General features: G+C 42.0%; 1 protein-coding gene across 5 annotated transcripts; it reads right to left on the bottom strand.

Moving 5' to 3' along the window:
- Positions 1 to 62488: 62488 nt before the first annotated feature.
- On the bottom strand, positions 62489 to 231654 carry LOC134051962 (sodium channel protein type 5 subunit alpha-like). 5 transcript variants are annotated; one of them, XM_062506103.1, is made up of 29 exons: positions 230936 to 231654; positions 229154 to 229272; positions 223792 to 223881; positions 220156 to 220284; positions 215202 to 215293; positions 206917 to 207147; positions 193263 to 193326; positions 180112 to 180253; positions 178268 to 178465; positions 174266 to 174439; positions 171379 to 171780; positions 171162 to 171169; positions 163367 to 163466; positions 162848 to 162980; positions 159022 to 159260; positions 154032 to 154205; positions 152253 to 152609; positions 131517 to 131984; positions 116897 to 117055; positions 109935 to 110055; positions 100625 to 100779; positions 96577 to 96750; positions 81309 to 81431; positions 74646 to 74927; positions 68413 to 68466; positions 66694 to 66835; positions 66144 to 66244; positions 65380 to 65650; positions 62489 to 63723 (listed from the first exon to the last, which is right to left on the bottom strand). In XM_062506103.1, the coding sequence occupies exons 1-29, from the start codon at positions 231200 to 231202 to the stop codon at positions 62489 to 62491; spliced, it is 6204 nt and encodes a 2067-aa protein (XP_062362087.1). In that variant the 5' UTR covers positions 231203 to 231654. The 5 variants fall into 5 exon arrangements, with proteins under 5 accessions (XP_062362087.1, XP_062362113.1, XP_062362095.1 ...); XM_062506129.1 differs by lacking the exons at positions 116897 to 117055; positions 163367 to 163466; positions 171162 to 171169 and adding an exon at positions 125363 to 125371; XM_062506111.1 differs by lacking the exons at positions 163367 to 163466; positions 171162 to 171169 and having other exon boundaries at positions 116897 to 117043.
- Positions 231655 to 288358: the final 56704 nt, after the last annotated feature.

The following is a 288358-nucleotide window of genomic DNA, read 5'->3' as shown; positions in this document are numbered from 1 at the left end:
CTGAAAAACTGTCACAAATTCCCATGGAGCCCTTTGAGACTGATGGTCACAGCTCCTCCTGTGAGACTCCTGCATCAGGGAGCCCCAGTGGGTTTTTTACCCCAGCTGGGGGAATTGCCCTGCACTGAGCAGTCAGAAGCCAAGTCACAAATGTTGCAGGCTTGGCAGGAGGCAGCTGCTCACAGGTTCAGCTCTTTGAGGCACTCCTGGATCTGGAGGGGGAGAAGAGCCCGCTGTGTTTTCCCTCTGGTTTGCATTTCGTAAGGCTCTCAAGGTTAGCTGTGTATGGGCAGCTGATGCTGGAGAGGCAGGAGGGGGGCAATGTGCCCGTGTCCATGCCTAGGAGGCTAATTCGATCTCCTCCCTGCCTCCCCCTGCCCGCCACCTCAAAACAAACCTACAGCGTGGCAATGTGCCTCACGGATTAGCAAGGGGAGCCCACGGCACGGGCCGGCTTCTGGGAAATGACACGGGCTAATGGCATGGCAGGGCACTCACAGCCTCGGAGCCTCCTTTGGCAGGAGTCTGCAAGTCTGAAATCAATACCCCCTGTGCTTCCTGTGCCCCCTGCTCCTGCTCATCCCCTCCAGAGCCGAGCTGTCCTGGGGTCACCGCTCAGATCCGCCTCATCCGGATGCTCCCTGCCACAAAACACTCTAAGGCTAAAGCTATTGGCAAATGGAAGGAAAACTTTTCCTAAGCTAAGACTCAGTTTGCGTTTACAAACAGGAAACCAATAAACTTCACACTTTCTTGCTGGTAGCCTCAGGAGAAAAATAACCCAGCTCTGAAGTGTTGTTCCTACAAAAGGAGTTTGTGTGTACCTGTAGAGACCACTGCAGTTTGTATCCATTTCAACGGGGAGTACAGAAATCTTTCCCAGGCATCTCTTTGGTATTACCCGCAAGAAGCAGCTTCCCCTTTCCAGCACCAGCTGCATTTCACATTATGGCAAAGGCAGCAAAGGGAAACTCTTCTGCCACTCAATACCAACCATCCTGTGATTAAATCCATCCTTGCTTTAGCTTCATTGTGCCACTGGAGCTGAGCCGAGGTTTAATTTATCCCACATAGTTTACGAGGTCCTCACGAGCTTTCAGCGGAGGAGAAATGCACTCCCTGCCGATGGTGTACTCAAACAGCTGGTTGAACATCCCAGCTCTGAGCTGAGCAGGATCTGGGAGGAGAACACTGCAGCAGGTGGTGTGTAAAGGGATGTGTGACACAGCCACAGGCCTGGGAAATGCAGAATTATCTCTGAGACAGCCTTTCCTACCCATCAGAGCCACGGCACTGCTCTCATTGAAGGGTGGGAGTTACTGCTCCCCTGAATACTGAGGGGTCCACAGGCTGCTTCCCAGAGGGATGGAAACTGTCTGTAATCTTGCACATATTTGGTGCCTCAGTGCTTCAGAACCAAATAAGATCACATGTCTCCTCTTCGAGGTTCTCTCCTCCAGTCAGTGCCTCAACCTTTCTCTATGATTTTTCTTATTTTTTTTCTAAATATTTATAATAAATAAATACATACATATAATTACATATGTTATACAAATATATGAGTATAATATAGAATATAAATATTATATATTACAATTATTATTAATTATACATAATATACAATAAATAAAATAATAATCCCCCCCATTTTTCCTAAAACAGCACTCTTCCAGCACCAGCACCTGTGCCCAGGTTTCTGCTCTGGATCCAGTCGTAAAGCCAGGCTTGCATGGAATAATTCTGATCAGTCTCACATGTTCCTTTTATCAGTCTTGCGACTCAGCTATTTTCATTGTAAAAAGCTTATTTACCACCTCCACCTCTCCTGAATAAGGAATTGCCATCTCACCTTCATGGAACACAGCTGGGACCAGGTCCCAAACCTCTTAAACACCCAGGTGTCTCCACCATGCACTCTTGGGTTCACCCCACATGGGATAAGTTTTGTTAAAGATTCAAAGAGTTATAGGAAAGCAATTATTTTTATAGAGTATATCTCTTGGGATATTTTGCAGCACAGGCTGATTTTGGTCCTGTCCAAAGCTCACCAGCCACTCCATGTCCCTGTGTAAGTCCACTGCTGCCCTGGTGCTGGCGATGGTTTCCTGGAGCTCCAGCCTTCTTCTTCTTCAAGAGGAATCTTGCCCTTGCATGGAAAATCCCACTATGGAAAGTCCTTATTCACAAAGGAGACAGAAGAGTTCTGCTACTTTATTCGAATAAAGGGACACATTTTCTACTGGGGCACATCCCGGAGGGGTTTTCTGTCTCGGGTTTTGGAGGGTGCAGCCTCCTTTTATCCTAAACTCCTGGCCACACGTTGCCCTCTTCCTTTCCCCATTGCTGAGGTACCGTGAAGGTACAGCCTGCCACATATTCCCCCCTTTAAACATCCCCTTTTCCCCCAAAGTTCAGAAACTCAGGCTTGTACAGACCCTTTGTGTGTTTCAGGAGTCAAACTCTCTGGGCTCTGTAACAAACCTGAGGCTTGAAGTCGGTAGAGACATTAAGACCCATTCCAAAGGGTTAACACCCATCCCCTCACCCAGGAAAATGTTTGCAAAGACATCAGCACACATCTTGCCCATCACCCTCACACCCACCCCAGCCCTTGTTATTCTAATTATCTCCCTAGTTTTGGAGGTTTCCACTGTGAAATCCTGTCCAAAACCTTGCCCCCTTCATACCTCATTCCCTCTTTGTAGGGAAAACTTCAAAGGCACATGTGAGCTCAGTGGCCTCCTGTACAGAAATTAACTTTTTCAGTGAATCCATCTCAGGATTTCTAGTTTGCCTTCCTTCAGTGGAAGCAAAAGCAGTCTCGGGTTTTAAGCATTTCACAATTGAAACTCATTCCCTCTAGAAAATGAACTAAGCTCTTTTTCCTATAGAATTATTTTAGAAAAACTTCTATCTTTCAAAATCCCTGGTGTACTCAGCATGATTTCAGAGAGTGATGATGGTTGGGAGAGACTTGTGGGGCTTGACTGCAGTGTGGGAAGGGGCTCAGTGGTACTTTCATGGGCCAAATTGTTTTCCCTTCCATGGGGAAAACACTGGGGCAGTGAGAGTATGGAGGCCAGCGGGAAGTGAGGATAGTAAATGACTGTACAGGCAGGACCCAAACAAAGAACAAGTCCCAGACTCCTCTGACAAGCCCAGGGACAAGCCCACTTCCTAGTGAAATGCATACTTTAATTAATTGGGTCAACATTTGTCAAGCTTCCACTTCAGGTGTTCTTCAAAAATTCAGCAAAGCTTCAGACAGGATAATTCTGACATTTGTAGCACAACCTCTGTGGTGCTGGGGCTGCCGTGATTACTTACAGCAGCTCACACTGTTGGACACTGCTGGTCACACCTGTTGGGAGGGCTCCAGGAGTGCTCAAATCACCTCAGAAAAGCACTTCGAAAAACACAGCATTTTTGAGGGTAAGATGTTACTTGCTTCTATGTGTTGCTGAAAAAAAAAAAAAAAAAAAAGGAAAATATCACCACTGGAGTGATTTCACCCAATCTGATATTCAGAGCTGGAAATAAGCCCAGGGGAGTGATGGGCCCCATGGCTGAGGATGTGTGGGAGCTCATAAGAGCTGCCTGCCCAGCAATGCCTCAGCAGCACTTTGGGCACCAGCCTGGCAGGAGAGATGCTTTACCAATGCGTGGGTTTCAGAAAGGCTGGATCGCCTTTAGTTCAAGGAGGAGAATGTCCTCAGAGTTCCCAAACCCACTTTTTAAAATTTATTTTTATTTTTCTTCTCCCCCCAAGAGAGGCTCCTGCTCGGCTGTCAGTGCTCCAGCCTAGCTTGGCGTGGCTCTCCTTCATGGGACGCTGGGCAGGGAGGGCTTTGCAGCGCTGGGATGTGACAGCACTGGGATGTGGCAGCTGCAGCAGCCTGGTGGCAGAACCTTGGGGCAGGACCAGGCTAAACTTCCTACGTGGCAGGAGACACCTCTGCCTACGTGCTCTGGGACTCCAGGCAACGTGCTGCCCTCGGGCACCGAGCAGCAGGAGCAGCAAGTGTGGTTATGGCATGTTGCTGCTGTAGAGATTGAAGTTTTACTCTGCATTTCATCTTCTCACTGCAGAAGCCTCTTTTAATGCACATTCAGCTTGTATACAAAGGTTTGCTTCTCGGGGAAAAAAAAAAAAAAAAGAAAGACAAAAAAAGCCGGTAAGAATCTGTATATTTCCAAAAGTCTCAAAGGGGAATTCTTGTTTGTTTAGGAGGTGTCCTGCTGTCCAAGAACTAGCAGGAGTGCTGCACGAGTTATCACAAAAAAGCTTTGTGGGAAGTCAGATCTGGAAAGAACACAATCCCCTATTTATTTTTGCCCAAGTTTTCAACATCTGGCTCAGTGCTCAAACCAGGCCACATCCTCTTTGAACCACTCTGTCTCCAAAGATGGTTTTGGAGGACCCTGGCATGCCTGATCCCTGCTCCTCCAGGGATGCTCCAAGCCAACACATGCATCGCATTGATTGGGGTATTCTCAGCCAAGACAATAGATTTAATCTTTGGTGACAGTGTGTAAATAAAGCAGTTTTTAACATCTGGTCTTCTTTTTTAAAAACACAATGGCACTTCTTAAATAATGCAACATTGTAACTCCCAGAAGGCTCTAACAAGTACTTTATTAGGTGTCAAGTTAGTGCCCCTTTTTTTGCAGCAACTGCCCAGAACTAGATGTGCTATAATTCAGTTACACTGTAAGTAGCTACTAATGAGGCACATTATTATAAAGAGCCAATGCCATGCAGCTAGACTGCAGTAAATCTGGAGTAATTCCAGTGAAATCAGTGCTAAAGCATGGATATGCCCTTATGAGATGAAAAACAAAGGCTTGCTCAAAAAAAAAAAAAATAAAAAAGAAAAGAAAATCGAGGAAAGTTCTGAAGAACTGTGACATTTTGAGGATGGGTTTGTGGAAGGCTCCTAATTCTTATTTTTTTGCCCTTCCCTCTTTTTTTTTCCCAGTCCGTTCTCATCTGTCACTCATGTATTGAGTATCCTGACAAGTCTGTCTGATGATTAATGCTCCTGTTTTGTGGGTTTGCATAGTGCCTCCTGAGTACTTAGCAGGTCTTAGAGAGTTCAGTTCACTAAGCTCTCAGCTTGTCTGGCAGTCCCAAATGGCTTAATAATGCAAAATCATAAAACAGACTGCAACTGATTCCACTTTTCCTGTCTATTCTTTTATCAGGAGCTGCTGTGTGGGATCTGGAAGACAGTAGCATAATTAGATGTGTGCTGCCTGGGATTTCCCTCCAGCAAGCACAATCCTGACCTCTAGCTCCACATATAAGCAGGGATTTTGGGGAGATGGATTTTCTGGGGATAATAATACTTTCTTCGCTGTAGGATGGAGAAGTTCATAAAGCAGCTTTCTGGGCATAGAAAGATTTCTATCCTCTTTCCTGAGATTGCTCACTCAAATATGGTGTTAGAGCACAGCTGAAATTGCTATATGCTCTCAAAGTATATCAAATGGGATGCAATATTGATGTAAAAATTACCTCACCCTCCTTAAAACCAGTCTTATTCATCCAGTTTCCAGCTGATCGTTTTAGTTTTAGCCCTGAATGGCATTACCTCCTGTGGTAGACTAAGAGGCTCGTTTCTCATCTCTGTCTAATTAATAGGGAGTATGTTTGCAGAGGCCAGCCCTGGTGTGTGTGTGAGGACAGGTCACTCCATAGCAATGAGCGTGGGTCCGTGTGCGTGTGCTGGCTGACAGCACACCCATCACACCCATCCTGCCAGCGGGTCACAATCCAATTTGCTGCTTCCTTTCGATCCCAACAACGTCATTACCTCCTGCTAATGTGGTTAGGAAGGAGCAGGAGATGCTCTGGGATGCTGGCTGGTGGTGGTGAAGCAGCACCAGAGCACGTGTGCAAGCCCTGGGTATGGGAGCAGTTGCAGCTTGCAGGGCACAGGGATGCTCTGTCCTGGCCGTAAAATTGGAATATGCTCGAGCTGGAAGGCTGAAGCATGTCCTGTGCTGAGACTGCTCTGAGCAGTGCTCAGCAACAGCATGACACCTGCGTAAAATTATTTTCTGTTGTGATTTCTGCAGTTTAAGACAAATCAACTCTGATACAGCAAAAAATAAACCTATGTGAAACTTGAGCTGGGCTTCCCTAGGGCTGTCCATGAGCTCCCAGTGGGCAGATGTTCCCATGGACCCTCCAGAGACAGGAGTGGTAGGTATCCATTTGGTCTTGCAATGCTTCTGCTTTCCCATGCTGGGACACTAAACTCACAGCAAAGCTGGACTAAACCAAGAGTTTTTATTTATTAAGCAGTAAGATGTTATGTGGACTTGAAGTCAGCTACCCTTCCTCCTAAGGGAGCACCCTGATTGTTAAGCTATAGAATCACACTTCTCCCTTCCTCCCAGCCCAGCCCAGTTATAATTTAATTATTTCAAAGACCAACATTGCATCAAAATCAGGGAATGAAGCACACAACACCCCTTCAGCATCCCCTATGATTCCATGGCCACGGAGCCCAGGAAATTGGCTCTTATATAATGATTTAGGTTAGAAGGCACCCTAAAGATCATTTAGTTCTGACGCCTTTCATCATGGGAGGTTCTGCTCCTATTGTTGGAGGCAGAACAGTGATTTAGTCTTCCAAAAAAAATCAGCTTCCGCAGTTGTGGGCCTTTAGCAGGAGCATGGGGAAACTGTTGAATTTTAGAGAGGGCAAAGTGCAATCTTGCAAACATCTTCGAAGCACATCTACAGCCCAAACTGCACCTGGCAGCTCCTAATTTTGCCGTATGATCAGCCTGAGGAATGAGCAAGGTGCTGGGATATTTGGTTCTCCCAAGATGGGTGCATTGGGAAGTGTTATTGTCAGACTCTGAAGTACCTGGAAATGCTAATTTAAAAAGATATTAGCAGCTCTGAGCCTGAGAGCCTCCCCAGCCCTGCCTCTGCAGAACAAGGGAAGTTTTCACCTTGCAGCCCCAAGAAGCTGTTGAGGCCATTGGGACTCCAGTGCAGAGGAAGGGATGTGTACTCTCTTCTGCAAAAGAGGTGTGATGAGGTGAAAAATGCTACCACTGTGAAGTGCTTGGATCTTTGGCCAGTAGGAGCAATCAAATAATGCAGACGAACAGAATTACAAAAAATGTTTGCACTGTGCTCCAGCCGAAGGGAAAGAATAAGAAATCAGATATCTGCTGCCCCATTCCCTGAGTCTGGGTATAAAATCAGACTCCTTTGGTGCAAAGGTGGAGTCAATTTCCTCTTGTTCTGTATAAGAGTTTGCTACACTTGTGTTTTAAAATCCCCACCATGTTTTCTCATGTATCTTTGTTACATTTTTATTCTTTGAAGAAAACAGCTGTTTTTCCCCTCTTTTTCTTTTTTTTCTTTTTTTCTCAGCTACCTCACACAAGGTCTATTTTTAACCCGTTTCCTCTGTCTTGGCACAGTGAATCACTGTTCACACAATGCTGAATGAAGCCACTAATTAAATATGTGGTTTTTATTAGGCTGTAGACAGGCTATACTTACAAGACAGTGTTGTAAATGACTTGTTTGTACTACTCTTTAACATATCTCCTGCCCCTACCCAACTGCTTTGAGTGCAAACATGTCTACACTCACAAGGTATGATGGCAAATTCTCTCTGGATTCATGTTTTTGTACACAGACCCACATTCTTAAGTAAGGAAGCCTGGAAAAGTAATTAAATGGCTGCTTGTGACTCATTTGGTTACCCTGAAGTAGCTCTGAGGCTTGAAAGGGCTCTCCACGCTCATGCTGAGCTGTTTGCTGACTCTGCAAGGTGTTCATTGAAGTGAATGGTGGATACCTGCTCTGATACTCACATGGGCCAGGCAGAAAAAAATTTAGGGGGGAAACATGCCCAGGGGCACAGTCTTATGCAGGTCTGAATACCAGAACCCCAGAACCCCAGGATCCCAGGATCCCAGAATGGTTTGGGTTGGAAGGGACTGTAAAGATCATCTCATTCCAACCCCCCTGCCATGGGCAGGGACACCTTCCACTATCCCAGGTTGCTCCAAGCCCCATCCAACCTGGCATTTGACACTTCCAGGGATGGGGCAGCCACGGCTTCTCTGGAAAACTTGTTTCAGTGCCTCAGCACCCTCACTGTAAAGAATTTCTTCCTAATAGCTCTTCTAAACGCTCCCTCTTTCAGTTTGAACACATTCCTGTCACTCCCTGCTGTTGTCCCAAGTTCCTCTCCAGCTCTCTTGGAGCCCCTATAGGCACTGGAAGGGGGTCTAAGGTCTCCCCAGAGCCTTCTCTTCTCCAGGATGAACAACTCCAGCTCTCTGAAGCCTTTTCTGATAGGAGAGTTTTCCAGTCCTCTGACCACCTTCACGTCCCTCCTCTGGACCCCACACAGATGAGGTTCTCAGCATCCCTTCTTTCCCTTAAGCAGGAGCAAGTTGGCAGATTTCTGGCAAAGCTCTGGTTAATAATAGATCACACTCCTCTGCTGGCCCTGCTCACATCTGTGAAACAGCCCAGCCACCTCTCCTTTGGGCTCTGCACTGCCAATGTCCCACTTCATACATGGAGCTGAGCAGTAGCTCGGGGCACCCAGTGTTTTATCTACTTTAGTAAAAATTCATTTATCGTGACACCTCAAGGGGTCTGTGCAGCCGGTGAAAAATGGGTGGAAATATACAAGGAAATACATCACTTTGCAGTCAATCTCTCTGTGATGGAAAAGATTAAAAGCAACTATGCAAGAAAATAGCATCCCAAATCCCAGCAAAAAATGAAAAAATAGAGCCATACAAAGATAAGAAATATGATGTTGGGGGAGAAAAAGAAGCTTCCCTTCTGTTTCTCAGACAAACAGTCTTTTGTAGTGAGGATATGTGCTATTTTCTTATGGCTTTTAAATTGGTTTCTTGATTTGTTTCTTTATCTGCTCCCCGAGACTTTCCTGATTAGTTGAGATTTCTGCACTCACCAGTTGATTAAATAATGAATACATTTGTTTGATTTGCAGTTGCTTACTTAATTAAAATTTCTTTTCAGTGCCCCAATTTCCATTATGATTTCAATTTTGCATTTAATCACTCTGTTGTTCTTTGCTGCCACCTCTCTTAATAGAGGTCTACTCTCCTGTCAGCCTTATTGCAAAGGCTGGCTCAGCTACTCATGGGCAGAGAAAACTCCATTTTTGCAGTTGATTTAGACAAGAACTTGAAGCCTGGAGGGAGAGGGGGGAGGTTGAATTTGCAGGAATATCTAAAGGGTATAGATGTAGTTTAATCTAGGAAATTAAAGAAAACTATTTCTATCATTGTCTGGTCAAGGAGCATCACATTTGCCTGTGGAAAAAGATCAGATTTTATAATTAACATCCTGTAGGCCAAGGCTAAAGGAAAGTTTCTTCATCTCTAATGCAGACAGAGTGATCACCACTGATGGCCGGTGGTTTGTAGCAATGGGAGAATATGTCCCTTACCAGAAAAGAAATGTGAAGAGGCATGAGCTCAATGTTTTAGTGTCGATCCATTTTCTTCCCTTTTTTATTCACCTTTCTCTTTATTCTCACTTTTCCCCTCAACTGGATCTGCTCTTTCTTCTGTATTTGCTTTCTTGCAGCAGACACAAAATTTATGTCCTGAACTCTCTTTTCAGTCTGAACCTTTTTCTATTCACTGTTGGGATCACACATGAAATGGTTAATGCTGTGCCAAGTTTAATGCCAACATCACAATCTGATTATTAAGAGAGTGAGGGGAATCCCACTTTTGATGGTAGTGGGAGCTGCAGACATGGGCACATTCCTCTGCATCTGTTCACAGTCAAAGGGGACCCTGAGTCAGGAATGTAATTTTGGTATTTTGGAAGAAAAGGCATCTGTCATCTCATGCACAGCAGGATCAGCATTTTTTTTTAACAGGCAGGCAAGGCAGAAACACTGCATGACAAACCCCTCCCCAGGTACATCATAACGCTCTTATGGTGGGGTTTTTGGAGAATATAATATTTATTCTATATTTTGCCATCTGCACAAGTATTGCAGTAAGAGTCATCAAAATGTGTAGCTGGAAAAACTGATCAGAGGTGAAGAGGGTGCAACACAGAGGGGTTCAAGGGGACGGGCACTGAGGACAACTGATACTTTGGGAAGCTGGGAGGAGGGAATGACCAGGGTTAATGGCTTAAATCCCTATCTACCCAGGAAATCCCTTTAACTCCACTGAAGTGAATATATGTCAGCTTAGAAATCACAAGAACATCTGGTTTATGTATTTGCAGAAGTAGGATTGGTTAAGGACTCAAATTTTTGGGTGCTTCCACATCTGCAGCTATTAATTCAGCAAGAAATACAAACATATCCTTTAAAGCTGCCCACAAATAACTGACTCTTCTGGAGTTAGGAATTATTTTTGCTAGCACCAAAAGAAGTAGGAACAGATCTTGTAATCTTGACAACTGTGCATGATAAGTCTATGACAAATGTGCCTTTTCATAGAAAGTAGAAGTCAGCTATTCATAAAAAATAAACAAAAAAACAAAGCTGAAAGAAACCTTGAACATTTATCCTTCCCAAGCATTGGACTTCTGGGAGCCAGAATCAGACCAAAAGCCCTCCTTCCCCTAAAAACTGTCTTGTATTTAGAGTAACAGACACAGAATAAATGAGTGAAAGAAAGTAACTCATCCCCCACCTGTCTGATGAGGGACTAAAGTGGTCTGAGGGAAGCAACCTCATGAAGATGTTTTCAAAAGAAATGCAGTAGACCTTAAAAATAAATACTTGACATCAAGAGCCTTAATCTAATTCAAACACTTATCCTGGATATTTCAGTAGCTCTCTTGCTCAAGGAGCAGCCACCCAAACATTTCCTGCTCTGGTCTATTTGGATCCATCCTGGTAACCAGTAGTAATGACTATGAAAGTGGGTCGCATGTGATTAAATATCTTACACTGCTGAAAGCACCCATTTATGAGTTATTTATTCTAAATAATGGAGTTGGGAATTAGAAGTGTGCGTGGGTTTGGAAACACAGTCCACCTTGTCCTTTAAAGCTGGTCAGGTGAATCATGTCCACAAAGTGAATGTTTCTCTGCACGGACTGCAGCAAGAGCTAAGCCTGATGACATGCAGGACCCTGGATGGCAAATGGCTGAAGTTGAAGGGAATTAATCTTGCATCTCATGTGCCTCTGTAGTTTTTCTGTTCTCTGCATTGATGGACCAGACAATATACACCCAGGTCTTATCACTGGGAGGAAGATAGCAGGGAAAACAGGAGCAAAGGTTGGTCACACAAACTGAGCAAGAGGTTATCTCCTGTCTCAGATGGCCATTCCAAGCACTTCCTTTAATGTAATTTCTCACAAGGTTAGGTGCAAAAAGGTCCAGTTGAAGTCTCTGAAGATACATGGGTGCCTCACAAAGGATAAATCATCCCCTCTTAAATTAGATATCTTGTTTAAGTGGGATGAATCAGACTCCGGAAGAATTTATCCCTCTCCACCAACTCTTTATTAGGTTCGATTAATAATGTAGAGTTTAGTGTTCTCAGAGCAGCAGCAATAGCACCAAATTTGCTCTTGGCATTTAAATCTTCAAGTTAAGTTGCATGTAGGCACCTGGTTAAAACTGCCTCCATAAATTTGAGAGCTAAAATATGGAGAAAGAAAATCAGTCTGATGTGGGATTTTATTGTTTTTCTTGATTCTCTCAAAATTCAGCAACTTTCCCATTGTAACCTTCCGCAGCTCATACTGGGTTAACTTGTGGATTAATCATCTCTGAAAAGTTAAATCCCATTTTGCCAATGAAATACTTGTCCTACTATAAAATCTTGTGTGTGGATCTGTTGAACATCTCTTGATGCCAACATCCCTGGGGAAGGCTTTTGACTTGGTATTAATCACAGTCTGAAGTACCATCAGCCTTAACATTTCAAATTGAATTAGCTCTTCCTCACACAGTTCATAATTCAGATGGTTTTGTTGCAAATCAACCACAACATAATAACCCGAGTTACTTTTAAGCACTCAGTGGACAAGTGTGTGCTCAGTTCTTCAATAAGCATTGAAAGCAGGTTCAAGTCACAGAACAAAGATTCAATTATACCCAGAACTAGCAACGTCTCGAGTATTTGTGATCAAGGAATTTATTACAGAGCGAGCACTCGAGAAGTTTGTAATTGAATCATTTAAATGAAAAGGGAATGCTGGCATCCTCTAGGCTGATGAGTGAAAAAAAAAAATAAAATGGGGATTTTGGCATGGCAGCACCCCTGTATCATATGGAAGGACAATAGTCCAAACCTCACTGAAGGCACAACCCATTCACACAACTGTTACCACCTGGAATTAGGGGGAAGCCTGGGGAATGTGGAGATGTTTAACAAATGCCTGACTGATGTAATTTGGACTCTTGGTTGTACAGACTGCCTTGAAGCAGTCTTGGCAATGCCTGGCCTGTCCCATGCACTTCTCCACGATGGAGAGCAGCCCCATGAGGAAGCTGATGGCTTCTGGTGGTATTTTGTGAGGGGGAGGACTGAAAAAATGAAATATTTTCATAGAGAGGCTATTATGGAGAGCCAGTAGCTGAGATGTGGAGAAATATGGAGGGAAAGTACAAATGCTGTGAAGAAGAGAAAAAACAGCAGACATCTAGGAAGTGCTTGAAAATTACGTGTGACTGAGCATTAAAATCCTTTAAATGAACATTTGGGCTTGTGTTTACCCACAAAGGTTAACAATAAAGGAAAGAGAGACAAGCACTCTAATGAGCTCTCATTCCCTGAGGCATGTGTTGCCTTTTATTCAGGTAACAGCACCTTTTCCAGAGCTAATGATTTTCTTCGGTCTCACAAGGCAGATTTTCTTTTGCCATTTGCCCTCCACCTATTCACAACAGATGGTGCAATGTGCAGTTTTGGGAGCTAGTCTAGGGTGCATGAACTGATATGCATTAAGCTCACAAATTCACTTGTGTCTTACCTGTCTGACCGAGGAATCCATCTGCTAGAATAAGTAAAGAGACAGAGAAAGGCAGCAACTTATGTTTGTTTATTGTGTTTTTCTTGGGAAAAAAAAAAGAAAAAAAAAGTAGTTTTGCCTTTCTGCCAGAACTTTAAATCACATTTCAACAGAATATGTCAGGGGCTTAAGGTCATCCTCTTATGAAAGCACAGGCAGAGAATCTGGGAAGTTTCAAGCTGAAATAAAGGTTTCTGGTCTAGATAAATTCAAGGCATGTGGTAAGATGCTTTGCTTTCATGGATTTAGGCCCAAAGCCTGCAAACTCTGAAGTACTTAACTCACACGAGTAGATCAGTTGAAGCCTTTGTACCTATTTCCGGGAGACAGGATAATCATGTGCATAAATAGCAATAAATCAGGTAAAAATCAATGTTTTCCACCCTCTGAATGAGGGCTGTGCCTCCTCATTCAGCCATGGTAATGATAATTCTAGTTGGTGCTCATCCTCCCCAGTTTTACCACTGTTGTAGGAGGCATGGCTGAGGCTCAGGACAATTTGTGTTGACCCACACATGACCCACAACTGACCTAGAGACTGATTAGAGCAGCATTGTGGGGCTCAGTGTAATGTGATCATTAAAAGGTGCAAATATGATAAAATAAGGGTATTAATCACCAGAAGAGGAGTTGCCATGTGCAAAAGTGTTTTTGTTTTTTTGTTTTCCTCCAGATCATACAGGGCTGCATTGACAAGAAGTTCACACTGTTTATGCCCTGGACAGACCTGTGCTCCTGGGGAATTATTCCTTTCCTCTTGCTGGACTAGAAGAATGTGTAGGAACAGTGTTGAGATGAGATGGGTCCCTAAAGAGCAGACTGGAACAACTGGAGCCATCACCCATGTTTGGCACAGGGCTAAGCCAGACCATTTGTCAAAGCAGGGAGCCAGGTGAGGACAGTCTGACCTCTTAGGCCAGCAAAATATTGCATAATTATTTGCACTGGGTTAAGAGAAATTGCACTATTGCTGTTTATACGTACAATAATACTGCCACCAATTTATGGGGGGTTCAGACTTAGAGCATCTGTTGACCAGCTCACAAATTCCCTTTTAGGATAAATTTTGCCTGTAAGCAAAAGTTTTAAAAACGTCTCTGGCACAGCATCCTGGGTGTAGGAAGGCTCATAAATTGATGTACATATTGTAAATACTTAACATTAGTAACTGTTCTCAATGAGAAATTACATCTGGCAAGGAAAACCAGGTCAGCAATGTTATATTTATTTGTCCATTTAAGATATAGCTCTCACTATTTTTTGACTCCATTCATCTCTTCCTAACTGTCTAAATCTGTGGTCTGTGTTAAGACTTAAGCTCTAACTCAGATAGTCACATGTTCCCTCCTTCCTTCTCTGTTCACAGAATATGTTGAGTTGGAAGGGATCCATCATCATCTTGGACTCCAACTCCTGGCCCTGCACACAACACCCAAAATCCCCCCATGTCCCTGAAAGCATTGTCCAAATGCTTCTTGAACTCTGTCAGGCTTGGTGCTGTGACCACTGCTCTGGGTTCCAATTCCCACTCACCTTCTGAGTGAAAATAATTTTCTTGATATTTAGCATAAACCTCCCCAACCCTGCTTTGTGTCATTTCCTCTAGTACTGTCACTGGTCACAAGACTGAAGAATTCAGCTGGATCTTTGCAGTGTGTCACCTACACCAGCTTTGGCAGATCTTGTTTTGTAGGTGTTTGACATCAGCAAATACTAGTCCCAAGTGTGCATGGGAGATATGGAAAATTCACCTGCAGAAGGAAGAGTGTTGAGTGGAAATGCAATGGGAACATGAAAGGTAAAAAGCCCTGAACTGAGCCCTTGCAATCTCAAGCTGCACTATTTTTAAGGTCTCCTTTTCACTTTGAACCAGTGTGGAGGTTGTGATTAAAGTCTGGGATGTTCTTTCCTGCAGCATAAAATACAGAGCCAAAAAAAAAAAAGTCACCTTGTTCCTCCTGCTACCTCTCTCTTATACCTTGCAACAAGTTTCTCAACATGTTCTACCCACAGATTCCTTAGATTCTGTCCTCTATGGAATTAGTGATAGGACAATGAAGGAAAAAAAAATCAAATTAACATTTTCTTAAGGAAAAAATAGCAAAAGTTGTTAAAATAGCATTGTTTTACATGGAATTTTCAAATTAAGCTGTATGGTTCATTTTCTTTGACAGTGAAACAAGAATGATTTCTCTTTCTCCTAATCTCCCCCAGCTCAGGGAAGCATAGGCACCATTCCAAAGGCACCACTTTTTCCTAGTTTTCAAAATCATGTTGCCAGCACAAGAAAAGAAAAGAAAAGAAAAGAAAAGAAAAGAAAAGAAAAGAAAAGAAAAGAAAAGAAAAGAAAAGAAAAGAAAAGAAAAGAAAAGAAAAGAAAAGAAAAGAAAAGAAAAGAAAAGAAAAGAAAAGAAAAGAAAAGAAAAGAAAAGAAAAGAAAAGAAAAGAAAAGAAATGTCAGCTGAATAAAAATTTCTTTTGGAGAGTTTTGGCCAAAAGCCAGAGGGGAATTACCAGTTATCCATTCAAATGGTTCTGTGCCAGACCAATCAGCATAAGGGTTGTGGACCAAGCCCTGGCTTTTGAGGACATTAAACAATCTGAAGATATTGAAGTGTGACTTTATTTAAAGCTTTCTGCTGGGACTTCATTTTCCCTGGTGATTAATAGTGTTCCTGTGACTCAAACCCATGGTGATGTCAAGGTCCACCCCAGGCACCAGAAATGCAATGCAAAAGGAGATCAAAGCCCAGAATTTCATGGAGAAGGACTGAGTACGAGGTTTAATGTATGTATCACAACAGTGTAAAAGATTGAGATTGTGTGGAACAGAAATTTGTTATAAGAGAGGGACACCACTGTGATGTCCAGATGATTTTTCTCTCCTTGACCTTTTGAGGGAGCCTCATGCCAGACCAGACCACTCTCATTAATACTTTCCTGATCAACACTTGCATTGGGGTCATTCTGCAACACAGCATTTCTCCAATTTCCTTCTCAAATCCGTGTTAAAATGAGTGGAAAACTTTGGTATACCTTGAAGGTGTCCCTTTGAACATGACTGAGCTTGCACTTGGACCATGCCTTCCTTAGGGGTAGCACAGGATGCAGCATTCCCCCAAATATCTATCCTTTTATCACAGTGAAGAAAGTGGCACTAACAAGAGCCTACCATAGGAAATGTATTACTGAAATAATAAATATTCTGACCTTTTCTACCTTTCCTGATCTGATGTGACAGCAGAGGTCTAAGAGGGACAACCTTCTTAATGTTCCCTCATTTTTTAGTATTTTGATATTCTTACTCTCTTTTCTTGGGGAAAATGAAGCTCTTAACTTTCTTTCACCTATAGAAAAAACACATTGGAATTAGGTGCTGGAATTTGGGCTGGGGAGGTAAAACTTGGCCTTTTAGCAGGCATGGCTCCAGGCTGCAGGATTATGGAGACCTGGCACTGAATGGAGGTGCAGCCCTTTTCATCCATACTGCATGGAGTGGTGCTGGAGAGACCCTGGCTCACAGGGACAGGAGTGAGCACAAGAAAGTCAGGGCCAATTCCAGTTCTGAGAAAGTGGCCTCTCTACAGCATTTACTTTTCCTTGTTGCACATCTTATCCCGTTTACTTATCACATGGTCTTGTGGGATCAAGCCTGTAATTCAAGCCATATTTGTTTTAATTGCCTTTGGCTTTCCTTGCCACTTGGCACATGTACAAAATGAGGAAAGCAAAGCTTTTATGGGAATAAAATTCTATAAAGGATCACTCATATACAAAACAGACCACATACTCATGGGAGGGATGCAAAAGTTGCTTTGACCATGAGTTGGTTTGTGCCATTAACTTTTTATTATGCATCCCAGGAATGAGTGGAAAACCTTTTTGTTTCTCAAAGTCTCTCCTTTGCTTGTGCTACATCAATCTTACCTACAGCTACTGCATTTTAGTACTAATAAAGGAGATTAGACAGTGCATTTGCCACAGATAAAATGAATTGTAGCAGTTCCATGACAAACTGGTCACACTTTCCTGGGTGCTGGCACAAGGTTTGGGCATTGACTTCTCCTAGGGATGACGTCTTCCAGAGCTAATTTCATACTTTGCATCAGCATTTGGGCATCACCTACCCAGCACTAAAGACCATTATCTAACCAAACTACCCAATTTCTGAAGAACTTCCACGGGGAAGGTGTGGAGGGTGGCAAATCACAGGGAGAACAAGCTCCCATGCCAACTGCTCCATCCCTGTCATCATGGGGGGGTTTGGGGTTGGAGCCAAGTCCTCGCAGGCACACAGTCCTTTCGCCACTCCAAGGCTCAAGCAGATGGAGGAGCACAGCCCTTTCCCAGCCCCTTATATGGAGCAGATTTCAGTAGAGGAGATAATCCAGCCCGAGGGGGTTATACAGATAATACCCAACAGGCATGATGGAGACACGCTCTGTGAAATCCCTTATATGGCAGAGCTGGATGGGCTCAGATCTCCCAAATATCTGATGCATAAGGCAGCTCTGTGAGGGGTCAGACAGCAGGCAGAGAGCCCCAGTGCAGTGACAGAGCTCATCGTCCAACCACTCCCTCTAAAAGCTGATCCCAGAGCAGTGCAGCCTCTCTGCCTCCTGTAACCACCTTTGGGAGGGGATTATCCTCATTTCAGTTAAGGTGTCTACCATGCAGGCACCTGCAGAAATGCTGCAAACTCCCACTGACGTCACTCTGGAGACTGGGGCACTTCTGGCACTGCTTTTCTGCCCTGGTTGGAGCCAGACCATGGAGACCATAAAGTGTTTTTCTCCTCCCTGGTTCTACCAGTTGGTGTCCCCCACCAGACCCAGACATTCTCACTTAGACAAACAAACCCATCAGTTGCATGTGAAACCTGGCACATCTTTACATACTTTTTTCCCACCCCCCACTTCAAAAATAATTACTCGACCTTTTTTGTTTGTTTGTTTTAATAAATGAGTTCTTTCATCTTCAAACAGATGAAAAGCACTTCATGCAGGTACTCCAGAACAAAATGACATGTTGTTAAGGCAGTTCATGAATGTTGTTTATATCCAGAAAACTAAGCTTGAAATATTTTAAAATAAATATGAACTATTCTTTCCAAGTCAAGAACTTGTAAATTTGTGACAAAATTCCAGCCTTGTCAGACTCAGCTCAAAACAGCTATTTTGCATTTGAAAGAAAGAAAAAATATGAAGTGACTGGTTGCTACATTTCCTGACATACATCTCTTTTTGAACTTTATTATAGCCACTGTGCTGCTGAGAAACAGCTCTAGATATATCCAGCTTCATAAAGCCCAGGGCGCTGCACCAAAGGATGTTGTTCATAAGCCAGACTCAGAGGGCCCAGTGCCAATTTTCCAGTGGGGAAATTCTCCTCTTCCCAGGAGAAGAATGCACCTTTCTCCATGATCCCTGTTCCTTCATGACTGTAACCTCTACCTTGTTGATCATGCATCAACATGAAATGTGTCAGAGGGTGCTGTGGATGGATATCTTAGCAACTGGTAATTTTTGGAGTTGGATCAGGATTTTTATGGTCAGTTTTGAAAAAAAATAGGTGTGAGAATATCAGGCTGGGATATTGATAAATTAGTTTCTTCTGACAGTGGAGGCAGTCTCCTCTTGAGCCTCTGGAAAGCTTATGACAGTGTGAAATATTTTGAACTTTTTACCCATTTAATTGATAATTACAAGTATAGTGCCCTTTGTAAAATGAAAACCCTTAACTTCTCTGAAGTTTCTGAAATCCACAGGCTGAATTTTTCTTCTGTAGAGTGTCCTATAATAGAAAAGGAGCCAATTCCTTCCATCCCTGTTCCATAAGGAAGAGTAGCACAGAACCTGGGTACCGACTTGTTCGTGTCTGAAATTTATGAAAGGGGAAAAAATGCTGGAAAGTTTCAGAACATCTTCATAAGCAGTTTGCCTTATTCTCCTCCTAATTGCATAATTTTCTGCTCACAAAATGTCGGGTTTGCACACGCTTGTAGGAGTAGGGTCTACCCTGCTGCAGCTCATATTCCTTGAGCTGTTTATTTGTCCTTGCTCACTGCTCTGCCATGGCTGCCTAGCAACTCCGTGGGATGAACAAGCTCCATTTCATTTAGGTGTTAAATAATCTGAAGTGCAGTGATTTTTTCCCTTGCATGAACATCAGAGGACTTAATAACAACTGCAACCAAACACGGCAGCGGCGTAATGGTGATGGTGTCCTAATATAATGGAACAAATTGATACCTGGTATTTTTGAAACTCTGGATTCAGAGGTGTCTTAAAAAGCATGTATCTACAAAAATGGACCTTGCTTTGGTAAATGTGGATGGGTAAAGTAGTGATCCATTCACTGCATGCATTCCAGGTGTTCTCATCTAGGGTTTTCTGAACTACCCAAATAAATGTAAATGTTTGAGTTTGGCAGATCTGAAGTTTCCCCTTACTGTTGTGTCCCATTCCTGTGCAGAGGGAAGACCCAAGAATGGTAGATGTTTGTGGTCAAAAAAGAGTGGCAAAAGCCAAAATGGTCCCAAAACAAAGCTGACAGAGTTTTATTAGCAAGCTACACACTCAGTGTGGATCTTGGTAAGTTTTGCCCCTACTCTCTAGCAATAAGAGGAGTAAAAGCATAAAAGAAAAGAGGGAAGAAAGAGACAGTGAAAGGGAGATCAGACAGGAGAGGAAAGGAGATCACAAGTCCTGGTTCCAGCACCGATATCCAGCCAACAGCGTGTCCGGGATCCTGCGAGCACTGCCCAGGTTTTGTGAGGGCACCTTTTCACAGCTAAGGTTTCCCTGCTCTGGGATTAAGTTTCTCATTTCTCATGCAAATGCAAGTGCAGTCAGCTCCCCTGGATCCTTCTGGAAATGGGTCAGAGGCCTTTGAGGGCCTTTGATTACCTTAATGCCCCTCTACTTTTCTTTCCATTCGTCCATTCCATTCCTGTGCTCCTGTGGTTCTGTGCTGTGTGGTCTCCGTGGACCAGCAAATGGAAGTTGATCCCAAGGGAAATGCTGTCCTATCTCCTCACAGCCCCCTTCTCCATCTCTCAGAGTTTGAGATGTGGCAGTGCATTCGCTCCTTGTTCCCCAGGTTTCTACACTTAAACCAACAATTCTACTGCAAAATATTTGGCTTTGATTTGTTAAAATTTTGAGATTTTAAGTTTTAGTTTGCGATCAGAATAAAAATAGACTTTGGGGGAAGCAAAAAATAAGGAAAATATCAAACATTGTTCCTGCACAGGAGATGTTTGTGCTGCAGAGTCCTGCCTGGGATGAACAGAATCTGTGAGGCAGGGATGAGGGACAGGTATGAACGAAAATGGCATAGAAAGACCAAATCCAGTATGGATACACAAGCATTTCATGCTCCTGAATAGTGCAGTAATGCTGAGGGTTCAGAAGGTGCAGGGAAGGAGTCAGGCTGTAATATATTGTGATAAAGATAGGAAACTCTCATCTTGTGAGGCTCGTGGGTGGCTGCTTCTTCTCCCACTGAGAAGAGCAACAATTTGATTAAAGGTCAGTGGGAATGCAGGCTAAGGTGGGTGCTATCCTGGGACATAATCAGCTCAATTCAGCTTGAAATTAATGAAGTTGCTACAGCAACCTGAGACAGTGACTGCATTCAGGTGGATTGTAATGGGCAAGTTATTTCAGAGGTGTGGAGAACCAGGAGTGCTGTGGGAGAAATGACAATTCCCACAGTCATGGTTTAACCCCAGTGGGCAGCTCAGACCCACACAATTCATCTTTCCACTCTTTGGATACAGATGTAGTGCACCCAAGTAACTCCCCATCAATAAATGCACAATTATTAACAGACCTGTTCACTTTTCTTATGAATTTGAAGTGGACTAACACTGATGAGACAACAAAACTAAACAAAGCACCGTATGGCTTTGATTAGAAGAAACATGAAAAATAGTTTTTATTTAATACTCTGCTTCCCCCTCTAAGTTTTCTCCTTTGGCAATACAGAACAAAAACAATTATTCACACAGACCTGTTGGAAATCAACAAAGCCAAGCACATCTGTATCATTTCATAATAAGGCATTTAAACAGTCCTTCCAGAGGCAGAATCCACCTCAGTGCAGTGGTGCAGATATCAGGCTCTGCTCATCATGGAAAGCGAAAAACCAAACATTTTACAAGTCAACATCTGTTTGAGAGATGGATTTTCCACAGTAGTGTTTTTAGACTGCCCACATAAAGGTTTTTCTCAAAGAACAGGTCCTCCTGAAAAACAGCTCTGTAGATGGAGGTCTTTGTGCCAAACTCCTTGTTAATCCTTTTTCCTTGTAAATATGTTGGCAGAGAATGCAATTCCATTAAGACTCAATGTAATATTTACAAATCCCTATTTGTCTGTAAATGCCCTTCCATCTCTTTATCCATTGTTCTGTCATTGCCTGGTTTTCTGCTCCTTGCATAACACATAGTGGTGGAATATGGTTTGGTTTGGGAGAACCTGCTGCTCTGGCTGTTTGCAGAACCTCTACAACAGTTTTTATTACTTTAAAAGCATGTTAAAACAGTGTGTTGCCTCTGTTAAGCTTCTGCTTTTCCAAAAGAAATCCATTTAGCTTTAACATATTTCCTGCCAAATGGAAACCCGAGTTGTGTAGCCTGAGTGGGCCACCTCTGGGGATAGTCCTTGCCTTTCTTTTCCACTTGCTACTGAAAGGACAGCAAAAATCTGCTGGCCAGCCCTACCCCCTCTCTCCGTTTTATCACAGGCAAAATTAACTTGTCCCTCATGTGTTTTGGATTCCAGTCTAAATCTGGACACCGGGAGTTTTGTAGCTGATGCTGACCTTGGAATAGGACATGTGGGTGTCTCTGAGCACACCTGGCTGCAGGGTACAAGCAGCTGAAAGCCTCCAGGAGCAGAAGTACTATCTGCAGCCATCCCCAGCCTATTTTACTTCCATATGTCTCACCCAGCATGTCCCGGTCTCTTTTGTCTAAGAGATCTTTCTGTCCTGGTTTGCACACTAATGAAATCCAAATTTGAAACTGGGCTGTTTTGGGGGGAATTCGGTAATTCGGTTTAAGGTGACTTTACGTTGACTTCACCCCTGCCTTGGGCTCCTGTTGCAAGTGCAGATACCCCACTGAACATTTTGCAGGCTGTATTTAGATGGCCTGTTACAAGGGCACCTTGCTGTTGGGTAGGCAGGGGAGTGGTTGCCACTCAGGTGATGGGGTTTTTTAACAATATTTCTCAGAAGTGGTGAGATAGGCAGCAAAATCCATACAGGCAGCAGGGGAGAGGTGGGGACCACGTCTGTGTGTAGCCATGAGTTCTGGTTGGCAATGTCTGTCCTGCATGGCTCCAACCAGAATCTCCTTTTCCCTACATTTTACCTCTTTTTCTGTCCTCTCTAACAGCCTGTAAATTATCTGTTAAAAAAACCCAAAACGAATCAAAGATGCTTTTCTTTTTCCTGCAGAGCTTTGTCTCCTCCTCAAATTCCTGCCACATGTTGGGACTCTTACCCTTTCTGCAGTGAGAGCTGGTGATATTGGAGCCAGAGGATTGTGACCTTTAAGTGTGAAAAAGTCAGAGGAGGAGATAAGTTATAAGAAGGTTCCTGCATGAAATAATTCAGTGACAAGGTGTTTTGAGGGACAAAATAACTACTAATGTACAGGCTGTAATTTCACAGCTGAGGGGAAACCCTATGTGATCTCCAAATAAAATGATAAACTAAAAAAATGGCTTCAAGACTCAAAGATTTATTTTGCTATCTGAGCCCTGTGCTCTCCGAGTGTACACAGGGACATAGGGGCCTGAAACAATCCTGAATTAGAAGCAATGATGGCAGTGCAATGTTTGAAAGGCCCATTCTATGGAAAAGTGAAAATACAGCCAGTGAAGGAGGGAGGATGGATGGTATACGGCAATAATCTATTGTAAATGAGACTGAAATAATTTGTTTATCTGTTGTATTTTGCCTATGCTAAAAGCAGTGCATTACATCTCTCCAAATTTCACTAACACTGAAGAAACACGTGGACCTGCACATGATCAGGTCTCTAGCGAGCCAGAAGACTAAGACAGTCCTGTGGATAACTTTGGATTTGGAATTCTATCAGCTCTTTTGGCTACATCCTCTGTCCAGACTTCAGAGCCAGATTCTTCACGCTGGCAACCTGGATCAAAGGCAGAGGGAATGTTTCAAATTTACATGGGCTTAGGTGGGAGGAAGATCAGAGCAGACTCGTGACAATGGCCAGTGATAGGACACGAGGAAATGGAATGAAGCTGTGCCAGGCTAAATTCAGTTTGGACATCAGGAGAAGGTTCCTCACTGAGACGATGGTCAGCCACCAGAATGGCTCCTCAGGGAAATGGTGACAGCACCAAATCTGCCAGAATTCACGAAATGGTGCTCTTAGTCATGAGGTCAATTTTAGGTGGTCCTGCGAGGAGCAAGGTGATGGAATTAGTGATCCTTATGGGTCCCTTCCAACTTGAGGTATTTCACAATTCCACATTTTAGAAGTCCATCAAAATGGAACTGTAGCTGAACAAAGAGAGAAGATGGTGCTGTCTGATCACCTCGAAGGGGAATGGAGTCCCCAGGTTTTGGGAGTTATTTTAGGAGGTGTAGAGTCAGGAAGCACATCAGTAAGGATTTTGTAATGCCCTCATAACAATGATGAAGAATGAGCTTCGATTTAATCACAAAATCAAAATGAGGAAGAGGCTTTTGTGTTCAGGGGATGAAATAGGAAGGATAAAATCAGTGTTGAGCTCCTCAACAGGTTTTGTGGCTAAACTTCTTTTCAGAAACCTTGAGGAGAAAATATGGAAATTACATTGCCTGGTCATGTGCTGGAGGCCCCTTACATGTCTGGGTGAGAACCATCACACAGAAGGTTTTCCAGAGCAGGAAGGCTTCACTCTGAATGCTGCGTCTTGGGCTCAGTCCTGCTGTGTTAGAGCAGAGCTGTTGCTTGCAGATGCTAACAGGAATTAATGTCTCATAAGAAACGCAAAAATATCTGTGCTGTGCCAAGCCAGAGCTCAATCCTGCCCAGTGTCCCACTGTCACCTTGAGCAAGGGCAGGGTGGGCAGACAGGATGCCCTGTGACATCCCAGCAAACTCTCTGTGCTTGGCAGTCCCTGGAGGATCTTTCATTCATTGCTTTGCACTGTCACATTTTGAAACCACAATAAACCCCAGAACATATAGAGCATCCCCTAGTGCAAGCTCCAAAGCTGCAGTGCACAGACAGTGCAGAATATCTCATTTTATTTCTATCCCACATGCCATTTGCTGGTTTATTTTACACCTCTCTAGTCCTTGGATCAGAGGAGCCAGAGACTCCTTCTCTGTTCATATTTTTCCAGGCCAGTCGTGATTTTATATCCTTCTATCACATCCTTCTTCACTTTATCTGCCCTGCAGGCAGAAGAGTTGCCTCTATTAAATCCATCCTCACACAAGAGCTGTTCCATACCTTTGATCCTGACTGTCACCCTTCTCTACACCAGCTCAGCAGCATCTTTTGGGCAAGGGGGAGATGGGAACCTGGTGAGGACTCACCCCACATTTATGGAGCAGTATGTTGGTATCTCTCCCAGCAATGCCTAAAAGTTTTTTTTTTGCTGCTCAAGACCAGCCATTCAGCCGACAGTTTCTTAGAATACCTGCTTCATCTCCTGGATTTCTTTCCTATATTGCAGCAATTTCTCCAAAATAGAGGGGGGGTTTCCCACCTCTGTCTGGAATTGGCTGTGTGGTGGTGGCACAAGGCAAATTCCTAGCTCAGCTGGGAAGAGAACTAGAGATTTTAAAACTTCAAGTCACACGAACAAAGTGGTACACGTCGGGGGAAATCAATGTCTCTGGTTTTGTTCTGGATACAAAAAAGCACATAAATCACTGACTGAAACCACTGCTGCTAACAGACATCAGGGGTGGATGAGAAGAAAGCAAATAACTTTTAAAATAAACCTTTACTCCAGAGCTGTGTAGGTGGGAACAAGTCATCATGGGCCCTGGTTGCTGCCCCCCTGCTGAAATCTTGGGGCATTTACTGTTATTTTTAGCTTGTTTGATGAGGAGGACTTCCAGAAATAGTGCCTAACTCCAGAGTCTTCACTGGTTTTCTCTAGTGCAACTACTGCCCGGAATTCAACTGTAGGGGAAAGCCCTGGTGCCAAACATGTTTCACCACCTGGCAGACTGTGCAGGATTGAAAAAAACACCAACTTCTTAGAGAAAATGTTTCCCTTCCCACAGGACACAGGTTACCAGAAACCTCCAGGACTGTCAGCAGTTGGTATCTGGAGCAGCTGAAGCCTTCTCTGAGGTTTTTGCAAGCTCTGTAAGAATTATAAAATTCTTAAGTTATGTAAATAAATCTCTTCCCTATATGTTGCTTGACACTTAATTGGGTGATGAAAATATTGTAAGTTTGTGCTTCTACAGCATCTTTTGTGCAAAGATAACATAAGTGCTTCATAAACATTCACTAATTAAGCCACTAAACCATACAACACCCCACTGAGTCTGGAAGGATTTGTAGGATGTGTACTGGAAGAAGATTAAGTTTTACTCCTAGTAGTTTGGGGTGGGGGGGTTGGCTGGAAAATGGAAAAATAAATCCAGAAATTACTTTTTCTATAGAAGTGACTTAAACATCCAATATATTGGGATAATGTCAGCAAATCAGAGACAGGCAGGTTGTGGGTGGGTAGTCTTGGGACCACATCAGTGAGCACCACACTGGGATGTTTCTCCACATTTCCTTATCCTGTACTTTGAAGGAAAGTAGGCACAACTCAGTGTCAATCCCCTCAACTTTAAAACAACCCCTACCCACTGGCACTGCAAAGTTCCTATGCTTTGGAAAGTACAGGTGCCCACACAGAAGGCCTCTGGCACCTTTCCATCACATTAAACACACCTGTGCTGGAGAAATCTATATATATATTTATATGTACTCATAAGCTGATAATGCATGTATTCACCCCTAACTTGGCTCTGACAGCCTGGATGAGAGGAGAAGGGAGGATGGGGCTGTCACTCCTGACTTCCAACTCCAGGAGGATGAGGAGGGTCTGGGGAGGGGACAGATCCCACCCTTTCCCACAGGATGCCACAAGAGCAGCAGTGCTGGGTATCACCAGCCACCACCGTGTCAGCAGACCCCACTCAACAGCTCAGGTTGAGCTTTTGGGTTCTCGGCTACTTTGGTATCACCCCATGGCACGAAAGCTGTTGGGTATCACCTCTGCCTGTCATCTGCTCTGAGCCAGGGTGTCGGGGCTGATGGCCGGGGGACTTTGGAAAGTTTTTCAGCTCGCAGATAAACAGCAGCAAATGTTCTCAGGACAACACATTCTGGAGCCCCAATCTTATCAGGGCACTTAGGACGCAGCCTGTATACACATTTCAGGCCAGACAGAGCACACCAACAACCATGAAGAGGTTTTTCTTGCTGCAGGTTTTTCTTGCTGCTTCTTTCTTTGTTTTGCCATCCTGCTCTAACAGGGAGTGCTCTGCAGGGCTGTCAGAAGAGTGCTGAATAAAGCCAGCTTTGCAGAGATTGATGCCAAACCTTGTATCGCTGAGTGCTTTTACAGCACCAAGGCTCACCCGACTGTCTCAAGGGGATGGTGGTAGACAAAGAGACTCAGGTCATCCACTCAAAGTGTCAGGGGGAAATGTCAGGCAGTTTTGAGTCCTGTGCTCCCTGCACACAGCTTAAAGGGTGCACTGCATGGCATTTGGGGAAGGGGTTTGTATCACTGCTGGTGTGCAGCCCCCATTCACTTTGCATTGCCCCGACGAGGGTAAACCAGGCTGGAAGTGCAAGTGTGGCCATGGGGCTTCTATGGTTTGACCCTGTTTTATCAAAACAAGCTCAAACCTGCCTGCACTGCATGTTATAAACTTAGCTTCAGTCTTTGCTGTACATTCATGAGTGCTTGTGTAGTTTGTAAAAAACATCCCACTGCTGTGACTCGGAGAGCTCAAAAACACTAGAGACAGAAAAAAGCTCTGATTAAAAAAAGAAATATTTCAACAAGTCTCTTCTCATGCCTCTTGTTTGAATACAGTCAGGGAGTTAAAACTGAAATACAGGCTTTGCAATTTGGGGTTGGGAGAATCAATGCGTTTCACACCTACGTGTATGGTGTTACCTAAAACTCCTCCTCCTCCTTCCTGTCTCTGCCTGGAGTCTTTGCTGCTGCTCAGTTCCTGCTGGCAGATCCCTGTGATCTTCCTCCACCAAAACAAGCTCCCCCGCTGAATTCCTTACAGCCAAGGGATGTGATGGATGTGAGCCCACGCATCAGCTCCAACTTCACGTTAAAGTCAGATGTGAACTCCAGGTGAACTCCCACATACGGTGAGAGAGATGCTGCCTGATGTCACACTCCCGTTTTCTACACTCTCTTTTGCAGTTTGGACACTACAGATCTCTTTAATTATATCCCCAGCTCCTCTGCTGGTTCAAGACCAGCTGTGGTCAAGAGCTGTGGTCAAGATCAGACTGAGCAAGGAACATTATTGGCCTTTGACAGTAACCAACCTTAGACACTAAAAGGGGAAAAAATAGACACTAAGGCTGCTTGTTTGCAAGCAGAAAGGACAAGACCATGAGGGGTAAAGGGTTCTTCTTCCCATTGTTTCTCAAACCTTTTTCCCAGCATTGTTTCCCCTAAAGGCAGATCTAATTTTTTTGTGCATATTTGTAGCTTTTTTGCTGCAAAAACTTTCTCTGAGCCTGCTTTGCTGCTGCTTGCAATCAGTGTTTGCCAAGCTCTTCTTGGGGCATCTGTGTGATATGGTAAAGGAACCAGTGGCTAAATGAAAGCTGAAAAATGAGCTGTCTGAAGAGCCATCAGAGCTAAAATACTGCACTTTGGGCTGATTTTTGTGTTATTCTGCTTGATTTGGAGTTGGTCATAATGGCACAGTTCCTCAAGCAGTGCTGTGCTGTTTCTGGGTATCAAAGGTGTTGCTGAGGGTGTGTCTCTGTAACCAGAAAACCAAGCATAAAACACAATTAATTTTGTTATCAGACTTTAGTTTAGCTATGATTTTCTCTTTTCTTTCTTTTATCACTTATATTATGGTGTTTTAAAGTGTCCAGGTCCTTTTATGGACTGAAGCAATCTCCATTCCTACGAGCCACTACTATAAGCTAAGAATCAGATTCTGCTGATACCTGTTCCTCAGTAGCTAACATGAGGTTAGATATGGGTAGAAAAGAACATAACATAACTCACTTTTCCTAACACTTGCCTAGTCTTTTCACAACACACCTGTATAAACCTATATTTTCATCGTACATAAATCAGTTCAATCCTGCTGTATTTTTAGCCCTTCTGTCTCATTTTTTCATACTTCCCTGTCCATAATCAACCCTCTCTGCTGCCTATTGAATGTTTGCAGAAATCCAAACATGCCAGGAAATCTCCAAAGTCACAAGGGCTCCCTTTTGCCATAGCTAAGGACTCTTCTGGGGCTCTCGTGGGTCACAGTCTCCTCTGACTGGGCGTGGAAGGGCTATGGGATGTGGTTGAGGGAGATGGGTTACTTGGCCTGGAGAAAAGGAAGCTCAGGGGTGACCTAATCATGCCCTACAACTCCCTGAAAGGACTTATAGTGAGATGGTTGTGTGTCTCTTCCCTCACCCAGTTAGCAAGTGACAGGATGAGAGGAAACAGGCTCAAGTTGCATCAGGGGAGGTTTAGATTAGGCATTAGGAAACGTTTTTTTTTTTTTTTCAAAGAATTGCAAAGCATTGGTACAGAATCCCCAGGGGACTGCTGGAGTCGCCATCCCTGGAAGTGTTCAAAGATGTGTAGATAGAGCACTTGAGGACATGGTTTAATGGTGCACTTGGTGGTTGGACTTGATGGTCTCAAAGGTCATTTCCTACATTAACAATTCTAATATTCAAGAGCTCACAGTTTCCTTTCATCACCAGGGAGATGGATATGCTCTTGCAGTGGGTTTTTCACATAATTTTGTATTGCTTATTTTTGGGTTTTATCTTACCAAGGATCTTGCACCAGGATCAGAGAGCTGAACACCCACACTGAGGCTTTTTTTGTAAGGTCACTTATCTTCATTCCAAGCCCCTGGTATTATCTTGTATGAGAATGCACTTAAGATAAACATCTGTCTGGGGCTTATCTGGGCTCAGATTATGTTCACAGACAGCAAAAGAAGAATACAGGGATTTAAAACTTTTCCATCTGTTAAAAATTTGTTTAAACTTTACATAATCTGAAAAAGCAGAATGACAAACTTAATTCAACATCCAACGAAGTTGTTTAAAACATTTCTTCCTAGGGTATGAGCCGACCTTTTCCCAAATAGCAGAATGCCAGTGGCTTCTGTCACAGGCCCTCTTGAAAATGCCAGTTAAGTGTTTTTCTGCCATCTCTCTCCACAACTCCTATAGGAGCTGCTTTTCTCAAGGCCTGACTGTATATTTGTCCTTGCAGAAACCCTGAGGGGAGCAGAGATTAAATCATTCCTACTTTACCTGTTGGGGGCTGAGACCTGGATGAATAAATCTGGAATTTTGAAGCCCCAATGGAGCAAAATTTAGCTGGGCAGATAACAAATTCTGGGCATGAAATACACAGGTGTAGACCCTCCTGTTTTTGGACATGAACACATTGGCAGGCTGTCCTTGTAGAGACTGTGGTGAATTGTCACTTCAAGGACAAGGAACAGACAGTGAGTCTGTGACTGTGGCTTCTCTAAGAGGGTGGACAGAGCCGGGGTGAGACTCTTCTGCCAAGGGACCTCATCTGAACTGTTGCTCCAGGCTGTCTTTAAGTTAATGGAGAGAAATAGGTGTCTCAGGAGAGTGATCCATCTTCTCCTGATATGGCTGTCCATGGGGAACTGCTTCTGAAATTGGTTCTGCTCACTTCCAGTGGAACTGAGAGATTCTGTCTCTGAGTGAAACATCATTTTAGGCGAGAAAGTCAGAGAGAGGAGATGACCTGGATTCTGCCAGTGACAACCAGCCCCTGGAGCAACCTTTACCATGGCTTTGCAGTACCCAGGGCACATCACCCCACAGCTCAAAGCAGCTGGTAAAAATTGCGTATTCTAGAAAGCAACTCTATGGCTAAACCAAATTGAATTCCACAGGAGAGACCCTGAGCAGATCTACAAAAGGTTTACCTGCCTTCCAGAGGGTTTCCTCTTACCATTATACCTTGCTACCAAGCAAACTGGCAGAGTTAGAGGGAAAACTATCCCACGTCAAATATTCTGGGTTTACATTTACATGGATCTCTATCACAAATAAACCACCACAGAAGAGCCTACTTTGCAGTGACATAACCCATGGGCCATGAGCATCTCTGAAGGTAAGCACTCAGCTATTCAGCCTTAAAAAGAGCAGTAAAGAGAAACAAGATCCATGTGCAAATTCTCCAATTCCCTTAAGTTAAGATTTTCCACAACTTAATTTCATGAAGGCAGTTAAGGGCTTTCCAGCAGGATTTGTAACAAGAGGGTAAAAACTTAGAGTTTATAAATACTGACACAAAGTTTTATAGAAGGATTAAAAAAAAATGTCCATACTCCATGAGCACAGTTGCACTCCCTATTCTGCATCCAGGAACGAGCATTTCATTGGCAAAAATTATTTCACCCTGTTCCTGTTCAGTAGTCCTGTGTATCACAAACGCAATCAAAGCAAAAGGTGGCCTCACTCAGTGTAGCTGTACTTGCAGACTTGATCCTTCCCTCAGGAAATCCCAGCTGGACAATGCACAGCTGTGTGCAGCTGCTGCACAGAGCACCAGCTCTTGTCTGGCTGCATCTTCAAGAGGGATGTCACAGGGGCACCTGCAGATGAGCTGCTGGGTCAGCCTGTGCCCAGAGCAGGTTGCCCAGGCACCAAGAGCATCTCTATGTTGGAAAGGCTCGTTCCCCCTGACTCAGGGGTGAGAGCTGGGAGCTGTGGGCACATCCCTGAGGCTGGAGAAGGGAGGATGGGAAGAGCTGTCAACCCATGCAGGAATGAAGCCTTCCTTGGCAGCTGTCATCTAGCCAGGCTCTCCAGACCAAATGGCACTGAGAGATACCATGCCCCCATCTCCTCAGCAGCCAGTGGGTGTTTGTAATACTTGCTCATGCTAATTAAGATCTATATCACTGTTCCCATAATTGTGGATTTTGCAAGAGGCAATTCTCATGTCTTGTGAGGTGGCCCAAATTTCAGACACCTTATTTTATCCACAAACATTTAAATGATGTTCTGAAGACGGGATATGGAAAGGCACCCAAAAGGTTTTTGCCTGTGTTTACTTTTTTATTACCAGCATGGAAAAGATTGTTATAATAGTCCCAAATAACAGCTCTTTTGAGTACACATAACTGACCAAGTAGTATTACTCTGTAGTACCTTTTTCTTGTGCTATTACCTTGGTTCTCTTAATTATTCTTAGCTGAAAAATAGACATGCATTTGAAATGAGCCAGCCAGGACACCCTGTGTGATGTGACAGTCCAAATACTAGAATAAGCAGCCAGTGGTTGTGAGAGGGATGACATGAATGGGATGGAGAATCCTTCACATTTTTTGACTGGAGTACAAGGAATGTTTCTAGATGGAGAAAGCCTGCCTTGCACCTTGCAGGCATGCAGTGAGATTTCTCCCACTGAGTGCCTAACAGCTTCCTCATGTCTGCTGGGCAGGATGTCTCCCCTAACCCTGCGCCCCTTCATTCTGCCAAACACAACAAATATGGGTCAATGGCTTTTGGAGAGGGAAAAACTCCAGAGCAATCCTCTACTGACGCTGAAATAATTCCAGCGCATGAAAAGCGAGAGCAGCTGTGGCTGCTTCCATATCCACAAGCAATGCAGCTTTCTCATTGCCAGCAATCCTTAATCCTCTTTGAACTCCTGACTTTACATACCGGATGGTTGCTCCATGGAGTAATATCTGTGTATTACTGCCCATTCACTGTAAGTATTTTACAAGGCGATACAGAGAGGAGAAATGTATTCTCAGGAGGCTCAGGCACAAAGGTTACTGGATGCAAATAATATTTGCGTCGGCACTGGCACATGTTTGCAAAACCAGGAGCAGGGTATCGAGTGATGAAATGGGAAAAACTCCCTCTGCATCCTGTGAAAATGCTGGCAGCCCAAGGGCAGAGAGTGCCTGTGGGTGTGGTAATGCTGTACTAGCACTGCTTGCTAAACAAAGTAATCCTTTCAGACACCAAATAAAGGGATAAAACTATTTCAGTGAGCAAAAAGAGGTGTCTCCTAACCTGGGGAGAGGTGGTAAAAACCTTTAGGTCTGTGAGAGCCACGGATGAAGGAGCACATGCTGTTAGTGCTTACTCTTAAATGTACTTATTTTGCTGTAACCTGTGTTCTCCTTAAAGTCCTGGCTTTGGGAATGTAGTGGTGAGATGTTTAAAACAATTTCTTTTGGAAGGATTTTTAAAAAGCAAGTGTTTTGTCTTACAGGGCATGGAAGTTCATGCCATTCATCTTGCGGCCTGAAAATGTGACCTGCAGATGCTGAAATGTCAGAAACAAAAGGAAAAAAAATAAAAAAACAGAGAATTTTTTTTTTTCTTTTCTTTTAATACTGTTTCCTTCTCCCACCCTGCTTTTGGGGGCAGGAAGGGAGATAAAAGGGGAAGCCAGTCATTATTTAGGAGCATTTGTATTTGATTTGTATTTGTAATTCCAGCAGCCAAGGGGAACATGACCTCTTGGAGATGGATGCTCCCCCGGAGTAGAGTCACTCAAGGCTGGGCAGAAGGGTATTCCTAAATATATGGATTACACAGAAGTTAAGAATAATTTTGGTTTTCCTTAAAAGGATATTTAGTGGTTTGTCTATTTTTCCTTTTCAAAAAGTCGGTTTGATTTGGTTTGGTTTTTGGTGTTTGGTTAGTTTTATTCTGCTTTGTTTTAATAAAATGATTTGGTTTCCTTATAAAACTGAAACTTGTTAATCACAAGCAAACAGTTCTCAGAACAGATGGCTTCACTGCAGAGTCAATTTCTCAGTGAAAGGGGATTTTGCTGGACAGACAGTGCTCAGCTTTCCTTTTCCCTAAGCTCTCCTTTTTGTGCACTGGCATGAGGGTTACTTGGTCAGAAATGTTTCAGCTGTGTGAGCTGAATCCAAACACAACTTGGAGTGCCTTGGAGTGGACACTAGGCTTGGGTGCACGCTGATTTTAGTCCATTGAATATATCTATACCAAAATTAATGCTCATGCTTTAGGCTGCCAGTGCTTTCTGGGCTGCTGAGCTGTAGGGCCTCCAGCAGGATCCATAACCAGTCCTTGCCAGAGATGTCTCTCTGCCTTCTTTCACACCTGCCTGCAGTGGGCTGCAGCTTTGACTGCAGAAGGAAAGTCATTGATCCACAGCTTTCCTGTGGAAAGATATTTGCCCAGTATTTTTGTATTTCATAGACTCATCACAGATTCATGGAATGGTTTTGGTTCGGAAGGGACCTTAAAAATCATCTATTTCCAACCTCCACCTTCCACTAGACCAGGTTGCTCCAAACCACATCCAAATTATCCTTGAACACTTCCAGGGATGGGGAATCCACAGCTTCCTTCTCTGTGTTTGGGTCAGCTTGAAGAGCATTATCAAGGTTAAGCCTTCCAGCCCTATCCTGTCAAGCCCGTCCTAGGGAAAAGACTGGAAAGGAAGAAGAAAGTCTATTGATGTCAAAATCTGCTGCAGAAAGTAAAACCTGGATCCAGTGTGAAGAGGGGTTTGGAGATCTGAGAACCTGTCCTGTCAGTTGAACAATTTATCACTGCCAAAATCTCCACAGCCCTGCTGCTAATGGCTCTTGAATCAGGTGCATGCACCATTAGCATCCAAAAAGTTTTCTCTGGGCTGAGCCCATACTTGGGAGGTCTGGCCATAGACCACAGCAGGGAGCAGCTCCACATCCCCAACTCACAGAGGCATTTGCTTTAACAAGCCTAGTGGGGCATGTGGGGACAGGACTGTGTCCTGCAGCCTTCTCACTGCAGCTGGATTTTGGCTGGAACAGAGATGACGCCAGGAGCAAGAGGCAGAGCAAGCTTTGCCCTCAGCTGCATGTGTAGAAATCCAAATGTAGAATATTTTCCTCAGCTTATGCCCATAAATCGGAGCCCTTTACATAAAATACTGGCAGAGCTTTGAAAGAAGCAACCTGAAGGACTTGGATTTTGCTGATGGATGACAAATGACAGGGATTTCACTAGCTAGGTACCAAGAATGTACCAGAAGAACACAATCCTTGTACTGCAACACAGATTTAGAAATACTGTTTTGCTCTGAACTTCACTCTCTCACATTTACTCTGAAGAATATAAAAATATAAGGTTTACAAAGGAAAAAGGCAGTTTTCCAAGATACATCATCTCCTGTCCTCATTTTCTATACAGCCATGGTGTCATTGAACATAATCTGAAGGCAGGTGTGATCACAACAGCAAGAAAAAATATGATTTCTTTTTTCTCAAAGTCCACTTCTACAGCTTACAGTCCATGCAGAGGCAAGAGGCAAATTAAAATGTGAATTTACTATTCAGATCCAAGGATATTCCTTCAGCTCAACACCAGTTAAATACCAAGGGGGTGCAATAAAGGGATCCAAAGCCAGAAGCAGTGAAATTGTAACTCATTAACATCATTATTCACTAACAGCTTATCTGATGTCCTTGCAGAGTGGGTCACAGACACAGTAGAAGGATTTCTTTGATTAATGAAACATGTTAAAAAGTGAAAAGATGCTGGAACTGCCAGGGCAAAGGTAACTTGAGGCTGCCTCATGCTGTGATACATCCCAGGGATACTCATGGTTGTGAAACAAGGATTTCCTTTCTGTGCTTGTAAGAGCTTGTGTGTCTTAACACAGGACAGGGGCAGGGAAAAGCATTAATAATGACATATGTGGAAAATGGACTCACTTGGAAGACACAGAAACACAGAATCATCAAATGGTTTGGGTTGGAAGGGACTTTAAAGACCATCTCATTCCAACCCCTCTTCCATGGGCTGGACACTTTTTCCTAGGTCAGGCTGCTCAAGACCCCATCCAGCCTGGCCTTGGACTCTTCCAGGAATGGAGCAGCCACAGCTTCTCTGGGTAACCTGTTCCAATGTCTCACTTCCCTCAAAGCTAAAAATATAAAATAAAATATTCTTCCTCATAGCTAACCTAAACCATAGGCTTCAGGCTAAAGGATAAATAAATAATGGGTTTGGGCCTCTCCTTTTCTATGGGCTGTGTGACAGGGCTAATAATTAATTATGGCCTGTGCTGTGTGGTAGTTCTTCCCAGTTATTGTTAATGTCCTGGGCTGGAAGGGACAGGCTGTCAGTGGTGGTGTGCAGCAGCATAACCCAGCTCTCTGGCTGCCAGACTGCATGGATAATAGACATTTACTCAGGGTAAACTCATTTACTCCTCTGACAGACACCACAGAACCTTCCCAGAGCATTTGTGGCCCTGGAGTTTGCACCACCTCCACTGTACACAGATGCTGCCAACCTCTCTTGCTACCCCTGCTGCCACCTCACTCTGGAGGCCAAAATTCCAGGTGTCTCACAGTGGGCAGTGAAGTTCTCCTCTCCTCCAGTGTCCTCTCATGTGACCCATGTTTGAAGATGTGGACTCCAGCCAGAGCACGGATGAGTTTCCTTAGAACTGTGGATTCACAGCTTGAACTCTATGTAAACCAGCCCCTGCTCCTGCAGCAGTTCAGAGACATTGTGCAAAAGGGCTCTTTATCTCTTTGGTGAATTCCATCTGGAAAATTCAGTGGGCAGTGGGTTATAGCACATCTTGTCTGCAGGGATTGCTCCCGCACAGGGGAATATCCCTCCTGCACAGCATCCCTAGGGAGCACCAGGTCACACCAAGCTCTCAGTGCTTATCTCCGAGACACCAGCAGGTCCCTCCTCCCCTCAGGATTCCAAGGGTTGGATGTTGACAGCTGTGCTCTGGAGGCATTGCAGAGCTGTCTGGGATAAGGGTGATGCTCACAAGAGCACGAAGACAAACTGCAGCAGCAGCCATGCCCAAGTTCAGCAGGGATATAAGCCAGGAGTTGATGGCCTCCTCAAATCTCAATGCCTTGTGTTTGGAGCAGGGCATGCTTCCTTGTCCCGGGCATGCTTCCTTCTCCTTGCTTATGCACAGCAGCAGGTGCCCAAACCTACATTTGGTGTCCTTGAAACACAGCTGAGGAAAACCAGTGCTGGAATTGTCATGCTGCTGCTGTGCTGAGTCTGCAGAGTACCCTCAGCATGACAGCAGCACGTGCAGCCCACCCCAGAGACATTCCCCAGCCACCCAGAGAGCTGGCAGAATTGTTAATCCTGAAGCACGAGTGATCTGAGAAGGAAACTGGAGGTGACACAGGTTGCAACTTGGACAGAATTGCGGGGGGTGTATCCCATCCCCACCCTCAACAAAAATACTCAAAGACAGGAGCCATGAAGGCTCTGCATGCAGCAAACTTGAGTGGAGTGACTACAAACACTGTACTTGCTGCTCAGACAGATTCAAGAGAAGGCTTCTGGAAGCAAAGGACTGCTCCAGGGAGATGGGACATCCAGGGAATGTCCAGACATGCCCAGACCCAGAGGTCAGGGAAGGTGGATTTGGATGTTGGTCATGGTTGGCATCTTGACCCCAGGTCTTGATACCTTCTGCTGCTCCCAGACTCTGCCTGCAGTTCTAAAAGCAGCTAAAATGCCATCACCAAAATGCCCAACCTCTCCTCCAACACCCACAGCTCTGTTTCTACATCAGTGATTGCCCTAGACATCACCAACAGGTTTTGAATTCTTCAACACTTTCCTTTCAGGGAGCAGACGTGTGGAGATGTCAGATGTCTGTTCCCCCAGGTCATTCTGCTCAAGTAGTATCATGTTCCAGAGCTGAGGCAGATGAGGGCCAGGCCAGCACATAAAATTCTAGTTAAAGGATTTGATCTTCAAGACACCCCTAACAGCCCAATGTGCAAAGTTCTGTGATGCTGTAGCCTTTGCTGAAATCCAAAATATTCCCAGGTCTTAGGAAAAACCTAAGACTTTAGGGGATGCTTGCATGGTGTGGCTCTACCAAAACTTTCACTTTTCCCAGGTGTGACATCTATTTGACAATTTATTTTCTGAAAAGCCTCAATCATTTCAAAATAACTAGGCTTTTTTATTTTTTTAAATTTCTTTTCTATGGATAATTAATCTTTGCTCTATTCAAAGGCTTTCAAAGAACAGCTGGCAGAAAATAAACCCTCAAACTCCAAGAAAAGAAGGAAGGGTTGCTTTTACAGAGTAATCTAAATTACCCACACTTCAAAAGCAGAGCACAAAGGAGGCATTTAAATAAGGGTCCTTTGTGCTGTAGTTGCTGTTGCTGGACAGTGCTGCAAAGCCCCTTTTTCAGCTCAATATAAACAGCCTTTTAAAATCCAAAGAAGTCTTTAAAAGGCCATCAGATTAGGGTTTGAGAAAAATTGTTGTCAGATTACACTGAAAGTTACTCTAGAAGCCAGGGGGAATGTTTCATGGATTTGAGCCTGTTTGCTTTTATGACCCTCACTCTTCATTTCTGGCTTGCAGTCATGGGGGGTTTGCTGCTCCTTCCAGGCTTCTTCTGCAAAGAAACAAATGGGAAGGGCTTTCTCTCCAGCACAGTGCCTTGGGGATCCCTTGCCATCCTGCTATGTAAGAGGCAGCATCACCATTTTCAGCCAGTTCCTACATTTCATAAAACCCTGATTGTGTTCACATCAAGCTGGAGGAGTAGGAGGAGGTTTATACACAGGCTTTTTTTTTTTTTTTTTGTAGAAAGGATCCTCCAGCCTTGTGAGCCTCTGACCCTTTCAATAGTTGTGTCCCCCACATGACTCATTACTGCAGGTAAGGAGCATGGAATACATGTACAGTCACACAGCCCAGCTTGATTTAATTAGAGATGCTTTTAATTAAATTTTATCATCAAAGCTGTAGCAGGAGCATGCTTAGATAAAAATATAATGAAGATTTCCTTGGCACCAAAGAAGAAAGGTGTGACCTCATTTTAATTGCTTAGACCAGTGGAGGTAGAACTGGGTTGTATCAGAGAATTGGCACCAAATTAAGACTGTAAACAAAAGCATTTGCTGCACACCCTGTGGCTGTCCTGCAGCCTTTACTGCCATGGTGCCTGTGCAGTTTCATGACAGCTGAGATACAGCCCTTGTTTAGGTGAAACAATTGATTAGACCTACAATTACATTGTGATAATTGCTGAGAAGGGAGGCCTCTGCTGTAGGCAGGCAGGTAAAAAATAAGATGTGCTTTAGGTTCCATTGAAATTCTCAGACAAGAGGCATGTTTAGGAGATACCCAAATCTTGCACAAATGGAGCTGGGAGCTTTGAATCTTATGGATCCTGGATGGCCAAAGTCCTTTACCTCTGTTGGGCACTGTTGCAGGGAAGGAGGCGTTGACGAATTTCCCCCTTTCCTGGTTTTCCTTCCAGAAAGGCGACGCTTCTCTGATGAGTGAGTCATTGAATGCTTGGAAGAAATGTGTAAGTGGCCTCCTCGTTGCCAGACACACCCCAAGCTCATCATTTTCTACCAGGAGGGAGAGAGAATGGCCATTAAACCCATCAGTGAAAGAAGAAAATCACATGCACAATTTGCTGCCTGGGCCTCTCCCCTGGGACTCCAGGGTTTTAATGCAATTTGGTGTATCCCAGCCAGTGGTGCTTGGCTGCTTTTAATTAAAAAAAAATTAAAGGATTTATGTTGGGATTAAATGGGATAATTATTGATTGATCTCTGCCTTCTAAATTGAAAAGCATTTGGATTAATCAGCTTTTAAATAGGAAATCACTCAGTTCTGGACAGGAAGCCAACCTCAGGCCCCGCACTCTAGCAGGGCTTTATTTTGCCCTCTTCCTTCAAACCTGCTGGGAAAAATTTTCCTTTCTTTTCTTCTTGTTTCATACCCAGAAGAAAACAGTTTCATTGAGACAGGCTCTGGGTCACAAGTGTTGAGATCACCCTGCCTTGCACTACCTGCAGAGAACACCTGCCAGGCTCTGCAGCATCCTGATGGAGCTGACCAGGAGTTGTGACACCTTCTAAGAGCCCTGTGCTGGGAACTGGGCCAGCCACCTTCCCGACAGGTCCAGTCAGCACTGAGATATTTATTCCATGATGGAAGGAGCAGCTTTGTACCAGCAGTGGTGTGGGTAGTTCTGTCTTGCAGGCCAAGCCCAGCAGATACCCAAATAGCCAGCTCAGCAGTCAGGAGAGGCTGCTAAATAAAGCAGTATAAAGTTTGCTCTTGCTAGGTCCTGGGACTGTGTGCATCACCCCATCTGTAAAAGCAGTTGGAAATCAGGTTAAGCAGGTGAGGAAGGTGGTAAGGCCATGTGAACTAAAAATAATAATGGCACACTCAAAGTAATAATATCCTCCATCCCCAGCTGCAGAAGTAGGCTGCTGACCTAAGCACTGTGAGTTCAGGTTTCTACATTTATTCTGGGGCAGAAATTGTGTAGCTCTGTGACTCTCATCTATACTTGGAGAATTCCACCTGCATGAAAACAAACGTCTTGTTAACTCGCAGGAAGCCCCAAATGGAGAATTTGGAAGAGAAGATTTGCTGTTTTAGGGACTTCCAACAGGATTTTTCAGCCTCTCAATTAAAGGGTCAAGGTTAAAATTATATAAAATTTACAGTTACAATTAGTCATATCTCCAATGTTAGAACATAAAGCAGGTTTTAACTTTACCCTTTGTGAAGTAGAACAATGTGAGAGCAATGTCCACACCACAATCTTTGTCTTCTAATTTACCTAGTCTGGGAAATTTTCCCATTTTGTTTTTACTATTTCTCCCTTCAAAACACCTTTTTAAAGATTCCCCATGTGGAAAGAGCAGCATACCCATCCAGAGAACCTACATTTTCTTAGGAAGATTTTCTGTTGAAGTACTTCCATCAGTGGGATGCTGGTCCAGCAGTGATTCATGCAGACCTCCCACACAGTTCACCCACCAGAGCCAGGTGACCTGGCAGCAGATTATACCCCTCTGCAGACTGAAGGAAATTCACATTTAAAATAAGATTTGAGTTTCTCACACAGTCGTCAGCTTCGTAATAATTGGAACAAAAGACTTTTCTTGGGCTGAGTGAAAGCCTTTCCTCCACAGACAACCAAACTTGGAGAGCTAAGCACCCACATTCAGTGCCACTCTCCCTGAAATTCTCACCACCCTGGCCGCAGCCCCTGAATGATCCCTCCTGCACATCTTCCTCAGAGCTCAGCCTCTCTCACAAAAAAAGAGTGTCAAAAAGGTCTGATGTGATTATGGGAGACCTTCTTACTCCCTACAACTACCTGAAAGGAGGCTGTAGCAGGTGGGGGTTGGTCTCTTTTTCCAGGTAAAAAGGGATAGGGCAAGAAGAAAAAGCATCATGTTCCAAGGGAGGTTTAGATTGGATACTAGGGAAAAATGTCTTCATTGAAAAGGTTGTCAAGCACTGGAACAGGGTTCCCAGTGGAGGGGTGCAGCCACTTTCTCAAAAATTCCTCCGCATCTCTGGAGGAATTTCTAAGCTCTGTAGATGTGGTACTTAGGGGTATGAATCAGTGATGGACTTGGTAGTGTTGGGTTAATGATTGGAGTTGGTGTTCTTAGAGATCCAACATAAATGATTCTGTGGTTAGGTAATGTTGATATAAGTATGGATGAAGCGTTATTTGAACTGAAAAGTCACTTATCTCAGTCAGGGTGACCAGCTGGTGCTTTTTCTAGAGTAGTCTGGTTCTCAGACTGACTTCACATATCTTGGGTAGAGGGCTCCCACAGGAGGCCTTCTGATGGATATTAGGAAAAAAATGAGCTTCACCATTTGTTGGCCAACCCAGTGGGGCCATTCAAGCTTTCCTGCATCACACTCTGGGTCTGCTTTGGAGATGAGCACAAAGAAAAGCAGTATTTTTCCCTACCTGTGTATGCAGACATACATGTACCATCTATTTCCAGTATTTTCTGCTTTCCCCAGGCCTACAAGATGGTGGAAAACAAATGGAGCTTTGTCATCCTTGTAAGAAGAGACTAAGCAAAAAAACCTGAGGCATAGTAAAATGAATCAATTAGAGAAGATAACAGATAGTGCTTTTATGACTAAGGTTCATTACATTAAAAATATGTAAGAGACAATGATATAAAAACCTGAAGGGTAGACATCCTATTTTGAACACAGGCAGGGAAGAGTAAAATTGTAAAATTCACTCCTGTTTTCTCCCTTTTCCAAAGTAAACAAGATAAGCAAGGCTAAAGAAAGGGAATTTTTGAGAGTACAGAACCAGCATCACCATCTTAATCTTGCTAAGATCTTTTCAACAAACTACACTGTGGCATTGCCCATGGTGACAGCTAAACCCACCCTGGGATCTGGCAGTCAAAACTAACAGTCCTGACTGAGGATCTGATGTTTACACCAACCTGATGTGGGATTAATGAGAATACAGACCCATATCTTTTCCCAAGGATCACAGAAAAACATTAAAAGGCAATGGCACAGTTTGTGGCAAAATTACATATAAAAGAAGAAAAAATGCCCAGAAGAGTGAGGTAGCCTGGAATAGTGTTCCGGGGAGCCTGTGCCATCCCTGTCCTTGCTGAAATTTGAAACTGATTAGATGTGCTCTGAGCCACCTGATTCAATATCAAATACTTGATGTGAACCCTGCTTGAGCAGGGCATTGGACCTCGAAGGTCCTGAATAGTTTTATGATTTCATAGCACATTACTGACTTACCCAGCTGCAATCTAAGTTATAAACCATGAATTTTACTTTTGCCACAGGCATTTTTTCAGATACTTTGGCATACTTGACATGCTTTGTAAGGTAGGGACTAAGGACTGTGAATTTGATCTGGTAGTCCCTGGGCAGCATAAGAAGAACAGGAGTTCTAATGTGAGTGCAGAGCTGATATCACCAGGGAGGGAAAAGGAGAGGGAGAGGGAGAGGGAGAGGGAGAGGGAGAGGGAGAGGGAGAGGGAGAGGGAGAGGGAGAGGGAGAGGGAGAGGGAGAGGGAGAGGGAGCTGAGGGAGACCCTCAGCTCGCTGCTGCCTGGGTTCCCCATGTCAGGCATTTTGCACTGTGCTACCTGAAAGGAAACATTAACAAACATCTTCTCTGGTCAGTAGAAAAGGATGTTCGGGCAGGAGAGAATAGAAAGACTAAATTTCTGGGTGATGCTCATGCATTTAGCAGGTGTTGCTCATGGTAGGACACTGCATCATGCCTGAGAAATCTCTAAGGCACCAAGAAAATTGTCCCTCCAAGAGTCTGTAGCATTGATAACCTCTTACCAGCTTTTTGCAGGCAGAAACTGGGGCAGGCAGCAGCTACTAACAGCTCTCCTGCCCACATCACTGTGACCTGCTTAAGCAAGTGCCTCTGCATTCTAGGGCAGCCCTGGTACAGAATGACTACACAAAGGTAACCTTCATCCATCTCCTGCAAGCCTCAGCAGGCAGTTCTTTCTTCTCCTGCCCTATCACTTTTCCATGACCTCAAATTCCCCCAGCAGACTGTCAGAGTTTTGAATGCTTTATTCCAGTAATGGTAAAAGTCCTGCAGAGTCCAACCTCTTCTCTTCAGTAGCTGCTGCTGTCTGGGACAGCTCAGGTCACCAGAGGGTGCTGCTGGTGCCCTCCAAGAACCAACGTGGCATTTGGAAACCAAAGGTGCTCTTGACTCCCAGCTCCTTCTTCCTGGGCAGTGACCCTCATGTTTTCAGGCAGACTGGCCTTTCCTCCTGTGGACTCCCCCTTCCTGTGATGGTTGTCTGTGTTAAACCACCTATCTTTGCAGTCTCAGGCTTGAAGTATCCTGGAGGGAGACGGTGTGGGAAATCCTGAGGTTTTGCTCATGCTCCTTCACAAAGCCACCTGACAGCCCTGAGAGCAGGAGCAGGAGGGTCAGTAAGGCTGAGTGATTGACCATGGCTACACATTGAGAGGGTCTTCCAGTACCCCACAGAAGAAAGGAGGGATTGTGTGCATATCTGTGCATGTGTGCTGTGTATAAGCACACAGAGAACCACTCAAACCCAGTGTATCAGCTCCATAGGACATCAGAAAAGTCCATCTGGAAAGTCCTTTTGGCTTCTCATGCCTAAAGCTGTTGTTGTGATGGATTATCCCCACAGTTTCTGAGGCATCCTTGAATTTATTCTTACATGTTTCTACGCTATGTTTGCTTTCAGCCAAGTTAATCTTGGCTGTCATTTGAGTACAGTTAATGATGTTCTACTCAGAGATTTGCAGTTGGGCATAATGGGGCTGGAGTCCCTCCCTGGGCTCTCCACACTGCTTTCAGAGACCTTCTGTCGGGTGCACAGGAGTCACTGAGCATTTTGCAAAGGAGCGCCTGAAAATGAATGTTACAGTCCTAAATGAGTTGCTGTATAATCCCCCTATCTGCCTCAGACTGTCTCAGATTAATTCTATTTGCCAGACACTTTGTCCTTTCTCTAAAAAAGGGACATATTTGTAGCCTCTCAAAAAATCTGACACAGTGGAGTTTCCCTTGTGTGTATTCTCACTAAGTGTTTTTTTAAAAAACTCTTCTTAATTTCTTGTAGCCCAGAACTGGAAATTTAAGATTTATAATATTTGCAAGAGACACAGCCCCCAAATTCAACCAAGATAATAAACCACCAATGCAAGTTTGTAGACTCACAGAAAGGCTCTTACTAAAGACAAGCTCTGTGGTGGAGCCAGTGGCTCTCTCTGCTGCCCATGGCTTTAACATGCCCTGGACAGGCCAATTGTGGTTATATAATACTGGCTCTGGAGCAGATGCTGCTGTGCTTGGGTTGGGAGATTATAGCTGGCATGCACGAGTAATGGCAGCTTTCTGACAAATGCAGCCACCTCCGTGGAGCAGGGGATTGAGTGAAGCTCCGGGTGACTCTTCCCTGCAGTCCTGCACAGCTGGGATGGAGACAGGAGGCTGCAGTGGGAGCAGCAGCAAAAACAACAACAAAACACCCTGGAAAATTCAGCAAATCCTGCACATCCGGGCGTGGCCAGAGGCACATGGTAGGCTGTGACCCAGGGTTGTAGCAGCTGCCAGACGTGGGTGTGTCAGACAGGGGTGTGCAAGACAGGGGTGTGTAAGACAGGTGTGTGTCAGACATGGGTGTGTCAGACAGGGGTTTGTCAGACAGGTGTGTGTCAGACAGGGGTGTGTAAGACACGGCTGTGTCAGATAGGGGTGTGTCAGACAGGGTGTGTCAGATAGGGGTGTGTAAGACAGGGGTGTGTAAGACACGGCTGTGTCAGACAGGGTGTGTCAGACAGGGGTGTGTCAGACAGGTGTGTGTAAGACAGGGGTGTGTAAGACACGGCTGTGTCAGATAGGGGTGTGTCAGATAGGGGTGTGTCAGACAGGTGTGTGTCAGGGGTGTGCCAGACAGGGTGTGTCAAACGGGTGTGCCAGACAGGGTGTGTCAGACAGGGGTGTGTAAGACATGGGTGTGTAAGACACGGCTGTGTCAGATAGGGGTGTGTCAAACAGGGGTGTGTAAGACAGGGGTGTGTAAGACAGGGGTGTGTAAGACAGGGGTGTGTAAGACACGGCTGTGTCAGACAGGGGTGTGTCAGGGGTGTGTCAGACACGGGTGTGTAAGACAGGGGTGTGTCAGACAGGGTGTGTCAGACACGGGTGTGTCAGACAGGTGTGTGTTAGGGGTGTGTCAGACAGGGGTGTGCCAGACAGGGTGTGTCAAACAGGGGTGTGTCAGACAGGGTGTGTCAGATAGGGGTGTGTAAGACAGGGGTGTGTAAGACACGGCTGTGTCAGACAGGGGTGTGTCAGACAGGTGTGTGTTAGGGGTGTGTCAAACAGGTGTGTGTCAGACAGGAGTGTGTCAGACAGGAGTGTGTCAGACAGGAGTGCGTCAGACAGGTGTATGCAAGACAGGGGTGTGTCAGACAGGTGTGTGTTAGGGGTGTGTCAGACAGGTGTGTGTCAGACAGGAGTGTGTCAGACAGGAGTGGGTCAGACATGGGTGTGTCAGACAGGGGTTTGTCAGACAGGTGTGTGTCAGACAGGGGTGTGTAAGACACGGCTGTGTCAGATAGGGGTGTGTCAGACAGGGTGTGTCAGATAGGGGTGTGTAAGACAGGGGTGTGTAAGACACGGCTGTGTCAGACAGGGTGTGTCAGACAGGGGTGTGTCAGACAGGTGTGTGTAAGACAGGGGTGTGTAAGACACGGCTGTGTCAGATAGGGGTGTGTCAGATAGGGGTGTGTCAGACAGGTGTGTGTCAGGGGTGTGCCAGACAGGGTGTGTCAAACGGGTGTGCCAGACAGGGTGTGTCAGACAGGGGTGTGTAAGACATGGGTGTGTAAGACACGGCTGTGTCAGATAGGGGTGTGTCAAACAGGGGTGTGTAAGACAGGGGTGTGTAAGACAGGGGTGTGTAAGACAGGGGTGTGTAAGACACGGCTGTGTCAGACAGGGGTGTGTCAGGGGTGTGTCAGACACGGGTGTGTAAGACAGGGGTGTGTCAGACAGGGTGTGTCAGACACGGGTGTGTCAGACAGGTGTGTGTTAGGGGTGTGTCAGACAGGGGTGTGCCAGACAGGGTGTGTCAAACAGGGGTGTGTCAGACAGGGTGTGTCAGATAGGGGTGTGTAAGACAGGGGTGTGTAAGACACGGCTGTGTCAGACAGGGGTGTGTCAGACAGGTGTGTGTTAGGGGTGTGTCAAACAGGTGTGTGTCAGACAGGAGTGTGTCAGACAGGAGTGTGTCAGACAGGAGTGTGTCAGACAGGTGTATGTAAGACAGGGGTGTGTCAGACAGGTGTGTGTTAGGGGTGTGTCAGACAGGGGTGTGTCAGACAGGAGTGTGTCAGACAGGAGTGGGTCAGACAGGAGTGTGTCAGACAGGAGTGCGTCAGACAGGTGTATGTAAGACAGGGGTGTGTAAGACACGGCTGTGTCAGACAGGGGTGTGTCAGACAGGTGTGTGTTAGGGGTGTGTCAGACAGGGGTGTGTCAGACAGGGTGTGTCAGATAGGGGTGTGTCAAACAGGTGTGTGTCAGACAGGAGTGTGTCAGACAGGAGTGTGTCAGACAGGAGTGCGTCAGACAGGTGTATGTAAGACAGGGGTGTGTCAGACACGGGTGTGTAAGACAGGGGTGTGTCAGGGTGTGTCAGACAGGAGTGTGTCAGACAGGGTGTCTCTTTCGGGGGAGATGATGTAGTGATCCCAGGATGTCTGAGGTTTACCGGTGGCTGAGTGCCTGACTGCACATTTCTTCATGCTCCTTTGTGGTTCACCACGTTTGGCCTATCGAGTCTATAAGGTCTACATGACCTATCAGGTCACTTTTTCCAGAGCTGTGACTTGGCACTGTGTCATGTGCAGCAGGATGTCATCATGGGGATGGGACAGCGCCTGGAGAAGCTTTCAGTATCAAAATGCTACCTTACCAACCCCAATCTGCTCTCTCATCCAGGAAATCTCACGAGCCATCTGTTGCTGAGTTTTTTCCAGGTAGGTAGATGGGAGGGAAGCAGAAGGAGAATCTCCAGCTGCTGCTCACAGCAGCGCTGCTCCCTGTCTCCACCCTTGAGAAACTTTCTGTGTCTGACTGATCAATGCAGTCCTCACCCTCCCCAGGGGCTGCAAACAGCCTCCCAAGTGTCCTGCAGTTTGACAGACACAGTCACTGCTGCCTGATGACTCCCAGCACATCCCTCCAAAATCCTGGGCTGCTACATCACATTAGAGTGATAGATGAGGAAGAGCTGCACCCAGCAGATTCAGACCTCTCCTTGTTAGTCCTTAAAGGTTGTTTCACATCTGGATCCCATTAAAATACCTATTGAGTCTGGTTACTAAATAAAGCTCATCCAGATGTAAGACTAAATGAACAAACATTTCTAGTAACACTGGTGGTGTCTGGTTTGAGATATGTGCCTGCACTTCATGCTACCTTTACAGAAAAGGGTAAGCCATACTAGGGATAGGATCCAACTGGATCCCTTTCCTCATTAAGTAAAAAAATCATCAGGCCACCTCCTACTCATCCCCATTTGGCCATTTCCAGTTTCTTTTTTTTTTTTTTTTGTTTGTTTGTTTGGTTTTTTTTTGTTTCTGGTATCTGGCAAAACTAGCCTTTTGTTATTTCTGCGCTTGGGACAGGCAGGGAGATAAGAAGGAGTGCTACATTGTCATGGCTTACGCACCATGGGATATCCCATCTCTCCACAGGGAGCTCTAGGAAAATTCCCAATTTACTTCATTTGTTTTCTAAATCCCCACTGAGAAGGGGCATTTCTGAGAAAGGAGCTAAAAGGAGATCTGAAAGCTGTCCAAGTGCCTTAGATTTCATACATAGATAAATAGAGCCATTCAGATTGGAAAGGACCTTAAAGATAATATTGTTCCTACTCCCCTGCCATGGGTAGGAAAGTATCCACTTTACCAGGCTGACCAAAGCCCCACCTAACCCAGTTTGGACACTTCAAGGGGTAGGGTATCCACCACTTCTTTGGGAAAAATTTGCCTCATAATGTGCCTTGGGAAGGCCTACCCAGGAGATTCATCCTACTTCCCAGTCTCATCTGAGTAACAATATCTTCACTCACAGTCCTGAACAGTGACAGGTCAGATGGAGCCTTAACCTAAGGAGGATTGGACTTTGCTGGGCTGCAGACATGTGTTACTTTCTAATTAACACTGTAATTATTCCATTTTTTGCCCTTCCACCTCATCTGCGTACACACACTCCCGTATCACAATGGGCAGAGGTTACTGAAAGATTCTTCAAGGGTCTATTCTGCATTGTAACCGTGTGTTTGCATTTCAGGACCTTTCGGGGCTGGGAACCAGCAATACCTGAGTTCATTTTAAGCCTGTTGACTTCCAGGTTAGAACAGCATGTGGGTTAGCATGGGTCGAAACATGTCCCCAAGCCAGCAGAAGAATCAGAGCACAGAGGGCTCTGCCTCATGTCTGTGTTCACACTGCCATCAGTACCTGAGCTGTGTAATATCCATTTCCCAAAGGCATGTCTACACAATGCTGCAGCTCCTAGCAGGGGTGTCACCAGAATAAAATCTTGGGCTCCAGCCACTGTCCAAACCACAAATCCTCCCTTCTCCTGGTAAACAGCAGCTGCTTTGCTTCCCAGAAGTGACCACATTTCAGCAATGGCTGTCGCAATGTGAATATTTACTAACCCACAAGAAACATGTGTGCAGGCTGTCCTTAGGGGTTTGTGTCCTTAAAGTGAGAGACACAAGCGTGGAGCTACATGGTTACAGGGGGTTTGTTCCTTCACATTGAATGCAAGAGCAGGTGATCATCTATTTGCTGTTTAAGAGCAGCTGTCAGCTGAATCCCACCACAAATGGTTCAGTAGTTACCTAATCGAGGATATTAGAGGTGCTGAACCACAGGAGGAAGAGCAGTGACCTTTTAATGAAGCTGATTGTGGTAGAAGAGTGGCAGGTCCAGGGTGCCATGGCATTTCTGGCACTGGGCAGTACAAGCCATGTATCTTCAACCCAGCTTCTCTGCTTCTGTGGGAAAGCAACAAGAGATGGGATTGCAACTTATCATGACCCCACAGGCTGAGTCCCACATACCCAGCAATACCCAGAGAAGTATTTATCACACGTTGCACTGTGTGTCTGGAAGGATGATTATTGTGATTATAGTGATTATTGACATCACCATTGCCACCTAAATCCTCTAGGACAGTGGTCATTCTTTTAGGCTGTTCCAGGGAAAACTAACATGGCAGAGGAGCCATAAAATGTTACAGCAGATCAAGCAGGCTTCAGGTAACAGCTTTTAGTTGCTGATGCACAGCAGGATACTTCTCAACTCCCTTTTCAAATATGCATGAGGTTGGGTATAATTCAATTGTCAGTAGAATATTAAGAATATATGCATTGAAGAGATATTCGTTGACCTTGGTTCTTTACAGCATCAGCCACCTGGGACAAAGGCTAGTTTTGCTCAAGGCCAGGAATGGGCTTGACATGGATTTTTAGGGGAGCAGGCTGGATCTGGGCAGATCTGGGGCATCTTTCCTCCCTCTGTAATCACAGTGCTCCCAGCTGTGCTCACTGCCTCACAATAGAGAGGCACTTCCAGGTGCTACAAAAACTCCAGTGAGAAACAGAGACTCCCACATCCAGGTCATGGTAGAGCTTTAGAGTGCTACTGGAGAGGAATTAAATTTTGCCTGTATTGCCAGAGACATCTGGTGTGAGCTGGATGCCCAAGCTTGACCAAAGATTGAAATTGTAGCCTGAATCTTAATGCAACAAAAGGCAGATAAAGGAACAGCATATTCAGAGAGAAAACTGAGGAGTACAAATGCTTGAGCACAACATTTCAATATGGTGTCTTCAGCCAAGGCTGCCCTTAATAAATATAAACATAGTTTTGGTTCAGTCAAAATGTTTAACATAAAGTTGCCCAAACAATCTGAATTTGGGACTTTGTTCAACTATTGAAAGTAAACCATCTGTTGGCTGCACTACTCTCACTGAAAGTTAGGGAAAATCCTGGCCAAGAATTAACCAGTGATGAGCTGCAGATCTCCATGCCTGGGGGAGGGAAAGGGGTGAGGAGCTCTGGTGTTTCTTGAGAGTACCTTGGCATGGCCGATACTCTCGGAGTGCCATGTGGCCTCCCATGAAGGATCCCATGAGTTCCAAACATCAGCCATGGGCAGCAGGACACACTGAGCCTGCCCCAGGGCTGGAGGACATCCACTGCCACTGCTCTTCAGAAAGCATTTTGAGAGGAAAAGGGGAATCCTTGGCTTGTTTTCCTCTCTGAGATTGCAAGTGTCAGCAGAAAGCTCACTCCTGGAACTTGCCCACTGCTTCTCGTGCTGGTCTGCAGCAGAAATTACATTTGCTCTACATGAAAGCCTTTGCTCCCTCACAGCTGAGTGATCACTGGCTTTTAATGTGCTATGACAAGGACGACTGGGTGTTGAACCTCCTGGCCCTGCTGCTAGATCACTTTTAGCCTGCAGTGCAGCTTGAGCCTTCCTGCTGAGTGTGGCAGGAGACACACCAAGATTTCTTAGACGCCTCTTTGCTGGGCACACAGAGACAGCTGCTGTAGGGAGAGCTGCCCACAGCACCCTTTGTGGCTCAGCAGCACATGGGGAGAGAAGGAAAGTGGATTTACTGCTGAGTCAGATGCATTTGTCCCCTTGTGACCTTGGGTCCTGGGATGATGTTGCTGTCACACAGCGAAGTGAGCTGTCCTAGCACAAGGAATATCGCTGATGAACATAAAGAGATTTAACAAGCAGGAATCAACAACACCACCACCAAACTGTACTCACATCTTGGGTCATTGCTTGGAATGGCATTTTGGCCCAGCAGGTTTGCTGCCCAGGAGTGGTGACAGCAGTAGCCAGCTCGTGCTTTGCATTCTCTGTGGTCATCATCTTGCAAGCCAGCAGACATTTGAACCCCACCACCACTAGATTTTGTGGTTACTTTGTAATACAAGTGTAATTGAGCCCTTCTGTGGCTTTGGTTTCACTGACATTGCACTCATTTTTAGAGTATGAAATAGCCTACCTTTTCCATCCTCAGAAAATGAAGAACATGTTTTGGCTCAGAGAAATGTCCTCAAAAGCCCAGGATGGAGATGAGGAGTCCTCTCCAGGTGAATTGCTTTCAGAAATTCCTTCTGAAACCACCTATTTCCATGTATACTCACACATGAATGCAGAGCTCTGCTTTTCTGGTTTTTTTTCCTTAAATATTATTTTAATAAATATAACATTTTAAATATTATAAATATATTACAATATTATATTTTAAAAATATTGTATTTAAAATATTATATTAATGTTATAATTGAAATTATAATTAATTAAATCTTAAACTTAATTATCTTAAATATTATAATTTAAAAAATATTATTTAAAATATATTTTAAAATATTGTTTAGACTTAGAGGGGAAACAAATCAGCAGGCCTCCCGTCCCCAGATTCCCCAGTTTCTGGGAGCTTACCAAGGAGAGCTCTGAAACCACCATCTATCACCTTTTTTGGTAGCTTGACAAACCAGCCAGGTTTCTCACTGAGACTGAACAGATGGAGAAACAGCCTGTCCTAGGGAACTTCCCAGGCTTCTCCCCGGCTGGAAGAGCCCCTTGTCAGAGTGATTATTCCTATGCCACTGAACAAGACACAACCAGACACAGACTTCAGTGCTGCCACACCATCATCCAGACTACAAAGTTGCTCTGAGTGTTGCAGCACTTCCTCTCTGTGTGCTTCCTGCTTGGTGCTGTCCCCAGGTCATCCCATGCCACCCATATTTCATCCCTCTGCACCCTCATACCTTTCCCAATTTCTGATTGTCTCCCATCTCCAGCTGCCTGTTCTACTAACATTTATTTTTCCAGCAGCCATTTCCCATCCAGGAAGGTTTGGAGGTTTTGGGAGGCACAGGTCTAGCAGCATGCCCTGATAGGTGAGCAGGGAAGGATCCTTGGGACAGCTCTGATTTAGGTCAGTCTCCCAGACATGATTTTGAGGGTCCAGACTAAGAACTTCTTCAGCTAAGCAGGCTGGAAGGTGAGACCCCACTCAGAAGAACCAGAGTTTAGTCCTGCTGTCCTATTAAGCCTCTGGCAAGAAAAGCAGCCTGTGTCTGACTTTGGTACCAAGGAGGAATGTAACATATGAGCTGCAAACACAGCCCGAGATGTGGTCCATGCAGATTAACAAACCAGACTGTCTCACTGCCCCAAAACTACTGATGACTGATTTAACAGAGGGCATGCTTTTATTTGGCTCACTTAAAAGCTAAAGACAGAGTAAAAAAAAACCCAAACCCAATGGTTGGAAGTTAATGTATATCCTTACAAAGAGGAAAATTAACAGAAAACTAGTGTTTGGAACCAGTGCAGGGCATCTCAAGCATTTTGGAGGAGAGAGGGAGTGCAGCATGTCTCGTGCTGGATGCGAGGTACTGCCTTGTGCCCAGGTTTGCAGACAGAGCTGTAAACCAGGGAATACTTTATTCACATTGAAGCAACCAGCTTCTCATTGCTTTTGTCAGTGACATGATGCCCTTAAGGAAATCTGAGCCTTGCAGACAGACCTGTCTGACCCCATTAGCTTGGGAGGGAGATGAGTGTTTGGAATGGAAACTCTCATCCTGGCTCTTTCATAGACCAGTAAGACAGAGCACCAAGGTGCAAACACTGGAGTGACTCACAGCAAGCTGAGATGAAATAGAGATGATATCGAAGCATTAATAGCAGCATCTTCACAGAGTTAGGAAAACCAGCTTTGGTGATGGCAAGGAAGAGGAGAAAACAGACTGACAGGGTAAAGAAGCTGATTGTGGGCCTGATGGAGAGCAAGAATTCTCCCTCCTTCAATAAAGGGATTTATCTGCTGAGTAGGTGATAACATCAAACTGACACCCCTGGAGGGAGAGCATCCCAATTTAGGATAGCATCACGAGTATGTTTTGCCAGTCACTATGAAGGTATTTACATGCATTTAATCCACACAGTCAGCTGGTGTGAGAGTCAAAGCTCTCAAATTAGAGCTGGGTAAGGACCTTAAGCTTCAGGCTTCAGGGATTTGGACACAGCTCTGAGACCAGAACTGTGATACTTGCAAGCATCAACTGCCTACACCAAGAATGGAGAGGATTAAAAAAGCTCAGATTCATAATTTCAAACATCATCAGATAAAAGGATTGCTACCAGATCATGTTTCATCTCCTTCTTTACTCTGGGAAGTTTCTTTTAACTTCTTTTGGTGTTTACTTCAGGATAGAATGCTGAGGAAGACATGTCCTGCTTGCCTACATGGAGGTGACAATATAGTTTTACTGAAAATCCCCCCCACCAGTTCTAAACACTTAAATTCCTTTCAGAGGAAACTAAGGAGGGGAGTCCAGTGTGAGCACAAAGGAGTGTGCTTTGTCCACCCTTCTCAATACAAGTTACAACACTGAATGGACTTGAGAGGGGTAAAGCAGCAAGTCATCCCTCCCTGTGTCTCTGCAACCTTATAAAGCAACATCCTTACCAGCCCTGTTAGACTTGGACCAGGGCCACATTTACCACCTTTTAGGGCCTGGGTAGCTCTCTACCTTCCCCCTGTCAGTGTCCAGGAGTGTTTCTATGCCAAACACTCCAAGAATGTGAAGGCTGACTAATCTTCAGGCTGATGTTCCCATCCTTCCCAGAGAGGCTGAGGTGAGAGGGGATCACAGCTGCTGGGTAGCAGGCTCACACTCTTGCTCCTGAAGCTGTTAAGTCCTCAAGACCCTACCCAAAAGTGAGCTTTGCAGCCTTTGTGGGTTTAAGTCTCCTGTCATATGCATCCCAGATGTGAAAGGCAAGATTTTCTTACGGTGCAGTAGGATAGGACAGCAGTGGAGTGAAAAACTGGGGCTTTGTCCTTGGTGGTCACACCTGACTTGTGGACCCCTGAGCAGGCACTCCTGTTTTGAAGGGGGACAATGTATCTTTGGCTGCACTGAGGCAGTCCAATGTCAGGCTCAGAATAGGGTCAGAAACACGATTTCAGCTGAGTGTTTCCCATTCTCGTACAACTGTGCAGCAAGAGAAAGATGTCCTCCCTGAAGCCTAGAAAGCCTCTGTGAGTGAGAAGTTAGGCATTTTCTGGCCTCTGTTGTCTTCTCAGTGGACAGTGGGATAATTCACTCAGTCCAGCTCTCCTGGCATTGCAAGGAGCTGCTTTATTCCCAGGCAGCCACTCCTGGCAAAATAAATTTCACCATGGCTTGAATGGCAAAAAATTTTGGCCTTAAAACAGGGCTTTTTTTTTTTTTTTTTTTTTGTATCCTATACTAACATCCATCTCTGCAGTGTGCCCTCCTGTAAGGAAAGGAGAGAAACAGCTTGGCTTATAATTGCTCAAAAGAGTAACATCACTGGGGATAAATACTACAGAATTTCAGAGGGGCCTTCCTCTGACAGTGGGGAGAAGAAGGACTTGAGTCCAAGTTCCCCAACACAGCCACGAGTTTTAAAAACCAAATAACTTAAGAGGATCTTATTTCCAGTGGACATATTTTTTAGCTCACCACATCTTCTCTTTTGACTTAGTGTACCACGGTGCTTTGTGATGAACTCTGGGAGGTGAATCCAACTGCTGGAGCCCCACTGACAGGAACACATGGAGATTGCTGCCCTCTGCACCTTCTCACTGCCTGGAGAGGACAGTGCAGTGAAATCCCGGGGCTGGAGAGCTTGCCCAGCTCAACCCTGCAGCATTTCTGTGGAGAGAAATGATTCCTGGAGCAGCAGGCACGCAGACAAGCAGTTACCTGTGCTGTGCACACGCAGAGGTGTCTGTGGTGGCACTGCACGCAGCCCTGAGCTGCTCACAAGCTGCATCACTGCTGATGCTACCCAGGTGACTGTCACCTCCTGTGAGAGATTTAGGACAGTGCCATCACTACTGAGATTACCCCCTTCACCTGCCCACCACACTATTCAGTAACTGCTCCTACAGAAGCAAATCAAGGTACTTGAAAACTTCTAAGACCCACCTAGCTTCTCCCACTATTTTCTCAACCCCTTCAACTTTTTTCTGAGAAGCACTTTGCAGCTGTACAGCTGTGGAAAGAGGCACAGGGAGGATCTTACCTCTAAGACGCATAGCTATCACCCCAGCTCCTCCTGGAAAACAAAAAATAAAATACATTCCATCTCAAGTACCTTCCCACTGGATAATGAAGTCAATCCAAACAAAGCTCAGGGCACCAGAACTAAAAACATATTTTTTTTCGGTTTTGTGTCATGGAATTGGTAGTCCTTGGGGGCAAAGCAAATGCAAATTAATTGTTCCTCCTACAGTATGAGGCATTTATATTTCCTGCCTGTGTGAGGTGTTTATATGACCTACCTGTGCCTCTGTGTGGAAATGTTTTATCTTTCCTTAAGACCTGGCCTCTTTTTACAACCTTTCCTGCTTTCCAGATTTTCACATCTTCCTCAGTTGATTATTTTTGCAAAACTCATAGGAATTCATTTATCTCTGAGTCATCCATCCCTCAATCAAACTGGACTGAAACAGGCCAAGGGAGAAAGAGTCAAAGGTGTACGGACCCTGTGACGTATTATTATAGTAGCAGCCAGGTGGGTCCTGAGAGGTACCTGCCCTCCTTTGAAGGCTGACATCTTCCCTGTCTGGGTAAGAAGCTCCCTTCTCCTACTGCACAGAAGAAACAGCTATCTTTACCCCATTTCAACTATCTTTATCCCATTTCAATTATCTTTACCCCATTTCAACCAGAGGCTTTAGAGAAGACCCTGCTCATGTGCAGCACAGAGCTGCTGAATCACTTGGCACAGCTACAAACCTCCTCGTGCAACATCCAGAGCAACTCACCCTCAAACCACAGCATCCCACTTCCTCACAAGAAGGACCTACTTCTCTTCTGCCTCCCTCAAAGAATTTCCAGAAAACTTGCCAGCAAATTCAGACTCCAACAAACTCAGCCAAGCCCCAGAGCATCCCTTCAGTCCCCACTCAAGTAATAGGAAAAAGGAATTTGATCTAAGCTCCCACTGGCTCTTTGTCTGCCTTGTCTGGCCTGTGGGGTAAGGCAAGGACAGGTGGAGGTGATGTCCTCTCCTATTTAAAGTTTAGCATGGCTGTGCCTGCAACTCATGGCTTTTTTATGACTTAAAGGGGACCTGTAAGGAAGATAAATGTTTTAGGGGAGTTCTGTTGTGATAGGAAAAGACGTAATGGTTCTAAACTAAAAGATAGGAGATTCAGACTAGTATAGGGAATAAATTTTTTATGATGAGGCTGGTGAGGCACTAGAACAAGTCACCCAGAGGAGCTGTGGCTGCCCCATCCTTGGAAGTGTTCAAGGCCAGATTGAAAGGGGGTCTGAGCAGCCTGGTCTGGTGGAAGGTGTCCCTGCTCACTGCAGGACAGTTGGATTGGATGACTTTTAAAGGTCCTTTCAAACCGAAACTTTTCCAAGATTCAATGAGTCTATGTGACCAACACTGTCACCAGGGACTGAACTGTCCCATATTGCATTGTAGCCTGTGGCACAAGGTTTGCATCCTCTGTAGAAATTCTTATAATGAACACAGCGTGTCCCTGAGCTAAAATTGAAAATTATTTTAATTTTGCTTGGTCTGCAAGTTTTGAAAGAGGATTAAGACAAACTTGTGCAGAAGGGACAGTCCATCTATGTGAAAAAAAAGTGTTAGAAACCTGGTTTCCCTATGGGAATTGCTAAATTCCCTGTAGCTTTAGAGAAAATGAGATTCCACAGAAGCCACAAAGGTTCTAAAGTAGAGCTACAGAGTTCAAATCACCTTTAAACTTTTAGAATCATGCATAGTTTTATCATTATTGTCTGTGTCTTCTGTTTTTTTTCTCTTGAAAGCCCTATTTTTTTTTACTAACATAGCTGTTAGAAAAACAGAAAGCTTGAAAATATGACCAGATCACATAAACTTGTAGTTTTGGAGCATTAAAAATAAAATAATGGTGGTACTAGTAATAATAATAATGAGAAGAAGAAAAAGAAGGAAAAGACGATTCTTTTGAATAAAAATCTTGTTTAAGCCCCTCTACTGATGTTTGAACACTGGATAGTGGTTTCTGGGACTGCAGTTATTTTCTAGGAAAAAAGGAACTCCGGTGCTCTGACCCGGCTGGGACTCACAACCCAACGCAAAGCAATGAGATTCCAGGGAAAAACATCTGCAGCAGCGGTCTCAGAAACTTTGCCATGGCAAAAGCACGTGGGCCAGGGGCTGCCCAAAGCCCTGCTTGTCAGCTGGCTAAAATAGCTCAGGCGGAGGTGCTGACAAACCCATGCCTGCACCACAGCCCAACACCTCCAGCCCTCGTGGGGTTATCGGTGACGTTTGACTGTGAAGCATTTTTTTGCTGGCTGCCAATAGCTATTCCCCGAGGACTATTTGCTTTCACATGCTTTCCCTTTGACACGGCTGCTATTTCTTTGCAATATGTAAACACTCAGGAGGATTTCCATGTTTGTTCTTCACCCGGCATGCACGGTCTTTCACGGCTCGATGGGAGAATTGACAAGAAGGAGCAGCCGCTCCGCAGGCGCTTCCTCTCCGTGTGCTGTGCTCCTGCCTGTTTTCTCCAGTTATAAATCCAGTTCTGCTCTAGTCTCCACACCCCTGGCACACAGCAGGAAAAAGCATTCCTGGTGCCAGAAACACGACACTGCCATCCTACATGGGTGTTCTTTAGAGCCCAGCGGAGACTTTGCACTGCAAAGCATTTATTCTTCATTTCTCCCCTTCCTACAGCAATGTTTGCTGACTTTAAAAAGCCTCCTCTGATCTCCAGCAAATTACCAATATGTGACTTTTCCTAAGAAAGCTGCCTGGGTGCTGCTGTTAACTCTTTCTCTTAACACTGACTTTTTTCCAAAGTTATCTTGATATTTAATAAGAAACTTTGCATCAAAAGTAAAAAGGAACAGAAACCACTAAAGAAAAAGAAATCTCAAAATTAATCCAGAAATTGCAGGCCCTGACTCCAAACTCATGGATTGCACCAAGGCTTGAATTAATAGCTATGCTGCTTTGTAAAATCAGCTTAATTTTACTTATTAATGTGGTTAAGCTACAAGTTTTAAATTTGATATTAGGAAAAAATTAATGAGACAATGGAACAGGTTTTCCAGAGAAGCTGTGGCTGCCCTATCCTGGACCAGGTTGGACTGGGCTTGAAGCAACCTGGTCTACTAGAGGGTGTCCCTGCCCATGGCAGGGGGGATTAGGAACTAGGTGATGCTTTGGGCTCATTCCAACCCAAGTAATTCCATGTTAAAAAAAAAATAAAAATCCATATTTTTTTGAGGATACAGTGTCCTCCAAGTTCCTTGCTAGGTCTGGAAAACAAGAAATCCATTTGGCAAATTTTGGGGTTTTTTAAAAATTTCATCCTGAAAATTAGAAAATCTGAAAGTCTTCGGAAACTTTCCCAAGACCTGCATGAAAATAAGGAGAGTCCTGTAAGCCAAAGCAGCCCCTAGCACAGTGATGGGAACACATCTATAGAAATTAGGCAATTCTGGTAAAAATCTAGATGTGAAAATCTTCCTGGGGGGGATCATGACACTGAACTTCCTCCACATGGGAATTTTGACCACAAATTCTAATGAGGAATTTCCGTAACTAATCTGACATGTCTCCATGGAGAATTCTCATTTCAGCAAACTGCTCCTTCCAACAAAAAAATATTTTTCTGAATTTCAGACAGATTCATTCTATAAACATTGACTCAGAGGTCAAATTATTGTATGATATATTTTAGCAAATGCTTATTAAAAAAAAGTCTTCTTCACAAGTCAGGCTGCCCCAGGCTGATATAAAACAGAATTATAAACTGATTTTATTAATCTAATCCAAAGGTCTGACTGAATTTTTTCATTGCAGTTCAAACTAGTTTTCATCCTCCAGCTAATTCTACTGGGCAGGATGGGTTGAAATATCAATGTTGGGTTCATACTATAAATGATTCTGTTTGAGAAGAGACTTTTGAATCTGCTTTGAATTCATCTGATGTAGCCAGAAAATCTCCACTGATTTCACGAAGTTTCAGATCAAACCTTTAATGCTCTGTATGTTTCCTTCCAATATAAGATGAACTGGAGGGGTTTTCATCAACAAACCTTCTAGCAAAAGTCACCATGCATTTCCCAAACAAGTATGTGGAAAAAGAGCCAGAGAAATAATAACATAATTGTTGACAACATAACAAAAAAAAAAAAAAAAGGCAGAGGAAATATTTGTTATCCTTATTTATTTAATAAAGAAACATAATAAACTTGAATTTTTCCAGGTACAAACAGCTTAATATGTCCTATGATATTGGCTGATATTTTCCTTGCTCTTTTTGTAGCTTGAGTGATTCATGTGGTAGCCTTTATTGAACAAATCAACAGAAAAAAATGGCAGCACTCACCATGCTTATAGACAGTGTGGGCCAATATTGAGTTAGTGTCTTAAACTAAACCACTGCACTGGGAGGTTGTATCATGTCTCGATTGGGATCGGCATCTCCAGTAACAAAGATCTACAACTGAGGTTATTTGATATTTTTAAGGGGAGTTCTGCATACCATAGAAAGATAACATTCCCTCGTCATCCCTAAAGGAACGTGCCAGAGAACAATACAAAACCCAATAGAAAACCGACCTTCCAGTTACAAAGGTTTTTGAAAGTAATTTACAATTCCATTTTAGAAAGTTGCACTGTAAACATCTAAAGTTAAGACCCTCTTTCAGATTTTTTTTTTGCTTTTTTTTTTAGAGGTTTTGGCTAAAAGAACCATTTGTAATTGCATCAGTACTATAGGGTCTCACAGTAATGACAATAAAATGGTTAACTCAAGGCTGAAATGACCAAAGGAAGGGCTCTTCTCTAATAAAATCGGGGACCAGCTAATTGTCTCTTTACATTCTATTCATTGCTGGGCCTGACTCTTAATAAGAACAGCAGTTGAGTATTTTCTAATATAAGTTGCAAATAATTAAAATACTGTTAAAGCGGCATAACCAACAACTCACTACTGAGTGCAGGCTGGCATTTTCCTTGGGTTTCAGACAGTTTACATCATACATGAAAAGAAATCACATGAGAAATTATCCTTTTCCTTAGTATTTCCCCCTCTTTTAATTTTTGTTTTAATTCTAAAGCCTTGAAAGGAAAATAATTTTGCTAGTTGTCAGCCAATAAATGCTTGTTCAGCAAGTAATGAATGTACTATTTTCTAATTAAACAGTTTCATTATAGGCAGCAGCTTGTTGCTAATGATCGATAAATCCCATTGAGGAGAAAACATTTTAATCAGTAAGTCGTGTCCTCTGAGTGTCAGCCACTCTATAAACTCACAAGATACATATATATGTATAGATATACGTATGTGTGTGTATATATATATGCATATAAATATAAAAATCGCATACTCTTTCTGGGTGATATGTACAGTCAGAATAACATTACAGCATAAATACACAGGGAATTCATATAAAGTTTCTCTAATTGAGAAGCCTTGAGCAGTTCTGAGTTTTTGGGGGAGGTGAGGGGCAGGGAGGGGGGGAGGAATAAAGAATGTTTTTACTTCAAGGAACAACAAGTAGTGCCCTTAAGTTAGAATCTAATTACATACAAGATTTAAAGGCAACAAAATGCCCAGAGGAACAGCCCTATATTATACACCATAGACATGGGGTTAAAAGGGCAAGAGAGCAAGATTATAATAATACTTATATAGCATGGTTCATTCCCTTATAGCACTTTGCAATCAGAAAGTCTTACAACACCCCTGTGAGGTAGGTAAGTATTATTATTCCCATTTTACAGATGGGTAAACTGAGGCACAGACAGGTTAAATTATTTGCCTAAAAATCATGTAGTAAGAATCAGGAATAGACCCCAGGAATCCTGATGGCAAATCCTCTGAATTAACCGATAGACCACTCTCAAGTGAATGCCTGAGACACCTCTCAATGAACGGAGAGAACATATTAGCCCATATTTACACAGATACATTGTCATCCTTTTGACATGTTGTCATACATATTCTGACTTGTTTAGAGGACAGATAACAATGGCCATAGATAAACTTGACTGTAACATGTTGCTTTAATTCTTTGTTGCCACCCCCATGTGATTTTCTGACTCCTTCACAATCTGGGATGTAACTAAATGTTAATGACAATACACCTTAAATACATTCTTGATATCTTTTCTTCTCCAAGGTGAAAAAGCACAATTACTCTTCCTTTAAAGTGCAATGGCTCATTACAGAAATCTCAAGATTTTCCATGAACTCCAACCAAACCCAAGAACAATTAGTTTGAAAAAGAAAGAACTTGTCTGTAATGATGGACATGTCTCTATATTCCATAAATAAATTCTCACATTCTATCGAGGCTGAAAGATAATAAATAATCTATGTTAGCACGTAAAAACCTCTAATACTTTCCTACAGCCACACATCCACCTTTCACCCCATTGTCATTTCTTTGGCCTGAAGCTGAAGGACACATCCACTGTAAATATTACTTTGTCTACAGGAATGAGGCTACAGCTACTATCTAGTAGATGTTTTTAATTGGTTCCTGTATTTCTTGTCCTTCCCCAGAAATCTAACTGTACTATCTGAGAAAATGAAAGACGGACTTTGAGTTAAAAGGATTCAAACCCTCAAAATTTGTGTACAGATCCAGGAGTAATTCCCCTCCCAACATCTCGATCACACTGTCGCAGCCGTTCTGCACGGCCCAGTTGGCATTGATTTATTACTATTAGTAGTATTAGTAATATTTTTTTTCAGTAAATTGATGCACAGAGTTCCAAATCAGGCTGCTCAGCTTAGAGTTCCTGGGGAAAATATAACTTATCCCACTACGTTAACAGAAACTTTGCCAGCCTAGAGGGTGCTTTGGATCACTACACACAAATGTGATGCGCTACTTCTATGGTGAGTTTGATTGCAGATTTCAAAGCAGATTCTTGAAACATACTAAAAAATTAGTGCTTTTATTAACAGTTTTACAAACAGAATCCATTATTATCTAGTTTCCTGAAGGATAGAACAAGCCATTTGTCTCTTTTTTTAAATATAATTCGCTTCTGGTTTTTTTTGTTTTTTTTGTTTTGTTTTGTTTTTTTGTGTGTGTGTGTTTCTGCTGATGTGCAGTTGCAAATCCCAAGAGGGAGGGCTTAGTGTAATCAACAGTTTACATGTTTGATACTTCTGTTTGCATCAACTTTTCTCTTGAAGTGATGGGGATCCCATAAGTTCCTAATACCTTGACTCAAGAGTTCAACATGAAGAGTGTAAGGATCATTAATCTCCATGGAAAAAGAGACTTCTTTTTTTAAGTAAAAAAATATCAAATATAATAAATTTATGAAAGACCATTCACAACATATACAGTAAGTGTTACATTTTGCTACAGCAGCTGTGATTTTTTTTTTTTTTTAGAATGCAAGGTCATACATCGCCATAAGTAAACACACTAATATGAGTAAGACCTTAAATGAATATATACAGCCAGGCTTTATCTGTGGAGAGATATACACTGTGTTTACTGTTTTACAGTCTAGCCTAATCTTATTCACACCATTGATATAACAGCTATGACCCTGCATAGTATCTTCCTGTGCATATATAAATATAAATATTGAGCCAAGTCTAAAAGAGCAGGGTCAAATGTTATATGACTTATTAGATTCCTGTAGTTAAGGGTAAAAACTCCACTGTTTCTTTTGCAACTAATTTTTAATAAGAAGGCTGCTTCAATCATTGTGTAGTTACAGCATTACATTCTGTAAACAATGTTTTAAAGCATTCTAAACAAACATTTAAACAATTGATTCTTTATCCTTGTCGGGTGAGAGAAGACAATCTATAGCCTCATCGCTTTTGCTCACGTCCGTTATCTTCAGCTGGAGGTTTTCACTCGTGCCTCTGGTGACGCTGTCGTAGGATGGAGGGAAAGAGGTGGAGGACAGAGTTTCTGACTTGTCTATTGGCCTGCCGTAGTTTTCGTTCATCATGAACGCAATGAGACCCTCCTTCTCGGGTGCATCGTCCTCCAGGATGCTGCTTTCCAAAGTTCTGTGCCGGTACAAGTAGGATGCCTGCTTCATGGAGCGCCGGAACAAATGTCTCCTGTAGGCCCTCTGGATGACGATGGCAGAGACCTCTTCTTGTTTCCGCCTGAGAGTAGTTGTAATCGGCTCGTAGGAGATCTTAGAGGGATTCGCTGCCATGAACTTCTCTTCCATCTGTATTTTAAGGGCATCCATCTCTCCGGATTCTCCTAGCACCCTTTTTGTAAAAGCAAACAAAATATCCAAGCAATGGATCCTGTCTCCACTGACCATGGGTAGGTCCATCGCTATCAGTTTGATTTTGTTCGGTTTCGCTATGCGCAAAGGTTCTGACAGCGCGTCTGCAAAGTCTGAAAGTGCAGAGTACTCAATAAACTGAGTGGCTTCGGGGTCGAACTTCTCCCAGATTTCATAGAACATATCAAAATCATCCTCGCTTAGAGGCTCTGTACTTTCCTCAGTGGCTACACTGAAGTTCTCTAAAATAATGGCTATATACATGTTTACAACGATGAGAAATGATATAATTATATACGTAACAAAGAATAAAATCCCTACAGCAGGGCTCCCGCAGTCTCCCTTTGAACCATTTGCATTGGGAAGGTTTGGGTCACAATACGGTGGTCCAGTGTTTAAAATAGGATTGAGAAGACCATCCCAGCCAGCTGACGTGGTGATTTGGAAGAGACAGAGCATGCTGTTAGCAAAGGTTTGGAAGTTGAACATGTCATCAATCCCATACTCCTTCTTCACATAGGCAAAGTTAGCCATGCCAAAAATGGCATAAATGAACATGACCAGAAACAGCAAGAGGCCAATGTTGAACAGAGCAGGTAGGGACATCATTAAGGCAAAGAGCAGAGTTCGAATTCCTTTGGCTCCCCGGATGAGTCTCAGGATCCGGCCAATCCGGGCCAAACGAATGACTCTGAAGAGTGTGGGAGAGAAGAAATATTTCTGGATGATGTCAGAAAGTACAGTGCCTTGAAAAGAAAAGAGGCATACAGCAAGTTAGTACATGGGAAATAATCCCAGGCTTTCCTTTTAAAACAGTCAGGATTATTGAGAAAATAAATGGAAAGTTGCCCAGATTGGAAGGCTCACAATTAAGGGAAAGGCACCAGTACTTTTTCATGCCCACTTAATCCATAAGAACTTGTGAGACCGTAAGCAAAGAATGGTAGTGGCAGTTTTATTAAGGGAAAGTTTTCTGTTGGTAATGAGAAACCAAGATCAAGTCAAGACACAGATAACTGCAGCTTTTTGGCCATGACCCACCTGACAAATTTATCTTGAGTGCAGATGTCAGAATTTGTCTGATATGACAACATTTTTGACTGTAAAATAATGAGTCAGAAATGCTGGTGTGTTGGGCCTGTTTTTTTTTTACCACCAGAACAGTGCAGGTTTGTCCTGCGTATTCACTTGCTTGGTTGTTTGCTTATAAATTTTTCCAGTTTTCCTGATGGGTTGGGAGGGAACTAAGGGCTGAGGCTGTGCAAGCAAGGAAATGAGCTTGCACCCCTGTACTAAACTCTTCCTACAGGAGCAGAACACTTGGTCCAGACAATCTAATGCCAAGTCCCTGAATGCACTGGGTCATGCTGAGCTCCTGTCAGGAGTTTCCTGACAGGAAAAGGGCTCACTGGCATGGCCCACTGTGAACTGCATGACAGCTCTGGTTAATAATTGTGTGCTATGGGCATGTCCAGAGCATCTGACCTCAAGGTTCTGGTGACAGCTGTGTGGCAGTGACGGTCCCTGGGTGACCCAAACCTGTGGAATCCAGACTGGTCAATGCCCCCAAAGCACAAATGGGTGCCTGAGCACCAGAGATCTGCATTGGGATCTTGCAGCTTCCCCAGTCCATTACAGGGTTTTTCAGAGCAGCAGGAGTATCAGCTGATGTTTTCCTAACATAACACTTTTTAATTCACTTGTTCTCTCCCTCAAAATGGAAACTTTTTTTTCAGAAAAGTTAAATTTTTGAGCTCCTTTTGCTCACTGGATCAGTTCATCATCTTCCAGTTGCTTCTACATGCAACTTTAGTGAAAACTCTTTTGGCAGGATCTTGGATTCATTTGGCCTACATTCTTTAGCATCTAAATACTTCTCTGTTTGGGGCTGCAGAAAAGCAAATGGCACAAGCTAACAGTAAAACTGTATCTTTCTGTTTCATCCCTTGACTATACAAGGACGCAGAACTCTAGTGACAAGGCTGAGAAAAGTCAGGCTCACTGCCCTGCCTAAACCTTCCCTAAAGGACTGTTTTAAACTTCTGTAATAAAAAGCAAATAGCAAAGCAATAGAAACCCACATGTGCCACGTTTACGTGGCTTTTTTACTTCTCTGTTGTTGGCTGTTGTGCAGAACTGCTGTTAAGTGTATGTGGTGGCCAGTTCATGTTTTACCACCATCAAACATTACGTGTAGAGTTTGATAAACCTCCTAATTTTGCTGATCAAACCAGTTTTTGTTAAGCAAAATGCTAGTTATAATTACAAATTAAAATTGTGTTTAGGATTCAATTTTCTGAGTTGAAAGCATATACTATTACACCAACCCTCAAACTTTGCTAATCAATTTTATGTCTGCCTTTCTAACGTTGGAGTCTGGGTGAAGATCCAGGGTCACCTACCTACGATGGACAGAATCACAACCACAAAATCAAAAATGTTCCAGCCATTGGTGAAGTAGTAGTGTCGCAGAGCCAGCATTTTGAAGATGCATTCCCCGGTGAAGATGGCAACAAAAAGCATGTTGATTTTATGGAGGATATTCACTTTTTCTTGACTTTGGTCATCTGTTTCCACCATCATGGTAACCATGTTAAGGCAGATGAGAATCATGATGGAGACATCGAAGGCTTGTTTTGAGACGACATCAAAAATAAAACCTTGATATTTGTTCTGGGGGAAAGGATAAGGTTTAGTTGGGAAATTTGAGTCATGTAAAAATTATGCAATTTTCTCCTGATTGATCAGAAATTAGAGGAAAACAGACAATATATTGCATCTAATTGGAACTTCATAAACTTAGAAGTGATGATGACTTTTTTTTGATGGAGTTTTCAAGGCCATTTGCTCCTAATGCTTTTTGAAATTACTGTAAACAAGACATTGGATTGTGGCCATGAATTTATTCAGAGCAGGCAGGTGGCCACTGGCATATGTAACTGGCACATGTAAATTGCAATGTTAGTCAACCCTGCAGAACAGAGGGAATTTTGTACCACAGGTCACTGGATTTGCAAATATCATCCAAAACCAAAACATATAATTATTAAGTGCCTTTCATCTGAGAGCAATAAACCTTCCTCCACTGGAGAGTTGAACAGTGGTTATTCTAGTAAATAAACATTCAGCTAGTGCACAAAGTCCAAATGAATTATGCTGTTCTTACCAGTGGCCTTGGGATTGGCTTTTGAGGTTTCTTAGATCCCAGCTTTTTCATTGCATTATAATATTTTTTCTGTTCTTCTGTCATGAAGATGTCCTGGCCACCTAAGTATAGGGTGAGAACAACACTATTACTTTTGATGAAGACAGCTCACCCCTGCCCCCTTCCAAAGTTCAAGGGTGAATCCTCTTCTGTTTAATTTCCCGTTTAATGTAGCTTTCATCAGGTTGGACTGCTCAGAGGGACAGTAGTGTTTGTGCACAGAGGACACCAGGCCAGTCTGTGCCCCTGTGCCACATTTTGTGCCAGAGATCGCCTCTGCCTGAGCTCTTTGTGAGGAATAGAATGCCCCACCCTATATTTTCAGGATGTTCATGCTCTAGGGACACTAGGGATGGCTACAGCTGTGCCTTCGTACAAGTCCTGCAAGGTGGTTTCTGCAGATGCTCTGCCACTGCTGATCTCAAGGATGCTGTAGCAAAGCCACTGCTGAGAAACCTGTTCCTGGCCTTGGTCCCTGCAGTAGTCACAAGATGTGTAGCATATGCACTACTTATCTTTTTCTTTTGTTGGTTAAAATTGTCAATGATGACACCGATGAAGAGGTTCAATGTGAAGAAAGACCCGAAGATGATGAAAATCACAAAGTAAAGGTACATGTATAAATTGCATTCCCATTCAGGCTGCTCCTCGCACTGCAAAGGGAAAAGGGAAAGTGTGAAAATGACACCACCTCTGCACACATCAAAATATTGATGCAGTCAGAACAATGCTGTCCATTGGAAATAAAAGTTATGAAACATGAGAAAAATACTGTAAGTCCTGTGAGCAGTCAGCTCTCCTCAGTCTCTGAAGTCTCTGAAGACAAAGTCATTTCAGCAGCACTTCCACAACACTGTCAGAGGAATCACACTGCTCCAGAAAGGGCAGCTCCAGAAAGGGCAGCTCCAGAATAAATCCTACAAAATGTTCTCAGTCTGAACCCAGAAGCGGAAAATAAACAATTTTCAGATTGTCCTAATGAACTAACGGCACTTATAACAAAACAGAAGTCTGATTGCAGTACAACTGAATCCTACTGAAAAACACTGGTTTTTTAAGTATATATTTTTTTTTAATGAGGGGTGGAATAGAATAAGGTCTATTGCTGAAGAACTGAGCAACACAGTCTGATAACCTCAAGTCACCCCTGCCATGTTTGGCAACAGTGCTCATATTTTCCCCATCAGCTCCTGGTATCTAAAACAAGGGACATTCCCTAAATGCCATATTTTTTGTGGGTAATCCATGAGTTTCATTCAGCAGCAGGGAGGACACTTGTGCACATGTAGTACCAGAATAAATTGCCATCATGAGCTATGTTATGCAAAGGTACTTCTCTGCTCCTGTGGTGCCATGAAGTTTTTCCACCCCTTATTCCTCGCCTTAGGCCTTGACTTTTATCCTAAATCCCTAGTACCAGACATATACCTCAAAAATTAATAGTAAGTGTAAATTTGTTCGTCTTACATAATTAAAAGAAGGAAAGAATACTACAGATCTTTCAAAAAAAAAAAGATAAACTACACATGGTGTAGCAAGGGAAATGCTTTTTGTTTTGTTTTGGTTTTTTTTTGTTTTTTTTTGGTTTTTTTTTTTTTTTTTTTTTTTGTTTGTTTGTTTTTTTTGTGTTGGAAACCTGAAAGTTGAACAGTTTCAGGTAAGAACTGAGCTGTCACCAGTCACCACCACATCTCAAGTCAGAGTTGGAAGTTCACACTACCCTCTTTGTTTGCCAGCAGCTTCTCCACACTCCTCCAGTGGAGCTAGCTGCTGGCTGCAGAAAAAGCACTTGTTCAAAGTGAAGGTGTAGGGAGGGTTAAATATTTGTCTCACAGGGCAATTCAACTTAAACCCAGCACTTTTAAAGATATTTTATCATCAGAAATTGGAAAATAAGGAAGTAAACAGGGAGAGGGGAAAAAATATAGAGAAAAATTTTGGTCTTTGGTGGACTCAGACTAATTCTTGAGGTGCCTCTGTGTGCTGGGAGTTCTGCAGTAGGAATAGATAAATCCCTTGGGTAGGAGTAAGGGCCATATTTACTTTAATTTCAGGCTCATTATGCTTCAGTACAGCTACAAATAATGAGGGTCTGCAACTGTCCCAGCAAGAATAAGATAGGGACTGGCACCCTGCATGCATTTTATTTTGTTGTGTTTGTTGTTAAGCATCATCAGTACTGCAAAAGGCAATGGAAAAGGAAATTATTAATTTCCTTGCAGAGACTTACCTCTCTTGAATCCACTGCTGCATACATAATATCCATCCAGCCTTTAAATGTGGCCTGAAAAAAATCACACATGAGATATAAGCATATTAAACAAGTACATCCTGAAATGATAACATCTCTATGATGAACTTTCAAAATGCAATGTTGAACATGTACTTCACAATTAATGCAATGCCTGCCTTGCAGCCTAACATGTGTCCTTGAGTTTATGCTCATTAGGTATTTAAATTCATTCCAGAATGGTTTTCTCCTGGATTTTCCCATTTCTGTTTTTTGACTTTCTGCACTTGCAGAAGGGATGAAAGAGAGGTTTTTAGAAGAGATTTTGAGAAGGAGAGAAAACAACAGTTAAATCTTTGGAAGTCCTGACCTTAAAAATTTCAAGTAATGAAGAGATATGGCTACACACAACATTAAACAATGTTATCTTGCACTAGGTGAGATGGATCCCATCCATATCCTGCTGAAGCTTGGAGTCTGCCCTCTTCTAAACCAGGGTAAATCACGACAATATCAAATCCCAGGGAGTTGCTTAAATCACAGCTGATTTGAAAGAAGCAAAGGCAATCAACTCCTGCTGTGAGCCTGGCCCTGGAAACTCAATCTGCTTTGCTGTCCAGGTTTTCCTTTTATTAAGCTCTATAAAGTCAGCAGTTTTAATATTTTTTTTAATAATTGTTTAAAGAATAAAAGATTCCATAGAAGTCAGTGTCTCTCATTATAATATTCAATGCAGAAGGAGAGACAGCACTCCTAGGAGAAACACAGGGAAGTGACTTTTTGCTATTCTGTAGCAAACCCATGACTCTTTGATCTCAATATATGCCTTTTATTAGGCACAGCCTGGTGCCAAGCACACCTGGCATCAGGTCTGACTCTGGCCTAAGCCCCTCTGCCTTTATTTAGATTCTCTAGAGTTGTTTCTCATTTGACTTCTGACCTATTTAGACTTACCCTGACCTAAGGAAGTGTGAGCAGATAATGAGGCATTCTTAGATTTATTCATCAGATTTACACTGGTGTGCATGTAAGACCCACACCCCAAATTTTTTTTTTTTTTTTGCATCCTACTGATACTTAAGTTGAATTTTGCCCTATTCTGTAGACATAAAATTCCAGGTAATGTTACCAGGAATTTGGCCAGAGGTTACCAAGAGAAACCCAAGCAGCTGAGCTGAGATGGGTACATTCAGTCATTTTAGAACTCTCTATTATTATATTGAGTGCTGGAGGTAATGTTGCCTTCCCAATTCCTTCTGAAAGCTACTGAGTCAAAGGAAAATGTAGAAGAGATCAATGATATTTCTCATGGAAGTATATATAAAATAGTGTTTGAATGGTTGCACCTATTCTTATCTACTGCTTGAAAGAGATTAACCCACTCCCCCAAATCAGAACCCTTTGGAAAATCTCTTCCATGGTGTTGTGTGTTATAAACCACTTTAGATTAAAAGTATCTACAGGAACAATCAGCAGTTTTATCAAAACAAATAATTATTTGAACCTGCCATGTTGATATTCCTAAAATATTCCAATATTTTCCTTTTTTCTGTTCTCTTTCTAATCCAGCTAAAGAATTTCTGGTGCCATTAGAGCTTTCAGCTCAGACTGCTGCTCAGGAAGGGTGGCTGGGATGAAACATGAAATCCTTTTCCTGTGGCACAAAATGATATAATCTTAGCCTGTACTTTTCTCCCACTTGGGGGGAAATATTTTCTCTTGAGAAGCTATTTTACCCCTCAACTTGTACCACAGACACGAATGATTCTCCTGCAAGGCACAGTGGTTTGTAGTGATAAAGGATGATGAAGTGATCTGACAAAAGTAAATATTAAGAGAATGAAGTGCTGTGGTTTTCTGTTTCCCCCATTTGTCGAGAAGCAAGAGAATTACAAATCTGTGGGACATCTGGAAAGCTTCCCTGGATACTTCAGCTGCGGAGGGCAAAAGACACTGAGAATGAAAGAAATATAACACTGAAAACAGAAATTATTTATCTGGAATTAGTAACCACTTACACTCTGGATAAGGAAGTGACAAAGTCTTCATGGGAGTGTTTGTGATATTATCCTGCCTGGAAGCTATCCAGAGAAACACCATTTTCTACTGAAACTGTCATGTGATGAGATTATCTACTGATAAACTCATCCTGGGATGGGATTACATTTCGTTATTTCACTGGTGGTTAGGGCTGCAATGCAGCAAATTAGTGGGGAGGAGGATAGGTGGGATGGCACTGGCTGCCCTCAAACCAAATGGTGCCTTGAAGTAAAGCAAGTCTTTAAATCTGTAAGCTTTTGGGCCTTTTTCTTTTTCCCTTTTCCTTTTTTCCCCTTTTCTCTTTTTCTTTTCTTTTTCCTTCTTTCTTTCTTTTTTTTTTTTTTCCCCTAGGAAAGGAAATTGTTCAACAAAAACGTTTGCTTTTCATGGCTGAAACACTGGCCTTCACATTGCTGAAATGTTTCTTTGGGCAGTACTGTTGATGAGAAAAGTCTCTGAAAGCTAAACCAGAGACTTATTTGCACGTTTTGCATCCAGTGACAGCAAAATCAGGCATTGAAGTTTACACGAGTCCAAGAGATCATATAACACAGTAACTTTAGACACACAATGCTGCCTCACAACCATTTTGTGTCTGATTTATGGTCCCAGGCAGGACTTCAAACCTGGCATGAGGAGCTGCTTTAACTTTGCAGTTCCTGCTTGCTGTGCTGGTCTAGGAGTGCTTCTGTTATCTCCCCATTCCTTATCTGGAGTCCCAAAGTGACAGAGTTAATAGGACATATCCAAAGATAAGTAGAATACAGTCAATTTAAGTCCATTCTCTATAAGAAGAACTTTTCCAAACAAGCCAGATGCTGCAGGAAAGACCACTTATTTCCTGGGCATTCTTCAATGAATGGCTGAAATATCAAAATACATTGCAAAAAAATATGTGGAGGTGATCACAGGGTGAAAAGATGGGATTATGCAAGGGAAATGCAAAACTACTACTTGCAATTTAAGATATTTCCTTGATCAGCTCAAATTCAGATTTACAGAACATAGGTCTTGTGATACTTTAAGCAAATTTGGAATACAGAAAAGCTATTACTGAAACACTGGGTTTTAACAAGACCTTTTTCCTGTTAGATTAGGGTTTTAGGAGTGTTAAATCACCAGGAAAGTGAATCACCCTTCTTGCAAGTCAAAAAGTTGTGATGACAAAGATCTTTCCCTCTCCATGAATGAGACATTCCTTTTGCTTGTAGAGTGAGCAGATTAGTTACCTCTGTTATTTTATTAACCTGTTTTGGGACAGCCTATTTGCTAGTTGGAGAAGCTTGACTCTTGACTTTGCCTAAATGTTTTCTCAGACTCATTAACCCCAAGTGGCATCTTCGGGACAACACAAAGGATCCCAATCAAGGTAGGAAAAGAGCAGAAGATATTTGAGGCAAATTTCATGCAGTTCTCAACTACATTGTCAGAAAGCTTTCCTCTGGGTAGAATCATGCCCTAAAATTTCCATAGTAGCAACTTTCATTTCTTTCAAATATGCTGCTGAAGAAGACAGAACACCAAGCAGATTTGTTTTACACATTTCCATTTGGATTTGCAGGCATTCCAAAGGAACTTCAGAGTCACTCGGATTCGTGCTGTGGCAGCTGAAAATGTCAGCAGTCAAAAGGCAAGTCACACTTAAACACTCATGTTTTGGATCCTGGAGGGTTGTTACCCAAATGCTAATCTCCTCCTTGCCCTGCTGTGCACAGGGATGAACAGACATGTCTGTCTCTCTAGGAGAGCTAGGCTGTCAGCTGAGCCCCTGCATTTCCCACGGGGGGTTGCTTGTGAAATGTGACCCCTTATGGAGAATATTTGGCTAGGGGCACCTGTAAGTGACACTCCTGGCAAAGGAGATCCAGATGTTTGGACCCCTTTTTGTGTGTCACCTCTTCACTTTGTTGCCTGTGGTCAGCAGCAGACATAAGAGCTCCAGGTGCAGGATTAAAGTCAAAACCAATCCCCTAATGGAAATTGGCTCCTGCTCTTCCTCTGTGAAGAAGGAATTGCCACCTGCCATAGAACCTGATCTTGTTTCCTGCTAAAATCAGTTTGTTCAACAGGACCAGGCCTAGGTTTATAACACTTGTTTTGTACTTTTGCAACTGGAAAATCAGAATCACAGGTTTGAAAGGAACCTGCAGGGTCATCAATTCCATTTTCAACTGGAAAAGAGCAATATTAGCCTATTCACTTCAAATGTGTGCTGAGATCCACCTTACAACAATTATATTTTTTGTGCCACCACTGATCCCAACAGAAGTGACTAGAAAAGACTGCTTCAGGATATTCCTTATGAAATGTCAATTTATGAAAAGCCAAAGATTTTCATAAAACTGGACCTTGATTCTTAGAGAAGAAATGGTGAAGGAATAGCTATCTCTCTGATGGAATTCTGCACCCCCTCTACCCCCCCAAAAAAACCCAAAAATAAATTTAAAAAAGTAGACAATTGTTATGTAATCAGAGGATTTAAGAAACTTCAGGTAAGGCACAATATTTTAAATCTGGAAATTCTTGCTCATCTTCATTGGATGTTTAAATGAAAGACAAACAAACACTACACAGAACAGAAGATCTAATTAAAGTCAAAGTTAGTTCAAAGTGAAATAATCTACCCTTCATGGCTGAGCTGAATATTGTAATTATGTGCAACAGATAAAAGCTCTCACTCTCAGCAAGTTTATGTCATGGAAAGAATCAAAAGTGGTTGTGCCCATTCCAATGTTTCTGCTTTTCAGAGGGCGTGAAAGCAAAAACTCAATGGACAGCAATCAGAAGATGTCAAACTCAAGTGTTTGTGTACCAGGAACTCCACACATCAGAAAAAGGATTTCTACAAGAGAGGAAAATTGCTTCATGGAGCTGTTCCATGCATCTGTGACAGAGAAATCCAGACCTGGGAAAAACAAACTCACTTGCAGGGAAGGAGAAGGGCTGGCAGATCTGATGGGGATCTGTGGGAGGCTCGTGCCCCTTTGGAAGGGCAGGAGGGGGCTGAAGGCATCACCCTGCTGCAAAGGCTGGATTCCACATGTGACAAATGAATTGAGCTCCCAGAACACAATTTTTTAATCCCAGAATCGAGGGATGCCATCACAGGTGTTCTAAGAAAGAAACCTCCCTGTCCAAAGATGTAGCAAGGAGCTTATTTAACTCTGCATTCAAAAAAATGCAATGCAGCAAATGCTCCAAGTGCACATCCAGCCCCTGTCATCATTTGGCTCCAGACTAGGGACAATGGAAATAAGCATCATAACCACTAGTTTATGTGAGGTCCTTATGGAGTTGAAACACAAAACAATTTAACTGAAATCACCCAGCAGTCCAGCAGCAGGACCTGGACAAGGAGGAGTCTCCTGTGGCTCTTTCTCTTAGGTTGTCCTATGTCAAAACACAGTGAATCTCAGTGCATATAACACATTTATCTATATTTTACATTTGATGGCGAAAAACGTTGCAGAAGTGGTTTTTTTGACTTTTATAGCTCAAATATTGCCAACATCTTTGAACCTCAGCAGCCTCTTTTCTGCTTTGCTCTTGCCACTTTCCCAGAGAGGCTGGGCTGGGGGGGCAGTGTCACCAACCTGATCTCCACCATGATCCATGGTTACATTCAATCAGAATCATTATTTTAGCAGGTGGACACAAAGTGAGGAACCGGAATGAGAGGCACCAGTGTCCTTCTCAAAAATGGGAAGTGAGCAGAGTGCCATAAATTAAGACTACAGACTTACACAGTAACTTTAGCTGGGAAACTTAAGGCACTACTTCATTTTATCCTCAGCAGGATATTGTGAAATCCCAGGCTGCTCAGGAAGACCAGTGCACTCTGTCTGCATGGACAGTCCTTCCTGTATCATAGATTTGTTTTCTGGAAGTGAACTTTGCTCTGGATTACTATATTGACAAAAGGGTCTTTAATTCACCTCAGTAGTACAATCACCTCCCAGCGAACTGTATTAGTGTCACAGCAGAAACTCAAATTAAAACCACAAACTGACATAATTTCTCTAGGCCAAGTTAATAGGCAAAATATAATTTATTTACACTTGAGGAAAGGCATTGTCCTGATACGTAAGGCTGAAAAACTCACAAAACTCCAGAGGTTAACCAGAGCTTTTAAACTGATGGTTTCAGGGAGAGCCAGCAACAACTGCCCATTAGTTTCTGGTGGTCACACTTACCACTTGCAGCAGAGCCAGGTACCCAGCACCAACATTATCGAAGTTAACTTTAACTTTTGTCCAGTAGAAGTTGCCTGACACGTTGTAAAGTATGCAGTCACTCATGTTGTTAATAATTTTAGAGTCCAAAGGCATATCTCCTTCTGTCTTATTAATGCACTTCCCAAACTTCCCAGCAAAGAGGTTCACTCCCATGATGCTGAAGATGAGCCAGAAGATGAGGCAGACAAGCAGAACATTCATGATGGAAGGGATGGCTCCCACAAGGGCATTGACCACAACCTTGGGGGAAACAGGAAAGGGAAAACAGAATTAATGTCAGCACTTGTATAGACACTTCATTAACAAGCTGTTTTGAACCCTCACATGGTGACAGTGGATAAGCACTGACACTGCCTAAGGAGCCAGACCACCTCTAAAGGCTTCAAACTTGACTATTTTTTTCCTTTTGGTAATCAAAGAAAGAATATGTTGGCATCCCACCCAAGGGATGATGCTTTTTCAAGAGGAAACACTGAATTCAGAAGTCATCTTGACCTCTCAAATCTTTCTGGATAGTACACTTCAAACTACAATAATGATGTTATTAATTGGAAATGGCTGGGGTGCACTACAGTGACTCAAAATAGAGAAAAAAAGACTTCTGATATCTTTGACTCCACTCAGGCCTCTGTAGCCAGTGGGTTGTGAACTATATAGCTGTGATAAATTTTGCTTAATTAAATAATAACAGATTGGGACATACCGTACTAAGCCAGCTTCCCCTGTCTGATCAGTATGCATGATTAAAAGGGCAAAATCACTCTAATTTAACAAAAAAAATGTTTTTTCCTTTGTCACGCTGTAAAATTCCTACACATTAACCCAGGCAGGGCTGCAAACCACTGCATAAAATCACACATTAAAATGAAAAGCTGAAGGAGATTTTAAGGTGTGTGAATGATGGCACTGGAAATAACAAAGCCAAGCAAAAAACCAAAGTTCAGACTATTTAGAGACCCTCTACAGCTTCCAGGTTTGAATGCAGTACTGTAATACCACTACACCAAGCAGGTAAGGTGCATATTTTTTATTGTTTTGAGCACTGTCAGTGTTTAAGGTGGCTAAGGCATCTGTGCATGTCAAACCTAACACTAAAGAATCAGAGAATCACAGAATATCCTGAGCTGGAAGGGTCCCACAAGGATCACTGAGCACAACTCCCAGTCCTGCACAGGACACCCCCAGAGTCACACCATGCATGAAGTTTTCTGATATAAGAACTCTATCACAAAATGTAGTTTTCCCCTTCCTATGCCAACCAGGTTTCTCAATGTTCACAGCCTTTGGAGATGTTGCCTTTGCATGGTCCAGGCCATGCTGCCTCCCAGACAGCTGCAGCCACCAGCCCCACAACATGAATTTGTCTCCATCCCTCTCTGATACTTTGGAGATTAAAATCTGATAGGTGGGCACTCAGCTCTTCCTCTTCTCCATCTACATTTCTGAAACTGAGACAAGGTGATATTGATCCATAAAAATTGTACTTTATTCAATTGGTGAATTTGATTATAGAAAATGTCAGCTCTTCTTTTCTCTTGTGTTAGTGTCCAATTTTCTGACAAGCTAATAATGTAACATTCACTTCTCCATCATTTTTGCATTGCTGTGGAAGAAAAATACCCAGAGGAGTGAAATGGCTTTTGTGCATGTATAGCAGCAGCTTACTCAACAGCACACAATATAAAATTATGTAGATCTTCCAAAACTCAGATTTATATTTTGTGCATTTATGAATGAAATGAATGAAGCTGATTTTCACACAGGAAATGCTGCTTGACCAAATGTTTTGTTTTGTTTTTCTATATTGGCCCATTCCTGATGACTTTTTTGTTTTCTTTTTTTTTTTTTTGTTTTGTTTTGTTTTGTTTGTTTGCTAATTTTATCTTTCAGTTTTGGAAGTCAATCAATTCCTAACCTCATCATTTTTAGACCAAATTTACCATGTTAACCAAAATGCCAAATAATTCTCAAATCAAGGGCTTGTTGGATATATCCGTGGCACTTTTCAAACTAGTTTTCATTTGCTTCTCTGCACAGCAATCTTTTCCTTCAGTTTTAACCCATGCCAGCAATAGCACATGCATTTGTGTTACATGTGCTGCTGAACCCAGCTCCCAGTGACAGGACACAGATGTCCAGGTTTCAGCAGTACAAGTGATGGCCGTGCCCACATCCTGCTTTTCTCCTTCTGCTGAGTTATGTTCAATGGCCTGTAGATAACAGAACACGACATGAGGCTGGAGCAAATCCCGCAACACCTCTCTGAATGAATTATTAACAGGGGGGTTCATTCTCCCCTTGCTGCTTCTGCTCTTACACCAGTGTGATGCCATTTGTTCTGGTGGAAGTATTCTTGTTTTGCAGTGAGACAAGTGGGAGGAAGACCCTGGATACATAAAGGCAGGATATTATCATAAATTTATAATAAAATTTCAGCTGCCCACCTTGCCATGGAAAAGGATGAATTTCTGCTGCACTTTTAGCAACATATATATCCGTTTATAAGAAAAGGTTTCATACTTGCTGGTTTCCATCAACACCTTTACAGGTGAAACCACCTTCCAGGTGACTTCTTTAGGGACAGGTTAGAAAATGAGCCACCCTCTGCCCTAACTCAGAGTGGTGCAATCTATGACCTGTGTTTGGTCCCCAGCTCTGCTGGCCTTACAGGCCACCTCCTCAACCAAAGCTGATTCAGAATTTTAATCCAGAAATAGACTTGCATGATGAGCTAATCCTCCCTTTGCTCTGAGAGAGCCCATCAGACTCCCCACAGTGATTTCAGGCCCAGGCTATAACTCCCAGGGAAGCTCAGGCACAGCTTTTGCAAAGACATCTAATTTACAGTGTCATGATGTCAAATAACAGAGGAAAAAAAACGTATTATTAAATAATCTGTTCCTGGTGCCCTTTGTCCTCAGTGTTAGAAACAGTTGCTGCATTTTTAGGTGGAATTTGTTGAACTCAAGGCATCTGCTCTTAGATGTCTTCTCCTGTCATTCCCATCTTCACTGGGTGGGGGGGGGGGAGTTACCACTACTCATTGCTCCGGGTAATTAAAAAATCAGAGCTTCCTTGTACCTAGCATGGTTCTTTCAGATTTTTAATCACATTTGTAGTTCCCTGCAGAGACTTCCCCATTTTTAATTCCCCCTTTCCAGCACTTTCATGGAGTCCCAGTGTTGAAGCACTGCACTCTCCCTCTGTTTGCCAGGTTATTTTCCTGCATATTCAGGGATTCTAACAGTCACCTCATTTGTCAGACCAGCCCAAAATCTTGTGTCCTGTTGAACAGTCATCCTGATGCCTATGTCCTTCTCAGCTGCTGTTTTCCAAGAAACATCCTTCAGAGTGACCGACATTCTTCCTGCCAAGGTAGTCATTGTGTGTGGGTTTATTAAAATGTGTGTTGTACAATAGATCTATTTTTCACTGTGATCCAGATCAGCCAGCATAATTCCCTTATCTATAATTTCACTTACACTCATTTTGAGTGCTGTCAGCAAAGATTTTATGTTTCCTTCCAGATGCTGTTAAAGTTCAGGTTAAAGGTAGCTCTCATTCTGAACAATCCCTCACCCTGAGGTGCTCATCACCAAATTTACAGCGTGTCAGTCTGGTCACTGCTTACAATTGTTGAGATCCATCACCCATTTTAAAACGTGTTTACTTGTCTTGGTACAAAGCTCATGTTTTCATCACAATGTCTCATGGTATCAGGTTCCTCTCTGAAATCCAAGGATTCTGTATCAGCACAATTACTGTCATCAGCATAATTTGTAATCAAATCAAAGGCCCATATCAGTTTAACAAGAACTATTCCCATGAAATCATGCTAGCTAGCATTAATTATGCTATTTCTTTCCTGCATATATCTTGTAGCAGTCTCACCATGACTTCTCCCAGTATCATTTTCACATTAAATGGTCTCTCATCATCCCCCTCATCCTTCTAAAGTACTGCAATAACCTCCTTTGCAGGGATGTGCCACCTCTGAAATAATTCCCTGATGGACAATAAATGAGGAGACATGAGAGATGTCATTATTTGGGACAGGCAGATCTAAGCTACTTTGTTCTGGGCTGATGAGTGGAAAGCCTCTGGGTCTACAGTACTGTCAGGTGGGATCCTGCTCTTTCTGGGGTCTTTTTCTGAGTATTGAGTGGCAGAATAGCACCAGCTCATCCTTATTTTTCAGACCTCTCATGTCATGGCACAGGAGCTGCTGAGATTTGTGTCAAACTTGCACAGGTCCCAGACTGTTTGAAGACAGGGAAAGAACTGAGATCTGATGGCAACAGGTTCTCTTGCCTACCCAAGTGCTACTCAGCCTTTGTCACAGGGAAAATTGCTTCCAAAATTTAGGCACAACATCAATGAAGTAAGTTTCTTGCTGCAGTAAATGAGAACTTTCTTGCTCCTGTTCTAGCCCTGCAGAGCTGTTTCAGTTATTCAAGAAGGGCATTATATTAGAGCAAACTATTATTATTATTATTATTATTTTCTCACTGTCAGTGTTTGCTTCTCAACATTATCATTATTTAATCCATCACTGCGCTGGCAATTTTCCTGTGCATTTTGGAGCATATGAACTCCTAATAATGAAAGGTCTAACTGTCCCTAGTCTTGTTAAGTGTGGTTAGACAAACTAGAACTAAAATGATTTGCTTTTCCAATAGCACGTATTCTCAATTATACTTTATCATGGTTTACAAGCTAATTCACCCCCTCAGATAGCTCAGAATGATTGAATATATTTCAACTGCAGCAACGGTACAGGAAAGAAAAGGGGATATTGAGTCAGGGACTGAGGGGCCTGTAAAAATAAGCATGTTGGGAAGGAAATTTGCTGGGCTGATCCATGTTAAGATCTTCACCAAGCCAGCCTCTTACTATTCTCAGAGAGAAATGAGGAGTTCTTCATGTTATTTTTCTCTATTCTACTAATGATTTTCTGATGTTTTTGGCTCCTTTCCTCACTGCTATTCAGGTTTGAATCCAATTTAGTTAAACTAATGTGAAATCATGAGTAAACAACTGTATGCCAGCTTAGAACACAATGAGTTTTGCTTGGGCTTGTAAATCCACCAGTAAAAGCTAAGCCTTCATAAGCCAGACCTAAACTGATTTGAGAGAACCTGTGCACAGATCACTCTCGTAGTTAAACCAGAGTGTTTTTGCTAATACTGAATGCTGAAACAGTTCAATCTGGGAATGTTTAATAAAGACTTGGAATGAGGTCATCAAATGGTAGGAGTGAGAGCTTTAACTATTGTCAGTAGTGCAACCTCACTTGGTGTCTTTTGCACCCTGTTTTTCTTTTATTTGGTCAATTACCTGAAAAATATTGCCTGACTGCTGGAAAGTTTGTGGTGACCAAAACAGATCAGGTTTGGGAGCCTGGATAAACAGAGCCCTTTGAATCTTTTTGTCTTAGTGGTAACATAGAGATGGTCTGCAACAATACTTGCCTCATCGTCATCCAGAAAGTTAATGTGATTTAGCTAATCACAAAATCTTTGGAACAAAGCATTATATTGCCAAATCTGGTCATCCACAGAAGAGGAGCAGAATGGATGTGGGGTTTTCCTACACTGCTGTATCACCATATTTCCTGGCTCATCTCGGTTGTTAGGTTCTCCAGCTTTCAGTCTCTTGCTGTGAGAGCATTGCAGTGAGAATAATTAATTCATTGCTGGGAGATCAGCGCATGAAATACACATTTAGTCACTGATGATTCAGACCAAAATTTTGTCCACAGGAAAGCTTTACCCTGAATATACATCACTGTGAAATATGTAGCATTTTCCTTGGCCTAGCAGAGAGTTTTGGGATCATCAGTATAATTTGACACAGAATTTTGTCACAGATTTGCTATACCTTGCTATGCAATCTGCAAGGTTAGCAGTAACCTCAGCTCACACAGAACACAGCTGTCACCACCTGCAAGTCATGCATGGTGTGAGGAATTAAATAAAGTGCTTATCTAAACAATAATTGATCCTTGTTAGCAGGTAAGCTTAACAAATAAAGAGGTATGCTGTGGGAATATAGCTACGGCGGCAAAGGAATGCAGAAAATAAAGAGATGGATGCAAAAGATGGAGAAACAAGCACAAGCTGCATGGTTTTAATGTTAATCTCAGCATTCCTTATTAAAATTGCAATCTGTTCAAAGGGGGGGGGGATAATTCATTCATTTGCTTTCCCTATATTTAGCATTTCTAATTTTTGGTTTAATTATTAGTGAAAACTTCCTCAAGAACTTTCTAGTCACTCTCATTTTAATGCATGTCAAAACAGGAAACAAACTTTAGCTTGGTTGTTCCCCTGGTGCACCTTATAATTGAGAGGTAATTGATAGTCAGCTGCTTCCTCATCCAGAAAGCTATTTTTTAAGGCGTAGTATGATAAGTTAGGCAGCAGGATTATTTTATCACTAAATCCACCCAAGAATAAAGATGTAATGATACAACTGCAGCCAAGACCCAGGAAGGATTTCTTTGTTGCTTTGATAAAGCACAATCATTTCCTTCCGCTGACAAAACCACATGCAACAATCCCCTGTTACACCTTGATCCCCACGAGGTTGAGCTTTGATGGATGCTCTGTGTCCTCTTACCCTCATCCCTTCAAACCGTGACAAGGCTCTCAGCGGCCGCAGAGCCCGGAGGGTCCTGAGGGATTTGATGGGACCCATCTCAGAGTATCCAAGAGTGCTGGCAACCAGGCTGATCAAAGAGACCTGGATGGAGACACAAAGTGAAAATTTAACTTGTTAGAGCACTCCTGCCATTTTCCTTCTCTTCTGACTTTCCTCCCTGGAAAGAAGCAGCTGGTTAGTGGAACAGTGGGGAAAAGAGTCTGAAATGGGAGCCATTGCACTGGATCCACACAGGAGAAAGGATGGTCCTTCACAAAGGGGATGAGAAAGGAGATCACCATAACAGACCCACCACTCTGTGCTGTTTTCTGTGCATTCCCCGAGGTGTATGCATCTCCCACTGCCCAAAATATGAGTCAGGTAAGTGTTACAGTTTGGAGCTTTTTGGAAGAAAGCACATCTAACCCTTTAGAGAGATAAAGGATTTTGGTATTTACATTTATTCACCAGTCTTCAGCTAAGTGATTAGAAACAAGTCTTCTACATTGCTGGAAGACGTGACTGTAACACAGACCTTAAAATAATGATGTGCATGGCTCTTCCATTCTGTTCTTATTCACTTTCTCTGATTTCTGCACAGTCTCTAAAGGAGATGGAAATTTGACAGGTGCTCAGTGTTGAGGTTCACACCTGTCAAAGACTATTTCTTTAAAATTAGCTACCTGAATCTGGAAGCAGCATGGAGGGGTTCCCATGCTCTTCATGTTCTCAGAGATTTTGTAGTGCCCTAGTTGGTCAGAAATGTGGGTGGCATCAGGCACAGGACTGGATTCTGAATTAACTGAGTGGCAGTGGAGATTATGAGCACATAGAGCAATAGGGTTTTGTATGCTCAAATCAGTGTTCACAGCCTGAAATCTTACTGAGCAAAGGGTGAAAACAAACAGCTCTCCAACACTGTAGGTATCACGCCAATTTGCATGCATTAAAAAACCCAAAACAACAAAAAATCCCAACCAAAATTAATCACCACATACTATAAAATACTATGTTTTTAGAAGGAGAAACCAGTGTATATTGCTTATCACAGTTAATTTTCTTCCCTCTTAATTTTCTTTTTTCCTTACTTACCATTTTCACAACCCCATTTATCACAGTATTGGATAGCCCATGCTCACCATGGGAGTGTGCAAAGCTCATCTGTGAGGAGTGGGTGCTCTTGCCATTTTCAAGATAGCAGCTAAGCCTAAAAGAAGGTACCCTTTTACATTATAAAAAAAATAGGTGCTTAGTGTGAGGGAACTCCAGCACCCCCTTAAACACTGACAGCTCCAGAGGGAAACCTTGCTTTAATTTTAGGATGGGATGATTTTTACTCTGAAGCCTGCTGCTGGCTGACCAACCCAGCATCACCCATGAGGTCTGGGATAAATCAGGGCAAGACCAGCCTGGTCCCTAAGGCTCAAGGCAGTACCCCTATGGAGCAGCCTTCCTCCTGAATATGCATTTATTTACATACCAGCACTGTCTGCACAGCTGAGCACCTTTGTAAAAACTTGCTCAATTTCTTAAATTATTTACCTGCTGATGGCTTTATTGTGTCATGTGGGTGACTAAGGGGAGGAGGTCTGAGAGAAACCAAGCCTGAGCTGGGGATTCTGCCAGGATAAGTCAGCCCCCCTCCCTGCAGATGACTAAGTGGCACAGAGGCTGGCTGTCACCCTGTTACTTGTCACTCTTTTACAGGGGGTGACACAGGCTCACCTCCTGTGTACACCCAGCAGCTGGGGCAGAAGGAAGGGCTTAATAAACACTTCTGCCTTTTAGTGCTGAGTGTCCTGTGAGAACATCACAGCAGACAGGCAGACTGGGTTCAGGGTCTGATGCCTTAGGCCCCATAGACACTGGGGAGGTGAAAATCACCTGCAAAGCCTTTGCTTCCATCTCTAGGAAAGCAGATTTGGACCTGTGACCTGAGCATGATGCCCGAGTCATTTCATAGTAAGCAAGGCCATAGCTTTGGCATGCCCCTTTAACCCAAATCCTGCTCACTCAAGGCTCACAGTTGAAGAAGAAAATCTGGGTTTAACTTAACCATTTTCAGCTCACCAATGCACCCATTTCCCTGCCTTCCCTGTTCCTCACCAGTCTGGTTTACATCCTGTACTCTTAAGCTGCATTGACACAGAGTTCAAATCCTCCTCCTTTTATTCACTCTTCCTACTAATGTAATGTTGCCTAAATAATGATGAAGAGCTGAGGATTTGTCCAACAGCAGTAAGCAAGTGTGCACCATAGTTACATACTAAAGCCATTCAATTAAGTCATCCTAAGAGTCTAAAAAGTAACTGGCATTAAGGAGAAATCATGACAGCAGTAACACTGTAGCACATATTTCTGTCTTTGGTGGAAATTTCAGTGCAGGAAAGAGCCCTAACCCCACAAAGCCTTGGGGGCTCCTATCCAAAAGAGCTGAATTTATGAAAAAACAGCTCAGTGATTGTATGCTCAGAGGTAGAAACCAGGATCTCATACCAAGGGAAGCTCACTGATTTGTAAAATTGATCCATAAAATGAATGTAGCTATTTAATTAAAATTAATCAAATACAGATTACTCAACATCCTTCTTTGCTAGTTTCACTCATGTTGACTGGAAGTCAAATCTTGTCAAGGTCTTCAAACTGCTTTGGTTGGGGCATCTGCACAATCCCTCCCTCATCCTGGATTTGTGCCCCATTACTGCCTTTTCTCCCAAGGCAGAAGGCTTTTGGTTCAAATCCTGCAAGACCAGACTTTGGATCTGAGTGGGACCCCATTTTCTTTTGAGTGCCACAAATGTCACCCTGAAACACATCACAGGTGGTGTAGCCCTCCTAACACAGATTTGCACAGCATTAGATATCTCTGCAGAGGATTAGGTCAGGAGGCTGTGTGGTATTTGGCAATGATTTACAAGGCTAGAGTCAGAACAGGGTTTGAGACAACTTGTTTAAATGCTTGGATGTTGGTTTTGAAGGTATCCTTGTCAAATTTTATTTATAGGAGAATCACCAACGCGGGGACTTGGCCATTTGGACTTGATTAAAAGTGACCCGAAAGGTTATTTTTAGGAAAAAAATCAAGCAGTTTTCAAAATTGGTGCTGACTGCCCCACATAATCACAACAAAAGGTGAAGTCAGCTATTTCTGTTTTTTTTTTTTTTTTTTTCTGTTGCAAGGCTATGCAGCCCAGAGCTGCTCTAAAGTTCTGCTTTGTGCTATGCTCAGAATCAAAAATGTGCTGGCACCCAGAAAACACCTCTAGGGTCAATGTAACCTCCAGATTCAGAATAAGTCACACACACATTTCTAATCTTTTCAGTACCTATTTGCAAACAGTTTTGTAGGTTTTTTCATGACAACCTACCCCTGAAGCAGGGGGTAACATGGTGGAGGGCAAGTGAATCCTAAGGAGTCACAATCTCTTGGAATAATTTCCCATAAAACACCCAATTTGCTGTTGACCTTGAGCTTTCACCTCAATTTTTACACAGCAGGTTACAGGTAAGCTATGGAATCCCTCATCCTCCTGTGCATTTCTGAGCCCAGCAGATTTGTCACAGCTCCCATTTGCTCTACCTCCAGCATTTCCCTTGGAGGTCTTTCCAGAACTTGCTAGATCTTACTAAGAAGCTTTTACAGATTTCCATTTAACTTAATCAGGGAATAGTTTCCCTGTGTTAGGTCTAGACTGTTCCTTATCTCCTTGATGCTCATGTAGTCACCCTGAAGTCTCCAGAACAATGCTGTCACTGGAATTTTCTGCCTAACCTGAAGTCCAGTGCACAACCTGGCCAGCAATGAGGGTCCCTAAGGGGGAGAGGGGTCCTCATAAATCAGTGTGTGCAATCCTGCCTCTGCAGACTTCAGCCTGTGTCACACAAGTCTCACTGATCTCATGGACTAGGATGTCAACCATGTGGCAACTCTTCCCTTTTGCATCCCCTGGATCATCTCAGCACAGCCTCAGTACTGTCAGACACTCCAAAATTTATTCCAGCCCAAAAGAGCAGAAACCCTGAAAGAGTCAGCATTTACTGCCCAGTTCAGTTGCAGAGTTTCCCAGCAAAGCTCAGGCTCCTGGCAAAGCCTTATAGGTCTTACCTAAACAATTCATGTTCTTGCTATCATAGACAGGCAGTGAGTGTGGAGCTCTCTCTGATCCTGGCATTCAGGGAAGATTTTTGCCCCTGTTCCTGACTTTCAATGCTCAGAAATAGTTTTATCTATGTACTTATAAGAATATTGTGTCGATAAATATAGACCTGTATTTCTATATTCCCACATATTTCTATATTCCCACATATATCCACGCACAAGTTTATCTGTATATATTTTACAATGATTTGCATGACAGATGCCTGAAGCTGGGCAAAGGGAGAGATAAATGAACTCCACAGATTTTACAGTTGCCATTTTCAGTCTCATGATCAAGGGAAAAATGAGAGTTTTTAATTTTGGTGCACTGGGCACTAGAAACACCAACCATGTGGGTAAATAAATCTGTGTCTGGTGTTTTGAAAGCTAATCTCCTGGTATCTGTGTGCCTTGGTGACTCCAGCTTGGATCTGGAGTGTCCCATTGTACGACATTCATATGCGTTTCCACGGCAAAATCAAGAAGAATCAATGACTTTAGAGTGCTAGAACACAGGGAGGGATTTCTGCTGAAAGGTTAGACTCACTGCTAGCTGTATAAATTATATAAATACATACATAATATAACTATGAGAGTAATTTCTGAATGCCTTAATAGTTTTGACAAACCACTTCAAAGTCTTGTCCAGGAAATAGAACATTTTTTTCAGTAATTTCCAATTTCTTGTCACAATTTCACTGCTTTGAAGAATTTCTGTCATTCTTAAGGTAAAAAGTATGACTTGTGTATGTGTTCAGGTGGCACCTGGAATAGTGTTAAATTCCCAGTCTGCTCACACTGGTCTCTGTCATTCACCAGTTACAGATTGTGCATTGTCTGACTATTTAAATTATTCACCATGAACACACAGAGATAAAATATTACAACAATTTTACGTGTCTTCATTATCTGACCTAAGCAATCAGTGTTGCAAACCAATGTAAACCCAGTAAAGCCACCAGAGCACAATTTTAAGGTGGCAGAAAAACAATTACAAAGTAGGGAGTGTGATAATGCAGCACATAGAGGGGAAAAAGGCCTTTAATTAGAAAACCATAGAGGGTTTTTTCTCAAGGACTGATTGCACTTACAATGGCAGTGGGTTCCTCCCTACATGAACACATTTTAATATTATATTAGCAGCCTCCACAGACTCCCAGTCTATGGGGGTTACAAGGAGTCAAGGGCACAGAGTTTGGGAGCAATGTTTCACCCGTGGCTGGTGGAGGTTCCTATAGCGAGGAGAAACTGGAATAAATTGTTTGAGCTGGAATAAAGGCTGCTCCTCTCTCTCTCTCTTTTTTTTTTCCTTTTTTTTTTTTTTTTCCCCATTCCTAAAAGCACATGATTTCAGATAACCTGGGAGCATCCACTAGAGCAGGCTGGAAGCAGATAGACCTGAGCAGCACCATTCCCAGGCAGGCATTACCCAGAACAGACTGCATGTTTTAATTAACCCCTGACCACCACTGAGATTAATTAATAGCAGAGCCCTGAAAATAAGGAATTCTGCCTGAACAACTTCAAAAATCATCCTTGGGTAATCATATAAATCCTAAAACCAACCAGAATCTCCACTAAATGCTTGCTGCTGCACACATCTGAGAGCAATGCCTTGTGAATCTGTCTCAGGGATAAGAGGAGATCTCCTTCCTGGTATGGGCAACAACATATGCTTTATTTAGCCAGGGATTTCATCAAATTAACCTGCTTGTTCAAATTAGAGGGGAAGGAACAGCAGGCAAAAAAAGAAAGTTAAAAAAAAAAAAAAGACATCTGAATGGAAGCACAGCAGCTGAGCTGAAAGCTCTGGCCACTTATTTAAATAAGCAGTTCCAGCTAATGCAGGCCCCTGGTGCTTTCAAATAGCTTTTTGTGTGCCCCAGAAACACCTGTCTTGCCCTCTCTAATTGTGCCTTGAAAAAAAAAAAAAATAGAAGAAATAGTGCTTGCATTGCTGTGGGTGCCTTTTTCCAATCCAGCCTGGCTTCTCCTGTCTTTTGCTGCCAAGGATAGGACCACTCAGAGACCTCATCACTATCCAGTTTCTTTCAGAGCCAGCCCTGAAGTTACAAGTTTCTCCTCTTAATCGGAAAGGGAACAAAATTCAGTTTTTACCCCACATACAAGCTGGAAAACCCACAGGGAAAGGGGACTTTGCAAACAAACTGAAATACATGGACCTTCTTTTGGCTCTCTGAAATATGGCTGGGAAAAGGGAGCTTGTAATGAGGTTGGTGTTCCTTTCAGCATCCACCCTTTGTGAGCAGGCTTTTATTGTCTTTTTTTTGTTTGTTTTTAAATGTCCCTTTATCCTTTCATTCTGACACTGCATTTTCTGTCATACAGATGCCAAACTGTATGATTGCACTTGCCAATCCAGAAATTGCACATTATGAAAGAAAGGCATAAAGTTAGATGAAAGTCTTAAAAATAGGACATTAGAGAGACACTAAGGTGACCTAAATTCCCATCCCTGCTCCCTGTTTCCTTGAATCACAGCCCTCACGTTCAGGTAAAGACTACAAACTCCTTCAGATTGCTCTGGGGTTGGCCCATGGCCTGGAGGTGAAAACGTGTCTGGAAATGAGCTATCAAAGGGCTTCCCTCACTGCAGCAGTTCATTACTGCTCCTGGAGTGCTCTCATGAATTATAACACGATGGGCTCCATGAGTGCCTAGATTAATTATAAACAAAAATTACCTCCTGGAAAGCCCAGTGCTACTTCCTATTGCTCAGATTTAAAAACTCGTTTACTCCATCCACTTTTTTTAATTTTTCTTTCTGTTTCTCCATGACTTTTCCACCTTCTTTTAATTCTTTTTCTCCATCTATTACTCAGACTAAGGCTAGAAGATTCTGTTAATATTCCATGCTCTCAGCTTGTCTCCAGGTCCTCATGTCCAAGCTTTTCAAGGCAACATTTCCTTTTTAGAGGGCAGCCTTGTTGCAAACAGCATGTGTCACTCTTGTTGGGTTAAATGCTTTTAAATAAATCATTCCTGCATCCTAATTGTTTCCTGGCGGTTTCCAGAAGAACCTCTTTACGTCTTGCTGTTCTCTTAATCTGTCACCTCCCCTACACCTGCTCAGGCTTTTCTAACAGCTCCAGTCAATTCCCAGGGCAGATGGCTGAGAATCAAGAATTAAACCTCAGCTAATTTCCGAGGGCAAGTCGACTGTGAGCTTTTACCCAGCGAGGCAGCAAACTGATTTTATTGATCTGCAGTTTTCTCCCCCTCACCATTTACCAATTGATTTTCAGATTGTCTGGATTCACCTTTTTTATTGCAAACAGGCACCTTTGCCACACCTTGACATCCTCCTTGTTAGCACTGGGGAGTGATCACATCATCATAGGATCTGCTGAGTTGGAAGGGACACACAAAGATCATGGAGTCCAACTCCTGGCCCTGCACAGAACACCCCAAAAGTCGCACCTTGTGCCTGAGAGCACTGTCTAAACTCTGTCAGGCTTGGTACTGTGACCACTTCCCTAGGCAGCCTGCTTCGAATTCCTGTGAATTTTGGGGACCACGTGATGTAACTTGATCAGACAAAGCTTGGTCAGGTCCCAGGGGTTCCCTCTGCAGTGGCTGTGCAGGTGCAGATGCCTTGAAAAGTTTCTGTTAGGATTTAGAGCAAAACAATTTCTTCATCATCAACTCTGTTCTGCTCCTCATCCAAATGCTCTGTGGAGACAGCCTGGATTTAGGGCAGCTGGAGAGGAAAGACAATCTCCCCTTAAAAAGATCTCCAATCTACCTCATGTTTCATCCCAGGGAACCTTCCTGATGCTGAATGCTGTAATCAGGAGTGGACTCAATTATTGTTTATTGTGTGAAGACATAATTGCAGGGGTGCACGCAGATTGCTGACAGAACATTTCCCTGGGGCTCAGCCTCATCAACTCTGCTGCATTTCCATCCCAGCTGGTGGGAGTTGGGGTGCTGAGGTAAAGGCAAGTTTCTCTCTGGATGGGATTAGGATCAACCCTACTTAGGTATGACATAATGAAAAAAGCAAACAAAAAACAGCAACAAAAGCCCCAAACCCAAACCAAAACCCAAAGAAAACCAAAACCCCAAAACAAACAAACCAAACCAAACCAAACTAAACCAAACCAAACCAGCCAGAAAACAAAACAAAGTTAAAAAAAAAAAGAGAAATAATCTGTTTGTGTTGCCTCCTTAAGGTGCTGTTCTGGATTTGCTTGTTTCCCTAAAGCATTTATTTAATCAGATGTTCTAAATCAATATGAAAAATTACCAAATTGTTTTGAGAAACATGACAGTCTTAGCTTGAAAATCAGCTCAATTTAGTTGGGTTCTTGAATCTGATTCATTCAGATTCTGACTGTATTGAATATGTCCATATTGTATTAAATATGCCAGAATGGAGAGGCACTCTCAAGAATTGCAGGATCCCTGACTTTTGCTAGGAGGATAATGGTACAAGTAGGAGTACATGCCAAAAGTGGGAATGTTGATGTTTATCTTCACTTGCCTTAGCACAAACATCCCAAAGTCAGCCATACCAGGGTAGGAGGTCTGCACAAAGTCTCTACATCACCAAGGCACAGCTTTAAAGTTTCATCCCAATTCCTTTCATCTGTCCTTCACTAATAAAGAATCCCTGTCCCTCTGCAGGCTGCTTCTATCCCTTCCTTTCTTCCTTTTCCCTCCTCCTCAGGAGGAGTCTCTTGAGCTGCTCCAGACCATCCTGGATGGTGGGAAGATTTTTTTTTTTGGTTTTCAAGTTGGGTTTCAAAGGCACTGGTCATCAGGGAGAGGAGCTGTGGACAATTCCCCATCCCCCTCTGTCCCTGGAGAGTTTGTGGGACTCTGGACTGTTAAATGCAGCCAATGTGTCTCTCCCAGCTCAGCTCTTGCATGCAAGGGACAACATCTCTGTGTATGGAATTTGGTGGACCCACTCCCAGTGATGGAAAGCGAGCTGCATGCAAGAACGCCGGGATTTTATTAATTATTTTCATTTAAAGCATAGTCTTCTTAAAAAAGGGCATTGAAAAGTGCTCAATTTTTAACTAACTTTGAGAAATAAATATGGCAAATCCAGCTCAGCAAAATCGGAGTGGAGATGGAATTTTACAGCAAGTTTGAAAGTTGAAAATCTGCTTTAGTAATTGAAATTCATCAGCATTTGTAGTAATTATTTATCTCCCAACCACTTTGCAAGGTGCAGGCAGATGGTGAACTAGGCTTACTGTGGACTTTTCTCTTCACCTCCATTTTCCACCCCTTTTCCTGCAGCTGCAGCATGTTTGGTCCTGCTGTGCCTTGTCTGAAACTCAGCTTGTGCTTCCTCTCAGCAAAGCCTGGCTTGTCCCCTTTTAGCATCCAGCAGTAGTGAACATGAGGTGCAAACCCAGACAAGACCAGACATTTGGATGTTTTTGCATGTGCTGTGTTGAGGTAAAGTGTGGGGTGGCAGAAGGGAGGTTTACAGCCCCAGCTGGCCTGCTAGGACACATTAAAAACATTTCTCTTCATCTTGATATTTTTTCTTTTCACTTATCCTGAATTAGCCAATATGTACTAAAAGAGCTTTCTTTCTTTCTTTCTTTCTTTCTTTCTTTCTTTCTTTCTTTCTTTCTTTCTTTCTTTCTTTCTTTCTTTCTTTCTTTCTTCCTTCCTTCCTTCCTTCCTTCCTTCCTTCCTTCCTTCCTTCCTTCCTTCCTTCCTTCCTTCCTTTTTTTTCTTTTCCTCTTCAAAACCAGGCTCCCTGGCTTCTTTTAGAGAGGGAATGTCACTCCTATTAGTTATCTCGGAGAATGTGCACTGAGACAACTTCAAAGATCTCACATGTGCATTTGCTTTGAGGAATTTAAAAAAAAACTAGTCAAAAACCAAACTCTGAAGTTATAATACCCTGTTGTACCAATGGACTTTTGACAAGTCACAGAGAACACTAATAAGTTCTCTCTTAAGATGCTACTCCAAGTGACAAGACATATTATCTTTAATTTGCTTTGGCTGTATTTTTGTCATTCTGCTCCTGTGTGCTTTTCTGAACAGAAACAAGACAAAATTCACATGCTCCTAGGGTAATGTCCCAAGAATACAAATTGGATTTCAGTGCTGTTTGGGAACAACTCATTACAGCAGCTTGTGCAATTACTGGTACAGCAAACAGAAATCACCTTGTTAATCAACAGGGAATACAGATGGAAAAAAAACAATTAAAGTAATCATAAGCCATCAATATTTACTTCACACAGCAAGTTTTTAATTGTCACTTGAAGACAATCCGACACAAGGGCATAATTTAATTCAATTCAATTTTAACTAGGGAGAGAAAGACTGTTTTAAATTGTTCATCTCAGATTCAAGGATTATTAGCTACTTCTTTACTTGTCTGACAGTGAAGTATTTGAAGCAGAAATCTTAGAACAAGTGCTTTCCAGGAACTATATTGGAAAATGTAATACTTTTGTTTTGTAAAAGTGTTCAGGGAAAGTGATGGTGCATTTAATGCCTGAACATGAGCTGATCTCATACAAGCACAGAGGAAATCTGGCAGCAAACAGAAAATTTGGAAAGCTGCTCAGTGGGGAATATAGACCTCTAGTTACCAACTCAGCAGCTCCAGGCAAACACTAGAAACACACTGTGTTAGAACCACTCACAAAAGTTATTGAGGAGACTGAAAAATACATATAATTTCATTTTTATAAAAGCATCTACAAAATCCTGCCTAGTGGATTTGTTTAATAACTGTTTTGAGATGCTTGGCCTTCAAATCCATTGCTGTGCTGTGCTTGAGCTATTTTGCAGACTACTACCCAAAACTCTTGTGAACCTCTGCCTCCATGGCAGGGGAGATAGAAAGAGGATGGAAAGAACAGTCTTCATCCCTGGTGACCCAGCTGGAGAGAAACTAGTGGGGCATCAGGGCAAAAACTGAGGATTCATGTTCACCCCTCCCTGCTACAGGACATAGTGGAAAGACCAGACTTTGCTGGAGATGGCTGGAGGGGAAGGAGGCTGCCAGCATCCCTAACAAAGCAATTGCTTAAGCAAATAGCTTTCTCCACATGTGAAGACTTGAATGACAGGATAATCTTGGAAAGAATTGGTGGAGAAACCCTCATCTCTGAAATCAGAACACGACAATCAGGCTGGGTTTTTGTAAGCCTGATTGGGACTAATGTTTTGTCAATTAAATTGAACACAAAAGCTGCAATGGAGATGATGGATTTGTAATAATGGACTTCTGTGGAGTGATGACATTAGTCCTGTTTTAAGAGGATTTCTCTGTGAATGCCATAGGCAATGAAGCTTAGCTGTGACTTTTTTCCTGAGCGTTCTTACTAATGAGTTGGAAGTTCACACCACTTTCCCAGGAACTTTCTCATGACAGCTTGTCCGGGGTTCCAGCCTCTCACCTCTGCCTTCAGTGCATGAGCAGTGGCTGAAGAAGCTGTTGACTGCAACACCTCCAGACTCTGAATGATGCTAAGCCCCAGACAGATGTCTTTACCAAACTGACCATGCACTGGAATAATCCATCCGCTGTCAGCAGAGACTGGGACATAGCTCAGAATTAATTGGCTGAAGCTCAAGCTAGATAAGCTCAAGATAATATTTATAGGTCTGCGGAAACAATTGAAAGGAACATCGAGCATGACACCAGCATGCACAACTGGTGGAGCCTCTCTGCTCCTTGTTTCAAAGCCCAGCTCTGTCTGCTTCTGCAGGACAGGTCCGGTAGAGAGCAGTTCCCACAAAGATTCACTTTTGGTGCCACTCGCCTCCCTCCCTGGCCAAGTTCAGACTCCTCGTTCAATCTGCTTTGTCCAAAGAGGTTTAGATTGCATGGATGTTCAGAAAATGTCTATTCTTTGTGGAAATGCTTGCCTATGCATCCTAAGAAAGAGGATTGTGCATAAATGCCATTCCTGATGGTGATATTGATGTCTGTCTACACTTCTATCTGTCTGCACAGATATACTACAGTCTCTGCCTTTCCCTCATGTGAAAAGAGCTGTGGATTGAGTGCCCACCACTGCAGTACATGAGCACAGAGAACTGATATTTGCAGTGCAGAAGGGCATTACTTTAAGCAGTACGTTTCTTTTTTTGCAGGGTAACTTGTATAGATGTACTTTGATGTTGTTTGTACGGTATGCCCAACTTTCAGCAGACATCTAAGGCATCTTTCCCAGGTGTCCTGAGCTGAAATGAGCCTGCATTTTGTGGTTTGATTAACCCTTTCTCTTTCCTCCCAAAGAGATCTCTAGCAGAGTTGTTGATAGGACATTACTGTATTGTGAAAGCACTCTCTGCTACACTAGCACACTTCTTTGAGAGGCTGAGAAGCCCATTACCAGAGATCATCCTTTAGGGATTCTACATCCAGCAGAAATAGCTCAGTTTGTGGATTACTCTGTGTTCTGATGTTTAGGCATTGCAAAACAGAATTTTCTTTAGTAATCCACAATTGTCAGATGGAGCCTCTGCTGCTCCACTGGCCCAAATCAGTGTCAAAGGTCTTTCACAAGGCAGGATATATATATTAAAAAAAAAAAATCAGCAACAATATGCTTATATACCCTCTGAGTTCAAATCCCATTTAGAAATATTGAATACTTGAAAATTTTGAGCTGGTTTAATGAATTATTCAAAACAGAAAATAGATTCAAAGTTGCATTTGTACAATGAGAAAACACAGATGAGAGATGGTTTCACATGTCCAACCAAAAATCGACCACTGCAGCTTGAATTTTGAATACTGATACCAAACCACTAATGAATAATTTGCAGATCAGGAATTTTTAAGTGAATAATTTTAAACAAATAAATTTGAGAAAATCAGACAAGTGGTTCATCTGCTTCTTTTGGAGCAGCTAATTCACCCATTCACTCCCTTCTGCAGCTCAGTTGCAGTGATTTGATTCTCAAAGGCCCAAAAAGAAAATGTAAATTGAAATAAAAAGTGTGCTGGAAAAATTATAGGATATTACTCTGCCAATTCAGAGTGGCAGGGTTAGCAGTAGGGTAGGAGAAAAGCATCTGTTAAACCTGCTAAAAATATAGTACCAGGTTCTTATAATCTGCACTGGGAAAATATTTTTAAGAAAAGAATACTGCAGGGGGAAAAGATTTATTCATTGAGAACTTTAAAGACCAAGTGATGGCCTAGAGGCAATCAAAAACCAAAACAACTCAAGGTGGAGCAATTTTTTGGTGCGACTGGAAGCTTGCCAAATGGACATTTAAATTTGGGTGAGATATTTAAATGTGGGTTGAGAAAATAAACCATTCCAGGTCAGTAAGAAGGCTCTGGGATGGATTTTCTGGGGACAAGGGCAGTCCCAGGGCTGGTGTCCCCTCTGTTTTATGCCACAGGTGCTTGGATGTGTGGCAGGGGAAGGTGAAGCCTCTTTCCCAGGCCATCTGTGGCTGTTTCTCCAGCCTGTCATTATAAACTCCACCATTAAAAGGCAAACATGCAGCGAATTTACGTTTGGGCTCTGTGTTCTTGTGTGGCTCCAATTCCAAGGGGGGGGGGGCTTTGCACAGAGGACAGAATTTAGCTTTGTTTGTGGTTTACTCTCTTTGGTCTTAATGAGATGTTATTCCACAAGTGTGGAACTAATTTTGAGAGCTCCAAACTGCCTCAGTGAATTGATCCAGCACACTGTTGCTCCCATCAGGGAGACCTCTGCTTATGGTTGTGACAACATTCATCCCTCATCCAGCCCTTCTAGTCTTCAAAAGCTCACTGAAACAATAACTCCAACAACAAATTCCTGGAAGCCCATCCAGTATTTTAGGTGAGTCCTATTAGTCCCATTTCATAGATGGAGAAAACCAGAAAAGAAAAGCTATGTCACCTAAATAACAGAACAGAATAACAGAATTTCAGAGCTGGGCTATAACTTAGGAACTGGCATATTCCAATTTTGTGGTTAAATAATTAAACCAGGCCCTCCTCTTCTGCTGGGGCTAATCTGAGAAAAATTAGTGCCTTCCCTTTAAAAGGTTTCTAAGCATATATGTAAAGAAGAATTTATGACCTACAATTTATGTAAAGAATTTCCTTTTCATAAATCAATTTATTAAAGATCTGGAGAAGCTTCCAAAGGCTCTGATCCAGCAGTGCACTTACACATGTCCATAACTTCAAACAAGCAAATTGTCCCATTGAAGTGCTCTCCTGGGCTGGGGCCAAAGAAATTGTAGTTCTTCCCTTGAGTCAATGTTCAGATGTAAAATGGGGAAAAATAATTTCTCTGAAGTTTAGTAAGTTGCATAATCATGGCAAAGCTTGGCCAGCCTCCCACATTAATACCTCAAGCTAATAAGAAATAGCCTCAGGGAGATAATTGCCTCCTCATTGATACACTGAGATGAAATGTTCAACTTCATCTGGAGGACGTGGTGTTGCTGACTTTTCCCAGATTTGGCAGATCCCACATCAAAATTCAAAGTGAATCTTAGGAGGAGCCAAATCTGGTACTAGCAACACTCCTGGGCCATGAACTTGCTTTTGTTCAGACCCTTAAGGATTATCCTTAAATTAGGAGAAGTAAGTGTGACGGTATTCCAAGGATTTGGAGCATTTTGAATGTTTTGTAGTAGTGAAGACACTTTGCCAAGAGGACTTTTCACACCTTCTTCTGGACTCCTGCACTGGTAAATATTTGGGGTCCAGTACTGAACATCCTGTTACACACTGCTGGCAGCCTCGCCAGGGAGCTCTGCCAAGGACAGCTCCTCTAATCTGCCGAAAACTTGTGTGCCCAGGTCATGTGCAGGGCAGGCTGAGGTAACTGGACCTTGTGCTAGCTGGGAATGAGATGTTAAACGCTGAAAGAAAGGGAGAATACCAGGGGATGGGAAGGGGATGTGACTCAGATGAGCAGGGTGACGCATCCACGTCACCACTAAAGGCGTTCCTGTCTGCTCTGGGGATGCACAGTTACACATCCAAACCTCCTTTGAGCTCTGCCTGGGGTTGATGCTCAGAATCAGAGTGACAGCTGCCATTTCACAGATGCGAAGCTGCCAAACCTGACTGCCCTTTTCCACCCACTGCAAAGTCCAACACGAGAAGGGTTTCAGTTCCAAAATGATACTCACATCTACGATGAGGAAGTCCAGCCAGCACCAGGCATTGGTGAAATACTTCTTGAAGCCATAAGCCACCCACTTCAGGAGCATCTCCAAGACGAAGATGTAAGTGAACACTTTGTCAGCATATTCCAGCATGGTTTTTATGTTTTTTCTATCTTCAAGGTAAATATCTTCAAAGGCCTGGAAGAACAAAGAATTGGTAAATAACTGCTCCTGAGTCCTGTTGGAAAGCATGGGTGCTGCACTGCAGGTCTATATTTGATAAAATATCATTCACAGTCTGTGATTTCTGATATAGTTTAACATTACAATTAAAAAGAGTGTTCAGGCACAAAAAGGACTGACCCTGACCTGACAGAGATCTGTTCAGCTTTCCCCTACAATGGACACAGGCTTGGCTATCTCTCTCCAGCTTCTACTGACTGTACTGGTTGGACATCCTTTGAGTGTAGGAAGAGCTTCTGCACCCTGAATTTGGAGCATGAAGCCATGGGCAGGGTGCCACCCCAAAATTCCCAGATTTATCCTGCCTCATGTCCTGTTGGCTGTGCCAATGCTACCCAGGCACCTCAGATGTCCCAGGGCACAAGATGTCTATATTTAGGAGGCAGAATATGACCCTTGCATTTCGCCAAATAAATCTTATTGCAATGATGACAAATTGGGTTATTAACCTGCCTGTGTTATGGAGTACTGGAGTTCCCTGGCTTCTGTTCAGCCATCACATTTCAGGTGGCTACAGCTCTCTGCCTCAAGAAATGCTCATTATTATTCACTTAGCAGAACAATAATGTTTTAAAGGTCAGGGTATCTATCTCCCCATCTCATCTGTCTCTCCATGCAGATGGAGATCTCTAATCTCATGCAGAGCATTATGAAAAGAGTTTCAGTACCTGTATCAAATACGAGCAACTGGACAACCCCTTTAAAATATTTATGATCTAAACCAATATATGCCTCCCAAAAGAAAGAAAACAAAGATGCCTTATAATTTAGTCTTCACTTTGTGATGTAAGTCAAATAAAAGGCAGGATCCTGGTGTCAGGATTGCCAACGTGCAGCCTGCTTTGGGGCTTCTAAGTCAATTTATGGTCTGCTTCCCCCGTTACTTTTGCCACTGCTGTCACACAAGCTGCTCCCAAGTCCCTGTAACCTGAATAACCCAAGCTGTGACATATTACTCTCATCCCATCGTGTGACCCAGAGCACTTGGCAGCAAGAAACATAATTTGAGAGGGTCTGTGCTAATTATCTGAATTATCTGCATTTACATATTTCCCGGTCTGTAGCTACTTTCTGAGAAGCTTCAAAAAGTTAGCAAACACCCAGTGCCTGGAGATACAAGAAGTGTGGTACTTGTCACTCAGGCAGTCACACTGCTCTTTTGCCTGCCAGGGAACAGTAACTAAACTGACAAGAAAGGTTTGGCAGCCTGTGCCAAAGCTTGTCCATTTGTCCCCACACTTTGGGGTGACGTTTTCGCTGCAACCCTGTCTCCTATCTTGCCTTCAAAAATGATATTTCAAGGGTGTGAAAGAGTTGTTGGAGAAAGCCTGAAAACAATGCACAGATTGGAGTTTATCACTTCTCGTAGGGGCTCGCTGACTCTGTCAGATGACTTGCTGTACTTTCAATTACTGCAAAAATAACAACAAACCATTTTAAGTGATTTCCTCCTCTCCCTCCTTTGCTCTCCCTACTTTCTCTTAACTTGTCCGAAAGTACATTGTGTTTTTTCTCCTAAAAGCACACTGTGAGTCAGGAAGCGGCTTATTAAGGGATGAAAAATGTGCTACCTGGACACTTCTGTACTTCTGAAAAAGCTGTGGATATTACCTAAATGACAAAATTCTGGTGCTTTGCATTTTTTCATGGTGACAACAGATGAAACCTCTGCCATATAGAATACCAAGAAGGGTTTTCTTTGTTTTGTTGTTGTTTTCTGCTTTTCTTCGTGTGTTAAAAAAGACTTAAGCAGAATACCTGCAGTGTTATCCAAAATTACTATTAAAAAGTAGGCTTCCAGTTTGGGTGCTTATGGCTTATAATCGTAATAAAGGCTTTTGGATCTTCTGCAGTAAGCTAAAGATATATTTTGATGGTTTAACCACATACACATATCTATTGGCTTAAAGGTATATATAGTTCTTCTCCCTTATGAACTTAGGGTGTCCCAGGGATGCAGCCAGATGAACTCAGTTTTTGGAAGAGAGCAACCCAGAATAACAGGGGAAAGTTTTTTGTGTTGCCTCCAATATTTCCAGTCCAAATACTGAAGCACAGTGTTGATATATGAGAAAATGCAGGATAATTTGGCCTTGTACAGAACTGCATTGGAAAGTCACAAAAATTAAATCAATGCATGCGATTTAAATTAAATGAGCTTTATATTGCAGTCTTCAGTTATCTAAGGCACTTTTAATTACATATGTAAGGAAGTGTATTAATCTAAAGCATATTATAGCAAGTGACATTCCTCCTCTAAAATGTGTTCAAAAATTAACATTCTGATGCTCAAGCTGGTGCAAAAACTGTCAGAGTCCATTAATTTCAGAAAAGCTATGGCAATTTTCAGAAGCCTACTATTTACCCAAATTTTTCAGCCTTTTATTTGTCATAATAAAATAAAACCCCCTAGGTTACATTTCAGCCCATCCCTGGTAGACCAGGACAACAGTCTATTTTCTTTTCTTTTTTGCATCAACATTTATGTATTTCCACCTTCCTCTCTCCCTTCAGAGACTTTCTTTGAGCTACATAAATCCAATAATTTTGTGTTTTCCTCTTTTTTTTTAGGCCACTGATAATTTGTGTTCCTCTTCTCTGGAGTTTCTTCAATTAGCCCATGTCTTTCCCAAAGTGAAGTGCCCAGAGCTGAAGCCAGTGCTCCAGCTGAGGCCTCCTTGATGCCAGCTGGAGTGGAAGAACAGAATAATTTATACAGTCCAATGGGGTGTTTGGCTTTTGTGGAGGGCTGTGATGGACTTTATTCTGTTTGTTGCCTGCTCCCTCTCCAGTTCTTTCTAGTAAACCTGCTCCTTTGCATCCTTCATCACACCTTTCTGCCCATGATTATTCCTGGTAAGGTGAAGCAGGAACCTTTCTAAGATGATGTTTGCCTTACTACTTAAAGCAGATTCATCCACTTGGCTGAAGTCAATCCTGACCTCTGGAAATGCATGGACAACCTGTCCAAACATGGCATATTTAATAAGTGTATGTCTTCATTACAAAGGAGATGACCCGTGACCACCAGACTAAAGCTGGGAGAACTCTTGCTGCACATCTCTGCTCTAAGTCAGGGTGAAAACCTGGGAGAAATCCCAGCAGTTCCAGGCACATTCTTGACAAACAAAAGAGAAATATAAATGCACCCCTGTTAAGAACCCAGGAGTGAAAATGCACAGAGGATGATTCCAGAATGCAGGGGAATCTTAGGAGGAGAGGATCCCCTATCAGAGTCCTGGTCAATGACCAACCAGTGTCCATACACACACGTTCACCTGGACACAAACAGGACCTATGCAGGGAAGGTACTGAGTGTTAACCTGGGGTGTATTCAAAACAGGAATACAGGCACCCACTAGCGGCATGGGTAGCACTGATTCAGTGTCCTCTGTGTCTTTTATAATTCTGATTTGCTGGTTACAGAATATGCTAAAAAAAAAAAAAAAAAAAAAAAAGAAAGAAAAACAAAGCCAACCCTCGAGCAAAATGCAAGCCTCCAGCTGGGAACTCTCATGGAGAAGCAGCTAAGCAGCTATGGGATATTGTTGAAGCAGCAATGCTGGCAAACTTCCTTACACAGACTTCCTCGAGATTTTTCTCTTCAAAACATGTGCAAGTCAGTTTTTATGTCACAGCGGAAGAAAGCTCCCTGCCATATGGTAAAGGCAGGTGAAATCAGAAAATATGACAACCTCTTTTAGGCCCAGACTGAATGCTTTGCTTTGAGAAATGAAAAGGGTTCATAAAATCTTAGAGACAGCTAAACTGGAGAACACTGGAGACCCATGTCCACTTTTAACCAGTTAGGAAATGCTGTCACATTTACCAGGGCTCCACTGCTCAGCAGGATCATGAAGATGATGAACGTTTCAAACCAGTTGTGCTCCACGATTCTGTAGCAGGTCTTTCGCAGCCTCCACCAAATTTTGCCTGGAAATTTTGTGATGTCCACTGAACAGCATGGGAAGAATCGCACACAGACTGTAAGAAATAAAACAAAACCAAAGGGATTGTGAAAAAAAAGCCCATTTCATCATTAAAGCTGCAATAAGAAGCTCCTAAGGAAGATTTCTTTTAGCAATAGATTGCTGCACACTGTCTTTCCTCCCTCTTGTTTCTCACAAAACTTCCCTGCTCTGCCTTCCATTTCCCTTTCTCACTTTCTCTATTAAAAACATTCAAAATCACTTAAAATGTGTCCCAGGGAGTTCTCCCAATGATTTTTGTGATACAGAATATATTGGTCATGAGTCACCAGTGCCTTAGGTCATTCAAAAAGTGTTAACTGAGCTCAGGCAGCACTTCTGATCAGGACTAATAACTCTAGGAGGTTATTAATGATAGCTTCCACATCCTTTTGAATGGAGGAAGGTTATTTTCTTGCTAGTACAATACCACTGGAATTACTGATTAAAAGTGGCAATCTAATGAAAGAGAGATGATGAGAGCAGGTGCTACAGTGCAGATGGAGCCAGTGTGCTGAAGAGACTCAGGCAGCAAAAGCAGGAGCAGAATTTGATCTCTTGGACTCTAATTAGCTTAAATAAGGCATTAGAACAATCTTGGAATTATACTGAGACAGTTAAATCCCCTCTGATGTCACAGAAATTTAGATATCTGCTCCATGGCAGGATCCCCAATGATGCTTTGCAGCACTTTCTGACCTCAGTGACAAATAGTGTGTGATAGTTAAGTGCTGTGCTGGTAATGGGGCCCACACAAGGATTTCTGATAGGCAAGACCATGGACATTTTTAGTTTCCTTAGCAACACTCATTTGTTATAGCGAAAAGACATTGTCATTGGTAACAGACAGATCCATCTCTCCCACTTCAAAAACACCATGTGCATTGCCTTGTGCTGGGCAAGAACCTAAAATGGTGTGAGAGGACCCTGGGAGCCAGGAATTGTCCTAGCCAGTCAATCTTATGTCAGATAATCTGACTCAAACAACACATTTGCTGATGATAATGACCCTCAGAAACTATTTTCAAAAAGCAAGCTTCTTACCCTGTATTTATTCCTTATGTTGTGCAGGAAGAGATATAACAATGGAGGTTTATCAACCCCATAATGAGAAAAAAAGCCACAGGCCAACTGATTCTCTAGCTGGAAGATGGCCAAGGTCACCAACATGTCTTGAAACATAGAGCCACTGCTCAGAAGTGACAAGGGAGGATGCCTCACCACGGTGATGCAATGCAATGTTTTTGCAAGCAGAAATAATATTTAGGCGGGGCAGTTTAGGGAGGAAAGAGGGCGAGTGCCAAGGTTACAGAGAGAGCAGATGCTGCTAATTCAAGGTGGCATAACTGAGGCGCCTGAGCTGCCTGTGATATGGAAGGAGATCAAGTGCAGCTCCTGGGATGCTGGGATTCCCAAGCAGCTGGAAGTGAGGCTGTGCTGGCAGCAGGCTCTGCCAGGAGGAAGACAACTGCTAAGTCTGCTGTGGTGCTCCTGGCATTTTCTGTGAGTTTTTGTTATTCCAGATCCTTCCTATGCAGCAGCAGAACTGTAGGATCTTTCATAGAGGAACTACTCCAGAACTTTTCCCCTCACTTTTCTGAGGTTTTGGTGAGGTGTAGACTCTTGGCTGTGCTAAGCTTTGGTGTGGAGCTAAAAGGACAGTAAACCATTCATGTAAAGATAACTGTAGCATGTAACTACTTGTTCTCCAAACACCTGCATCACACAGGCCCACAGCAGCTCCCAGTTTACCACTGTATTCTGGAACTCAGAGAGATCCTGGCCTCAGCTGAAATACACTAAATTGTTCAAATTTTTTCAAAAGGCATAATACTGGGAGAAGATGGAAATGTAAGAACCAACTCTCTGTCTCTTTGTAGGTCAGGTACCACTTCAGCAAAGGCAAGAATTATCTTTCTAAGCACTTCAATCCCAAAGACTAAAGAATCAAGGTAAGCGATAAAAGGACACCATGTTAGTCACAACGTTTTGCTAAAACCAGTACAGCGCTCACAGCTGGCAGTGAATGTGGGTTTGGGTGTATTTTAGGAAGTAGGTACACAGAAGAGACTTCACAAAGCAGATTCTCTGCTGAGAGAGGCCCATCAGGAGAACCCCACCAACACAACATGACCGAGGGCACCATCAGCTGCATCTCTCAGCAGCGCTGCCAGAAAACTCTTGCACGGCTTCTCACCCCACAGCCCACATGGTCATAACCACTTTCCAGGTGCCTGGCTCACACTCTGTGCTTATAATTCAGAGAGACTGCCCACCTCATTGTCACCCCAGCTTTGAATCAAGAAGATCAAGGACTTGGGCAGAAATCCCTCACTTATCAAATGATCGGCTTAACGAGCAGATTGTTCACTCTGTAAGTGTGGGTTTTTTGTGTTAAGCAGAAATCTCCCTTTGTATTGGAAGTAGCCACTGCTTGTAGTAGAATTAACTGTCCTTGCATCTGTCTCCTTCCCAAAACCCATTTCAACTTGGAAAACAAAATCATCTTTTTTTTTTCTTTCTTTAAACATCTATACAGAAACTTTTCTCTCTTTTCTCATAAGTTTCTACCTAGATGGTTACTTGGCTTCTTCGTCTCTTAGAAGAATGCCTAAACCCAGCCAGTAACAGGCATGACCTGCTCTGCCATGCTCCTACAGAGTATAAATGCTCTGTAAATACTGTTGGAAAAGGTTAGGATCTCCCAGGAAGCGGTTTTCCCTACCATAAGATAATTGGATGAATCATTCCCTGGAGGAGTTCCACTACACAGGGACTACCTGTTCCACTACACGATTACCTGAGCCCAGGCACAGCTAAAATTAGGGATCACCTTCATATTAAGAAACTAATGAGCAGGGCACTGCGGGTTCCAAAGGCACTGCATTTGTGATGGGAAATACAACACAGTTAAACCAGGTTATTCAGCTGGCTTCCATTTGATAATCTACAAGTACAAAGAGGTATTTTTAAAGACAGAAAGCCAGGTAGCACTACTGATTTTTTTTTAATGCTCTTTGATTGCTTTCATGTAATTTTGATCTGAAAAAAGTCTTAGTTAATGGCAGCAATACCTCGAAAAATCCAAAATAGCTTATCAGATGAGTCAACCCAAAATCATAGTGCTATTAAATCCCATGCTTTTGATTGGGCCCAATTCAGAAATGTTTAGACCAGATTCTGCTACAATTGCTAATGTCAAGTAGCACTTCCGTGAATAATCGTGCTGTCTGCAATTCAGACGAAATGCTGCTTTTAACTATTCACAAAGGAAAAAAGGCAAGAAGAAAACTGACCCCAAACAGGTCTTTTAATGAATTAGCAGAAACCTGTTTCTATTTAAATTTTGTGATTTTCCTCCCTGACTGTTCTTTCATGCTTGTGCTTTTCTGGAGTCTCTCTAATGCTGGTAGCCTACTGGTCATCTTGACCTAAGCTTACATGTTGAGTTAGAAACTTCACTTAACCAAACAGGAAAATTTACTTGACCTTGGTCTGTAGTCCAAAACTTTGGTTGTTTTTTTTTTTTTTTTTTTTTTTTTTTTTTTTTTTTTTTTTGTTTTTTTTTGTTTTTTCCATTTCTGTGAAATCAAAATATCAAAATAATTTCAATGAGTCTAAAGCATGATCTGGAGAGAGTCTGAGCAATCCTAACTCCAGCTGTTTCTATAATAAGGCAGGTGGTCAGCAAAGCCCATGTTTGGTGCACTTTTTATCCACAGGAAGGAGACCATTCATTAACACCTTTTATCACAGCAAGTGGCAAGGCAGGAATAAAACCAATGGCATTTCTTATGACAGTTACTCATCTTGCCTGGTCTAACAGATTTGTGCTATCCCACTGAAATCTGTGCTGGAAGGGAATGAGCTGTGCAGAAGACTCTGACCACTTTGTGGTTTTGCCAGGGCTTAGTTATGCCACTGTAATTCATGTTGAGATGCATAATTTTTGAGAGCAAACTGACTCATTTCCACCATCCTTTGGTTGGTAGATTACTGCTCATCAGAGCACAGAACAGTGGAAGAAGTCCTCCCTAAAGGGTTGAATTGTTTCCTGGTAAATCTCTGAAGCTGTTCTGAGCTGCATCCCTGGTCCAGCTGTCCAAGAACAATGTGTGTTTTCAATTGACATTTGGACATTTCATACCATTTCTCATAAAAAAGGTCTATTTACCAACAGACCTTTCCAAATGCATTAATACCCCATGATATTATATATTTTTTGGTTGTATTTCAAACCAAGGGACATAGTCTCTTCAGTCGTTAGGGTGTCCCTATAGCTGAATCAGAGACTGAAGATTAAAAAATATATATATATTTAAAAAAAAAGGAGAACGAATTTAATATAAAATGCATTCATTGTAAATATTCCTTTCATTCCATATTCACATTTCTAGCCTGGTGCACTCTAATCATGGAGCTCTTAGACTTGATTGCATTACCATGGTGCACTGGGAAAAAGATCTCTTTTTTTTTTTTTTTGTAGTTATACTGCAAAGCTTTCGTCCTCAATGCCTGACAGCCAAGCCTACTTATTTTAGGCTTATGGGCAAAGAATTTACAAATCCACTGCTTGTTCACTCCAATATATATATTTACATTTTCATAAAATTATTATTTAGCTTTGGATGTATTGGGCTGCTGGCTCTCTCAATAAACCAGGAACCCAAATTAATTTCTTCCATTCGGTTGTCCAGCAAGAGTGGTACCTTGTGCTCAAACCACAGCAATTTTTTGAGTGCCTTTACACAAGAGTTCTCAATTATCGGGACAGTCATTTTTAGAACAAAACAGTATTTTTCTTAGCTTTGAACGTTGGTTACAGCATTGCTTGGTTTGACACAAAGTACAGCTTCCTCAGCATGCATTCAAGCAGGAAAGAATTCATAAAATGGGTTTATATACATATACATATATGCCAAGCTGGGTTTCTAATGACCAGTCTGGCTACCTGGGCATGAACAAATATGAGAGCAAACACTAATGTATCCCCTTTGAAAGACTCCAACTCTCTCCCCACACTGGAGGGAACATGATCTCAGCAGAATCTTCTTATTTAACTTTTTCCTCATCTCCTGGACTTGCTACTAACTCACTCGGGGGTTGGAACTGGACAACCTTTAAGGTCCCTTGCAACCTGAACCATTCCATGATTCTGTGACTGCACAGCTGCGTTTTACAGTGTGAAAGGGAGATTTACAATCAATGTCTCCAGCATTTGGGTACCTAAGACACATCAGGAGATCTGAGATTTTACAAGTGTGCTACAACTGGAGGCTGCCAAGAGGGCATCTGACAAAACCATAGCCAGGTATTTTTCACCCTTCCAAGGCCTTAACAAAGGTACTTTTCCTGTTTATCTGCTGCTACTCTCCTCAAAACACATCAACTAGCAGGTCACAACAAATAGAATTGTGATGCCTTGGAGGAAAGGCAGTGGGCAGCCTGGGCTGCCACTGATGTCATCCATGCTTTGAGTGAGGGGGCGGATGAGTTTTAAATCTAGAGGTCCTGTCCAACCTTTATTAATTTAATTCTGAATGCGTAATAGGGCTGTAAGAGTTTTATGATGCCTGAAAATTGTATAAAACATCATGTCAGCACGCCGTTCCTGGTGGAAAAAAACAGAGTACCTCAGGTATGACAGCCAGAGGGAAGCGATACTTTAAAACTTGGGTTTGTTCCATGATATTTTCCTAGGATGCCAATGTGCACATTTGTTGGGCTTGGTTCAGTTTTATTCAGCCTTTAAAAATCATCTTGTGGCAGTCCCTGTAACTCTGTCTAGATTTATTTTGTTTAATGGTCTATTTTTTTCCTTCTTTTCCCTTTTGTGCTTCTAAACAGCAGTTGGGAAGAGCAGCACACAGATCCCACCACTAATCAGAGCAAGTTCACTAGAGAGCGTGGCATTTTCCAGCTGATGTTTGGGCGTTTTAGGAGCGATAATGGCTCCTACCATGGTCACATGGAAAGATGGTTCTGGGCATCCTTGGTGTCACGAGTTGTGACCAACCACGCGCTGAGTGAGGTTGCTCATTCTCGCATGACCCTCGGGTGATATTCCCTTGAAACCTCTGCCAGCGGGCCGTGTCCGGGGAATTACGCCTAAGGACTTGGTGGAATCTTTCTCCTATTAGGGTCTGGGATAGAGGAGGGTGCTGTGGCTCAAAGGCTCTCTTTAGATGACCTTCTGTGAGACACAGAAGACAATGTCCAAACAGGGAGAAAATTTTGCTGCAGAGAGCACATAGCGATGGAGGTAACAGGACTGGAGTGTTGCAAGGCATCTGGAGGAAAAAGTACCCAAATAGCTGGCATTGGATAAATGTTCCTTTCCCATCATCTGGCAACCTGAAATGGTCTCTCCATTTCTATCAGGTTTTTCCCAGCAATACTTGCTAGCTGCCAGGGCTGTGACCCTACCTTGGCTTCACATTTCCTGACCCAAGAATGTTCCCTGTTGACCCTAATCAAAGCTATTTTGAGATGATAACACATTAACAAGTCTCCCCAAGAAAAACGACCTATGGCTTATCTGGGTCACCCAACTCCCGGAAAACTGTGACCTCAGCAAACTTTCAGCAACTATTTCAAGAACATGCATTATCTTTGTTGCCTTTGTTATCTGAAAAAAGGGGCCTGAATCTGGAACATATTTGTTAAGGACATAACCTATGCTGGATGTGTTTAGAAATGTCATAGTTTGAATTTAGATAGCTAAAGAAGTTAAGAAATCAACCCTTCCCCTCCCACTCTTCTTTTTCACATAATCTCCCTCTTTCACAAATATTAACTTCCATACTCCCAAATATACCAAATATTGTTGTATCTCTTTATAAAAAGTCAGTAAAAGTAGCACTGGATAAACGTGCCCAGTGCATGCCCTTTAATATTTTCATTTTAATAGTTTAAAGCCTTGTCATCTCAGCTAATTAGACTGTTGTTTATTGGCTTACTTGGTTTTTAACTAGATTGAAGTGACAGCTGCATGAGGTTTAATCGCAATAGTAAGTTTGGGCAAAAAATATTGGAAATATTTAATAGCAGCTGATTACAGGAAAACACTTTATTTCCCTGCATAAATCAAACCTAATGTTAATGTTATTGCTGTAAGAATCATTTGGACTTTCAATCTATGGCAAATTGACTTGAAATTTTATGAGCAAATTATCACATGGTGTTTGGGAATTTTTGCTAAATCCATGAGCAAAGTGATCACATTTAGCTGAAACAGTAAACTCTGAAAAAATGTGCATGGATAACACGTGCTGCATGGGAAAGGAGAGTAGATGTGTTGAGGAGGATGTCACCTGCACCTGCAGGTGTCCCTGGGCACCATGCACTGGGCTGAGGGCTGGGAGCAGGCTCTCCTTCAAGTCCCATTTAGAGCTCAAGGCTCAGCTGGCTGCATCCTGGGAGAAGAGAAAAACACCTTGACTTGCACAGGCACTGGTGAGGAGCTAGGAGAGATTAGAAGTAAAGACAAAATGCAGGAACAGAAATGCTGAGGGAGGAAGGGTGAAGGAGCCAGAACCTGGGTGGATGTAACCCAAACAAAGCTTAGGGCTCAGCCCACAGTGCCTTCATTTCTGCATTTCTCTGCTGCCAGAATGATCAGGCTTCAAAGCTGGGTAAATACTGCCAGTGATCCATCCAGGAGAGCCCTGCTTGCTACCCTGCATCCTACTGACAGCACTGAGGAAGATCTGACAAACTGGGTTGGCTCCATTTTGTTCCTGCACCGTGGAATTTCAGGCAGGTCTGGTTATTTTAAGACAGATAAATTACAGAGTGCTGCTGCTCTGGGAACGTGTTGTGAGATGTCTGCCTCATTTATTTTAAAAACTGGATGGTGGTCATGGCCACCCATAGTTTGAGAATTTGTAAACTGGCGTCTGAACAGCACTGATCTCACAGCACCGGCTTGTTTAAGCATCTGTAACATAATCACTTTGCAGGGCACAACAGAAATTGCTGCTCACTAGCCCCATTAAGAAATATATTGTGAAAGAGTGAAAACACAAGATCTAATTTCTAAATGTTATTGCAATGGCCTGAATAGTTACACCATGCTTTCTTCCGTCAACTGCATTAATTTTTGGCTACTGCTTTTAAGCAGAGCTGCCAAAAAAATGTTTAGATCCTAGGGACATTTGTAAGCCCTGCAGGGCTCCCTTACCTCATTCAATCATCTTTCTCACAGATATAGAGAAGCACATTTTTGCTGACTTCAGGGGCATTCATATACCCAGCAAATCATCTCTGTCTGATCCCATCTGAGCTGCTCTGTTTTTGTTTATAATAATGCTTGAATTTTCAAGGGACTGTTCTTACATTCAGCTAACCCTATTTTTTCCAACCCAGATTTAAAGGAAAATGAAGAATTTGTCTGAGATAATATTTGGAATAGAATTCACACTGAGAAGAAATAATTTAGGATATTATTTACTTTATATATTTATTTCAACATAGTTCTTTTGATGTAGCTGTGTTTAAAATCAGTGTTTTGGAGCAGGTTGGTGTTAAAATATTAATAAAATGATGGTGAATTTCAGTATTAAAAGAGATATGTGAATGTGGTCAATTGTTATCTAAGATAATTATGTTAAAGGCCTTTTACATAGCACTTCTCTGACCAGATGAAACTTACTGCATGTGCTAACCCTGACACTCTTTAAAATAAATGGAAGAGAGTCCCTAAGACTCGTGAACCCTCCAGACAGATTTTATGAACTTCCTGGATACATTTAAGCAACAGAAACATCCTGATCTGATCAGTTCTTTACCAAAATTGATCATGTGCATATATTGGAAGGCAAAAATCTTCACTGGTCAAATGACAAATATCATCATTAAAAAAAACCAAAACAAACAACAAACAAATCTTTATGGCACAAATTATGATTTTAAAAGCCTAAGACTTTAGAAGCTGCAGAGTATTTTTAGAGCATGCTCTTGGCTTATCTCACCTTGGAAATCCAAAGACTGATGATAACAAGGGATTTTGATTGTCTGTTTGGAACATTTTAGTGCCTAGGAAATGAAGTGCATCTAGTGAAATACTACTGCAAGGAAACCAGAGCAACATGGCGAGAAGGTTGGAGAAGTTCAGTAAAAGAATAGGAGGTTTCTTACCTCAGCACTGCAGTGAAACATGCAGGCTCTTACCTTCGGGGAAGCAATCTTCGGGCTCCATCAGCTCCTCAGCAAACTCAGGGATCTGCTCCAGCAGCTCTGCAGGATTTGTCAAATCCACTGTGCTGCCTTCAGAAAGACTGATTTCATCCAGCTTGTTGTCGACAAGGGCAAAGATGAGGAAAACAAATTGATCAGTGGCCCTGAAGGAAGTAGCTGAGTTATCATTCCACTGAGCAACACCCCAGCTGAAGCCACCACAACAGAGACATTGCCATGCACTTCTCACAATGCCACTCCTTGGTGACAGCTCTGCCTACCCTGAGACCAGGGGCTGACCCATCAACAACAACTACTTAACATATAGAACTTACTTTTTGAAACAAAAGACAAGCAAACCACATAAAGAGAGTGAACAGCCACTGAATATTAATCACTGAATCTTAAAATGGTTGGGTTGGAAGGGATCTTCAAGATCACCCAGCTCCAGCCCCCCTGCCATGAACAGGGACACCTTCCACTATCCCAGGTTGCTCTGGTTAATGGTAGATGGAACCTTGGAATGAGGGACTTCATCTGTTTGACATCCTGAAGGCTCATACCTTTGGGTGGGGAGTACCAGAATTAGGACCTATCTTCTGAAATGAGGAAGGATGCATTGGATGACCTGCCCTGGGTTCCTGTCTTTTGGGCCTCATTCCTGAGGTTCCTCACCTGCAGCTGGTGGGTGAAATCTGAACCTGCACAGTCAGGACCATCCTCTGCTCCTGCTGACAGCCTCTCCTCCAAGAGGAGCAGAAATTCCTGTTGCCAGTGTCCAGTCACAGGAAGCTAAAGCACAAATATGTGAGAGGGCTCTTCCTGCTGTCTCATCCTGTGCCTGACTTATTCTCACCACATAACATGGCCCCTTGCCTTTCTGTCACACCTTTCTGATCTCCAGGTGATGTAGGAGGAGGGACTCATGGCTTTTGCAAGTGTCTCAAGGGGTCTACCACTTGCCTGAAATATTTGACACCATCATCTTAGGTACATTGTTTAAATTCAACATTTTTCAGATTGTCCTCTGCAAAATGGGGCAAGATTATTCCCACTCCCTGGAGCACTGGTTGTCTCATCTATTTAGAGCAGGAACTCTCAAGTAGATCTGGGTAAAAAAAAATAAAATTCTGGGGAATATATTATTTTCAAAATCTGTTTTGAAGGCTGAACTCATGATTAAAAGACATATGTTACATGAAATAGAAATTTTATTTCAAGTTAAACTTTCCTTTTAGAAAATCAAGACACTTTCTTTAGAACAAAATAGGTAATGTTCCCCTCCCCCCAATTTTATTTTGCTAGGTAAAATAAAGGATTTCTATTTTGTTTTAATCCAAAATTAGATTTTACTTGATTGGCTTGTAAATTTTACAAGCTAAATAGCTTGGCCACTAAAGTGGAAGACGTGATATTTGCCCAGTCCTGTTCACAGTTTGTTTCTGGATGTATTAGAGCATTATCTGGTATAAGTGAGAAATACCAAAGCTGGTATTTTCTATGGGTCATGGCAATGACAAATAGCTCCAAGCAGGAGAGGTGTGTTATTTGTGAACTGGTTCACTCTGTTCTCTGAGTTCCCACTCAAAAGTTTTTATGCTTCATCTTGCAATACTACTGCCTTCATTTTAAAAAAATGAAGGCAATAATACTTACCCATGCTTTTAAACAGCCTGTGAGATAGTTATAAGAGAGATGGCACGTACAGATAAAGTATTATTTTCATAAGCATGATGGTGATGGAGTAAGAGACTAGGCACAGCTTTATATATTTATTATTAATGTGAAAATGGGCCCTCTGTTTTCCGGCACACACAGTCAATGCAAAATTTATAGCTGAATTCAGAGAAATGCTGAACCTGGGGTAAAATGGGCAAGACTGAACATTCCAGCAGCGCTTGCAAGCGGGGGTGGAAGCTACTTGTTTGCAATTAGCTGCAGCATCCAGAAGGTCATAGTCTTGGTTAGGGTTTTTAATGCTCTACTCAAAAGATCTGCAAACAATTGAAAAGAGACCTTTTAAAAAGATAGTCAGAACAGAAAGAACAGAACAGGTCCAAGATACGGATAAAGCTTCTGAAAACCCATATTCAGAATGCAGCTCTCATATAGAGCCCAATTTCCTACAGACTCACAACAGTGCATGATGGTGGAAAAAAATGTCATACCAAGTTTTAGCACAGTCAGAACTTTATGATACTGTTCATTAGGGAATGCATTTAGTCATTATGTGTTCTGTTATGAAGATGTCAAAACAGAGATCACTGAAATAGTCCTAAATCATACGCAGCTGTAGGATGTAGAAAATAGGGATTCCAATGAGAAGAGAAGCTTTGTTGGGTATAATTCTTACCAATAGCCAGAAATCAAAGAAGACCATGAGAGCAATGTCAGCTCGATAACATTTTCAACTAGAGAGCTGGATTTAGCAGAGACAGGTTAGGAAATTCACAGACACAATACAATGAAATTATCATAGACTATTTAGTTATTTATTAGGAGAAGTTTCCAGGCAATATTAGAATCCATCAGTGTCAAAGGGAGGTGGGGAACATGCAAGGCAAACAGACAGGGTTTTTTTTTTTTCTGAAAAGCCTTCAAAGAAGAAGAGACAATGAACATGGATTCAGAAAACAGTAGATTAAGGTTCCAAGGGTCTGAACAGGGACTAGAGAAAGGAACCAGACATAGGAGAGAGAAGGAAAAGATTAGAGATGGTTCTGGGAAGGAAGCAAAGGTTACTCTTTGCCAGAAAGGTTAAAGGGATTAAGAAGGTTTTCATGAACTCAGGGAAGAGTCAGGGACACAAGAGCAATTGATGAGGGGAATGTAGCTAATCAAAATTCAGTTGTCTAAGAAAATAAACACTTCTTAAAATCATCCAACAAGGAGATCAATAACAAGAAGGGAGAGACTCTGTTAGAATTAATATAAATGTAAGTAGAGAAATATCTAGAAAGCCTATATATACATATACAAACCAGCAGATCCAGGCAAGGCATGCTGCAGAGCATAAAGAGATCCAATACACCCAGTTAACACATCATTAGCAATCAATAGTGAATGCTCATGGAAAACTGGAAATGGCCCAGGAGAGCAGCAATAAGCAAACACAACACTGAGCTGAGAGAGGAGGAAAAGGGAATAATCATGGGAATCACAGATCACTAAACACTTGCTGTAGCCTGTGATTAAAGTAAATTAAATAAAGATGGAGAGGAGAAAAGGAGAGTGCTTACTCGGAGTGAAATGTCATAGACACAAAAGCAGTGAGGTGGCTCTCCTGTGTGCTAAGAGAACTCTGCACAAACAGGGTGAAAAGAGGTCAAAAGTAGGCAAAAAGGACAAACATAGAATCTTCTCCTTCTTTCTTGGAATAGGTGAGTGGAGGAAATGTGCCAGGCAGAGGCAACAGGATCTGTCAGATACCCCTTTGGAACATCTTCCCCATGTGCATAAATTCATGTTGCAGAAGGCAGTTTTTAAAGTGTTTGTTGGTGGAGTGACTGTTTTAAGTACTCAGACAGGGTTTCCACACCCACTGCTTGTGCCTGTAATAGCAGCAAATTGATCTGAAAGTGTTTTTCAAAAAGCCTTTAGCAGTGAGACGCTGAAATCTCATCGAAAGTTGATGCTTTCTCAAGGCTTAGCCCTCTTACCTCCCTTCTTCTCTGCCTCACATCTGAAAATCGGAGCCTTAATCTATCAAATTGACACACGATATATAAACCTTAAGAAAACAGCTGGATGTCTGTTATAGAAAAGCCTACTTTTAAAATAAATTGTAATTGGCTTGGGTTCACCCATTGCTGTGAGGAGAAAAGCCATTCTAAGGACCCAAGTATAGCACAAACTTTCTCTTCAGAGAAGGAAATCTGTGGGGATTAGGGTCAGCATTATCTTCCCTGAAGATACAGAAAAGGTCCTGACCGATATAATCCTCATGTTAGCTGATAATATTAAACTGGAGAGAGTATTGAAATCGAGGAAGCAGAAGGGAAAAGAGAAGGGAAGAATGGAGAGAATACAGCAAAATGGGACATGATTTTAAAAAGTACAAATGGGCGAGTTATAGAAAAATTTCAATGGACATTTTGGAAACGTAGAGTAATATTTAAAAAAATTAGAAATTATTTTGAAGTGGGATATAATTATGTATAAAAACCATATGAAAGCATCATATGCCCATGTAATGAGATATTATTTCTTCTTTTATAGTTCTGTAGAAATTGTATTTGGAATATTGTCCTGGGTTCTTGGCAAAAGAAAAAGAACCGTAGAGGGAGTTGCAAAGAAAGTGGTAAAAAAAAGTGAGAAAAAGGGCACAGAGATATTGATGCACAAGAAATAACAAAATGAAAGAACAGTGGTGTGTGACTTCAGGGGGTAAGCCCTAGACAATAGGAAGCAAGCAACAGTCTGTTAAAGTAAGTGATATTAATTCATACAAAGAGACTGATGGATAAAACTGGTAAAATACAGCAGTGAAATGGCACTCTGAAAGAGGAAAAAAAAGGTGAAAAAAGGATGGTATTTAAGGAAATACACCCAGACTTTGGATGTTTCTTTTTAGCAAGTGAATTATTCCTTTTGGCAAATAAAGGAATCTAAGTTGCCTGATCCATTTAAAGCCAGATTCCACAAAGTTGTACAAAATAGTTTTCGGGTCAGCATTTTGGCAGAGAAAGCAACGAGTTTGTACCCTAAATTCTGCTCCACCCATGACACCAATGACTTTATTTCTGTGGTTCCTTTCTGATGATTTATATAGAACGTATTTTTAATCATATAACATACCCTTTACTGCCACCGGCAGTGTTTTACTCAGAACACGCCCAGCGTTCCCTGTTACTGACAATCCCTGAAAGCCCTGCCTCTTGGGCATACCAAATCTGTTACTCCCTTGCAGTTGCTGCCTTTATTTGGCCAGTTGCAACTTCTTGGGACATTCATCAAAAATATGACGAGCATGTCCTCGTGTGCCGGCACAAAGATCACTTCTGCACAGGGGGACTGTGAGTATGCCATGTCCACACGAGATCTGCCCTTCCAAAATAGCATCCTTTGGGATTTGCTCTTTTTATGTTGGCATTCATAGCCTCGTGTGAACTTCCGTTTGATTTCAAGTCATCCCTGGATTATTGCCATGTCCCTCCACCTCTTTCTAAGCAGCTGCAAATAGAATCAATTATACTCTGCTATAGAGAGGTGGCATTTGTGTCTCAGGATCCTTTGAAAGTTGAGGGAGGAAATGGGGATTATTTCTTTATCACGATGTTGCTGAATATACCGAGGCTAGAATGTTCCTGACTTATCATGACATTTTGTCGTAGCACTAAAGATGGACATAGTTTTCTGGCTTCCCTGTTAGGATTACAGGGCTCATTTGTCTTGAAAAGTTATTTAAACATGAAGGATACCTAATCCCCTGAGAGAAAAATGCCTGGCATGGTCTTCTAATTCCTCCTAGTTATAATGCTTCTTTACATTGTTTGAAAATTTTGTGTTCCTTTGATAAATATACATTAAATTTTTTTCTCCCTGAGACCAGGATATCAAATATTTGAGTCTCCTTCCTCTAAATTCAGTAAATTCAGGGTGTTTTCTTTCTGAAGATGAATATGCCAAGAAGTACTCTGGCAAGGATTGCCCTTTAAAGAAATGCTTCATGGCTGGAGGATTTCTGGTTCCTGTGAGTGGAATTTATCTCACCTAAGTGTGCAAACTAAGTGCTTCCTTTATAGTTATTCGAGAGAAATAGGCACTTTTATGAGATCTGACCTAATGTAAATGCTGGTTTCAGCTGGAGACGCATTTACCTGCCTACATTGTCTATACAGAGGGCTCAGATGACAAGTTCAGATTGCAGATTTTGTACATTTAGTTCAGTAAATTCTATGCCATATGACAACACAAATCAGCAAGCTTGGAGAAGGGGAGCCCTGGTTCTGGGACGGGTCTGTTTCCTGTTGTCTTATCAAGATTGCTCCATGGGATTGCTCCTGCTGTGCACAAACTTGCCAGAAGTTTTATAGCAGAACTGGGAAAGGGCGTATTGCGTATGAGTACTGTGCCATCCTTTCTCTTTCATTAATTTTTGTCCCACACAGCCATCCCTGGTTCCAATTTCAAGCATCTCTGGAGTTCTCTAAACTCTCAGGACATCCAAACCTCCATTTCCTGATTTCAAAGAAAGGAATCCATCACTCTCTAATAATAAAGGCAATGCTATGTCAATAAAATTCAAAATCTGGAGGGGAAGAACCCCAACAAGTCAGCAAGGAGGATACAGACAAATACACAGCCTGGGGCCAGAGCACAGTATAAACACATTATTTTTATATTTATGTTTATAAGGACAACGTAATCCTACAACTTGAAAGTAAATGTCAGTGTGTACACATAAGAAACAATTAATGAGCCACACTTTGGCCAAATCAACTGAATAATACCAGGGCTTGCTCTTTAGTTAGTACCTTCACATCAGCTACTTAAATCCTTGCACCTTTCTTGGGCGTGTGTTAACAGGAAAAGAAATGTTAGTCTGTGACAGAGAGCAGATGCCCTCCAGTGAACTCAACATTCAGGTCTGCCAAGTCAGCAGATGCCATTCCTAGAGATGCTTTTCAGTGGGAAATCACACACATATTTTCTCCTAAAACGAGACAGTAACATTATTGATGACTTTGTGGTTATTATTTTTTCCCCAAAGCCTCTTAAAATTCCATCTTAATTTATAATGCAAGTTTCCCAAGCTTTCCAATTACTTTTATAATGACAAAATCCTCTCTCTGCTTTACTAAGACTGTAATACCTATCACACACTATTGCTTTCCTACCCCTTGACAAACACGTATTTTTGCAAACCATAAACCCCACAAAAACCAGTGGCATGCACTATGGAGCTGGTGCAATGAATTTCATGCAGTACCAGGTAGGAAAGTTTTTTGTGTTACCTCTTTTTGCCCTACTGGAGGTGGTGGCTCAGCCTTCAACTGCTTATCCATGTGCAACTCACTTAACTCTTCATAAATCTCTGAGTTCTGACTCCGGACTCCTGGGCTTTGGCATCGCTGCCCCCTCAGCTGCAGCTGCTTTTCCTGCTGGAAATAATCCTAGATGGGTTTATTTTCTTTTTCTTTGATAGCATGCTTATTTCTTAAGGAGAACTCTCCAGCTAGAAGAGAAAACAGCCTGGACTATTCTCGTCAGGGGATGACATCCTAAGGAAAATGGCAAGAAATGAGATAACACAAGTTTATGTTGCAAATTTTGGGCTTTAGCAACTTGGATATACCAAGATATTCGGCTACAGAGAATGGACATACAAAAAGACCAACTTTTTTTCTGAACTGTTGTTGCTGATGTGGGAGGAAATTATTTTGCCATCTCCATTTTGAGACACAAACTTCCTCCAGTGACCTGAGGTGCAGAGAGAGGTGACTGTCAAATAACCAAGGGGTGTACTCTGAAAAGTCTCAATCAGGTGGTGACACTCAATGTAAAAGCTGGAGAAAGACACGAGGGCAAAACCCAATATTGTTCTAGGACTCTGCTTGAAAAAGGCTCCCTATACCCAGAGAAGAAAAGATACACACTAAAGGAGAAGAAAATTATAAGTTCACTGGAAAAGATAAGAGGTATCTGAAAATAGATATGGAAAAACTACAGGTAAACATGCAAATATATGAGGCTCCTATTCAGAAAACACTTAAGGCTACTTTGCACTACGGAAGCACAGGGGGGTCAAGCACAGGCTGCAAGGAGAGCACACTCAGAAGCACTTCCCTGAAAGGGGATGGACTCTGGAAGCACAGCAATATTTTGTTCTCTCAGTAAACACATTTGACTAGACCTAGTGCTTGCTAGTATGCGTGGTGCCATTAAATCCAGCCACTTCTTCCTGGGGTGGTGATTATTGCTGCTGAGCTCTCAAAAAGTTCTCCCAGCACTAATGGCAGAGGAAAGGATGTTTGCAGGGTCGGTCCCTCCCTCTGGAGGCCCAGGTTCTCCGTTTGTGTGGCTTTATTGATCCTAAGGCAGGGATTTCACTGAAAAGTCCACAGCTCATCACAGCACTACCACTGTTTGTGCCATTACAAACGCAGCTACTGAAATATTAATAAAACTTCAGCCAGATTCAAAGGGCTGTGCTGAATTGCTTACAGAGGGACTTCCATGCTGAGAAAAAAATTACAAGCATAACCGGATTTCAATAGTAATTATTTAAACCTATTTATCTTTCACTTGTCCAGCTTTATTTTTTTTCTTTCCATTGGCTTGACTGACATTCAGTGTTATTCAGGTATTAAGCAAATTTCTCTTCCCCAGGGAGTCTCAGACTACCTGCCTCAATTTTAAAGCCACATCACCACAGGAAGTCCCTCAAGAGGTACCCGGAGCAGAAAAACACTTTATTCCAAATGTAACTATCTGAAAGACCGAATGACACAAAGGAAGCAGTTGGTTAAGCAAATTGCTCTCTGTGTAAATACTTTTGGACTGTCAGGTTTGTACCAGTCTTTTCAAATGTCGTTGTGTGTTTCTGGGAAATTAATTTAAAATCAAATTACTTGTTTCCTGCTTCAGAGGGCATGTGGTCTAAAATATATTCTAACTTTAATAAATCAAATTATGCACGTCCAAACCTTTACCCTCTGCATAGGAAGGTGCTACATACAATTTCTAGTCACACGTTAGCACTGATCTTCATTGGCCAATAACTACAGAGCTACCACTATATCTCTGGCAAAAACTTACACTTTTTAAGGCTTTTCAGCAACCTTTATCTCTGGAAATAGTGTAATATTCAGGAGAGAAGGCAATGTGGAAGGCACAGTACACACAACCAAGGCACTCAGCCATGAAAAGTTCTTTTTTTAATGCAATGTGCATACAACTTAGTACCAAGTAATCTTAATGGCATGATATTGGTTATAGCACTGGAATAACAGAAACAATTGTTTCATGTTGAAAGTGCAACACAATCTGAGGTGACGTCTCAAGTTCATTTATGCAGAAAGATTGAGCACTCAGATTCATTAAAAACTGTGCACTGTAAGAGGACAGACCCTGTAACACAGCTGATCTGATGAATACTCTAACTGTTTAGTAAATTATTGTGTTAAGCTAGAGTGAAACACCAAACTCAAACCAATTCTCTATTCCCTATGTGTGGTACCAGGACTTAGCAATGCTTTCCTATAGACTAAACACCAGGAAATGTGGACCTGGCTTCTTCCCAGAAATCACACTTGTACCTACTATCCAATGAGTTAATATTAATAAAGTTAATATTAATAAAACTGATGAAATATATCCTGGCAAAATTTTCAATGGAGGCATCATGCTCATGTGCTCAGACAATGATTTGGTCCATCAATGTGTGTTTTCAGACTTGTCCTCTAAATTTGTAAGCTGGGAGAAAATGAATAAGAGAAATAGACTGTTCCAAAGAATCTGGTGGTGTAGACTGTTCCCAAAAGGAGTATTAGGGAATCAGCTGAGTTTGTGCAAGCAAACAGTGATGGTCCTGGTGAGCCATTCTCTTGAGATGAGCCAGTCTCACTTCCTGCACACAGCACCTGAAAACCAGCAGAGTCCTGTCTGGGGAAAGGTATCTTTGGTTTATGTTGTTCAGCTCTGGGCTGTTTGCTTTTGTCTTGATTCCAGATGATTTGTTCTTCTGGCAGCAACGGCAGCAGGTCTTTCTCCTGTAAAGCTTCCCACCGTGGGTGGTTTCCATAATTTATTTTTAATTTTTGTATAAATTGCCATGTTGCCAAGGCAATACACATTATGTTAATATTTATCAATTCAGTTGCTTTCTTCATTTGTAAAGTAAAAGCATTGAATGGCACTAAAACTTTGGCATGCAAAGGGAGGGTTGGGAGCCCAGGACTGACCTCAGCATAAACCAAAAGTTTGCTCACCTCTGCTCTGACATGGGCCCTAAAAAGAGGTGATCTGCCAACGCATACCAGTGATCAGCACGGGGAGGAGGGTGGACAGTGTTGTCCCTCTCATGCTGCAGGCCAATTGCAGCACCAGGAGAACAGCTACCAGATTGGAAACAGAGCATAATCTGGGTGACATCTCAAGAGTGCTGGTGCACGGACCCACATACTTGTTTGCTGACACAAATAAATGCAAAGGCTCCACGCTGCGTTGTGCCTCTGAAAAGCACAGATTGGCTAATTGTTCCAGGCTCAAACAGGGATTAGTATAAATGCCACTCCTCTGGAAAGAGGACTTGCTGCTGGCAAAACAAGGCAAATACCTGTCATCAGCATGGATTCACTTTACTCCTTCCCCATGGAAATATCATTTTTTCCATTCTGTGCAAACAAATTTAGAAAGAGGATCCCAGGACCTGCCTTTCAGATGGTGATCGGTTCAAATGGGTCCTCCTGATGCTTCCCTCACTCCCTAGATCATGACCCTAACTTGTGACATTTGTTCCCTGATTCCCTGGCCGTGGCTGTTGTGAGAAAGATGTGCAAATCCTTTGATAGCAGGAAGCTTCCTGTCCCAAGCAGGTGGGAGGAAAGAACTGGCTCTGGGGCTCTCCTCCCTTGCCATTGTCACTGTAGAGACAGCAAGCAAAAAATTATATAGATGGATGAAGTTAATTATTTTACTATTTTATGAGAAGGATAAGGGTTTTCCCTTTCTCTGGTGATACAGTGCAAATGCAAACTGCCTTTTACTTAGCCACAATGCAGTGGGAAACTTTGATGCCACGTATGTTCTCCACTCCCCACTGTACTCACGGATCCAGCTGTCTCTTTGAAAACCACTTTTGACACACTAATAGGAATTCAGGGGTGTCTGAGTTCTGCAGTCACATTCCAGGAATGAGCTAGTCAGGACATTTCCAGGTACAGACTCAGGAGTGGGGCTTGTCCTTGTCCCCCACATGCATGCCTGCACACACTGGGCCATGCCAGTGGACCCCTCCTTTACCAAGGGATGTTGCCCATCAGAGCAGCAGCAGGATGCTGACAACAGAAGAATCTCTGCTTTAGCCATTCATTAATGAGTGATGCCATGACATTGAGTCTCCTCAAGAAGTCCAGCTCTTTTAACAGACGACAACATATTTTAACCTGCAAAGTTCCCTGACCCAAATTTTGGATACCATAATGGGACTCTGAAGAGCTTTTCAAGTATAGTAAACCCAGTTCAGCAGTGTGACAGGAATTGCTACAAGAGGGCTGTTTAGTCTGTAAAGTGATTGTTGATGTTTGTGCTCCTCCTTGCAGACAACTATGGATTTCACAAAATTGTCGTGCCTGGTAGCAATTGGCACCCTTTCTCAGCAACAGTTTGCATCTAGTAACTGGCACCCTTCCTCTGCAAAGAAGCCAACAAGTAAATGATGGTGAAAACTGAACTGTTTATATACTACCTCTACATAAGTGGAAAAGCAAGCAGATTGCAGAGCTGCTGAAAGACGGTGAGCCTGCATTACTGCTTTGATGGCACTTGTTTCGTGTGTGAAGTAAACAGGAGACTGCAGTCTGCAGTCTCAGATATGCTGAATTCAGTCTTTCTGAAAAGCCTTGAAAAATCTGAGCTGAAACAGGAGAGAGATAAATAACCACAAACCAGAGAAACGAATTGTTGGTTCTTATTACCAGAATAGATAATGTATGATCCTGGTTCTTCTCTTTTACAAATAAATGTAAATCCTTGTAGCACCAACAACATCAGTGGATTTATCTTTCTGCATCAAGAGAGATCATCAAATATGCCAGGAAAATTCCCTTACTTCCTTAATATGAGAAGGGGAAGATTAGTATCACTTATTCTGCTAGGAATAAAAGAGGGCTGGAGTGCAGCTGTCAGTTTTAAATGTGCACTTTTAAGAATATCTCTAAGCTGCTTTGAAGAATTGCTTCTGTAATGCAGAGTTGCCACTACTCAGTTTAATGGGAAATCACAGGAAAACCTGGAGCAATATCACAGCACAGCACTAGGATTATAGCTGAGACAGAAAAAGGGCTTGTGCTACACCGTGTTCATTTACAGGGGCATTTTATTGGGAGACTACAACATTTGCAATAGCAATATAAAATGTGTCATGTTCTACCTTAAGGCTGATACACACATGTATCATTTAAGACCTGCAAATTCCTCATAGAGGGGACAAAGCCAGGAAAGTCTAAACCTGATTATTTGATACTGGTGATGCCCCCTCTCCATTCTAGGCCACTTGGTCCATTATTCCACTTCAGCAGGAACAGCCTGACAGCACAGCTTAGAACACTGATTTTGTTCAATTTTGCAGCATTTATCCAACCCTCCCTGTAATTTCTCTTGTCATCCATCTATGCAAAAGCCAGAAACAAAATGGTTTAAGGGGAGTAGTAAAACTTGAAAATTAGAAGGTGGTGCTGACATTTGCTCTGTGAATACACATGCATTTTTTTCACTTTCTCGATGACTCAGCCTTTATAGGAACCATGTTTACAAAAATCCAAATCACTAACATGTGCATAAGAGCCACGTGGGAAAATTAGATTAAACATAATAGTCTCTGAGTTCAGAAAGAGCAGCCCCTGGGTAGATGATGCCCCCAACCTGGATGTCTGCAGGTCCCAGGTGATTTTCCCTGTGTGCTGTCACCTGTCAGACTTAAGGGCAGAGAAGTCTGAAGTTACACCTATGTAAGTTAAACATAGATCTTGTCCTCCTATTTGACCTAAGAAACACATTTTCCCCCCAAAAGTCATAGGGTATTTGCAAGAAAACTCCAGTACCTGCTCTAGAAAAATAAGGCACCTGTGAGTACTTAGCTGGATAAAATTAACAGAATCTGGTCATTAAAATTCAGGTTGTCCAAGGCTAGGGCTGGCCAGAAACCACAGCTGCTTAGCAGAGGATGTTAACAGCAAAAATTCCCCATGAACCAACCTGACCTGGCATTTTCTTCCATTTTGAATAAAGGTGAACTAAAACTTTGCCAGACAAACCTCATCACAGCCTCATCACTAGCTATTGGTCTCTGCATGACTGCTGGATGCTTTGCCAAACATCATCCCTCAGAAACAGCAGTTCAATAGTGTTCCTTCTTGGATTAATCCAGAATATTTTAAGCCTTTGAACTTTGGCTGCAGAGGAGCAAGGCATGTTTTGTTTTTTTTAATGGCTTCTGCCTTCCTGGCCCTAGATCTTTTACCACAGTGACCACAATAAAACAGAAATTCATTACATCAAAGGTTGACTCTTAAAACTTGTCTGAGAGGGAGAACTTGGCAAAAAGATGGGCTGCCAAAGTTAATTTATCCCGTTATCAATTCAATAGGCTTAAATAGGCAGTGAAAGCGTTTCATAAGTGTTCATTGTTCAGAGTTCAAGCTAATACCTTCTGCTAAATTGCATTTTGAAGTTTAATCACAATCTACTTTATGTTTCTTTTGGTAATTGGTATCTCTCCACAGTATAATATGAAAACCTCGAACTAATGGGCTTCTCTGACGGAAGTTTAAATTTTGGAAATTTGCCTTGGAGTGCAGTCAGTGCGAGTGCCTGAAATAACCCAGAACCTTTCACCCAATTAAGATGGTAATATTTTGAACATTAAGAAAGTTTCATATTATTACAGGCTACAGCAACAAAATAATCATTATTTGAAGCATTATTTTGGAGTATAATTAATGGGAGCAGTTTCACCCCTCCAACACACGCACTCACTGCCTTCCGTGGCACAGGAACTCTTGGGGAACTGGCTGCTGCTCCTTTTGTCCAAAATGCTAAGTGTCGGCATTTTTATTCCCAAAGGGAGAAACAGTGAGAAATTGCTCATTTCTGGTCAGCCTTTTGCTCCAGGGAGGGATACGGATACTGGGAAATGGCATCCAGCAAGCTGTGAGTGACGTGCAGTCCGGGTCCGGGCACTTGTCCAAACGCATGTTGTCAACTCTGCTACGCCTGATATCGGCTCTTTCAATGCCAGCCTGGCTTTCCCCCCCTCCCTTTCTTTCTCTCCTCCATCAGCTCCCTGTGTTTCCTGCACCTTAGGCATTATGCTGTGGACAAATACGTTTCCCTGCCACCGAGAACTGAATAAACACCCTAAAACCTCTGTTTGTGGTGTGGCTGCTCCAGTCACGCCAGCAGAGATCTGACACGGGAGTTTCTGCCCCAAAATAAACACAAGCCTCTTTCTACATGTAGAAGCCAAGATGAGGACATAGGTGCTTTAAATCTGTTACTGGGATTTACAGTCCTGTTTCTTTTTTCTAACGTCCTTGCTGCTATTCTTCTGAAGACAATAAACCTAGAAATGTTCTCTTTTATTGCCAAAAATAATTAGCTAATAATTGAGTTCTAGGCAGTTTTCAAGAAACACAAAGCAGAACATACGGCTTAAAAAGTGATAAATCCAGGCAAACTATGTACAGAATAATAATGAAACCCCCCCTGCTATCTTATTTAATGATCAGAAAAATATTGACCCAAATAAAGGTGACAAGAAGGATGCTGTAAGATTTACTGTATGCAGCATGCATGTACACAAGCGGGCTTACTCTCCTCCCAGTGAGAACTGGGGAGTCATCAAAAGGATTCAGTGGTATTTTATCCAGTTACACTCAGAGAGAACGTGTCCCACAGACTGGAACTGCAAACAGACAGAATATAAATACTATTTGAAAAGGGCATTAGGGCTCCTGACAGCAAAGTATATTCCCTGCAGTAAAATGCTGAAATTAATGTACACTGTCAAATAAACACATGGTTTCATGGTATCTCTGATTTATAGGGGGTTAGAATTATTAGAAGCATAAGATATTGTCACAAACAACTTTATAACAAAATCTTTGGGCACTGGCATTTTTATAGAAATTTTCAGTAATTGCAGCTACACTTACATCAACCTGGAATAATTCCATTGCCTTTTACAGAATCCCTTCAGGTTTAGAAGCAGGTTTGTAATGAACAGGAATTGTACAATAAAATTTCAGCTGTATACAAAGGAAACAGATGTGGATCTGCATGCAGATGGTGAACTTTCTGCTACCTGAGAAATTTAATTCTTTTTTTCCCCATCTTACAAATGATGTATCATAGCTAAAAAAACCTTACAGGCTCTCTGCAGGAATTAACTGTAGTCCTTGACTCAGTGCTACAAGAAAGCAAAACCATCATATTTGAATGGTCGTCTCTGACCTCAAAATTACGAATCTCTTACTGCTAAAAACTCAGAAGAAAAGCCATCAGAATTTGTTTCACCTTGATAAATGTAATTAGTTAGTAATTCTGAAATATATAAGGGGAAGAAGAGAATAAAAACTTGGGGTTTTGATCCAGTTCAGGGCAATATAGAGACTGCATTAATGGAATAGAGACTGAGGGCAGCCAGCTCTACCTTTGATGTGGATAGGGACAGTTGGTCTTACTCATCTACAGCTGGAAACCTGTTTTCTCTGGGAAATGTGTTTGGTGAAGTCCACGCAAGGGTATACAAGGTGGGGGGGGACAGACTGTCAATTGAGAAAAAAGTAGGATTGAGAGAGCAAAGTGTGCTCTGGAGCAAAGAACATCCACCCGGTGTGCAAAATCCAGGTAATGACCAGCCCTTGGGTCCTCTGTGCAGACTCAGATCCAAACATCCCAAAAATGGCAGTAGAGCTGCTGCTGTGCCCAGAGTGGTCCAGGAAAATTCCCAGTGAGAATTGGAGCTGTGCAGGTGGGAAAATGTGAGAGCCTGAGACGCAGTGAGAAACACAGTCCTGCAGGCAATATTCCCTGCCAGGTCGGGGAAAGCTGAGCCCCAGGAGACACAGCAAAAACTCTCTGCAGTTTAAGGATTCCTGGAGCCAAGGGTGAGCCTGAGGCAAGAGAATGGGCCAGACCTCATTGGGGATGGCACAAACTGGCTGTGGGGGGAGCTGGGAGCTGGGCAGGGAGCACAGAAAGTCATCTCTGCTGGGGCGTGCGTGCCTGCAGCCAAGGCTGGGCTGGGAAGTGCTGGGTCCGGCAGCAGGCAGCCAGCACTTTCTGTATGACCCAATTAGCCACTCCATCGGAACAAATCAATAATGGCATCTTCTGGAGACAAGCAGGCAAGTGCTGCTGGCTCGGCACTGTGCTGCAAGTGGAGGCACTAAGGTGTGATCTCTGTGGAAAATTGGCGTCCGGGCCAGGTTCTGTGACTGCAGAAGGGCTGAATGTGAGATGTGGCCACAGAGCCACAGAGCTACTAGCCACTGCAGCATGGGTTTTCTCCTCAGTGGCGTGCTGGGTGGCCATAAGCAAGAGGTTCGAGTAAGGCAACACATGTAGTAACTCAATTTAAGGAAGGGCAGAAAGATGTAACAAGCCTGTTGGACTGACTCAAATGACAAGGAAAAGGTAGAGCCATTTCTTTAGGAGGTACTATTAAAATTTCCTGCCTGTAGGAACTCACGGATGAGCAAAAGGATCCAGACAGTGAGCCCCAAAACCTGAACCTCGTTGTGACTGTTGTAATAGGTACAAGATAGAGTTAACTGTAAGTGCAGGATGTTGTACTTTGGGGGCTGATTTAGGACACCCAGCATTACTCACCTGGAAACTCCTTTTTGTCCATTTATCACAGGACTCCTCTGAACCAAAAAGTAATGTCACTGTGAAAAAGGCACACGCTCTTCTGGGCTATAGCTATGGGCTACGTGAAAGGAAAGCAAAACTAAAGCAGGAACTTCTGAAGAGAAAAGCTTTGCATTTAGATATATCCAATGCAAACAGCACAAACCCCTCTGATGTCTGAAACCTTCACTGTAGCTAAATTGCAGGTCAGTTGTAGAATCCATTGCATTGCTTGGTCTGGACTGTATCCACTTAATTGTCCCATCACCTTGCTGTCCCCACAATCTATTTCTTCCTTCTTTAGGGGACTGAAACGGGGTGCCACATATGAATAAATGGTCATAAAGCAATTACAAGATGCTCTGTAGAGACTCAAGATGGTAACTTCCACATTTTAATCATCTAGGAACCCAAAAGAACCTCAAGAAGATGCAGCCAGTACATTTCTGTGGTTGCTGCTGAGCTTTTGGGAGCTGTTTTCCATATGGGAAAACGTGCATTTTACATGTCAAAGAAAAAAAAAATTGAAAGATAGTTATTCTTTTTCTCATTATGAGGCTAAAATGATTAAATCCTTAAGAAATCCTGTGGACTGAGAGGGAGAGACTTCCCCAGCACTATGAACAGGTCAAGGAGAAGGGATTAGATAAAGTCACAAACTAAAATGCTGCAGTGACCAGCAGCAACACACAGATCACACAACAGTGAGAAATTAATTCAGCTCAAGGCAGTTCTTTCTCAGCCTCACTCCTTGTTTCTTGCACCTGTGCTGACTTTCATTGTTCTGTTTCCTTTTGGATCCTTTCTCTGTAGGATGTGTGGGCTACAGGTACATGTCCCCTGGCTCTCCGAGCTGGCAGAGCATCTCACTTGCATCTCAGTAATCAAAGGAGATTTGGGAGCCATCAGGTGGGCTCATTCCTTCAAAACCCTCTCAGTGACTGTGCCACAAATTGGTAGCTTTCAGGAAGACGGCTGCTGCCAGTGCAAGCTTTGATAATAGAAATGGCAGCTGAAATTTAAACTTAGACATTTCTATTACTCAGAGGAAAATGTGCAGTCACAGAAGGTTTTCTCATCATCTGAAATTTCAAGCTGCCATGTCCAATGCTCTGGGGCCCATTTCTCATAGCCACAAGGGCTTATTTTAGAGTAGTTTTGTGACTTTCTGGGAAGAGCCCAGCATTGGTACAGGGGCTGTAAGTTGAGATGATTCTTCCCCATAAAACACCCCATTAGGATCAATAACTGTGGTTCTGCCTGAGACCAGCATCCCTTTTGCTTCTCTCTTTTAGACTGGACAAGTCAGACTGATGGAAGCACAGGCTATCTGGTCTGGCATCTTCAACTGACAGAGAATGTGTAAAGGGTGTGTAAGATTTGTGTAGGTTTACCAGCTGTGCACTGCAGAGGCATTCATCCCCACTACCCCTTTTTATGAATCTCCTGTCACCTCCTCTTCCATGCACATGCACAAATATCCACATGCAGGAGGAAGAAGACACATTCTGGCAATGCTGCCAAAGGGCTGCTCAGTTCCAGGTCAGCCAACAGCATTAAAGGGAAGCAGGGTACATTGTCTTCTCTTGAGAAGTGAATGTACATACACATTCCCTTTGTACATACTAAAATATTGAAATATGTAAAAATATGGATTGTAATTAGGGGAAAGTTGGAATAGATTTGAATGTTTAGCATACCCTTGGTATTTCTTGTTTGGTTTCTGTGTGATGCCCTCCACACAAAATGATACTTCACCCTAATTGTGCCCCTCTCAGTGCAATCATGTAAATTTTCCTCTTGTTCATGTTGTTCTTCCTTTGGGAGCTCTAATCTGGTTATCCTGGACATCCTGGAGGGGAGGAGGCAAGGACACCCATGGAGCTGTGGCCTGCAGGATTAAAGCCTCTGGCAGAGAGTGAGGAAATTTATTTCCCACAGTCCCACAGGAACGTCCTTGGTAAAAGGGTCAGCCCCACAACTCAATATCCAGGGAACTAGGATTTCATATCAGCCTTCAGATGCAGTCATTCCTTCTGCAGTAACCCACATGTTGATCAAGAGAATTTTTCTCTGAACCCAGAGATTGTACATCTTTGGAATGGGCACCAGTAAAAATGACAGATCTTTGAATTTGTTGGCATCTGCTTTCTCAAGGCTCTGCTCCTTTTGGAGATATTTACAGCTGTGCAAATTTATTAGGGTTTTGAAGAAAAGCAAATGCAAAGCTCATCACACAATTATCATTTCTGCTGTTAATCTTCTTCCTATTTTTGTTTATTTATTATGCCAATGTATTTTGAGTTTTTGAGATGGAATGGCCTTGTATACACACATTTTCCCCTCTAGGAATTTGTTAAAATTGCTTTCTGGATATATGAACTTGCTTCTTGTTTGAACCTTTTCAGCAGTAAACCCCTCAGACCTGCAGATAAAAACTGCAAACCATTGATCAGGGCTCTGCACAGGGGAACAGCAGTGACCTGCAGCAGCTGTTTGTCCAAGCCTGGAAAGCACTAGTGACAAAGCTAATTAATTCATTTCTCAACTCCATGCCTTCTGTTTAATGCACATGCCAGCAGTGAACCACATTATTTCACTACAATCCAAATATCTCGTGGTAATGCGACAATGTTCCTCTAATGTTTGTTGAGAATTTCATTAAAAGATACAGTGGGAAGGCAGTATCTTGGTTTACTTCTCCTACTGGGTTTTGTTTCCCCCTATTTTGCTTCATTCTGAATACTCAGTGTTACATGTGAGGACATTTCAATATTATTGAAACTATTAGGAGTTTTCTTAATATTTCCAAATCAACTTTTATTCATAATATTGTTTCAGTGAAATGCCTGTTTTTCTGCATCAGCTCTTTCTTTCATGACTCTAATAGATCTTACTAAAGCTCTAATTCCACATTTACAGAATAAAATGGTAGTAACCTGTTTCTTCCACTTATTTACACACCAGCACATAGTGCAGCTAAACAGAAATCTGCATTTCTATGCTTTTAAAGCACATTAAGACATAAAAATCCCCAGCCCTCCACGCCCAGTGCTGGGATTTATCTTGTAATTGTGAATGCTATTATTTATCTTGAGAGAGGGATGATACATTGGTGCAACACACACCATGTGTGTGGAAGTGCATGCACTTCCAGACTTCATGGACACTTGAGTGCAAAGTTTCAACAGGCTTTTGCTTTCAGTGTGAACGAAAGAAAATATGAGAGTGTTTGAGATTGTTACCATCTATCAGACATAGAAGAAAAGTGTGGGCATCTTTAAAGACCAAAAAGAAAAAAAAATTCCGTAACGAAAGATATTTATGCACTACTATCTGCATGTACAGTAGGCAATATTTACACACCACCTGATACTAAGGAACAGTCCTGGTTTAAGATGGCACAGTTACTTTTCTTCCCAGTAGCTGCTACAAGCTGTGTTTTGGATTGAGAATGAGAATAAATGCTCAGTATGTAAACTGGGGGGAAAGCTGGCCAGGAGCCACTGATTGTGACCTGCCTGGGCACTGATCAACAAACGGTGAGCAAATGCCTTGAGCATCACTTGTTTTGCATATTCTAGTTCCACTACTATAATTATATCTTTTCTTTCTTTCCTTTTAAACTCTCGTTATCTCAAGTCACGATGTTTACTTCTTTTTTTTTTTTTTTTTTTCCAATTCTTTTCTTCGTCTACTGCATTCCTATTTTACTTTCCAAATGTTCTCTGCTTGTTGGTTCAAATACAGCCGGGGAATAGAGAAGGACTTCAAAGAGAAAAATAGATACTATTCCTACTACCCACACTGATCCACAGATCGTTTCAATAAAATAGTCCCTAAACAGACCCAGAAAAACCCACCCTAAAAGTGTTTGCCAAAAATTGCAGACTTGTATTTTTGTTACCTAGGTTTCCATTTGGACAGTGAAGCTTGGTGATTAAGTTTTCTGACATCTTGCAGTTCCACTCCCCAGTGAGATGATCACTGTGAAAGACTTTTTAGTGATGCATTGACACTGAAGAGATTTCCTCAACACAGCAGCAGAAATTAACTTTTAGCAGCTGATTTGTGCCCAACTCCTGACACAGAATCCTTCCTTGGAGCTTTTTTATGACAGTCCTTCCTTCTTTAACAACTATTTTGCTTTCAAACTTTCTTCCTCTCAACCATGGGATCGAAGATCCCTCCTGACAGCTGGATCTGGAGCAGGAGCTTTGATCCAGTGCTTGCTGAACTCCATTGGTTTCAGCCAGAATCAGAAGGTGCTGGATCAAGGCTGGAGGGTCTGGAAAACATTGCCTAGATATGGTGTGTGGAACCAAGAGATAAAGCTGATAGAAAAGGGAGAGGGGGAGAAGGAGAGAAAGAAAAGTATTCCCCTAAAGATATTTCTTCATTTCACACAACACTTCAAACTGCACAGGATTTTTCAGCCTTTACTATTGAGTGCTCTGGAAGAAAAAAAAAAAAGAAAATCTGCTATGTCACACCAAAGAGCAGGTGAATAACTGTTTCTCTTGTCAGAATACAAATGATAACACATCTTCTCTCTTTCTCAGGTGCCTTGTCATATCATCCTCTGTCTTACTGTATTTTAAAGAGAACTACTTGACCGTCAATTCTTGTTGCACAATTGAAATCAATACACTGACCATTTTGAGAAAATTCTTCCACTAGACTAAGATTTGTTCTGCAGCATTCCCATGATTCAGCTGGAAGGGAAAAGAACCAGTCTGCTGTATGAGAAAATATTTAATTGCTTTGGTTAGAAGAATTAATCTAGACAAGCACAAAGAATACAAAAAAAAGGAAATTCCTCTTGTTGGAAACTGAATTTTGCACTTGGATATGCATCTGTAACTTCTTCTGAAGTTAGCATCATATCAAAGGCAGGATTAGGCCATAGGACATTTGCATCACTAGCCATAGATCCAGACTAAGGGTAGGAACAAAGGGGACCTTAATAAGCTGAAATGAACAAACATTACAATTGCATACCTGCTCCATTTCTGTAAAGGTGCTCTGCTCCTCATCCTCCTCCTCGATATCCGACTCTCCCACAGCAATAGGAACACAAATGGACAGGTCAGGATTGGTCATAAAATCGTCATCTGTAATTGCTGGGTGTTTCTCTCCGTTTTTGTTCACTCCATCCTCAGCATGATTCTCCTTGTGGTTCTCCACGTCCTTGCCGAGCTCAGCGGTCGTGTGGCTGTTCACACAGTTGTTGAGGGCTCCTGGGTTCTGGGCAGCGAGTTTCATCATGGCCTTCTTCTCAGCCGTGGTCTTGGGGTGCCGGAGGACGTTGCAGCAAAAGCTCCAAGCGGCTTTTTTGGCGTACTGAAGGCCCCTGTTGATGCGGGCGAAAGCGAGCTGCAGGTTGTTCATCTCGCCGTCCTCGTCCGGCGCTGAGAGGTTGTCAGCACTGAAGGAGCTCAGCAGCAAGGCGAGGAACAGGTTGAGCACCTGAAACGAGTACAAAGGAAACTGGTGAACTTTAAACGTGGAGAGTGCCTGTTTGGTCCTGGAAACAGGAGGGTCTGAGTTTCATCTCATCTGTGGCACTGTGACGCCATCATGGAATTCCCTCTAATTGCAGCTGGTTCCAGCAGGAAAAGGAGTCTGCAGGCATTTTCAAGTGCTGCCATCAGGGGCAGAACCCACTCTGACAATGCCTTCCCCCTCTCCCCACCCCCAACACCCCAAAACATGGAAAATAAAACGTAAAGCTCAGAAGCAGAATTTAAAAAAAAAAAACAAACAAACCCAAAATGCCCCAGAAAGACCTTATTGTGGCGTTTCAGTGCTTAAACAGGGTCTATAGGAAAGATGGGGAAAAACTTTTTAGTAGGATTGTTGTAATATCACAAGGGGAAACAGCTTTAAACTAAAAGAGGGGAGTCTCAGACTCAATTTAGGCTGAGGTACAGATTCCCATCACTGGAAACATTTAAAGTCAGGCTGGATGGGGCTCTGAACAACCTGATCTAGTTAAAAATGTCCCTGTTCACTGCAGGGGTTTGGACTAGGTGCCCTTTAAAGGTCCCTTCCAACCCAAATTCTTCCAGAATTCTATGACAATGATGTACATAGGTAAGACACTTCAACCAAATTGCACATTTGGAAACATTTCTAAACATTTGAATGCATTTTCACAGACAGTCTTGTTTCAAATGTCCTCTGGGCCATGAGGGAAATCTATTGTGACTGTGAATAAACACCTCAGAGGTCATATAGCTTCAAAAACTTCTCCCTCCAGGCTAAAACAAGCCACCACAACCAGATTACTGAGGCTAAATCTGAGCAGGACTCACTCCCAAAGCAGGCTTGGTCCTGAAAATGCTCTTATTAGTCAGGAAAAAAGCTATTTGAAGATTTTTCACAGGTCTATGAAGACATCAAAACTGATCTTGAGATTGTGAATTAACTTCCTCTTGTTCTTGTCATTTCTAAACTCTCTACTTTTGCTGTCAGTGCATGGCAAGATTGGACACAACTGCCCCAATTAAATACCATTATATCCAAGAATTAAAACCAACTTTTTCTCAAAGATCATCCCCAGTAATATATCTCACAGGGCAGTCACCAGTTGTTGTATATTGAACATTACATCTGCTCATGGTCTGAGAAGAAGCAAATTACAGCTTTTATGCTGGATTTATCAGGGCAAAAAGTTCACACTGGAGATGGATGGTTGGGATGACAGGAACAGGGAAAAGGTGACTCAGACTAATATCAGCTAAAATATATTTACCCCAAAACAATCCAATCCCAAATTGCCTGGTATCAACTCAACTGCTGCCTGTACCAGGTGGGTGGGTGCCAGCTCTGGGTATTGCCAAGGAGAGATCAGCGCTGCAGCACTCCTGCCATTTACAGCAATAAAATGGACTTTGTGCAGGTATTTTCTCTGTGATCTCTTAATGCTACCAGAAATACCTGTAAGCCCCCTGACTTCTCTCTTTCTGATAGTACTTTAAGTTGATAACACCTGCTAGACCAACTTACAGAGTATAAAAAGTGCTTCTATTTAACTGGGACTTACCAAAGAGCCACAATCATTTGCTATCATCCCCTTACCCTGTCCTCTCTTATTTCAAATATTCAGAACGTAAGGGATAGAATTCTGAAAACCTGGTCCTAATCACTCTGATGACACTGTGTTTGAAGTGCCCTGTCAGCGCTGTTTTGTAAAGGACCCTTTGCAATCACTGTGATTAAAAAACAAAAGCAGTTGGTAGCACAGCAGATGCCCCCGTCCATTATGAACCACTGAATAAACCATCACTGCTCTGAGCACTGCCCTATTCTAAAGTACAGTGAGATTAAAGCTAATTGTTTCATAGCTGGCCCACCACACTGACAGCTTGTGCGGGTCTGTCATTGCTGTGGGGGCCTGGTGGGAATCAATCTTTCCTTTCACACCCCACTCACAGGTATTGCAAGCGATGCTGTCTTAAACCAGAGCAGTGGGTTTGCAGCCAAGCAGGTGACAGCCCAACATGGAAGGAGGCACTGATAGATCCCCTTTAGCCATTTTCAACCCAGCTTGACAGCAGGATGAGGTCTCAGAGATAACCATATTGCTACAAGTGCCCTCAAAATAAGCATGTGTATATGTAAGAGGAAGCAGCTGGAGGAAGGGAGGGAATAAAGGAATATGTAACAAAAATGTTCTGGTCTCTATAGGTACAATTCAATTAACTTAACAGAAGTTAAGTCTGGTGATGTTGGAGGGTATCTGAGAGATCTGCACCAGGAGGTCTGTATCCTCCCAAAGCTCCAGCTGCCATCAAACCAGGGCATCCTAGTGTGTTACAGGAGGAGACAGACTGGCCAAATTTAGGGGACTGAATTGCTCACCAAGGATGGCAGCTGCCTCCAGCCTCAGACACCAGATTCTGAGGGTCAAGTGGTGCATCTAAGCCCCACTTCAAACAGAAATTCATCTTGTGGGCAATAGAGACTGACCAAGCACAGGTTACTGTGCCAGGGCTACATGCATCTGCCAATACTTCTAGTGCCAGGTGACCCTTCCATGCCCAAGTCATGCTCAGGCACTTGGCCAGAAGGACACACTTATGGGAGATCTGTGTCCAGCTGGAGGTCAGGATGGATACCCTGCAGTACCCCCAGTGGTTCTCAGGCAGAACTGAGTCAAGTCTCAGATCTCTGCAGAGTAGTGGTAGCTCAGATATCTCCATACATGAATATCTCTATGTATATGTATGTATGTAAAATATCTCTAATTCCATTATCTGAAGCTGAATTTCATCTTGTACTTCATTAACTGTTGTTCACAAAAGGTTTGAAATGCCTCATTTCTCTTTGCTGAGTTCATTTCAGACATCAAGCTACATATACACGTTGGATATATTTGTCTAGATACACCTGCATGTAGTACATGTAATAGGTGGCAGCATCTTCAGCGCTCTTATTTACCATGGATTATTAAACAATCTTATTTGCTTCCCAGAAAAGCAGCTGACATTTTGCACAAAGAGCTATTTGCACTTCATGCTTTTAGCCAAAAATAAATCTCAAATAAAATTCCCTGCTTCTTTTAAGAGGTAACCTCAGAGTTGCATTGCTGGGCATGCAAACAGAATGAACTGCTGAATAAGCACTTTATGTTTACTTATCCCCACATTTCAGTGTGCATCGCATTTTCCAGAAAAAAATATATGCCTAACCTATGACACACCACATTTCCTGTAAAAGATTACTAATAACACCCAGTCCTCCTAGCTGCTAACCCAGTGTTTTAAGTTTAAGTAAAAGCAAGCTAGAGATTACCTCAGTTTTCAAAAGCAATGGCAGATTTGTATGTCCATGTGGATCCCCTTATAAAGAAATCTGCTTTCCAGTGACACTGAGCAGCCAGACTGTGAAAGCAGGTCCCTTTTTTGGTCTTTGAAGTTGGGAATCAAATGACAGATGCACTCAAAGATCTCCAAATTCTTTTAGTATAATTATGTTAAGCTTTTAGCCTAATGACAATCCAGCATGCTTTCATTGACCTTCTCACTTTTAATGCCTTTTCCAAAGCTCGTGACTCTGGTTGTGCCAGTGTAAGGCAAAAATGATCAGATTAATCCAGCCTTATGTCAGGTGCCTCCCTGAGGTGCTTAAGATGGAGTTTTCCCAGGATGTCTGTAGACAATGGAGACAATCTGGCATCCCAGGAGATGTTGAGTAGCTGAGCAGTGTCCACTGTAGACTAAGCAAGCTTGGATTTTGTATCTCAGAGCTGGATTAAAGATCAAATAAACCACACAGAATCACAGACTATCTCAAGCTGGAAGGACCCATAGGATCATCAAGTCCAGCTCCCTGCAGGTCTATCTAAAACTAAATCGTGTGACTAACAACACTGTCTATTGTCACGGCCAGCAGGTGCCCAGGCAGCCCATCTTGGTGACAATCACACTCCAGGACAGTGGTGACCAGCCTGTATCACAGACAGCCTTCCCCAGGGCAGAGGAGAGCTCAGGGTGCTGCAGCCCCACCTTGAGCAGCAGCACACAGGTAACAAGGCAGGCACCGGGCAAAATGCCGCATCAATTCCATGGTGGCAGCAAGGGAAAAGCACAGAGGCCTGGAGCTGTGAGGCTGATTCCAAGCTCCCCATCCATGGGGAAGACACAGGCTGCTGGAAGCAACCATCCTCCCAAAAAAGCTCTAGGCAGGGAGTGCTGGTGGAGGCTGGGAGACACGTATGCTGCTCTGGTAGGCTGCAGTCTGACAATCTCTGCTCCATCATCCTTTCTGTGTCAACGGGGGGCAAAATCAGACAATTTCAATTCAGATGACACCATCTCATCAAATCCTGTTTGCAGATAGATCTGCTGCTGAAGTTAGAATACTTCTGGAACAAAAGCATGAGACTACTTCTTCCTTTCCCTTCCGTCTTTTTATTTACCTTGATTTGGCAAAAGTGGAGCAATATAAATCTTTATGTATTTAACCTTCCATCTGTCATTCAGTCAGACACTGTGCAGGTCTCCTGAGCTCCTGTGGATTGACTTAGCACTGCATTCACTGGCCTGGACCCTCACTGGTGTCACCCAGAAGGAGGGGAGGGGATTTGACACCTTGCTTCCCTGTGGAAGATAAATCCCCTGGGAGCCAGCCAAGCAAGTTTTGCTGTAACAATAGGGTCCAGAGCAGAAAATACCCCCCTCAGTGAAATCCATCATGCAAAAAGCAAGCCATTAAGCCAAACTGCAACCCTGTGGGAGCTCACTGTCACTTCTGTCACTCAGCTGCATAGGAAAGGCAAGACAGTGCATGTGAAATACCTGCCAGGATAGTTTAATGCTTTTTTATTGTGGGTAAAACAGGGCCCATGCACCTGCAGTGCCTGGCAGATACAGACCAGCAAAAAGCTCTTCAGGTACTCTCTGACCTGTGAAAATATCTGATTTTCTTCCTCCCTGCTCATGGATGGCAGTGGATATCTGCACTGGTCTTTGGCTAGCACAGATGGGAAAGATGCAGTTCGTTCTTTGGAGACCTTTTAGCAAGCCTAACAAAATAGGTACCAATTATAATATTCTGCTTACTGTAGCAAAATCCATTAAATTCTAAAGAAAAAACTGCTCAGAAAGGGGCTTTCATTGGACTGAGTGAGTGCTAGATGTAAGTCTGAGACCTGCAGTAATAGGTCAGTAATGTAGTCAGTCTCTCTGGAGGAATATCTCTTTCCTTGGAAGTGTATTTTCCAATCCTTTGTATGTTTTCATCCCAGGGCAAAGTGTAAGAGACTCTAAGAGAGTATTCCTGCAAAAAGCAATTTACATGATCAGTTATTTTCTATATTCCCTTTCCTATTCTTTCAGCTATTTGTGTTTGGATAAGAAGCTTATATCCTCCCAGCCCATTTTCTCTTTATCCTGCAGTCAATCTCATATTCCCATTCTTCTGATATCTTAGTTTCTTGCTGTCAAAATGATCATGATATCACAAGATTGGCAAGAGGTCCCTGTGGCCTGAGGCAAGTGAGGGAGAGCACAGGTTGGAGCATCACTGATCTCCTTCAGTTTTCTTGCCCAAGACCAGCTAAGAAAGCACATGGAAATGGGAATATGAATTTCCTGCCTTGCAGACACACAACTGTCCAAGTGGAAAGTGTTTGAACCTACAAGCAGGACAGCAGCTGCAGATGGGAGGGTTGTGGGGCACTATAGTACCACTGTAGTACCAATTCTTCCAACACGAATTTTTTCTCATCAACTCTTTATTAATCTCTTAGGTAAAATAACTGGTTTGTCTGTTTAAATATAAGAAAATGAATTTTAATAAGAACTACACAGAAAATACTATCTATTTTCTAACTAAAATCTCTGAACTACTTCATGATGGTAATGAGAGCGGATGTTCCCATTAGGAAAGAAAAAAAATGTAAGTAATATGGTAAGAATAATTATTTCATATGCAAAAAGTGGCTGTGATTTCAGCAATTTCATGTGAATGACTTCTATTTACCCAGAAAAGGGGGACAACAAGGCTTAATTTTACTTCTGGCCTATGAAGAATAAGTAGGGAGACTGAGACAGCTTTAGCCATCTTTAGGCAGACTCTAAGAAGGGGCTGAGTTGAGGGTGCTCCCCCTACCCTGAATGTTTTTGTGGTATTTACAACAAAGCTGGGTTTTTACTGGCTGTTCTCCTCTTTAGGTATTTAACTCTATGTTTCCCTGCAGTTCTGGTGTCTCTGGGGCAGCTGTTGGCCTCTGAGCAGTGCAGGGCAGAGAAGTGATGCTGGATGGCAGCTGTGCTCACCTGCGCTTGATGGGGTGGGGAATGATCACCCATTTTCTCACTTCAGAGTTTAATGGGGTATCTGTAACTAATGAGGCAGACTCCTCAGTCCTGTTCTCGTCACTTTACAGAGGGGAGAACAACCTCTAGCCTCTGGCTCTCCTCATCCCCAGGTCCTGCAGCATCACACAAGCTGGAAGAGCGAGGTGACTGTGTCCTTGCCACTTGAAACATAATCCTGGAAACATAAATCTGAGGCAACCCATAACACTTCCTACCACAACATGGTGGTTGCCTCATGCTACCAAGACTTTTTCATTTGTTATCCACCTACGTGCATATAGCCATGCAGACAAACGGTACCACTCCAAATCTGGTGAAGAGCTACTGAACTTAGATTTCTTTTGTAGCTGATGACTTTCAGTGTTATCTTTTTTCTATGTCCCTTGGAAGTATTAGAAGATGAGTCTTTGGAAACCAAGTGTTTTCTGATCTGAAATTCTGAGTCTCCAAATGTTATATGTGAGGAGGGAGAGATGGTGAGTGGAGTCAGATAAATTCTTTCCACTACTGGAGCCACAGCATAAAAACAAACATGTTCCTGCAGGTTTTTCATCAGAAACCAAAACAACATTAGTTCACCAGAGTAGCAAGGGCTCCATCAGAGCTGTTGTGGACTTCTCAAACCACTGTCTAGACACACAAAACACACTGAGACAAGTCCAGTTGAAAACTTGTCCCAGTAAAACCAGCTGTGTTTATGATGTTAAAGGCTCAATGTACCCCAAAAAACATTAGGGAAACTATGGAAAGTTTATTGCTTGCAAACCAAGAGACAATTACCCTTCTGCTAAGTCAACAAAATTGTTTGGCTGTCCTGCTGAGAAGGATGTCAGGACAACCAGAGAGGACAGGGCTGACTGAACACACTGGAGAGTCTTTGCTGTTGCTGCTCCCTGGGAGGAGCAGTGATCAGTAAAAAACACCTGCATTATCCCTGGAATATTTTCACTGGCTACATGCAAGTAACAGCTGCTCTATGAATTATCATACAATGGCTAGACACAAGGAAATTTTGGATGCTTAAGCTCTGCAGTTTTCACCAGAAGATCACACCAAGCCTAATCTTAGGAGGGCTCATGTGGAGGACACTGCCCAGTCCAGGCAGAGTTGGATCCCTGGAGTCATCCTTTTAAAATTCACATCCTACAACTCCACAGAGAGAGGGACATGCAGCTGTGACCAAGGACTGTGCTAAGTTTTGCCCTCAGTCATCTCAAGGCCATCATGTCCCGTGGGCAGTCAGGTCTGGAGATCAAAAAAAAAGAGGTAATTCTCATTCACACATGGCAGAAAACATTCAGGGAAATGTAAGCCACTGACAACCAAAAGAATAAGAAAACCCCACATGAAAACAGAGTAAAATTGAAAGAAAACCAGTGATAACAGATACAGAAAGTAATGGGTCCCTGTGGCCAATATATTACACCAAAGAAAAACCAGCATGAAGGTAAACCCAGAGACTTGAAAATTAAATCAGAAAGTCAAGAATTAATTAATATTCTCTTTTCCCACATTTTTTTTTAAAATTTCAGGGAGAAAATGGTTTCCCTTAAAAATCTTACTTTCTAATAAATTTCTCAGGTTTAATATTATAATTCGGGTTCCATGACAAAAATCACATTTTCCTATTAAGTAAAATGTGAAAAGGATACCTCTACAGTGAATTTGGGAGGTGTAAGGATGTTCTGATTTGTTCATTTTGCAAGTGCAGGTTCCTGGAAGGGCGGAACAAAGCCACACAACTGCCTGCCACCCAGGAGGCCTTCTTTCAGAAAAGCTCCAAAATAGGTTTCTACCAGTCATTTTTCACAGTATGAAATCTCTTGCCTTCACAGCCCGTGGCTGGGCTTGTGGCTTTCACAGACCTCTGCTGGAGAAGCCCCATGGCTCAGAAGTGGGGCAAACCCCCACATCCCCTTAAAGAAAGAGGAGGATTTAGCAGCAGTGGTGCCTGTTACATCTCCAAAATGAAAGCCATGCCCTGCAAGGTGGGAGTTGCTGACACGCACACCTCACTGCTGTCCTAAAAAGTGACTCCTTTCATCTGCCAGCACCTGCTCCTGGGTCCCACAGTGACCTCAATGGTCAGCCCATCCCCTTGAGTCTTTGGCTCAGCTGTGGCTAATTCTGCACATCTCTTAATTGTTCTTAAATTCCCAGGGAGATATCCATGGGAAAGAAGGGAAGGAGGCGAATGTCCTTATCCTACAGAATAAAGCTGGCTCTGAGCTGTACTTTTTAGAGAATACTTACTAGAAGCATAAGAAAAGCACTCCAAGGAGGATTGGCTAGCAGCATCCTTCAATTCAAATCTGTTCTCCACCACATGATCAAAGCAAACCCTTCTTTCCAGGCAAGATGACCTCACCTCTGACTTCCTTATATCAGAAAACACAAAGGCATTTTGCTGATGTGCAAATTTGAAAATTGTTTTATTTATTAATCATATCTTGGGTGTCTGGCAGATATCCTAGCAACTGGGGTTACTAAAAACTTTTAGTGCAAGGTGTGTAAGCAAAAGAGAAATTCAGTAGTGTCTGTTGTCCTAAGGACATTTCTATGGGTTTCTTCTCTCTGTCAGTCTGCTAGAGAGAAAGCAGGAACTGAGATCCAGGCAGCTTGGCCATTTTATGATCTAAAAATTGCATTTCAGTACTAAACAGAGACCAGCCAAGGCCTGTTCCCCATCCCTGAGGGCAAGCAGCTGACTTCTGTTCCCCCTTTGTGGCTGCTCTCCCCAGCCAGGGCTGTTCCCTGAATGCCCAGGTACCAGCTGGGATGGGGTGGCCAGGGAATATTCTAACCAAGACAGGAGAGGGATGCTCATAATGTTTGTTTTCATGCCTTGGTTTCTAGAGGAAGCCACCTGCCTATGTTTTTGAACAGAGATTCTTCAGCAGGCACATTGCACTTGCTGAATCTCTCAGAAACAGGATGGAACAACATCCAAATGTGAGAGACAAGAGACATCTTCCTCCTGGAAGAAACACCTGTACAAGAGAGTTTATAATACAAGGAGCAAGAGAGTGCTCTTATGAATGAGTCTGTGTGAGGAGGGCCAGAAAGAAGGGAACTTGCAGTGGGGAGGGGGCTGCAAACAGAGAGAAAAGAGTGTAAACTGCAAGCAGAGCTCCTTGAAAACCTTCCATTCCCAAAGATTTTGGAACTTTCCATGAAAATTCAGCATGGAAAACATCAAGTATATTTCAATCCAAATGCTAAGGTCAAGTGGCATGTACCCTTTCCACGAGAAAATATGACTATGACCTACAGACAGCAAAGCTTGGTCAAAACATAAAACCCCTTTTGCGTTGAATCAATTACAAGAATTTCAAATGGGTTCAGGATATCATCTTGGAACTTGCTGATGTATTGGGAAAGGTGAAGTCAAGATACACAGTGAGATGGAGCTTGGAGAAGATGTGATGGACTGCAGAAATTCAGAGCCATGTGGAAACAGGAAGAGGTTTGCTCTAAGAGTCAGACCAAGAAGATTGCAGCAGAGATATGAGGCAATGTGAAAAAGGAAATTATAATCACCTCTCCTGTGAAGGTAGGATGGGAGAGTTAAGGGACTTCAGCCTGGAGAAGAGAAGGCTCTGGGAAGACCTTAGAGAACCTTCCAGTGCCTAAAGAGGCTCCAAGAGAGCTGGAGAGGGACTTGGGACAAGGGCATGGAGTGATAGGACAAGGGATAATGGCTTTAAACTGAAAAATGAAAGATTTAGATTATATCTAAGAAAGAAATTTTACACTGTGACAGTGGTGAGGCACTGAAAGAGGTTTCCCAGAGAAGCTGTGACTGTTCCATCCCTGGAAGAATTCACGGCCATGTTGGAAGGGCCCTGGAGCAACCTGGTCTAGTGAAAGCGTCCCTGCCCATGGCAGGGGGGCTGGAATGAGATGATCTTTAAGGTCACTTCCAACATAAACCACTCTTTGATTCTAGGAAAATGAAGGCCAGAACTGACCAAAATGGAAGAAAATACATTTAAGGTAGAAGATAATTAAAGGAATGGCAGTTTTGGTTCATATTCAATTAGAACTGATTTAAACAAGATTGCGGCTAAGGATGACCCAAATAAAACGGGGGAAAAAAATTAACACATGAGTCTGCAGTCAAGGAAACAGAAAAAGAGGGACTTAAATAGCAGCAAAGATACAAAAATTACAAGAGTGATGAAAAATCAATAGGTTTGATGGTCCTTTCCTTTGTATTGTTCACAGTAATATAAAATTGATGAAGTAGATCTGTATCTGTTGGAGTTTCTCCTCAGTGAGTGGGGGTCAGTGAGTTTATTGAATTTAGAGAAGTTTAACACAGTAAGACACAGACACGTGGATTTTCAGAAATATGAAGAAATATGGAATGCTAGCAGTAGACCAAATGCAATATGACTGCAGGAATTTCTTACTGTTCAGTGAGACCCCAAAAGGCAGGAAATTGGTTTCTGATCCTCTGTACTACATTTATTTTCCAAATGCATTATTCAGCATTTTTCCTTAGGAAGCCACAGACCATGTTGCCTCATATGTGCTGGGTGGAGAAATCCAGATATGAATGTGCACTGTGCTTGGAAAAGATAAATTCTAGTGTCTCTTAAATATCATACACCTGCTGACAAGGTTAAGTCTGTCATGACTCACTACTTGTTTCACCTATTCTTTTAAACAAGATATTTCTAGAGGCAACTGTTAGAATAAACAACTCACTTCTTAGTTTTGGTGAAGAAAAAATAATATTTATAACATTTAAAGAAAACCCACAAAAATAAGATGTTCAGGAGTAGTGAATAATGTATTAATTTTGTACCACCTGGTCTATTTTAGCATTAAAACCTCGCCTTTCCCTCAACACGTTAGGAATAATTCTGTTGTCATTACCCTTTCAATGACATCCAGACACACTGTGACATTAATAAAAAGAGACACATTTAGTTGTACCTACCTTTGCACACTCTTGCCCAATTATATTTGACTCAGTGCCTTCTAGACTTTTAATAAGTACCCAGCTATTAGCAAGAACTTAACCACTGACAAACCCCTACTTACACTGATAATCAAGGACACATGTAGTACAAAAAAAATGGGCAGGTTAACCCTACTGATGCCTACTACATCAACAGGGCTGCAGTTTTCCAAATAATAACTTAGCTCCCCTTCGACCCCCTGGAATACAACTAATCTCTGTAAAGAATCCACTAGAATCTTCACAAATAAAATATGTATGAGAACATAAAACATACATATGGTATATCTCATTTAAAACATTTCCTCTTGTCAGTAGTTCATACAATGGAGTCAATGCTTAAACAATATTTTTAGAGAAATATCTTTGATTTGGAAACACAATTAGAACAAAAGGCATGAGGATGGTTTCCAAGGGGTTGAGTTGATTGAATTAATGTATTACCATTCTTCTTCCTTCATATATCCAAGACACCTCATACCCATAAAGGTTAATGGAAGATAGTTTTGTATTCCCTTATATATAGGCTTATGGAAGAGCACTAGCATTATTAACAGATTTTATTTCTCTCTGATATATCCCAGTGACTCATTTATAGATCAAGAAGCAATATTTATAATTCTACCAATGAAAATCTGCACCAAATGCCAAAATCTGTCACAGTCCATTAATGAATCTGCCTCGGATTATTGCTTTGGGAATTGCTTATGTCACAAATAAATAAATAAATTAAAATAAAAACAGAAAAAAACAACCAAAAGCCTTAGTCCACTTTTTGTTCTCAGCCTCCTTTGAGCTGCATCACAAGCAAAAGGTCACTCCTCTTCTGTATGCCATCTTCTACTGGGATTTGAGCTAGCTGTATTTTCAAATATCTACCTTTCTGTGGGTGAATATTGCAGGGGGAAAATTGGCAGATTTTAGCATATATTCAACATGAACACCTTGAAAACACACTTGTCCCCTACACAAGATGCCAGCTCAGATTTAGTCACCAAGTGCCAAGACACAACTCTTGAAAAGAAACAACTGAGCCTTTAGCAGGGTTCAGACTCTCATACATCTGAAGTAATAAAAATAAGCAGATTAATTTTTAGAAGTAGGTTTTGAAAGTAGTTACTCCTCCCATCTATTTTCAGGTGCATTTCCCTCACATATCTTGGGCAAAGCAGCCCTAAACCATCCAGACTTGAATCACTCAATCTATCATAGAAAGGCATTTTTGAAACCCAGCAGTCTTTGATGGCTCACCATAAATAGAGTAAGGTTAATTTCCCCAGATTTTTAGCGCCAGCATCTGGTGTTACAGATGGGGGCGGGATATATCTACCCAATAAAAATAAATTACAGTTATTTCTGTAGGTACTGATAAATCATACAGCTCTTAAAGCCTGGAGTGTCAGGCAAAAACTTTGTATTTAAAATAACCCACAAGAGGATGGAGGTTTTCTATCTCTACTAGGAGACATCAGAAGCAACTGGATTGATTGATGGTTGGTGTCAGAATTTATTTTTTTTAAGCATCAGACGATGCAATCTGTTTCTGGTGGACATTTCTTTAACCCTGAAGATGTTTAATACTTAAGCAGACATAGCCAGATGTTTGACAAAAAGCACTGACTACCCGAGTGCTCTGCTTCCCAGGCACTTCTCAAGAAAGGATGGATAATGGGGAATACAAATAGCTAAAATTGCTTTGGGACACACGGAGTGTTCAGGTAGCTGGCATGGAAATTATGAAGGGAGAAGCTGGGAAATGTGCTGGGGTTTAGCTGTCTCCCTCTGAGGTTTGAGCTCTCCAGTATCACACCAAATGTTCCCACTGCCAGCTGAAGGAACAAATGAGGAGAAGCAAGGAGCACGCTGACATGCTGACAGTTGTTCTGACACCATTTTTTCTGTGTCCCCAGTTGAGCTTATTCATGGGTTGTCAATTGAGATATTCATGGATTCTGGGCTGCTCTCCTGCAGAGCTGCACATGACTCAGGAAAGTCAAGTCACTTACTCCCTTATGTAAGTGTCCAAGCTAATGAGACAGACTCAAATGACACTTCCACTTCTTGCTCATGATCCCTTGGGCTCCCTTGGCTTCTGAAGGACCCTCAAACTCTCCAGCTCTTGTTGCCAGTATTTCCCAGCTCTCATTATGGCTCCTGCAGTCTTCTGATCAATCCTCCTCCTCCTTAGTGCCCCACGTGCCTTTAGCTCACTGCTTTGCACATTTTGTCTGTCCTGACAATGACTGCTCCTGACATGCTTATTCTTGCCTGTTTATCTGCTGGCCCTCTTAGATGATGCAACCAAAACACAAATGCATATTTCCAGAATGTTGGGAGCTGCTGAAAGAGCAGATAAGGTGAACAGCAGCGTCCCTGGATGAACATTGTGAGAGAGGGAGGGAAGGAAGGGAGTTTTCATGTAAGACTTGGGACAACCTGAACTCTCTTCAAATCTCCTATGGCTTCCCTGCTCCTTGCAAAAAGCTGATTTTCCATGGGTTTCACACAGTTGCATCTTATCCTCTCTTCCTTCCATTGTGCAAGAAGTGGAATAGATGGGCCGCAAGGTGACTATGTGCTTAGAGTTAGAAGTACTACATATAAAACTTGAGGACACTGTAGACCTCCACTGTGGTTCAAAAACTAAAAATCAAACCCCTAAATGTTGTAATTTGGGCTGTCATACTTTCTTCCCAAACCTGCTTTAATTTCCAGCAAGCAGATCTAACCTAGTTAGATTTGCAATTAGAAGGTACCCAATATTTTAAAATTCCACTTTGTTTATATTAATTATTAGATGCAATACAAATACTACATTTTCCTCCAAGGAGATTAACCTTTATTCGTGCAGTGGATGTCTTCAGCGGCCCTCATGAGTAAGCCATGTTTGTCATTAAATGAAAAAATAATTACTTGATTCAGGGCAGCAAGTCTTGCTGGAACCCTTGAGTAAAGAATTTCTCTGGGGATAGGCAGCAAAAACTGCAAAAATGGGGTCTTGGTATTCTAGATTTGTACATAATTTGAAAAGAAAATAAGGAGATAGCTGGGAAAGTGCTATCATGTGTCATCAGAGTTCCATTTTCATTAATTTATTGACAAAGGTAATCTGAAATAAAGAGGTCTTGTACTTTTTTGGGGTAAAACAACCCTCCATCACCCTTTAAAAAGTTTTGTATTGAAATTCCCTGTTTTAAATGCTCCCTGTCTTTTAAAAGCATTGGGGTTTTGATGTATCTTCCATCAGTGACAGCCCTATCATGTCAGGCAGAAATACAAATCTCCATCTGAAGACCACCTTTGACCATCCTAATATGCTTTGGTTGTCTGAGCTCTTGAAATGTAAAATTGTAATCCACTTTTACCCAGGCCGGTAAGATGCTATTTTGCTATTACTTCTGGTTTCACCACAAAGGATAATGATAGTTCTGTGTACCCATTTCATTTAAACAAAGAGAAAATCTGACATTACCATAAGCCTCTTTCAAGCCTGGTCATGATCCGCTGAGAAATTTGCAGTGATGGAGAAGCATCAGCATTGAGTGAGACAGGACTTTATGGATACTCCTACACTAATAAATTAAATGTGCTCAGGGATATTTTCTGGCACTGAGGGCAAACTCAAAAGATCATCTTGATCCATTTTATTAAACTTCTTCCTACTCTGCACTGACCACAATATTCCAGCTGGGATAGACATGTGCAACTCCCATACAGCCAGCCAGTTGATGGATTCCCAAAGGGTGGGCTACCAGTTCTCCTTCCTAGGTGGCCACATAGACTCACTCTGATGTTCCTTAACTGGAGATTGTGGTGCTCAGTTAGTGACACCCAATAATTAATTCTAGAAAATGGTTTATACAGAAGCAAAGCCCCCATGCTGAAGACAATGCAATCCAAATGTCAGCCCTGTCTCACACATTTACACACTACATATTACAGATGCCTCTTTTGTGGTTTTTGATTTGTTTTCTTGACTCTAAACATTGAACTAAAGGCAACTTTAGCAAATAAAGCAAAAAAAAAAAGTATTAGATAGACACATGGGACCCAATGACACCTTATATTGCTTAGGGTCTGTTGTTTAGGAAAGTGATTCAGGGAAGGTAATTGTTGTGAATTTGTTCACATAAAGCTGCAGTAATTTCTCTTCCCCACTCAAACCATCCCCCCAGTTCCAAATCTCTCTCTTGCACACTTGCCAGGCCAGGATCCTTGCTAAATGATCCTTCATCTCTCTTGTCTTTCTCCTCCTTCTAGGCCATTATTCCCATCCAGATTGCATTGGTGGAGCTCAGGACAATGTTCTTATGGTCAGGAGGGAGAGTCTTGTAGGAGAAGATGATGAAGTGGAAGCACTAAGAAGTTCTACATTGCTCCCATTCATAGAATCATCTCCTGCTTTGGTTTGGAAGGGACCTTAAAAATCACCCAGTTTCAACCCTACTGCCATGGGCATGGAGCCTTCCACTAGACCAGGTTGCACAAAACCCTGTAACTTGATTTTTCTTTCTTCCCTGGCTGCAGAACAGTGTGTCTGTCAGAACAGCTCTGGTAACACATTTTATCAACAGACTTTATGTGTTCAAGAGGGAAATGGTGATGAATGTCTTGTAAAGAGGTTCTCTTGGTGTCTGACCAGCTTGAGAATCCACTGATTTTAACCTGATGGAGGTTTCATGGGACTTTCCCAGAAAGGACCTCTTCAAGCATCTGTCCTACATGGACTTGTAGGAAAGGCATGTAGGCAGGCACAAACCTCTTCCACCAAAGAATGTAACATTTCCATATTTCTATCTGTCTCATGGGCCAAATTATAACAGAAAGAAATATCCATAAAGGCTCCCTGAGATATGGAAGCAGAATAGAAAGACAGGTTTCAGGCATATTTGACTTTTTCAGGTAAAAGTTTCCAGTGAGTTTAACCAAAGTGGTCACTTCAAATCTCATCTGAGCAACTCTTTGAATCCTGCTGAGCAACTCTGCTGCCAGGCACTGAAATTACCATAGGAAAACACAGGACCAGAAGGTCCTCTTGGGCCAACATATCAAGCCACATGTGGATTTCTACAGCTGAATTTGCCTCCTAGGATGGCAGGGACAGAAATAGGTAGTTTTAGGGGCTATTTAGTATGATGTATTTAGATTTTTTTGGGTGGTTAGATATTTTATGACTTCACAGACTCCATTTACCAGGTCTGACTATAAAGGCATCTCCATGTGATTATTTCAGATGTAGATGCTCAGAGTGGCTGATACATATATTCTCAAACATTTTCTGTAGGTAAGCTACTGGATCATAACATAAATATTTAAACAGGGCTGAGTGCATGACCTTACACTTTGTATTTCATAATTCCATGCAACATGCATTAATTCAATAATGGTTATGCAATCCTGCCTACGGGATAGTGTGATACCCTAGAAATTGGTGGTGCTTTCTACCTTTGTGTTCTCAGAAAATGTCATCAATATTTTCCTGAGTGAGTGGACAGCAGGGGAAAAAATAGGCTAGGACTGTTTGTAAAGGAGCAATTCTATTCTTATATTTTGCTTTTAAGGAAAATTCTTAAGGCGTCACTTTCCTGGTTACAGACCCTACACGTTTACATGTTTGTGACCCCAGCAATGCGAGATCCACCATGGAAATGGAGCAGTGATTTGCCAGCCTGTGATGGATGGGGGAGCAGGGGTGGATGTGCCATAGATGTACTGGGATGTGTGAATGGGCCAGAGGTGAGACAACAGCAGCCCAGAACTCAGCCCTGAGGGCCAGTTAATGCACTGCAGCTCTGTGGTTTAACACTAAGAGATGCTTCGTGGCTCATACAGCCCAGCTGGAGTAGGAGCAGAGACAGAGTGCATTTCTGCCACACATCACACTGTCCTTCCCTTGGTGGCCCTTCAGGAGATGCTGGCAGGAGCCATACTTCATCCTGGTGGCCACCAGAGGGTAAAAGTGTGGCTTGGCCAGCGTGCATCACACACACCCAGTGAGGTTGGCAGGTTGCTCTGCCCGTGATGGAAGTGTCACTTTTATTCATGCATGCTGTTAGTGCCCAGCACACACAGCTGTCCCCTGAGAAGTGGCTGGTGTCACATCGACTCTCACACCAGCCAGAGCAGGGGGCACCAGGACCTGCCTCATGACCCTAATTCTCCTGCATCATCTTAATAATTCCTGTCTTGGTGATTCCCCTTGTTCACCTCAGTAACATAGGTTAAAAATATGTCAAGCCCTTTTGGAAACTTAACAAAAAGAATAATTATTCACTTAGCTATTTCAGAAGCTCTCTCACAAATCAGGAAGAAATTCTTATGATCTGTCTGGTTTGGCTTAACCTTCTACAGCAGCCTCAATGACTCTGAAATGCCACCTGGCAATAGCAGCACAGTTTTATTGTGCAAAAGGCAGTTACACAGCACATAGTTTCCCAAGTATTTTGAAAAGTATGATTCACTCATCAGCTGACCAGCCTTGAATATATTTTCGTGTGGCATTGCACACAAATTGTCCAATACATTTTCAAGATACATGAATGCAACCCAAAGACCAAGGGCATTCTAAAATTCCTTTCAACAACTGGACTTCTCTAAAACACGATGTTGTCCAGGGCACTTACTAAGTTTCCTGTCTTTTCTTCCACCATTCCTTTGAATTTATGTTAGTGAGCCTGGATAAGACCTGCAAACCAAATCACTGAACATACCACAGAATTGCAGTGGTTGTAACAATTTCAACACCAGTTTGCAGACTTTACAGGAGTTCAAGAGCAAGTTTGCTCCATAATCCTCAGCCTTGCAGTTGGGAATGTGTCCACAGACATCACCATACAGCAGATGTGACAGATAAAACTATTTAATTTAGATGCATGTACAGATATGCTACACCAAGATTTTCTCTGTGCCTCCAGATACAATGGAAGCATTTAGAGTTACAGCCTCAGGACAATATTCTTTATCAGAACTCACTCCTGAAGCTCAGAGGAGGAAAAAGGATCTCAGCAAGTTAAAAAAGTGTCTTTGCTGGCACAGATGCCACTGGAGTTACAGGTAAAAGTTTTCACACATGTGTATTTTAACTTGAAAGGGCTTGTGGTGATTTTTAGCTACCAGAACTTTTGGGTCTGATGATGTTATGCAAGTAAGTGAGTTGGTGAGCTCAATCCACTCTTACTGAAGAAAGCAACAATTTTGCTGATGCCAGAGGTGTAGGATGACCTCCTCTCTACCTGATAGTCAGCATCATGACATCTCCATGTTGGCACTGGATGAGTCTCATGATCCAGAATCTGTTGTTCTTTTCACCACCTTCATCACCTACAAATAATTTCCTTTTTTTTTTTTTTTCTATGAGTGACCCACACAGAAGAATCATTCCTTTTTATCAGTCTGTGTGACACCCTTACAGAACTGCTGGCTGAAAAGAGTTAGTCTGACAATTTTTTCTTTCAGCTGACCAATAACTTCAGCTTATCCATGCTGACAGTTTTTCAATATCTGATTTTACATTTGGGACAGCCTTTTTTTTGAGCACTAAAGGTTAAATATATGTAGATAATTTTAATGCAGTCTCTGCTGAGCCAGATTTCATATTTAACAGAACTTATGCACACTGATGAGTGTTAATATCTAAGGGTATCAGATGTCGCTAATTCACATCTTTTAATAATCCATGAATATTTCAAATGTTAATATTTCCCCCAGAATTTAACACATATTATTTCCAGCTTTCATCATCATACACAGAACACATTGCTTAATGGCAAGGGGAGATTAACTTTCCAGATCTCAGGCTAAACTCTCCTAAAATATATAATAAATAATATTTTTTCCTAAATAAAGTAATATCTTGCCCCAGTTCTTCTAATCAAATGTAATTCCATTAGGAATTACATTTGGAAAGGAAAATTTATAGAAATCATAAGTCATAGATGAAAATGTAAATAATTTCCCACGTTCTGAGTAATCACAATTTAATCTTTTGACTTCCACTTATTCAAAAAAAACTAAAAAATGTACCTTGCCATCAACAATTTCAGTGTGAAAATAACTGTTAAAATTTAAGTTAATGTAAACAAAGCAACACACTTTGCTTTTCTACAAGCTCTTTCAAGAACTTTTCTACCCCAGCAGCCGAGAACCAAAACTGTGGGTACATAAAAGTGAAACAACCACTAAAAGTAACTGTAGAAAAACCCTTTTTTTTTTTTTACAGCAGCATCTACTATTAAACAACTCACTACATAAACAGTGAGGCCATTAGAGCCACAATGTCGAAGATTCTCTCTAAGCTGAACCAGCAAAACATTTCCACAATGACTGAAAGCCAGCAAAGCGCTCCTTAAGATGTCAACAGGGAAATATAATTCAGTCTTAATAGGTTCAGAGCTTATGTAAGCCATGCTTATGGGATGGGCTATTAAAAAAATAGCAAGTGAGCCAGTGACATTACTGTAAACAAAACCTGCAGCTTCCTAAAACATGCAGGTTAGAGACATTCAAAACTCTGCTCAAAGGCACTGTGCTGTGCTACGGTTTGTGTGCTCTGGGCCAGAAGTGAAGGGAAATATAAATATGTCCCAAAACGGGGATAGCTGAGGTGATACTCACACCTGTACAGAAACGAGAACAGGAATGCCTTTGGTCCGTGGACAGCCCAAGAAATAAAATCATTGTGATCAACTCATGTGCCTTTCTTCTGGCAAAACATCTGCTCTTCTGAAAAAACCCAGCAAGTTTTCATTCCCAACTAGTCAACTAGTAATGCAACTTCGTATTTGGGGTAGGAGCAAATTTCTCTTGCTGACAACTCGGTTCAGTGAATTAAAATCGTGGAGCAATGTGAGATTTGCAATTTCTGGATTAAAAACTGGTACATTTGCACATGCCCACCAGGAAAGGGAATAAAAAAACCCCAAGACCATCTTGAGAACTCACCACCAGGTTTCCTATCACCATGACCAACAAGAAGACGAGAAGGCACAGTGGCTGCCCAGCTACTTCCATACAGTCCCACATGGTCTCAATCCACTCTCCACACAAAATTCGGAAGATGATGAGGAAGGAGTGGAAGAAGTCGTTCATGTGCCACCGTGGCAGATTGCCAGTCGTGCTTATCTTCTTCACATTGTCCAAGTAGCTTTTCCCAAAAAGCTGCATTCCTACCACGGCAAAAATAAAGACGATGATGGCCAGCACGAGAGTGAGGTTACCGAGGGCACCCACGGAGTTACCAATGATTTTAATGAGTGTGTTTAAGGTCGGCCAGGACTTTGCCAACTTGAAGACTCGCAGCTGTGAACAGAACATAAACAACAGTGTCAGCTCACAGAAGCATCAGCCATCTCAGCTAATGAATTATTGAAGTGAATAAAATGTGAAAGATGTTAAATGCCGTAGTGTGTGCGGTACAAGGTGATTTTAGCCATACTTCCTGTTAACCTCATTACTTCTATCAATAAAACATCAGTTTGGCTTCTCAGATGAGAATTAAGTTTTCCTGAGCTATGTTCTGTCTGGTTAGATAGACATGGTTTTAATGGCACATTCCCCCAGTGGTGGGGAAAGGGTGGAATGATGAAATCTATTTCTTAGTATTTTCTTTTGTGTTGCTTCTTCTCCTCAAAATAAACAGCTTGGCAGGCATCTGGAGGGGGAGGTTTCAGGTTTGGTCCCACAGTCAGGGAAGGAATTCCTCTGTGCTTCAGAGCAAGCCTCAGTCAGGTGTTATTAGCTGTTAGCTCCCAGGGTGAAAATCACCTCTGTGACGAGGATCATGCAGTCTGTGCACAACCCACGACCCACTTAAGACCTATTTTAAGGATGTAAATGGTCCCTAGCCCTTGTGCTGTGTTTTCAGCTGAAGGTTTCAAATAAGCCCTATTGAAACTGAATTGTTCCAAAAACTGAAGGGAGACACTTAGGACAGTGATGGAAAATTTTGGCTTTTGAGCAATGCAGAGAATTTTTGGGTTTTTTTTTTGGGGGGGGGAGTGGGTGGGAATCTTTTCTTCTGGTAAATGTAACCACAAGGGCTTATTTTCCTGATCTTCAAAATTTTTAATCCATATCATGGCCAGAATTATTAGCATGGACATCCTGGTGCATGAAGTGCAACACAAATGTCAAGCTGGCAAGGGAAGTACTTTTCTGTTCCAGCATGTTCCCAGTCTCTCATTAATGGAACACCACTGTCCCCTGCTTAACAAAGTAGCTGACAGCTAAGGAGTTCCCATGAAAGACAGATGATATGTTATGCTGATCAGTTCTAGAAAAAAAAATCTCTCTCTGAATAATTCAAAGATATTTTCTTTTGACAACATCTAAAAGAACAGTGGCATGTTTATAACATAATTTAAGAATAACAGCTCCTAAACCAACACGTTTTCAGCTCTTGCATTTCTTGGGCTATCAATTTTCTACTGTCTGTGCTAACAGGTGTGCCAGTATAAAGTGGCAGGTCTTTATTACAAGCTGGAATTCAAATATTTTAAGTGTGCTACAAGTACCTGGCACAGCTAGAAGGAATCAAATTATGTTCTCATTTACCCTGATGTAAATCTGGAACAATTCCATTTATCCCACAGTAATTAGTGTCACATACTGTTCACCAGTTTGCAGCAATTATAGGCAGATGCGTTTTAAAGAAAATATGTTGCATTCATATAAGTTTATATGTAACTAAAAAAATGGTTAAGAACAGAATAAGACCATTACCAGTCGAAAGGAACGTAAAACAGACAGGTTTCCCATGCTGGACAAACCCAGTTCCATCAGGCTTAGAATAACAATTATGCTGTCAAAAATATTCCAGCCCTGTTGGAAATAGTAGTAGGGGTCAAGGGCAATTACTTTGAAGATCATTTCTGCTGTAAAAATCCCAGTGAAGACCTGCAGAAGGAAAATATGAAGTCAAAATAACCTTTTAAGCACAACTGCTTGCTTGTGGAGTTTCCACTCACACAGGTGAACCCAGCAGAAAGCCAGATGCATTCTACAAACAAATCAAACAAATACTTTTTTTTTTCCTGTGGCTGACTCTTTATCACTCTTACAATTTTTTTCTAGTCTTCACAATAATATCTGATGCTGCTGTAAACTTTTAATGACATCTGACTTCAGGATCTGGATTGGAACATACATTTCCATCTCCTTCCATCCTCTAAATATCATAGTGGCTACAAAAAAAGAAAAAAAAAGTGCAAAGGTACCTTGTATAAAGGTTAAATCTACCAATTTCAGTGGAGAAAGCTACGTGAATGGAGAGTGAGTATTAAGGGCTCTTTGAGTTGCAGTGTATCTGGTGTATCATCCCTTTTTATTTTGTTCTTATTAGCAATAGAAGGGCAGTGCACGCCTCCAGTTATTCTGAGGTTATTGCTGGCAGCAAAGACTATTAGAAGCTCTAATTTGAGTCTTGTTTGTTTTGTTGGGTTTTTTTTATTTTTATTTTTACAAATAGTCACAGCAATTTTCTTCTCATTGCATCTTGGGAACACATTGGTTATTTATGACCCAGTTCAAATGTCATATGGTGGAGCTTCTAATTGGAACATTTTTCTTTAAAAAAACATATAAATATTACCTATGAGGCAGAGGGAGGAAGGAAAGGAAGGCTGCTGACAGCAAATTCACTTTTAATAGATTCCTGTAAAGTATCCCAGAGAAGCAGATTTTGTCTTTTTGTATGCCCTGCTTAAGTAACCTTTTAAATGCATAGTGCAATGTTACAGGCAACTGAAAATGACAAAATGTGGGCACCAAGTTTGCCATGTACTGTTTTGTTTTCATTTTACATCCCAGTACAAGCTGCCCTGAGCTTTGGGTTTCTGGAAAATTCTGAAATTTCTGAAATAGAAATAAATATATTTGGAGAAATGGGTAACATCTGTGCAATTAAAATACATGGTTCTCTGTGAAACAATCAAAACTAATGCATTTTGTTGGTCAAAATAGAGGGGGAAATCCAGAGGTCACATATCAGCAATATACAGTCAAGGAGAAATATTTTCCTTCCAAGAAGTTGAATATTTGCAACATTAGCCCTACAAAACTGATCTACTCTGAGCAACAGAGATGAGACACCCACTAAGACGTGAAAGGGAAAGAGTAAAATCATGCAATTATGTTATTAAAATATAAAAATAAATTATCATAGCCTGAATTTGAGGAGTGTTTGGTTTTGCTCTGTAATGCTTCAGGAATTAATTATTGCAAGTGGCCATTTTACACAATTCCTTATGGAAAATACCTTCTGTTTCCCCTCAGGAAAATGATATCTTGTATTGCAGCAATACCTTGGGATGGAGCAACTTTCCATCACCACCTCATATCAAGAACACAACGAACAACCTGTCTCATATTTCTAATTAGCAAAGAACTTCTGAGTCACAGGGGTTAGAGATACCAAGGATTCCCACCATAATGCTCAGATTTTTCATGGGACAGAGAACAGGACAAAACTGGATGTCTGTGAAATCGTATCCAGGGGACTGCCTTAAAAAACTACGAGACCATGCTGCACATATTTTGCAACCCTCTTGCTGAGAAAATGACTCAGGAGGATCACTTTCTTTGCCTGAATCATTTTAATCAATAGCCTTCTGAGCAGGAAATGTCACAGCAAGACAGCAAAATGTCTGAGCCTTCCTGAAGGCATCAGGAGTGGCGTGTGTGTGTGTGAGAGCCACAAATTCCACACAGCACCTGGTCCACTGCCCCTGCACGAAGGGCTGGGTGTTTCATGTGATAAAGGATGGAAAGAAAATGAGTAGCTTAACACCCCACTGGTGCTAAATATGACACTGCTGATGTGGAGCACTCTTGTCTTAAAAAAAACCCTTTTACCTGTTGTTTCAGACATTTAGGCTTTAATGCTGCATAATGGTACCTCAGCTTCTACAGGAAAACAGAAATTGATGGAGTCTTGCTCTCTCCACTCTGTTTTTAGTGGTGGCACTGCGTGGGCAGATGAGCCCTGTACATGTGCTCATCTGGCCTTCTGATCACATTTGAAAATGCTCATTCCTGTAAGGGATCAGCTAAAGGGGCCTGAAAGTAGCAGATGCTGAATGAAGTAGATGGACAATCACAGTGGGAGAGCCCCAGTGACTGGCAGACCCAGAGAAAGAAAATCCATATTCCATTTTCATTCTTTCATTTCTCTCAGAAACAGTTGCGCCAAGTATTAAAAAAAAACAAAAACAAAAACAAACAAACAAACAAAAAAAAAACAAAAAAAAACAAAAAACAAAGACCTGCTCTCTTTCTCTCTTTAATATTTCCCCTGTTTAATGCTAGCATAATCACTCAAAGAGGGTTAGATGTAACAGGAAGACAGCCAGCCAGCCAGCGTGGGGGCAGAGGGGGGGCTGGCAGTCTGCAGCTTAGGGGATGCAGTCACCTGGCAGCCTGCCCTGGAGCTGGGACTCCCTTCCCTTTCACAGGGAATTGCAAAAAATGTCAATTTTCATTACAAATGACTTTGCAAAATCTTCCACAAAATGGAGTTACCTTTCTCTGACCTGCTCTGCTCACAATTAATCCTGTTATGTGGGGGTTTAGTAAAGCTGGTGAGGCTGAGCTGGTACTGCCTGGGTTCTCACAGACCCAAGCTGGGATCTCAGGAGAACAGAAGCCCCAAGCCATTAGCCTGCTACAAAAACTACAGGCAGGCTGTTTTGCTTACTTTACACTTCAGCACAAAGAGAAATAGCTCTAGGCAGTGCTAAGAAACTCAGAGTGAGGGGGTTTTTTGTTTGTTTTTTGGGGGTTTTTTTGGCAAATTTTTTGCAAACTTCCTGTCTCTACTGATTGTCTAATTTCCTGATGGCACCTGGCACAGCCTTGCTCAACCCTGGCAGGTCTGCAGGAGCTGTGTTGGCAGGAGGGATGCCAAGGGCTAAAGTTTCACTGCCTGTGTTCTGCAAAGTGGAAGCTGATCTGCCAAAAGCAGAGTGAGGAGCAGACACCTTGACTATCCCAAGTGCCAGAAAGGGAAGTGGCAGCTTTGCCACCTGCTTTGATGGATGCAAAGGAATTTTTTCAAGTCATCTTAGAAGGCCACAAATTGTTGAGCAACAAGAAGGAATGCTGGCTGCAAAGTGAAGCTGGATACAGTCCTGTAAGATCCTTATCTACCGCTTTCTGCAGAGGGCAAGGGAATGGGTTTGGAACAAGAGAGATCCAAACAGACTTCTGCTTAGCACGACAACAGAGGGAGATTTGCCAAGACACATCAGCTGAAAAAGCTGGAGACAAGTACCACAACCCGGGGGAATAACCTCAACCTGCCCACAGAAGCCTAGAGCTAGAAATAGCAAGGACCAGGGTAAAGAAAAAAAACCTATATGTGTTATATTCCATATTCTAGGACTGATACAAAATGCCTGGTTATTGCTGCTACCCACCCAAACCTGCCAGCATGGCAGGCTTCTCACTAAAGGCAGGTCTCACATCTGCAGTGCCTGTGTGTGCTCCCACTGTGGTCCACGGCTACTGGAACAGCCACAGCCCTACAGGCCACTGTTCACCTTATCCAAAAGCAGATGTCTCTACAGCACCGCATTAATGGGGCTTGAAACTGCCCATTACTTTCCATTGTCTTTAAAAACAAAGACAACTGGCACAGACAGACTCCTATGCTCTAAGTACCTAAAGTTAGGTGACATGAATCCAGCTTTGAGATACTGCAGCCTTTGTTTTTATAGAAATAAAGGGGTTTTTTAATCTCTGCTGTGAGCTCTTCAAACGCAAACTTAGCAGCATACATCTTCCAGATTCTCCAGAATCCTATATTCCTATAGGATATCTCTGCTGCTACAACTACATTTTAGGGGCAAAACCACCATGCCTTAGCTAAAAGGCCTGTGCCTTTTCTAATTCAGAATCTTCTACAATTAAAAGGATTCTAAACATTAAGTTTTAAAGCCGTAACACATGGAAACTTTTAGACATAACTCAGAGAAAGATGATTGAAGAAAAAGATTCCACTTTGTGGTAACTGCAGAATTTTAGCAACCCCCGGGTCACAAATTGTATCATGTTGCCCTTGGAAAGGCTCTTCTGCTGTCCCTGCAACTTGGCTGCAGACTGCCCCTCTGCTTTTCTTCAGGCAAGTGTGGTCTCTGCTTGCTTTGCATCTCTACACCCATCTGCTCTAGTTTGCACATTAAGTCTCCCCTCAAAGCAGCAGCCATGCTTTGCTCAGTGTCCCCTCTGCCCTGGGGTTTGCATAGGATCCAGCACATGTGGGAGATGCACCACAGGCACCTTCCAGCATATATATCAACCCATGATCAAACACAACGCCATTTTCCTCCATGATCTTGCCTTGCTTTATTCCTGAAGGTTTTTTTTAAAATGCAAAAGTCACAATTAGTCACCAAGAACTGCTGCCTTGTGGGTGCTTTACCAGAAATCCCACATAAAGCTCATTAACCTTTCTCTTATCTCATTTCCTTAAATAGATATCTATCAGGAACAGCCCAAAACCATGGCTTTAATGGTTACTAATAACATTAGAATAAGTTAGCTTGATAAAAATAGACACTTGTTCTTCATTCAGTTCTCTTCAGAAAGAGGTGGCTGCGTGGACTTTCTGGACAAAGGCAGTATATCAAAGTGGGACATTCCCAAGCCACAGCCAAAACTTTTAAAAGCAGGAAATTCACCCCTCAGGTGGCACTTTGATTTCACACTGACTTACCAAATTGCCTATGTACAGCATGTGGTCAAACTCCTTTGTCATCTTGTAATGCTCCAAGGCCATGAAGAGCGTGTTCAGCACAATGCAGAGGGTGATGGTCAGGTCAGTAAACGGGTCCATTACCACAAACTTGACAAATTTCTTGATTAAAAGCCAAAGTGGGCAGCAATCCCAAATGAGGAATTTAACAGCAAAGTGGTTCCAGCAGGGAGGACATTTCTGGTGCGATTCCTCAAGCTCTAAGTCACAAGCAGCAAAGTCACAGTCAATTCACACTGAGTTATATGACAAGAGAACACTTAAAATTACTCATAACACAGAGGAAGGCTCACAAATTACCCCAAACTTTTTTCAAAGATAAAAATATTCCTATCCTAACAGGCTGGCAAATTACACACTTTGGGGTTTTAGCCAGTTGACCTGCACTTAGCAGACAGTGACCTGTTCCAAAAGTAAAAACCTTTTAAAAGTGTTACAGGCAAAAAGTGAGACTCTCACTAAATATGTGAAGTCTAGTATTATATATAGGTTTGGATTCTTACTCTATTTTCCATTTTTCCAAGTTCAGATGGATAGGAATACACTATCTTCATTGAACTTAGATTAGAATACACATTTTTTCATTCCCTACTCACATTTGCAAAGTATCTTAAGTCATACCTTTTAAAGCAGATAAGAGATGAAAGAGCTTAAATCCAATACTTAAAGCTGATTTAAGTACTTGAGAACCAGAGTATCAACAGAGTTTCTGCCCCTGATGTGCAATCCAAAAAGGCATTAAATATCTGATTTTTCTGAAAAGCCCACAGACAAAATCAGGAAGCACATAAGCCAGTCTCAAACCACTACTAAAACTCCAATGTGCTTTTTAAAGATGTTCTTAAAACATTGCCTCTAATACCACTTTTACACACTCATTTTACCTATGCACAAAAGAATTGAAATAGCTTCGTAAGTATAATTTGTGTTAAATGGTGAAAAAAGGAAAAGCCAAAAAAGACAGTTAATGGCTAAATGACAATGATCAGCACAATTGCTTAATGCCTTCCTTTTCTGATTCCTTTATGGGCATGGAATGCTTTATTTTGGTTTTAGTCTATATAATTAGAAGCTGCACTGATAACAGGAAAACTTCAGCCAAGGCTGTTATTTCAATCAGTTCATAAAAAGCCTCCTCTCCCAAGGCAGGAAACGTTTGGGACAAGGGGAAATGGCCCCAAGCTGTGTCAGGGGAGCTTCAGACTGGATATTGGGTAAAAAAATCTCTTCAGCAAAAGACTGATTAAGCACAGATGGAGTCACCATCCCTGGAAGTGTTCAAAAACTGAGTGAACATTTGCAAAATGGTTTGGTGGGCAGGGGGTACTCAGCCAAAGGTTGGACTTACTGATCTTGGAGAATTCTTCCTCAGATTCTCTGATTCTTTATCCACGTTTCTTCAAAGGACAACAGAACTGTGGTATTGCATGTCTTCCATCAAACTTTCAAAATACCATATGGTGTCCTACCTGCATGGGTTCTGCACACACATCTACTGCTCTGAGATCTTTGGGAAATCAAATTGCTCCCAAGATATGCTAAGATATGACTCTTTCCAGCCTCCAAAGAGAGGGTTTACAAGTAAACCCTAAAATTCTTTGAGAACCATAGATTTCAATGCAAAATCCTATTTTCTTTTTAAACTTGCCTCTGAAAGCAATATGGATTTAGGGTGGTCAATTCCTTAAAGATCTAATTTTCCAGGTAAATCTAGAACACACAGATCTATATTCTTATTCTTCAGAATACAAGCCCCTTTAAGTCCAGGTTGCTGCTCAAACACTTGGTTTCACCTTTTCCACCCTCAACCACATGTTATTTCTCTGTCTTTTTGCCAGCTTTTGTGCTCTTGGACCTTCTGGGTGAGCTGGTTCTGCTCGTTGATCCAGCTGAAAACCAATCCTACAACATACAGCAACGTACACAGCAAGGGAAGCAGGAGGGTGTGACTGTCCTCTTTTAGCACTGATGTGGCATTTAAATGGTATAAATCAATTAACAATCCACATCCTTTCCCAGTAAATATGATCTTTGGAAAACATGAGATATCTACTTTTTTTTTTTTTTTTTAATATCTACAAAAGGAAAAAGTAAAATTAGCCTCTGTTTTTCCTGTTACCATTACAAAATGATCAGAGAAATACAATCAGCATTGTGTTGGAGACGTTTCTCCTCTTATTTTTAAATTTAAAAATAAATAGGTCCTTTCTTGTCTGCAAGGCTTTGTAACGTCTGGAAAAAACAGACAGTTGTTGACTATCCAAGAGCAAAGAGCAGAAACCAAACAAGTAAAGGGGAAGGGATTTCTGGTCCTGCTGTTTCAAAGTTTGGCACAAATCTTGCAGCCATTAATATGGTTAAATCCTCTGATATATTTTATTCTGATCTGACATTCCTTGTTAACAAGTATTCAATTTTGGTGACTAATCGAAGTTTGGGAGTTAGGAAAACTTTGATAAGGATTTCTTGCTGATAGAATCATAGAGTCATTTTGGTTAGAAAATATTTCTAAGATCGCTGATTGCAGCTGTTATCCCTTGACTGCCAAGTCCACCACTAAACCACATTCCTGAGTGCCATGTCCTCTGAGTTATCCTAGCCTGGAGGTCTCTATTTCTGTGGTATAAAGTAATAGAAAAATGCTATTAAACAAACAAAAATCTAGAAGTCCAGGCCTTCTAGGCATTCTTAACACATTACAAGAAAGCAAATCAGTCACAAAGCTAATTGCTAAAAACCCTACAGAAAACAAATAAAACCTTTGCAGAGTACATTAAACATTGGAATACACCACAGTGATTATTTCCCTATTAAGAGCACAGCTCTTTATTTATTCAAACACAGATATATCTTCTGGCCACAGTACTGCTGAATATAACCATGGAGAGGATAAAAAACTGAGGTAGAGGAAGGGCTTTGTGGTTTCACACTGGGTAATGTTCAGTTCCTGTCTGTAAGGCCTCTCTTAGGCAAGTCCCTATCCATCAGTCATGCAGAGAATTAGGAGGAGAATCCACAATTTCCCTTGCTACTGAGCTCTTGACTGACATTTTTTTCTGTGTTCTTAGGTGCTACGTCCTCTCTAATCTCCATCTACAGGGTAGGACACACAAGAAAGTGCTGGAAGTCCTTTCATGCTACAAATCAAAAGATTGGGAATGTGAGGGTCTCGCTCTGAGTTGTCTTGCTGTCAATAAATTTCCAAGAGGAACATGCAAAGTTCCTGCCCGTGGAAACTCAGAGGAGGAAAATATTCCTGTACCTCATGAGAAGAGCAGTGGAAAAATTTGTTGAGAAGCATTTGTGTAGTTAGAGTGGTCCTTTGAGCATCCTTGAATTTTACAGTGGGACTCAAACACGCACCGCACTGCACTGTCCCTGTTGTGAGAGACTTGGAGACTTTCCTCCCCCACAATTTGGATGCTCTGCATGTAGCTGGTGACTGCACATGCCAGGCTTTCCATCAGCTCCAGAGGGATGAGATACAGTCAGTCACCCAAAACCAGGCTGGTGCTCTGCTACCCTACACTCCAGTGAGCCCTGTGTAAATCAAACACCACAACAGCACAAAATCTTAAATCTTACAGCTCCAATTCTGATTATATGGCATTCTCCCTGGATTTTTACAAATGGATAAGATAAGGATTGTGTTACCTTTGTTTTAGGGGTTCCAATAACTATCCTTAATACTTTCTTCCAAAACTATATCAGGGCATTTTGTGTCACCTTTTTCCTGCCTTTTAACATGGATGTGGCTTTGACTTGGGGAATTGAGGATGTCTCTTACCTTCCAGGGCACTGGTAATGATGCTGACAGCACTCACTGCCCTCTGCCTCTGAAAGGGCTCGTCTGAGTGGTCCACTGAGGGCCGGTGGGGCATTAAAAGCTGTTTCTTGCTTGCCTCATCCGAGGGGGAGGTCTGTTTAAAGGAACACACTGGATCAGCACAGTAAAACCAAGACAGATACTGGGTAGAAATTTCAAAACTGCCTAAGCATTAATTTTGTCATCTGAAAAGTCTAACGCTCGCTGGCTTCTGAGTTAAAGACATACTGGTGGGGCACGGCTTTTGAGCAATTTTGGAAAATTTGTTCTGCCCTTCACCTTCATGTGAACTGTAGGTGAAAATAAAGGAACGCTTACAATGCCAGAGGAATAGCAGTGCTGCTTTCCCATGTTCTTCACTTGTGAAAGAAGGCCTGCTTAATTACATTAATTAATCTATGATTTCTGAAATGTGTTAACTATTTAATTATACAGCTAGAAAAGGAAAAGGGTGTGGGTAACAGATTTCTGTTATCATACCAAGCAAACTGACTCCCCAACACATGTTTTTCCTTGTTCTGAAACACTGCCAGATCTCAGGAACATATTGTCATTGTGATGATCTTTGGTGTTATGGATTCTGAGGCTCCATAATTAGGGGAGAGACTTAGATTCTTTTTCTCAGGAAAAAAGAAATAACCTAACCCTTGTTCTCGTGTTTCTCAAAGAAAAGCATTAAAGAATCCCAAAGAAATCAAATACCAGAAAAACAGAATTCCCAAACCATCCTTATTTAATGTCTCATTTTAAATTACTTCTATGCTTTTTGTAGGCTTGGGTTTCTGAAGTCAGACAGAAATACAGTAGAGCTGAAGACACACACTGCATTAACCACTTCATATTGCCAGCTCACAGGAGCAAGATGTTAAGGCTTTTATTATTACAAGCTCCTACTTCATATAGGGAACAAATCCTGCTTGGTTTACTCCTCCAGATCCCACACAGGTGGGAAAAAAAAAAAAAAGTGGTCGAGGTGCAAGAATCTGGGAAAACCAGGTTCAACATAATTCTCTCTCACAGACCTCCTGGTTGAGACCCTCAGTTTCCCAAAATAAATGTTTAACAGCCCCTGCCCTGGTCCTTAAGCACCCAGGCTGTGACGTCTGAGACACTGCAACAAGAGAGATGGCTCTTGTGTTGTAGCTCAAGGAAATGGGAAATGAGACTAAATCCCTGAAAAGATGAGAACCTCTGGTTTATTCAGATATCAGAGCAGCTGCTTTAGTTTCTCCATGGACAAATGAACTACAGGAATTAGATTCAGTCTTCTGGCTCTTCTCACCATTTGGGTCTGAAATAGCCCTGACCACCCTGATCAGCACCCAGGATGCCAACTGAGATGTGCCAAAAGCAGCAGCTCCACAACTCTGCTGTTTGTGCCCAGGGACCCAGGGTCCCTCTTCTTCATCATTCCTCTACCAAAAATCCTCTTCAAGAAAGGCAATTCCATGAGAAAAGCAAGGAAAAAAAAAAAAAGCTGCTGAAGCTCTATGAGCTGTCTTTTCTGTGATCTCTTCAGGGCAGGGGATATCCCCAGCAAAGGGCAATGATATTAGGTCACTGAAAGCACTGTTTGGCTGACAATGGAAATTATAACCAGGATGCTGGTCCCAGGTCACTTCAAGTACTGCAGTCAAAAATATCAATCACTGCAAGATCAGAGAAGGGTAAGGGTTGTGAAAGCAAGCATTTAAAATATTAGCTGGGCCAGAAAAGCAGTAATGTTCCAAAATGGCCTTTCCCACCCTCCCTAAAAAATCCTTTAAAAAAATCAAAGAAAAATCTCAGTTGAATAGGCTCATTGTCCATTGAGTTACTGACAAAATCATCTCAAAAGAAAAGTTATCATCAGAAAGTCTTCAAAGAGGGTCGTACTTGTGCACAACAAGAAAACACTCTCTCCTTGGCTTAGAAACCAGGGAATATCAGAAATGGTGCTTCAGATGCATTAGTTTGCTTGATTTCCTTCATCTCAAAAGCATCCAATAAAAAACAATGAAACAACAAATGTTTTATTAATGAAGAAAGCATCTAGAAAATTGCATAATCATTCACAGCAGTTCGGAATACATAACAAATACATGGTACGAAAAAGAAATAGCTAGACAGGAAGAAAAGCAGGAGGGAGACAAATTTTTGAGTAGAATAAATTAAAAAAAAAAAAGAAAAAAGGAAAGCAAAGAAAAAGAAGAACAAAACCCCCAAACCACAAGTTTGACTCTGTAGAATGAACCATAAGAAAATCACAAATTTCAAACCTGTCTGGATTATTTCAGTCTTTTTAAGCTCTAATATCTTCCCACCCTACCTGACCTAAGGCATAGGATGTACCAGTAACAGGTCATCAAACAACCTCCTTCCCAAGAGTCCGTTATCTGAAAGCCACCTTTTACTCAAAAGTGAAAAGAGGTAGAAAGCCAAAGGAAAAATATTCAGAGGTTCATTCTTCCTATATTTTTAAACTTTATTTAACTAAACCAAGCCCCTGTTCCCTGCCAGCCCCCTGGCACCAGGCACACAGCAGAGATTCGTCCCTAGGGCCAGGGCACAGTGTGTGGCAGGCAATGCCACTGGGCAAAGATTTGCCAACAGAGCAGTAAATCCATCACACAGTCACTTTGTCACTTACTAGGAAGAATTTTTCCTGGGAAAAAAGTTTCCATCCTGGTGAATCACTTAAAATTATTACAGCTGCTTAAGGAATAAGCTTTTGCCCTATATAAAGAATAGATATGTGTGGGTATGGGTTTATATTATTATTTTTATTTATTTTAGAATAGAGACTGCTGATAGTCACACTGCTTTTGAACTGTGAGAGAGGAACAATTCCAGGAACTGGACAAGCAGGCAGCATAGAGGTTATTATAATCTCTGAGAGAACACACACAGGCACAGTTGCTCATTGTACTCATATTTCTATTGAAATAAAGTATAAAAAGCCAGCAGTCCCCACAGTTATGCAAGGAGTCTATCTAGGATCTAGATGAAAAAATCACAATGGAGTTAAACATAGGCAACTCCAGCAGGACAAGATTATTTGCCTTGCCCCCTGATTGACTAGAAATGTTCCTCCTTTGAATAAGCTAAATTCTACAGAGACAAATATACTATCCAGTAGTTTACATGCAAATGAGGATGCATAACAGATAATTTCTTCTCACTGCCTGCAGTTTTGAACTATGTCAAAACCATTATGTGAAGATGGGTTTAAACATACCATCGTTTTTAAAGACCATTTTTGGGAGCCAGGACAGGTTTAATATTCCTTGTATACAACACAATTTTTCAAGTAGAAAAAAAAAACGTGGGCAGGCCACACCATGAGCAATGGACCCAGTAAGGCATGAGCACAGATATTTAATGAAATTGGAGGTGGCCATATTAGAGCACAGCATTAAAAAGAAATCACTTAATTTTGGGGATATTTGACTATTTAAAGAGATGAACCTTAAACTAAAGCAGTTTCAAAATTTGTACCAAATCTGAGTGATTTACACTTAGGATGTACAAAAGCAAATCTTGAAATGAGCAGAGCTGTGCTGACAACTCTCTGTGTGACGCCGTCAGAGGGCTGGATAGTTTTTATCCACATAATTTATTGGCAGATTTTTGCATTACTTATTCTGTTGACCTTTATTTCTGAACATGGAAACTGCTAACACTTTCCCTTTTCACCAGTTCTGTGGCAAAACAAGAAGAGAGAAATTTTACCTCAGGGTGATTTTAGGAACATGAAAACCTCAAACCAGCGTGGTCAGCAAAAGCTTTTTATGCTTAGCTGAAACAAAAAGCAAGGTCTTTTTTTTTTTGGTTTGTTTGTTTTTTGGGGTTTTTTTGTTTTGCTTGTTTTTCTTTTTAAAATAATATCTCAAAATTAATATAACCTAAAGATAAATTTCTAAATCTTCATTTCAGTCCATTGATAAACAGCTTAGACACTCTCAAGGGCTCACTCTCCAGGTGTTTTCCCTCCTGCCTAACTAGCAATGCTCAGCATTTTAAGTTTCCTAGAAGAGAAAGCATAAGTGTGACCGAGAGGAAGTTCAGGAAAGGTCATATGTTCAAGAGGGTGTTCCCAGGGAGAGCAAAGCAGTGGGGATCACCAGCTATCAGCCAGTGCTCACTTGGAAACCACCACCCTTACAGTCCTGCATCCATTCCTCTTCAACTTCCAACCTCTGGAACAACTGTAAAGTCCAGTTAAATTAAAAATCTTGTGATTTCCCTGCACTGTTACAGGAAAGGCTCCAGTTGGATTTAGGAGGCAAGAAGGGATGGTGTTTTGTGTGTTCCTTAACCCTCTCGAATTTCTTGACAGCTCTTGACAGGTGAGATCTGACTCAGGCACATCAAAATCCATAAATTGAGCTTCAGGTATAAGCTCATTAACTAAATCAAATTCTGCTCAAGCATATCAATACCTTGGAAGGGAGGTGTTAGTCTAACCTCTTAACTAAGAAACACCAAGACACAACAGAGCAATGCAAGCCCACAAATAAATACTGCAGGAAGGTGCAGAAACTTTAGGTTGTAATGTGCCCCAAAGTTACTTACATAATATACAGACTTTCTCTAAATGAGGCAAAAACCAAAATCTCACCCAGAAATCAGCAGGAGTGTAAAAATGTACAATTTTCAAAACTCAGTTTCAGGTCAAGACAAAAACAATTGGGACTTCTATCATAGTCACCAGGTCCTGCTCATGTCTTATTACACTGGGGTAAGTTTGATAAAATCAGCAGCTGCACCATTTGAAGAAAGCTGGTGGGAGAACAGGAGAGCCCTCACTGAGTCCTCTGCATTTCCAGAAGCGTGACCAGGACTTGCCATGGGTTTCCTGGGACAAGCTCCCTGCCTGCACCTCTCAGACCTGAGCACCTGTTTGTTCCTCTTCCCCTCTGGGTGATGACTGCCAGACCCAGACCTGATTTGGTGAAGGGTGTTTGCAGACCACACTTTCATATTGCACTACTTTGCTCTTCCTATAACCTCTGCAGGCTCTCTGGCTGGAACCCTCACTGCAGTGAGCCCTCTGTGCAGCTCCCCACCATGCTGCCACTGCTCCTGGTGGCATGGGGACACCCATGAGTGTAGCAGAGTGTGCAGAGATGCTCAGGCTCCCTGCAGGGGGAAGCACGTCCTCCTCTTGCTCAGGCTGTGTACTGAAGCCCCTAGGGACTTTTAGGACTACCTTCGTGCAGATGAGCTCGTGAACAGGTGCTGCTCAGCATGGACCATGGTCAGCAAACCTGATGGCCACCAAGACTGCCCCAGCTGATGAGACTGATGGGGTCTAACTCCATCCATGAGATAACCTGAAATCCTCCCGTTTTCCTTAGCTGGATTTGGGAATTAGGGAGAGGAGATGGACAGTGCAAACGCTTTTATTTTCTCATGGAAACCCATATATCCATTCGTGCCAAGCAGCCAAAGCCATCTGAGGAGTGTTTGGAACTGGCTTTTTTTGTCTTTTGTGCTTTTCTGCAGCCAAGTGCCTCTGAGTCACCGGCCTGAAGAGTGGGATAACCTGCTGCAGCCTCTTCTCTCCTGGGAGAAGGCAGCTGAATTGCACAGATGTTTTCATGTAAGCACAGCTGCCACTTGCAGCCATTCCCCTGGGCAAATGGCCCTTGGCTGGGACAGGGGGTAGCAGTTGCAATGACACAAAGGCATGGAAATTGTTCATTGTGGTCCCAACCCATCCACTTTGCCTCGGGTAAACCGTTCAGGGTGAATATTGCTAAAGTTGATCAGGCTGATATGCTCAAAAGTGGACAGTGACAGTGCTTTCCTGAAGAAACCTGAGAAGGACCCACTTTGGAATCATCTGTGACAACCATGGGTTAAGTCACTGCTTGTGACTGACAGGTTGAAAAATGCAAAACCCGAGATATCAGAACTTGTTTGATGTTTGCTCTGTCTTTTAAATCAGAAGTGTTCCTCCAAGATTTCCCCAAATCAGAATTCAGTGATCTCCCCCTTTAGTAGCAGTCAGATGGGTCTGTGTTATGTTCATCTGATACTATTCACCATCACAGAGTGACCTTAAAAAGTGCATCTTCAAAAATATAATGCTGTAAATTGTGGGGTTTTTTTCAGCTCCATCTACTCAGGTGTCCTATTTGCTTGAACAAAGCCACAGTTACACCTCAGGAAGCTGCAAGTCAGGGCTTAAGCCGTGTTACAGCCATGCATTTTCATGGACTGGCCCTCCATTTCTTGCTTATGAAAGATAGAACAGATAGCCCAGGTGGGTCCTTTTTTTACCATGGGCTCACACTTGTCCAAAATAAATAACAGCAGCAGGGTCAGTGAGGTTAATTAAGTAATTGCAACATCTTCTATCTTCCCCAAACATACCAAGAGATCATAAAAGGAAACCAGAGCTGCTAACGAAGAGCAAACTCACCTACAAATTTTAACATGAAAAAGGTAAAAATCATCAAATGCAAAGCCAAGAAACATGCTGATTTATCTCCAAGCACACTGAGGGGTCAGATTTGCTATTTCCTTCTGCCTGAGCCACAGCTGCATCTGCACATTTGTGCCCAGTACTCATGACTCCTGTAGTGAATACATCTGTACAGTAATGGGCTCCTTGCCAATTAGCTTTTTACTCCAGCTCACATTTTCTGGATAGATTAGATACCAAACCTGCTTTGCAGAAGATACAACATCCTCCACATTGCATCACTGCATGAGCATCTGCTACTATAGTGCCTGGGTGTTATTTCCTAGATGGCCAGAAAACCGCCAAGTGAGCTCACCCACTCCAGCCATTCAATTTTCCAAATCCATTTTTTTCAAAAGGCAGGAAGCTGACAAATGAAAATAAATGCCAGCAGAGCTCAGAGACTCCCTGTCACCTCAGGACCCAATCCTGTAAAATACCAATATTTTCTGTGAAAGGTTGAGTGCTCGTGTGCTTTGCTAAGCTTTTTCTGACAGCTGGGACAGCCTCAGCAGCCTGCAGAGCTACTTTCCCTACAGAAATAAAAGGGGACATCCTCTACTCATCTACTGAGGACTTTTGACTTTGGTTCAGAATTTTTTTTAAACAAATGCACAAATTTTCTTCCCCAGCTCTTTTAATGCACACATTTTTTTACCTTTTTTTTAAAATTTTTTTTTCAGAGTTAAACCCAGTAAAACTTCCTTATTTACAAACAGCATTTCTGTTGCTCAGTTGTTTATGGAATTGTCACAGGACTTGTCCACAGAGAATAAAAGTGGTATTAGCAAAGTCCTAAATGAAGGAAGATGTGAACATCTGAAAAAGCAGCAACAGTCTCAAAACTGTCAACAAAACAGATAATTCTCACACCAACCAGTTTCCCACGTGTAGCATGGCCCCTTCTCTCATAGGTGGTGTGAGAGCCTATTTGCAGAACTACAGAGAATGCTCAGATAGGTGAGGAAAAAATCAGTCCAAACCCTGAAAGGAATTAAACTTCTTGGCACTAAAGAAAAAAAAAAGCTTCTCAAATTTACTGATAATCTGATACCACAGCTGGAATCCATCTCACTCACCTTTCTCTTTAGGAGATACCTTGGCTAATACATTTTATAATCACATTTGTTTTTTCCCCCTACCAGTGTAACCTGATTTTGGCACCTTGTTACTCTGAGTGGGCTTTATCTCATGTAACTTAAGACTTGTGGTTAAAATGAACAGAAAGAGGCACTTCCAAGGAGAGAGATTATTCTGATCCATTTTTGATCATTAAAATGAAATAAATCCTGCCACACTGACTGTAGTACTGACCTCCATAATTTTAAAGACTGTTGAGAGCGATGAACTTCAATGGAGATTATCTACATTAAAAAAAATAAAATCCCACTATCTCAAACTAACAACCTGTCCAGATTGCTCTGCCTGTGTAGCAGCTATTTCCAAAAACACCATTTCATGGTGTTGCTCTGCAACAGATGCTGGCAATCTGCAAAAGGGCTGAAATCTGTTGATCATGTGCTCGTTTTTCCTGAGTGTTATTTGAACTGGATGTGAAACCCTTCTGGGAACTGCTTTGGACTGAAGGAACAGTCCTCCTCAAGTAGCCCAAGAGAAGATCAGAGGTCAGATGCAAAACAGAGACCAAACAGCCAGAGAAAACACAGTCTCAAGATGGCAAGACTCAGTGAATCATTTAAAAACCATAATTTTCTATCCACCATACAATGTCAGGCATCCAAAAGTCAAAAGAAATCAAGTTTAAAAATGTCCCTTCATGAAAAGAAAGTCTCTGTCAAACTCAAGATTCAGGTATTTGCCTACTGACAGCTCTGAAGAGAAAGTCTCACTAGAAGGCATGAACCTCCCTGATGAGACATTCATCCGTGAATTAACTCATTGTCTTCCCACCGTGCCTGGAGTGGTGGTCTGGGTTTCTCACTGCGGACTCCACATGGTGTAAATAAATTACAGCAATCTCCAACAACATTTAGAAGGAAACGAGAGCGAGAATCACGTACAAAAGTTATAAAGTACTCACCAGGTCGCCTGTCCCAGGCTTTTCCATAATAACTGGGGGGAGCAGTAACCCTGCAGGAGAAGTAGGGTCTGGGTTGAGTGCCCCGGTGCCTCGTCCTATCAGGGAAACCACACCATTGCAATCCACTGAGCTGTTCCTTTTGCCCGTCTGGGTGTAGTTGGGAGTAGTAGGGTGAGAACTATGGCTCACTTGACTTTGCACGCTTGGACGCCTCCCAGATCTTGGCATTAAGAGAGAGCCCCGGTGGCTTTCATTTTCCCCAGCGATGCTGATCTCATCATCGGCAAAATCTGTCTCGGAGCAAGCGTCTCTGCCACGGAGTCGGAAACTGAAAACGCTTCCGTGGCTGGTTCTGCGCTTCACCAAGTTTGCACTGGGACCATAACTAATGCCAAGGAGAGTCTGGAAACCCCCAGAGAGGAAAAAGGGGAAAGAGAAACAACATTTTGCAACACGTTTTCAGGAGCGAGGAAGTTCTGAGGGAGAGCAGTAAGTTCCACTTTAAACCAAGAGCTTCAGAGAAAGAGAGACTTAATTACAGGTATTCAGACTCCGCAAAGTTAAGAGGTCAGACAGTCGTTTCTAGCCTTTAGGTGTTTGTCTAACACTTGACAGTTAAAGATGTACTGAAATAGGAAGGGTCAAGGTGGCATTCAGCTCACAGTGTGATACTTCCTCTGCTCCTACTCCCCCCCATGGGACAAGTGCCAGAGGACCTGGGAAGGCAGCACAAGGAGTGGAAGACAGGAGCAGGGAAGGGGATCCAGCTCCAATCTACTGCATTATCACACATCTTCATAACAGCTAGGGAAGGAACAGTGCAGTGGGAGAAGAATAGATAAAGAAATAGGGCAGGAAATGAACTGCAGGGAAAATGAGAAGAAGGGGGAAGAAGAAGAAGAAGAAGAAGCAGAATACGACGGAAGAAGGTGATAAAAGAAAAAGGGGGGGGAAAAAAACCAAACCAAGAGCAAGAAGAGGGATATGGTTTATTAGTTTGTAAAACGATTATCTCAATGCACATGGCTGCTTAAGGGCTGGATAACCTCAGTACACAGCAGTCTCCCTCACTCAAATATCAGCCTTGACAATCCACTCTGACGTCAGTTAGTGAGACTGCAACTCTGCCAGAGCATCAGCAAGATGTAGCCAAGGACTAAACACACCTAAAACCCGGCAGAGTGAAAAGGATCTTTGGAAAACATGTAAGGAACTCAAGTCTATCCCTTTCTCTTCTCTCTAAAGAAGAAATTACTGGAGTAAGAGCATTTATGCAGAACATATTTTTGAATTTATTCCTGGACAGAATTTCCAGCTTCTTCAGAACTTTCCCATGAGCCAGGTATCTATGAAGAGAGGTCAGATTGCCACAGCACCCACAAACCAGACAAATCAAATGACGCCCAATTTCATTCCGTGCTGTAGCTTACACCACTGAGTTATGTAATGATGCTATTTAAGTGACACTGGTACATGGAGGAGTACAACACCCAGGCTCTTTCTAACTAAAAAAAAAAAAAAAACAAAAAAAGCCAAAAAAACCCCAAAAAAAACCACCAAAAAAACCCCCCTTTTGGATTGCTACCAAATTTCAGCTGGTCAAAAATCCATGCCTGGGTTTCCATGGCACAGTCACTGAGACTGATTTCTGATGGCAACACACTTCCAGCTGCTAAGATAGCATCTGAATGATGACTCAGCCTTATTCCCTCCAACCATGCCAGACACAGCCTTGCAGAGAAGATTTACTATAAGCTTTGAAATGTGTCTCCCATGCTTCTCATGCATATGACATCCAGGGGCAAAAAGTGAAAACAAGGAATATTAATCCGAGAAATAAACTGGAAATGCGCAGCTCCAATCCACGGTGCTTCTGGCACGTGGTGTCCTGAAACCCATCCAGAATGAAGCTAAAGAGCAGTTCTGCATTTAGAAAAGGTGCAAGTTGTTATGCAACCCTCTCGACCAATGAGACAAAACCAGAAACTACTGGATTAAAAAAATGCCTGTCATCTACAGAAATCCAGCTCTGGGTAAATTCTGTGAGCTGGGGAGTCATTAATTGGTCACATTTACTTACACCTCTTACATGTTTTCTATGAGCTTTTTATGGCTGCCAAGTATCCCTAAATTCACTGACAACAAAACAGAAAAGGACTTAGCCCATTACATGGCTCTTCAAAACAACAAAACAAACTGATTTAAACTTTGCCCTCAGTTAAACAAAGACAAATTATCTGGAGCTATTTATGATCCCTTGATACATACAGCATGAGTAGATTCATATTCATGCATGTCAGGAACATTTACATAAAACCTTATTTAATAACACTGTCACTCTGTTTTTCTTCCCTGCAATAGAAAGTAGAAACTAATGCCACAAAGTTTTGACTTGGAGGCAACTAGCAAAAGAATATAAAAATGTTAATAATGTCTTTGTATAATGTTTTAAAGACCCTCAGAGACAAGTTTCCTCCTTTTCTCCTCCTGTCTTTTATTTTTAAGCTTTGTAGGTTTCCACTAAGATTTTTTTTTTATCTCTAGTAGGGATAGGATAGATATAATCAGATGAATGGAAAAAAATAAACCAGACTGAGGGTAATCTTGAAGCAAAAAAAAAGAAAATAAAATAAAAATTAAAAATTGAAAAAAAAGGTTTGTAAAAATGTTTAATGGGCATTTTAAATTCATTTAAATAGTAAAGTGGTAATATGTTTCCTTCCACTGCTCTTGCACAGACTGTATGCTGTATCTGCTGTGTTAATATCAGCTATGATGTTAAATACCTCTTTCTTCTGAAAGCTTCAGTTTTAATTGCCTTGTTCAGAGCCTGGCCTGTCCAGGAAAGTACAGTGTGGAACAAGTGATGTTTCAGACCATGGCTTACCATCCTCCTTTGACTATCATCATAGTCACACTTGGGATTCCTTTGGTCTTCCCCATACTCATCTGCCCCCAAAGATTTCTTTTTCTTTCTCTTATTTCTTCTTTCTTTCGCACTTTTAGGTGACATTTCCAATGAGCTGAGCGACATTGAGTCAATTCCTTTAGCAGCTAGGGCCTAAATCAGAAGATTGTAGAAGGCATAAATATTGTTATTTCAGGATTTCAGTGAAAACTACTACTGCTCAGAATTTACTTTTCATTTTAAGTTTGTATAGGAGAGATATTAAAAATATCAGGAGATAAGCAATCATAAAACTTAGGAACGGCTGCACAAAAGGATGGTTTTTATGCGGAGTTCCCACACATATCATGAGTTGACATATCACGAAAGAACAGCTTGTGTGCACACGCCATGCACAGATCTCTGGGCTAGCACTTCTGGTGCCAGGCAGAGAAAAATCTCAAGCTGGGAGAACCTCCGATTAAAGTCCTCCTGGACTTCAGCCCCTTGAAGGACAGGACAGGAGGGCAGCCCAGCTGGCTGCTGGGATTTTCCCTCCCCTGCCACAGAGGGATGTTAGGAACAGCAGGCAGCTCAGCTGGCACGTTTCTGTAAACCCTCATCCCGAGCAGCAGCGCAGGCAGCTGCCATCAGAGACGCAAAGAAAGAACCATGGGCTTAGCTGGAGATAAGGTGGCCTTTGCTGTGCTGTGTGCTTCCATGCTGTGCTGGCTATCTGCTGGCATCACTGCAGGGGCAGGCTGATAACACACCAGCTGCTGGGAGCCCAATTCCAAAGCCCGAGTGCTCAAAGCCACAGCCCTGGGAGCGAATGAGCAGCCAGGAGGAAGGATCAGCAGGAGCTGGGAGAGCTGGGGCTCCGTCCCCAGCACAGGCAGGAGGAGTGAGGCGACTCTGGGCACAAGGGTCAGGTTTGGAGCTGCTGGAGAACCAGTGGTAGCCACATCAGTGGCTTGGAGACCAGCCCAATGCAGAGCCCCCCAGCTGAAACACCTGAAGAGAGTGAATTGTTAAAAAAACAAAACAAAAAACAACAAAAAAAAAAAAAACAAACAAAAAAAACCTCTTCTGGTAGCCCAGAACAGGACGAACAGATGAATCCTCAGTGCTATTGTCTGTAAGCCACTAGAATCAAACAGGCAATCATCTCTCCACTGCAAAATACTCCCATCCTCCCACAGGCATCAGTCCAAGGAAAGTGAAGGCACTTAACAGGCGTGTAAAGAATCAATCATGTATTTCAAGGAGTAGCAGTAGCTCTATCAAGCTGAAAGCACAACAAAACTTAATTCCTGTGAGAAATATCTTTCATAACAAGCTGCTTTGAGCAGAGAGGAGGAGAGCTCAGACACTGGTCTAGGTTGTTTTGGCTGGTTTGGTTGTGTATTTTTTGAGTCAATTGATTTAATTGCTATGCTGAAGTGTTTTCTCTGTATAAAGGTTTGGCAAGGCTTCTGTTGTTAAGCTCAGATATAGGAATGTCTTAGACCAATTGTAAAAATGGACTCAGGCCCCAAGCAGGTCTATCAATTATATTTTTGCTCCCTTTATACTGCACATTATAAAAGTTGGCCTGAACAGTTTTGGTTGTCCTATTTGATTACTGTCATATTTTGTAGATCTAGGAAATATCACAGGTTGTGCTACTAAACATGCCGTACTCATACTGCAAATTAAACTAATTTTTAGGTTCTTAGCATTTTCTTACCTATTGCTTGAATTGTTTCTGCACTCAATACCTCTCTCAGGTACTGAAAAAGGATTTGGACAGAATTGTTCCTCAAGACGTGGAGGATCACAGAATCACAGTACAGCTTGTGTTGGAAGAGAGCTTAGAGTTGATCCAAGCCCCCTGTCGTGGGCAGGGACACTTTACCAGTTTACTCAGTGCTCCATCCAGCCTGGGCCCGAGGATGTTCCCCTGTCCTACCTATCTACCCCTTCTGTCTGGGTTCCTGTGGCTGGACCACATCCTGCTCCTCAGGCCTTAACCCAGCACAACAGCTCCAGGAAAGGTGTGTGGCACCAGGCACACCTGGCAAGAACCTGTGATGGCTGAAGGATGGGAGGAAAGCTTACTTCACATGAGCCCTGATATGAGGATTACACAAAAGACAGCTCTTGAGCAGGAACTTAGTGGTACAGTGAGAAAGTCAAAACCAAAATCTTGATCAAGGTTTGGAGAACCAGATTAAAACTGAGTAGCTCAGGCTGGGACAAGACATCTCAGCGGGATCTCTGAAAGCTCCATAGTGCAGCCACCCAATCCCCTTTTCTGAGCCTCTTCTTCCAAATGTCTGCTTCGAGATGCCAGGAGTTGATTTGTCGAATTACTGAACTTCATTAGTGAACACCATGGACCCAGATCACTCCACTCCTGAATTTCCTTCCCATAAAACTAGGATAATTCTCCAGGAGTATTGCAGATACAGAGGAGCATTTTTGAAGCACATGGAGACTGAGCAGTGGCAAGAGGCACTGAAGAACCTGGAGGGTGTTAGTCACCTCCACTTCCAAGGAGGTTTTGACTGCCTGAGCCTGGAAGTCTGCTCAAGCTGGCCTAAGGCAACAGAACCAATTATGAGAAAGCAAAGAGCTGCTCTTGAATCATGCACTGTCCACCCTTTGTGCTGAACAGGGCACAGGCAAGATGAGAAATGGTTGGCTGAAGATAAGGCTCTATTATAAAGCATACAGATAAATGGGAAAAATTCAGATTTTCAGAGGCAACCCTCTTTTTTGACACATTATGCTTTCCAGGCCCAATGTTCCCTTTTCTTGTGTGCACACAGGCTTAATTGAAATCAAAGCCTTCCAAATTAAATTCTTAAATATGTTTAATTATAGTTGGGGGTACCAAAGTTGACTGTTATTAGGAAGAGCTCAGCTGGGGTCAATACACATGAAAATTTGTATAAAATAGGTACGAGTTGGAGCTCAGTTTGTTCCCTTAGGTTATGGCAGAGTTACTCTGTTCAAAGTGGCTGTACATGGACTAAATTGCATTTACCTATTACTTAAACTATCAAAGAGGATCTTTAAAAGGACTTAAATGATTCATAAGCCACTACTAACACTTTGACAAGAGTGAATTGCATTTCCTATTTTCTTTCCAAGGATTTAAATGTGCTTTGGATTAGGCCCTGAAGCCATATGTACCCAAAAGAAAATTATGTATATTAGTTTATATTGTGTTTCAAGGATTTATTTCTCTGAACTACAGTGCTACGTGCTGTTTCAGACTAATTTTCTTATTGTCCTCTTGTTCACAGCACCTAAAACGTTCTCTTCTGCTGTTTAATAAAAGCCTTCTACCCCACACAAATCACATGTAAATTAAATACTGTTATTAGGGCTATAAGGCTACATCCACCATTTGGCCTCCCTGGATGGTTTAAATTTATGACAACATTAAATCATAAAATTATGCTTTTGCATAATTTGCAGATCTTAACCTCAAGGTCTGCCTGCTTACTTTTCCAGGAATGAAGCTGTATGTGCTTCAAAGAGGTTAATCTACAACTTTACCTTCATTATCAAACAATTGGATATTTATGGCAGGTTGAGCAAGACAGTGAGGAAACTAACGTGGGCTAAAAGAGTGGTGGAAGGAGGTTCAGCTAGGCCTCTGCCTGAGCTACCAAAATAGCTGGGTTGTGCTCAAATCCAGATGTAGTTTTGCCATCATTAAAACATCTCAAATGCCAAACTATATCAATTTTCTCTGCTGGCATGGTTAAACCAGTACAGTTCTGGATATGTAAATCTCAAATGGCCCACTCCTAACAGGGAGAACTACAATTTTTCTTTCACCAGAAAAAAAAAATTGCGATAACTTTGTCTAGTACAATAAACATTCAACTGCTTTCAAGCAAATTCTTACTTTGGTTATCACACAAATGTAAAATAAAGAGGATGTGAATCCCAAGGCAACATTTGTTCAAGTCACCCAAGGCTAATCATGCCACACAGTTCACTGACCTCCTGCTCTTTCTTCAGCATCTCCATGGCTTCCCGAAACTTTCTTTCCTTCTCTTCTGTTTCAGCAATAGTGGCTTGGTTCTGCTCCTCATATGCCATGGCCACAACAGCCAGAATCAGATTGATCAGGTAAAACGAGCCCAGGAAGATGACCAGCATGAAAAAAAGCATGTAGATCTTCCCAGCAGATCTGAGAGTCTGTGAGTGCAAAAGTATAATTAACACCACTTTACAATGTTTTTAAAAAGAAAAGTAAAATAAAGAACAGAAGGGGTTTTTTCAAAATTGAATTTATAATATAATTGAATTCAGCCTTTGTTAATAGCTCAAACAGAGAGCCTTTGATGAGAAATGACAACCACATACAAGCAAATAATCTCCTCACCAATAAATTTTTATATCTTAATCAAAAATTGTGTGCCTTGCAGTGAATTAATTTCTAAAAGAATAATGCTTTCTCAATGCTTTTCTTCTTTACCAGATAACTCTGCTGGTTTTCTGTTAGAATTGATATTAGAGTCAGTTGCAGTGAAAAATTGCCCCACAGTTCAATCTGGTTTTGTCTAGTGCCTAGAAACCATCCAAGTGGGATTCATGTTGGATCCCTTCATATGTCTACCATTTTCTCCTGTATTTCAGGGAGAAAAAGTGCACATTTAGGGTGCAACTCAACCAAATATCATTGAGACATCTGTGTCAGGACGAGAAGAACCAAACCTTGGGCTCTGTTGAATGTATGCCCTGGTTCCTCACCAGATTTATTGGCATAACTGGAATTTAGGGGGAGACAGCTCATGTGTAACAGATATGTCCCATGCTCAGTGAGTTGATACTACTGACAGAAAACACTGTGTGATAGTATAAGGTCAAATAATAAAATGGAGTGATGTTCATCTTTATTTGCCATGACAGTTTCTGTCTTCCAGAGTTGTACACATAGCTCTGTGTCAAGTAAGTGAATACAGCTGTTTAAAGAATCATCAGTTTCGTTGTTTCACATTTTCCTGAAGTGAAATTGTGTAACTGGCTGTATGTAAAGCTGAAATCCCCCAAATCTTCAGCGATGTTCACCTCAGTACCTTCAGAGTAGTTCTGCCAACATTATCCCCTGATTTCCATATGATCACCCTTAAGTGCTGGCAGGTTTGAGATGCAGCAGCAAATCATCAGTGGCGTCATGGACAGAGAATGCAATTCAGTACCAAACTGGCCAATGTAGTACTCTGGGGTTTGCACACATTTCAGGAAATGCATGCTGAAATGAACATTTACTCAGAGACCACCTTGCACGTGACTGTGAGTTGAGTCTGGATCTATTTGTGCCTCTGTCTTTCAGGTGTCCATGATGAAGAGCTTGCAGCAGGGAGAACTGGAATGTATCACGTAGTCTTGCAATTTTCTGAATTTGTGTTCATCACCATGCTTTGAAAAACCAGATATGCCAAGAACACAGGTGCTTTTCTGGCTTTTTCCTGAGCTGGACTCCAAAGATTAACTTGTGGTACATCATCCACCAAAAAAGCACCAAGTGGTGCTGTGGTGACCTTCCTTAAGTGGTGAACTTCATTCAGACTCAGGTGAATTAGTGTCTTTCTCTCTCTACCACTTTTTTCAATTTCCCCAACCAGCCTAGTATCTTCAGACATTATCACTCTTAAGAAAATAAATCAATTATTTGAACTGATTGTCCTTCTCCAGAACATCTGATTGTCCTTCTCTAGAACACACACAAAGCACAGTTTACCTAATAACCAGCAATTCTTTATTGTCTTTAACTGTTGTATATACCACAGTTACAAGATGACGACTTTCTATTTTTTAACAGTAATAAAATAACCTCATACCTGTTGGTAAAGACGTTCCCAGTAATCTTGAGTCATAAGACGGAACAAGGAGAGAAAGGCCCAGCCAAAAGTATCAAAGCTTGTGTAACCATGGTCAGGGTTTTCCCCAGCCTTCAGACATATATATCCCTCAGGGCACGTGCTGCAAAACATCAAATACAATCTGTGAGATGCATTTTAATTGGTTCCAATGTGGAGAAACTGATTTCCAGGGAAACACATCCAATGCTCTTGTCTAAGAGCACAGGTCACCCATGGTAAATTCCTTCACTTTCTAAAACCACAGGAAACAGATGATGCTGCTTCACAATATCAAAGGTCTTTGCAATCTTATTTTTTCTTTGAAAGGATAAACAGGGAAATAATAACCATAGCAGGAGCTGTAATGGCAAATAACCCCCTAGCATTTCAAATATTTTGAATAGACTGGAATTAGGTGCTTAAATATGATTTCTCTTGGCAGTTACTCCCAATTAAGAATCAAAAGCCTGGTGTCTCCTGTTACAATTGGCATTGTGATGGTGGAGCTGCTCTTTTGGTTACACAGTCTGACCCTGGCTGGGCACCACCAGCCTGTGCTATTGGAGCACCTTCCTGATTGCTTCCTTTGCCTGACCTCACTCACCCTCCACAAGGATTAAATCCTTAATCCAAGAAACCCAGCCCTTTGTTCCACTCACCACCACAGTCTGGGGTCATGACATTTTTTCTATTTCTGCCAGGAAAAAGCTTTCCTTGTGTCTCTTGTAGATTACTGTATTAAATGGCATGCAGACAGCATGAATTTCGCTGGCTCTCATTAACCTTTGAGGCTCTTTACAAGTAATTTTCTAGCCCCATATGCCAGAAGAGATAAAAAATGCTCTCAGTGGTACTGTGTAAGCACTGAACTGTGTCATCAAGTGAAACACAAGGTAGAAGAGATCCTGGGTCGAGGTGCCTTCCTCTCTCTCAGAACAGATTTGTCAAAAACCCCCATGGCTCTTGAACATCAGAAGCCACTCTCCAAAAATAAGGTATGACCCATTAGAAACTGAAGACATAGAAATATGCAAAGGCTTTCTTTTGCATGTGTCCTAGTAAGACAATATGAGATCAAGTGCCCTGGAGCATTATGGAGCATTATGGGAGCATTTGGGAATTTTTTAGGCAAGAACCATCTAATATCTGGAGAAGCAGATCTCAGCAGAATGTGCAGTTACACCAGCTCTCCCTGTTCTCCTAATCCTTCAGATAGAGATGAACCTGGTACAATTCCCTGCAAATTCCAGCTGCACAACTAGGGACGGCTGGAACAAGAGGGATTTTGGACATGTCACTAGTCATGTTGATTGTATAGCTTTAAGCTTCATTTTCTTCCAGAAAAAAAAAAATCCTAGAATTTCTCAATCACTGGTATTCTTTTTACCAAAGCAGAATATTGCCAGAAATTAAAATGCAAAGCAGAAATACAAATAAAAAAAATTAATTTTTAAATTAATTTGCCAGACAAAATAAAATTGACCCCTGAGAAAGCAGTGTGTCTCAGTGTGAAAAATCAGTATTCTTTTTCATTAAAAACTATAAATTCTTACAGATATAAAACGAATTTTACAGCACAGGACAGAAACCTGAATTGCATGTCAAAATGAGAATATGTTTTTATACAAATCTATGGTGTCTGCCACCACCAGTAGACATTCAACAGCACTTTTAGAATCTTAATTTAATATCAGTAGTGAATCATAGATTTTAAAGTAAGTCTGATTTGAATGCTGATAAAAGGAGTGCTGAAGCATTGCAAAATGTGTGCAGATCCTTGTTTACAGTAGTTTTCAGAAAAAAGCAATAAAAAATGAACAGCTGATGTTTAGTGAATTAAATGTTACACACAAGTGGGGGTATAATAAGTGATTCTGTCACTTTAGGTAGAGCCAAGTTAGCTTATAGCAGTTGAGAATTCAGATAATAACAACTATATCTCACAAAGACAGAAAAAGAGTCACTCCTAATTTTTTCCCTGTCAGTCTAGAAACGCCTCCTTCTAGACCTTTCCTACTTTGACTACCTATTTTTTTTCTTAATAAGAGCAACATTTCAATATAAAGAAATACAGTAGCATTACTGAGTTAGAAGATAATAAAATGCAGAAATCTTCCCCCCCCCCCCCCAAAATATGCAGATGCACATCTTTTATACCCATGTCCTTTTTTGAGGCAGACTTTTTCACAAAACCTCCTCTCTCCCAAAGGCAGCATCTGCTGTCACTCCGATGCAGAGATGTGAGATTTCTGCCTCTCATCTGCTGCTGCAAAGAGTCTTCATTGCCCGTGATGTGCCACTCAGCTGTTCAGGAGCTCTGAGAAATGGATTCTCCAAGTTCCTGGGAAGGAAATTCCCTTTGGTGGCTCTAAGACATCGTGTCTACCCAGGACACGAACATTTCTTCAAGGCTGATTATTTCTGCCTTGAGAAAATGACTGCACTCACACACTGGGCTTGGTTGGAAACTTCATGATCATGTCCAGAGGTGCAGAGTCCCTTCCTTAATCTCTCACTAAAGAGAAATTCTGAGTGGCTCCATTGATCTGGTCTCACTGTTCTTATTGTAACATTTTTACTAGTGGCCAAAACAACCCAATGCAGCTGAGAGAAACTTTGCTGGTGGTTACTTCAATGGTGAACTTCACCCTAGGAAGGGCAGTAATTTGGAAATCGAGCATCCTCTAGAATAAGTTACCTAAAATTTTAGGCAATAATGGAAATTATGCCATTAATATCAATTATTGAGAAGGGTGAGATTTTCCTCTGAATCACACTTAGTAGAGAGAATTTCTTCTTAATCTCTTCACCCTTTTGAACAAGAGCCTGGGAGAAAGGGGATACTAGGAGTGTTGGGTTGAATTTTCATAGGAATTTCTGGGCACATATTAGAGGATACAAAGTCACTCAGTGCCAATATTGCTTTATAGGGAAACTTTTGATGAAGAAGAATTTTCACGCAAGTGCTCAAAGCATTTTACTTTGCTTGGAAATCTGTAGGACATGGAGATGCAACCCCTCTGATAGCAAAAGTGAGCCGTGGTATCTCTGAGGAATATTTTCTCTTTGTAATGCAATTAGCGTTATACACACATAATACAATTTTTCCTGTTTCATTCTGTCCTTATGGGTCACTTTCCACTGTCTGACTGCACAGTGAATGGTTTAACCCCAGCTGGGAGCCAAACCCCTCAGAGCTGCTCACTCACCCCAGCCCCAGTGGGATGGGAGGCAGAATTGGATGAGTGAGAAATCTCATGTGCTGAGATAAAGACAGTTTAATAGGGCAGAAAAGGAAGAAAACAATAAGAAGAAGAAGAAGAAGAAGAAGAAGAAGAACATGAATATGAAGAATATGAACAATTACAATAATAAAATAATTAAACTATACAAGTGATGCTCAGTGCAATTGCTCACCCCTTGCTGACCACTGCCCGGCCAGTTCCCAAGCAGTGTCCCCCAGCCAGATTTCCCCCACAGTTTATATACTGAGCATATGGTCTGGAATATCCCTCTGGCCATTTGGGGTCAGCTGTCCTGGCTGTGTCCCCTCCAGGCTCCTTGTGCCCCCCCTCAGCCTCCTCACTGGCAGAGCATGAGAATATGAGATGCCTTTCCCTTGGTAGAAGCATTTCTTAGCAACAACTGAAAACATCAGTGTGTTACCAACATCATTCTGATCCTAAACCCAAAACACAGCACTGTAGCAGCCACGAGGAAGAAAATCAACTCCATCCCAGCTGAAACCTGGAAAACACACTTCTCTAATAATTTCTTCAGTTTTGAGAGCATTCAGATGAGGTGCTGCAGCATGAAAAGCAAGAACCTTAGCCCAAAAATGCTGATAATGTTAGCTTACACCCTTCTTACGGCAACCAGACCCTTGAGACAAAATTTCCTACTTGTCAACTCCTTATTCCTGCTCACCCTCTGTTGTGGCCAACAGAGAGATAACCCACAGGGTATGGGAATGTGTTAAAAACACTGAGAGGAAAACAAAATGCTGCTTCCCAGAAAAACACTACAGAAATTAAAGTGTAAGCCTCTCACATGAGAATATTATTCTGCAACTGACACCATTTCCTCTGAGGATTTTTTTAAGGAGCCTCAAGATTTTACTGAACCTTCCTCCATGTATGACATTAAGTCTGGCCCCTTTGGACTTTTTCGCAAACTCTTCAGCTTCTTTTACCTCAGAGAAGCATTAGAGAGGATTGCACTCTCCTCTGATGCACAGGGATGGGCAACAACAACAAGCTACATAAATATACCACCCTCCTCAGGAGTGTCACAGGATGCTCAATTGATCACAATAAAATTAGTGTCATTGATTCAGAAAAGTTAAAAGCAGCAGTCTACCTACCTATCCATCAGGCTGTAATCACCACTGCAAGCTGGCATTGGTACAGGAAATTAAAGGACATAAGAAACAACTTAGGTTTAAATAACACAGGCTGGGAATGCCAGAGAGCTGTAGCTGAGGGGCATAATTACAAAATGCTCTGTCTCAAGAGTTTAATCTAGGCAAGCCAAGCAACCTGCTGATCCAGGCTACAGTGGCCAGTAGGGTTAGACAAAAAAAGAAGATTTGTAAAACATCCATGCGCTGGATTGTAACATCCAGATCCTGAAAATACAGGGAGGGCTGTCCATGTGCAACCAGGAGTCAACATCAATTATGTCTGTGAGGTGAAGGATGCACTTTCCTTGGGTTTAGGATACAAAGGAACACTCTGGCTTGCTCTCTACAGAAGCAATGAAGCACATACCACAGACACAGCAAAAATTTAAAAAACAAACCCCAATTTTGGTAAGAGTCCCTAAGTGTTCCTGCTCTAGGTCACGCCTCAAGCCCAAGAATGCAGAAATCAAGCTGAAAAGTTTATAGCTGATGTCTTTCACACATGGCTGACTCCTGGGGAATGGAAATCACCCTGGTGGTCAGAAATGGAGCCCCCAAGGTGGGGTTTGCAAGCCTGGCAGCCTTTGAAGGACAGACAATGCCCATGGCCTCCATGGCTGGTTGATGAGCACAGCAGAGTCTTCCTCAACCTGCCTCACCCTGCTAAAGCCCACAGTCCACAAAAGAGAGGCTTAGATTTCCTTTAGACCACAGACCTGAGCACTTTCCCCTGCACCTTCCATATTTTCTCCTTTCCCTTAACCCTGAGGGAGAAGGCAGGAGTCAAAATAGAAGATCATACTGTGGGGAACAAAGATCCTTAGACTAACATTTGCTCTTACCCGAAAAAATGAAACTACCCATTCTAGAACAGGAAAATAATTTTTTAAATGAATGCTTTAAGGGTAACTGGGCATCTAGGGGAAAGGGGCCAAAAGCCAGCAGCACTTCAGCCAAAGCCATTGATGTCAGTGGGTGCTTGATGTGCCTGAAAGGCACAGGTTTTTCTCCTTCCCCTGTTGTTTTTTTGCTTTCTAATATTAAAGACTAATCATAGTTAGAGTGTCTGACTTACAATTCCCCACTAATCACCATCCAAAAACCAAAATCTGAGTTATAGTGGCATGCAACTTGGATAGGTCTGACCAGGAGCCCCCAGCAACTCTCCCTCCAAGCATCTAAATGGACAGAGAGAATTTGAAGGACATAAGGACATTTTTAAAAGAAAGGGAAGGGGTGCCAATGGTCTGAAATGACAGAAGTGCAAGCAAATTGAACCATATGCTGCAGGGAAAGAGAGAAAAAAAGAAAAAAAAAAAAAAGAGGAAATGCTCAGAATAAAGAGCAACATCAACCAAGAGTTGAAAGTGGAGGAGAAAAAAGGAGGTGCCCCTGAGCAGGCCTGCTCACAGGCTCAGAGCACCCACTGACCTGTGCATGCTGCTGACTTGTATCCAGGAAAATTTTCAGCCTCTCCCTCTGGCTGCTTGCTCAGGCAGATGGAAAGGCCGTGAGTTCAGCCCACGACATCAGAGCAGAGAGGGGAAAAACTTCTTCTCCTGCTCTGTGCCTTGTCCAGGCTCTTGCTTCAGCCAGGCAAGCTAGCTCAATCCAGCTGGCTCAGCCCAGTGGCCAGGCTTCTGTTGGAGCTTCTGTCTATCCCACCAAACAAAATGTAGGGCAGTAATTTATCATCATAAACACAATAGTAGATTACTGCCTAATGAAGGCTGTAGCCTCTAGTAAGTCTGCTTCTCTCATGTGGCTGATGAGCTTATTACAGCTTTGACTAAGAGGTAATATTACCCCTCCTTAAGAATTGAGTGGATTTGGATTTAATCCCTACTGCTGCTGTTTGACCAGAGACATGATCTTCCAAACACACCACTGATCCTTAGGAATGGGGACTTTTATTACTGTTCCCAAACCTGTATAATTCCTCAAGTCATGCCCATGGCATCAGTAGCATCTTTGAGGTGTCATACTTGTTTTCTGTTTGTTTAACACACGCAGGCAAGAGGCTTTGTCATCATGAGCCGACCATGCTCCCTCTCCTGTCACTGTAACCAGCTCAGAGTAAGTGGAAAAGCTTGTGTGATTTACATCAGAATCTAGGTAAATTCATTTAAGGTGTGCTGCATAGCCTGAAGGTTTGAAACAAATTCACTAGTGTTGCTTGATAATCTGGGATATAATTATGTTTTTACCTCTAGTAGTTTAAACAACACAGTTATTTCCAAAATACCCTTGCTTTGGTAACATTTTAAGAGGACACATTTGAAAACTGTGTCCCCTTCTTCACTTAAACAACCTTTACAGCCTCTCCCACCTGTCAGCCCAGCTGTACCACATCAGGCTGCATTTGGTGAGGGTAATGCCCACACCAATCCCATTAGGCACTGCCATAGCTCCCACCATCCTATTTCCTGGAATGGACCCATTCCTGCAGCAAGTTGAACACTGCCTGACCATGACCTGCCTGACAAAGCTGGGTAGTCCTGACATAACTTGCAACCAGGACTTTCATCTGAACTGAAGATTTTTCTCTCTTCTCCAAAAGTTACTTCTTGTTTCTAGTGTACTTTGTTCCTTCTAAGCACAAAACAAATTCTTGCAGTACACCAAAGGGGAAAATGCAGTCGGATAAACAAAATGAAAAGCAACAAAAATGTTCTGTCTGATTAAATGAAGAAAAGTCAAATTTCATGTGTTGCTGTTGCTCCCCAGGAGTGTCTATGTGTAGCACCTCCACTCCACTCATCCACAGACTGCACCTCTGAAATGCCAAACCTCCAAGCCAAGAGAGCTCTTCTCAACCCATTCATCCAGCATCCAGAACAATATGGCCTGGATCTAGGACCTTCTCATAGGAAACAACTAACAGCAACAAGAACAACAACAATAATAACACAGATAAGAGTTGAGGCAACTTAGAGCTGCAGTGGTCCTAATTGCCATCAGCAGGATAACAGAGTCAACTGTGTGCACTCTTCCCTGGTGCAGCTCCCCAGTTCCTGGTGCAGTTGGGGTTGTGTTGCTGGATGCTGTTTGACATGTTCTGGCAGACAGACGTTTTTCCAGGCTCTTCCCTGCCAAGTTCTGGGTGAGAGCTGCAGCAGCACTGGTGGAAGCACCCGATAGCAGCTCTCCTCCACGGCACGGAGCATGTTTCTTCTCTACCCTTCAGGGGTGTGATAAGCCTTTACAAGGGGCTTTAAATCACTGCGTGGAGGATGCATAAAGGCAAAGGAATGTTACTACAGCTCAGAGAGATCAAAGTGCTGCATCGCTGTACGTGTAACAAGTGAGCTGGGAGGAGGGTGATGTGGAGAAACTGCCACAAAAACGCTGCCTTTGGTGCTCATGGAGACTATGAAAACAGGCATCTGATGCAATGTTACATGTGGGTATTAATTACCTTGGTAAAATGCCACAACACAGAAGAAAACAAAAGGGTTTGTTGTTTGTCTTTTTTCTGCTAATGTCTTAGAAAGAGTTAGGACTGACACAAAAACTTTGAGGAGAGCTACAACACATGGTTGTTCCTTCATCCCTTATATGCAATGAGCTCAGTGACAGAATTAACCAAACCACTGAGAATCTTGCCCCATGGTATACATTATTTTAATGTATCCTGTCAAGAAAAATCAAGGTCATAGTGAGAAAAAAGGTAGCTAAAGTTTCTATAGCAACAATTACTAGGATACAGTTGCCAAAGGTGCTTTCTTGTTGTTCCTGAAGTAGATTTACTGGGTGCTTTTTCCTTCCTGTTCACTAGTTTTTTGGTAATATCAGTACAGACATGATGCAAATGTGCTTTCCTCGTCAGTATGATCTTGTAGACTATTCCTGCCCATGAGCTGAACAGACAGGATATATCATGTGTAAGGGGAAAAGAAAAAATAAGCATTCTGACCTTGAGATACAAAGGGAGCACAACTGACTTAAAACATGTACGCTTTTCTGAAAAGCCAGCTCCTTGTAATTACAAATGAACAAGTGAAAGGAAAGAATTTAAGTTTCTCTCTTGTGTCTGTTTACTTTGTACATTGAGAGCATCTTGTGTCTTTCTCCTAATGGACAAATTTCCTTGCTGTTTCTATTTCTCAGCAAAACCTTCAGGCAGGAGGGGAAATAAAAACAGCAGCCTAAGCACAGCAGAAAAACATCCTTGTGAAATTACAGCAGGATGAAAGTGGAAATGCTTTGGAGCTGAAATCTTCCTCTCTCACAGACAGATAATTCCACGCTGCTGCAGCCCCCATAAAAGTCTTTACTCAGTGGGGAAGCAGGGGACTCTGCAGTGCTGGTCACCTCACCAAAGTGAGTGGCTAAATGTCACCAAGAAGGGACAAGCTGGAATTGCACGGGAGGGTTGGTGTGGCCTGACAGGGATGTGTCCCACACTGGGAATCTGCTCTGGTGGTGGTGCTGTGCTCCAGCAGGATGACTCCTTGGATCTGAAGGTGGGACCAGGAAGGCAGACAGGTAGGATTTGTGTTTGTTTGTTTATTTATTTATTTATTTATTTATTTATTTATTTATTTATTTATTTGTAGGAAATGTGTGGTGGTGCCTGCTGTCACCTGCTGCTCTGCAGCCTTCACAAATCCCGCTCTACTTGATGCCAGGGCTTGACTTCACAAAGGAAAGAGCATTTTCCACCTTCTGCTCCCACCTAAGATCGACCAAGTATTTGGTCATTGTACTTTACTGCACCTCCCTTGAGGCTGAAACAAGGTGTTCAACGTTGGATAAGATGTGTACTGGGGATTAAATTGAAAAGCAAATTTACAGAATTTGTAATCTGTTTTTAAAATCAGACTATCTGAGCTTTCTCCATTAATTTTAAACAGACCAAATAGAAGATGCCGAAATTGCAAAGAGAAACAATTTGTGTATATCCCAGTGCAACCACATCCAAAACAACTACTAAATTTAAGCTCCAAAAGCATCTAAAAACATCAACAATTGCAAATGCACTACTTTTGGTTGGTTTTTAGTTTTTGTTTTTATTTATTTTGTTAAGGGAGCTTTACTGTTAGCACTGGTCCCAGTCTGACCAATCTGTGACACACAGAGCAAAGCATTTTTCTATCAATGTACTTAGTTGTGAAACACCAAGCATGTGTCACTTAGAGCCAAAGAATATCTTTGATGACAATCATTTGATTTTTTTCTCTTTTCTCCAAAAGTTACTTCTTGTTTCTATTGTACTCTGTTCCTTGCAAGCACAAAACAAATTCTTGCAGTACATCAAGGGGGAAAATACAGTCAGATAAACAAAATTAAAAGCAACAAAAATGTCTGTTTGATTATGTGAAGAAAATTTAAATTTCAGGTACCAAGAAGAAGGTTTCTGAGGCATCACATAGGAAACCCCACACCCTTCTTGTGCATCTAAGAAATTTACCATCTTCATGACATTCCTACCATGTCTCCGCAAAATAGTTTTTAAAGTAGATTCCTGAGGTTGCTTGAGCATATCTAAAAATGCCAATACATGTTTTTTTTCTTGCCTCTGCCAGGTCAAGTACTAGAGACATGTTTGCTGCAGCTGAGTGGCATGCATCTATTCAAATCCCTTCTGAATAGGAATTAATATTAGCTAGATCCATTACCTCCTGCTTTATTGACAGCTTGGGTGCTTGTTCAGAAAACAGTCCCTCCCAGTAATGTAATAAAGCCCCCACCTTAGAGATAATTAGATTGCCTGTGATCTAGAATCCACTGATGATCATTTCCCTGCTGATTTTGGCTTGCTACTCCAGCTCAGGTTGCAGTCCCCATCACTACACACTCTTACATTAGACCACTTGAGTCTCATCACCTAACAACAGCCATAGCAGATTTATTTGGATTTTTTTTTAACTCTTCCATAATAACAGCAACCAGACAAACCTCAGAGTGTCATTAACATGCTTTTAAAAATGCACTGAAATGGTTTTTTCAATTACCTCAAAATTTAATATCCTGGCCACAACACAGCTATCCTTCACTCTAACAACAAATCCTTCCAGAAGAGAACACATGACACCACCCTTCCCTGAATTTCCTTTGGGTCCCCAGTGTATCCCAGAGGCTGATGAATTCAAAATGTGAGCAAAAGCACGTTCCACAAATCCGAACACAGACTTGGCCTTGCCTGTTCAAGAGTCCTCGCTTGTCATGAATTTCATTACTAATAAATGAGGGAACCACAACCTCATGCATCTTCTTCCTCTGAAGTCCCCTCTCTTGCTCCTGTGGTGCAACCTGCCCCAGAATGTCCCAAGAATGCAGATTTTTGTTCACTGTTGAACATTCTTGCTTTTGGCTTCAATCATTGAAGGGTGAAAGAAAACAAATCCACTCCTTAGATAGGTCAGCCTGTAAATGATGCTCTCCCTGTCCCAACAGGTGGGAACACATGACTTTGCACATCCCCTGAGGCCTGAGGATCATCTTTCTAATTATCCTCATGTCTTTAAACAACGGCAGAGGATGACTGGCAGCAACTCTGTGCAAAGTATAGCAGATGAGACAGCACTTGCTAATCCTGAGCTAAAATACCCAGTGTAAGTGGGAATATTTATTACCCATTTTTAGGCATTTAAACTCAAACTTTACCCAGTGGTATTAAATACTTAACTAAAGCAGCAAAATGTTGAAGAGGAAAGAACTGAGGCATGAAGGGAAAGTTGGTTTCCCTTGATGTCACGAGCACCAACAGTTTTGATGTTTTGATATCAAAACAAGTACAAGAACACTGGCTTTGAAGGTGTCATTTTTGTCCTCTTATACTCAAGAGCTGCAAGTTTTCCCCTGGCTGTTTGAGGCTGTAACTGTCTCATGGGCACTTTGCCTCCACCAGAGGTTTTCTCCAGTTATGGCATTTTGCTGACACACTGCAATTTATTAACTTTCATGGGAAGGAAAGAGGGTGGGTTTGCTCATTTGCCTTGCTAGAAACTAACCCTTAAATCCACACAGGCTGCCAATATATAAATACTCCATGGATATTGGATTGGTATTTAACTTCCCACCAGTTGAACAATTCCAAAGCAGTAGTAATCAAGTCTTTCAGCCTTGCCCATGAGCAGCAGCTTTCACCACCATGGCTCAGGTCATCAGTGAGAACAATGAATATTCCATGACACACAAAATATTGTTTCTGTGCAGAGCACTTGTTTTCAATTGCCTATTGGTTTGCAAATGCTTAGGTTCACCAGCACAATGGAGGTTGCCAAATCCTGGGATTCCCGGGAAACATCCCAATAGTCTTGGAGTTCTGCCTGAGCCTGGATAAACACAATGTATTACAATCAACAAAGGCCCTAATTAATGGATGCTGACATTGTACCTCCCGAGGAACCAACAAAGGGGAAAGCATGGCCCTCTGCCCAAGGATCTTAGAGTCTAACTCAGGCTGGCAACACGGATCAGACACACCAGGCCTGCAGAGGGAAGGCTGACACTGAGCTTTCCCTTTCTCTTATGTCAATACAGATACAGGAAGTGGCAGCAGAAAGTAAATCATCTGTCCCTGGGACTTGAGGGCTTTTCTTGCCTTTTTGTCCACAAGCAAGTTCAGATTTTATCTTCTGTCATCTCCTTGCTGCCTCCCTGCACACACATGCCTTTTTTTCTCATTAAATTCCTCCTAAGTGGAACCTTTTTTTTTTTTTTTTTTTCTTAGTTCTTCAGTCTTCCACATTTGGTTTTACCAGCTCGGAACATCTCTCTCCAGAAGCAGATATCTCACCTCCTCCTCCCCTCTCTTGGCCTAAGATACCAGCCTCCCTGGTTCAAATGCTCTCACATATTTGGCTTAAAAGCTCATCTGTCCCACTATTCCAAGGTATTTTCCACCTTTTCCTACTAGTCCTAACAGCCTGCAGTCTTCGCATGGCTTATAATTTCCTCTGACCACAGAAGATCCCATCTCTTTCCATCCTATCTGAACTCTTCCACTTCCATCAAGATCATGAGAAGCTGTCAAATAAAATCACATGCTCTGAGAGTGCACTTGGACCCTGGGGATGACAAGCAGGAGGAACCATTGGCATCTATAGGTGGCAGGGATATGAATAAAGTTGTTTATGCAGAGGATGTTAGTACACCCTCAGATCTCTTCACTGTCTATACAATGAGAAAATGAAATACATGTTGTCTACAAGCAAATCAAGTGCAAATGTAGACCACAATTCAAATCTGATTACCTTCCCACTTCCAAAAAATGCTATTTTTAGAACATTTGTTGATTTGTTTATCTTCCTTTTCAAAAGCTGGGAATTCATCATCGGTTTAAATCCCTCCAGGTGTTCTGTTTCCATTCCTGTTTCATTTCCATTAAAATACTCTCCACTCAGCCAAAATCTTACTTAGTTTTCATTTTTTTTTTACTGAGGAATTCAAATATATTGAAAAAGAACTGTAATAAAGCCCCTAAAGATTTTAAACCTGAATAAGTGACACACAGAAACTTCTCTTCCCTACAGTTGAGAAAATTGTGTTACTATGCACAGTATTGTCATTATCCTCTCTACTATTGTGCTTAGACATAAGGAAGTTGAAATATCCACTTCATGCTGGTGAAAAGTGGACAGAACTAGAGGAAAATTTAATGATAATAATAATAATAATAATAATAATAATAATAATAATAATAATAATAACAATAGTAATAATAATAATAATAAAGGCAACAAAACCAGACCAGAATTGAAGATATTTTGAAGGTACTTACCCAGCATCACTGCTGTTGCCACACAATAACACATCTTCTGTACCGTTTTTTATAAAATAGTTCACTGCAATAGAAATAGAGAAATGGCTTTTTAATAAACACATTCTGGGAATGATAACATTCAAAAATATCATCCACCGACCAGCATATTCAATTGGGACAGCAACTGAGAGATGAATGGCACACTTTTACTTTGTTTTGTTAATTTTAACTTCTATAAATTAAAAAAAAATATATTTTTTCAAGTCTCTGTAAGCACTTGCTGTTTGTATTCCAGATCTGACCAGTTGAGTAAGGTGGCAACAGGCTGTGGGCAATGTTTTCAAGAAATTCTATCCAGCCCTCTCCCTCTGCTCAAACCGAGAATATTGTTACTAAATTCTGTAAATGTAATGAAACCAAACCATATGCTAGCCTGTAACTTTTAGTCTCTACACTGATGAGACACATATTAATTGAAGTTTGTGGCAGAAATTACTGACTCATAGGTTAAAAACGTAACCAGCTATAACTCAGAATGTAATAATATTAACAAAGCAGCCCACTCCCTCAGTCTGGTGGATTATGCTCAGCATAGAAAACACACAGTATAAAGCCAAAGAAACAAAAATGCACCCTGTTAAAATCAAACAAACAAGGAAGTATTCACAAAGACAAATATTTATCACTGTAGTCATCTGTAACAGCAATGGAGAGAGACACACACTTCTCAAGGGAGCCTCAGAAGAGCAAGCTAAATTTAAGTGCTGTGGATCAGTCCCAAGTTGACTATCAATAAGACTTAAGGAAATTAGCATCTCCAGGCTAATGAGAGACTTTGCAAACACACTTCTTCTTCTCTCCCCAGCCAACCAAGTCTAACGTACAGAGTAACAGAACAGCAAACAATTTCTTCTCAAAAGGATAAGCAAAATCAGTGTTCTAAAGGGAGCGTGAAGAAAACATGTTCTAAGGAGCATCTCTAAAACCTGGATGGTGACAGGGAAGAACAGACAAAAGCATTGCTCTAGAAATATAAAAAATGCAAAGCACAGGTGTGCAGCTCTACTGAGGAAGGGTAAATAATGTGGTGTGCTCTGCTGCAGCAGAGAGGACGTGATCCCCTCTTGACCAAGACGTGATGGTGGCAGCCTTGCCTGGTAAAGCTCTGTGAGCAGAGGGGCCTCTGCAGATGCTGCTCACATGAGGTTCTCCATTCCAAGATAACCCTCTGTTGTGAAATGTTTTAAAAATCTAGAGTGATAACTTATCCAGGCGGGCTATGCAGAGAATGCTCCATGGCTCAACCACTGAACAGATGTGCTGTGGCTTTCTTAGTAAGCTGCGAGCAGTGGAAAAGCCCTGCTCTGCTGCATGCCAAGAGGGAATTACTGCCCAGGAGCTTGTGGCTACAGGGGCATGTGATGGTGTTCACAAGTCATCAGAGCACAGATCACGCTCAGGTTGGATGCTTTTCCACTTTGTCTGGTCATGGGGGCTTTCTACGGAAACACCTTTTGTGACAGCAACACTTGGGACTGAGAGTGATGGAGGACTGGTGATCAATCACCACAGAACAGGGAAAGATGCCACTTCTGCATCACCTTTCACCCTCCAGTTTTGCTGGACAGAACTTGTGCTTTGCTCAGGACAGGTGGCTTCTTATTTGGGATACACAGAGTCAATGACACAAACACACCAGACCAGTTTCTCTCAGAGTTAGATGGTCTTTAGGTCCTATCCAACACAAACCATTCTATGATTCTGTGATTCCAGGTGTGACTGAAATTATGGAGTACAGTGTTGGTTGCAAACCAAAACATCTCCTGGACAGCCAAAACAGAAGACAACAACAGAGTCTGAGAACAGGATTAAGGAGGAAAAGGATTCTCTGTGTGCAAACAAGAAATCTGAAATCTCGAGAACAGACAAAATTCTGCTGTCTGCTGTTGACTTAAGCATTTATATTTCCAAAACGAGCAGCAAGGCAGGGGCCAAAGAGCCCCATGAAATGCAGGCTGAGGAACTGGTGTGTAAGTGCTGCTGGGAGGGCACATCTTCACCATGGGGTCTGTGCAAGGCAGTGCCACGGCCACTGCGACAAACCTCAGGCTGAGGAAGAGGCAAGCTCCCGATTCCCCACTGATAAATGAAAGGGGTATTAGAGCTTTATACCCAGGGAGACAAATTGCTGTGTTATCAAAAATGTGCACAACAATCAATCTTTCCTTCAAAGCCCGTTGGTTTGGATTTCAATCAAGCCTGCTGGGCAATCAGAGAGCTGCAAGAAGCAAGAAGGCGTCCCTCGTGTTTGAAGAATGAACAACCTTGGTGCCATATTAACCCACGGCCTCCGCTTCCCATCAGTTAACTCCAACGTGGGCAAAGAACTAGAAACTCCTTCTTCATGCAGAGCAGGATTTTCCCTCTGAAATCTGCTCAAACTGAGCAATGCCACCTGAAAACAGAATGACTTTTCCTTGCCTTGGAAGATTGCAATTCATTTTTGTTTTTGTTTTTCAGTGAAAAATTTCAGCTTGTGAGTGGGAAAAAAATAGAAAAACAAACATGGAAAATAAAAACGAAACCCTCTATTTTAGGTGTTTACTTTTTTTTTTAAAGTAAAATTAAGTGAAAAACATTATATTTGTAGCACATGTGTGTTTGTCCATAAACTTTATACAACATCCCATTCTTTCTAAAGATAACGTTAATTTTTTTTTTTTCTACCAGCTTTACTAAAATGTTGATGTCACAGACATAGGGTACATAATGCTTTTTCTGAATTTCTCTGCAGGAATTTTCAGTTAGGTAACTACCTGGTTATACTAAAAAAAGTAAAAATTGTCTGACCAACAAGGTCTCCTTCAAGTCCATGTTCTGCCTCCTACACTTCTCAAAGCAAATAACACTGGCCATAATTTTAAAGTCATGATATGCAAGTGGGTAAAACCATAAATTTTCCTTGTCTATTCTTGCAATATCTTCATCCCAAAATCAGTTCCTCATAATTTTGTCCATTTCATTCTTCACTTTTTCTGATTTCTCAATATCTTCCAGGTTTCTGCAGTGCTCCCTCCCACACCAGGTGATTCTAACAGCGTAAACATTCACAATGTTACTACTTCTCAAATTAAAAGGAGGGGGGGGGGGGGGGGGAATAAACAAAATTCTTCCCAAACCAAAAAAAAAATATTCCAATTAAAAATATGCTCCTGCTTGTGCTTTCCACACCTCTACCACACAAATGAGCAGAAAATAACTCAGGAACAGAGACTGCAGGGTAGAAACCTTCCTCATTTTTGTGTGAAGGAAAGGAAAATTTTCTCATTCAGAAAACTAAAAAAGGTTTGAGTCAGCTTAGTAAACACAGCTTCTTCCTCCAGTTTCTGCTCTTCCTTTGAAGGCCCGACTGAAATGTTACTTTGACTCATCTTACAACAAATTAATTCCAATTAAAAATAAAACCACTGCAACAACCCTATATATTATCACACTTGCATAAAGAGCAACATTCAAATATCATTAGTCACTGCCCAGAGAAGAGTCCTCTGGCTGACTTTCGAACAAAAACTTCAGGGAGGTGTTTGTTATCTCAGACTATTTATTGCAGCCACACGGGCACTCGCCGGTTGGAGACTTTTCTCCCTGAGCTGGGGCTGGCACAGAGCACTGACAGCCACCCAATGTCCCCATTCCAAATTTAAAATGCAGTTCAGAAAGCTCCATCTACTTAGGGGTGTGATATATGGCGTGGAAAGGAAATAGGCAACACCCCCTCCTCGCCCTTTCGCCCACCGGCGCAAACGCGCTTTGCCTCCCGGTAATACTGGATAATTAAAACGAATCCTGGCTGCACTTGCTGTGTGCACACTGTGTCACACACGGCGAAGCCTCTAATAAGTGAAATTGTGTTTGAAGATGAAAAACATGCCTCACAAAAGCCATGGAACAGGCTGTATTAAGGGTGTTATTAGGGGAGATTGCTTGGGAAAAAAAAATGGCACCGCTGGTTAGTTCTTCCCGGCTAAAAGGGGTTGCAAATAATTATAATAATCAGTTATTCTCCTACTGCTCAACCCATGACAGGGGATCTGGCTCTTTTGGACAAGAGGATCTGGACTCCTTTGCTGTCCCCTGGCATTTGCTGCTGCTAACCCTTCTGCTGAGCTTCAGAGGCTCCCAAGTGCTCTCCTCTCCTTGCTTCCCATCCTCCCTCTTTCCCTGGGAAATCACTTCTAGCCCAGATCTCTGCTGCCTCCATACCCTGTAACCACATGGGAGGGCATTTCCAAAACTTCAGTTCAAAAAGGAACAGGAGGAGTTATGGCCAAGGTGACTGGTGGGGGTAGAAGGAGCAGAAATCAAGGGGACAACTTTATGTACAGCATTGGTAACTGCATGACTTTGTGGTAAGCACAGCCTGGAATTCTGCACATGAGTTGTCCTGCAGGAGATATGGAGGGGCTGGGAGGAGGTTGTAGAAAATCATACAACCAGGTGGTAAAAGTGCCCTCCTTCAGTTTGAGTCTCTCTGGTAGGTTCCTGTTAGTGCTTCTCCCCACTCTCCAGACAAGTCAGAGAAGCAATTTCCCTGCCAGGCACAGCAGTCACCACAGCACAGAAAATGTCTCAAATTTTGACAGTACAGCTTTTTCCCCTTTTGTGAAAAAGCCACTAAAAGTATCAATCAAGTCCTCTTGAGCTAGATGGCTCCCGTGCACTAGGAAGCGTCCCTGAAAGCTTCAGAGAAAGCTTCAGAAACCAGGTACCACAGTACCTGGTTTGTGCTGCTCACATGGTCTGAAGGAACAAAAAGCACATCAGGAAAGGAGGAAAAACATATCAGGAGCTTTTGGAGGTGTGCACTAGAGGAGAGTGGAGAATTTAGATGCTGTCAAATTGGCTTGGAGACCTTGCCAAGCCCAGGAGCATCCCCAGGAAGACAAGACAGGAGACAATGACTAGCAATAAGCACACATGCTGGCTTTTAAACATCTTCAGATAACCTCTTTCTATGCCTCTGTGCCTCACCAGTCACTCAGACCCATACTCTTAGGGCTGTGGGGTGCATAGCACATAACTAAAAGCATATTTAGTACCACTTGTTTAGACATGCTCCACATGAATAGGCAGCAAAGTGCTGAAGTGAGCTCTCTGGAAGTTTTGTAGAGGTTTTGTGTTTTGTGGGATTTTTTCAAATGTTTCACACAAAAGAATTAAAAGCTGCTACAAAGGTCAAAAGCATTTGTGATTACAGACAGATGATGGAAAAATAGAAAAAAAAACTGACTTACTTTGATAAAGAAAACAAATAAATTGGATAAAAAAAAATGACTGAGAGACAGAAAACATAGGTTAAGATGAAAAGTCAGTGTGTAGGATCTCTGTGGGCTAACAGAGAGATATACCTGCACTGTTTTGCTTCATTTATAAGTACAAGGGAAAGAGAGCGTGAGCAGAGAGGTAACACATCTCCTATACACAGTATTTTCCAGGTAAATAAAGTCTGAGGCATTCTCCTGAAAGAGGACAACTAGAGACACCTACTCCACTAAAAAAAAAAAAACAAAAAAAGGAGCAGAGAAATGCAAAGTGGAATATTAAGTTGTCAGAAAATGAAGTAAATCAGAGAAAGAGAAAATCTCACCTATTCATAAATTTGTCAGACCTTAAATTCTCTGTATAAGTTCAGATAAGAGAGATGGATTCTTTTTTTTTTTTTTTTGGTAGGGTTTCTTAGTCAACACTTTTGTGTAATACGAAGCTATGATCAGAGGAAAGTGTAATATTGATATACAGGAGGGCAAGGATGGAGTAATACATAGGAAAGTTGAACAGTGATTTGTTTCTGTCAGTTCTGTTCAATAACTTTTCCAATGATATAGATAAGGGATCAGGTGCAGCCTCAGTCAATTTGCAGATGACACCAAGCTGGGTGGGAGTGATCTCCTGGAGGGCAGGAAAGGCTTCTCACTCTGTACAATGCCCTGACAGGAGGGTGCAGCCAGCCCAGGGCTGGTCTCTTCTCCCAGGGAACAAGTGGTGATGGGAATGGAAGAAATGACCTCCAGTTGCACATGAGCAGGTTTGGATGGGATATTAGGAAATATTTCCTCATGGGAAGGGTTATCAGGCGTCGGAATAGGCTGCCCAGGGAGGTGGTGGAGTCACCACCACTGCAGGTGTTTGAAAGATGTGTGGATGTGACACCTGGGGACAGGGTTTATTGGTGGATTTGGCAGTGCTGGGGTAATGGTTGGTCGTGATGGTCTTAAAAGTAATTTCTGACCTAAATGACTCAATGATCCAGAAGAAATACTGCTTTCAGTGCTTTCAATAGGGTACCTGCAAGACTGGAAAGTGTTGAGAAGGTAATGAGAATGATTGGAAAAATTTAAGAAGAGCTGCAATTGAAAAAATAGGCATCTTTTATCCTAGAAAAAAGGTGACTATCACAGTAAAAAATAGCATGTATTCTGGAAAAGGAGAACAAGGAGCTCCTAGTGACAAGAATGTGATAACAGTGGTTTTTTGCCTTAAGAAAATGCAAGGGGGAAAAGAAAAGAAGAATTTTCAAAACTAAAGATAAAGGAATTTTTTTTTCACTCTATTTCCTATTTTAACTGCTGAAATTGCTGCTGCAGGCTGCCCCTGTGGACAAAACATTCAAAGAAAGATTTGTTGCCTGTGTAGATAAGGATACCCTGAGTTACAATAGTTAATGTTAATAGAAAATGAGAAAAATATCTATACTTTGAGCTCTACTAATCGTTTTCTGGAGCAAATGGGACTGTTCAGTGCCACAGAGAGATGCTGCTCTAGGTATGCCAAGGCCAGATTGAGCCTGGGAATTCCCATATTTTCTCTCTACCACACTTGAGGGAATTCAGCAGTGATGAAAATTATCAGGAGAAAATCTATCTTATACTTAAAACCAGTGCAATAAGAGCAAGCAGAAATGCAAGTTATTCTCTGCTCATGGTGCACCTGGGCTGGGTGCTCAGAGGCAAAAGCAGAAGGTGCCTCTTGCCTTTGCAATGCACTTTATTGCTGAACCTGGAGCATGGAGCAGTCCATGGACAGGCCTCAATGGGCACATAGAAGTCCTTTTAAATGCACTTCACTGCTCAAGCCAGGTGGTGTTTTAATTCTGTAGTTTAAGAACAATTTGAAGGTGCAGGAAAACTGAAAACGTTTAGTTAGGATTTTTCATGGCAGATCTTTCCTCAAGTAGATCTCTCCTTTCTGTGAGCAGTGATAAGAACAAAAGGTGTAACTAAGGTAGAAATCCTCCTGTTTCACAAAATATTTCAAATATATACAATATAGATTGTAAATATAATTGTAAAAATTTCATCTTTCACCACAAGGCTGAAAAAAAATCTTACTGGATGGTCAGGAAGAGACTGTATTGGATTCAGCATGATAAATTCCCATGTTTTTCTGATACTTGCACTTCTGACGGGACTTTGTTTTTCTATTTAGCTTAAAAAATTAAAATGCACAGGTACAATACCAGTGTTAATAACACATCAGAGCATTAAGTTTTTGAGCACTGATGAAGCTATTTATCAAAAGACCCACAGCACTTGAACAAAGCCACAATATTTACAGTTAAAGTAGAGTAATGTCAATAGATTCCATGCTGACAAGCACCAGCTGAAAGCCCAGAGAGGTTCCTTGTTTTAATCACTGGTTCATATGCAATCATACATAATAAAACACCTCTTCCAGTCCCAACTTGATTTATTGCTTCTCTCTTTCCTCCCACCTCCATAATTATTCATCAAACACTCGCTGTCCTCTATCACCACCTCAGACAACACCTCGAAAACTTCAGCTCTCCCCAGACTGGCTACATTGATTATCTGACTTAGACAAAATTCTTTTCTCTATAGTTCCCATTCAGATTCAGAGTATCTGTTCATAGAGGTCCATTTCAGTGGTTCTGGAAACAAAAATGATTCCATCAGGCAGAGATAGCAATTAGGCACAGAGCTTAGAGAAGATACCCACAGCCTCATCTACATGCAGACATACATTTCTATATATTCACAGATCTGTGCCTCAGCATCTGCTCCACGCAAGCCTTTGACACCTTCTCAAGTGCCCAAGAAGGCCACAATTTGAATGGGTATCCCCAAAACTTCACATATTCTTTACATCTTTCTAAATATAGAGCCTGAAGCAACCTTAAGTCTTCCAGGTCTAACTGGAGGTGACAAAAAATATTATATTAATGTTGATCTGGATTTTTTTTCTTTTAAAAGTTGTTCAGTTTTTTTCCCCAGAACACTGTTAGCCACATCATTTGACTCCAGAAAAAGAGAAAAATCACTGCCATGAAGTTAATGCCAGAAACTACTCTAGAAGAAAAAAATAACAACCCTGAAACACCTCTTTTAAGCTATAAAAATAGTAGCTTATTCCTCCCACTAAAAGGCTCAGAAAGCTTGAATATTATTTTACTTGTTTGTGGGTTTTTGCTCTTTTTTGTTAGGTGTTTTTTTTTTAATGTCATTTTCTTGGACAGGACTATCTAACAGAAATTACAGGGTTGCTCCTTTTTGCCTTAAAAGATTCTGATTTTGAGAGAAAACACATATAGAACACTTTGAAAACAGAACTCTTTCAGAGTGTCTTAAACAAGGTATTTAGTCTAAAGAAAAAGAAAATGCTGGAGTTTAAGACTATCATTCCATAAGTGACTTTATAATTTAATTATCATTTTAAGGCTCTCCTCTAAAGCATTTTTTCTTATGCTTTCAGCCCTCACATTAAGCCCTGCTCAACAAAAAGACTCAGATTTCTATTTACTGACTAGTCAATAATCCATTTTCATAATGGAATATATAAATGACATTTAAGATTCTAAAATCACCAGCTACATGAATCAACTACACCCAGTCCATTGGTACATCTCTAAGCCAGTGACATATCTGACATCCTACAGCTTTTAATCTGTTCTAACTCCCACATTCATGAAGCTGCACTTCATCAAATACATCTTTAATTTAAACACCACAACCCAAGACAGGCTTTCAAGACTTATTTGGAGCTGCTTTTCTAGAAATCTTTACAAGTACTGAAATTAAGGTTATAGTTTAGTCAGCTGGTGTAATGATAACCAACCAATGATCTCCTAATGATAACCAACCAATGACTTCAATACTGATAGACTGATCTCATAATTTTCATAATACTTTGGATGTAAACTATCATGACTTTCAACCTCTTTTCCCCTTTTATTTCATTTTTACATACAATCACTGCTGCATCTAAAACTCCAGTCTTCCAGGTTTGCTATTATTAATGTCTAAAAATAATCCTCCTTGGGCTAATTGATCACAATCTCTTACCAAATCTAGAACTGCAGATAGGAAAATAGTTACCTATCAGTAGTCACCGTTTTCCCAGATGAACGATTGCAATTTTACCACTGGCACTTGACATGAAGAATTTTTTAGCCTGATTTTATCTGATGTAAATCTCATCCCACAGTCGTTTCATTCAAAGAGTAGTTGTACAGAGGAAACTGGGAGACCTGATGAATGACTTCTCCCTTAATCTTCATTTTTCCCCCTCTCTAGGTTTCCAGTGGTAAGTATTACTCATTGGAGACAAAGCCAGAATGGAATAATTTTTCTGACAAGCCTTCTTCTTAGAGATTGCTGTTCAAATTATGAGCAATTTAAATGGGTGGTAAGAATATAAAAAAAATCTCTTGTTCATCCCAAAGAGAGGTGCAAGGCAAAAGGCAGATTTTAGATCTGAATCTCCACTGTGAGTTGAGAGAAGACTAAAAATTTGTCTCATCCTATCATGACTGCTGTGCCCAGTAATTAAACTGAGACACCAGAGGCGCCCATAGTAACTTAGCAGAAGTTTCTTTCACAGAATTAAGCTTTTAATCACATTGCCAAGAAACTTCCCTTCTTGACAGTCTGATCAGGAATATTTGCTGACACTTTTATTCTAGGACTTTGTATTCCAGTGATTAGTGAACCTGAATAGGAACCAGTTTGAATTTTCTCACAGGATCTCCATGCTTGTAATTTTGCCTCTTTCTTTCCAAGTTACCTGGCACTTCCTCCAGATGCAGAAGCCATTGAGGTTATGGCAAGAACAAGAAAAATGGTGGGTGGACAGGCAGGAATTCCTTATGGGATTTGGTGTATGATCATCTCATGGCAGACAGAGGGGAAAACCCAACAATTCTCAACATTAGCAACCTTGCAATGCAGGATTGATAAGATTTATAGAATAATGACTTTTCTAGAACAGGAAAGTACCCATGGGTTTTGAGTATGGAGTTAAGGGAAGGAGATATAGAAATCTGGGGTTGTGGTGGTTATTTCCTCAGGGATCAACCAAAAATCAAGAGTTGTTGTGGTTAAGCCAGTGATGATACAAAGTTTATAAACTGAATTTTTTCCTGTACATAAAACCAAAATGAGAGAATTGAGAAGACAGATGAGGAAAAAAACTTCCTGTCTGGAGGCTGAAAGCAGATAAGGAAAGATTACAGAACTTTGCCCAGATATGAAGTAAGTTTTGAATAAAAAAGCAGACCTGAAGCTATCCCAGGCCATCCCAGTTGGCTGTCCCAGAGACACAACCAAATGTCCCCTTTAACAAAAGCCCACAGCACACAGTTATCTCAAACTAAAAAGGGCTTTGAAAGACCCAAAACTGAGTTCTTATCTTTCTTCACACCTCATGACTAAATCTCTCAACTATTTCTTCTGCAGCACCAAGCAATTCTTCCCTCTACTGCCCTCTATTTAAGGGGTTTTGCTGATTTCTGGTTCTCCATTCATACAAAAAAAAATGGTTTTAAGGCACAGGAGGAGGCTGATGCCATTTCAGAGGTTTCCTGCTGCCCTTTAAAATAATAAAACCTTAAAGAATCCAAAGCAAATTTTTGCTCTATGAGAACAGCAGAACTGTCACATCACCCCATTTTAATTCTCTGGTTTCCTGATAAAGAGAATTAAGAATTTCTCCAATTTTAGTTTCCAGTGGTTTGCATTCCTTTATTTCTTTACATCCCCTTTTTTCTACACAGTGTTATTATGAATCTCTGACAGTACTCCAGGTTTCTGTTTCCTGGGTTTTTTTTAGATTTAGCATCCCTGCTCCAAACTAAATGACTCAGCCACATTGGTTTTGAAATCTCCAAAGAGCTCTTGTAATTGTCTGTGCTCCCTTTGAGTGAACTCTACTATCTCAACATGTTGGCCAATTTTCTTCTCTAGTTCCTTTTCAGGGTAAACACTGACACGATTCTGTTTCTTAATATATTCCTCTTTTTATCTAATTTGGTCTGCCTACACTTTAATCTAACTGTATGTATTGCTTAATTCCCTGCAGTACTTGAAATTCAGACTGTTATTAAATTGTGGCCAGTGCCTCTCCTTTAAACGGTCACTTCATTTCACCATAATACTTATGCAAAATGAAATACAAAGCACTATCCCATCTAGTCACAAAATGAGCCAGTCCTTCCATTTCTGAATCACTCTAGTGCAACATTAGTGGACATTAAATGAAAATCCTACTTAATATTGTTCTCTCTTGCCTAATAGATAGGCCTCCTTCTTCAGGATTTTGAGGAACGCTTCATTGCTCTTATTCAGAGGTCACTACTTTTTTCTTGTAAATCTGCTCTTCTTCTATGTCTTCAGGGGCCTGCTGCATTGCCTCAACACTTGCACTATTTAAATAATTTCTGTCCATCCAAAGTGACAACTGTTAACCATAATGCACCATATCTCAACACTTGCACTATTTAAATAATTTCTGTCCATCCAAAGTGACAACTGTTAACCATAATGCATCATATCATTATTTTCATGATTAGAAAATACTATTAATACAATTAGAAAATACCTATTATTAATTATTATTATTATTATTATCATTATTATCATTATTATTATTATTATTACTTCCTAGTGACACCACATTTAATTCAAAACCAAAAGTCAAAATTTAATTCACTTCAATCCATTATCTCACCAAGCTGGTTATCTTTGTAACAAGCAAATCTCCACTAGTGATAGCAAGTATATTTTCATGGCTGGCCCTATTAACCATTGCTGGATTTCCTATACGGATTTCTGGGAATGTCTGCCCTCCTCCCCATATCAGGACTACATAAATAAACTTGCCCATGGTATGCTGGAGCAGCTGTACAATTCCTCACATTTAAAGCAACGCTGCAGCTGGCCCTGACATTATCTGTATTTTAATAGATTATCCTGTATCACATTTACTCTATTTCCATTTCCAGAGAGCCAGACTATCTTCATGGCTCCATTTCTTCCTTTCACCTTTATTGCAGGGCTTTATGCTTCCAGCCATCACTATTTTATCCCTCAAAGCCTGTGAGAGAGGGAAAGCAGCACCTCACACAGCTCTCAGTTATCTGAGGGTAGTGGACCCCTGAAGAGCTTTAATCCAGCACAGGTGCACAAATATCTTTACTAGCTCCTCACTGGAAGCAGGGGGAACATGGATGGGGTAACGCTCCAGCAGGTTTCACCATCCAGAAAATGTCCAAGAGCTCTTTGCAGTTTCAGCTGATGAGGGGCTCTGGAACAGGGGCTTTGAGAGGACACAAGCTGATGGTCAGGGCCAGCTCCAAGGACAAGCCTCATTCAGGCAGAGCTTTTGTGACCTGTCCTTCCTTAATGCTGCACCAGCCACATCATGCCTTAAAGACACCAATGGAGGGCTCTTTATTCCTTGAAAGAAATGTTCTCAACACCACTGCTTCCAGGGTTCTCAGACCACAGGGAGAGGAGCTGAGCAGAAAGGCCAGAAGTCACCAGTGGGGAATGGAGGGACTGCCCTTGGCTGAATCCCTGGTTCAGCAGAGCCCTGGGTCAAACCAGGCGACTCCCACGAGTCAGATTTGGGGTTTTTATTGTGCAGGTGGCTGGAGGGTCCACAGGGTCAGAGCAGAGCTACCCCATGACACTACGACACTGCCTCTCAACCAAAACTCCAGTTAATGAGTTTGATTATGTGGTTCATCTTTTTCCTCACAATAAATAAAATACAAAAGGTCATGAGTTTGTACAGGATGGCCTGACCCAAATAATGAGTTAGGGCCAAACAGCAAAAGATTTTGTTCAAAAAACTCTCAAATTAATAAAGACTGAATTGATTTACTTTACCTTTTGAATTTTTTAAGGCCATTAATGCAAATTTTGAATTTTTCTAGTCAGTGCAAGAGCTAGAAATTGTCTTCAGAAAAACACGCAAACCAGACCCACACGCGCAGAGTTGAAATTTTCATGTGATTGCTCAATTCCAGAAAACAGAGCTTTAAAAATATTTAAGACACCCTAAAGCTGTTAAGACCATCAGTGAGGCAATTAGGACTTCATAGGAAAGCACCAGAAGTATTTTCAGCATGAACTGTGACTGCACCATAGAGATTCTGACAAAGCTACCTAAATCTTTCAAAACCACACTGACATCATGATAAGCCAGTAGTTACATTTTTGCTGATTCACATAGAGACCTTCGTCAATATAATTTAAAAAACCCAAACAATCAATGCAGAAAAAACAACAACAAAAAGAGCAAAACAAAACAAAACAAAAAATCCCATAAATCACAAATGACCAGAAACCAGATTACAGGGCAAAGAGGATCTTACCTGGATCACTAAGAAATTCCTCTGAGTTGTTCCACGTCCTACCATCCAAGTACAAGGAGCCATTGGTGAAATTAAACATGGTGTAATCCCTGACACATTTGTGTCTCAAGTTGCCCATGAAGAGCTGGAGGCCTATGAGGGCAAAGACACTCAAGCAGAAAACGGTCAGGATCATCACATCTGCAAGTTTCTTAACAGACTGGATAAGTGCCCCTACAATGGTCTTCAGTCCTAGGGAGATAAAAGCCAAGAGTTTACAGACTGAGAGATTGAAATATATCTGCAGAAAGCTGCTTTTCATGGTGAAAATCTCCGTGGAGAGGGGAAATCTGAAGGGCTTTGAGTATGTGTTTGCAACTGGGTGTCAGAAAGGAGAGACGGGTGGTCACTATGAATGTCTAGTTTGGCCTGCTTTTGGACAAAAGTCCTGGAGTTGCACAAACACTGATTAAAAAATGGAAGGGAAGAACTGAATGGAGTGACAGTGAGATACAAAACCATCCATGGATAAAGAATATATGGAATGTGTTTTGTATTTTCATAGAGCTACAGTAAAGGCGGTAAAGCCTAAATCCCATTGAATTTTGAGAACGGGAATTGCTTTTAAATCTCTCAGGTGATTCTGATAACTTTATCCCTCACATAAACAGATGAAGAGGTATGGAAATGCTGTTTATTCCCTGATTATTTTACATATTTTAGTGTCAAATCCAACATGCTGTCCCCATATGAATAATTCCTCTGCTTTCAATTCATTTGCTTAAAACAACAAGAATTTGGGATTAGAAAAAAAAAAGCCAAATACAGGCAATCAAATAAATGCGGTGAAAATTATTTGAGTAAAATAGCCTGAGGCTCCAACACTACCTGGGCAAAGTTAATAATTTTATAGTATGCTGCCAAAGTGGATAAATAATCCCGTTGCATAACACCAAAGGCTTGGGTCACACAAATTAGCTTCTCTTTTATTATTTCACCCTGTAACACTAGTTTCAGTTTATTCTTCCATAAATATTCACATATAAATAATTATACAGTTTTCTCAAGTGATAGTTCTTGCTTTTGAAGTGTTCCTGGAGATCAGCACTCTTCGAGCTGATTGAATATTACATGATTACAACAGAAAACCCCATTTCTATATAAAAAAATACCCTTCTCTTCTAAACTGGTGTGCTGTAGCTGGACATTAATATCAGCTGCACATTGGTGGTAATTTTGCTACTTCTTTCCTATTTATATTTAATTAATGCTGGTAAGTAGCAATAAGTGTTTCTGATAATCCATGTCACTCGTATGGCAACAATAAGAGAAATTGATTTAAATAGAAGAAAAGAAAATGCAAAGAGAGGAAACAGGAGGAATTCTCCTGGGCAATATTCAGAAGTACATTGATTTGCTCACTGAATATGATCATACACATTAAATTTCAGTTCCTTGGAATTCCACCCCAAGAGTTTGGCAGCCACAAAGGCTGAGCTAGTGCTGCATAATTGGAAATAATATGAAAATGTGATTCAGGACTCATAGGAAAGCAAAATTAGCTTTTGGCTTTGCTTAAAAATCTCAGAATGAGGGGAAACCAGGGTTTCTCAGATAAGGCTGAGCTGCTGTAATGGCCAACAGGTGCAGCAGTCCTCGCATGCAGCAGCCTAAAATACTCCAATCCTGCACAGGATAATGCTAATCTGTGAATGATATTAATATCTGTAAAATGGCCCATTTAACTGAAAGGCACTGATCCATAACATGTGGGGAGCTTTCCCCACTAAATTCTTTTTTTGCCTCTCTAAAATTAGTTTGTGGCATGGTAAAGAGTGTGAGGTTAGACATCTCTCTGCTTTGCTCAAAAATAAAGTACAAATTATTGCAGGACAAGCATTAGGCAAAACCAGGATTTTCATGCTACCTCTCCTCCTCACCAAAAACAGGTTTTACAAATGAAGTCAATTCTACTCAGTTACTTATAAAAAGGCTGACTTGGAATTTTGAACCCATCTGTAGGCTTGGCTACTTGTTTTCATGCCTAAATAAAAATGAAACATCTTCTGTTAATCTAGCCTTGAGTAAATTTTTTACCTGAATGGGAAGCAATTTTAGATGAAGCCCAATTCTGAAAGGACTTTTGGGGTGCCACTCTTGCCCAGCCTTATAAGACCTTTAAGACAGCCTGGCTTTACACAACTAGTGAGGTGAAGAAAAAGATTTGCAAATGAACTAGAATTTAATTCTTTTTTAATCTAATATTCTGAAGTATTTTCAGTGATTCTTATCATCAGTTGTCCTTTGAATGCACAGATGTTGCTTCACTGACGTTGGCTAAACTTGGGAAACCCAAATGCAAACTGAGTCTTAAGAAAAGGAAAAAATCCCACAAATTCTTTACTTCCATACTCCCTGTGAAATCTCTGCAGAAAATTTGTTTGTAATACAAATGCAAACTTAGAATGTGTATTTGTACCATCTGAGTGCACTAAATAATCTTACTCATATGGCCAAGGACAATGGGAGACCTAATGTGAATAGGGATAATATTAGGGAAAAAATCCTACAAAATTCTAGTCTTAAAGATAGTCCAGTCTATCTATCTTTATCTATCTAGTCTTGATAAAGACTATCTGTTTTCAAAATCAGGCCTCAGTATTGCCAATTCCAAGGTCATTTCATGAAATGTTTTTTCCCAGATTACTTACTGGAGTTTTAAATTGAATAGCAATTCTATACTTTTAGTTTTACAAGATCATTCCTTGCAGGTATAAAATATTATTTTTTTTATGAGATAGTTTTCTGCTCTGCTTCCTTTTTATTTTTTTGGGGTTTTTTTTTCATAGCTTATAAGCTTCTGAACAATTTAAGAAGATGATGCTTTAGTAATACAATTTCTGTAATTAAAGACAATTTTAAAATAACTTGTACTCTGCCTCCTGAACCTTTGTTAAAACTTTCCAGGAAAACCATTTGGAGAGTGTTATACTTACAGCTGAACTGTGTTTTCTCACCCTTTAAAACCAAAATTTTCTCAGAAAATTAAGTAGCATGCATCAAGGTGGTTGACACAACTAAGTGCCAAGGCTAAGGAAGATATTTAATTCATTGTTCTTTTAATTATCTGTGCCTCTAAAAATGGAAGGGCTGAGGGGAATTAAGGACACCCAGAACCTCTTGCAGGTGCTCTGCATCACTCTGAATCAATCCCATGTTTTGTAAAAGCAATGCTAGATGTATTCAAATTTAGAGCACAGTTAAATCTTCTGGATAAATAATCCTTCTTTGAAATAGTGCCAATGAGAGCACTGCAATATAGCTTAATAGAAGATATTATTTATGGGGCATTAAAGGCATTTACTTAATTCTTGCAAGTCAAACATCAAACCAGGCAGCATGCAGGAAAAAACTGGGGATCTGATCCAAAGCTGAGTAACATCTACACCCCTTAATGACAATGGGTCTATAGATTACACCCTGTGGAGTAAATCAATAACAGGCTTTTTCTGAATCACTGACTTCTTTCCACACCTCTGGGCCAAATCCTGCTTGCATGACATGAAAAAAACCACGAGATCCAAAATCGGTGGAATGAGGGCTGTACAGGCAGACTGACATCTGCAGAGAGCAAGAAGAATTTGGCCCAAACATTCCTGTTAAGGCAGGTAGAAATTATCACATTCAGAGGTTAATCAAATAATCATTTTTCAGATGCAAATCAGAAAGCATAGAAAATGCAAGCAACACCAAACAATGAGAAATGGCAAAATCCCAAAGCACCATCCATTCCTTATGCGAGATGTGAGGAAGTATTAGCATAATTCAGTATGACATCCATACCAGATGTTGGCAATCACCTAGAGAACATCAGACATGTTCATGCAGTCTGGAAAAAAGTGGGAAGAAGAAGAAAAATAAAAAAAAATCACCCCCCCCCCCCCCCCCAAAACAAAAGAGTGTGACTTTTGCAGCACATTGTCCTCATCAAGCCCATTCCTTTCCTTTCCAACATGAGTCACATGCATGTTGGGAGAGAAGGGCTCACCCTTGAGGAGTGTATTTTGTCATTAGTTACTGAGACATGGCGCAGCAATGAATTCAACAACAACGTGTTGGCAAACTGGAATTGGTGTCAGCATTCCTGCAGGCTGGCTTTGCATGGCAGACTGACAGGCCAGTCTCCAAGGAAAACACAAATATGCCATATATTTTTCACCTCTGGGGTAGTTATTTCTTGAGTTAAGTATTCTACCCACCAAAAGGGTGGCATTTACCTTTCTGCAGCAGGACTTCAGTGGGACTGAAGCAGGGTCAGTCTCCTCCACACAGTCTTAACTCTCTTTCTCTGAGCTCTGTTCTGGCTATCACGGAGGCACTGGATAACATTCACAGCACTATTTATAGCCTTTAGTCTCACACTAACTTAAATGGGAGCTGGATCAGGCCCCAAAGTGCCTTGGCCCAATTTTCTATGAGGTCACCTTTCCCCAGTATCCTGTGGTTTTGTGGGAGATGTCTGTAGTGTACACGCCTGTTCCAGAAAGAGCCAGGGGAGCTTCTCTGGCTACAGCTGGATACGGGCAGTTTACAAAATCCTTGGGATGATGATGATGATGATGATGATGATGGCCTGCTTTTTGTGGTCTTTCGATAGAGAGGGTTGTACCTCAGGGTTTATATTATCTCAGTTAGTACTTATCAAAAAACATTGGTGATTTCCACGAGGATAAAATAAGATTCAAGACCCTCTGTTGTTGTTCCTATTTGAGTCCACTGGGATTTGGATACTCTGATAATGGGATGTTAATGGGAGACAAATGAATGGCTTCAGTAGATTGTTCTGCTGCTGACCATGGTTCCTATCTGGCTAGAAAAACAAATGAATCCAGTTGCCATGACAATGTGCAAGACGCCAATTAGTAAATCAAATCACTGAGAGTTAAAGGTTTTAAAATGCTCCCATAGAGAAAATATTACCTATTTCTAAGCACCTAAACCCTTACAAAGCTTGTTTTCCTCTCAAAATCATGGTCAGCTGGAAAACAGGAAGAAATGGGTGTTCTCAGTGCAGAAAAGGGAAAATTGGGGGGGGGGGGTGGTCCCATGGAGGTCTTCTGACATGTTAAGTGCTGCCACAGGAGGTAAGGCACTGACCTGATATCTTACACAGCTCCAGAGTAAAAAAGAGAGAGCTGATAGTGCAGCAAGAGAGAGGGAGGCTGGATTCCGAGACAGGACCTGCAGGTCCATGGACATTTGGAGCAGGAGATGTTGGAACTGTGGCACTCAAACCAAGCCCCAGCTCTCCAGTGAGAGGGAAGCTGGCTGGTAGATGCCAACATTTGTGTTGTTGGGTCTGGATCTGAACCATCCACCTGAGACAAATCTTCTAAAGACAAAAGCAATGAGTTGTTGGAACAGTTTCAGGACTTCTCAGGAAGACCCTGGTACCTCCACCTTTGAAGGGCTGCTCAAAAAAGTCAGGCAAGAAATATAATGTCATTCTTGAGCTGTGCTAAATGCAGCCTTAGACCAGGGGAATGGATTCTGAATTTAGGAGATCTTTTTCAGCCCTGTGAGCCCGTGTCCTCCTAAAGATCCTTGTGCCTGCTTGAGCACTTAGAGCCAGACATTAAAGGTAGGTGAGATTTTTAAAAGCACTAATTGTCAGCTTTACTGACTCCCTCTGGAGTCAATAGAGAAACTCATTGATTCCAAGTGAAGCAGAATGCCTTTGAAAAGCTAAGTGCTTTGCTGGACAGAAGCCTCACACCACAGAGGACTTGGCCCCTGGCTTTCTGTAAGCAATTTCACTGACCACGGTCAGTCCAAGCCTGTTTGTGCAAATAGAAGTACCTGAAGTAAAAGTGATCAATTGTATTGAGGGAAAGCTCAGATATTTCCAAAGGAGAATAAAACTTGGTGGTTTTCACCTGAGATGTGAAAAATGAAGCAAAAATAACAACTACCTTCTCTGTTCTATGGCAATTAACCCCAAAAATCTCATGAAAGATATTAAGGCTCATCATCTTTTCATTTTTAAGCCTACTGGGTGAAAATATTCCACCTCAGCATAAGCCTATGTTATAATTAAAAACTCAGGCTGATCTCCAGAAACCACAGCATCATGTCCAATATATCTTTTAAAATATATATGTCTAACTGTAAGATGAAATTACTCCTCTGAAATTATTTGCTAATATTAAAAAAACACCTTGTCTTGCCAGTGTTTGACTGGCAGCTATGGCAATTTGTAGCTCTCCACATTTGTAGTTTAATACTCTGGGCACAGGTACCCTTGATGATAAAATCAAAGGCCAGATATTCTATTAGCATATCTACATGCAGTTATGTCACCAAATAATTTAGGGACTTGTACATAAAAATGCAGTTATAAAAAAAAACCTAATCAAATACTCAGCCAGAATGAAAAAAAGAGAATGTGAGTTATTATGCATTACTTTAATAAATAACACTCTTTTCTTTTTTCTATTAACCAGCAAATGGAACAACTCACTGTTTAATACCACTGAAGGGTTTTGGTCCATTTGAATCTGGATTACTTGAATCTCAGTACTCAATTTTTTTCCCCACCAAGTCATATCTTATCATCTGATGTAAAACAAGTTTCAGCTCCTCTTCTGATATAGGACAGCAGGAAATTGTTATATATATAACCCAGAAAAATTGACAGGCTCTGCTCTGAAGAGGCTCAAGCCTGAGACAAGATGTATGGTGAAAGGTGTCCCCTGGAGATAGATGTCCCTCCAAGTTAAATCTTCAAATTGCTACCAAAGGAATCTGGGAAACAAACTCTGCCTTTCTCTCTGAGTAGCCACTACCATCTCACAGGACCCATAAAGCTATGCTCAGCTGTTTCCCAAGGAAAATAAAAAAATCCTTTCTCAATGGAAATCCTGTTAGTAAAAAAACTTTAAAATCCCCACAAATCTCTGCTAATAGACTACTCTTTAAAACTTAAAGACAAAAATTAAGACAGATACTGGTTTCAAGGACCTAATGAATCTTCGAGTACTCTTTAAAACCTGTATTTGGACATACACTTCCAATGAAAAGTACCTTGTTTTCCCAGTAATTTCTCTGACTTTCATTACTGTGGTATTGGAATTGAGGGACCAAATTCTAGATGTAGATCTATATTTTTATTCTTAACACCTCCATACCTGAGTTCCCAATTCTAGTTTATACTCCATGTGGTGATGAGTTTTCATACATACCCCTATAAGTTTACATCACAAAATTTATTTAGATTGATATTATTGTGCATAATAGAGTGTCTGGAAAAGCCTTTCTAACCTTAAAGGTCTGTGGGTGAGAATCCGAGCAGTTTTCTCAACATTTTGAGAGAAAAATTACATTTTTAACATGTAATTGCAATTGCCAACATCTGTTCAGGATTATCACAGATAGGAACTACCATGCATGGGTTTTGCTACCTTCTCTACCTTATCATGCAGGTTGGAGATGTTAAACACTGAGGCTGAATGAGACCTGTCCATAGATAATGCTCAGCAAGAAAGTTTTGTTCTATGGTTAGTCCTCAGTGGACTCATGTCTGCATAAATTACTTTATATATATGTATATATATACTAAGAGATTCTATAAAGAGCTTCTTTCACTACCATATGTGTAGTAAAACTGGTTTTATGGGTTTTTATTTTTTTTTGAGGGAGTGAAGAGGGGAGAAATCATATCCTTAAAACGTGAGAAACAGTGAGTTGATGAAATGCTGAACCTACCAAAATAAATAATGAAATGTTTTCCAATCTCTTCAAAGCGCAAAATTTCAGCAGTGTTTCTATCACATGCAAATGAATAAACACCATGACAAATTAGGCTATCTGTGCCTGCAGTCTTGAAACCTCAGCTCACAGCACAGATTTAGATTCCTCTATCGATATGCTCTTAAACATGAATATGCATTTTGAGGTCATTAACCTTCCATTTCTAAAAATCAATATCCAAAGGTTTTAAAAGATTTTCGTTGCTATCTTCATACAGTTCACAAATGAGCACTCCATGGATGTGATTCACGAGACACCGCTCCTACTGCAGCACTTGTGAGCTCTGTAATTTTGGAGACACTCTCATTCCTTCTGTCCACATAAACCATTTTGGAAAAACATGTAAAAAACAATTATTCTATTGACAGGTCCCATTCCCTACATTCCTCCATTTCCTGATCAGTATCTATGGTTAAGTCTTTTGTAATTGCAGTGTTTACTACTGGAAATGGCATGTAGGCTTTAACTGCAGCCCAAGTGTTTAACCTGATTTTCACCTGAAATGACTGAGATTGTTTTCAGCGCCCGAAGTACTCTGAACGTTCGTAAGGCTGAGACATTGCCCAGGTCCACAAATTCAGTTATGTATCTGTAACAAGGGAAAGGCACACACAGACAATGACAAAACACCAGCCAAAAAAAAAACAACAATCAAAGGGACAAAGAGAGACAGAGAGAGAATCACTTGTAGCTGAGAGCCAAAATGTAAGGATCAGGACGTCTTACCTGGGATTACTGAAATAGTTTTTAAAGCTCTCAATACCCTGAAAGTCCGAAGAGGTGAAACACTGCCTACATTCACAAATTCTCCTACATACCTGTAGAATTAAGTCACAGTTATTTGGAATTATACAATAGAGTATGAGACTTGTCTGAATGAAGAAAGCATTCATACACAGTGGGAGTGAACGCAGCTGAATGAGAGGTGCATCCACTTTTCAGGCTGTTCTTTGATGCCATTTGCCCCATGTTTTTATTAGTGTACATAATTTCAAATGCTACTTGAACTATTAAACTTTTCTAATAGGCACTAATTCTTTAAAACTACTGGGTGAACTCTGTTACTGTGCTGTTCAGCCATAAATGCTTTGAAGATTTTACCATCATCTAGTTGAACAAAAAAGAAATTTCTTTACATTATTGGAAATATTGAGAGTTATTTTGCTGCTTCAAATACTCAAGCAATTTTCACATAATAGCTTCTTAAAACTACATATAGGACAACATAGCAAAGTAGTGCAAACATTTTGACTGGGTTATTTAGTTTAAGATGCTGCACTCTGTGGTAAAGCAAATTTTGGTTTCAAGAGATGCTTTAAATTGTATTTCGTTTTGTATTTCAATTTCATCCCCTTTGGCTGTGGGAAGATGGAGTCTAAATGAATATAACTGCCAACCTACTAAAACCTCTTTATGATTAAAATACCAGTCCCAGCTGTCCCCTCTTTTTGGTCATCCTGGAGACCCATCACATCGCAGCTAAATGCTCCCAGGAGGGAGCATTCCAGTCATGGAATGAATTTCGTTTTATCAGGGTTGTACAAAATTATCTCCTCCAAGTCAGTATGCAGCAAAACCATAGTCACCACTGTATCTTCAGAACAAAAGAGATCTCGGACCCTTGTATTGCATGAACTTTTAAAATTCTACCAAATTTCATTCAACTGCCCTACTTCTTTGGGGCCTTTATTTCTAAATGTTATGGAAAAAAACTCACCTGGCTATTTAAAAAATCCTGCTTAAGTGGGCTTTGTCCAAAGGCCCCTGGGGAGGACAAAGCACCCTCTCCATATCAACTAATCCAGATTATACCCTGGAAGAACAATATTGCTTCTCTTAATAATCTCACAGGGGAGTCTGGGCAATGATTTACCTGTTTCCTCCCCACCTTTACACTGTGCTTCTCTCACAAACACTTTTTCAGCATGAAAGGTGGAGGAAAAAATAATTTGGGGAGAATCACTAGGATGGGAATATGGTTTTGCTGACCAGAGATTTGTAAAAACACATTATAAATATATGAATAAGCATATGAAGCAGATAATACTACTGCTCATAATAGTAAATTAGGTTTTATTTTGGTCATTTTTTCAATCAAAATGCTGCTGACAAGTTCTTCTGTACCAGGGAGTGCGAAGAAACTTGAATGCCCATCCTGAATTTTCCCATTAGCCAAGGAATTGCTAATTGTCTTTAAGATTTTGACAGGGCACTTTCCAACCCAGAGTTATTGCTGCCTCTCCCTCACCTGTCCTAGAAAGAGGGACTCCCTAGTCTGAGAGAGAAGGATAAAATATTTATAAATATATATAAACAAGGGCAGCTTCATCATTTCCCTTGAACCCATCCCTGACCCCAGAGAGGGTCACAAGCCATGGCTGTGTCCACTGGCACAGGACAGGAGAAAAGCCCCAGAGATCTGCAGCACTTCTTATTCTCCTGTGTGCTATTTAAAACTATTCTCTGTGGCCCAGCCTGTGCTTTCTGCCCAAAAAAGAAGACAAGAAGCTATTTTGCAACAGCTCTAAAGCAAATGGTGGTCTTCCCACTGTAACCTCCATCAGTGAAATAATTGTATTTTATGTTAGCTCAAAACCCTCGCTCCACCTGAATCTCATGGCCCCTTGTCAGGCTCCTCCATTTTGAATTCCCAGGCCATCTTTGTTTGCAGACACAGAAATACCTCTGGCAGCACACAGGCTACAAGCAAAGACAACACTAGAGTTACCTGTGTGATCCATCTTACTTTAAATGACTTGCAAATTGGATTTGTATGAAGGCTAAATCGTATCAGAATAGATTCCATTATCCAAGTCTCTGTACTATCTGCTGCTTGCATTCTTGGGAAGGAGGTTTCATTGTACATATGAAGATCATATTGCAGCTACTTTTAACTCTCTCACTGCTGCCTACGGGCTCAAGGAAGCACTTTTCCATTTCTTTTTTTTATTTTGTTCCAGAGTTCCATTTATTTTTCCATTCTTAAAGGCTTAGTATAATATGTCATAAAATAAGAAACAATAGGAATGGATTCTGGTTCTGAAGAGACAGTTTGGTATTAAGAAAATAGTTTGATGTTAAGATGCTTGAAGGCTCACAGTTGCAGTTTTAGAGATGTTCTAGCTGAGATGTGAAATACCTTTTGGAAAGAAAATCAAAAGGTAGCTAGGAAAGAAAGCACAGACTCCGAAGCCTCTCAATAGAAAAACTTTAAGATTTTTTCATGATCCTTGGGCTGGAGCACTGAGTGGCCACTCAGGTCTAGAATTAGAAAAGAAAAAAGAGGGCTAAACCCACAACCTGTGGGCACCAAATCCTGGTTCCTACCAACAGCGAGTGAATGATTCTCCTGTGGGTTACTGTCCACTTCAAGGTCTGTGTAAACCTTCTCATCTTTCCTGCTCCCTACATCCAAAACATCCAGAGATGATGTAGAAACAATTTAAGGGGTGTTCAGATTTAGTCTCCCACTGACTGTTCAGACCTGAATTTCAGTCTGAGGTTCCCCCAGAGCCAGGGGAGATGCCTCAACCTCTGCCCAAGTTGACAAGATGAGGTGGAGCAGATTCATGGTCAAAGCTGGAATCTGTGGATCCTCTTGTGCTTTTCTCTGTTCCTTCCTACCTTACTGTCAGAAACCCCCTTCCCCCTAGAAAAGTGAGAACCCACGCACAGAAATTCTCCATGTTGTGTTGAATTCTGAGACCTACAAATAACTCACATCCTAACTCACAAACAGATGGATGATTATTCCCTGCTTTTACCACCTGCATGATGGGCAGGAGACAGGAGAGCAGGTTGGTGACTCTCTGTTGTCCTGCCACTAAATGTTGCAGGAGAACTGCACTTAGCAATGCTTGAGGAAAAGTTTAGCTGCGAAAAATACCTAATGTCTGCTGACCTCCAAAAGATTCTTCCCATCTGCACTGATTTGTTTTTTTAAAGGCTTATCACAGTGACCAGATGTCAGTTCAGCCAAATCCATAGGAATGCAGTAACAGATACCAGGACCTGGCCTAGGGCTGGCTTAGATCCAAAGCCTACTGAAATAAATGGGAGTGCCCTGAGGAAGTTCATTTAGGTTTTACACACCTTCATGCTGTTCTGCTAAATGCTGCTAAACTGCAGAATTATAAAAGATCTCGAGCTATGGGAAGGGACCCATAAGGATTAAGAGACCAACTCCCTGCTCCTAACTGGACTACCTAAAACAAAACCATATACCCAAGAGAATAATCCAGAGTCTCCTTGAATACTGGTCTTGGTCTCTGCACCCTAATAGAGCTGTGCTTTCCACTTCAGCATCCCTCACTGGTGTTTTAGTTAGCTTTGGTTGAATATTCTTTCCTGATTTTGGTTCATTCAAATTTCACAGTCCCAGAAGTTCAGCTCAGATGTTGGTGCTAGCACACTTGAATCTCACTTAACACTGTGAATTACGGGGTTTAAAGATGGCAGCAAGAACTAACCTAAACCCAGAACTGAATACAGGTATCATTAAGCAGGGGAAAAAAAATAAAAATAAAAAACAAACCAAAAACGGGGAGATCAGATCAGATTAGAATAGATCAGATCCTTCTATGTTTAGGAAGTGGAGCCTTTCAGGCATCTCTACCAGCTTTCACTTCAAATGGCACTCGTTCTTTGCCCAATTTTCTTTTGTGACTATGAAGAAATTTGGATTCTGTCTTAGCTGGAGGTATTGACAGTGTCAGACCTCTGCCTTTGGCCAGAGTTTGGGCTGACCCTGAATCCCCTGTGAGTGCTGGCTGACTGCTTCTCTACCCCTGTGTATTTTTAGCTGTCTGGATGTTGCAAATCCATCACCTTCTTCAAAGCACCAGAACCCCACATGTCCTCAATGAACTCTAACAATCTAGGCAGAAGCATACAGGCTGAAGGGGAATATCATGGTGGAGGGCCAAATTTCTATTTCCAAGATATATAACAAGTTGCAGAAGACTATAAATTAATTCTCTGTAGAAAAATAGTAATTACTTTCCAGGTGAAAAGAGTTTGTGAAAAGAGGCATGTGAAAACAGCTCTGATGGTGTGATGGATAGATAGAGTATAAATAGGGATTTAAATACGTGGGTATTCAGTCACACTTACAACACTTTCTATTCAGGGGTCTGAAGCTACCCAAACCTACATTAGATGGGCAGATATTATTACAGATATTTTACAAACAGCTCTCTCTGTGGAGCACAGAGAGAGTAAATAATTTCTCCAAAATAATGTAATGAATTCAGAGAACAGAATTGAGAATTCCTACGACTTCTTCCTCTGAAACCACCCAGGATAAAAATACCTCCTTCCTAGTACACGTCAGCGTTTTCAGTAAATTTTGACTGAAGGCAAAAAAAAAAAAAAAAAGAACATCCAGACAATCTTTTAGGAAGTTCTATTGCATATAACTCTATTGAAAATAAATAAAGGAGTGCTACTTACGCCATAACAATAACACTGAAATCCAGCCAGTTCCAGGGATCTCGAAGGAAGGTGAATTCTGTCATGCAAAATCCTCTCGCCAATATTTTTATCAATGACTCAAAAGTGTAAATGCCAGTGAAAGTGTACCTGGAGAACAGAGTGGCCAAAGAAGCAAGAGAGTGAGCAAGCAGTAGACAGCTGAAAATGCAAGGGCACAACTCTGGGGTGAGTCACAGCTGCAGCAGTGGGCTGTGCGTGCACCAAGGAACAGGTAAGGAACAGCAAAATACTCGGGACAGTCTCAGAATGAAGATAATTTTCAGTATGGGGTGTCCCTTGATGAATCCTCACTCTTAAATCGAGCATGGACACTACACTGCTAAGCTGTGCTATGGGACTTCTGAACCTCTGCCATCTCCAGTGGAAGAAGAGTGGATTAGGGAATCATGGAATGGCTTGGGTGGGAAAGGAACTTAAAATCATCTTCTTCCAACCCCTTTGCCATGAGTGGAAATCTTCCACTAGACTAGATTGACCAGAGACCCGTCCAACCTGGTCTTGAGGGGATGGGAAGTCCACAACCTCTCTGGGTAACATTATGCCACACTCCTTGTTTCTCCACCTGGAAGGAGGGTGGTTGTTCCGTTCATATCTCTCATCTCTTCCTGCCCAAGACATTTTGGAGATTAAAATAATTCCACCACTTGGTTTTATCAGCTAAAAAGTGTAATTGTCCTGCAACTTCCCTTGTGTCTCACTCTCTGTGGCGAATTGCACCAGCCTTGAGAATTAAACAAAATGTCCTCACTGAAAAAGAACTGGAAAACTTCCACCTGAGAAGGAGTACTGTAGCACAGTACATACTGCTGTGTGTAGTAATTTTGACCTGACTGACAGTAAAGGAGACACAAGGCTGGCTTTTTCCCCTGGTAAATTAAGTTATTACCGACAGCCTCTTGACTGTGATGATCTGGGCTAGAACATAGATCTTACCTTTCGTAATAAAGATGACACTTGTAATAAAATTTAGCAAAATCTGTGGAGGACAGTAATGCCTCTGATTTAAAGCTCTCAGATCTGTGCTCACCCAGGACTCCACCTGGCATCAGAGACAGAGTTCAGGGCATACAACATCTTCTTTTTAATGTTGCTGCCTGAGACACCTAGCCCAATGGACTGGGTATTCTAGGCCATATCTTAACAAAAGAAATAAATGTTTAATGTCTACCATGGGGATTCCCTACCACTTTTCTCCAAATGAAGATGCAGATGATACCAAAGCCTATTAAAAAACCTCAAACACCTCAAACCCACTAAACCAAAAATCTCTTAAGTCATGATATGAAGGCCTATCATTGGAAACACTGTCTTGAATTTTCTGTTCAGTGCCTAAACATCAATTGGTGCCATCACACATAAATGAAATTGTAACAGTTAAGATTCCTATTTGGTAGAAAAAAGGTGTGAGTGATTGAAGGGGGCAATATAAGGAAGAACATTATGCATATAATATATTTAGCTGTATTCCACTGAACTGCAACTGGGCACACACAGATAGTGCCAAATCTCACACCCTCCTGCCATCGTGTCACTCAGTAGTGCCACTCACAGATGTTATAAAATCTCAATGTGCTTCATCCTAAAATGGGGATTAGCAGGATATTTTGGGTGCAGCAATGAACGTTAAACATGTTTCACAGCTCCTCTTCGACCATATATCTGAGCATTATCTTGTATCCAACGTTTTCACAGCTCCTTCTTAGCTTTACTCTGGTATTTTGAATATAGGTCACCATGTGACAGTCTCTTTAAGCATGTGTATTTAGTAATACACACAGAAAACACATGCAAAGAACTAAAAAACATACTTAACAGTGCATAAGCTCATTAAAATGATAAAGCATTTGTATTTATTCAGCATGTCAGATGGGTTTAATTGATTGTATAATCATCATCTAATTCTAAATGGTTCGGGCAAAGTCCTCCAGCTACTGAATGGCTTCTTTAACAACAAAAGTCAGGGTTCTTAAAAAAATTTTTAGTGGGGGAAAGTTGAATTTATTCCTTTTTTATTTCAAAATGGTGAGGAAAAACTTTAAAGGAAGATCTAGGACGAATATTTGCACAAGGTTATTCTTCCATCCCCTGCGAGCCTCTGAAACAGCAGAACAAAATGGATTAAATGTATTTTCTCCAAATCCAATATTAATCAATTTGAATTACAGTTCATTGGGTTATTTTGCTCCTCCAAAGTACTTGACTTTGATTTCATTCTATGCACTTGAGGAGGAAAAGTTGAGAGATATGAGGGGCCATGGGAGAAGAGGAAACATGGAAGGATTTACTCCACACTGCATGAGTCCATCTGCATTTCTGCTCTACGCTTCCTGCATGCTGTCCTTGATGCATTTATAAAATAATCCCCATTCTCCTGCTTGCAGAAGAGACAATATTAGCATTTTTGGTGTTTCCCTCCAGTATGTCTGAATTCCCAGCTGTACACCAATTGCCCAAATTTTGATGAGATCATCATGTGGATGAGACGTGACTCAGCAGAAAACATCAGGACAATGGTTAGGGAAGTTTTCAATAGCAAAAGGACAACATCAGGGGAAAGGACAGCCACAGACATACTTGAAGGTACTACACTATACAGAAATACATGAAACATCCTGGGATTAGGATGTTATTGTGATGGGATGAAATATTTGGTTCAGTGCTGCCTATAATTAGTAATTTATGGCCTAGAAGATTTGTCCTGCGTGATTTTATGGAACCTAAAAAAGGGCGTTTTACTGTCTTTTCTTACAGCCCTGAGTAGACCAACCACCAGGCTGTGAAGCAGCAGATGGCTGTGTTTATCATATGTCAGTCAAAAATAAAAAGTGTGTTCTGATTGGTTCAATGAGCCAAAATAATTGTTTAATGCACTGTAGGTTGATTAGCTTGTGCATCTGGTATCTGTTTCTAAAAGGAATATTTTTAAGCATCTTAAAGAAATGAAATGGGTTTTCATTTCACTAAAGTCCCTTAAACTCTTTTAAAATTAATTTTAAAACCCACAACAACAAAAAATAACCCCCTTCAAGTAGTGCGGTTGCTGTTATTCCTGAAGGCTTGTCAAGCCAAAAAGACATGAATTCTCATAGAGGTGTTCCCAGATAATGTGATGCTCATAAAGTATTCCTGCTAACGATTACAAGGGAACACTTCTCATGCTGTCCTCAGTCCCAAAGAAACTTTTGCTTTCCTTAAGTTTCAGATTGAAGATAGAAGTAAGTTGGTTCAGGAACTATTCTCTGAAATAATTCAACTATTCTGATGTGTCCAACCATCAAATCTCTTGCATGGGAACTGTAGAAGGATGGTCAGTTCCAAATAGGGTTGTCCTCAATATGTGATTTCATCCAGATGTAGCATAAAAAGTGCCTTTGGTAAATAAGCATGAGATTCATGGGCTAAAAATTTGTAGTCTGCCTACTAAGGGAGTTTTCACAGGCTGAAACAACAACTTGGAAAAACATTTTGTGAGGGCAGATACCACAGTCAGAACTACTGGAAATAAGACAAGAGAAAATAAGATGTAAATAAGAACAAATTAAGAGGAAGGATGAGATGAGGATGGGGTAGCTGAAAACCAGCAAGGATACTTACTCAACATATTTATTCCATGATGGAGTCTCTGACTGTGCCATGAACACACAATTAGTTAAAATAGTGCACATAATAAACATACTGAACAATGTAAATAGCCAAATTAAGGAAAACAACACATTTGATACAAGACTTCATATTTTTTTTGTCATTTCACACAAGATGTGGCAGCTCAATCACAATTTGAAAGTTGCTTCAAGAAATATAAGCATTTATTTTTAAGTGCATAAGGAGACAAATAATTATATAAAAACAGAAAAAGGAGGGGACCTTCCCTGCTTTTTTTCCCTTTCCCTACATCTTTTATATATACATTATACAGTAAACAAATGTACTGACTCTGCAGTCTTTTGAAAGCACAATATCCCAAATTTACAGCTGTGTTGGTCAGATGACAATGTGCATAGGTGCACAACTTTGTATGAAAAGAGGGATTAGTCTCATTTAAGTATCCACAGAAAAACCTGTGTCTGCAAATTCCCATTTCATTTTTTATCCTGAAACATTTCTCAGGCAATGGGGGAAAGTTACAAATCTGGCCTTTCTAATCTCTTTAATAGGTTTGAGGTCTCGCTTTCAGTACAAAGTTTCACCAAAAGCAAGTATGAGTTTCAGAGCACTGATTTTAAGACTTGGTCTGCAAACCTGCTGGGCAAACAGGCAGCTTTGGTCTGCAGAGCTCTCTGCTCAGCTGAGGGACCAGATTCCCTATTTGGAGGCTAAAACAAACCTCCCAAGTGCATAGTTCACACACTTTGCCGCTAAGATGAAACCATAAACATAAAAAGCACCCTAAATCAAATTCCTGAAATTGAAAACATAATTCACGGGAGGGCTCTCTTAAAAGCACATGCCACTTTCTGTAAGAAAATTACAAAATATGATGGGATTCTCTTGCATCAATAACTGGTCTCATGGAACCGGGAAAATCTAACTAAAGAGTTTAAGTTTGTACAGAAGATAAGGCAAAGAAAAACAGCCTGCAAACCAGTCAACAGGCAGGTTTATAATATAAGTAAATCCCAAATATAAACTTATTTTGCCTTTTTTGGGGGTAAAAAAAAATGGTTGGTTAGTTTGTCTTTTTTTTCACCCCTGTAGTTGATTCTGTTTGTGTTATTTTTTTGTTTCAGAATACTGATTGAAGAATTTCATTTCAAACCTACATCCTGAAATGTTTGCATTAAATTTATCCCTTTTAAGAGCCAAAATCTCTGCTGAATACAGAGTGGAACGTTTTCCAACGGGCCACATAAGCAACTACAAAGTTAAATTGGTAGTAACCAACCTGTGGATTCCCCAGGGCCACCACAGAAAGCAGTAATTGAACTCCCAGGGACTGCTCATCTCACAAACATCTTTCACTTCTGATCCAACATCTCCTACTGAAGGACTGAGAAGAGTGTCTTATTCCCACCCACATTTGCTCACATCAGCTTCAGATATATTTCTGTAAGTTTTGTCATTCTTGCTAACATAATTTTTAAGTTCCAGCTTGTCTAGAAAACACTGAATTACTTTTTCAACTACAGGGAAATGCTGTGGATGAAGCACAGGAAAACAGAGTGGTACCTTCAGACCATGTCAAACAAATAGCATATTTCAATTCCAAGCAAATAAATTCCTCTATTGGAATTTAGGCACTGGTTTGATTTCTATATGCCTTGTGATATGAACTTTCCTTGTTTCCTTGTGTTATAAATTGAAACTAACAGCTTTCCCAGATGCTCACTTACAGGCAGGTGTCATCACCTCCTTATTCAAGCATCAAAGACAACAAACCAGAGAACACAGGTTGGAAACATAAGGGTCAGCTCTGGAACAACAAATGCATTACAAATTCAATCTGGGTTTCATGACCAAGCTGAAAACTACAAAGAACATAAAATAATGAAACATTTCAGGTGGTTACACACCAAAGTTAGTGATCTGTGATATTAAATAAGAAAGAGAAAACAGAAATCCCTACAGAATGAAAATTAACATTCCTACCTGAAATTAAATGCAATTGTTTGCATTAAAAAAAATCCATGATGATGATCTACTCAGAAAAAGCAAAACAAAGAAGATAAAACTGAGATAAGCTATATTAGCAGCATCATCCATTCCCTCTCTTGGAACTGCTATTAAATCAAATTTTCCAAAGCCTACAAACTACATATACTAAGCTACTCATCAGGACCCTTTCTGCAATAAATTAAACCTATTATTTCCAATTTGAGGTTACAGAATAGCCTTTGCAAAAACCGATTCTAAAACTTATAAATTTTATCTCCTAGCACAAAGATAACGAGTCAAATGCAACATACTTATATTCTAGACTTCATTATGATGGATAATTGTTAATTAGCAGACTGAATATTAGAGGCTCTTTAGGTGATCATTGCCAAATTACATACAATATGTGAAAGCAAAGGTTAGTCACGATGAATAGAATGTATAATTGGTGCTTCACGAGGCCTCATTTTGCCTTATAGAAAGTGTGCAAAATAAGATGGGAGGAAAGCTGTAAGCAGAAAATACAAACAAAAATTGGAAATTCTGTAAGAAGATTATTTTTCTTTTGCTGACGCACTAGAATCCATAATTCTAGCACCAAGGAAGGTAATTTTTCCAAACCTCCAGCCTGGATCAGTGGTAAAGTGAGAAAAACTAGCCATAAAACTGAGAAAAACTTGAAATTACAATTGCTATAGATTTTGTACAAGCTAGCAAACTGCTTGGAGAAAATAAGGACACCACAGAATGGCCCTTGGCTTGCAAGCAAGAACTAAGAGGAGTCTTTTAAACAAAAGGCATCAAGGAAATGTTAGGAGTGATTTAATCTAATTAATAGGTGGAGATAGTTAATAAAGATGTTGATAGCAGTTAATAATGATGCAGAAGACAAGAAGTGTTCATCCCATTGGGGATACAATCCTGCACTCCCCATATCCTCTGGGACAGGAATGGAGTTTCTGGGCTGCCATGTGGGCCCTGGACCCCTCATGACACCCCACAGACTCTGAATAAGAGGAAAAATACCTAGAAGGGGTTTAAAGATGAATTATTAGCTGCAATAAACATTCCTAGGAGGCTGTGGAAGTTTTTCCCCTTGGAAGGGTGCATTTTTTGAAAGATTAGACTTCTCAGGCTTGGCTGGATGAGCAATGAACGCAGCATCAATCCCGCCAGATATCTCAAAGAACTCCACATACAGCTACTAAAGCAAGACATGTGACCCCCACAGCTTCTTTATAGGACAGTTTTACTCTGTCCTCTCTATTCTGTTCCACTGTTGGCCTTCATGGTGCACTCAATGGTTGGAAATTGAAATATGGCATCCACTAAAGAAGCTGCTTCAGATATTTACGTGACAGGGCACCATTTGCTAATGCTCCTTTTAGGCTTTTGCCCTGGGGAAAATAAAGATTGTTTGATTACAGTCACGCAAGACGATAGATCTGGTTCCCAGGTCCATGTCTGGGATATTATCTGCTTGAGTACTTGCGGGTTTGGGCTCTTTTCTGCCTGGGATATTGACTGCCTGCTCAGCCACTTGTCCTTTGTACTGCAGGTTGATACAAAAGGTCTTTATTGACAGAAAACAAATCAGTGCCTAATGCAGGATCTCCGCTGTCTCACTAGGGCTGGAGTTCTTGTCTCCTGCTTGTGCCTGCCAAAGACTGAGCTGTTGGATCTCTTGACATTGTCAACACAAGGTGATAATTTCTGTCTTCCTGGAGCTAGACTTATGTTTGCACTGAGACCTGCCACTCCCAAAATTTTACACTCCTTATCTGACCATATTTCTTTCCTGACAGCTATTTTAAATGCTCTCCTCTGTGGTCATTTTCTTTGGAAGTAATGTGATAAGGATTTCTTGCTTATTTATATTCTGTTCTGCTGCTACCAAGGGCATGTAGCTCCTGTGCTACGCATTCCTGTGATGTCCTGACTTCACCAGACAATGTAGAAAAAAAGTGAGGAGGAGAAGACTTCAAAGTCTTCGAGCAAGGTCCAAAGCTGGAGGAAATATTCTCAATTTCTTTCTAAGAAGCTCGGTCTTCAGACTCTTCCCTTGGAAGAGTCTGGGCAAATGCATTGACCTTGATTAACTTCAGAAGGCTGTGCTGAGGTAACTGTGCCTAAAAGCTTGGTTGGGCTCTAGGTATGCAGCAGCATGTGCTGCAACGTGTGCACACATAATCTGATCCACCAGCTAATATCTGCAGAATTCTACAGTGTATTCCTAGTAACCATTATAACATCTTAGCTGATAACACATATTCATTTTTGCATAGAATTATTCCAATTGGAAGCTTCACCTGTTTTTCCATTTGATAGAATTTCTATAGTACCACTTTTTTTCCTCCTCACTGTATGGAGTGCGAATCTGATTTATTTCCCTATTTGTTTTCCCTGAAATTTGATAATTAATCAATGATTCTAAGATGCTACGTACTAAGTATTTAGTAATTGTCTGTGGTGGACACGAGCATTGCAGATGAGGGATTTCCATCACTAAAACATCACAGAATGATCAGAGCAGCGTGTGAAGTCTTTGAATTATCATTGCCTGGTCTCCTGTGTGCACCCTAGAGAAAGCAGCCAAATCATGAAAAAAGGTGTTTTTAGTAATGTTCACACAAAGCTGAACATTTGGGTCAGTTTGGCCTTCCAGAGAGATGTGACTATGTCAGAATATAGTGCTTCTGGGGTTGTGTGGAAAAAACAAGCCAAAACCAACCACTGCAGTGTGTCTTGCAGAACCAGAGCTACAGGAAACCAGGTACTGCCCTTCCATTGGAAGGTCCAGCAGGACAGCCTGTGCCTTTTTTCTTTGTCAAATAACATATCCAAATAAACAAACTAGAAATGAATCAACAAAACAATTTTTGAAATATTCTGTTTCAGGAGAAAAAAAAAATTCAGATCTGAAGCAGTTCAAAATTAAATCATGTCTGCAGACAGTGTCACTGAGTTTTTCCTCTGGGAGAGATTGCTGAAGTGCTTGGTAGCAAAGCTGTCCATCAGTGCAGATTTCCCCTGGTTCCCTTCCTTTCTAAGGTATTACACCCACTTTCCCTGCAGTAAAGATGATCAGTCCCTTCCCGTCTTTTAATCCTGAGTAAACCTACCAGATTCTCCAGTGCAATTCACATTATCTGATGCCAGCAGTATGATACAGTCATTTTTATAGCTCATATAACAATATAAAATGAAACAAACCGAAAATCCAAGTGCATTTCTGCTTGTGCAGGCAAATTCAGCCAAAAGATTTAAAACAGCTTAATGAAATAAAATGGTTTCTGACTTCCATCCATCTGTGTTTAAAACCCATATAAAATTACATGAGGAGGAAAATCAACAGAAAGGATATGAATGTACCAAAATTTTAATTGCTGCTCTTCTGATTGGATGGAAAGGACTAAGTATATACAAGGCAGGAGTGGCACTAAATCGAAAGATTGTCTTCCCTTTGTTCAGTACTATAAATGTCTGGAAAACAAAATAGAAAATGAGAACATTCAGTATTTGCATTTATGCTCAGTTTTCTAGCCTACATCCCACTGGGAAATTCCTGCTAGCATCCCATATTTTTCCCCCCTCCCAAGACCCCCAAAATCATTCTCACTTGGTGAAGTTTTGTCCAAGGCCTTCCCTACAGAACTGACTGTCCTGTGGTAATATCCTAAGTATTTTTTCTTGCTTCAATCCTTAGTGAATCCTGTGCCATCACCTTCACCATAAGGCTGGGAAAAGAGCAGAATCACCTTTAAAAATAAAAATTATCAGAAAAGTGGGGGAAGGAATTATGTGATACTCTTCTTCCCAGGTGCTGGGGATTTCACTATGTGGTTGTTCACTATTTTAAACACTACTTTACTATTCTTTATTTTCTCACCAAGTAAAAAGTTGTAAGAGGCGCAGTTCCACACTAGGATCTGACCTTGGCACTGAAGAGCTCTCACTGTGCTCAGATTAATATGATCAGAGAAAAACAATTCTCTGAGTTATCTTAAACCCAAAACAAAAGTGAATTGGATGCTGACCCAATTTGTAGAGTTCTGAAGATGCCCCACCATGCATAGAGGAACCAGTATTCACTCAGAGACAGAATTGAGACACCCAATATATAAATCTAAGCGATTCATGCACCTTGAGTCTAAAAACTTCATGGCACTAAAATTGCAAATCTATATCTTGTTGCTTATGCCCGGGGATAGCAGACAAATTAAAAGGTAAATTAATTCTGGCCCTTCCAGGTAAGTAATTTATTTGTCTTTATTCTGTCTTTTATTCTGTAGCTCTAGCACCTACCTCTACACTGTTTTAATAGAAGTACCATTATGGTCATATTAATCCACTGTTTACAGGAAATACCATAGCCCAAAAGCAGGAACAGTAATACCTGAAAAAACTGGAAGCTGCCTAAAAATACACAGGCTTTATTTTGTCCTCTGTTTTGTGAAATGCTTGGAAAGGGGAATGAACTGTAGTAAACAACCATCCCAGCTCTGCTGTCAGCAGCCTTTTGACAGAAGCTGTTTGCACTGCTGTGGCTTTGGTCCAGCCTTCACGTGATCCCTCATCAGGTGATGCTCATTTCAGGACAAAGTTCACCATTCTGCAAAGTGCCAGTGCTGCACATGCTACTCACATCTCCCTTCAGCTCTATTTTGGCCATCTTAAATGGAGTTTTGTCCTTCCTCAGCTGCTGCTCTCCAGGAACGGTTGTGAAGGTGCCTCCTGCTCTTGTGCAGAGTGCTCACACAAGGCTCAAGTCACCCAGCAGCCCTTAACATTAAAGGGCTTAAGTGATAAACAACAGACCTGTGAAGTCACAGCTCATGCAGAAGGCGAGATAGGACAGATAAAAACCTCTGGCTTAAATTAACTCAGCTACTGCTCTGCTCGTTTCAGATATTGTATATTCATGCTCAGGGTTATCTGAAAACACACAAGTTTAAATTATGCTTTTTATCCCTCTTTGCCCTCTTGCTTAGATGTTCTCTGGGAGCATTGCTCATGTCAACATTCTGATCCTTAATCAGGGAAAGAAGTATTTTTTCTGGCTGTAGAAAGATAACAAACAGAGCACTCAAACCAGCAGTGATGCTCTAGCAAAGGCAGAGGAGCAGGACAGAGGGTTGGCGCTCACCTTACGATCATTGTAGAAAGGGTCAATGTCCTCCAAGGGCTCCCCAATGAGCTCTGGAGAAACAGTCCCATAGATATCAGGCAGCTTCTTGCAAGCTTGCAAGTCAAACTGAGGCTGAGGTTTCTCCTCCTCGCCCAGCTGCTCTCTGTATTCCTGCTTGGCATTCCTTGCGAGCTTCTCTGCAATTCGCTTCTCGATCGCAGCCAAGGACTCGGGCGTGAACCGGTGGAAGCTGTTAGTACCCGGTGGTAACAAGAAGTCAGCCATCTTTTCATCCTGCTTTGTCTTTACTGGTCTTTACTCCTAGTAGTGGAAACAGCTGAAATTAAAAAAAAAAAAAAAAAAAAAAAAAAAAAAAAGTCATCAAAAGTTAGTGGCACGAGAAAGCCACAAAGCCATCGGAATAAAAAAAAAACAAAAAACAAAAAACAAACTCCACCCCACCCCCAAGTAATTATCAAGAAACTTCATCTGTCATTATGTGGTTAATAGAACAACAAGGAAAACAAAAAGTACTGAAATTGAAATTTCAATTAGGAGTCACACATGATGAAATCTAAACAGACTTTACAGATAAACTGTGGAATATTCTTCAGTTCAGTCATCTGGGATCCTAAACCCAAACTAAGAAGCAAATTAGATTCACACAAGCTTAAGTTTCGTTGAAAGTCACAGAGATTTGGATTCCTAACTCATTTTTGAAAATGCAGCTCTGGGAGTGGACGAACAATGTCCCTAAGATGACTGTGAGGCAGATTTAAATCAGCCGAAGCCTGGCCACGTGATGTAAAATCTAAAAATGCCCCAGCTGTTCTATTCCAAATTTAAAGGGTGAAGGGTCAAGTTTAGATTTTTAAATCCCATAAAAATTCTCCATAATCTCTTTCTTAGGCTTCTGTAACGTAATTTTAATTTTCCTTTGGGATAGGAAATACCATCTTCAAGATATCTCTCAGGACTTTTGAGCATTTTCTTTTCCTCCACACCCTGAAATCTGAAGGATGATAGAAGCCCAAATGTACCTGGAAAAGCTCTGGGACCTTCATGAGAGCACACCAAGCTCCCAAGATGCTGAACAGCCAGTGCTGCCAGCGTGTCATATCTGAAAACCAGGCTCCTTTCATCCAAGACCAATTTGAACATCCAGGAGTTGGACTCGATGATCTTTGTGCTTTCCAGCTCAGGATATTCTTTTATTCTATGATTCTAACTCAAACCTGTGAAGTTTGATCATCTTGTCCTGATAATACTTCAATGTTAACACTTCCAGTCTCTGCCTGAATGAAAGCAAGTAAGAATTGCCACATCTCTTCAACTTACATGAATAAAACCAAGCATGAAAAGCACAGACGAACAAAAAGCCTTCTTGTATCTGCATGAAACAACATGGATAGCTGTGAAAATTAATGTAAAACTACTGTTTGAAAAAGGACGAAGCTAATCCCTGTTCTAGTAGCCTGCACAAATCCATCCAAGTTCACTGAAGCAGTATTTTGCAATTTAAAGTGACTTTAGGGGCATGTTTTTCCAGCGAGAAAGGCCGTCGCTCCACAACAATTAAAACTCATTTCACAGAAGAAACACAGACCTTGTATTTTTGCCATCACCAAGCCATTCATACTCAATCAGAATACACAAAATAGTAGATTTTGAGGTAGGCCACCCTCTTTCATTCAGCAATGTGTGCAGGATCCCATTTTTGTTCAGCCACAGCCATTGTTTTCTGCTTTCAGGTGGTATTTGTCTATTTACAATGGAGAGTTCCAGATAGTTTGCGTCTATTAGGCTCTGTGATGACAGCATTTTTGTTAGCAAACAAGACTCTAACTGGGCTCTGCATGACAAATAGCATATTTATTGACTCAATTTTTCTGAGTAAAGGATGCTTTCAAATAACTACTCTCTTTCCTATTCTGACTTCATTTTAAAATGAATTCATTAAATTGTCATTGATCACAGTCTATCGCACAGGAATGAATTACTGAAGCTTGTACATTATGCTCTGAATTACTGCTAGTTTGAACAAGCAGGGCTAAAATGAATTATCATTCTATGAGTTTGGGGTATTCTGACGTTCTTCTTTTGTTAGATTTATTTTCCCTTTTCCTTTCCCCTCTCCCCTCCATGTCATTTGTTTTATCTCCTTCCTCCTGAAAAACAGGAAATTAGAAGCTTTCCCACAAATCAAGTTTCTTATGCCCAACGCTTTGTGACTCAGCACCAGTGCGAGCAAATAGAATTTCACTTTGTATAAGTGACATCAGTATGGGTGGCCAGAGAATTCTCCGAGATTTTATTCATCCTTTCCAATTTTTGCTTCTCCAGAACGAAACCTGTCTCAGTGTTGAAGGGCACAACAAAAGCCAGTGGCTGATCAGAACTGCAGGAAGAGCACAGACCAGGTTTCTAAACCAGAGAGGAGAATGTTGCGGGCTCTTAGTTGAGGTCCAGATTATCATGAGCTCTGTGAAGGCAGTGAGTGGGGAAAGACTCTGCTTTTTCTAATACTATGAGAATGGAGAAACTTCAAAGAAAATCACAGAGAAGCAGGTTTGAAATAATCACTGGAGCCACCTTCCACATGGTGCAAAGTCATCCTGTGAAACTTGTAGACTGCAAATCACAAGGATTTACAAAACCACAAGACAAAACCAAAGGCAAAAGGTCCATAAATGGTTTTAAAGACAAAGGTTCTGTCTCTGCTAAGAAAATACTTCAGCTGTACAAATTTGTTGCATACAAGAAAGGCTACTTATGCTTGTCCTATTTTAACAACCTTCCCAGTCTAAAGAAACCCATCATCTGCTGTTCTTTGCTTTGTCCTCATGGTCTCAAACTTCCTTAAAGAATTCCAAGAGAAGCCATTCTGGCAGGAGAACTACTCAATTTTTTTTAAAAAAAAAGAAACAAAAGAAGGGTAGGGGATAGTGAGGGAGATAAAATAGCCCAAAAAACCTAATCAGCATCAGAAGTTTTAATTATTTTTTTATAAAGGGAGTTATTTTCACTTACAGCTCGCTCTCATTAGAAAATTGAATCAAATTCAAACTGTTCAAAACCAGATCCTTTCAATTTTATCTACAAATTCCAGAAAGGTAGCTGCCTAGAGAGAACTATAAATCCTACCCGAACTTCATTAGAGCGTTTGCTAGTCATCTATTTGATTTCTCTTTTTTTAAAAAAGCATGTTTCAGCAGCCTTACAATTGAAAATTTGTGACATGTATTGTCTTCATATTGTACATAAGCTAAAGTTCCATATTTTAATATATATATATTTAGCACAATTCTTTTTCAATTTCATATGCTTTCAAGAAATGGACAAGATAATTTCATGGCTCCTTTCTATGTCTAATTTATTTTAATCTGTGAATTGCAAACATTTCTACAAATAGCCAGGGTTAGCCCAGATGTTTCTCAAAAGGGTAAGAAAACACCACAAGTTAAAAAGGGAAATCATCAATGACTGAATCAAAGAGCTGGAATGCCATGTTTTAAGAGATAATAGCTGTTGTGACTCACGTGTTTACAATATGAGCCTGGATTTTTCCATTCCTCACAGGCGTATTTTTGAAGTCTAAGGCTTCAAACACATTGTTTCTGTGATATCACCATGCACAGAATGAAAACTTCCCTCTTGCTTGGTCAGTTAACATCGGTTGTTGCTGATAAAACATACTGGTTATGTAAACAAAATGTGCATACGAAAATAAAGCCCCAAGATGAATTCTCTCTTTGGTGTGGCAAGAAGTGAGAGCAGTACAAACAAAATTAGGTACTGCTATCACCTGCATTTATTCAGAAAGATAAATACTATTTTCTATCACAGTTTTAACCTTACTGTCATGGGCTTCAGCCACTCCAGTTCAAAATATCTTTCAGGTTCTCAGAGCATCACCTGTACGCGCTGCAAGTCCCTCTATTGTATCAAGGACTCATGAGCTTATATTTCAGACATTTGGCAATGGTAATAAAGGAACCAAACTGGAAGATGAAGGTTGTGAAGGTGTCTTTTACAGGCCAAAGTCATCAGACATGCTCCTCTTGAGTAGGACTGTCCTCATTTGCTGGTTTCCATGATGCCTCTCAGGAAGCTCCGCAGATCATGGGCTGGGGAGAGGGAATGTTTGCACTGCAGTTCTGCTAGTCCAAACTCTTACACTAATCCTAGACCCCTAAATTCTCCTTTTGTTTAAGAAAGGTTTGTGATTAAATAAAGACTTTGTGTTCCTAACTGCTGTGGTAACAAGAACAATCATGTGGATTAGTTTCTTTTCAGTGTTTGAGAATACATGGAGTACAGTCATCTTCTCCTCCCCCCCACGCCCCCCCCTCCTTTTCCATATAAACTCTTTGGCATTTTCCTTTGACCTGCAGAGCACAGCAAAACATGAGAATAATAAGCTAGGGAAATAAAGAGCAGAGTAATGACACATCTAATTTAACGTCACTGGTCTAGATTAATAAATTCATATGTGTAAATTTACATATAAACACAAACACCTAATCAGATTTAGAAAGACTACAAGTTGATATGTGATTGCATGGAAGATTCATTCCAGCCATGAAGTAATGGCTTCATGGAGAATTGTTTTCAATAGAGAACAAATAAAGATTTTGTAAAAACATCAAGAAGCTAAAGGAGTCTAGGAGACCAAGACACACTTCATCACTTTACTGACAACAGACAAACAAACAGACAAACAAACAGACAGACAAACAGACAGCCTTTTGAGACTTAATCCACTTATATTTATAGCACAGTTCACATTCCACTGTGAGGAGGTGTCCTGGGAAATTCTCTTTTATCTGAAACTTTTCAGTTGATGTTAGCACACGCTTTGAGGGCCTGTGTGCTCACATCAAGACAGTCCTTGAACTTTTACACACCACACTCATTACTTCTGCTTAAGCTGATATTTGGTTTGTTTCTTTTTTCTCCAACAGGCATAATTTTTTCAAGACCACAAACAATGGTTGTTTTTGTAGCACATGCTTTTAACACGTATAATCAGCCACATCTCCAGCTGCCATAAATTAGCACAGCTCTTCCCAGGGAAGTCACACCTGGGGAATTGATCTCTTAAGATGGGGAATATTTGGCTAGAAATGTTCCCTTTTAAAAAGAGCACCTTCACATCAGAACATGAACACCAGATAGTGTGTAATTGAGATATTAAACTAATGGCCTAGAAGGTAACCAAGCTTACAGGGAGCTGGAAAACCCTGAGCTTTTTGTACCCTGTGAAGGCAATCTGCAAATGCTTGTTCATCCAGAAACCTCTTGTTGGTGAGCTCCAAGATGAAGGTGCAAAAAGGGCTGTTGGAGAATCCAGAGCCTGGTGGGGAGCAGGCAGGCTCCCATGGATGGTCTGCAAGGGAAAACTTGTGTATTCCACAAAAATCTGATGGAAATGGCTGAAAAGTCTAGCCCTTGGAGGTCTCCTAGGCAAAGCACAGTTGAAACCTGTCCAAGCTGACACAGGGGGAGATGTGAGCCAGAGTTCCTCTCGCTGCCCATGTCACAAGGCAAACCTGCAGGTTGATACGACATTGCATAACACATTTCCCAAAACAAGCCCTCTTGTTCACCATGGATGCTGACCAGGGGCAGAAATAAATATGTAAGAGAACTCATTGCATTCAAGTTGCTGGGAAAAACCAAACCAAAACAGCACAAAACAAAACCTGAGAGTCACAAACCCACAGGTCTTTTGTCACGATCAGTTCTGCCTACTCAGTATCTTCTTTTAAATCCAGTTTAATGGGTTTTGCTGGCTCCTTATTCATCCAAATCATGGCACTCTGACAATGCCAATGACTTATTGAAAAAATAAAGTCTTAAGAAAGCCAACATGTGCTGAAAGGAAATGAATTCAGAATATTTCATCCCAATATTAAAAGGGTATTTGAGGATGACAAATGTTACACCAAGAATTAAATGCTGGCACTAAGTCTTCTCTTATGATAAAACATATATTTTTAGTAAGCTAAAAATATTCTACTTTCTTTGCAGGTGTTTTTGTTTCAAATTACTCTGCAGACAAATGACATAAATAAGAAAGAGCGAAACAGCACCTTATAGTTACCAACACATATTTTGCTGAGAATTATAATTTTTTGCACCTAACAGGTTTTCTTGTCTATTTTACTTCACTAGAAATTGGCCTGAGTTATTTTACTGTAAACTACACAGCCTTCAGATCCAGGGAAAGATTTCTCCTTTGCTACTCTGAACTAACAGAGTTTGGAAAGAGCTATGAAGAAAGAGGGATGTTTTCAGCTCAGGATGCAGTCACTTGCTTTTGAACAAGAAATAAGAAATCTACAGGAAAACTCCATGTTATCCCAAACAATACACAGTGCTCACACCACCAGGTGCTTTGAATGCTCACTTGAATAAAATATATCAAATCTGGTCCATTTTATTCACAGAGTGTTTTGTAAAGACATAAAGAGGGATAAAGGAAGCTGTAAAACAGCAATTAAAATATATTCTGGTACCATTATGGGATGGTTATGCCACAGAAAGAAGGCAGCTTGAGGCTAGACAGCAAAATTTTGGCTGCATGCTTCTAGGGAAGAAGGAGCCATGGCTGGAAAGCTGTTTGATGTATTACCACAGTTCTAGGTAAGGCTTTCCTGATCCCCTCCCATCTAAGTTATGGAGACATATTTCATCAGCAGAAAACAAACAGACTCATAAAAGCCAATCATCAGAGCTGACATGTTTACATTAAGAGAGATGGATGAAACTCTAAGCAAAGCCAGAGCCTCTTTCACAATAGTAGCACTGAATTAAGAGGCAAACATGACATAACAACTAAACTTCATTTTTAATAGTCAATAGAGTGATTTAGGTTTTCCTTGTTTCAAGTGACAGCAACAAAAAGAGGCTGAGCTGAAGGGTCAAGAAAAAATTAGATGTGAAAGGCTGGGGCAGACAGACCTAAACCACACAAAGTTCATCTGTGTGAGGTGGCAGGTGCCCCTCCTGCACCTGGCTGATAGGAGGTGAAACAGCAGGTCCTGCAAAGCAGCACTTTGCTCCACAACCACTCCCTCCACTAAGCTCCACCCTTTCCATACAGCTCCAACATACCCAGTTTCCCATCCCTCTCTCCCTCTATCCTTTTCCTATACTTTACCCAAGAAAATTCTCTCATCCTCCCACCTACTTTATTCCAGGCAAACATAACCTTTCCAGAAACATGTCCTTGCCCACAGCAATAACTCTCAAGTGACATTCACACCAGTTCTGTGAGATTTTGTCACTACTACTTTGTTCTCCTCTTTGATCCATGCAAAGCGTCTCTGTCTATGATGGTGGGTGACCCTGGACAAGGATGCAGGGTCTCTGTCAGTAGTTTTTTGATAATATTTGGTGTTGATGGAGCCCCAGCTACGGGCAAGTATTTTCACTGCTTTGGCAACAAAACCCAAAAGTGAAAAAAATAAAAAAGGCAGATTTAGAAGTGCACCGGCAAAATTATCTTTCCTGGTAATGGCGATAGAGACTCAGGAACAATAACAGGGAATCTATCAGGGAGTTGATGCTTGCTGGAATATATTGAAGATTTGATTCATTATTCAGTGCACTGTAAATTTGACAAAACTATTTGGATAAAGCTGGTGGCTCTTCTATTCTGATGGAAGATATTTTGACCCTCTTCTCCCGCCCCCCCTGAGAGACAGAGAGATTATTGCTGTCCAGAGAGGAGGGATATTCTGCCTGTTTGCGATTGAAAACTGCCTGGGTTTGTTTGCCAAGTTTAGGAATCACAGTTAAGAGCTTACATGGGTTCTGAGGGTGCAATCCTCAGCTCATGTCAGCCAAGGGAATATTTTGTGTGACTGCAGTAGGCAGTGGGTCAGACCCCTGGCGTCACAGAGACTGAGTTATTTGATTTCAGCCATTCCTTTCAAAGAAGTTTACTTCAGCCACTCGGCGTAGCTCCATGGAAAAGATGCAATGGATGCTGGTGCTGACTGACAGTGATTTGATTTGAATTACATAATGCTCTAAACCATTATGTAAATGAGTCTGACAGAAACATGGAGGCAGAGCAGCCAGGGATTTTTCATTGTTTTTTTAAATAATATCTAGTAGCCTTTTAATGTTATCATGAAGATTGCCACCTTCCAGCTACTACATTTTGCTGGTAGGTTAGCTGAATTAAACTTTATTTCTCCTGACACTAACTAAAACCCAGAGTGCATCTGAGCAAATGATGAGGAGCATTTAAAGATTGGTGAACATGGATGATTTTAGAGGTGTATGAGTGAATCACATTACCAGGAGTGGTTTTGGCTATGTCCCATTGATGTCAATGAGACTCACACTTCTGAGAACCCCGTGGCAATCCCAAGCAACCCCCTGCCATTCTCCCCTGTATAATTTCCTCATCTTTTCACATGGGAGGGTTTTTCAGAGCAAATAAATCGTTGCACAAACAATTCTACTCCAAAAGTCATGACATTTTCTGTTAATTAGCAATAGTATAATCATCCAAACAAAACTGCTGGGGACATTGCACTTACTAACAGACTACATCCAAACATGCATTTACGTGTCACCGGTGCATGCTCGAGTGGTTGGTAATTCTCAGTTGGGCCTGAGGCACAATGCACTTGAAGGATACAATAGAGGCCCAGTATTGCAAACCCTGCTGTGGCTCCTTGCTTAATTTAGCTTATGGGACCAAACAGTCAATGAGCAAACCAGAAAATAATACATCAAGTGGCCTGTGAAAGGGAAATATCTAATGATGGTATCAATTCAGAGTGCTTTCTAAATGGAAAATGCACTAGCTCCATATTTTGGGAACTTGCTTGTACTTCCTGTAAGAAAAAAACCAAAACAACCCAAACAACACTATTACTAAAAATAACTTTTTCATTCCTTGGCTGACCCAGAAAGTCAGCCATGTCTTGGGTTGCATCATGCATGACCAGCAAGTGGAAGAAGGTGCTCAGCTCTGGTGAGACCCCCCTGGAGTGCTGCGTCCACATCTGGGACCCCCCAACACAGGAAAATCTTGGACCTGTTGGAGCACGTCCAAAGGAGGGCCACAAAAATGGTCAGAAGACTGAAGCACATCTCTTATGAAGACAGGCTGAAAGAGCTGGCTAAGAGAAGACAAGGCTCCAGGGAGAACTTACAGAGCTCCCCAGTACCTGAAGCAGCTCCAAGAGAGCTGAAGAGCAGCTTTGGACAAGCACATGTAGAGGTAGAACAAGGGGGATTGGATTGAAACTGAAAATTAGTAGGTTTAGATTGGATATTAGGAAGCAATTCTGCCCCTGTGAGGGTGGGGAAGCCCTGGCACAGGTTGCTCGTAGAAGCTGTGGACACCCCATCCCTGGAAGTGTTCAAGGCCAGGTTGGACCTGGAATTTGAACAGCCTGGGATAATGGAAGATGTCCCTGCCCATGGCAAGGGGTGGTAGGGAGTGGTGGAAAAAAATCATCCTTAAGGTCCCTTCCAAATCAAGCCGTTCTGTGATATGATTGTGTAATTACTAATAGCAGTGATAAACAGCAATTCCACTGAGAGATCATCCAATATTTTGACCTAACCTCTTCCTAGATATATCTATATCTATATCTATCTATATCTATATCTATATCTATATCTATATCTATATCTATATCTATATCTATATCTATATCTATCTATATCTATATCTATATCTATATCTATATCTATATCTATATCTATATTTATCTATGTCTATATCTATATCTATATATATATCATCTACATCTATATTTATACCTATATCTATATTTATACTTATATCAATCTGTATCTATATCTACATCTACATCTATATCTATATCTATATCTATATCTATATCTATCTATATCTATATCTATATCTATATCTATATCTATATCTATATCTATATCTATCTATATCTATATCATCTATATCTATATACTGGGTTTAAGAGTCCCCAGATGACATTATGTCTGTGAGTTACAACAACACCTACCCTGACAGGGTCCTAAAATTATGCAGAATGTACTGCTTGAACACTCAGATATTCTTTTTTGCATTTTCAAGACAATTTCAACTAGAAATACAAATTTGACAAGGCAATGGAAGATTTTGATCATAGCTGTTAATTTTTAATCTGCCATCTAAGAGTCTAATGATTTGAGTACTGCCTGCTCCTCTCTACATCCACCTGCATCTTTATCCACCCTAACTTGCAGTTCCTAAGCTTAGCCAGGGCAAATAATGTATTCTTGATATTTTTGACTAAAATAATATATGTACTGGACACACAACTCTTGTGAAATAGCATCACATTCTAAAACCAGAATGAATCAACTAAAATTTAGCTTCTCTGATGGATTGGAATAGATTAGCCAAACTAAAGAAGCACAAGATGTGGCACATTCAGGGAGAAATAGGCACTGCTAGGGCATGAGTCATCTCTCCTGTTTTCAAAGTCTATTTCAGAGAGATAAACTATGCTTCAGACCCTAGCAAAGCTTCTGATGATTCAATTTATTTATTGTCACTCCAGAATTCTGGTATTGATACATGCCTGTAGGTACCTGTGAACTGTGTGTCTACATTTGCATGCTTGCTTTTCTCTGACAGAGCAGGGGCATCTGGACTGAGAGATGTCCCCCCCCAAAAAAACTCAGACCATTGTGGATATGATGCAAGGTGTGTGAGGTGTGCTACTTTTTCTTCTGCCTTGACTCTTTTCAAAAATAGAGAGCAGCCACCTCCAACCACATGATGGTAAAGGAATGGACCAAGGTTGTTCCATTCCAGTGCGTAGCAGACTCCAGCACTTCTACAACAGCTTTCCAGTGCACAAAATCACTTTAGAACATAATATAGATCTTCAATTTTAACAAACGAGATACACTTAATTAGTCAATGACAACGACGTTGTTCCCAGAAACGGGGTCACACAGGTTATCCTGATACTCTCAGACTCACCACAGACTCACAAATCTAGAAAATAGTTCATGTCTTACATTCTGTTTCTATAAATTCAAGGGGTGTTTGAGGTCTGGATTGTGTAGTTACATGGGAAGATGTGGTTTTGAGGTAATATTTTAAAAAGTAGAGTGAAATGTGGGCTAGTGGCATCCATAACTCCTAAGGGATCATGACAACAATCCTAAACAGAGCTGAAAGTGCCCATCTGTTCTAGCTCACAGCCACTCACCGATTCCAGTCTTGGGCTTGTCTTGCATGTTGTAACAAAGCACATAATGATTTTAAAAGCAGAACAAGTGGGATGGCACTGTTCCTCTTGTCCCACATAAATGTTTTGCCTGGCTCCAAAATATTCTTCCCTGTCTCTACTTTCCTTCCAAAATTATTCCCAAAACTTCTAACTCCAGAGGAGGTGTCTTAGACCCCAGCTCTCTCCAGCCTATCTCTACTATCAGACAAAGAGAGAAATGAAGTGGAGGAAAGAAAAAAAGCAAATTTGGATGGCATTTCAGAGATTCCCCTTGTCCCTGTCTCCAAGATACATTTCACACCCTCCAACGACCCATTATCCACCTTTTGTATATTAGATCGCTTAGTAGCCATCTATGGTGGGTTAGTCCAGTCTGAGGAGGATGGAGTTAGAGAGCAGCTTGGTGGGCACCTGGCAGCCAGACAAGGTTAATCCACACCATCTTTCATGGAAATTGTGCCTCTCCCTTTTCTCCAAGTCACTGAGCTGCAAAGAAGTTGAAGGATGTTCTGGAAGACATGGTCACAGCAGAGCAGATTGGAGCTTTGCACTGCAGCCTTGGGCTTCAGCATGACTTAGAATCACAGAATCATTTAGGCTGGAAAAGACCTCTAAGGTCATCAAGTCTGACTTCTGCCTCACCTTTCTGTCCCCTGAAGGGATGTTGCTGGTAAAGGGAGCAGTGTAAAATGCCATCACAAAACTCACAGGAGAGCCTGCAAACCAGCCCTGAGGTAAGAAAGAAGAACATCAAGCCTGAAAGATCAGATCATAAAAAGCATTACTGATCCTCTCAATTCTTACAATTTATGATTCTCCCAAATGAAGCAAAATTAAATTGAATACTCACATTAACAAAGTAATGGGAAATCCCAGTTCACATGCTTCACATTTAGCCTCACAGTGGCTAAAAAAGAGAGTTCTGCTGATTTATCTTAACCCCTTTCTCTTTACATACCCAAAGCACGTCTCAGTGCCTGGCCTACTTGTATCTGTTATTTAGGTATTGCCTGGATAGCACAGACGTCTGTTGGACCCCATGCACACAGAATGATCCCAGGATCTGGTGGTTACAGTGTGCTCAGACAGACAGCAGAGACACAGGCCCTGCTCTTCCAGTCTTCCTGACATGGCTGGTGATGCCATCAGCACCAACCAGCTCAAATCTCACTCATCACTTTCCCATCCCTGCTCTGGCAAACACAGTCTGGGTTCATCTTCACAAAACTGCCTCCAAACCCAGGGTCAGGGCTGTTCACCACACTGACCCTGCTTGTTCTCACACCCCCAGCTTCATTTGGAGGTTCTGACTTAAACTGGCTTTGCTACAAACAAAGCAGTGTTTGTTTTTAAACCCTTTTAAAAGTTTTACCACGCATGTCTAAAAATAGAATTGCAATCATCTATGCTTCTGTTACTTTAAAACTAAATTTATCAAGAGATTATTCTTCCATGAGGTTTAGCATATAAGATGTCTTATGTTTTAAAGTTCAGTCATTTTGCAGTTATTTATGAGCAGAAAATCGTATGGATTAATTTTATAAAGAAACACAATGAGTTTGGGGATAAGAACTCCTTTTGGTGCAAAAAGTAACTCTGCAGTCCATCAAGACAGTTTACAGCTATTTTTGCAATATTGTTTGTTGTGTTCACAGATAATGTGCAGCTGAGCACCAATAAGGTGAAATATAAAAGGTTATAATTTAGTGTCAGAAAAATCTTCCAAGTAACAGTTAAGAGCCTGATGACTGAATAAGGAGCAGGGAAAAAAAAACATATAAGCCTCTGGGGTTTTTTATTTGTTTAGTTTCTACATTAGATAGTTCTTTGAGTACAATTGATTTTGTAGTTTCCTTCTCTAGTTTCCAATTAATCATCCTTCCTCTTTGTGAGGCTATTTTACACAAAAACAGGAGACAGGAAAACATTTTGAAATAGGGAAATGTTCTTATAAAACCACAGCACTGGTATGGATATGCAGAAGTGGAGGTTCTGTATGAAACCACCCTTTGGAGGGGAAGGGGGAGCAGCATTGCCTGTTGTGTGGAACAGCTGACTGCAAATTTCCTATTGAAACTCTGTTTCTATGGAAAAATGCTTTTCCAATAGGGAAGCATTTAAGTAAAGAGCGTCTACTTTGAGTTACAAATTTCTTTCTGTGACAAAGAAGCCTCCAAACTGAAAAGGGAACAGATTTATCAGAGAAAATCACCATTTTTCATAAGGGGAAAAAAATGCTTTCTTTCCAAGAATGATAGGAAAGAGGCCAGAAATCACCCTAATCATATCCCATTGCTGGTTCTCTCACTGGCTTGACATTCCTCTGTCTGTGTTTTTAAAATACATGGAAAAAAATGGGAATTTTACATAGTCATCTTAATCCAAATATAAAAATTAATTTTAAAATTACTTGCTTTTGATCAAACACATTATATCTCTTTAAATCACAAAGCAAAAAAAAGTGACAATACCTATTCAAAGCCAGGAAAAAATGCTTTTTGTCTAGAAGTCATCATTACAAATTCATCCAAACATGAAACTTTTGATTGAGGACAAGGATCTTTTGGAGCTTTGAATGAGTAACAACGGGATTATTACAAAAATAAATAAAAGATGAGCAAGCTGCCACTTAAGCTATGGATTTCCCACTGCAACAGCTTCAAAACTTTTTTGAAACACAACAAATTAATAAAAAAAAGGGGGAGGCAGACGATATGGCTCTGTCTAACTGATGGCATGAAAACATCAAGCACTTTGATTCAGATGAATAAATAATGACGGCGTGTTATCCAGGAAACAGTGCAATGCCAAGTCTGTTTGATCTCAGACCAACTGTTGGGTAAAAGTATTCTGAAATGCTCTCCTGGGCACACGGGCCAGTTGCATCTCGGCTCTGGCACTTTGATTATTTAAATGGGGCTCTTATTAAAAGAAGGAATTTTGTCTTAGAAGAAATTTTATACCATGTCACCTTCCTGAGGGGAAACTCCAGTGTTACTTTGCTTATTCAGGAGGCTGGGGCTGTAAGAGTAGGGGAGTTCCAAACATCCTCTGTTATTGTTCGCCTACATCCTAAATTGAGATAGAAGCACTGGGAAAAGAAGAAATTAGGGAGACCTGTGATTCTTGTCTCTTGCATTTCAGGGCTGCCCCAGAAATCCTGGAAATCATCCTCCCTGCAGCTTCCAAAGCCCACATCAAGGGCTGTGAAGCCCCAGGAGCATCTCCTGTCCCTCATCACTGCACAGCAAGGAGCACTGCCCTCATTTCATGGCTGGTAGCACATGCCAGCCTGACTTCAGGGATGCTGAACATTCGGTGCCAAGGCACAGGGAGTGGACAACAGGACTGGAGAGGGACATAATTCCTTCAGCACTTCTGGAGCCTTCTAAAGTGTCCATGTGGCTGAGACAGTATGTGGCACGAGGAAATTTTGTGGATGAACCAGCTAGAATCTCTCCCCTGACTCCAGATGTCCTATAATCTCTTCAAGATGTGCTTCCAAGCCTCAGTGAAACTCCTAAATACCTGACAGGTGATTTAACTGCAGTCCACTTTAGACAGACTTTTTCAGTAGAAAGTGCTGCCTTCTTCCAGGTCACTGACACAACTCACCTTCTCTGTAAGGGAGAGTCCATTATCTCTCAAATTAGCCCCAAAATTCCATACCCAGCTCTTTTACAACAAAAGTTATCTCCCTGTCCTTCTCAAAACATCTAAAAACCCTCTAAGTTTACATACATGCACTGCCCAGGCAGGTGCTCCTGAACTTGTTCACCTTTTCTCAGTATAGTCACTCCCCCATGAAACACTTCACTGCACACTTGATTCCTTCCCTAATAAACAGGGCTTTAGGACCCTGACAGCTCAGCCGAGGAAAAAAAACTGCAAGCACTAAAGCAGGAAGCATAAAGACATCTGAAAAATGCTCCAAAGCTTCAGCTTCCAATAAACATATGAACTATAGCAACTGCCAAGAATTATGACTGCATGACATTACATCCAGCTCCTTGCTCTTATTAAAAAGTAAGCCCAGGCATCCGATGGGCAGATGGGCAGCACCACACAATCTGCTCTGATCCACCATCTGAGCTTTGATGGATGCTCAAAGGTTGCCACTAAACAAAAGTTTTCATCTTCAGGAAACACGTGAGCTCTACAAACTCACTCTGGATGTCAGGATTTGCTGGAGTGCGTAGATTGAAGTGAGGAATTTTGGAATTTCAGAGGGTTTTTTTATGGTCTGGAATCTCTTTCAGTCTTCCTGCTCCAGGGAATATAAGGGGCCCTGATTGCTGGTTTAAATAGAGGAAAGTAATTTGCACATTTTTTGTAAGTGAAAGTTAATAGTCTTGGAAAGCATTAAACTGATGAACGCTTTTTTCCTGATGTGCATGAGAAGTGACAAAGTGAGATCCTTAGTAGCATAGCAATATCACCAGGATACTCCATGCAAATCTTGAGAGATCACCTCTAGCAAGATGAGGATCATTTTACATTCATAGTCCCTGATTTTACAAAATACCAGCTTTCTCAGTTGGGATTGAGTGCAGGATTACTGAGATCTTTGTGTGACCACACCAGTACCCCTTGCTTTCAGTGCTCATAGATAATAACAAAGAGATGATGTTTTGGACACTGTGAACATTAAGCTGATTTTAGTCAACCAAAAACTCTTTGCACTATTAGCTGCAGCCCTGAACCATAATAAGAATATCATGTGCCTTCTCAACACTATTTCTCAGCTATATATCATCAATTTCCCAAAGCTATATCTGATTTAAGGTGGGATAGATGAGCAGAAGGATGAGGACAGGAAAGAAAAGAAACACCATGAGCCTTGCTGTGCTGTGGGGTACAAAATAAAGATGCAGCACCAACATCCAATTTGCATTTCCCAAATTCCCCTTCTGGAAATGTACTTCAATTGTGTTGGCTCTTACCCTGAGTAGTGCTGCTATGAGTCTTTGTGGGGATTGCTCAGATTTCCTCCTTGCTTTTATAGATGTTGCTCATTGCTGCTCTTCTTAGCAGAAAAAGAGAGAAGAGAGAAAAGAAGAAGCAGAAAAGAAAGAGAGAAGCATAATTTATTAGCAGGAATGGTATTTTGATCTGTGACCATCAATAAGTCTGTGGCCTTCAGATCAAACACCATTATCAAGACGTCCATTGAACTGGAAACAGCATTAAAGGGGAGACAGCTAACTCAGCATTAATCAAGATTTTTTGTTCTTGCAGTATCTGAATATTTCTGATAGCACCAAACCTCTGGCAATTTCAGGCAAGCCCACATTGATTTATTAAGGGGGGCACATAGGCAAGTGAGTTGTGACACAGCACTACAAGAATTACACACCAGACTGACAGCACAATCATTTCTAGGGTCTAATATTTGCATGTCAAGATCCAGAAAACTGTGCAAATATCATCTAGTCACAGAAGTGTCTTGTACTACCAGCATCAGAACTTAGACAAGGAACAACATACATTTAGAGATGAGCCCAGTGTGCTGAACAAACCCCATGGCAGTCTAGTAAAAATTTCCAGTATAACCATCATGCTTGCTTCTCTGCCTGACCACAAGCTGGTTAACCTCAGTTAAATCTTCATTTTAGCCACCATCTACAGCCTTCTAAACCTGGAGCTCAGACTCCAGTTGTGCTGGTCAGCTGTAAGAACAGCATCCTCCTCACTGCTCTGCACAAAGAAATTGCAGGTCTAGCTCTTTCCGCTTTCTTAATATTTATGCATCTGGTCTGGCAGCATCCATCATCAGGGCAGCCTTAGCTGGAGCCCCAGAGGGATGAAATAATGGCAATTTCAAAATGAGCCACAAGATGAACAGGAACAAGAAGGGTGGGAGGGAGCTGCTCTCAGGAGCCTGTCAGAGTTAGGTTATATCAGGCAGTACTTCTCATGGCACAGGAAGAAAAATAAACCACCACAAATTAGCAGCAGATGAAAACAATGGATATGAACTTGTTCCAGCAGGGGTTTGGGGTGGGAGAAGCACTTGGCAGAACCTTGAACAGGAGAAACATTGCCAAGGGATGAGGGCCTGGGTAGAGGCATGAAGTGCTTTGTAAGGGACCTTGCAATCTGCAGGTGTGGGAAGTGAGCACCCACATCTCCCATAAACCAGCCCAGCACAGGCAGGTGCAGAAAATCTCTCTTTGCAGCCTCTGGAGAGCAAGTCACCAAAAGGCAGCAGCTCTGCAGTCCCCAGGAGCAGAGGGAATGCCAGACTTCAGCTGGGAAGCTGCTTTTTCACACAGAGCTGCTTTCAGAGCTTTTCCTGGCTGCAGTGGGACAGGGATCTTCCCCCAGCTGCACACCTGATGGAGCAGGGTGAAGGTAGCTTGGTCCCTCCAGGACAGCAGGGTCACAGACAATGGCCCTTTTTAACACAGAGCTTTGTTTCACACACCACATTAATTCCCTCCTCCCAGATTCCTCCAAGGAGGAAGTTGGCTGAAGTTCTGCTGCAGTGTCAGGGGCTTTAGATTAACACAGACAACAAATTACTAATCCCGAGGACTAGGCAGGGTATCACGCATTCCTTCACCATGTTAAGTGCCCAGCTGAGGGGGAAGAGCGAGGAAGGATTTCCAACTCTGCACAAACATTTTGAGCCTCTAAACTGAAGCCCAGCCCCAAAAATTCCTGTTGCTATTTTTTGTTCTTTGACAGTAGCAGCAGACAATACTGTTTTGAACTGGACAAACATACTGTGGATTGACAAAAGGCAGAAAGGTGTGAAGTTATTTACCTCTTCCACCACCAAGATGAAGGAATTCCATCTTTCCAAAGCATTTTCCCTGCAGCCCATCATCCTCTGCCCGACCCGCCCCCCCCCCCCCCCCCCCCATATTGAAAGTGCAGCTGCACCCTGAGCGAGGGTGGGACAAGCTCAGAAGGTCTGAAAGCCCAAACAGCACCAGGTGAAACCTTTTCCTTGGCAGGTGTGAACTTAAACTGGTGTCCATCACCTCAAACAACCCCTTTACCCACCACCTCATCCAGATTCCTCCAGAGTTCAAAGCACTGATTCTGAGCCATCAAACCTCTTGTCCTTGAGAATACTCAGAAAATACTAGAACCCCAGCCCTACTGGTGCAGGGGGACAAGACAGTCTCTCCAGGCTATCAGCTGGAGATCATTCCCCATCCTGCTCTTCAAAGCCCCTCATGGGCCCCAGCAATGCTTTGAAAGACATTCTGGGACAACAGGGATGTCACAGGAGCAGGAAGGGAGGGTGGAACACTGCAGCCCAGCTGCCTCACTGGACTTGTGTATGGGGGTGGCAGGTTTACTGACAGCTATTCCTTTTACTTCTGGATTTCTGTGTCTGCTTGAAAAGCTCTGCTATATAACAGGAACACAGAAAATTGGGCTAGAAATGCCAAGATAACCAGAACCCCAAATCCTAACTTCATACCTTTCCTTCACATTTCAAGATCCATCTCTAGGAACACATCTATCTAGCTTAAAAGTAAACTGCAAGTCTTAATGCCTTCAAAGCACAGGCTTTAACTATTTTTCTTCTTGCAACTGAGGCTAACTATTTTCCCAGCCCTCTTCTCTCAGATGAAAGGCTCCATCAAATCCAACCCCTTCCCAGCACTCCTCCAAGGACCACAACTGAGTTTGCTCTGAGATGTGCACAGGGATCAAAGGGTCATCAGCTTTGTTGTGCATGCAAAGTGGCATCCTCTTCCCTAGAGCCTAAGCACAACAGCTCGTGGGCTTCTCCACCTCCCAAGGCCTGCAGCCACTGGCAGATTCTAGACTGCAAAAGGTTGCCCATCGTGAATGGTGCCATTCAAGGGTGCATTTGAGGCTCAGATAGGCACATCCTATTTTACCTACTCTACTAAAATATTTCCACGTTCGCACCTTGACTGAGAAGAAGCAGCAGTCTTCATCACCTGCTCAAGGATAAATAATTACTTGGCTTGTCTTACAGCCCCTCAACAAACAGAGACAAATCCATGGGGCTTGTATTCTGGAAGCTTAGTCCTGTTTTGGGCAGGGGGCTTCAAGTGTGGGTAACTCCAAGCTACTTCTCACACACACCAGATTTCAGCTGCTGAGAGAAGGGACTCAGGGGAGGGCTCACATCAATGGACTGATGACATCCAAAACTGCAGGTGTAACGTAAATAAACACTCAGAGGAAAGGAGAGCACCACTTCTGTTTATGCTGCATCAACCCTTTGTAAATACTCAGAGCTTTTAGTATTAACTACCCCAGACAGTGAAAAAAATCAGGATGCAGAGAGGACATCTTAGGAGTCCTTGTACTAGTTTGCTTTATTTTTTTTTTCCCTTTTTAGCCTAGTTTCCTGAGGTAAAAAGGCTTATCTGGTCATGCTGTCTGTCTTTTAATCCCCTCTAATAACTTTTGAATCCATTGGCCAATTTCAACCACACTTGAGACAGACATAGGTATTTCAGACATACTAAACTCATGGTATAGAAATGGAGAGCTGAGTAATATAAATCAGTGGGAGTTTGTGCCTTCTCTGTGGTGTAGCTCCAACCCCTTATCCATTCTGAGAGCTGGAAGTCAGCATGTCCATCAGCTAAGGGATGCAAAGGAATCTTCAAAAGCCATTGCACACATTGCCATTTAGCCTCACAAATGGTCGGGAAGAAACCATGGACTTGGAAGGGTGAGTTAAAGGTAAATGAACTAGAGCCATAGGAAATCATGTTGAATTAGTTTTGCCACTCTCAAAGCAGTGAGAGCTTTATTTTTCCTATTTTAGGACAATAAACTCAGAAAAGCAGAATCAGTGTGTCTGTGCAAGGATTAATATTGTGGTTTTTCTTTCTCATCTTTTTCTGCCTTGAAAAAGTAAAATCTAAAACTCAGCTCCTGGAGAAAGAGGAGGAAACCAACACTGATTATGTGAATCAATCCCTTAAAGGAAGACCACACAAAATAACAAGACCATGAAAGCCACTCAGCTCTGCTTTTGGTTCAGGGATAATAACTTCATGCAAAGCCTCTGTCCAGGGCAGCAATGCAGCAGCAAAAACACTCCCACAGGAGCCTGATGGTCAGGCTGAAATCCTTCTCTCCTGAGAGCAGCACATGGCACATGAGAGCTGCAGAAGCAGCCTCTGAATTTACACACACTTTTAGTTTTATTTCCCTTACTTCTAGTTTTATTTCCCTACCTAAATGCACCACACTGAGGGTCTGCACCTAGAAACAGGACCCTGGTTTCTTACCAGGAGGTTTTGTGCATGCAGGCACAATATGGTGAGAGCAAGTTTTAAGCCAGGAGCAGAAATATGCTCCCAAACTCTTGTGCCCTTGCCACAATTAGATGCAGGCAAGCACGGGACTAACAGAATTTTTCCCACACTGCAAGCTCAACGTGTTTCAAAGCTTACACACACACACAGAAAAAAAATAAAAAATCTAGCTCAGCTGCTCTATATCATGAGAAATGGCTGATGTGCCCAGCACACTGGCAGACTGCCTGGCTACCAGCTGTGGTCTGACTCCTAACCCTGCTAAAAACAGAGGTCTGCCAGTGGACACAGTGCCACAGAAGCCACGGAAAACAATGCCTGCCTTTGGATGAGCCTGAGAAACCACGATCAGGGCCAAGGAGACAAACACAGAGCTGGGGGCCAGACTTTAGGTAGCTACAGGCTCTCTTCACCGTGGATAGCAATGACCTGGCATCCTGGAAGTCGGTAGGAAAACTCAACCCTGGGTTCTGCCTGGAGGGCAAGAAGTTCAAAGGACTCTAAACTGGCCTGTGGCCAGACTGAGAGGAGTGTTTAATTGGGTGCCTGTAAGATGCATTTCAAACATTCCCCTAAAAATGCCATTTCCATGTAAGTCCCAGCCAAGCAGGCTTGCTCCACTCCTCTCCCAGTTAAGGAATGCAGCAATTATGCCCACAATGGGAGATCATCTCCCTGTTCAACAGCCAAGATGCTTTGCCATCAGTCCAGCTCTGCTTCTGGAGGCAGCTCTCACCACAAAATCAGCACCCGACAGGCAAACTCAAGCTGCTGGCTTTGAAAATTGGCAGAACAAGGTTTCAAGGGTCAGGAAGGCCAAATCGCTCTTGGAATTGTTTTTTCTGGGTTGGTCAGTGCAGATCTGAAAGGTCAGCCTCCATGATCTCTAGGAACCTTCTGCTCTCTCTCCCACCCTCATGAGCACTTCCCATGCAGCCTGTATAGACAACAAACAACAAAGTCCATAATTATTAACCAGCCTGTGATTTTCAAGGCCACATATGCTCACCCATCTCTAGGATTCAGGATTTACTGTCTGCATGTCCTGCAAGTCTTGTCTTGAAGGCAACCTCAGGGCTGCTGTCAGGAGGAAATTTAGTACAAACTTTTTTCCCCAGAGTTCATCTATTGGCTCTTTCCTCATTATTGCCACTTCTCTATTCCTACATCCTGTGAACAGATCTGTTCACAGATGTTGAGAAAAATCTGGATTGCAAAGTCAAATGGGGTTGCTTATGTAGTTCCACCATGAAAGCCAATGACTCTACTTTGCAATCGTTTCCCAGGAGGTGCAGCTTTCTTGTCTCTCCTGGAACTGACAGGAACCTTGAGGAAAGTCAGACGATTTTACCTCCAATAAGCTAAAACAGACTCAAGTCCAGCAGAAAGCTACCTCTGTGTGATTTAAACAAAAGTTATGTTATGTTCTCTTTGGCATCTTGTCTGGCATGTGTCCTGTGGGTCAGTCGTGACCTGGAGGATTATTTCTGCCTGTAGAGGAGTTTGTTTCTTTCTTTCTTTCCTTTCAGGTATACAGAAAGTATGAAATGGAGATCGCACCAAGTTCATTCTGGTCTCTGGCACTGCAAAGCTGCATTATTGCAACACACTCACCTGAGGTCTAACTTTAAACACTTTTAAGAATCACAAGAACATAGTGAGGCAATCTGCCTTCTGAACAAATCATACCACTTGAGCACATTACACATTAAATACTCACACATCTCACTGCTAATTCACTCCCATGCATCATTCAGCAGGAAATTCCTTAGTAACAAACTCCAAGAAAGATTTTAGCCTCAGTTATACCAGTATTGATGGAGCTCTCTGTGATGGAGCTGAGCTGTGTCCATAGAATAGACCCTACCTCTGGAATTCAAACACACTATGAAAAATATGTCCCCTCAATCTTGGCTGAATTCATGGTAGGATAATCAGTGTCTTCCTATTCATTTACAGATTTCTCCTTAGCTCAACATTTGGGATCTGGAGTCAGGTGATCCTGTGTCCTCGTCTGCCAAACAATAAAAACTGGTCCTCTCTTAGCCACAGCAAAACAAACCTCAGCTGTAGGGTGAGAGGTATCTTCTCACAAAACAGCAGATAATACTTGAGGCTTGACTTTGCACTTGGGCTTGACCAACACCCAGTTCAGAGGAGCTGGGAAACACAGCGTGACCTAGATGGCAATTCATGTCCTCACCTTTTCTTCTCCTGTCTAAGCAGCAGCAGCACCTGCACAGGCAGGAGCTGGTGCCCAGCCTATGTGCCAAGAGGAGCTGCAGCTCCCTGTGCTGGCTGGGTTATTGTTAATGCAACAAATAGCCTTGGGTGTGCAGTATTGGTTGTGACAAGCTGGAAGAGTTCCATGCATCAGATGATGAAGTTGTTCTTGCTACCAGCAGGTACAATTGTCTTTTCTGCTGAACTAGCAGCACACTTTCTTCCCCATTTGCTCTTCACTTTTTGCCCTCTTTGACTACTTTTTAAATATTTCACAGATGTACTCTTGTGGCTAAGCTCTCTAGCACACTTTCAGCAGCTTTGCTGAGCATGCATTTTCAGAGCCCATATGGGGGTAGGATCACAGTTAGAACCACTCATGCCAACATGCTCTGAATGCTCTCATGTTCCTGCAGCGCAGTCTTGACATGCACAGCAAACTCCATGCAGAGAAAAAGCTGAGCAGACCCCAGGAGAGCTATGCTCTGACGACTGGAGACCAGCTCAGACCTCAGCTGAGAAAACTCAGCAGCCCTGAAGACAAAAACCTTTCTGGGTTTCATCACCTAAGCAGCACATTTTAGCCATCCTGCATCAGCAAAGCACAAGGTGAGAGCACAGATGCTCCATGTTCATACAGCACCAAGGCAGAGGCACCTCCTGGCAATGTCTGGGGTCACATGAGGCCACACACATTGTGCTCTTTCTCCTCACCTGATTAACCATGTAAGGAATGCTCACACTGCTCCTGCCCATGAAAACACTGAATCACTGCTGTCTCCTGGGGTGGGAGGTGCTTCTGCTTGGAAGGAAGTAAAAGCAAGGAGATAGGGAATGTTTACCTAAGCAGATTTTGAGGCAAGAGTGGGAAGGATTTGGGAAAAATAAATGAATGGTGGTAAAGAAAGAAGTTCTCAAAAAATGCAGGTGGAAAAATCCTTCAGTGGGTCCCTGGGACTAGAAGGGGCATTCTGGAGCTCTTTGTGGAGGTTTGAAGAAATGGACACAAAATTTGCTAGTGTGTGGTGTAGGACCAATCCTCTGGCTGTGTCATCACTACAACATTTTGGGCATGCAATTTGCCCTCTGTAAAGTAAGAAAAACTGTGTTCCTTGTGGTGAAAGGATGCTTAAATTATCTTTGTTCGACTAAATACCTTTTGCTGACAGTTTTTGTGTTTTTTTTGCTTGGTTGGTTTGGGTTTTTCCTTTCCAGCTATCTCATTTTCTCTTCATTGAAATCAAGTGCCTCGATTTTCCAGCTCATTTTTTGGCAGTGTCATTGAATGCCCACTCATTGAATACCTCACTCAGAGTACCCAACACAAGCACAACTCTCAGGGTGAGCTCCCATTCTCAGGAAGACACAGGCTCTCCTCCCTGGATTGCTATTCCTCTCCTGCAAAATTATTATTCCCTTTGCCTCAGCTGCTGCCAACCTTCCTTTTGAGGTTATGTCGGGCCAGCCAAAGCTTCCTCAAGGCTGGTTGTACTGGGAGCAACTGCAGAGCTTCCCAGCCCAAGGGGATCAGTCTCCAAGGAGCTCTGTCTGACCCTCACTCCAGCCCTGTGATCACTCTGTTGTGACTTCACCCATTCCTTTCCCCTGGAGAAACAAGTGAAGTCTCACAGACAATAAAACCCAGGAACAGTGACTGGGCAATCAATGATCTGCCCCTAAAAAATAACACTTAAAAATCATGGCAAGTAACACAAGGTGTGAACCTCTCCTTTAGATTAAATCTAAACACTTGTGTTGTTGGTCACAGCACCCAAGTAAAATCACATTGTCATCCAAAGATTTCAACTCTGTGATACAATTATTTTGCCAATTCCAATATAAAATTGCTACTTTGGTGACAAAGGACAGGCATTCAGATTTTCAAAATACAGAGTAGGTCCCCATGAGTTATTCAGGCATAGAAGTCACTGCTCATCAAAATAAGGTTTGCCCAGTCTGTATTTAAGCATTTCAGGAAGAAACTGGCCTTGCAGCCCAGATGTTATTGTCTGGATCAGCATTACGTACATGGAGGGGGGAAAAGGTAGGAAACTGTCCCATATGTAAAATGCTGATAGCTGTCAAGAAACTTTGTATAGCACAACAAACAGCACAAAATCACTTCAGCAATCTGAGGTTGTAGAGTGAGAAGAAAGGCCAAAGCTAGAAGGACCAGACACACACAAAACATGAGTTATGTTGCTAAATATACCACTGAGGTAAATGCTTATAGGTCTAAAGGGATAATGTTAAGACTCATTATTTTGGCTGCAAGACTCCCAGGCTCAGCTGTGCAGGGAAAGGTGAATCCCAAAAGCCATTCTTTGTCCATTTCTAACTTGGAATCTGTTGGGTTTCTCCTTAGGAGCAATGAGGGATGACTAACAGCTCACCACATCCCCTGCACACCGGTGCTTGGACTGAAGTGCTCCGTGTGCACAGAGCAATACCACAACAGACCATAAAGAAACCCATGACCTGTGTGGTGATGGGGACAACAGGGGTGTCCCTGTCTCCATCACCCAGAACTCCACAGGATCCAAACTCCAGCGCAAGGCAGAGAGTGCTCCTGGCTCAATTTCCCAATCTTCCCAGTCTGCAGCAGTGTAATAAACCAGCTCTCCCAGTGCAGGGGATGGTGCCATGCTGAGCACACCTTAGGTCATGCAGTGCAGAGCCCCATTAGAGATCCCTGGACTAGCTCCAAATGAGTAAAAGCATCCACAGCAGCACATAACGATAGTAGGTCAGGTCCTAGAAGCAATAAAACCACATTAGTAGCATATAAAACTATGCTAAGTAGCCTCTCTGGTTTTGCCCTGAAAAAAAAGAAAAAATAGCCTCCTCCAGTAGCTCTTTATTGCAACCATTTACAGGAGATCCCAGGATTTTTTTAGGTGCACAGCAAAAGCTCTCAGGGTTTGGGCTGCCCCTTGGGTACAGTGGAATGGGAGGGATGATATGGACCCTCAACAGCTCATGAAATCAGCCACAGAGAGATTCTGCTGCTCTTCAGCAGAGTTTCCTCATGCTCAGGTTGTGACTGCCTGAAAGGGGCATGGGGCAAGAGGATTTGGGCTGCTGGAAGAAGTGATGCCTCCTTGGGGTTAAGGACACTCCTGTGTGTGAGAACCCAGGAACCTGACTGCTGCTGAACTGAAGAAGCAGATACTTGAATGCAAGAGTAAGACTTAGAAAACCTCCAAGCGATAAATAATCAACTTCCCAAAAAAAGTCAGTGAAGCACAGCTTCCCCACCAAGACACATTTATCACTATTAATAATTACTGCTGTGATAAATAAGATAAATTAGCACATAAGAAAGGTAGATGGTCTCTGCAACAAGATTGTTACAAAGAGCCTAAATTATTTTGCACACAATCCATATTTCTTCCAAGGGACACAATCCTACAGCTGATATTGGGATGAAAGAGAACCTACCAGAGATTGCACTTCTATTACATATTTCTCCATCAAGCAACTGATTAAACTTTGCATTCCAAGTACAGCTATGCTCTAGGCTTAAGAAAAATCTTCTCATTTGGAAGTAATTTCCCTCCCCTGCATCTGGGACAATCAGCAGCATGAAATAGAAAATATTAATAAATAAATATGCATCAGCCCAGAGTTTGTGTTCAGTCAAAGCACAACTTGTGTGTCTTGCTAATGGACCTGAGCATTAGGAGGTTTGAAAGACTGAATTCTGATACTTCCAGCAAATGAAAGAAAACCTCACTGTTTTGCAGGGCTTCAGCTGTGATATGGGAAGTTTTTCTTCCTCCCCACAAACCTTGGTGTTCATCTCATTGATCCAGGGCTGTAGCTCACCTCCCAGCCTGGGTTTTCCCACAGAGCAGAGAACTTCTCCCAAAGTCCTGAGTGTTTCAGCCCAACAAGAGTGTGCTGAGGACAGAGTGTCCCAATGGTGTTGTTTCCTTGCAGTCTCCAGCTAAAGACGAAGTCAAAGAGGAGCACTTCACTGCCCAGCTGCAGGACAGTGGCTGTAGGATGATGATTCTGGTTTTGGCCCTGGTGTCACTTTTCCAAGCCCCAGTAATGTGTGGGCTGCCAGCAAAAAACGAGAAAGAAGGTGGCATGATATCACAACCATATTTCATGGGGAAAACAGAGGTTATTTGTAGTTGCCATCATATGACATGGTGTGGGAACATGTACTAGACTGCCATGTATCAATATCTGGGCGTTTATAACTCCCTTAGTCTGTCCCTTAATAAAAGGGATGTGTCAGGCTTTGCTGATGTAAAGCAGTTTTGTTTTGCTGAGGCTTTCTGCAGAGAAAGAATTTCACCCTTAATGAGATGTAGGGGAATTTCCCCTTTCCTATGTCCCCAGTTCTCTTCAAATATCAGCTTCATCCTTCCAATCCTTTGTTGGCTAATCCTGTGCAGCCTCTCCCTGGACACTGAAAAAGCTCAAAAAAGTTTTTACCACCTTTCCTGTGACAGCCAAAATGCTAGTCAAGAATAACATGGTAACACATTACACAGGTGTTTGTGTTAGAATAGAAGAATCAGGGACTAAACTGCAGCTAGGGAAACTGCTGGCCTTTTTAAGGGCAAGAAGGAACTTTTCAAACACATAAGGAACAAAATGTATCCTTTAAGTACCATCAGACACAACAGCACAGAAAGGGCAGAAATGTTCAATACCTATTTCTGTTCTGTACTTGGGAAAAATCCATGCAATTGAGCAATAATATGCTGAGAATGACATTTCTCATTTAAGAGCAATAAAAATGTACAAAAGAAGTATAAAATAACCTGATTTCTTTAGCTAGACACGAGTTATGAAAATTGAACCTAAGAGTTCCTACAGATTTGGCCAACATGTACTCTGAATGTCAGTGTTGCCTTCCAAAGTATTAGGACACGGTGGTGAAACACCATAACAAAACCACAATTGTGGCAGTGTTTTTTGTGGATAAACAGAAAGATGTGAGTGACTGAAAACCTTTCTGCTTTCTGGGGGAAAGAGCAGAAGAGCTGATGCAAGGGCTTGGTTAATCAGGGCTCAGGGGATAGTGATAGAAACTGATGGGAGCATTACCCCATTTTGGTTCTGATGTCCAAAGCACAAAGGTTGTGCTGATAAATTAGAAAGTTTTAGGGAAGCATCATTAAAGATAATTATGGGCTGGAAATCAGGCTCATAGTAAACACTGCAAAGAGCTTGATCACACCAAAGGAAATGGAAAGGGATTAATTAATCAAAGTACCAGCACCCTTGGACAAACAGAGCTAAAACATTACTAGTTGGTCTCCTTATTACAGAGTGCTTCGCACTCCGTCAAAATAATACAGAAGAAATCCAGTGGTCAAGAACTGGAACAAAAAGAAATACTAATTAGGCGTAATGTGCACACTTAAAGAAAATTATTTAACCATGCTTTACCGAAGACTAATAACCTACCAAAGACTGAAGGGTGAAAAATCCATCCTGCTCAATTCCTCTTTTCTTGACAGTACATACTGTAGCTGAAACAATACTGATTATGAGGAGCTCTCTGCTATTCGGGAGACAGAGTAGTTGATCAGAGTTTTATTTCGTGGCTTATAAATTCTGAATTATGGACTTGAGCCTAAATTTTTCAGTCTTTTCTTTCTTATCCCACAACAAAAGGAACAGAAAGGCATAAGCCAAAATCGTGTACTTGGGCTTCAAAACACCGCACAGCACACTGTGCATGGAGCTCTGCTATAAAACGTGATGGGAGGGAGGAGGAAGCTGTCCAGATTAAAATGACCAGATGCAACAGCACAAAATAAACATTACTGCACAAACCTAGACAGGCTCAGGGTGCCTTGGTACAGAAAGATGTCTCAAATCTCTGCTCCCTTTCTGCATTACAGGCAGGCGAGTGTCACCCTGCCACACCATCTAATTGGCACCCAGCCTTCCAGGGAGTGGGAGATAGCCTAAAAATAGGCTGTCCTCTGTTTTGGCTCCCCCCTCCCTCCATCCCCCCCTCAAAGGCACAAGGTTGGCGGTCCAGGGAAAAGCATCCAGAAAAGCAGCAGCCTTACGGAGTGAGCCAGGAGGTGCTTCTGGAGAGGGAGGGTCAGGATGGGGAGCCAGCAGGGTGATGCCAAGCACAGCACAGGGGGTCTGGTCCCTGCCTGCCCTCCTGCTTCTGAGAAAGAATGATTTCCAGCACCTCTAGCACTGGAGATGCAACCCGAGCCCCCAGCCCTATTGGAGGTGTGGGGACAGAGCCACACAGACTGTCCCTGCCCTCCAGGATGGTGGCCCCAGGAACCTCACTGCTGAAGCAAAGCAGCTGAGCTTTGGCTCTTGTGGCAGATCCCACAGCAGCTCCTTCATTGTTTCCTGCTCAGAAACTCTCTTCGGCCACCCCTTTGCCCTGTGAAAGCCTTTTCTTCAACAATCCATGCAACGATTGTTTCAAGGAACCAGCATCTGCAGACAGCAAAGCCTCACAGAACAGTTTTTGATAGGAACTTCATTGACACTGGAGATCCTCACAGGACTTTGATGAACACTTAAACTTTAGTCTGACATTTAGGTGTCTAAAACTCTGTATGAAGCCCAAATGAAGAGATCTTACACTCGGCTATTGATGCTTTCTCTCATATGCAGCTTTACAAAGACCCAGAATACCAGTAACATTTCAGAAAGCAATGGTTCTGCTTTTAACTGGATATGACAAGTCAAAATCAATTAGAGATTGATCTCAATACTGGTTTGGTTTTTTTTTAAATTTATTTTTAGCCCGCTATTCAGTAACCAAAGTGAAGAAATGCAATCAATGATGTGAACTTGCTTTGCAGCAAAGCTTTTTTCTGGATTGTAAGACATTTTGGGAAGTTTCTCAAGCTCCTAAAGACAACAGTGTAAATAACATTGCTTATTGAATTCTGCAGAGTGCTCTAACAGCAAGACTGATGGGTAACCTAATACATTGTGTAGTTGCTATAAGCAATGATCTCCCATGCTAATCACAACTTTCACATTCATTAAAGTTGTAGAAGCCTCCTGGAAGAAATCATGTACCAGGGAACAACTCAAACATTTGGAATACTAAGCTGTGACTGTACAACTAGCTTTCAAACTGGCACTGGGAAGAAAATATTCAATGTATTTGACATCCCACAGACCCAACTGTGTGAGATGCTGCTTTTAGAGTCCTGCCCTGGGCCACATGGTCCTGCAGACCAGCATGCATGTTCAGCTGCTGCAATTTAAAATGAGCATGAAGTGATCGTGCTCTGCATTCAGGGTGGGACTCTGGGCCACTGAAGAGAGAGGAGAAAATTCCCTTGCAAGGCCATTCCTGCAGGTTGTTGCTCGGGTTTTTTCCTGCCTGAGCAGGACTTTGGGTTCCTGTTGGGAAAGGGTAACACAACAGGCACACAGAAGTTAAGGCAAGGTTGATCCCTGGCCACCCCAGGGACCATCCCACCATAAAAAAACAGTGCAGCTGGCACCAGCCCCACCTTGAAAAACAAACCTCTCAACCCCAGGGCTGGTTGTTGGCAGCAGTGTGGCTGTGCAGTGCTGGTCAGCAGCACTCCCTGCCTTGCAAAGCTGCTATCTGCCCAGGGATAGGATGAGAAGCTGAAAATTAAAGTGCCCAAAGGGATGAGGGACCTCCCTGAAAGGGCTCAGCCATGCAACAGGAAACAGCCTCTGCATTTTGGGGCATGACGGCTGCTGGAACTGATGGGGGAAACATTGATAATCCTTCCAATATGTGTTTTAAACCACCTTCCTCCTGATCCTGGCAAACAAACAGCCCTCAAAAATTACCTCTCTAACAGAAATAAAGCTTCTTACTTAGACCACCCACTGCAAACCAAATCAAGGCTCCAGCTTGCCACTCAAATACACCATTTTCAATGCTGTGACACCTATTTCTGTGCTTTCCCTGGCTCCTTGTGACCTTTTAAACTTCAAAATAATGCTGCATGCAGTTCCCTCCTGCTCCTTCTCTCCTAGAGGCAGCTGGGCCAGCAAGGACACTGTAGAGAACTGGGCACAGCTCATTACTGCCTCTGCACTGGGTCTGCCTGTGACATCCTTATGATGGTTCCCAGCTTTGCACAACCATCGTTTATCCTTTGGGGTCAGAACACCCTGTTTCTGCTCAACAAGGAAAAAGGCAGCCAGCACACATCCACATCACTGCCCAAGCAAGATCCTGAAGATCCTGTATCCAATTGTCATCTCTGGAATCACACCTTGGGCACAAGCACCCTGTGCAAGACACAGGGAAGGAAGCATTTTGATCTGCACCCCATGGCAGAGGGTGCGTTTGATTTATCAGGGAAGGCAAAAGCTGCTGCAGAGCGAGGCGAGGAGGAGGGGCCCGAAGGTGGCTCTCAGCCACCTCCATGCTCCTTTGATCCCAGGGCCATGCTGGCTGCTGGCCAGTCCCTGCTGTGGGCTGTGTTAATCTGTGCTGGCCACGGGTGCCTCTCAGGAGGCTCGGTGGCAGCTGGAGATTACCGGGGTCAGGGACACCCTCCATTTTCCCTTCCTTGCAGCGATGGGCAGGGCAAGAGCTGGGGGAGAAACAGCCACAGCCTCATTGCATGGGTGCATACAGGGCAGGGTATCCTCACTGTGATCCCTGCTGCCTCTCATCCTGGTTCGCACCAGCTTCGTGCAATAGCTGGGCTCGCGTGTCCCGTCTGACACCGCAACAGACAGTCCAGTTCCCAGAAAAATGGGGAGCACGCCACTGACAGAACTGGAAATTGCATTTTCAATATCCTTGCTTCATTCCTGATTTGTTGTTGTTTCTTTTTTATTTTTTTTAATAAATATGCATATATAAATAAAACTCATCTTTTAGATATAATTATTATGTCCTAGCTGATGCAAATAAGTGGTCAGCGGTGCCAATGCAGTCAAACATCCCCCATACACACAGGGAGCCTCAGCTGCAAAGGGGGCAGGACTAAAGCAGGAGGGGACATAGTCTTTGTCCCTCTGTCACCTCCTCCTGTCTTTCAACAGGACCAGGCTCTCTCACAGCTCGAGGCACCCTTGGTACCTGACCCCTGATACCCACTCCTCAGACACGAAGATCTATCCACAACCTCCTGAAGCCAACAAGGGTCTTCAGCTAACTTGGATCCAGCACTGAATCCACATGATGGAGCCTTTTCAGGCTATTTCAAAACGCACTGAGACCCCAGGGCTTTGTTTGCAAGCTCCCTTTAAAACTATGCATTGCAACCTACACCTGGCATTACCTGATCTCACGGACCTGGGTGGCGGAGGTGAAACAATCACTGGCCTAAAGATGGGACACTAAACATAAAATAGAATATAATATGGAATAACACAATAAAAAATTCTGTAAACTCACACTACTGAACTAGTGCAGTCCCCTGTGCAGCTCTGCTGGATTCATTGACATGTAGTATGTGGCTGTGTCACCACACAGTCACTTTCTTACATATGATGCTCCTTTGAGCCTCTCTACTCTCGACCCAGCTACACCCTTTAACAGCACTTGTAAAAGCCAAATATCTCTTGGTCCTGAACCTCTGAATCATGTTGTCCAGTGGGTTCAAAAGCTACAGAATAAGACAAATACACACTGGTAAATCAATGGACAAGCCAAGCAACAAAAGCTGAGTTTCAACGGATTGTGCAACTGATGACTACATAGACAAGTAGAATTTCCTGTGCAACAAAGGAATTATGCTATTATTTCTTATAGTTAACAAATCCAAGCACTAAAAGGATACAAAAGACATTACATCTGGGATAACAGTAATTAAAAACCACCTAGGAGACAGCTTTAGAACATTCCAGAGAGGGAATGATCTTTCAAAATGTAATGTCAGATCTGAAGAAGTCAAAAAGAGCTTTACCTTTGGCTTCATCAGGCTCTAGATCAGGCCCTTAAAATAGTTCTGGAAATGCTCCAGAATACTTATTTCAGCTACATTTAAGCTCTGTGCTTTGCAGCTATTCAGTAATTTTCTCTGTTAGTGTTAAACTGTCCAGGGGACTTTTCTGCTCGTAAACAAATCCTCCATCTCCCTTCTGTCGCTTTTACATCGACACTGCATCACTGACTTCAATAAACAGTCTCCTGATTCACCCTGTTACGAGACACTGAGCAGAATTAGGCACCAGAGATGTGTCTAAAAGCCTTGGTTTCAGGTTCTGAACATCACTTAGATTAATTAATAAATTAAAACCACAGAGCAGAATATTTCAATGCTTTTGGATCACAGTCCCTTACGCAGTCACCTGCCTTGTCCCCAGGAGTCTACAACCATCATTTTGGGGTGGTTTTTTAGTATTGTTATTATTATTTTGAGGGTCTTTTATGCCATTCTCCATACCTGTGTAAAAACAGGCAATGTGTGACCCAGTGCAGTGTTCCCAGGTTCTTTCTGGCCTGTCCTAAGAAGCAGCTAAAGAGTTTTACTGGGTCCTGACTGTTGAGCATACAGCACTCACAGCAAGACCTGCCAGCCCAGCACTGCTCAGGTTTCACAAGACAGGGAAAACCCCAAGAAACTTTTAACCAAAAGAACAATTTTTCCCAGATGTAACAGCACTTGAGGAGCAGAACTGTGTTTCACAACTGCCAGAAAAAGCAAGTTGTTCAAGCCAGTACATCTGTGCACCTTTGCAGGTGCTTGCTCAGACACTGTGTGGACGCAACAAAACTTTTGGAGGTTGTCAAGTTGAGTAACTTCATAGAAAAGCAAAGTCAGTATAACACAAGGAAACTTTCCACTGAGGGCAAGGGAACTCAAGAACCCAAGGATCTTCCTAGGAAAGTTTCTACCTCAATTTCATCCACCTGTGAAGATTCAAAACTGCCTGAATCCATCAGGAACAGGAACATGATGGACCTACAGGAAATTTATTCTAGAAGCACTCAAGTACTTCTTTAAATAAAGTACTACTACAGAAGTGTCATAAAATGATGGGGCAAGGGGGAAAAGCACAGAAATGATTGATCTTGTCTTTATCTTCTCTCATTCATATGATAATTACTTTTTTTAAAATTATTCCTTGTAGCTATGACGTATGGTTTCATAACAACTATTTACTTTTCTCCCTTTATCGAGCAGCTGTCTGCCGAGAAAGATGGGAAAATAAAACAAACGTGTTAAAACCAAGAGAAACTATTCATATGCCATGTCTAATTGTGGGCTGTATTTAAGTCTTTGTACATTATCTTTCAAATTATATTTAGTTTTCAACAGGAGGGGGAAAAAAAAAACCCTTACTTTCTAAAATTAGCAACAGAATTTATATATTGTTTTCAAATCCAGCTGCTCTTCCTCAGAAACTTGCCAGGGAATAATTAATATCTGGAGACAGGGAATCTGCCTAGATCAGATGTATTTTGACATTGGCCCACTAACGGTCACCTAGAGCGAAAAACGGGAGAAATCCTCGGGGAAAGAAAGGGCTGGGTAGATCTGGATTAGCTCTGCTGAAGTCGAACAAATCGATCTGGATTTCACGCCGGCAGAGCCGAGGAGAGGACTCATCCCTCCGTTTGATGGGCGAAGGGAAGGGAAGAGCCGCGAGGACCTCGGCAAACCCGGGGAGTTTCGCCGAAGGGGAAATGTCCCTTTCTCCCCAAGGGACCCGGAGCTCACCACGGAGCGGCTGGACGGGAGCTACACGCGAGCCGGATCAGACCTCTCGACGTGAGACACTGTTGAAAAGAGATAAAGAGTGGGGGAGAAAAAAAAAAAAATACCGAAACGGTGAAGATACTTGCAGTGCTTTTTTGCAGAGCCTCTCGCTGCAGACACGGCTGGCAGCGCCTTTGCCCCTCCGGCAGAGCGGGGTCGGGGACGCGCCGGAGAAGATGCGCGGGGTCGGAGCCTGGAGAGCGGGCTGGGCACCGGGCTGGGGACACGCTGGGGACGATGTGAGGTGTCGGAGGCTGGGGACAGGGCTAGGGAATGCACCCGAGGCGATGTGCTCGGCCCCGGGGAGGGAGAGAGGGCGGCCGCGTCACGTCGCGCTGGCTGGACTAATATGGGGAGCAGCGACAGCCAGAAATCCGTCCGGAAGGAAAGGACAGAGCGCTGTAACACGAGAGCGAAACGGGGAGCAGGCACACACACCCGAGGGGGTTTGCGAGGGTTTCGGGCTTCCCAGGGGATGGCACCGCCGGCTGCACCCGGGGTGGCAGGCACAGGAGCAAGTTTGGGGCATAGGGGTCCCTTCCACACAGCACTCAGCTCTATTAAACGCGGCACAATTACCCTGTTATAATCAGGCAGGTATTTTAAAGAGGTTTTGGTGTGATTTTATAATTGTGCATTATGTAACGTGCTACTAGAGTGTCAGGCCTCAGACAACAGTAAGTGCCTGTCTGCAGGTCAGGCTGTAACACTTTAATGATGCTCCTTTCTCCGCTCCCCAAATCCTCCCGCTAACACTGCTCTCCCTAAACCTCTGCCCACTTCTGGTGGCTGCATCCCAGGTTAAAACAAAACCCTTACAGAGTTGCTCCTCTTTATGAGCTTTACACCATGGGGAGGGGGCTTTTATGTTTTTCTCTGTCATCACTTTCTTTAAAGTTCATTTCCCAGGGGCAGTGCCCGACCTTGCAGCAGGGACGCTCCTCAGAGGACCGGAATGGGCTGGGACACAAAATCTGAGCTGGCTCCTACAGGGGGGAATTTTATGCACTGGAAATAATCAGAAGTGATCCTTCTGTGCTGTCCTGTTTTGGCTTCTCAGGACCAAGGTTCTGTTAAACCTGAAGCAAAGCTTGTTAGACCCAGCATGCTGCAAGCCAGCTGGGAGCACCAGTGGTGTGTTCAGCCACAGAGACACTAACAAAACTGTCCATTTTAGGGGGTAAAAGTGACAATTTCATTATGACAAGGAAAAGAAACTTAGAAAAATCACTTTAGAACTAATACAGTCTTTAAGAATGGATTTTGGCTTAAAAAGTTGGTTTCTAATCTATCTTCAGCTAATGGGTCTTAAAAAAAATTGCACATGAACAATTTTTTCTGGAGCTTTGTATCACACAGATTCGTTTGTTTTCTTTAAGGACTTAAAATCAACAGGGGAAAAAACCTCAGGCACAGTTCCCACCTGCCAAGACCCCTTGAAAACCCTAAAACCTGGCTTAGTGTTCACAGTCAGCCTTCAAGTTCCATGAATATCGAAAAAGATTAATTTCTTCCAACACACTTTAATTGTGCCCATGGTCTGCATTCAGTCACCTAACTTTTGTACACTTGCAAATAAAATCAGTAAAACTTTTTTAGATATTCAATACTAGAGTTGGATTAAAATTAATAAAGCAAAAGTTGCAGATATCTTTCAAATAATAAGCTGAATGCCAAGAAGTTTTATTACTTTAAGAATCCAGCAAGCTTTAAAAACAATCTGCAACCTGTTGGCAGAGCTCTCAGGATTGCAGTAAAGACCAAAAGTTTAGCAAACTGGGAAAACACCATTCAAGATGAGAGAGTAAACAAATAATCCAGTAAAGCATGGAGTTATTTTTTTCCATGACATAAAAGAAAGCCTCTAATTTTATAATTAAATAAAAAAGGGTAAAGAGAAAACTTGGAGCTTAACAAAATTTTTAATTTTTTTTCTGCATATTTTGGTACAACAGTGTTATTTGATGTGTCAAATCTCTACATTCAATAAGCGCTTGCAATATGATGATAAAAATAAAACTCAGGCCATTCTTGTTATGCAGAACAGTGATTTACAAAGGCTTTGTTCAAGACAAAGACCAGTGAGGTATGTTTTTGCCATGAAAGATAAGGGATCTTTCTAGTACTGATGAAAATTTTGCACTTTAATGATTCACGAGGTGACCTCCTGGTGGGAGGCCAAGCTACACCTCCTCAAAGGTGGGAGTGTGAGAAGGGAGGCAATTTTTTTGGTTATTTTTCCATCTTTTATGGGAATTTGCCTCTGCGAACTCAGACTGAGTAGAAACCTGAAAAGGAGGGGTACAAACAGTGGTCGTGACGGTGGGTGCTGCATGGATTTAGCAAAATCACTCTGTCCTGAGCCAGCTGAAGGACTGGGACAGGGGATAACTTCAATAAATGTGTCCTCATTCTTCCCCCAAGCTGAAATATGGGATCTCAGTCACTACAAATGGACAGCCTGGAGCTGGTAAGACCAGCTCCAGAATTACTGGGAAATAAATAAGGAAATACAGTTCTAAGGGAAGGAAGATACATTTGTAGAGGTGAGCAGATCACCTACAGCTGCACTGAAAGAAAGACACTGTTGACATCTGTATAACAGAGCAAAAGGATCCCACACAACAAAGTTTCTGAACTACCTGGATCTCTTCAGTGACACAAAAACTGCCAGAAGGAGAGAGAAGTTAGGGGCATTCCAGTTCTGGAAAAGTTTTCTTTTCCTCATTATTAGTAACTCTAATTACTTTGAAAGAAGAGCAATGAGATAAATCCTGTAGAGCCAGAAATGTGACCTGATTTCCTTCCTGATTTAGAAACTGTCACTTTGCAAGAGAAACCCAAAGAGACACAGCCAGGTCAAAGTGGGCTCCTCAGTTTGGTCTGCAGAGTAAACAATAAATCAAGATCAATAGAAACCAGATATAACCAGGGTTTCCTTTCGGTAGGTGTTCGTAAGAATGATCTTATTTAAAGGATAAATAAACACATGTTTATCTGAACAGATTTCAATCATCCACGACACCATGGAAGAGATATTCACTACAAGCAAACAGAAATATACCCAGCAGACTTCATGCATTTTGCTTCAGGTTAGATGGTGAAACAGAGAAGCGATGACAGAACTCCCACTATAAATTGCTTTACACCATAATTAAGGCCCTACCTCAAGACAATGTGTAAACACAAAGCAGAAATTCAAGTGGATATTTAATAGTGATCCTGCTTCTGCGTTACCAAAGTTCTATTTAAGAGAACTGAGAAATTAGTTGTTGTCACCTTTTAACAATCAGGGCTATAATTTTCCAGAGTAAATCTTGAGCACCATCAAAGACAACTTACAAGGTAGCAATCTTCAGGAAGAACTGAGCACCCACCCTCTGAAAACAATAGGTCCCTGCTATATTTTTCAAGCTGAGCTTTCAAAAACTAAGGCACTAAAGGTGATAACAGATGAAAACAAGTTCCTTCTGAAAAGCAGGACTAAGATTTCCAAATGACCACCAACATGTTTTAACGTGCAACCCAAAATGTTCTTTAGTCCCATACGTTCACAGAGGATTCATTCAAGACACCAAACAGGAAAAGGTAATGAGAACTTAAACCAATCCCTATCTGACACCATAAATAGGATATTTAAAGAAATTAAAAGTAGCTATATTTCATTAATCTCCCAGCCAGGATGACACTTCCTATCAGTAAATTTTTAAACACAATTTTGACAACGCATTTAAATCAAGAACACAGCAACTACTCAACATTTTCCTGTAACACGTAAAGGTCCTGGGAGCTGGCAGCTGGTGCCACAGGTGTTAGTCCATCACAGCGAGAACCGAGGCCACTTTCTGGTTCAAGCCAGGAATAAAATGCTCTCAACTCTGTTGCAGTTTTAAAGTCTGTACCCATGAGCTGTCATTCAGAGTCACAAAGTCTCGTGGTCTACATGCCCCCTTCATGGTCAAGGTATTTAGGCTACATAGCCAATGATGCAACTGAATACCTTTGTGACCTCTGACGAATGATTGAGGGCATGAAACAGGATCCGTTCCCTGCCACACTGTACAGAGCCCTGTCATGCTTTAAATCTGCAGGGTTCCTTGCAGCACAAACCACTTCTGTGTGAGAACTCTGGCTTTAGAAGCTGACCCTTCATGCTTGTAAAACCCTCAGAGCCACAGACAGAAGAGCAAAGCTGCACTATGGATGATTCAGAGTGAGCAGCAAGGGCTGAGAAAAAACATGTTACAACATCCAAGTCTAATCATGAGCAAGTTCAGTAAGATATTAATCTGTTATCATCTCTGGCAATACTGTGAACTGCCCCCTTCCAAAGTTACATAAACTCCACTACTCAAGACTGAGACCTTTTGGCAGATTAATTTAAAAATACCTCAACTTGTATTGCTTACATGTTGAGACATTTGCCGCAAAAGGACACGACATTTTTTATTAAGGACCCTCTCTCTCTGAAGCTCTCTGTCAACCACATTTACCACTTCAAAAGGCTACACCAGAATAAAAAAAAATATATTAACAAAACCAGTAGACATCAGTTCAATTCCAGTTGTATCATTCCCATCCTGTCCTGACGCTGGGTTCCCCTCAACTTTTTCAGAACCTCGTGTCTCATCAGCAATGCACCCAAACCAGGAGAAGTGACACTTCCAAAGCCACCACTTTCTTGGTCCATTAGAATAAGAGGGTTTCACTGCTCACCGCCTCACAGCTCTGACCTTTCCAATTCTCTGCCACCACAAGCTTATAGGATCTGCCGGATCCATCTGCGTCTCCACCTGGTCTGCTTCCCCACGCCAAAAGGACGGATCAAATATACGTGTCTGAAAACACATCCCTGCTTTTTCTTCATATCACCCGGGGGGGGCGGGGGGGGGGAACACCCTCACCGGTTTAAGACGACGAGGAGCCTCCGAGACCACTTCTGCCAATCCCCGAAATCCAGGGAAATTGAAGCAAAATTAACTTCAGCACCTTGGACAGGACACACAGAAGGAAAATCACCAAAATCGGCTAATTGGCCCCGAAAATGCTGTGCCTGGACATGACCCTCTAGGACACATCTGCGGGCCTGTTTATTTTTAGTATTGACAAATCCTCTTTGAATCACCATGTTTATTCCACCATCCGCCCTGGGTTTTGGGAAGAGCTCACCAGCCCAGCAGTGGGAGAAATCGGGGCCACCAACTCCGGATCCAAGGCTCATCTGCAGGAGCAGCCACTGCCCCATTTGTGACTGGAAAAGCTTTGGCTCAAGTACTCACAAGGCTCAGCTCACCCTTTGCATGGCAAAACGAGACCTGTTGCCATAGATGTGCCTGGCTCGTGTGTTTCTTCACTTTTTAGAAGCTCATCTCCACCTCTTCAGCCAAATCTCCAAGAAAAATAAAATTGAAAAGTCTGATTTATTCCCATTGCAACCTCACTTTGATTGCGTAAGTTTTGCTTTAATTTAGCTTTCGTTCTCTCTCGTGGTGCTCCCAGTATGTCACTGCTCCCCTCGGGGCTGCCTCAATAAAATCATGATCACCTTGCTGGAGTGCAGCAGAGCTCTCCCTGATTTGCTTTTATTTACATGAGCCAAGTCGAGGTTTTCATTTCTGCTGGTAAAAATACCATTTTTTTTTTTTTAAGCAAAGGCGTTCTACAAACAGCTTTGAGGTGCTTGATGCCATTAAGAAACACACTTAAAATATTTCAGCTCTTACAACAAGTAATACCAGTAACACCCTCACCATACAGAAGAAAGATACCTTTTCCCTGCCACCACAGAAATAACCATTCCGGCTCATTCCTTTCCTTCAACACCTGCCACTAGATTCCCACTCCCAACACATCTGACACCACATAATATCAACTGAATAATCGCAGAGCATTTTCTGCGTTGTTTGTTCTTCCCGGCACTTCTGGGTGCGGAAGCAAGATGGAAACCAAACCGATTCTCTGCCAGAATTGCCTTTAAACAGCCATATGCGTCTGTATCTATATGATTCCATATCCTCTGCTTCCACAGCCCAGCGCAAGCTTTGCTGCACCAACTTCCCTGCGCTCCAGCCCCCGGTCCCTCTCTGCCGCCCGGCTGGGACGGGACGGCCGCGCTGCCGCTCCTCCCGCCTCGAGGGAAACTTCGGGGAACAGAAACCCCGGGCACTACTCATCCCTCCTCCGCGACACGCTCTGAACCGAGCATCCTTCCCGTTTCTTTCTTAATTTTTTTCCCCTTTTATTATTTTTTTTTTTTTTTTTAACAAGCGAACCAACAAAATAAGAAGAGAAGAAACTTACATTCGGTTTATTTAATTTTTCCTGCTAAACCAAGAGTCCCAGAGCCATTTCATTGTATCCACAGAGTTTTTAGTCCTCCAGCGGTGCCGTCCCGCGGGGAGGAAGGGCCCGGCTGCCGTGCGCGGAGCGCGCATGGCTCGGAGCCGCCGCGCCGTCTGTGCGGCTGCCGCGGGAGCGGAGCGGAGCCAGCGCAGCCCCGGCCGGGCGGGAGGGAGGGAGGGGGGGGGGGGAGAGTGGGGAGGGATGGAGGAGGGAGGGAGGGATGGAGGGAGGGATGGAGGGAGGGATGGAGGCACCGCCCGCCCCGCCGAGCGCAGCCGGGGCGGCCCCGCAGCGCCCCCTGCCGCCGGTGGGGACAGGGAGGGAGGGGACATGGGGGGAACGGGAACAGCGGGAGAAGGCCGGGAAACCGGGAGGAAGGCAGAGGGATAGGGAGGGGTAAGCAGAAATGATGGCAGAGACAAGGGTGGGGAGGAAGGGAGGACGAGAAGGGGAAGAGGAGGATGAATAAACGCGCCCCTTTTTGGGATGATGGACTGCTAGCATCACAGACCTGTTTAGTTTGGCAGCAGGAAGCGCGGTGAGGGAGCAATGTCATCGTAGACTAGTTTAGTTTGGAAAATAACCTCCAAGATCATCAATTCTTAAACCAGCATAGCCAAGTCCCCCGCTAAGCCCTGTCCCCGAGTGCCACACCTGGTGCCATGCTCTAGGGGCAAGGTGGGATGGATGAGGCTGGGGAGAAAGGGGGGACAGGAGGGAGAGGGGGTGAAGCTGCAGTAGGAGCTGGGGTTTGCCACGGGGGCCTTGGAGAGAGGGACAGCGGGGACAGGAGAGGCACTGGCAGCAGGACACAGCAAGGGTTCCCTCAGCACACAGAGGGAGGAGAGAGGTGTGAACGGTGCCAAAGCTGGACCCTGTGATCACCCCCAGCCAAACCCTGCTCCTCCTGCAGCTGCCTGACCCGGTGCCTCTGGCCTCAAGGAACAGATCCCTGGATCGTGGTTACAGGACAGTGATTCTGATGAGTGAGAACAGCAACTTTCACACAAAATAAGCTGCCCAGCAGTGATTGGGAAGATCATAGCTGTAGAGGAAGAGACGAGTGATAGGGGTTTTCCAGCCATGTGAAGTACTCAGGGTAGTAAAAGTGAAAGAAACTCCTGAAAAAACTGTAAAAAAACCCTGAAATTACTGAGATAAAACAGGACAAACAGGGAGGCTGGCACTGCTTTCCTGCCCCAGTGATACGTTGAGATGTGTCTGCTGCCACTCTGGAAAGAGCATGTGGAGCTGTAACAAATACTCAGGTAGAAGCTGTTCAGGGTAGGGAAAGGTGCTGGGAAAAGAGCACATAACTGAGGGAAAAAATAAAAGCTGAGGGGCTACAGTGGCTCTGGGAAGGCAATTGTTCACTCAAGAAGAGTAGACAGCTGAGGAAGAACAGGTGTCCACTCAAGGACAAGCTCATGCTCAAGGGAATTATCTACTGAGGGATTCAAAATGTGAAAAGATTCTGGAAATGCAGGAAATGATGGAGTGTATCACAAGGAAGAGCTGGGTGAGGAAGAGGAGAGAAGCAGCTGAGGAAAGGGAATGAAAGTCGGAGACTGGAAAAAGATTGCAAACAAAGGGAGATGGAGGGGAACAAAGACTAAAAAAGGCAGAAAAAAAATGACCTGGGGGTCAGAGCCTGTGAAAGCTTAGAGCAGCACAGAAAGATGTGTGAGGCAGAAGACAAAGGAAGAGAAATCCTCAAATGTTAACCTCTCAACATGAGACTGAAGAGTGGCTGCTCAAAGGGAAGTAGGTTCTCATGAGGACCCAAAGAGATTATGGGGTGGGCACAACTTAAACCCTGTAAAGGCAAATGTTGAGTCCTTGGCATCTCAGCCACTGTGCCAACACATCTCTGTAGGACATCTCTAAATTGCAAGAGCAACAACATCCTTTCAGTGATATTTCGTGGATTTCCAACATAATTTTTACATTCAATCCAAAAAAAAAAAAAAAAAAAAAAAAAGATAATTCATACCAGAGTGAAAAAGCTGTGCAAGGATGGCTGCTGGGGTCACACTGCTCATCCCAGCAGCAGAGCTCTGCTGGAAATCCTCCACACTGGGATGGTCATGATATGGTCCCACCCTATTGCTCCCCATTCCTGGGCAGCAGAACCAGCATCCCTGGCTGGGGGGTATACTCAGACTTTCAGAAACTCCTATCATGGAGCCATGACATCAAAATAAGGTATTTCTTGCCCCAAACAGCTAAAACATACTACCATGAGATGAGTAGACTTATACAGAGAGAAGACATGTGAACCTACTGCTTCTTCCTATAAGGGAGGAATAAATTTAATGGTTGGACTCCATGATCTTGGAGGTCTTTTCCAGTCTCAGTGATCCTGTGATTCATGGACTGCAGCACAGTGCTCTGTGCTGATGACACAACAGCTGTTGATGTGTCTTTTGGGGTTGAATAGCATGTCTGAGGGAATTTTTATTTCATGTGATGTATATTATTATATATTAAAATATGTTTTATATTCTCTTCTGTCCCATTCTTACTCCACTTCCAATTTGTGAATGATGGTCCCATCTTCCCTTCTTCCTTCAGAACTTCAATAGCAGTGATCTGCTCATGAAGAGCCAGCAGCATCACAAATTTAGTAGCACAGACAGGGAAAGGAGGGAAAAGCCACAAAATTTCACTTAATGTCCAATCCACTGGTCCTGAACAATTTCTTGTCTCTCTTTTGCAGTCAATAAAATAATTCTTCTGTAAATTTTTAACTCTACTGTTTTTATTTAATGGAGGGAGGAAACACAGTTAAAACCTTGTTAAAGCACCAGGATGACCCATCTGTTTCATGTGTCTTTACAAATACAAAAATTGCTCATAATACTAGAAAATCCTCAATCCCGTGATAATGAAATCAGCTCAGTCTGAACTCAGCTTATAGAAAAAACCAGCAGTATTTACAAAGGAAATAAATCAGATTTTAAAAAGATAGGAAGAAGTGCAAAAGCAGAAAAGCTACCTTTAAAATTTCTTCCATGCCAGGAGCGGGCCTGATACGGTTCTGCCATTTTCTACCCCCCAAAATGAATCATTTCCCCCACTTTTCAAGCATTTATGTACTATTTGGGTTCTTCTTTTTAAATTGCCTCCCTTCAGAAGACAGAAATGTAACCCAGGAGCACACAATAAAAGCAGCATCTCCAAATCCCACTGCAATTGGGGAACACCCTTGGCACAGGAGACCTCGTAATGCAAACACTAATCATGAAGTAGCCATGCTAATTGGAGCCCCATAGACAGGCTGAGCAGAGAAAGGAAAATTGATTAAACCTGTGCTGCCTTGCCAAAATCTTCCTCCCTGCAAGAAGCAATCAGGTAATGCTGGCTTGCTGAATGTCTGAAAAAGTTCAAGCAAGTCAGCTGAAACCTAATAAATGTGTATGTCAGATGGTAGAAAGTAGCAGCAGGAAAAAAAGAAATAAATAAAGAGCTTATGGAAATAATATGGGAGATCTGTTGGTGTCATCTTTCTCTTCTCTCCAAAAAGAAATAAGTTTTTGTCCACAAAGTAAGCACTGCAATGTTAAAGGAGTTATAGACAGCAGTGCTGGTTACAAAGATCCATTTAAAATCCATTTGTTCTCCCAAAGATGCTCATAAAGCCTTTCTTTTAGCCCATATCCCTACACGTTTGTCACTGCCTTCTTAAGGAAATAAAGAGTTAGAAAAGTATGCATTTCTTGAAAGCCTGAGTTTGGGGAAAGGTTTTAGTTTAAAACAAATCCTGTTTTGCTGGATTTTTCTTGTTTTGTTTTGTTTTACTTTTTTTTTCTTAAAACAAACAACCAAAAAAAAAAAATGTTTAGAAGTGCTTTTTCCTTGCAAAACTCAATTTGGCAAAAAAGGAAAATAAGTATTTTCCTTCACAATTTGAAAGGTTTCTCCATGCCCACCCACCCTGCTAGCACTCAGTGGAGTGCTTTTGCTTTCCACACACCTCGACTTTTTATAAACCCTTTTACTACCTGGGATAAGTGCTGTGAGAAGCTCCCTTAGCAGGAGGTGCCATGAGGCTGTCGCACACAATATTCAGTTTAGTCAACACTACCCTCTACTGGGAAAGAAAAACACTGTCATTTGTTTTAATTCCCTTTTGAAACAAAAGGAGAGACCAGGGTAACAAGGGGTGTTCCTGCCCACAGATGGGAGATTTGGGGGCATGTGGAACGAAGAAAGGGCAATCACCAACACGCTGCTCTTTAATTATCCAGGCAAAAGAGGTTTGGACACTCCATATTGATTCCCCTTCAGGGAGGACACCCACAAATTCCCTTCACTGATGGTTTCACAGCCCCACTGAGAGGGAATAAACAAACCAGCAGGGCTGGGACCCCCCACAACCCCACCACACCATGCTAAGGAATAAACAAGGTCAACCCACTATGGAAAATGCCCTGTGTGGATCCCACCCTGAACAATATCAGGGGTGATGTTAAAACTTGGATAAAACATTGTATAACACAGTCTGGGTTTATTCCTCCCTCTGTAATGAGAGCCCTGATTCCTCCTCATCCTCCCCACTTCGCTTCCAATAAAAAACCCAGCTGCTGTGTCAGGATACATCTGTATCAGTCTTCAGCTCCTGACTTTTAATTAAGTGTATCATCCTCATGGAGCAGCTCTCATCAAGCATCCACGGGGAAATCCTGTAACGCCTGGATAAATTGCTGTATTTTGTTCAACCAGACTCAAAGATATAACCCTAAAATGAGCTAATCTAATTTAATGGGGGAGGAAAAAAAAAATTACAGGCAGGCAGTGCCCGTGTCAACGACTGTGTCCGAGTGTAAAGAAAGCATTCAGTGCTCTGATAGACAGAACAGCTTACATCATTAAAGTAAAATTAATTTTCTTCTCCCTGAAATGGCTCACCTCTCAATCCCTCCAAAATTAGGCCACTTTATGTCTAACCAGAAGACAGATGCATTTTAATTTATAGGGGAAAGAAGGTTATGCTGGGCTGGGCTGAATTATGACCCATTACCATGCTTTTGGCACCTGTGGCCAGCACAAATATTTGGTGATTAGGCAGGTCAGTGAGCAGGGGAGCACAGCTTCACTAAGAGGGGCAAAGCATTTACATGGGCTTTAGTGATTAGCAGAGTCAGAAAGGCAGAGCCTGAGTTTCCAGAAAAGCTTTCTGTGCTTTTTGGAGGAAGCAAAGATATCCAAGCACCCCCTTTCCCTACGTCAGGTAAAGCCTGACATAGGGGGAACAAAAGGGGATGGCCACACTCTGAGCCTTTGCAGAGTGTAAAGTCAAAATGTATCCCCTCCTTTTTATGCCAAAAGCACTAATTCAAGACACAAAAATCTTTTTACCCCAGATACCTCTCTAACCAAATACCAGAACTAAAAGCATCTCTGACAGAGTGAGCTGGTTGATGGATTGGTTACAAACATTACCTGCAACCTGTAGTTAGAAACAAGCCTTGAGAAGCATCTTTGAGGCACAGCTAACAAGAAAATCCCCACAAGGATTGCAGGGAAATTCCATGTGATAATTTTCTGCATTTAGTACCCGGAACCCTCTTTTTATCACTGCAGTCCATCATGTTCTCCCTGTTCCATTTTAACACTAATTAAAGGCAAACTAACTTCCACTACATTTACTTAATATTTCACATGAGTCATGAACCATTTCCTTTTTATTCTTTAATTTTAATCTCCTTATTAGTTGCAATGCCTATTAGTTTGTATTCAAACTCTTGCCATTTCAGCTTCTGGGAAGTGCTTGGGGTAGAAAGACCTAAGCAATAATAACCACAATGTTTTTCAGCACAGGAACAGTCCTGGGCAGTTCCCTGGGACTTCTCTAGGCCTGTTGATGCTCACATAGGTCAGATCTTGGGCAAATTGTGGTCACAAGTGGTTAAGTGACTCAGAAATTCTGATAAAACCTTGACCAATCTGAGGTAAATGAAACTCAGCTCTTCTGTTCCTTTTCTTTTAGAGTTTTCTGTAAAGGCACTGAAGGACAAAGATGATGTAGAAACCTTTCTCTAGTGCTTCTCACTGATCCTTTCATCCTTAAATTAAGTTTTAAATCCAGAGTTTATATCCTACTCAGCTCTAGCTATAGTATTAGCTAGAGCTATATGTAGCTATAGCTATATATATTTGCAAAATAAAATGTGTACAGATCATAAAGATGTGACAATATTTTCTTCTGAAAAGAGGGCAGCATGAGGCCAGCCATGGAGATGACCATGCTGGGTTAATAGTCAAATGCCATGATCTTAGAGGGTTTTCCCAGCATGAATGGTTCTGTGATTCTATGACTGAATTCAGGGATTACCATGATTATTGTTTTATCATCTTCAAGCTGATCAGCCTAAGGAGCCCCGGGTGGACATGAGGGCTTCTCTTGAGCTCTTTTAGCTCTGAAACTCTTAGCCTGATACTGCGAAGAAGTATTTAGGTAGGAAAAGACCTCCAGGACCATCAAGCCCAGCCATTAACCTTCTACTGTCAGGTCCACCCTTAAACCCTGTCCCTACATGCCATATCCACATACTTTTCAAACCCTTCCAAATTATGATGACTTCACCGTTTCTCTGGGCAATCTGTACCAATGTCTGAATGCCCCTTCTGTGAAGGAATTTCTCCTAATACCCAATCTAAACCTACCCTGATGCAAGTTGAGGCCATTTCCTCTTGTCCTACTGCAAGTTACCAAGAGAGGAAACCAAACCCTCCTGTCTACAAGTTCCTTTAAGGCAGAGCACTGGCAGCAGGTTGGGTAGGGGATCCTGCCCCTCAACCCAGCCCTAGTAAGGCACATCTGGAGTGCTCAGTGTCCAGTGCTGGGTTCCTCAGGACAGGAGGGACGTGGAGCTCCTGAAGCTAGCCCAGCAGAGATTGCAAAGTTGGTTAAGGGGCTGAAGCATCTCTCTCTCAAGGCTGAGGGACCTGGGGCTGTTTAGCCTTGAGAAGAGGTGTTGAGAGATCTCACACATCACATCAGATCACACACATCAGTACCTGAAGGGAGGTGTCAAGGATGGACCAGGCTCTTCTTGGTAGTGCCAAGAGAGCCAGTCTTGAGCAGAGCTCCACCCTCCGCCTTCGAGTGAATGCTACGCAATAAAAAATAATTGCCTAGTAAATACATATGATGATTTAACCCCAGACAGTAATTAAGCATCACACAGCCACTTGCTCACTCCCCTACCAGTGGCATCGGGGAGAGAACTGGAAGAGCAAAAGCGAGAAACTTCATGGGTTGAGATAAAGAGAGTTTAAGAGAAAAATCAAGACACACACGAGTAAAGCAAAACAAGGAATTAATTCTACACTCCCCATGGACAGGTAAGATGGGTGTTCAGTCATTCCTAGGAAAGCAGGGCTCCATTACACATAAAGATCACTTGGGAAGACAAAAGCCATCCCACTCACTATCTCCCTCTTACTCTTTATTTCCCCTCTCCAAACACACTTTATAGTGAGCATGATGTCATATGGTCTGGAACCCCTTGGTCAGTTAGGGTCAATTGTCCTGGCTGTGTCACCTCCCAGTTTTCCATTCACTCCCACTCCCCTTACCAGCAAGGCTCTGTGAGAAGCAGAAAGACCTTGGTTCTGTGCAAGCCCTGCTCAGCAATAACAAAAACACCTCCATACTACAAAACCTCAAATCCAAGTAGTCCCGTACTAGTTACCATGAAGAAAATTTACCCCGGGCGAACACAGCACATTCCACCCCTTGTTCCATATCATTTGCATCATGGTCAGGTGGTAAAATACCCAACACAACTCCATTAGACATGACTTCCCATCCTTCAAAACAGTAAACAGATGAGGTATCTGAGAGGCCAGAGACCAGGACAAGAGGCCACGAACTTCCATTTCTTCACACAAAGGTCTGAATCAATGTGAAAGGGATATGTAGGGAGCCAAGCAGAGCCCCCATCATCCCCCTGGAGCCCTCTGCTGTGAAGAGGCTTCAGTCCCAGCAGTAAAAGCCTCTGGTGGTGGGAATGTGGCCAGAGAGTCTCATCAATCGTCAGAGTAGTTTTCTTAACAAGGTTTGCACCACAAGGTTCTTTGTGTTCTTTTAGTCACAACTGTGGGATCCATCAGTCACAATGGCCATTCAGGACAGGAGGAATGGTGTGTTGCACTGAGCTACTGGGCACCAAGCCCATCTCGGGCCAGGTCACTCTGCTCGTTGACAGCTTCTTTTAATGGTTTTCCTCCACTGGTTCTTGTGGCTCCTGGTACAGTGATTCCTGTAACATGCAACACAAGCAATGGCTTACAGCATTTAAAGGTGCATCCATAACAATCTCCAGGTCCTTTGGGGCCAGGTTACAGGGTTTAGCACTGCAGTGAACTCCTCCCCTCATCCCCAACCTGGCTGCCACAAGGGCTTCCTGCTGTGGTCCACATCCTTGTCCTCCATGGCTGCAGGGAACTGCTCCTCACCATCACCATCTTCATCACAGGTTTCAGGGGCATCTCTGCTTCCCCTCCTCAGAGTGGTGTTCCACCCATGGGAAACAGTTCCCTACAAACTTCTCCAACACAGATCCTTCCCACAGGCTGCAGTTCTTCACAAATGTGACAGTCCTCACAGGACCACAGCCTCCTTCAGGATATGCCCACTCCAGCATGAGCTCATCCACAGTTCACGGGCCCTTGGACTGGAGTTCACACTTGGAGTCCCAGCCTGTCCAGTTCAGCAGCACAGACACTCCAGTGGTGTCCTGGCCATCTGCCAGCCCAGACACATCACCATGACTGTCATCAACATGTGCTCAGGCACAGTAGAGTACCTTCATCAGCACTACAGAGAGCAGCAATTGCAAAGAGGAGCCACTACCGAGGCTCTGATACACACCCAGGCAAGTGAGCCCCATGGCAAGCACAGGAGCCTGCCAATTAATAGCTAAATGGCAATAACATCTATTAAATCAATCTAGCACATTTCAATCAAATCTCTCATTGTTTCTAACCCTTTGAGCTGCGCATTGAGCCTGACAAAAAATCTGTTGTTTTTTAACCCCAGGCAGCCACTCAGTCACTCCCCCACCAGCAGGATCAAGGGGAGAATCAGAAGAGAAAAAGTGAGAAAACTCATGAGTGGAGGTAAAGACAGTTTAAGAGGTAAAGCAAAAGCCAGACTCATAAACAAAACAAGGAATTCATTCAGCACTTCCACAGGCAGGAAGGAGTTCAGCCATCTTCAGGCAAGCAGGGCCCATCACACATTGTAGTGATTTGGGAAGACAAACGCCATTGCCCCAAACATCCCTCCATTTTATTTAGCATAATCCCTCCATTTATAAGCACATGGTGTAGAGTATCTCTTTGGCTACACATCCCAGCTGTGTCTCCTCCCAGCTTCTCACGCAGCCCCAGACCCCTCAGAAGTGTGGCAGTACAAGAAGCAGAGATGGCCTTGATGCTGGGCATGTGCTGCTCAGCAATACCCAAAACATCTCTAATTACCAACACTCTGTTCAGCACAAATATAAAACTTAGTCTCATACTGGTTTCTGTGCAGAAAATTAACTCTCCCCAGGCAAAATTCAGCACAATTCACCAGCTATATCTTCTGTCTGAAAGGTGAAGAGACAAGCATTAACCATCACATCTTTAGGTTTTCTGGTTCTTTCTTTGATTTGTTTGCCAGCAGCCTGCAAACTTGTCACCCTCTTCTTCTTACTCCCAACTCCTATTTTTATATTTCCATCACATCTCACCACCAATTGCCACCTCATCTCTATTTATGCAGAAAGTAGTTTCAGATTAGGCTAGATCTGGCAGCTAATGCAGCAGGCTCAGGTACTTTGTGAGAAATACTACATTGAAATCACTGGGTTCTCCAAGCATCCAGAAATGCAACCTGTTAAAAATGGAGGAGTCTTTCAACTATTTCTGTTTTACCTCTTTGAAGAAGATTTTATACAAGCCTATAACTACTCAAGGCCATCACCTTTTTGTATTTGATTGTTAATGCAATATCCTTCCCCTGACAAACACAACCAGATGCCCTTGACTGGAAATATCCTATTAAAACACATCAATGTCCACACTGAACCACCACATCTTGCTTTCACAAGCTGAGCCCTCTCAGTGCAGGGTCAGACCCTGACTGGCTATTGAAGATGCTCCTCAGCATCCAGCAAAGTTCAATTTTTTTTTTATTCTCCTCTGGAATATTTGAGTGCTCTCTCGGAGTTTGTTTTATTTACTCTTTCATCTGTTTTCAAGCATTTATTTTGGAGTGGCTGAAAATGGGATAGGATTGGGCCTTCTGTCAGATTTTTGGCGTGAATTGCTCTACTCAGCACAAACACAGCCATCCACAGAAAATTACACAAAATCCTAACATTTGACTTTGGTCTCCAAAAGAGCTGGGAGACAGCAACAGCCCCCTCTTTTCAGGGCATTGTAAAGTCCAACAGCAAGAATGGAAGCTGGAAAAGAACTTCCCACCAGCTTTTAATTCTCACATATTGCTTTTTCTAACTAATTGTCACTCCTTAGCCCTTTCTGTACTCATGTCCATATAGGGAAAAAAAAAACAGAAAGGACAAACAAAGGGTAATTTCCACATTGTTTAAAGTAAAAGAAAAGTTGAAAAGCAAACATAGGTAAGACACAGGCAGGAATTTCTGAATGCAGTGACAATGGGCTCCATTTTCTCTTACACATGGGGTTAGTGTTTAACTACTTTTCTACTAAAAATGGGAACACTTAAATGACTCCTGTCATTCCCACCCCAAAAACACACCACAATTCCAAATGCAGTCTCCTTTCACACCTTAAACAGAATAGTAAAGACAGAGAAAAGTACAATAACAAAACCCATCCCATAAAGCAGACAGGTAAACAAATGCAGTCATTTCTTTAGGGAAAAAAAAAAGGATAAACTGTCTAAGTCCATATACATAGAAAGATTAGCTAGAACGACAAACAAACAGCAAAAACTTCTCTAAAAAATAGAGAAATATACATACATCTGCACTACTATCTTGTTAGATATAGATGCCACTACTGGTTTAGAGCACAGGTACCAACAAACCCCAATCCTTACTCCAACAACCAAACAAAACACACCAAATCTTCCCCTCCCAGAAAAAGTAAAACACAAAACAAAACAAAACAAAAAAAAACACACAAAAAGAACAAACAACAGAAAAACCCCAACCAACCCCACAAAAACAAAACATCAAAAACCCCAACCAGCTCCACAAAAACAAATAAACAATAAAAGTGTCAAAAAGGGCCAAAAAAAAAAAAAAAAAAAAGGAAAAAAAAAATCAAAAAGGTAAAAAAAAAAAAAAAAAAAAAAGAGAAAAAAGCCAAAAAAGGATGATTAACTGTGAGACAACTTACCAGGTGGAAAACATTCTTCTTGATGTCCTCAGGTCAAGAGCTGTAACCCCAACAGAACAAATTATTTTAGTGCAATAAGACAAACTCACCTTTAAGGTATTTGTCAGCACTGACCTGCCTTTCTAGTGCCTTTCAGTGAAAACTTGCAAAATACCTTTCCACTTTCTGACATTGCTCTCCCAAAGCATATAAATTTATAAGGTCTCAGTTAGACATGATCTCAATCAGCTTGATGAGATAAGCAAGCACATATTGGAGTACTGGATTTTGCTGTTGTGGGAAAACTTGTGCTTTACAACTACTAGGCACAAATGATAAGTTTTCCACATGCATCTTCCAGCTTTCCTGTGTGCAAGAGGCCTTGGGATCATGGCAAGCTTCCACAGGGAAAACTCACCACAGGAAAACTGCAAAGTGCACCCTTTTATAGACTTTGGAGGGAGGGTGGTTGATGCAGACAGTTCAAAATAAACCTTGCTCAATACTCTGGTTCAACCCTCACATTTATTGACCTCTCAGGAACAGTCACATTTCTTGACTTTTGTTTTGCAGGATTAAAGAAACAATGATTCTAGTTTTCTTTCTAAAGGCTTTCTAATTTCCTGTCCATTGTAGAAACCCTTTAAATCTCGTTTGGTTCATGCGAATCTTCCTTGAGCATCTCACCAACATTTTCAGAGGTGCAGCCTCACCGGTGTCTCCTCTTTTCCTCAAACCCCACGGGCTGTGTCTCAGCTGACAGATCTTCACTTCCATTCTCTGTTTCAGGATTGCACCACATTACACATCCCAACCCTTCTGTTCTTCTGTTTCAGTAGCTGATCCACAGGGATTTGCTGTTTCCATCCCCTGAAAGCACATGTCCCCATTTGGCCCCAGCAGAGCGCTTCATGCTCTGCCCTGTTACATTCTCTCAGGATACCAGGTCATAAGGTGACCAGGTGTAAGATTACCAGATGATTAGATTTGCCACATTCTTAATACTTAGTAAATGTATTTCAAACCTTTAAATTCAATTTTCCGCTTTCCTTCAAATCTTTGATCATTTCCCCTCCAAAATGTGTCCCACAGCCCTGCAATACGCATTAATTCAGATCAGCAAGTCTCTGCTTGAGCTGCTTGTTACCCCCTTTTCTAATTCAAGTATTACATTTAGGTTGGAACCTTTCCTGATTTGATAGGTTCTCGCAAAATCCTTAGAGAGAGATCTGCAGGTTCATGTGCCAGTTCCCAACAGGATTTCTGCAAAGGGGATATTCTAGACCCCAGCTCCATTGCTTTAATTCCCCTCTGTGTCCATCCATGGATTTACTCACAGTTCCATTCAAACACTTCTTGTTTGCCAAGGGAAATATGATCCTGTATTGACAATAGTGTTCACCAACAATTAAGGAGATCATTTACCTGATCTTTATAATAGATAGATAGATAGATCTATAAACTTTAAGCTATTCAATCCCTTATCCCTGCCAGCTCACATCTTCTTTACTTTTTCTTCTTATTTCTTATATAGCAAATGATTTACTTATTACTGTTTCAGCTTCCTATTCATGGTCTAATTCTCTTTTACACTGGAAATTCTCATTCATTTTGTTTTTGGACTTTTAAACTGCAACTTTCTTTTAGCACAAGCCTCCTCTCCCTTCCTCTAAGCTCTCTTCTTCCTGCTAATACTTTTTTCAGTATTAACAATTATTTATCTATTCAGGTTTCACTCTTGAAACTTCAGACAGTGGTCCCACTTCTTTTTTTTTTTTCCACATTGATAATGTCATTTTGATAGAAAACCACTAGGAGGAAGCATTCAACAAGTTCCCCTGTCCAGATATATATGCCAGTCTTAATTTTATAAAATTCAAATAGTTTTGAGCAGGAACTAAGGGGCCTGCTGGATCACAGATCCCCTCAAAAGGGCTGTGGCACATAACCCCTTGAAAACACGTGTAGCTATTTGTCTTCCAGTCAGACTGGCTTCTCTGCTCCTGCTAAAAAAACAGTTTTGTGACTCCATCCTCTGAAGAACAGAAGCCACCTCTAATTTACAAATTAATTTTCCACTGACTACTCTATTTGTCTTTTAAGCATTTTTCTCCCTCCCTCATATTTTCCCACCTGCTTTATTTATTTATTTATTTGCAATGCATCCTCTCAGCTGTTATTTCTAGGCTGAAAACACTAAACTTGAATCTCTTCCCATATCACACATCATTATTCACCCTAGCATTGATTCCCAGCATGTGATCCAGTTTTAATTCACAACTGTTGAATTGCAAAGATCTCTGGTGAACAGTGAGAAAAATGTTGCCTTTCTTTCAAGCACAAATGGAGTTTCATGCAGCTCCATCAATTTGCCCAAGAGCTGAGAAACACTGAACTAAATTATTCACGTGGTTTGATTACTGTTGATCTCAATGGTAAAGTCAGTTTAGCTTGTGCTACAGGTCCTGAAGAAAATATTGATGAAGAAAATAGCTTTTTATTCATTAGTTTGTTGTCCACCCCCTTTAACACTTTTGACTGGTTTGCAATTATTCAAGGATTTTCCATTACTTTTATTTCCTATGAAAAATGTGTGTTCTTTAGGTGGTAAAATGAAGCCCACTGCAGAGAGCTACAGATGTTTTGGAGTTCTCATGTCATTCATTCATATATTTATTGTTCCATATCTCTATCAAAGGAACAAACTGATACATCATGCTGTTGAGCTTGTGTTTCTCATGGGCTGTCAAAGGGAAAAGCTCTCAGGCCTCAGTTTTGTTTTAGTATATATATATATATATATATATATATATATATATATATATATATATATATGTATATATGTATATATATGTATGTATGTGTTAACAACCTCTTTAAAAATTCAATAATTTGGGGTAAAATTTTAAGTAGTATATAGTTTATAGATGTAACTGTTGGGGAGACCAGGTTCTTATGCAGTCTGTTAATTAAATAATGACTAAAATCACATTAAATATTGCTCTGAATGACCAGGAAAGGAAAGCAATTCATCTGGATGTATGTCACACAGCCACCACAGGAAAGCATGGAGTTTGTAAGGACATCAGTAGAATCCAAAATTAAGGTGCTCAGAGGAGAACCAGAAGGATTTGGAAGATTATTTATTTCTAAGGGCACATTTTCTAACTGCTGTGGTTATATTCAGAATTTTGTCTCCCAAGTCGTTGGGATTTCTCTGTGGCTTGGAAGATTCTCTTGTGGCCTTTCATTACATAAAGAGTGTTTATAAGAGAGATGGAGAGAGACTTTTAATCAGGGTTTTAGACTGAAAGAGGGTAGGTTCATCTTTAACATAAGATGTTTTTGTTATAAGGATGGTGATGCCCTGGCACAGGATGCCCAGAGAAGCTGTGGCTGTCCCTGGATCCCTGGAAGTGTGCAAGGCCAAGCTGGACAGGGCTTGGAGGAACCTGGAATAGTGGGAGTTGTCCCTGCCATGCAGGGGATGGAACTGAATGGTCTTTAAGGTCCCCTCCAAATCAACCTATTCTTTGATTCTGTGATTAAAGAATATGGCAAGGGAACTGTCCTCCCTGAAGAAGTATCACTTTTACTCAGAGTTTCTGCAGAAGGTAAAATTCACCCTAGAGGATATTTTTAATTTCTTACACCAACAAGCAATTCACTTAGGGTACCAAATGAACTTTGGCATCTGAGCTCCCACACTGGTGGAGCTCTGTCTCCATTTCAGGGTGGCCTTTCCAGAGAGGAGGACATCAGTGATGCTTGTATATATCTGACCAATAGCTAAGTGCTCTTACAATAAAAAAATACTTCTTCCTAGCACACAAACTGGCAAAGATGAGTCTCACCACGTTTAGGTATGGATGTTTTTAATACAATCTCCCGGGAGAATATGATCCCAGGGCTGTTCAGTGCACCACCAAATCCATGAAAATTATGCATGCAGCTCGTTACTGCTCCTCGATGCTTCCTGCATGTCTTGGGAAGCTGACATTGAATAAACTGGAGCTGGGAAACACCATCCCACCAGCGCCATCTAGTCAGTTCCCCACCTGTGGTTCTTTGTATGCTGTGAAAGTGGTTAAAAAATAATTTTAGCCAAATTAACCCATTTAATTTCATTAATTCCTTTACAATTGTTATACTTTATTATAACTTTCTTTTTTTTATTATTTGATGGAATAGAGTCCCTGGGTTCTAAAGGTACAGAGCTTTTGACTTTTCTGGTGTAACGCAGATTTACTGTGCACCTACCTTAAAATCTGAGGGAGTATTAGTCAAAACTAATTAAAGGTGCTACCATTTCAGGAATAGCTAAGGAGAAGCTAAGGGAATACCACAGATGAAACTAAAAGGTACTATAAATATGATTTATTTGCATGAGTCTTCAGACAATATTAACTGAAAACAGAGTCTCGTTATTAGGGGTAATTTACCATCCATAGTAAAAGAGAATTTCTGTCCAAAAAGCTCACAATCTGAAGAGGTGGAAAAGACAGGAGGAGAAAACAACACAAGTCATAAGAATATAAGTGCTACCAGAGAGAAGTGGCATTCAAGAGAGAGGAAAACTTGCTGCAGATTGCAAACAAGGGCACAGCAGGTCCCACTCCATCACTGAGTCCTTTTCTGGCTGAGATCAGTGTGCAGGGAAAAGCTCACCTGAGCCTTGCCAGAACCTGCCATACCCAACAGTGATCACAGAGCTGCAGCCTTGAAACTAAGAAAAATAAAAGGCATCTTACATCTTGAAGATGCTAGGGTACATATGAAATTAAAATGCCAGGGGTAATTTGTGAAAACATTTAGTATGTGACAAAAGGAAACACAACAGTCCTTAGAGAGCAAAGTGCTTTGGCTGAATGTATCTCTAAAGTAAATATACAAAGAACAAAAGATCAGGTTGTGTTTGGGCATGTGTTTTTCTGAGAAGCCCAAGCTATAAGGACATGAAGATAAAGGAATTCATAAGGAAAATGTGGTGAGATGAGAAACCTTGAGAGCCCATCTGCACACGTACTTCCATAAGAAGTAGAATTTGTGATTACATCCTTAGTCTTACGTTAACCCCAGACCCAAGTGCTTCAACCCATATTTCCTAATTGCCTTCATTACTCATAATTTGGTTTCTTCTAACCTTTGCAGAGAGAAATGGCTGGTTGTCCCATCAGAGAAACACAGGCAGGAGGGAGAAAGACTCCTACCTCCAAAGGGATACATCCAAGGCCATGGATGCTGTTCATCACTACGATCAAGAATACCTGACAGGTCCCATGTGGAGTTCCTCACCCTTGGTTTCTGGTGTCCAAGGGAGTGGCTGAAGTGACATTACCAATTTCC

The sequence above is a fragment of the Cinclus cinclus genome, chromosome 1, assembly GCF_963662255.1.
Source record: "Cinclus cinclus chromosome 1, bCinCin1.1, whole genome shotgun sequence".
Classification (NCBI taxonomy): domain Eukaryota; kingdom Metazoa; phylum Chordata; class Aves; order Passeriformes; family Cinclidae; genus Cinclus; species Cinclus cinclus.
Note: the sequence above shows the minus strand (reverse complement) of the source record. Positions and strands in the feature narration are given on the sequence as shown.

Bases quoted from the DNA above. Each gene is read 5' to 3' on its own strand.
- LOC134051962 (XM_062506103.1), bottom strand. From the start codon at position 231,202: ATGGCTGACTTCTTGTTACCACCGGGTACTAACAGCTTCCACCGGTTC. The intron at 171,781-174,265 runs GTAAGCCATGGT...GGGGGTTTCCAG, and splicing joins ATGATAGTCAAAGGAGGATG to ACTCTCCTTGGCATTAGTTA. The intron at 66,836-68,412 runs GTAAGTCTCTGC...TTCCCTTTGCAG, and splicing joins CAGCAGTGGATTCAAGAGAG to TGCGAGGAGCAGCCTGAATG.